Source organism: Psittacula echo (assembly GCF_963264785.1).
Source record: "Psittacula echo genome assembly, chromosome: 2".
NCBI classification, from domain to species: domain Eukaryota; kingdom Metazoa; phylum Chordata; class Aves; order Psittaciformes; family Psittacidae; genus Psittacula; species Psittacula echo.
In genome coordinates, this window is record NC_137737.1 from 151,659,455 (window position 1) to 151,947,812 (window position 288,358).

The window sequence follows — 288,358 nt, forward strand, 5'->3', positions numbered from 1 at the left end:
CAGTCATGCCGCTTTGTTATATCTGGAGGTAGCATGCCATGAGAAGTACAATCCATTACATGTCCAGCAAATAAAGCTGAGGGTGTTTACGCTTCCCTGCAGGTTTCAAATCTTTCCAGAACGATTTCAGGCATAAGCACACCAGCACCACACACGAGGTGCACCAATGTTTGCCCATTGAAGCAAAACTTCTTATTTCCCACAGATGTTTTTTAGTAATTCTCAATTCTTGTTTCCCCGCCTTCAATTCTTCCCCTCTCAAAAAGCTTTATTTTCTTCACCAAACTATCAAAGCTTAACATGTGTTGTGATAAAATACTAGCCAAACAGGGAACATCATTAGGATGCTAAGATTATTCAGATTTTACACACAGTTCATAATACCTAGATCCACCGGAGCATACACCAGTACAGAGTAAGGGACATTCCTCTCCCCATCACTGGTACTGAAGGAGCCAAATTGACATCCTAACCTGGAACATTATTTCTGATGACTCTACTGACATGTCAATGTGAGTAGCCCAGATTAGGTTTCTTCAGCAACATCCACTGGCATCCACATGGATTGCACAGAAGTTCTTCTCCAAAGCCTGTACAAATAGTATTTGTGGGGACAGGAAAGCAGCACAGAGCAGAGAACCCTAATACATGCCAGGCTTACATCAGTGGGTTAGACTAGAGGTTACTGGTAATGAAACAGCAGAATTTTCACTATATAAAATTTATAAATTTATTATTTTTTTGTAAAAATCCAAAGAGCACGAAGACATCTCACTCAAAATACTGGTAAATCAAACCACACTTAGAAAAATGAAAGCTGATTTTATTATCTTATCCACAGCCAATCATTTGACATGAACATGCATACGTAATTTTGCTACGCACACACCACAGTTTAACGTTAGTTATTAAAGGTTAAACATACAACATACATCCTTACAAAAATGAGTCAAAATGCAAACGTAACTTTTCAACAAAACAAGTTTTTACTTATTTAAAAAAACCTTTGTGTTGGGTACCATTTTGTACAAACACAGTTAATTTAAACAAATCTGCTCTTAGTTTCCTCATGGTTGCACATGAAAATAAGCTGCAATAGAAAATGAAGTCATTGAGGGATTTTTAAATAGCAGAAGTAGGCAGTCTCGCCATGCAGAAGAAGCAATATTAAATATTAGTTTTTTCAAAAAAAGAAAAAAAAAAACCCACAAGTTTAAAAATATTTAGTTCAAGTCACAAATCTTTCCCCAGTACAGAGAAAATCCAAATGCAACGCATAATTAGCTGCCACTTAGGATGGCTATTCAGGAAAGCAGAAATACTTCCCAGAATTGATAATTTTCATTGATTTGGCACAGAAAAGAAGTCTGAGCTTACTTAAGAACAAGAAAGTGATTAAAAAAAACCAAGGGTAAACAGGAAGAGAGAAAATAAAAAGCAAGGATGAACGAGAGAGTAGTTGCAATCACTAAAAAAAAACAACTCTGTGCATCTCAGTCATTGCAGAATACTGTCTGTCTACAGCAGGTGCGAATTCCAGGTAACTGTTATTGCAACATGGATTTGATTTGCTTGGAGGTAGTCTCATCATTCAAATGCTTTGTTGTGTACCTAAACACAGAAAGAAAAACCAAGTTGAGAAAAGCACAGATGCTATTTTACTTTGGCTTAACAACTATGCAATTTCTTTATGGCTTAACTTGTATGTAAGAACTTTATGGCTTTACTTGAATGTAAGAGAGTAATCCCACTCCACCTTTACCACGTACATAGCTTGGATATCCTGATCAGAAAGTGCTATTAATCAATCCAAACTATAAACCAAGGGGAGTTAAAATAAGCCTAAGATGGATCTCTGCTTTTGTGCTCACAGGCCATTTGGTAGTAAATGTTACCACTTGTGCCAGCTAATTATCAGTAAGACTTCAACTCTGAGGTCTGTATCCATAGGAGACATCTTCAAATAAAACACAGCTTCACAAAGTTTTCTTCAAAACTGAAAGTGACCAAACCTTTCCAGATCCCTCAATGAGAACAGATGTAATTGGTTTTCAGCCTAACTTGCTGTTCAGCTAAGTAACCGTGCTGCTAAAACTAAGGAGTATAGACGTGTTCATTTTAACCCCTTCCCCCTTCCAAATTCTCTATTACATGAGCACATTTTTACATTACTACAAAGAACTTGGTCATCTCTTATTTTAAAAGAAAGTACTGCGCATCTCCAGTGCTGACTTCTTTGTATTACTGTTTTCCCAATCTTCCTTAACTGTAATCTAAAAGCAAGTAAAAACTTAATTCTGTAATTTAAATTAAAATAGCACTTTCATTATTATCCACAACTGCAGTGATCTTTGTTGTTCACTTGAAGAATGGCCTTTTGTTTTGGAAACTAATAACAATATAGATTTCAGCCTTTTTTGGTCTTTTTTGGTCATTTATGCTTTCCACAAACAAGATGCCTAAGGTTTCCTAAAATTCAGAAAAGTTACTGCACTTGGTATTCTGCCCGTGTGAAAAAGCTGAACATGATTACAGCACTTATATTAATTTCAAATTATGAACAGCTGATCTCCCTCCAAAATCCACACCAACTTCCATTTGCTGTTAAGACACATAATCTATCTCTTGTGAAATCATGAGAACTTCTAACACTTCTCCAGACTCAAAAGACTTAGATTTGGACTTAATTTCTCATGACATCACCTTGAATCTGTTTTCACCACGCTCACACACAGCAGCTCACCTCTGCATCTCTTCCTAATAACTCCAAATGTGATTTAAAGAAAGATTCAAATATCCTACCCAAACAAGTAACTCAGATGAGTGAAACCACGACTGTTGAAGTACGTATGCATGAAATGGGTTGGTGTGGTGGAATGACAGCACAGACTGAACATACATGAATAATCACAAAATAATACACAACGAAGGGAGAAGCTGAACTACACTTTCCAGGTACTTTCATAGTGTCAACCATGATGGGGAAAATCAGGGTACCAGTAAAGGTGGATGTTCATCTGCAGCTGCAACCACAATAAATCAGTCAGAAAACAAATGCTAATACAGCATTGTATTGTGGAAGCTTGTGTTTTTACTCATCACCATTCCAAAGGCCGATCACATACAGGAGGTTCGGAGATGAATAACAAAATGATTTCAGCATGGAAATACTCACACGACATCTCAAATTAAGCCCAGATTTATATTATTTTAGCTAATAATCTGGAAAAAAACCTTTGCAAGTGAAACCACTTATAGTACAGTTAATTCTTACCACATCTTCACACAAAAGGAAAAATGAAATCAATGCTGTTTTTCTTCTATGTAGTGAAACTAAGTACAACTCTACACTTTCAGGGGAGACAAACGAAAGCTTCCACATTTGAAAGTAGTGCATGAATAACAATACCCAGGTGCAGTAAACTGTTACGAAAGTAAAACGATACTTCTTCAAGAAAGGACAAGAATGAAGAGCATGTTACCAACTGCAGATACAGCTTTATGATCCAAATCACCAGGTTTTAGGTTTCTACATTATTAGAATTATTAATTTTTCTTTACCTCTCCAATTAATGTGGCAACTAATCTATTCTACAGTAAAAACACTGAGGCTTTTACCTTAAGTACCTCCCTATAAATATCTTGCGAAAGGAACCATTTCTAGTCACATATGAAAAAACTACCTGCCTCACATATATGAAGCTATGTGTGAAACAAATCACATGAAACTACTCTTATAGTCTACTAATAATAAATAAAATCATTAAGCTATGGCTAAACCACACAGAATGGAGGATATGGCCGATGCAAAATAATCCAGACATTTCTTTGGTAAGCTGGCACAAGTCACTGTGCACGTGCTGCAGTTCTCATTCGTTTGGTTGTCCAGTCAGTAGATGTGATCAGAGCTAACCTCTAGTCTTGTTTTAGTACATATTACATTTTGTCATCAGCTTTAACTTCAGGTATAATGCCTAGCCTGTCTTACCTCTACAGACTCAATCTGTGTCCATTTAAAGTACACAAAAAGTTATCTTAGAGTTAACAACTTCAAGTTTACAACTTAGCTTTTAAAGCACAGCAGCTTTTTCATTCATCCCTTCCTCAAGACACATTGGATGAGAAGCCTGCAATAACCACATTCACCTTTTACCTGTAACCCTGAGTGAATAGCTTGCTGCTGAAGGAAATGTCCTGGAAGTTATGAAGCTATGAAACATCACGTAAAAGATTTCAAATAAAAGAGTAGGAGTACCTGAGAGCATTTAGAAGGCCTTCTACACTGTTAGGAGGCTGGTCTTTAAGAACTTTGATGCACCCTTTCATCTGGAGATAAAAAATTATACAGTTATACCTTTTAAGCTGTCGGAAGTGGTTTATATTTAGTTTGTCAAAGAAAAATTAAGTATTTAAAACTTGCAGCAAAGACATTTTCTTGCTATTAGAAAGGAATTAAGCTTTCAGTATTACATTTTCTCATGACAGAATGGCTTAGTTACTTAAAAAATCTGCATATCTTCAGACAATGCAATTTTGATGTCAAGCTCTGTTTTAATGACCTTAAAAAAAGGAACTGTAAACAAAAATCTTTGTTTATCATAAATCCATTAAGAACAACTGCATTCAACCAGTGAAATAATGACAAACTGTAGCTAATACAATGGGATAATTTAAAACAATGAAGCGGCATTCAGTAATACCATGTATTCCATAGACTTGCTGTCAAACACCAGCAGAAACTTGAAGACTTGAAGGCTGGTGGATGGTGAACTTGCTTTTTACCATATAGTGGGAACAAGCTAGATGCCATTGTTATTTCCAGTCATTCTGATTTGTATCTTTCAACACAACCACTGTCTACAAGTATTGCAAGACGCTATCCAAATTCCATCAAACCAGATTTTTCATGACCTAACAATGATCATTTGTATGTCTGAAGGCTTAGCTTGTATTTCTCACTACTTATGCATATGGTATGCTAACAGCTACCACCATCCAAAATGTGTATCTGCTACTAGAACCTGGAGGACAGAAAAGGAGCCTACACACAATTTAAGTACTCAAAAGATTATTTAGTAACAGGAAACTTACATCAATTTTTGAAGTTTTGGCAAACGCGCCCACCGGATGCACATGGTCATAGAGTATGATGACACCCACCATTACCCTCAGACAGAATGATACTGTTTCCTCATTTGTAAACCTGCTTCTATATTCACTGTGATTTAAAAACACAGATTATTATCCATGACATACAAAAGTACATACTAGTGATGCTCAAAGTAAGATTAAAGAGAAAAATCCTACTATAAATCCTCACAGGAAAAAAGTCCCAACAAAACAATTCAAATAAAAATCCCAAATCCACAAAGCCCACAGCCTTTTTTCCTTTTTCCATTCAATAACCTGCCTACAAGTCACACCACTGCTTAAAAAGTTCTGTAGATTAATATAGATTCTCAAACTAAAAAAAAATTAAACCAATACATACTAACTTCGCTTTCAGTGCTTCCTGCCCTTTTCCCTTCCATCCTGTAATACACATGCAATCCTAACTTCTGACTCAGGTTAAGAAAAGCTCTTAATGTGCTCCAAAACAGACGTACTGTGTTTTTCGGAGAGAAGCTTATTTAATTTTACCAATGGCAAACTATTTAGAACTCAGAAGAAACAGATAAAACAGCCCAAAGTTTTGTCTGACTTTGTGTGCATACCCCCAGTGCCTCTCAAATTTACAGCATTTCATGCTTTCATGCCTATCAGTTGTCTCATAATTCCCCAGGCAGGGGCACTGTCATTTTGTTCCACCCATCAGCCAAGTCAACTTGCAAGACGTAACATCCAATGCATTGCCCATAACCTCTCTTTCAGGAGGCCCTAGGCAATCATGCTAAAATAGTGTATTTCCCTGAATTATACATGAGAAAGCCATTTCTAAAGAGTGCCAAGAGGTTGTCTAGCTTTTATAGCCATTCTGGTTTTAAATATTAATAAGTCCAGAAAAGTAGACCGCACAATTTGCATGGCTAGCAAAATGAGACAAGTTAGTTTCATGTCAAGGTAGACAACTAAGTTGGTAAAAAGAAAGCATCTAATTACTCCAATTATATTTCTTTCACCTTACGCATCACAAGCTGTGTCTTAAATACAGAGATAATTCTTACACAATATAAGCTGAGTTTATACTCACGGGGTTTCCAGCATGACCCTGCACACACTAGCCATGGTGCTTAAGCAATCTGTAGTATTCTCTATCGGTAAATTTTTATTCTGCAGAAGAAGATAATAAGAAGAATAAAGTTTCTACTTCAATTACTGTGAAATATTACACTACAAAACCTATACCAAATCAGTGATCTGTTGGCATGGCAAATGTAGAGGAATTAAAAACATCAACACAGCCGGGTAGGTCAGGTAGTCTTGCACTGATTTGTGACAATATTACAATACAGATTAGCAACTTACAGAGCAAAGCCTACCATATAGGGTTTGCTTGTTTGTTTGTAGTCAAAGAAACACACCATTGACATTACTGACTTTTGGAAAGTTTCAAAGGAATTATCTAACCTGCTCATTAAAGACAAAAATTTCTATAGGCAAATACATGCATCTGCTGCAATGGTAAGACTTAACATTGTCACAGACAAACATTGCAAAGAATTGTAAAATAAGAGGTGATTTTTCTCAAGGCATTTCAAGCGGAAAGCTGAACTCAGGAAAAATATTAGAAGACAAATGTATTTTTGTATTAATAATGTAATGTACATGTTATTTTATTACGAAATAGTGTGGATCTTTGTCATGTAAGACAAAAATCACAGTTATCAGAAGACAAGTGCAATACTTGTAATAACTAGATTTTACCACTTTTGTTTAGGTAGTTAACGATAAAGAGGGATGTGTTAACATGCCAGGAAAGTTTTGTAGTTCAAGCTCCTTCCCTCTTCTTCAATAATGTAAATATACTTGACTTTACACAGCTAAAACAGAAGTGTATTGGGAAGGAGAAAGGGAAGCTATGTTTCAATTCCTATTCCGACACAGAGAATCAAGCCATTTCCTCTTCAATTTTCTGAAGTTTCTCTTCTAAATCACCACCAAATTGCAGGCAACATACCTCTCTCCACCTTCTTCCTCAAAGATAACTATTGCTGCCAACATTGTCATGCTGCTATCTGTTCACTCTTTGCAATGTATCTAACAAGGTGGCTGGCTGAACTTCCCCTAAACTCTACGGCATCTGTGAAAGGTATTTTATGTGTTTTGAGGCTCCAAACCCAAAAGTTTGATTTCTAGATGCCAGATTAAGTCTGGTAGAGGAGTTCTTATGTTCCAAAGTTACGTCTGGCCCTGCAGTGCTTTGACATACACTATCCAAGCCATAAATTTATACTCTTACCTCTGACACAAACTTTGTTGTAGCATCACTTAAGGTTTTCAACATTGGCGTTGCTTCAGCGTAAAATAAAGACATTCTGTTTGCCAACTCATTATTTACTTCATTCTCTCCCTCTGCCTGTAAAAGAGAAGGAAAGAAGAATTTACTTGTTCTGTACATTAAAAAGGTAAGTGATAGTATAAGATTATACTTAATCTCTTCCAAGGGTCACCTACTGGGACATTGTTAATCCTCATACGGCTCAGAGTTCTTCTATAGTAGCTGAAATCATTCTGTATAGCAGGATTTGTCATCTATATAGATATAGAAGCAAAAGAATTTTGACACAGTCAAGAAAAATATAAAGGTAAGTTTTCATAAAATACAATACTGAGAATAAGAAAACAGTCACCCTTCTGAACTAAAAAGCCTTGTGATATGTTGGGAAGTGGTACATAGAACATGAAGCTTTCTGGCTAAATTCTCTGATTTTTCAGAACCAGATCTAACAAGAACAAGAAAAGCAGCAGTCTCCTAAAGAGGAGTCTGAAATTAGTAGGTTGGAAAAAAAAATGGCTGTACTGTTTTCACTTCTAGGATAAGACCAGCAAATGAAGATCATTTCAACTTAGTTCTCTGCACATTAGCAAGAAAATAGCTGGACTATGGGTGTGGATATATAAAGAGCAGCAGCATTATCCCAAGAGATATCCCAAATTTGGGTGAAGAAACATGATTAATATGAACTGAACTATAACAAGTGCCTGAAGCTGATAAGATATTCCATCAGCTTTCCAGTTTGATCTAACTCTAGATCACGCAAACGAGCCGAGCACAGTAGATATCTGAGCATCTACTGCATGCTCTATCTAGAACAGAGCACAAAACAGATTGCTTCAGTAAATAGACTCATTTTCCTTTTGCTAGCTTTTGAACTTACAAAATGACAAGTTCCTACCTTGAGCTCATCAAACCGGAGTGTGAAGTGAAGAATTTCTGCAAACTGCTTAGCAAGAGCCTGCTCTCGCTCCAGGTGTTGCGTTGGTGAGTATGGAGTGCTTGTCAGAGCTCCCAGCAGACCTCGCAATCCTGCCTCTTAAGTGAGAGGAAAACATTTGGCAATATACAACTGCACCCACTTTTTGTCTCTACTGATGGATATTCTGCATTCTAGGCTTAAATTATACATATGCCAAAATACCTGGCAATTAACAATAAAGGGCCTTGATGAATTGTTTCTATGTGCCACTGTTGCCATATTTACTTAGGAACTGCTGTAAAGACAAGGTCTAGCCAGCACTGACAGCCATGAAAAAAACTTGTTTAAAAGTTTTAGTTGAGCTTTAACTGCAATATCTGTGTAAAATCTGCAATATCTGTGTAAAACAGTTCAATAACCTGTGTTAGCTGATTACAGCCTTTAAGATAATGCAGAATTCAAGGGGTACATACCTATCAGCAGAAGCAATGGTTAAGATAAATTTATAATCCAATTTCCTGCTCATCTTGAGAAAAATACTTTACCTCCTTAATAAAGTGTAACTTGCCTGCAAAACCCTTCCTTTTTTCATAAGCTATGCTAGTAACTTTCTAAAAGTTTTTGGGAAGAAAAATCAAGTCTAATGGGTTTTATCAATTTAGACACAACATCAGTCAAGTTGGTTTTGTAAGGGTCATGAAGCACCATCTTTAGTATTGCACCTGCAGGAACCAAATTATTTGTGGGATTTTTGGGGAAATAACAGTCACTTTTAAGTACTCTTGATATCAGAAACATTAACAGAATTAATTCCCAATGAATTAGTCTACTAATTTTCAAAACAATCAGCTAGTTAGTGCCTTTGAGAATTACTAAAGCAGTAGAGGAAGAGGATGACATGTACGCTCCCATTCTCCCTCTCAGGTATCCACCTAAACTAGTAAGCTTTCCCATGCAAGAAGGTAGCACACAGATATAAGATCCAATCCAGTGTATGAGGGAATATATGCAATATTTGCTTTTATCTACTAACAAGGGCTTGCCCTCGATGTCATCACACCTGAATATGTCAAATGTACTACTAAATGAAGACAAAATCCCCCAAGTTAATACCATTCCACTTACCTAGTCTTTGAGAAAATTCATAGAATTTCTTTAGCTTGCCTACTAGTGGAACAACTGCACCCCACGCCTTCTCTTGCAACTTCTCATCACTGGGATGCTGTATTGCCTTCAAATTAGGAAAAAAAAAAAAAAAAAAGAGGGAAAAAGTATGCTTAGATTAGGAATAACTGATGCAGTACCACAGAAAAAGAGAAATAGCTATAGAGGACAATTGAAGAGCTAGGAATTGAAAATTCTACCTACTGAGAAGTTTCAAGTTGAGAGATAAGCCTGTGCTAACACATGTCTTTTCCAAAAAGCTCTGAATACTTGTGTTAAAAATAAGTATCCTGAATAGAAAAACAATTTGGAGAGAGGATGAAGAAATTGTTAAAAATAAAGCTACTCAAACAAGAAAACGTACATAAGCAGACCTCGCTTATTAATATCAACAACTTTGCTGGGATACCTCTAAGCAAATAAGCTTAGTGATCAAGCCCTCATCCTAGCGTTGGTGTCCATCGCCACCTTCTGAATTTGCAAAGAAAAAAAAACCCAAACCAGGCTAAATATTACAGTCAGAACATTTAAGCGTAATCAGCAACATAAAGCACCACCAAGACATGGTGTATACCAGAGGTTTGAGGTATGTATTCATAGACCTTATCTTTACAGTGAACTTCCCAGACAGATACATTCTTAAATTCAATGTCTCCAGGTTACTGAAATTAACTGCTTAGCAACTGAAAATTACTACGAAAGCAGAAATAAAAATGCTTATAACTCTTCTGATGCATCTTCACAGTACAGTACTCAAATCCAAAATCTGTTTCAGTCAACTCCAGCCTGTGAGCCTTAGCACACTCTCTCTGGTCCCCAGAACATTTCCTTCCTGCAATTCTACCTCCTCTCAGGAGCACCCCTCGTCTTTCTTGACTGGACCTGCAAGCTTCCTTCTTGTTCCTGCAGCCTCTTCTTTGAAAAGCAAGCAAGCTATCTCCCCTCCTAAAGGTTTTGTGTGCCACAGCTACTCTTCTTAAACCTACCTTACAAATTCAACAGAGGGAAAAACTCATGGTACTTTAACTAAAGCTGAATGGCTATGAGTATCTCAAATTCATCTGGAGGGAGCGGAGACGACTCCTATCTAATAGTATTTCTGACAGTGTGTTACAGTGGGTAACTCCTCACTTTTGGAGCAAACCAGCCTCCACTACCACATCTGAGAAAGAAGGAAAGTAGGTTGGAAAGAGTATTTATCCTACCCTTTCTCAAAGGCAAAGGAGAAATGGCATGACATGCTGTACAGAAACTTCTCTTCCAAGTATCTACTTTAGTAAATAAAAGCCAATTCAAGAGAATTATAATGAGATCTTTTGTGTAAGGACTACCACACATCAGACCTCTCCAATTAACATACAAAAAGATGTCAACACTACTAAATACTGCACTGCAGTCACGCCAGGCTCCTTCCAAACTCACCACTAATTCAAGAGCTGATGTGGGAATATAAAGAAAAATCAATAGCAACAGTTCCATAAAAAGTCTGAGAAGCATCATTTGCTATTACTTATGTGCATTAATATTATTGAAACAAGCGACATCTGTTTCACTGTTAAAAAGGAACATTCCAGAGCAGAAATTCAAGACAGCAATTTTAATAGACAACATGCTCTGCCAAAACAGCTCCTGCAAGCAAAGTTAAAATCCAGCCGTATTCGGTTAGGATCAGACAATGAACAACCACAGGTTGTACACAATCATAACACTCTAGCTCACCTCTCGTATTTCATGGCCAGCTCCTCTATATGACTGCAAGTCTTCCAGTATTCCTTCTGCATCCTTTAACACTACATTCACCTGATTATAAATTTCCTTTTCAGATTCTGTAGGTTGGGCATCTAAACAGTAGAACATATTAAATATATATGTAACAACAATAAGGAATTCAATAGGCACACCATCACCTACAGGGCAAATTCTTCATGCAGCAACTCATCAAGAATTTTGATTCTCAGAAGAGCTGCTATGATGTATGAGGAACTCCAAGAAAGTAATGGTATTCATTTTAGTAGTCTCTTAGCTTCATTCAGTGTCCCAGAAATCCATCTGGAAACTACCCTTCCTGACTGATTTAGAATTGAGTTATGAGAAGGAATCCTGACAAATCATCTTTATGGCTACCCCATCAATCTCACCTTGAAGTGCAGTACAAGCTCTGTGAAAGAGACTTAGGAAGGCACTCAGACATACTCACTGCAGATATTACAGGAGGTGCAATGTTTACTGTTATCTAGAAACACTGCATCAGATCATTTTCCATCTTCCGTGCTTCCCCTTTTACTCGCTGGGAGAGGAGCCTACTCTTTTACTTCTAAATATATTTAATTCTCAAAACGTATTCTTTAACTGCATTATTGCAAAATCAGAGCTGACAACAAAAAGATCTCATGTAAACCTGCTCTGGTGTTGGCTTTTTATCCTCCCTTGTTAACAACACATGCTGTGTCTCAGTTTTTCTGTAATTAGAGACTTTCCGAAAGTGTATTTGATCAACATTTTGAAAAGCTACACACACATTTAATGAAGTGTGATTCAGTAAGAAGTATGCTTTGAGAAGAATCAATAAAAGGCTTTAAGTTTTATAAATAATCACCTTGTATAAATATCTCAGACCTGGTTTAACTGATGAGATCAATTTCTCTTTCAAAATCCTGATGGCAGCTATAAGGTTAGTTCCTTTTAGATTGATATGGAAAAAAATTAGTCAATGAAGCTGCTGCTGAAGCTGTTATAAAAATACACTTCTCTGTTTATGTGGGCAAAATATGTTATGAGTATCAAATATCTTAATCCAGGATTTTCAATTCAAAAAGTCAGGGTATTAATAACAGATTCTTTCTTATTGGACAAATAAAAGCTATCTATGGACAGTATTTCCTCATGATTTTGTGCAATTTGAAGAGTCTGGAAAATGTCTTTTTTAAAGTGCTTTTTCCATGACCAGTATAACTCCCTCTAACAGGGATAGAAGTTACATACTTACATTAAAAACAAAATAAATTAAAAATCACAGCATCCTAGTGTTATACAGTAGGAAAAAAAAAAGAACATTAGAAAACAAATTATATTAGAAGAAAGCGAGTTCCACATGCATTGCCTGTCTGGATGTTGCTGTCATTTCTGCATAACACTTATTACTTTTATGGTTTAATGCATAGAGAGTGGGCATTATTAGCAAATATGCCTATATATAGACCTTGCAACAGTTTAACTATGGTATTTCGAGAACCATCAAGAATTAGCACAGGTTAAAAAAGCTGGTCACTCCTTTAAAAACCAGAAGTATAAGAGCACCACATTGATTAGGCATCGAGTAAAAGTGGCCAGTGCTTTTCAGATCATCACAAAGGTCACATTTATAATTTTGAAAGCTGCTGAAGACTGCTGTAAGAAATGAAGACAAAAAAATGAGGGAGAAGAGCAGACAGGTAAGCACCAGTTGACTGGCAGCAGTTCATGCACAAACATGAAATGCTATAGTGAAATACAGAGTAAACCGTGAAGCTCTATAGCATTCCAGATTGTGTTGTTAAATAATGCAATCAAGACTTGCCACTTGGATCGTCTCACACTGAGTACATCTCTTGCCTATTTAATTTTTCATGTCATTTTTTCTTTACCCTCTCTAGCAAGGAGAGTTCATTTTTCAACACGGGGGGGGAGACACAGCAGAAGGGCTCGTGAGAACTCCTCATTTCAAAACCCACCAACAAGCAGAACAGATGCAGTACTGTGACCTTCCAAGTTCAGAAATGAAAAATCATCTTCCAGATACAAATTAAGTGGTCTTCACTGAGCAGCTGGCTATGCAAGTCAACATCCTCAACACCTCTGTTAGTCTGTTTCACTTAGGACAGAAGGCTACTATAGTATACTATATAGTATACTGCTACTATAGCAGGCTACTATAATTCACTTCCCTAAAATGCTCCAGAAAACCTAAACTGATTATTTATACTTAGTTTGCTGGGGTGGTGGTTTTGGAGTTTTTTTGCTTGTCTTGATTATGACCAACTTCTAAATAAATATTTCTAAATATATAAATATATTATATACTAGGTGTATGTATACACCTAGTCCTCTCCAGCAGAAATAATCTGTAAACCTGATTTGTCCCGGCTAAGCTCCTCTCCCATCTGTAATTCTCTTGTACCTAGAAAAGAGCTCAAATTTAAAAAACAACCCTAAATTCTTTCTGTATTAACATCGTAAATGTATTGTGCAGCCATGAGGATATATCTAAAAGGCACAAGACAGAAAATGTTCAAGTCCTAGCACTGACTCAAAGCAATTAACTTATTTGCTTCTCAGTGCTGGTTAGGGCACTCTATTCTGAAAGTCTATTAACAGGTGGAGAAAGAGAGAAAGCTTCCTTTTTCTAAGCACTGCTGTAACGTTGAATAGATGGAGGTAGCATTCCCCTATATGAGTATGTACCTGCTATGCGTACAGAAAAGCTATGGAACTGTCATTTGAGAATCTCTAATTGTGGAACTCATTTTCCTCTATGTGGAGTGCACAGAGCAGGAAAAGGAGTTGTGCATCTGGAGTTAAGTCTTGACAGCTAAGAAAAAGCAACCTGCAATGCCAGGCATGCAAAGCTCAGGATAAAGGAGAGGTTTCTCTCTTCCCTTTCCACGGATGTAACTTCCTGCTACAACTTTATGAAAAGGCTTTGCCTTTACCAAGCACCGTTTCCCATACAAAGAATAACACAGTCAGCACAGCTCACTGACATGTTCAGAGGTTTGATATTGTTGCCAAGGTAGCTGACGCAGGGTAACTTTCTCATTTTAATCCAATCGAAAGAAAAGTGAAGACTGAGGTCTCTCAAACAAATGGGGAGTTCATCTCTGAATTAAGTTTAACCAGAACTAGATGCAGTATACAGTTAGAATTCAGAAAGCTCACACAATAACGTATTAAAGACAAAAGAGGAGACTTGAAACAATATACAAATGCTGTTATGTGAACTAAATGCTATGGAAGTATGACAACATATTGCATGCGGGGAACACACACATTTAGTGACTATTTCAAAACATATTTGGCTAGCCTACAGAACTAGTAGGGAGAGAAATTTGGGGTTAAAAGTTTACACTGCACAGCAAACACTATTTAAACTGAGATTTTTCCCAGGGAAGAACACATCAAGTCATCTGAAACTGGCTGGGACAAAAACTCACAAGCAAGGGAGAGAAAAATCCCAGACTGCTGGAGATGAAATCATTTACTCATCTCTATCATCATTACTATGGAGAATGCTATCTCTGTGGCTCCTCTGAAACCCAGCCAAGTTCTTTGGAGGTAATGCAGAATACTTCCAGGGCTAGCTTGAGATCACCATCTGCAACCAAAAGTACTCTGTATTTTAGCTCCTATTGAAATCAGTAAATTTGGAAAGGATTGGCACTGTGACAATAATGACACCAAAAAGCTGAGCTCCGAGTTTCCCACATTGTAGGTGGTTGGTTTACGTTAACAATATCCTCTTTACAAAGCTGTGCCTTTTCCTCTGTTCATGTTAAAGTGGCACTGCAAAGACTTTAGTAGAACACTTAAGCCAACTATTTGTGTCAAATGGGTAAGGTGAATGACCAAGGAAAACATAAGCTTAAGGAGTGTTTAGGCAAGGAAAAGCCAACAGCCCATTACATTGTTTACTGCAGTATTTTTTGCATGCATTCTTATAGTCAGTTACACAAATTATTAGAATCTAACACCAAGATAAGTATCTGGAAAAAAAATAAGTATCCTAGAAGCCAGTTAAAAACCTTTCTAAATCTGGAGTTTGTATCCCTATAAAGCTTTGTGGCATTAGATTTTTAGCTCTTTATTGTATTGTGCAAGAAGCTTTCAACTAGCCTGCTCTCTCCAGAGATATATGGATTTAAGAAAAAAAGACATCAAACGGTGTATTATTGGGCCAGGCATAACATAGAATTGGTAAATTTGTTCTTAATACAGAGCTTACTTGCTCTTCCACATAAAAACACAACGTTCAATATCACAAGATTAAGTGCCAAGTCTTGAAGAAAGATCTTGACTGTGTCAAAGCCAAGATCCTGTCAAGGCAAGCTATCTGAAACAGAGTAGAAAGAAGCATGGATACACAGTATAGCAGCAGAAACAAACGCAGGACAGGGTCCAAAATGAATAAAGAACAGTCTAACAATTCAGCCATAATATAAGTAACTTGATTTGACTGCGTATGTAAACATTTCATGTCAGCAACCTGCTTACTCTCATGCCAAATCTTGTTCATGCTCAAAACATGCACTTCAAAACAAAATTGATAGCTAAAGAACTGATTTTTAATAGCAATTTTTATTGCAATTGATTTCAGAATTATGCCTTGAGTTTAATTCAGTCCAGGTAATTTGAATTTAATTTAATCCGATTAAGTAGCATTTGCAGATTAAGCTGGAGCTTCACAACTCCAACATTATCCCATATGAGTTCTTCCCAATTCACTATGTCTTGCCTATTCTGATGATATGAGAGATTTGAAGTAGTCTTAAACAGTTTTGAATACAGCCCTTGATTATCTTCCCTTTATGAAGAGTTTCTATGGTTATCATCTTCCAATATCAATATATTCAGAAGAGAGACTTGATAACATCAGTAGTAAAGTATAAGCATTTAGAGAAGGCATAACAGTAAAAGTCACTGAATCAAAAACATATTTCTCCATGCATTTGCTTTCATATTAGAACTAATATAACCAACTGCTACCATTTCATCAAGCACAACTGAAAAATAATTTGGTGAAGGAAAAGAAGATATAATGAATCTCAAATTATCCATACCACAATACTTCATCAATTTTTTTATTACGCTATTCCATTGTATTTTATTACATGGTCAAAACGCGCTTGAACATTAGTTTTCTTATTTTACGCTTGCTAATGTACAGCTGGGCAAAGCAATAGCATAACCCAAAAGAAAGTAATTAAACATGCAAAGCAGCAGCCAACAACACTTACCTGCCATTCCTAGGCTATGTCATGCAACAAAAACTAAAAGCAGAAATACTAACAATATGTGAACCTTCTGGAACACTTGGCATTGACCAGTCAAGCTATACGCTTCTTTCCAAAAGCAATTTCATCTCTATACTCAGAGCTCCCCTTTAAAGGAGGGATGAGGTTAACTGTCAAATTTCAATGCCAAATCAAATAAGGTTCACATATACACCTTTACATGATGATGCTAGAGAGCTATGAATAGCTGTAGTGAGCCAATCTGTATATGCAGCATTATTCAGTGGCACATTGGAGGTGAAGAGACAATCAGGCTTCATATTTAACCCTTCCTCCATGTATCTCCTTGCATTTTCAAATAATCTTCAAGTAATCTTCAAAAAATTTAAATTCTTTGATTAAAAGCAGACAGCATTTTGGTTTAAAACAAGAACCGTACCAGATTCCAACAATAAAATTTTGAAAGCCCTCCCTTAAATAAATACATTACATTTTGGAAATGGAGGTTGTTTTAAAACAGATTGTTTTCTACAAAGGTTCAGCAAACAATTATCCATAGCTCAGGCATGCAAAGCTGTTAGAAGGACGGCAAAGTGAAAACATACATTTAGTACATGACAGATGCAGTCTACTGCAGGCAAAGAGTAATAGATATATAAAATCAACTTCTCACTTTCAAAATCAAGGAAAAAATTTGGCCCCTGCTCAAGGTCTGTGCATGTCAAAACTTTTAGAAGGTTCCCCATGTTAAGGTACCTGCCAAGACAAGAATGAGAGAAAAGACAGATTTCTTTTTACAAGGAACAGATCAAATGTAGTTGATTGAAGCAGTGGGGGAAAGAAAACCAGACAGTTCCATCAGGCATGAACCCATCCTTCAGGCTGCCGCCCTGATGGGTAGAGGGAGATCCCATCAAGGACGTTCAGCTGGTGGTCCCAGAGATGCAATGCAGCTTTCCTGTAAGGAGTGACTATGTCACCAACATCTTCAGAGGCTGCCCCTTGGAGAGAGGCAGGACACCAATCAGAGGCCTTGCCGTGACTCATTCTGTCCCGGTACACCCTAGCACAAGTGTCCTGAGCAGGAGTACCATGTTGAAGGCCAAGCAGCATATTTGCAAGCATTGACACTGTAGCCATGCTACAGATTTTTACCTGATGGGACAGCAGAAGGAAAGAGCTCGAATTTTGTCAGCCCTTTAATTTTGCCAGAAAGCCATTATGGAAGAAGGCATCAAAATACATCACTTCAGTGTGCAGAAAATGCTGACACGGGTATGCCACAGATCTTTTACACAAAATGCCCAAAACATCTGAGAACCTCAGACAACTCCACTTTGGATTTTTGAATGTAAAAAGAATGCACATTAACCGCATCATGAAGAAGCAAACCAGGATCAGGAATGATTTTGTACTCATTCTTGTATAAGACAGGATTACAGTGAACAACTGCTCAGCACAGATTACTATGGCATACTGACAGAATTTTTCATTGTATGATTATTTGATTTGCAGGCAGATGGATGGAGATCACTGACCACAGAGACCCAAAATGACTAAGCACAAGGAAAGAAAATTTACACAGTAGCATGATGGTGGCTTGGCTACTACTGGAAGGGGAAAAAAAAAGAAGAACAAAAAATAGAAGAATGGAAAAAATAACCCAAAACATGCAACTCTTTCATATTGCAGATTTGCAACTGAGTCCCCTATAGCCTTCACTGCAGCAGGTATAAGCAACCCTACTGTTACCATTTTAAATGCACCAGCTGTGAAGGGCCGAGAGACTTACTTTCAAAATCCAAGAAAAAATGTGTTGCATTGTGGTCTATGTCCCTGGTTAGCACCTTAATGAGATTACCCATGCCAGCAAACCTAAAAATAAAAATGGCAAGATAATTTAGTTCCAACAACCATCTCCTATTTTAAGAACACGCCTGGGGCTCACTGGAGTAGGGCTCCCACTGAGTTTTGTGCACTGGATTCCTCACCTGGTGGGAAGTAGAAAATGTGCACAGCAGAGCACATTTCCACTGCCCTTCTTCTCAGCGAGGAGTGACAGATGAAAAACAGTAAGAGTTATAGGTTTGACAAAAATAAAGATCTGAATTACTGGCTCTTTTTCATCTTTAATACACTTACAGAACATGCTAGCTATGATGACTGAGCAATTGTTCTCATAACTGCAGCAACCCACAGCCAAAGCAGCCATTATTACTTAGGACAAAAGCAATCTCAAATGGAAGTGGTGTCATCGTAAGTCGGTATTTTTATTATCTCTCCATAATCCAAAACAAATTTTGGAATGCCTCTTAGCAATCATCTGTGGCCAATGAAGAGTTATTCCTTTTAAATCATGTACACTGATGAGTTAAACACAAGTTAGACTTTCCCAAAACCAGGAGATAATCAAGTTTCAACAGTTCTTCTTGTGCTTGCTGTCACATCCCAGCTAAAAGTGGAAGAAAAATTAAATAATCATTAGATTACTTGAAGTCAGATAAATTAGTGAAGCAGTTTTAAATGTTACCATAATTTTCAGATATCAATACCTTTGGTCGGACTATGAAAAACACATTTCATAACAAGGCAGCTTTTTCAAGGACCCTCCCATGTTCTACAGAGGTTGAATACACACTTAAGCACCACTGCCCTGAAATACCAGGAGTCCACTGGAGCGCTGCTGCAAGACAAACACAAGATGCTCCCCAAAAATCTGATTTCAAATTATTTAAGAATAAGAAGACATCAACAGCCTGATATTTGAATTTAAGTTCTAAAAAAAACAACTTTCAAATTAGTACAACTATACCAACCTACCAGTATATGCCCTTTTTTCCCCCTGATTCTTTCTTTTACCTGGAGCAAGGCAGCATGACAGTAAGAACCATTAATTTATTAGGAATCAATGAAACTGAAGCAATGTGAAGTCAAAACAAGCTGTCTGGCAAAACAAGTTTTCAGAACCTGCACTGACAGATTTCTTGAGTTCCATAAGGAAAGCACAACTGGTGTGCAAGGGAAAAGCAAACTAAGAACAGCACATGGTCTATTGTTCAGGATCCACAAGGATCAGTAATAACTCACACAATTAACAAAAGCTGGAGAAGGAAGATGAATTAATCCCAAACTGTTGAAAATGATCCAGTCTCTGCTCCAACATCTTCTACAGAATGATTGAACAGTTAAAAATCCAGATTTTTATCAAAGCATCTTTGCCTGTAATCCAACCAATCACAGTGATTCTGCACACAGAACTTCATCACTAGGTGAGTTACTTGCTTTTTTTTGCACATTCAACCTTCTCCTTAAAACTCAAGAAAATGGAAGTCCTGTTTCCTAAGCATTTGAACTCAGTTCTTTGGAAAGTCAGGCCTGATTTCTGAGCCTGTGAAAAACACCCCTTATTTAAGGAAGTTTTAAATTAGGATTGGCTAGTTTAGACACTTGAGAACCAATCCATCAAAACATGTTTCTTCAAAGGGGCAGCTTTTCTACAGCTTTCTATACCATAGCTTAGTGAAGTCTTCAAATGCTACATGTGCACCAATGCTGTGTAAACAAGCAACATCAGAAAGCAGAGAAATTACCTTTCCGTGTCTAGCTAGCATGTTCTGTAACATGACTGAATAAGCCACTTTGTCCACTCCCCTACAATGGGGACATTCATAATGGGGAAAAAGCTAAAACACAGACACATACTTAAACAAATACTTTCAACAGGAACAGTAAAAAGCCAAAAGTACAAGCTGCCTAATGATGACTGAGTCTGTAGATTCAGATTTAAAATACAAACCTCAGTCTCTGAAAGCACGTTACATAGTCCCATATCAACAAGCAAACAGCAAACATATAGCACTGAACAGTGTTACCTGCCTGAAGATAACTCTTAACTATCCCTACAATTACTGCCATGCTTCAGCTCTTCAGCAGCACCATTCCATCCTCCACCAAAGTATTTTCAATACCTTAACTAAATGCCTCTGTATAGGTTTTGTCTTTGATATTAACTAGTCTCCTAAAAGTTTACAGGGTCACGCATGCAGTTTAAATATTGGATAACATTACTTTTGAAGGTCTGAGAAGGGGCATGCTTGTGGGGTTGAAATATTTTGAAGGTAAGTTTACAGAAGAGCATATAGCCACTGCAGAACAGACTGTTTAACTTAATCCCTATCACTTCCTAAAACGAGTAAGGGGTCAGGGACTGGGTTTTGCAATACAAATACCTACATTAAGACCTTCATCCTTCAGAAAAGTTTCCCACTAAGGATGTAAGGTTTCTTTTCTGGGAGTCAGTTTAATAAATAGAGAAGCACAATAAAGTGTTTGCACTCTAACAAAACTCTGGATATGAAACAAATTCAAGCAGAAGATGCAACTGACCTAATGGTTAGAGTTCAGTGAACAGCCTCTGACAAAAGGAAAGGAACTGAAGATGGTAAGGACGGATTAATTCAACTATTACAAGACTATGACAACATGTGTTATAGAAACATATATCAATTTACATTGAATACATGCAGAATACAAAGCTGCATGAACACTTGTTCATAATGAAGTCATAACAGAACATCTTCCCTTGTGCATTCAGCACACTGAAGAAATCTTGTTAAACTTTAGCCATGTCATAGGTTTGTATACAAGATACACTATCAAATTTGCTGCCTTAGCAGCAAAACATTCACCATAGATTCAGTTTTTATGAGTGATTGGAAATCTGGCATAAGCTGAACGGAGTATTTTTTTAAACTTGCATCAAGATGAATTCTAACAGCTACTCAAGGATCTCAAGTGTTGCTTAGTACCAGAAGACTTGTTGTGTTTTAAGAACTGTGAAAATGACCACTTTTCCAATTCCCGTAGAAGTCCACAACTTCAGCTGACTTAACACTTCAGAAAGCCAGATGCGGTTCCAGTTAACCAGCCCTCATATTGAATTAGCCTTGCTTAGTCAAGGACATCCTCCAGCATTAACTGCATCCTTCTTGAGCACATTGCCACAACAGTCAGTCCCAGTTCAAGAAAGGCAGAAGCCTGTGTCAAGACCAAACGCGAGCATACTACTGTTTTATATCCTGCAGCTGGGCTTTTGTGTGAGAGCCAAACAGCTGACTTTGAACACTGACTAGAGGTGACTTTCCTGGGTGCTAACACACCTTTTGAGCTACAACTGTTCCAGCGCAACTGGAACAAAATCCATACCAAAGGTGTAATTCTTATCAAGAAGAATACTGCAATCACCAACATCAGAATATTCATGTATCCAGCCTTAAGTACAGTTCAATCACAGAATCACAGGTTGGAAGGGACCTCGAGGATCCTTTGGTCCAACCTTTCTTGGGAAAGCATGATCTAGACTGGATGTCCACAACTTACAAGTGTCAATGTTGGGGAGTCCACCACTTCCCTGGGGAGACTACTCCAATGGCTGATTGCTCTCACTGTGAAATATTTTTCTGTTGTGTCCAGTCAGAATCTCTCAAGAAGTAACTTGTACCCATTAACCCATGTCTTTTCCTTTTTTATGAGGAGTCTGTCTTCTTTGCAACCACCCTTTAAATACTAGAACATGGGGGTATTCCTGAGCTTTCTTTCCTCAAGGCTGAACAGACCCAGCTCTCTCAGCCTTTCCTCACACACAGCTTCCCAGTCCTTTTATCATCTTTGTGGACCTTCTCTGGACCATCTCCATGTTTTTTATATAGCCGGGACCAAAACCGAACTCAGTATTCCAGGTATGGTTTGACAAACACTGAGTAAAGATTTAGGTCACTACTGTTTTGTTCTTCCACAGGTTCAGATTATCAACTTCCGTCCAATTTTATTTGGTATTCTCATTTTGAATACAGTACACTTCAAAACTTGGAAACTGGGGATTTTTTCCCACCAGGGTCTTACTGATTTTATAATGCAGCGTCCAAAGGTAACTTGTTAAGTAAACTGACAGCGTAAGACTCAGTAAAAGCACATTTTAGGCCACTGAAGTCTTCCCTTACCATGAATCCAACATCACAAAATCAGAGCAGAAAAACCCCACTAGTCTCTGTCCAAAAACTGACTGTCCCTGTGAAGCTGCCCAAAATCCCTCCTGGCATGCTCTGCACTCCAGTACAACACTCAAGCCACATGGAGCAGGTTATGGGAAATGAGAACGCGAGCCAAGAACGTGTTTTAAACTTGACCTACTTGCAGAGGAAGACATACGGAATGCCACATTTGATTACAATGATTTGGCCCATTACAGCCTTATGGGGTTGTATGATGTTGCGTGTAGTGTCATGATCAGACAAGCGGAAAGCAAAGGCATATTTTCAAAACAAGCCTTGCACGCATGCCCTTCGTGCTGAAAACATCCCTGACACATTTCTCCCTTCTTTTTTTTTCCCCTAAACTAATCCCAAGGGAGATGTAATAGAAATACATGATGTAACTAAATTCAGCTGAGCACTAAAATTTCCCCCTCTCACACCTGAAAGAAAAGCTGTACATTAACAAAGATTTTGCTTGCAGTTGGTGAGCAGCTGGAAAACTTCCTCTTGTTACAGGTAAAATGCTACAAAGATGTTAATGACATCTTTAAATTAGCTTTGTTTTACTGAAAGAATAGCACACCTGTAAACATTAAATCAATTGATAAAAAATGTGTTTGTGACCATTGAAGAATGCCTGCTTCAAGAAAACATGGTCTCACCTTTTGGGAAAGTATTAGCTATTCCCAAGCCTATGTTTAATGAAGCTTAAGACTGAACAGGAACATCCAGAGTATGAAAACTGTATGCCACAAAAACCTCATATCCATGCTCTGGAGTTTGGAGGAAGAAGTTAAGCACAGTAAGTTAACAGTATGTGGAGAGCACATACTGTTGTGTTTTTCCATATCTAATGGAAAAAGCAAACAGGGATCAACATAATTTTTCAACTGGTTACGTACATGTGGCAGAAACCTCTGATTCACAGATATTTTCCTAAAATAGTAAGTGAAAAGCACTTACAGCACTGAAAGCCTAACATTATAGTATAACACTACAGTGTTATAGCACTGTTATTCCCTAAAAACCTAGCTGAAATATACTGTTCTTCTAGAACAATAATCCTATCAGCCTGGCAGTTGTTTCAGGGCTTATTGAACATTTTCTGCCTATAGTATCTGGCCATGAACAGGGATGGGGGAGGGAGACTGAATAGGTGGCTGCCCACATCAGCTGAATCCCAGGCAGCCCTTAGCAACACATGCAATCAGCAAGCAGACAGCCTATTGGCTTGAGTGCTCTTTTCTCTCCCAATGAAGCAGCTAAGCTTTAAAAGCAGTAAATATATCTGCCCACAACCTTAAAAGCTAGGGAGTGCTGCAGAGATTGAAATAGGCTTGCAAACTACAGTGCAGGAATCACTCGTTTCATAAAGACATAATATTTTCCTTGGATCCCAACATGTTTTTCCTAGTCTAATGCACATTTATTTCTCTTGCTAGAGAAGCACAGATGCCCTTTGATACACACTAATTCCTACTACTGATAGTAGTGGCATTTAAAGTAATAAAGGTTTGTCATTAAACAAAATTCCAAAGTAATAAAACACTTTGTCTGGATAAGAAATAATTATTGAGATAGTAGCAAAAAAGTAGCAGTTTTCACTCACAGTATGAACAGAGACCATCACATGGAAATTATCAGCTTGAGACTTAGGAAGGAGAAGTTTGGTGCTTTTAACTTAAAACAAGTTAGATTTTGAATAAGCTGGTCTCTTTTTCAGGGCAGATCATAGCTATAGTAATATTATTAAATATTAGAAGGTATCAATTCAGATACTGACATCCAACTGTTGAATCAAACATATATGAAGTGCCACAGCAGTCACCAGTTGTGCAAAAAGCACACAATTTCATTCATTGCTGGACAAGTTGTTCTAACAAACGTAAGATTTCATCAGCTTCTAGATACACTTTTATGACATACCTCACAGTCTAAAGCTATGCAAAGATCTGAGCACTGCTTTCCATGCCTGACACCTAGTGGTTACTGTTCCACAAGCCACTAATTGCAAATAAACTGTAAAGAAAATATATGCAAGCAAAAAATCCCAACCAAACCTGCCAAAACACCAACACACCTCTGAATTCTTGGGCTTCAACCATCAGTATCTTATCTGCATAGTGGAAAAACAATGTGTACAGCCAGACAGAAAATGGCTTTGTATAGCAAAGTAAGTATTGAGGCTATAAAAGCTGTTTAAAGCTGCCTCTGATGTCAGCTCTTTTGGCTCAACTGACTTTGATACAATAAACTGTTTTAGCTGAAACTGAAGTTAACTTTTTTTTTTGAGCTCACACATCATCAATAAAGTCTCCATTCTGAACAAAACCGAATTCAAAACTTGTCCTATCAGGAAAGTGGAGGCCTGCCAGGGAAAACAGACTAGTGAAAAAAGGCTCACATTCCTCAAAACCAGAACTGTAAAGCATGGTCAGGTCAGTGTTTATTCAGTCCAGTTTTCCACTTAGAGGAAATCAAGGAAAGGCACTGAAGAATCCACAGTTCCTTTAGGAGATGCAGTCTGGAAGCTTTGTTAATTTGGGAATATTTTAGTGGCACAACTGATACTGAATAACTTATTTGACAGGGGCTACAACCAAATAAGTAAGCATGCCCACACATGTCTGGAATAAACCCTGGTTTGTCTGGAAGGGTTACTCTTATGTTTAAAACAGAACTTGTATTGTAAAAGGGAGAGACTATGCTCCAGAAATCTGCTCTGACTTACCCCTCAACAAGTAACTGCACATTTCTTCCAAGAGTAAATCTAGGGCTAAAAAATAATTAGATATGCTTCCCTCCTTCAAAATGATACAAGCTCAACAAACTTTCTAACTTAATTCTGCATAATGCTCTTTTTAATACAATTACAGTGCAATCATCAGGAAAAGAGGCATTTTGTTTTTAGTTCAGGGATATTTCCATTTCAATGTAATTTACACTTTATGCTCCTCCCGTTTGAAATCTGAAAAGCCTCTTGCAGTGCTGTAACTGCTCCAACAGAGGTCACTACTCTACAATCTGATCCTCCAGAGAAAGAGGACCTTGTAACAACCATGTTCAGACTATCTCAATGCCTTACAGCTCCGAGACACAGCAATTTTCCTCCAGCCCAAATACCACATTTAGTCCATGACACTGTGACATTATCAAGGAAACTGTGCCTGATTTTGAATTGTGTCTAAGCTGAGAATATTCTATTTTTAATCAGGTACATAAAGATCCAAAAAGCCATTTAACAAGAGATAAGGTAGATTTACAGATTGCTTTTATGATTTTTACAAACTTGCTGTACAGAAGATGGTATGCCTACTGGAACTGTGCTATGCTACCACATTACTAGGTTCACTATTTCAAGGATGATAGCCTGTAATTTAACAGCTGTCAAGCTCTTGTCTCCAAAAACCCAAACCCAGCAATAACAAGAATTTGTGTAAACCCTTCTTCTGCCAGATTTTCACCTTAGTGTAAAGAAAAAAAACCAACCACCAAACACCAAAGAACCTCAAGTTTTATCTAACTGCTAGGAAAAAAAAACAAACCATCATTTCAATCCCTAACTTTAGTCCAATTGATCTGCCACCGTTTAGTTGTTACCTCACTTGTGAAGAAGTGCTCCTCTTCAAGCTTACTTTTACTAGGAAATGCTTTGTTTCACAGTAGCTGAATTCCCATCTGTAGGAATCAGACTCTGTCCTGTGTTCAGCAGTAGCAGTCAGTTTTTCTCCTTTTTAGTAGCTGTTGCAGCACTGTGTTTTTGACTTTCAGCCTCGGAACAAAGCTGATAACAACTGATGTTTAGACTGACCAAAGACTTTGTGAGTCTCATGCTCTGCCAGGGAGGAGGAGGGGCCGGGAGGAAGCAGGGACAGGACGCCTGACCCAAACTAGCCAAAGAGGTATTCCATACCACAGCACGTCATGCCCGGGGATGTAACTGGGAGCTACCCGGAAGGGCACGTCCTTTTTTCGGTCGGGCTCTTTTCCGGCGAGCGGTATCATATTTTCTTCCCTTGTTATTTCTCTTATCATTGTTGTTATTGGTGGCAGCAGTAGTGATTTGTGTTATACCTTAGTTACTGGACTGTTCTTATCTCAACCCGTGGGAGTTACATTCTTTCGATTCTCCTCCCCATCCCTCTGGGGAGTGGGGGGGGGGAAGTAGACTGCGTGGTTCTAATTTACAGCCGGGGCTTAAACCACGACAGACTCCCATTCATGGGTTTCAGTATCCAAGCTAGAAGCAGTTGCAGTGAGGCTCTGACAAGCAGCCGTCGTAACACTGCCATCTAAGGTACTATGTCAAGGACTACAATCAGCTGTATCACTAATACCCAAATGAAATGTTTCCTTTCAGCTTGGCTCCAAACTGTCGTACCCCTCCAGCTCCTTGGCTTGCAAATCCTACACTAATATTATGATGAACTATCCAGTATCAAGTGGGTGGATATAAATATTCATTGCCATATTTTATCTCAAAGGATTTTGGGGAGATTGTCACAGTACTACACCACAAACCTTGTGTGTATGAACCTCACGCTGTCTGTCTGCAAATTCAGTCGAGTGACACACCAGCTCTGAACTACCAAGGAGGAAGGGAAGTCCTACAGCCTTCCAAATGCTGCAGCTGGAAGGGCAGATTTTCCATATTTCAGGATAGCTTTCTCATTATTTCGTGACGTTTCCTTTTTCTGAGACATCAGTCAAAGTATGTTTGCAGAACATAGGAGGCTAATGAAACACATCAAGTAACTGATGGTACAACACGAAACGACTAGCAAAATGATACTTCTTCCTATCCCATCTGTTTTCAGAAACAGTAACAAAAACAGACGGTCAATTACTCAGGGTGGAAGAATAAAATTGGTCTCTACATAGTGGTTAGCTGATTTAAAGTTTTACAAGAGATTTCTTGCAAGATCAAGGCTCCACAGCCATCTTTGTTATTTCCAGTTACTTCTTTGGATAGCCTTATGAGGCATAGTATCAACTACTTCTGAGTCTGGACAGTTTCTCTTGTTAGAATCAAGTGTAAATAAACCAAACAAAACAAAACCCAGGCTACATTGGTGCAGATTCCTCTAGCTGTGCTAAATCTGGTCATCTTTGATCTCATTTTCCAACCATCCCAACACACTTCAAGTTTTCTTTTAATCTTAAAATCAAACTAAAGATGTCCAGTAAGTGTCAAGTATCACAAGTCAATTTATTTTCAACCATGTATTGGAGATATGGATGAACGTTTGCTATTCTCCAGTGATACACAACCTGCAATCTGTTACAATCAGTTGCAAGTATGCAGAACATTATGCAGAGTTATATGCAAGTCCTTTATGTCTCACAAGGAGTTTGCAAGAGTGCTTGAGGAAAACCAGGGACATATGCGGAAAAGAAAGCCATTAAAGAATGCCAAACACATTTAATAATCACACCTGGCTCAGAATACCTGATCTGAAAATACTTACTAGAACAACTCCAGCTCTCCCTGTTTCCACTCCTCCCTAGGCATCTGCTTACCTTTGAAGGTTCAGGTTTTATTGGATATTAAGGTTTTTTCAAGTTTTAACCTTATTCAGAAAGCAACATGTAGTTCAGTTTGCCCCATCCTTTGAAGCTTAACCAAAGCTTTCAAAAGTATCCAGATCTTTACTGTTGTCAGCCTACTGGTGCTTTCTTACTAACAGTGTTGCTTGGGTAGGGCCTCAAACCCTTCAACATTGGTGATTCCCAGCTGGAGAAGGTGAAAGCATTAGCAGTTAGACATCAGAATTTCAGGGCTGCTGAAGTGGACCACACCACCTTAGACTGCAACCAATTTCCCTTCAAAACCCAAAATATTGTTGATTCACAGTTTCTTCAAAGAAAACATAAGTTTCTTGTCATGTGCAGTAGCTGTTCACTGGACAGCCTTCCTTCTTCTGCAAGCTGTGCCATTCCCAGCAATGTCCCTTGAGCTTTGCTAGCTTTCCTGATGACTCTCTCCTCAGCAGAAGCAGTGCTGTTCTAGTAGAATTGAGTGGAGGGTGTGAAAGGATGGGCAACACCAAGTACACAATGCAGAGGGAAGAAAGAGGGTGATTCCTGGAGACTGCACTTGGCTAGACAGACCCAAGGTCTGACTTCGTTCAGTGACTCTTATAGTGTATCCTTAGCAAGTGCACAGGATGCTGTAAATAGAAGTTTACACTAGTTCTAATTGCAACTTTGCCAACACACTTACCCATGACTTCAGAAGTAAAGGCTACCAAATGACAAAGGCACTACTGCTGACACTGCACGCTTTCCCATTAGTTTATTGCAGATTTGGAAAAATATTGCCGCATGCTTGCCCAGTTCCTAGACTTATTCCATAACCCCAGAGAGGCAAGACAGTAGAAGCTGGAAGAACTGTTGGTGCAGCACTGCCATAAGCTCTAAGAATGACAAAAATGGGATATAAATCTCATCAAACCCAGCAACTGTATGAAACAAATTATTTTAACACATCCATCATGCACCAAAATCAGGACAGTTACTTTAGTAACACATTTATAACGTCATATATTCTTAATTCTGAATGGAGTATTCAAGTAGTTTAGACAGCATTTGGGAATGTTTTCTACAGTTGTCAACAAAACTGATGACAAATCAATTTAATCAGCTCTGCAGAATTCTAAAAGCTTTTTGATGATTAATCTGAAATGGAAGAAAAACAAACCCTACCTCCCATTTAGTAGCATTACCTTCCCAATTTGACATAAGTTAGCTCTGCTGGCACAGCACAATAAACTTGAAATGTAACAGACACTCTGCGCAGTAACTCAGATGACAAGTAACAGGTTATGAAACTGACAGCTAAAACCATGTGCTACTTCTTCAGTCCTACAAGCCAGTTCAGAGTACTGGTTTCTGGCACAAGGCATCTAGTTCAGAAAAGAGGTAAAGTTGACAGAATCACAGACTTGTGTGGGCTGGAAGGGACTTTAAAGCTCATCCAGTTCCAAACCCCTGCCACAGGCAGGGACTCTTTTCATTAGTCCAGGTTGCTCCAAGCCCCATCCAGCCTGGCCTTGAACACTGCCAGAGATGAGGCAGCCACAGCTTCTCCAGGCAACCTGTGCCAGTGCCTCAGCATCCTCACAGGGAAGAATTTCTTCCCAATATATAATCTAAATCTCCCTTCTGTCAGTTCAAAGCCATTCCTACTTTTCCTGTCACTTCGTGGCCCTGTAGGAAGTTTCTCTCCAGCTTTTTGTAGGCCCCTTTAGGCACTGGAAGCTGCTGTAATGTCTCCCCAGAGCCTTCTCTTCTCCAGGCTGAACAAGCCCAGCTCCCTCAGCCTGTTTACATAGGAGAGGTGTTCAGTTAACACAGCAACTTTATTGAAGAGACAGAGGAAGAAAAATCACCAAAACATTATCTCTTCATGCAAATCTTCCAAGCAGTTTAGACACAATCTACCAGAAAAGTTCTTAAATGTGGCCAAGCTACTGTACTCCGTGCACACTAGAAATGCCTTTATTGAAACAATGGGGCTTCTTCACATCACTACAGTGAAGAGGCTTCCACAATCACCACCAGGCTGTGTGCTGAGGTGCTGTGCAGAGAACCAAACATTTTCAAGCATCTGGTTTAGCACCTGTAACCACAGAGAGGCATGAATGAGATTATAGATCAGGACTTCCCAGTGAACACTTCAAATTTCAAAAGCTGGAGAAGCAAAAGGAAGAAAATCAGTCCCTGAAGAGAAAACTGCTAATATTCAGCACAGTCCCATTTTCTTCCCTTTATAGGGTATTTTTTGCTGCTTATATACCAGGAGTTTTCAAGCAGGTTAAATTTCAGTTCTTACCTACAGCCAGTGCTGCACTCTGTTCTTGGCCTCCAGTCTGTTTTAAAAGAAAAAGAGATCATGAAAATTCAGTCTTTTACATCAAAAGTCTTCCATGTAATGAAGCTACATGACCTTGTCAAAAGCAAGCACACATCTGTTCCAGGCATTACACTATTTTTCTGGGTCTAATTCATAAACATCATTCTGGATCTATGTGCCACTGTGACTTTTGAAAATCTTAAGAAAACTAAAATGCAGAGCTGCATCTTATCTCTAGGCATATAAATAATAAAGAACAATTATTTGGCAACAAACATGTTTCTAGGGAAAAAGGCTGCTGGTTTTAGATAATCCATAAGAACACATACTCCATAATGAATTTAATTACTAAAGAGTCAAAGCTGCAATAAAATACCGGTGGCAACTTGTTCCACTTGCATTTTACTTTGCTTTGAGTAAGACATGATTCTTTACTCAACCCCACAAATCAGCTCTCGAATGCTGACCTCTAGACAAGACATTTTCAAGTCACCACTGAAAACCATTTGCTGAAAGAAAATACATGTTCTCGGACCATCTCAGCCTGCTATTCACATTATCAACCACCATCATAAGGCTGCTGAAATAATTATGTTAATAGTACAGTTGGAAGCAGAAGATACAGACTATTAGAGCGTCTCAGGAAGTTTCATAGGAAATAATACTGTGACATTAGCTAGGAAAGGCTCTGAAGATCTACAGCACTATAGGCGAGAAGCAGTGGAGACCCTAGTGAGAACGACTCCCCAGAGCACCGAACATAAGCAAGATGACAACTGTCAGACACTTTTACAACTGTAGAGATCTGTTCCTCCATACCTTCCAGCGTCCACATCTCTTCCAATGAGGCTTATCTGTTGACTAGGATTTAAGTTTGAGTAGCATCTACTCTTTCCTTTGCCAGTTGGCTCCAGCTTCCTTTTACTCTCTCAGCACTAAGCACCGAGTACTACAGTAAACAAGATGGTTAGCAGCACCAACTTCATCATGAGAGCTGCGGCAACTCCCTAAAACTCACCCACTCTCACTAAGCATGTATCAAAAATGAGGGTTTTTTCCCTCCTCAAGACTGCAGACCACTCAATTCATGCTTTGAGACAAAGCAACAAAAACCAAACACTGACTGGGAACCGATGACCCCCTGCAGGCCAGGAATGAACGTAACTGATAGTGTGAATAGAGAAACTGAAATCAAAGTTAAACCCACCATTACCTCTTAAAGCTGATTTCCTGAAAAAAGTGAAAGAAAAATCAAGTAGGAAAAACACTGAAGAACACTAAAAAATTCTACTTAAAAATATATATTTAATTTTGGGGAGTTGTCAAGAGCTTTGGCTAAGATGACTTCGGATGGGAATCCAACTTAATTCATTAAATGATAAACAAAAAGAAGTCCAAAGTCATTGGAATAACCAGACTGCAGTAATAAATATGAAAGTAATAGAGGAAAAAAACCCAGTATAGCTGCAAGGCTTGGGACTTCTAAAATATGTTTCCTAACAGTATTATTAGTTCATTAGTAGACAGAAATGTCTCAGCTTCCAACTGATATATTTGAGAAAAAATATCCTAGAGTTGTTCACGTCTTTCCAGACAGAATCCTGCACTTAGTCACAAGCACTTACCACCTGCAAGGAAAGTGTGCTAGTGCTCAGGTAGCTTGTCCTGAAGGCTTCAATGATCAGTGAAAGTTAATAATTAACAAAGTCTTCCAGGACTCTTGTGATAAAGGTATGAGGAGAAAAGAGGCCCAGAAGATCCATGAGGCAAAAGGGAAGCAACCAGGAGAGCTGAGAATTACAGGTCAACTAGACTATGGAACCATAGAATAGTCTGGGCTGGAAAAGACCCCCAAAGCTCATCTAGTCCAATCCCCCTGCAATGAGCGGAGACACCTTCAACTAGATCAGGTTGCCCAGAACCACATACAGCTTGGTCTTAATTATCTCCAGGGATGGTGCATCCACCACCTCTTTGGGCAACCTGTGCCAGTATTATACCACCCTCATTGTAAAGAATTTTTATTCTTTACATCCAGCCTGAATTCCCCCTCCTACTGCATCAGGCTCTGCTAAAAAGCCTTTCCCCATCTTTTTTTATAGGCTCCTTTTAAGAACTGAAAGGCCACAATAAGGTTTCCCTGGAGCCTTCTCTTCTCCTGGCTGAACATCCCCAACTCTCTCAGTCTTTCCTCACAGGAGATCATCAATACCAAGCAAAGCGATGTTAGTACATGAATCCATTAACTGTATTCCTATCTTTTCAGTACTGATGAGCATGCCTTCAGGCAAAGCAGATCAGACTGATGCTATCAACTTGGTTTATACTGGGCAAGCTGATAGATATTTGATTTTTACACAGTGTGACTTGACATCACACGGTATTTTAAACGCAGAGGTTAGCACTACACAATCTAATAAAACACTATCTAAATGTATTAGGAATTGACTGGCAGGTCTCCAGCAGTCAGCAGCAAATAACCAGTGAGCATCCATTAGAAATGGCCACACATGAAATCAACGGGGTGATGGATTCTTTACATGATTTTTGCACTTTGGGTGCACCTTCATTCAGACACAGAAGTATCTAAATGAACAATCACCTACTGTCAAGTTCAGAGCATGCTACCTGGGTCCTCCAGTTAATATAGTGGACCTGCAAGCATCTGAGCTTCCTTCTGACTGACTCTCCAGGTTTGGGTCTCCAGACTGATACAGACAGAAGACCAATAGGCACAAGATGAGGCACATATACTATGTAATTTAATACATACCGAAAATTAAATAACAGAACCAAGCAGTTTTTCAATTGCTTCTGATTCTGAGGCAGCCAAGTATTTAATGTTATATCACAGAGAGAAGCAGCTCCAGGCACAAAAATTACCTTTTACTTAACAGGTTAACAGCTCACTGATTTAGTTTAGTCATCTTTTATACCATTTTGTGGAGTCAAACAGCAAAAAGATTAATGCATCCCATCCTAGGAACCTTTACTACACACACAGCTTCCTCCCTTGACTTGCAGCCTAACTTCACTACAGCAAAAAAATGGCCAAAGCATATGTTAACATTTCAGGCCAACTACAACAGGAATTGAAAGAGTTGTCACAACGGTTGGAGAACAAATGTGGAAAAATGTCTACAGCCATTAGAGTGGGGCAGTGAATCATCTACACTGCAGCTATTCATTTCAGAACACGAAACCAACCACCACTCAGTCTGTCTGAGGAAAAGCCTGTAGTTGACACAAGTCAAACGGTACCCAAACAGAAAAGATGTGCCAAGTAAACTTGGCATCATTGTGGATAATGAAACTTGAGAAAAATTAGTAACTGGTTAACCACTAAGCCTTGTGTTTGGGCATCCACCTCCTATTGAATCAATGCTGCTTAACTCAGCAGTACAGATTTCAGAAGAGAAAAGCAAGCCATTAACTTCCAGTATGAAACCACTGTCTTCTGCCCGACCCTGACTGAACTAATTGAGAAGCCTCTATACGTAATCACAGACTCATCAGAAATCATCAGTCAAGATTTGCTACAAGACTGGTGATCTTGCAGGCTTTCCAACACTCACCTTCTTCTGCCTATTTAGAACTGAAAACATGGAGTAGTAAGAAAGAAAGAGTTGACAACAAACTTGCAATGAGAATCTCAGTTACTTTCTGTGTACTCAACTGGCACCTCAGCTTGTCAGGGAACTTCAGAAAGAATTACTTCATAAAGCTTACAACACTTACTAAAGAAAGCTTGCACAGGATTCATGTACTCCACATGAAGTATTAGGTACCAAGGCTTTAGTAGTCATCTTCTAAACACAATCCACTCTGCTGCTTTCACAGAGCCAATGTTCCAACTGTTTGTTAGAAGGCCAAGCTTCCAATAGGATTCCCCCTTGGTAAGCATCACTAGCTTGAACTCTGTGTGAGGCAGAGGTGGACTACAGCACAGACGTTCTCAGTCCATGAACCTTAACTGCACTTTGCCTATCGCTGAACAGTTCAAGCACTGCTCTGGCATTCTTTAGTCACTCCTGCTCTTGCTTCAGTTACAGGCTTCAAATTAAGTTTGAGAAAACCACTCCAAAACCTGGTTGCTCTTAGAAGCACAAATTAAAACCTAAAAACCAAGCCCAGTCCAAACCGGAACCCCAAGTCAAATACATCCCATATTTTGTGGTTAATAAAAAAAAGGACACTAAGAAATATTCAGTAATAAAACTTGATTTTTACTTTAGTAACAATAACAGATGGTTAAGCTATAAAACAATAAATCATAGTTAAGATCATGTTTCAAAGGAAGTTTCAGGGCACCTGAACCCAGGGTTCAATGCTAAATGAATGCCAACTCCAACGTTAACATCACTGATTCTAAAGAAGATTTAGAAAAGAAGAGAAGGTTATATCTATATCCTAATAAAAAAATTCTGTATCTGTATGGCCATCAAACATTAGATTAAGTCTATGCAAAGGCAGTCTATCACTACTGCAAAGTGACATCAGGTCTGTATAAGAAAGCAAATCTAACGGTTGCCTGCTATAAAACCACCTTTTTGACTTCTGGCTGTAGAAAGCTTCAGCTCTAATCTTTCTTCTCTACTCATTTCCACTTACCCTTCTGAAGTTGAATTGCATCTTAGAAGTCCATGTGTATATTAAGCCTTCCTAATTTCTATATGATTTCTCAGTTCTGTCAGTGTCTTGTACTACTTGCTACACTCAAACCTGTGGTTTAGGTTTATACTTGCATGACAGAAATGGTAATGTTACATGAAACGTTTCTTGGCAGTTTTCAACCTGTATTAGACACCTGCCAACAGTACATGTTATGCTTTCAGTCCTTTATTCACAGATCAAAATGCATTCATGCCAACAGAACTCACATTCTGCATAACTACAGTGGCAAACAGCTCTTCAAACGTAAAGTGGCACTCTTAGTTCCCTGTGCTAAGTTACGAGTGCAACTAATTACTCTGCATGCTCCAAGTAAGGTCCACAAAGCACTGATCCAGTTTCTCTAAAGCTTAGTCTGAAGATTTGGCTTCAAGAGGAATGTAGCAAAGAGCCATCAGGTTTGTTTTGAAGACAGTATTTCAAGGTTTAAATGCTGCACTAGAGATTAACAAGAGGGGGACAAGGTTATATCTATATTCTAATAAAAAAAGGAAAAACCATGGATAACTGAAAAGCTTTTGTGGTATAAGAGGATATGCACACATAAAGAAGACTAACATTCAGCATAATTTTTATTTCATCCACCTACAGGTATGTTTTCCACAACAAACCATTACTTTGGCTTAGTGAAGATGGTAAAATGCACTCTCATAACCTTCACTTTTGCACCTTGTGACAGCTTTACATAGAAAGAAAAGCTGCCAGCTGAACACCAAGCACAAGGGATTTTTTGGCCAAATCAGAAAGTTAATTTAAATATTTCCAAATAAACTTTTTCACCTCTCAAAACAAGTGGAGGTCATAAATGTTGGGTTATCCAGGAGACAAATACGGACTTTCAGGAAAACAAAAATGAGACTTGTTGGGTTGTTTAATTTGGGGTTGTTTAGGGCTTTTTTTGTTTGTGGTGGTTGGGTGGGGGTAGAAATGTGATATTTTAGTCCAAGCTACAAAACTTCCTGTTCTACTGCAAGGAGAAAAAATTAAAGCCTGCAAGAATCACTGAAGTGAGTCCTGTGCCTGACAGTGAATGATTCGAACTGAACTTGCTATTTCTGGTAGCACATTATCGCCTGTATTTCTTTTGAACCTTCATAAATCTAAATCCTGAAGTGATTTAGTACTGGATATATGACATGAGCAGAATTCTGAAGAACTCTCTAGCATCCAGGTTTTCACTCCTCAAATAAGTACTGAAGTATTTCTAACCTAGAAAGAGATATTAGATACCTTTACAACATTATACAGTATTGCTGTTTTCATCTATTCCATGTTTAACTTCCCTGTGACTACTCAGCATTGCTATTTTTCTGCAGTTGATGCTTCCTTTGATGTCATGCTGTTAACACCCAGCTGTGAAGCGATCCTAAATACCAAGCAAATGAATCAACAGCTTTTTTATCTAAGCTATACAAATGATATAATTTCTTTGGAATATAACAGAGCTTAAGACAGTTCTGACTCAATAGCAGCGTAAGAGAAATGAAGCCATCCCCTTTCCCAGGAAGTTTGCAGCAACACTCACCCACCACTTGCATAATAAAAACAGCAAGATAAGGAAAGGTTGTAAAGGCTTTTCCATTTAACATTATTACAAATGTATGATCAGTTCCAAGCAACCCAAAGACTCACAGCCCTATTCAGTAATGCTTAAACACAGGAGCCCTTATTTCTTACAATGTAGATTTCTACACTCACGGTAACCCACCTTCCTCCAGACTATACTAGGACACATGAACAGAGAGGAACTTCTATCATGGAAGGAAACCAAACAGAGAAATGGGTAGCACCTAAAACATTTTTATTGGGTTTAGTGAGCTCTAACCATAAACCAGCTCCTCAGCAATATCAGAAATGGAAAGCTGAAGCCCTAGTTAATGCTCCGACAAGTAAAACTGAAAGATGAAGTTAGAGGTAAGCTGATTACACTACACCTATGGAAGTATCACAGATGGCACCTCTGCTGCTCAGAGGCATTTGGATTTGTTTATTCCAGATTTCAAAGAACACAGACTACCTCTTAAAAAGCCTAAAAAGCCCTTCCTATTGAAACCAACAACAGTAAGTTTTGCCACATGCTTCTCACAAAACCAGGACAGAAGGCTGAGGAGGTTATAGGGGATACCCACACAGCTTATTTTAAGTCCTTCCCCCACTCCAAGGTCCCAAGCCTCACTAAGCAGCTCCTCTAGTCCTAACTCATGTACAAACCAGGAGACAACATTGTGCAATAGTGACTCCCTGACAGACCCTTGTGACAAGCAGTCACTTCTGTTGAGAAGGCCAGGGGAGCTCTGCTCCAGCCAGAGTAACTGTGATGTAGCACAGAGACTCTTGAAAGTGCCTCCAGCTTGTCCAGGAGTGCCTTGAGCTCCAACTACATGAAAAGATTTATAAAAACTGTTCCAATTTAAACTGTACAGAAAAATAAAGAAAAAGGATGGGAGCAGCTTTTCAGATCAGCTGAACAGCAACATTCTAGTAACAAGAGTTTGAAATTATTCTCTTACAAGGCATACAAGGGCAACAATATGCCAGTAAAAATTATAAACAAGAATATTCAAAACCATTGCATCTATCACTAGCTGTCCAGAAAGGAGGAATTTAACTATGTTATTTTAACCTGTGACCTCAAATGCTTACTGGGTAGCATTTAAGATGGAAGCATGCACAAAAGTTATAAATACAGGGTAAAAACCCCAAGAGATATCTGGGCCCAGCTCCAAGGGACCACTGCGTGTATTTGACAGCTTTTTTCAGTAGTCAGGAAAAGCCCCAAACCCAAAAGTAATACAACAAGGTCTTAATTCCTGCAATGAAATTTAGTGATACTGAGTCACAACAGCTGCACACTATTTCTGACCAATAATTTCCAAAATTAATTCCACAATGGGCTAAAAGGAGCCAGACAGGACATCAGGAAAAGGTTCTTCACTGAGAGGGTGGATGGTCACTGGAACAGGCTCCCCAGGGCCATGGTCACAGCAGTGAGCCTATCAGAGTCCAAGGAGTGTCTGGACGATGCTCTCAGTCATTTGGGTTAGTTTTAGACAGTCCTGTTGAGGAGCAGGGAGTTGGACTCGATCCTGATGAGTCCCTTCCAACTTGAGATACTCTTATGATTTTAAGTAATAAAACTGCAGTTATATGGTCAAGCAGCAAGCTGAGTATTAACCAAATTTACAGGACTACACGTTAGCAGTCCAAGTCCCTGCAGGGTTAAAACAAACCCCAACAAACAAAGAAAAAACCAACAAAAAAAGACCCATAAAACCTAAAAATGTCCTTTAACAAGCACTTACAAGTCCTTCTATAAGTCAGGAAATGAAATAAGCAATATCTGACATGAGCCTAATAGAATAGGCCACATAAAACGTAACGTGAAGTCCAGTCACCTGTCCCAACACACAGAGCTTTGCAGGTCAGATGTCTTTCTGATGAGAAAAGTTTACATATTTTCCTGGTCTGTTTAAAAGTGACTTTTCAGAAAGCCAAAACAACCCTTTAATGAATGCCTTTGATTTGAAGGCTCATTGGCTGAACAGAATTAAACAGTTCATGCTGTCCTGAGCAATTATTTACTCATGGGGAAAAACAGCAGCTTTACCTTTATAAACAAAGTGTCATGGATGAAGTCTCAAGCAGAACAGAATTTACTGAATGAGCCATTAAACCAGATTCAAACCTCAGTTTTCACATTTATTCTACTAACTGTTGCAGCAGGACTACCGCATATAAAGGAATGAGAGTTTGGGAGAGCTCTACACTGAATTGTGTTTGATTATAATAAAAACAAAACCCTGACTCTGGTCACTTGCAGATTACCCCCATCTTCAGTCAAGGTAAGTATTTCTATGGCCTTTGCGAGAGAAAAAGATACCACATCACACTGTGTCAGCACAGGCAGAATATTTACACTCATTGCTATTATGTACTATTAGCCTTTAAAAACCACAGGATTGCCCAAAAGCTTTTAGCCCCTCAATCTATTCCCATGCCATCACAGCCAGCCAAGTTAAACAAGCCCGGAGATAAAATACAGCAAAAGTATAGGAGACAGCTCAGTTTGGCCCAAAAACCTGCCAGTTTTCCTCTTCCTAGGCTTAGATACCAGCATTAATACAAAATAAATGCATGCTGGTAGAATATCCATAAAATGCTCAGAATTCCTACAAAAATATATAGTGATTGTCAAAAGCACAAAATGTACTTAACCTCCATATGCTAAGAACCATTTCAACATAACCACTTTCACACAGACAACAGGTCAACTCAAGAAGCTCTGCTGAACTGCAAATAGAATTTATAGGCAAACCTACAGCAATATATTTCAAGCTACCCAACCAAAGGAGATGGCTTTTAACTTGTGGCGCAAATGGGAAGTACAAACGGTTTCAGCTGTCAAAGACATTCAATTTTCTTAATGTATTTACAGTATATAACCTCATTGATGCTGCTGTATCTGGTATGCTCTGCAGTAAAAGCTTTTCAAGTTGCTCAGAAGCATCTTTAACTTCATCACGTTCTATGTTGGTTACATAGGTTTCCCCAAATGAAAACCAGCCTGGAAGCACACATTAAAAACTGCACATTTTTAAGTACTTATTTCCTTCTTTAACAGAGGAAACCTTTAGCATTGAGCAAAACAAAACAGAACCTTGCTTTGTATTTCTTGCAGCACATTTGACTTTATACGACTTTCTCAGACAGTGAAAGCCCTACAGAAGCCCGTATGTAACATGTTCAATGTAGCCTTACTCAACACAGCATCTTTTCTGAATGAGGCCCTCTAATTCTAACCTTCTGTAGGCACACAGGTACGGGGACAACTAGAAATAAACTTTTTGTGCTCTTTTTAAGACACATGAAAGAATTTGCACTAAAAGCCTGAAATCATTACCAAAGAGATTTTAAAGCTTTTCCCCACAAGGAAGCAGAACATTTAAAGATGTGTCAGGCAGACAAATGCTGCTCTTACAAAGAGCTACACAAGCCACAAGAAAGAGTTCTCAAAATTAGTAAGAAAATTACAGCTATGCATTTGCTTCCACTTTGCAAACACAATACTGAAGGTGTTTTCATATTTATTAAAATTAGCCCAAAATGCAAAACCTGTTAATCCACAAACACTGCAATATCTGTGTTGGAACAGAGACTCCACAGCCTACTAATCAGCTCTAAATACCACCCCACCATCAGCATTACAGGAGAACAATCCTAAATTGCATGGAAAGATTTTAAAGCTTCAAGCATGCAGACAAGTTCAAGCTGCACATGAGAGATAAAGCTATAAAAAGAGAATAATTACCAAAGATTATATGCCAAAGCAGAAGATAATTATCAAGATCTTTCTGAATGACTGATACTCTGCAAAAATAATCCCATACAAATTAACTTAATGAAAAAGCTAATACAAGAAAAATTGGGAAAACCTTAAAAAGGTTTTATGTCCTTCAATGTTTGAGATAATGAAACATCATAACCAAAATAAATACCACCTGGAAGAAGGTTGCCCAAAGAAGTGGTGAATGCTCCATTCCTGGCAGTGCTCATGGCCAGACTGGAGAGAGCCTTGGGTGACATGGTCTAGTGTGAGGTGTCCCTGCCCATGGCAGGGGGGTTGGAACTGGATGATCTTAAGGTCCTTTCCAGCTCAAACCATTCTATGATTCTATGATAGGCATGCACATCCTGTACAACCATTTGGGCTACTCTGCACTACACCAAGGTCCAGTGGGCTTAATATTTCTGTCTTTAGTGCCCATCATACAAGACCTAAACACACTGCCTGCAGTGTCCCTCTGTCACATTATCTTTTCAGCATACTTCCAGAGTTAAGCGCCTGAGCTGAGACCTGGCTGAGGTCTAAAATGCAGCAGAGCACAGCAGGATCTCAGCTCTTGGTCCTAGAGGAAATGTTGAATTCAGACAAATACTTTACCACAGTTGCAGACAAAGGGCTACTTTCTAGAATTACCCTGTTTCATTCAGCAGAGCCATCCTGTAAGATTTCTCTCAGAAACAGATGGCAGATGATGGGGTGGGAAGAGGAGCTGAAGTAGAGAAATGGACAGAGGACCCCTCACTACTAGGCTAAAGGGCTTTTCAACTTTCTGTATGGGGCAAGCTATGCACTTAAATTCAGTGACAGACACACATTATTTATTCACATCATATATGATCAGAATAGTCCAAAAGATTAACCTAAAAATTACTATCAGATAATTACAATGTGACTCAAAATTTGTGTTGGTAACACAGTGCTTCGGTACCTCAAAATGTGACATACTACATGACAGGGTCTTTCTCCTGTAAATTGAGGGACATGCATTTTCATACTGGGTATTTGGGAAGGTGTCTCACACACGGTTTAGTTTCAGGAGTTGCTATTTTACAGAGCCAAGCAACAAAGCTCTTGAAATTATTGCTCACAAATAGCTGTACTATACAAGTCATCTTTATATAGAAAAAGACTGCATGAAGTCAGACGTTGTTTTCACTACGCCACTGCTGACAGATGCATATTACTGACCATCACAAGCCTTCAAAACTTTCCTATCATTAATCTAGATTTGTCAGAGCAACAGAACAAAGTATTTTAACATTCTCTGTGAAGCCTGGTTATTAGCAACAGCTATACAACACAGCTTCACAAAGTTATCCTCAACTGCTTCTAATATCTAGGCAAATTAACTGGCATGCGAAGATTAACCAAGCATCTGTAAATATTTGAGTTATAAAAGCTTAATGTTTCCTTGTTGGCTTAAAATGCTGCCACTTTCCATATTTATCCTTAGCCCCAGATGCATCATCCCATTCCAGGCTAAGAACCCTCTCTTCACAGGAGTTTACTTAGCCCTGTAGCTCAAATGGCAGCAGTAAACAGAAGGGTAGGAGATTCAAGCTCTACAGAAGGTACACAGTGAGGTGAAGTCATAGATGAAAACTGAATGCATATTTAATTTAAATTAAGCTTTGGGGATGTCTTCCCCCATACTGAAAACTGCTACTTCACTTACAACATTAAGTATCTGAGAAGTGAGCTGTAAATCTGGTACCTACTATCAATGTGCATATGATTTAGCTGTGTCAAGACATACTCAGATCTCCTAAATTCTCCTGTTTCCTTGTGATTGCCTTGTAATAGGTGGCTGCTCTACGTTTTAACTTATGGACAGGTAAAAGATGCTACTAAGCAGTCACAGCTCTTCACTGATGATCCTTTTATCATTCTAAATCTACAGGCAAACTACAGAGGACTTTGAATACCTGTGGATTATGATGCATCCTTCATTTTCTTATCATATATTATTTTCAGTGAAAATAATGCTGCAAACACCACAGAATAAGACAAGCACATTAATGGCATCTCCAAAGCACCTGGTCACCCAAATCAGCATGCTTAGCAATGTTCAACTTCTAAACTAGATTTTGTCAAGGTTTCCTTTTTATTCTTTCTAGAGGCTCTGAGGCATTAGATTTGAAGCATCAGTGTTTGTACTATCACACTTCAAAGAGTCTTTATACAGTTAAGAGATACAGACATGTATTAGTCTTAGCAAAGAAGGCAAAGAGACTGTGTTTAACATCCCACCACAGAAAAAAAGGGACTAGTCTTTTTCTCTCCTACTGCTAAAGGAGGAATGCAATCACTTGGTATTGCAGCTGAAATACCCCAATGTCATCCACTGCTACTGAGCCTTTTGTCTGGTAAGCTATAGTTCATCATAGGAAAAAACTGTATTAACTGCTTCTTGCTTTCAATAGATCAAAATACTTTGTGCTCCTTGGCCTAAAATATTAGGGAAAACAAAGAAACGTTCTACAAAGCAAAGACTAAGGAAGTGTTTACCAGTTGGTAGTATCTTCTTGCAGTCTTAACAGAGAACTCCCTTCTTCAGATTCTCAGTGCAGCAGCTCGTCTTCACAACCTGAACAAACAGAAGAATCCCATTAAACATAAACAATACACGGTATTTCAACAACATAAGCCAGTGCCAGGGGTAAATCAAAGTTAAGCCTGCAGTGCCAAGGAACCTACATAATTCTTCAGGAATGCAAATTAGACATGCCCATTTCAAAAACACTTCTGATTTTACGGAAGTGACATTACAAGCAAACGGAGAGACATCCTTACATACTCTTCTGTGAGTCAGTAAGGCAATTGGCTGCCCATGACCACAGGCATCAGAAATAGAGCATTGCATTGCAGCATTACCAAGTTACATATACTTATAGCACAAGAAAAATAGAGCATTACATCTCTGCGTTACTGAGCCAAGTTACAGAGTTGCAGCAGAAAAAAGTAGGTCTCGGTTCAAGTTTTATTTACAGTGTCATACATAGCACACAGGCAAAAATACTTCATTGCTACAGTTCTCATCAGTTAAAGACGAACCTGGCCAATGGCACATTTTGCATTTCTGAGCTTACTCCAGGATTTCTGAGATTTTTCTGCTTCAAAACTAAGGTTAGAAAATTGTATGGTCAGACAGAACAGCACTGCCTACAGCAATGCAGCACTGAGATCTACCGCAGGCATTCAGAGGGTGTTTAAGTTCATTTGGAGTAGGTTTATACAGCAAGCAGTCTACCTTTTTTAGTACAATTATTGGATAATGAACTGGCCAAAACTGGCACCTTTCTGTTGTGGGGAAAGGCTCCTAAGCCTTTTCCATCTGGGGTTTTGAATGCTGCTTCTGATTCAGGGATTTCAGCTATTATAAATAAATACTTCATTGTTGTCACTTAACCTGTCTCCAGTAAAACCACTTCTGCTCCTACTTCAGGTACTGCTCCTGGTGCCAGACTCCACCATACTGTAAGGGTGGTGAGGCACTGGAATGGGTTGCCCAGGGAAGTTGTGAATGCTCCATCCCTGGCAGTGTGCAAGGCTAGGCTGCACAGAGCCTTGGGTGACATGGTTTAGTGTGAGGTGTCCCTGCCCATGGCAGGGGAGTTGGAACTAGATGATCTTGAGGTCCTTTCCAACCCTAACTATTCTATGATTCTATGTCACTATTTCACATCTCAGGGTTTCTTTCGAGGAGTCGTCTCCTCATTTTGTACTACAATTCTTTGTCTGCTTCTATAGCAAAGTCAAGCACCTTCTGCAACACACCTGGTTTTAGCATAAACTCGGCTTAGAAATACAAAATCTGTCATGTCATTGCAGATCCAGCTGAAGAGGCACAAAATATCCAGTGTTTATTTGTATTTAACCAGCTATCAGGAGCTCCTCTTACATCAGATAATCCTAATTAACAAGCATTTAACAAAAATATGCTGCTTGGCAATAAAATTCCTTATTACAAAAGCCTCAGTATTCCTGATTTGTCCCAACTTGGGAAGGGTAGAGGGAAGGGGAAGAGCTCTGCAGTAATAGTTTTAGTCATGGTGAAAATTATCATCAAAAGAAACCACCCATTCTGTTTTCCTCTCTCCACAAATTAAAACCTGCGACCTGAACAGCCCAGCTAAGGGAAGAGGAAAGGACTCAGGAGTTGCTATGCAAAATTGAATTGACAAATAAGATCAAGGGATGCTAGTCACAGCTACACTGAAGCACACAGTTGCACCAGACAGTTCAAAAGCAAAACCAAAAAGACAGCTGTATTAGTCAATGGTTCCTTTTGCCAACTTGTGTCAAGGCAGCATCTAAGATAAGCAGGTGCCTGGCAAATCAGTGTTTCAGGTTTTTTTCCAGTAAATGTTGTATGAAGCACTACTATTCTTGTAGAAAGGGAAACCACAAAAGCATCCAAAGATACCTTATTCACTTTGTTAAAGCATACACATTGTTTTAACAGTTGTTCCACCACCTTATTTCAGCCTCTTTCATCCATGGTCCTCTTGCCAAGCAGCTGTACAAAGTTAGCAATTCAGCTGAAAACTTGTGAACAGAAGCTATAAGGTCTCAGACCCACACGCTGCCCAAGAAGCCCCTGAGCAGAGCAGCAGCGCCTGGTGACAGGAGCTGAAAGTGCTTCTGGGCCAGTGACCATTTAAGCAATTGCAACACGTGCAATTTCCTTCAACACACTCAACAAAAACACTTCCTTCTCCCCTGCCACACTGCAGTATGAAAAGCTTCTTATCTAGTACCAAAGAATAGATAGATGTTATTTTTTTCAAGCACGACTGATCATTTCATTAAGCAGAAAAACTGCGTTATGTTTCCAACGAACCAACACACACATCATCATGTTGCCAAATTCGAATGTCTAAACTTCCTCATAGCTATGTGACATGCAGGATTTTGTTTCACTGAAAGCAGGATCTAATGCTGCTGGAGACCCTTGTGCTGCTGCAGTCCCACACTGCTCTGCATTACTCCATCTCCTGTTCCTCCCTGACAACCTATTCCTGCAGACTGGGCTTCAGGTGAGAAAGGGAAGTGAGTGCCAACAGCTACACCTGCATGGCAATTCCGGATAGGAAAAGTCAATCCGGCAGTGCAGCAGTAGGTACAGTGTACAGTAGGGATCATGGAAACATCCACACAGAGGAACCATGCAATCTGCCAGTGCTGGGCAGAGAGTAAAGCCTGGTGTGACAGGAGGAACCAGAGAGAAAAGGGGCTGCTGCAGGAGTGCGCTGGCCAGGAACAACCAGCAGCACTGTACATGGATAGGACATGTGCTGAAGTGAAGGCACACACAAAGCTGCAGACATGTGGTCCCTCTGGAAGATGCCTCCAAATCAAGGCAATGATTCCTTGTACATGATCTAAATTAATCTGGTTCACTTGATAAAACCTGTCAAGAGAGCTTTATATTTTTTCCTTTTAAATAACAGACCCCCAAACTATAACCTACAGTATAAATAACACAGCTGAGAAAAACTAAGTCAGCTGCCAGCTTAGTTTTCAGGCACTTATTTGTTCCTAAGTTAATTTTCTTCACTTCAATAGACCTTCGTGAAGTAAATTAACACTGTTTCTTTGACAGGCTAATGAGAATAGCAGGTGAGCAACAAAAGAGTAAGCTCATTCTCAGGAGCTCTCCTTGCTTGCCCTCCCCACACTGTTGGCAGAGCTTTGTAGGATTATGAGTTCAGAAGAAGGAAGCAGACAATAAACCTACTTGTTCCTGGTAAATGAGGGAGTCTTCACCTAGTCATTTAAGCAGCCATCCCTTACTTCATTAGTTTTGTCACTTAGGGGGAAGGTGGAATTAAACTCTGAAGCACAGCGCCTGATTAAATCTCATTCTCCATACAAAATTCATGCTCAAGAAAACTATTAACCATGAAGATGCAAAGAGTCTTATGTGAATCGCACGGTGCTCATTTTTCTGTTGTACATGTTGCAACAGGCAGAATCACAGCCACTGCTTCCCAAGCCTCCAAGTTGTGAACTTGTTTGAGCTACAAAGAACACTGCTGAGAAATTCAGTAACGTCTGTGTTCTCAGAAGGGCATGAAGGGTAAAGCCAGGAACACAGGGGTTAATAGGTTTTCCTGACTAATCCAGAGTACTTCATGCAAGGGATTTTGCTGCAATACTGTGACCAAACAACTATTTATTGACAGAGCAGTTTCTAGACTAGGGGCTTCAGGTTATTTTAATTTTCCAGCCTTTGCCACCATTAAAGCAAAACTGCCCCACAGAGCCCAGGTAAGCCTTGCGTCAGAGCTGGCTCTAAGTCTTCACAAGCAGGTAACAGGGATGGCTGAGGCCTGAAGTGCAGACGGAAAGAGAAGTCAAAGCCCTTCCTGAAATTATACACACACCAGTTCTCTGCCTTGCTCCAGTTGGACACTTGCTTCCCAAGGACACCAAAGAGGTGACCATCTGGGGTGTCCTGAGATGCCATTTCCTCTAGTAGCTTACACAGCATCTTCAAAAGCCCAGGGAAATGCAGATTTCACAACTTAATTTACAGGTTATTTCAACTCAAAAGCTTTGTCTAAAGTACATTTAGGAGCAACTCCACCTAGCCTGTAGACCCAAAGATACGCACCACATTTAAAACCACATTACACGTAACATCTTTGCCTGTGCTCAACTTTGCTTAGCCCAAAACACAGAAAGCACAGAAGAGACAGCAACCACGAGTTAAGGTGATGTATCCTCCCCAACACTGCTAGCAAGACCTCTAGTGACAACAGCCCACCAACAGGTTGAGATGCAGCTGAAAAGCAGAGTATACAAAATGAGTAAAGAAAATAAATCGTAAAGACCCATAAAGATAAATGCCAGGGGGGTTATGGTAGCTGATGAAGAATTCTGTTGCCAGACCTAAGACAGCACACAAATTGCACAAAGTAATCCCTGCAGAGCTTCTGACAGGCTACTCACCATGCTAAGGCAGCTATGAAAAAAGAGGCAGAAAGCAACACATCCAGTGTCCTACCAACATATATAAGCACCAGAATTGAGATAGCTCCATGGCAAACAAATATGAGAATCTTATCCCTCACTAAAATGACACAGAGTGCTTTGTCCCCTTAAACATATACTGCCGAAACTTGAATTTTCAGTTGAAAGATGAAATTCTCCTGCTATTTGAGGAATTGGTGGTCAGAGCCATTAAAAAAATCCTCAGTAGTTTACTTCTACACAGCTGAAAAAGTAAGTTCTTATTCCTTATCAGGATAGAAAGGAAACTGATTAAGATCACAATAATGATAAACTAACATTTTCAACATCAGATTACTCCTTCATTCACCAGAATGAAATCAGTTACAGGATTAAATATGATATCCCTCACAGGGTTGAGCTGGAAAACATCAAACCAGATCCATGTACTAGAGCTAATTCTGTGTGTAAATGAAGACTATCTAGTTAATTAAGAGTTACAAAGACGGAGAAGACTCACACATAACCTTCCCTTGTCCCCACAGCAAACATTTGGCACAGGTTTATAAAGGATTAGCAATCCAACACAATGCTGTAACTGAAGTGTAATTAACCAAATCCTGACCAGCTTTTCCTCTGTTAATTACTCCAAAGTACTAGAAAGGATTCCAGCTGTGAACAGGTTCTCTTGTTGTGCCATACCTCAGCTTTCAAACACTGGACTTAGCATTTGTTGCTCAGTAGGGTTGCATAGTGTAGCAACTTCCCCTAAAAATACAGGTTTTCAACATAACTCTTAAGTCTTACAGAAGGACTGAATCTTAGACCACTCTTTTTACAGTTATTTATTAACTCCAATTGGGACTAGTGTGTGCTTCAGATATAGGAGAGATTGCTCACACTTTAGAAGTTCTATCATCAGACCATTTTTTACCTTCAAGCCCTCATTCACCCAGCTGCTTGGAGCTCAGGAAGCAAGGCCTCTGTTTTCTGTAAATGCAGCAGTAAGAGGAATGGAACTGTGTGTAAAACAAAAGCCTGAAACTGCTAAATACCTGTCCTGTTTAACCATGGAACAGGCATATTCCCCCATTTCAAAGACAAATGTGGAAGTGGAACCATAATGATGCCAATCATTTGAACACTGACTGAATACTGATTGTTTAAGTATAGGCAGCTGTGAATATATTTGAGGCAGGACCTGAGAAAATATAACCAGTGTTTTCTTCAGTTCCCTTTTAAAATAGAGCTTCTCCTTCGAACTTAACTCCTCAGAGTGACTCAACCTAGTGATGAAGAGGCAGGACACAGATGATGTTCTCCAGATTAGTTACGGAACAGGTTTCCACAGCAGGGTGAAAAGGGCAGGTACATTCAGTTACACACAGGCTGAAATAAGAGTCATCTTCTCCTACTCTTGGTAAGAGGATGCTCTTGACACAACACAAAGGAGGACAATTACATCTAGATCCCATAACTTACAGAAAGTTGGTCAGAAATGTGCAATCCTTGCAAAAACTCTGATAATTCTGGCAATCAGATGTCAAGAGCAAGTTACTGCTGTGTACACCCTGACTTGAAAACTTTGAGCCATATAGACAAACAGGCACAGCTTGGAAGACTTTTTCACATTCTGAAGTACAGATGCCACACCTGACCAAGAGGTTGAGTTACACTGCAGAAACTGGGAACAAACATCGGACCAGTCCTAGTTTTAATACTTTCTATAAAGGCATAATAAAAGAAGGTCCCTGTGTGACCAGAACCAGCAGACTTCCTTCAAATAGGCTACTTTAGCTGTTGAAGTTATGAACAAATCTACATAGAATCAAATAGGTTGGACAAGACCTTTAAAACCATCAAGTCCAACCATTACACCAGGACTACCAAGGTTACCACTAAACCATACCACTGAGGGCCTCATCTACACAGTTTCTGAACATCCAAGCACAGTGATTCCACCACTTCCCTGGGCAGCCCATTCCAATACCTGATCACACTCTCTGTGAAGACATTTTTCCTAATATCCAATCTAAACCTCCCCTGGCACAGCATGAGGCCATGAACTCTTCAGTAAGTGAAGGCTTGTAGTGAGAAGATAGAAACTTGTCCAAGAACAGGTCGCCAGGTCCAAGAACAGCTTAAGACTTCCACTCGACAAAGATCTATTGTAAGCGAAGACTAAACCCAAAGACTTTCCCACTCCATAAAAATTCCTTCTCACCAGGTTCTGCTGTGCTTAGTCTTTCCTGGATCCACCCCTTAAGCCTCTATTCATGAAGTGTCCCAGCTTCAGCCAAGCAAGGCACCAGCCTGGCTCACAAGCAGATGCCGAATTCAAGGCTCCTCAAAGGTCAGAGGTAGGTTTCCAGTACTCTGAAGTAAAAACTCTGAAGTGTGTGTGGGGAGATACTGTGATGTGGACAGTTGGTCAATATATCCTTTTTTTCCTGTTTCCTAATCAGCTAGATTTAGACAAGCTTCTTATCTAGTCCACAGAGCCATAGGCATAGCTTCCAGCTCTTAACCATGTTTACAGTACCTAACTTGCTCTATCTGATGTGTAAATAGTTTAAGCTCTTAGCTTAAACAGTCTGAATGATCTTTTATGTTCTGATATTTACTTTTAAATAGAAAAAGATACTGCAGAGCTTATGTTTGAGACCTTGAGTAGAAATCTCACCCTCAGAAGATTGTCTGCAGACTACCTGAGCTTCTACATCTGCTTCCCACGTTACAGACACACATTAAAGGCAACTGGACTCCTATTTCTGCACAGGAAATCTGATGAATTTTAAGCCATTCTCACACTCCCACATCCTCCGTATTGAGACAGCACAAGATCTTTGTTCAAAGTGCATTTGCAGATGCCATCATTTTTTCCTACGTTTAATGTGCACGTTACAACCTCAGTCAAAGTAGGAGCGCAACGATTTTTCTATATTACCCTGTGTTTGGAGTAATAAAGGAAGCATTGAAGAACAAGCCTCATATTTTTCTGCTGAAGTGAAATAACAAACACCAACATTCAAATAGTCGCACACATGTTCTAGAGACTGCAACAAGGGAGTCAGTTCATCCTTTTCAAATCAAACTTCACCCTGAAACAACAGTCAAGTAGAAAACCCCCTACTTTTATTAGAGACTTGGCACACTGCAAAGTTTTTTTGCTGCTGTAAGGACAGAAAGGCTTACTTGAAGACTGACAGACTCTGAAGTATTGTTTTTCAGGAAGAAATGAAGCCACAAAACTAAAGTTACACACACACATAAAGCAGAAGCACAAAATTCACATAACATAAAATTTGTATTTGTAGAGTCCTGACCAACATAATTCCAGTAGACACAAAGTTGCTACACAGAAGTAAAACAACAATAGACATGCAGAAATAGCAACTCCCCTTCAACCACTTACCATTAAGTCTGGAAGTGAGTGCAAGCACATGCAACTGGCGTTATCATCAGCACAAGCACTGCACATACTGCAACCATTGAGGCAAAGTCCTAGGACCATGAATTTCAAGGGTAACAGAATAATAGGGATCAATGGTACTAATAAGTGTAACCAGACTTGAAATGAAGGACCCTGCCTTCTGCAATCTCCAAATTTAGATCAGGGCCTCCATCTGTGAAGTGCTTTCCAACTATGTGATAAGAGTTGCTCTACAGGTGGAACATGCTTTAGGCTGCTCCTTCATGAGAAAACCACAGGGCCCTTACCACATCATGCAACCAGAGCATAGGCAGTACCACATATGAGGTTTACATTCAACTAAATTAAAGGCAGCGACTCCCAGGCTCTTCAGAAACACGGTACCCAGAAAAGGGTGACATGAGCTGTGTAAAAGGCCAGAAGCAAGCTCCTGCCTGGGAGGAGGTATAAACTAAAGTCCATGCACATGTACCATAGATGCCTTCTAGGAAGAATGTGGATCTATCACATGGTGCTGTAAGACTCATCTGTCCAAGGACTATGATTCAGTGCCTACAGAGCTGTACAAGGACTATGATTCAATGCCTGCAGGGTGTGTTGGATTTAATACAGATACACAAATTAATTGTACATCACATACGTGTCTGGCTGCTGACAGGGAAAGGCTACACACATGCACAGTTGAGAGCATTCAGCAAAGTTAAATCATATGCTGTAACAGAATTGATTAAAGCCTTCTTGGCCTCAGATTCAGAGGACCATAGAATGGTTTGGGTTGGAAGGGACCTAAAAGCTCATCCAGTTCCAGCCACCGACACAGGCAGGAACACTTTCTACTAGAACAGGTTGCTCCAAGCCCCGTGGAACCTGGCCTTGAACACTGCCAGGGATGGGGCAGTCACAGCTTCTCTGGGCAAACTGTGCCAGTGCCTCAGCACCCTCACAGTGAAGAATTCTTTCCCAGTATCTAATCTAAATCTCCCTTCTGTCAGTTTAAAGCCATTTCTCCTTATCCAGTCCCTACATGTCCTTGTAAAAGGTCCCTCTCCAGCTTTCTGAAAGCCCTCTTTAGGCACTAGAAGCTGCTCTAAGGTCTTTCCAGAGCCTTCTCTTCTCCAGGATGAAGAAGTCCAACTCTCAGCCTGTCCTCGTATGAGAACTCCTCAAGCCCTCTGTTCATTCACTCAGCATAACGACAGAACTGCTCTGTATCACCTTTGTTATAAGGAGTCTCAGAATAGGTGAAGCATATTAACTTTTACGACAGATAGGGTTTAGTTTGAGGGTTGTCATGCCTAATATGGGCTAGAACAAACATTACCTACTATGGAATTATTTGCATTGCTATTCATGAACTTCCACAGTTTATCAGGGACATCTCATGGGACAAAGACAATGCCAAAGAACTGGATGATTTACGGGTGTTCCTATAGCAGAGCCTCCTATATAACAGGAACTTCCCAACACAACAGACATTTGCCAGCAATCTCTGCATGTTGGAATACAACAAAAACAAGGCAGAGGAAGAGGAGACTTATGATGATAAATCTCATTAAGAAAGAGTCACTTGTCACTGTGGCTAAACTAGAAAATTACTTTTGCCTTATGGCACTGTCATAAGCATCACAGAAAACATACTAAAACAGGCAAACCAGCTTCCTAAAGAGCACTGCAAAACTGCTCTGGCTCACCAGGAGGCTTTCAGTTGCTTTCTTCTCTTCCAAGTAAAAATTAACCTGGCTTTCAAAGACTTAATGGCAAAACAAATATTAACTTATTCAATGTCTTATCACCCAAATCTAGAAATGGGTGTTTGGGCTCTGAGCCTCCGCCTCCCACATTTTTGGGGAAATTCAGTTATTTGTATATCAGCCAAAACAATAGGAAAACCCCCAATGACTGAGATCTGGTAGACCTGAAAGAATAAAAGGTTTTCACTTGGATATACTTTCAGTCAATGCATCACTGCAGAGAAACTGAAGGAGTTCCACAGGGCATTACTAACTTTGCTTCTGTCTTAGAAACATGTTTTATTAGGAGTTACTTGGCCTAATGTTGCAGTAATTGGAGAAATACATATTTGATCCCTGTTTTTAACTACAGACTTCCTATTTGCTGTCAGATAATGAACATTGCTGCACCTCAGTTCATCATATGCAACACGCCAAAACACACAGCACTAAGCACAGCAGGACTTCAGACTCATGTATAGGGTTTGAATTCTTGCCAGCAAGAGCTGGTGAGGACGGACTGTGAAGGAACTAAGCATAGAAGAGGCAGTTTAGTGACCCTCAAGCCTGTCAGTGAGGACATACTGGGTGAATGGAGCACACATGCAGAATACCTCTGAAACCTCTGCTTCACATTACGAACATTACTACTTCACATTACAAACAAAAGTTGCTGAGCAGTAGAGACTCCAAAAAGCAGATACTGCATTCCAATCTGGCAAAGACATTAAACTCACATGCATCAACCCAAAAAATAATGGAACTTACTGTTTTACTGCTGAAAACTTCAGCTTCTTCAGCCTTACAAATAGTAAGAAGTTAACTACTCACTTGAGACAGTTCAATCTAACCCTAGACATAACAAACAGTAACTGTACTTCAACATATGAATTAAGAGTTCTGTCCATATAATCTTTCTAGACTATTTTGAATCAAAAACCCATGCAGGTGTTCCAAACTGCTGATCAAGTCACCCTTTCACAGAGATTACAAATAAACATCATTTTAAAGAAAGGAAAGATGCACACATTAAACACAACATGCTTGAGTTAAACACACACCCAACAATCCCCCTGCCCAAAAATGCTTAAGTTTCATCTGGTTATTGTTGGATTATACAGGAGTGTCATAAAATGTCTTGCAGTTAGAATGTACTTGTTAAAGAACAATACTGACCTTGCGTTAAGACAACCTACTAAGATGAAAAATGAGCACAAGAGTACCACTGGCATTCTAAGTAGGGGTATTTAAGTAAGATTTACAGAAAAAAAACTGCTCCTACAGGGAAACCTTTGATTCAAATATAAATTTGTGGTCTTGATGATGCAGAGCATACTCAAACCATTAACAGCATCCACAAATTCTATTTATCTCATGTACCAAGAGGCTGAAGAATGAAGCACCCCCGGAGAAGTCCAACCAGCTTCTTGGTTTGTCAGTCAGCCAGAGTGTTCTCCAAGATCACAAACACCACACTTACGACATGACAGAGAACACCTACAGTGACAGAGCAGTTATCAAGCAGCTCATGAGAACGTGGAAAAAGAGTTTTCTCAATAAAGTAGGTGGGGAAAGAAGGCTCTTTCAGAAAGGTGGTATCCTCTAACTTTGGGTTCCATGTCATATTCCTAATGGATAGCAGAAGACAGCAGCAGCTGCACTTTCTTTGCCAACTTTGAAACCTGCAAATAAAATGTACCATTCCCACAAGAAGTGGCTTCTTGTAAATTCAGGCATACAGAGCTTGCCCTAAATGGCCTCACATCCTACTGATACTGGATGAGAGCACCAAACATGAGGGACATTGACAAGAACTGATGCATGTTAGTTGTGAAGAACCCTGTATTTTGTAAGGCAGTTTCTTGAGTCTCATACACTGCCTCTGCACACACACACAGCCCTACAAAAACAACACACGATAAGAAATTAAACTATGAGGAAGCAATTTCTTCATTGCCAACCCCCCCCCCCCCCCCCCCCCGGCACACACTATCACAAGGATTATCAAACAGGATTTTACAGACATTTACTTTGTGCCTCTGAGCACTCTGCTGAAACAGGAAAGCACTGCTTCAGTAATCACTTATGTCAAGGATCACCGTTCCAAAAAAGTATACTGAGGTACTGCCAAGCCACTGAAATAGATTTATCTCAGAAACCATAGCTATAACTTTTCTACTAGCCAATAAAAGCTACTACCTCAAGGCAGTGACCCTCAACCTCATCCCAACTGCAGCTGTCTGCTTTTTGTCCTAAGCCCATACTCTGTAAGGCACAAGGCAAAACACTTCCTTCACTTCCTTCGAGACATCTGTGTCACTGGTGAGAGCCACTGAATGGCAAAGGGATCATTCCCCAGCACCCAAATTCAAGCAGAATTGTCACACCTACATAGAATGACATGGGGGTTCAAAAGACACACAAGGTGAAAAGGAAAAGTGTGCATAAGGCCAGACAGGGACATAAAAAAAGTAGAAAGAGAGAGAGAGAGAGAGAGAGAGGCCAGCCCACTGATGGATTAAGTGCTTCTGTTGTCAAAAAGGCGTCAAATAGAGTCACTGTACCCTGGAGTATCCTGGATTCCCAAAATGCTCCTGGTCTCTCACACACAAAAGAGCAGCAGCTCTAAAATTTTAGTGAATTTTAGGTTTAAAGTGAATTAATACTTCATGTTATCAACTTCATGTGTATCAAAGTTTAGCTGTTTGACCAAGTAAGGAAATAAAATGCTTAAATATGGGTTATGGATTTCACAGATTACATCATTTTAGGTATTTCTAATGTGAAAAAAGTGCAGCAAAGAACCCTGAACAACCCCCTCTACCTTCACACAGAAATTACTTTACATTTCCCTCAGCTACATCAGTACCTTTCACAAGCTGACAGTCAGAAATGTGTCCTACAATAGAACATCATAGTTTAATGTTTGAAGCAGAATTTATCGGTGCATTTCCTCAGAAATCAGAGCTCCCTAAAAGTCTTCTTAACAGTAAACTACTTTGAAAGGTTAAGGATTCACAGTGGTTTTAGTAAGTGGTATTATTTGTGTCACTGTTGATAATTTTGAATGTGGGCAGTGAATTCCACCTGCTATGGAGCTACATGTTTACTCATCCTCAACAGGCTTCTCTGATGTGCAACCACTGGTATCAGAAAGATTCGGATCAGTAAAGTGTTGCAACACCATCCAAAGTCACGTCTACAAACACCAATCACAGCATGAAAATTCCCAGCTTTCCACCTTTTTCTTAGCCTGCAGCCCTGTGCTGAAGAACAAGAACTTATTTCTGGCCTGTTCACTCTCTAAAAAATGCCTAAGTGGATAATTTAAGGGAAAACGAGCACTTCTGCAAAGAGTGACCTTTAAGACTTCATTTCTGCTTTCCAAAATTCTAAGCAAGTCTACTTTTCCCTATTTACAAAATAGATACTCAGAAACCAAAATAGACATTACTGTAAGTTAGAAAAACCAAAACCTGACAACATCTATAGATATGTTTTCCATTTCTGAAGGCAGAGGACAAGCAGTTTCAGATGCTCAGCTTTGTTAGGAAAGACATAATAAACTGTCCTACAATTATTTGAGGAAAAGTTATCAGGCCAAAATAACAGAGTTCTAGGAGAAACTCTGCATATAGAAGCAAGTCCATGAGCTGATTACTCAAACATGAAGTCAATTTTGGACTTATCTGAATTGCTGAGGAGAATGAAGAAGTATCTGCAGCTACCAGCCTTGTTCTTGTAAGTGTCTTAACTCAAAACTACTCAAAACATTACATTATACAGCTGTGTTAAGTTCAGGCAGACTTTCAGCCTACCACTGTTATCTGACTGAAAGAGGAATTAAGCAAGGTCTAATATCTGCTTCATCAGTCTAGAATAGTGTACTTCTAGTTCTAAACCATTCTTTAATTCACACTGTCTCTATATGGCTCTACTCACAAAGAAATGCTGAAAAGTATTCTTTATTGGCAGAGAAGTCTTGACAGTTCGTTCCTTCCATGGCAGAAAGGACATAAAAATCAAAGAATGCCATTCCTGGATGCTTTCAATGGCAAGATAGCACACAAACGGTAAAAGCAGTTTTGTTGTACATATATGAACAAATATCTACAAAGAAAGAGGTTAAATGAAATACCTCCTTGTGGGTGAAGGGAATCTCCCATTAAATCCTAAAGTACACACAAAACTAATATTAAGCAAATTGGCACAGATGTAGGGAATTCAAAGGCAGGCATCAAGGCAATCAATCCCACATCACTTCTGAATTCACACTGACACTGGAGATTGCCTGTGACAAAGATCAAGGGATTATATTTATCACCAAACTTATTTAAAACATTTGCCTTCACAGCTCTGACAGAAAGACATCCTTTAAAAGGTATTTCCAAGACAGTAAGTGGTTCCTAGCTTAAAAATATCTTCTCAGATCTGAAAATGGCCATTTCTTCTCCCCGCAAAAGAAAGATCAGTTGGCTTGAGTTACCAGCTTTTTTCTTTCCTCTTAGAAAGCACTTAAAAGTAGGAAGGATGCTGGAATTTCATAAGACAGTTACAAGCATAACTCCTTCAGGTCCCCCATGAGTAACTTGTCAGCGAAACAGTTTAGCAAAGTCAGCTTAGTAAGAATTATTGCTACTTCTTTACAAGCCTGATGCTGTCAGATGAACGCCTTGAGATACACAGACTTAAAAACCCAAAACTGAAAATGACCATAATGAGCTCTAAACATTGACAAGAACAGCTACAGATTTATTTAAGCTTAGAAGAGCTACTAGACAGAGGTAGTGATAGGAGGTAATATTAACCACTTTATCACCTGTGCCCATTCTCTCAGGGGAGACAGGAAGACACATCTTTTATTGCTGTACAACACAAACAGGTTAGCTGCCAGAAAGAGCAGGAAATTGAAAAGAAACCCCCAAAGCGATAAAAAGTGGGAGAGAGGGAAGGCTGTTGTGCTAGGAGCACAGTTAGAGCCATGCCATAAATGAGAACTGTAACTGGTTCCAATAAAGCATCTGTAGTTACAGGTTATGCAGGAGCCTGTCACACTTTTTTTCTGGAGTCAAGCTTTGATCAACCTGTGTGTTACAACAGTTCTGCCTGTCAAGCACTTGCAGAAGTTCCTATCTGTATACACTTACAGTTTTCCTCCATCTAACCACTAAAAAATGATCTCAACTTTCATGTTCACAAGGTAGAGCCAGAACTGTGACTTCATCAACCTTATTCTGTTCTAAAGGCTTTACCATCCATACAAATAGCCATGCTTCAGAGTCCCTCCAATCCCAATAATACACAGCCCTCAACACAAAATGCATGAGTCAGTCATCACATTACTGTTAATTAACAGATTTCGGTTTTACCTTGCGTGCTTCTTCTCATATGAAGACAGGCTGCGAAAGTTGGGGCTGTTCAGCCTGGAGAAGAGAAGCTGTGTGGAGACCTCATAGCAGCCTTCCATTATCCGAAGGGGTTCTACAAGTATGACTCTTCATGAGGGACTGTAGCCAATAGGACAAGAGGTAATGGGTTTTAACTGAAACAGGGGAAGTTCAGGTTAGGTATAAGGAAGAAGTTCTTTACTGTGAGGGTGGTGAGGCACTGGAATAGGCTGCCACGAGAAGTGGCAAATGCTCCATCCCTGACAGTGTTCAAGGCCAGACTGGACAGAGCCTTAGTCGATATGGTCTAGTGTGAGGTGTCCTGACTCATGGCAGGGGGTTGGAACTGGATGATCTTGAGGTCCTTTCCAATCCAAACCATTCTATGATTCAACACAACTCCTAAGAATAAACAAAGATTTCTCTCCCATTTGCCTGACTGCAGCAACATTGACACTAGTTAAAGTACTCACAAGTTTTGCCACCATGACCACCATGCTCCTGCAGTGAGCCCATCTTATCCTATATGCAGACCAGAGATTTATTATCAGCAAGTTTTGGGTTGGTTTCTATTTTTCAGACCTTCCACCCTACGTTTCATACATCTGAGCTTCGTACTCCTACTTAACATAGCTTTCAGCTTGATCACGGGAAGAAAAGTGCTGTCCACTCTCAGGAGATAGTTTTAAATGCAGCCATTTAAAGTCAGATCTAATCAAATGGTGCTTAATGAATACTGAGATAGAAGAGAAAATAAAGACTTTGTGTACAACAGAGATAACATCAGTAAGAATCTGGTGTAATGTGCAAGATTCGTCATTTCCCCAGCACTATGACAATAATTTTAACAGTAGCTGGCACAATAATGCACTGTACAGTTGGAAGAGCAATCATTTCCTGCTCATCTTTACACACATGCACAAAAACTGCTGCTCAGCAAGCAGAATTCTTTTCAGTTCTAAAAAGTCATTAACAAGGACTTCTCCTGCCAAATTACTGTTTCAGTTACATACACAATTTATGTTTTATACTAAGATACAGTTTAGAGTTTTTGGTTTGGGTTTCTGTGTGACTATGAAGTCACTACAAAGATAAACCCCTCAGTTATCTTCAACCAGTAGTTTGTCAGGACTCTGGGGAGGTTGGCACTTATCTGAAGTTTGCTTTCACACACCAAGTTAGTAAAAGAAGATCTTAAATCATGACCACAGCACAGAAACAAGTCACATTCGGAACAGACTTCTGAAAGGATCAGAAGCACAATGCTAGTTTCACTCAAATCTGAACCTGAAAGGCTGTTTAACTTCTTGAGAGGGTTTATATTCAACATGAAATGCAGAGCAGCAAAATCTTGGATCTTTAGGATATTCCACTATCTGCCAACACTATGTATGTCCAGTCTCCCAGGCTACTTTCACAAGCAGCACAGTATCACAAGTGCTGTGAAAGTATATATGAAATAAATATGAAATACATGAAAGTATACTTTCATCTGAGGGTGAGTCAAATGTTACCTAGGAAAAAAGTTCATTTCATTCCTGTGTTGCTGTTTGAGCAGGTTCAAGTATGTGTCCCTGGCACTAAAGGTGGCTAAAAGCTGCATTAAGTAATTAAAACACAAGTCCAAAAATTAACCTGTTGTAAGTTATTCTTGCAATTCTAATGAACTACTCATTAACTGGACAGCATGGAAAGCTGCAATTCAGGCCATAAATGTGTAACACAAAGCCAATGCAAATCACCAGATCAGAAAACACATCTGAAAACAGATTTCCCAATACATCCCTTCTGGCTGAAAAGCAATAGAATGGTTTGGGCTGGAAGGGACCTCCAGAGCTCATCTAGTCCAACCCCCCCTGCAAGGAGCAGTGACATCTTCAACTACATCAGGTTGCTCAGAACCATGTCCAGCCTGGCCTTGAATGTCTCCAGGAACAGGGCATCCACTACCTCTCAGCACAACCTGTGACAGCGTTTCACCACCTTCACTGTAAAGAAATTTCTTCCTTATATCTAGTCTGAATCTCCCCTCTTTTAGTTTACAACCATTACCTCTTCTCCTGTTGCAACAAGCCTTGCTGAAAAGTTTGTTCCCACCTTTCTTACAAGCCCCTTTAAGCACTGGAAGCCTGCAATAATATCTTCCCAGAGCCTCCTTCTCTACCTCTGAAAGAGTTGGGCTGAACAACCTCAACTCTTTCAGCCTTTCCTCATAGACGAGCTGCTCCAGCCCTGATTATCTTCATGGCCCTCCTCTGGGCCTGCTCCAATAGGTCCAAGCCTTTCCCATGCTGAGGGCTCTACAGCTGGAAGCAGTACTCCAGGTACACCTCATGAAAGCAGAAGGGAAGAATCGCTGGTCACGTTTCTTCTGATGTGTCCAGGGCATGGCTGGTTTCTGGGCTGTGGGTACACACTGCCAGCTTATGTCCAGCTTTTCGTCCGCCAGTATCCCCAAGTCCTTCTCCTCAGGGCTGCTCTCAATCCCTTCATCCCCCTGCCTATATTGATACCAGGGGTTTCTCTGAATCTGGTGCAGGACCTTTCACTTGGCCTTGCGGAACCTCATGAAGTTCACATGGGCCCACTTATTAAGCTTGTCCAGGTCCCCCTGAATGGCATCCCATTCCTCAGGCATGTCAACCACACCACTCCCAACCTGCTTGTCACAGCAATACAATACTCCCAGTTGACGTCTGGGAAGTTGAAATCTCTCTTAGGACAAGGGTTATCAATCCAGAGATTTCTCCTAATTGCCCATAGAGTAAGTCAGTGCTAGCATCCCCGCTGGGTGATCCATAGTAGACACCTAAAAACAACAACTCTGTTGTCTTCCATCCCCTCAATTCTCAATTCAGAGGCTCTAAACTACATCACTAACTGAAAGGGCTGTGCAATCAAACCTCTCACACACAGTGTGACAGGTTCACCTTGTCTGCCCTGCCTACTCCTCATGAACAGCCTAAACTCCTCCATTCCAGCACTCTGGTCATGGTTAACTAACACCAATGATCACAGAATGGTTTGGGTTAGACGGGACCTTAAAGCTCATCTCATTCCAAACCCCTGCCATGGGCAAGGACACCTTCCACTAGACCAGGCTGCTCCAGGCCCCATTAAACCTGGCCTTGAACACTGCCAGGGATAGGGCAGCCACAGCTTTTCAGGGCAACCTGTGCCAGGGCCTCACCACCCTCACAGTAAAGAGCTCCTACTCTCTTTCAGTTTAAAGCTATTCCCTTGTTCTACCCCTACACAATAGCAAAGTTCTGTGAACTTACCAAGACTTTCAGCCAAAGGTGTCTGCAACCACAGCACCCAGATATCTGCCTATAGGGACCAGAGGTACCCCAGACCCCTTTAACTCTTTCCCTTCCCACAAGGCATCAGGAGGCTGTTTGGGCCAGGGTGGAACACAGGAAGCTCCAACATTCCCTCCTGGGAAACCCCCAAACAGAACAGAGCCAACAACCCCAAAGTCCTTAAGAGGCAATGGATGTAATGGACATGGCACTGCCATCACTGCAGCTCTCACTGCACTGTCCCCCAGCTTCTTTGGCATGAAGGTTCCGTAATCCTATGTAAGCAATCCTGCCCTCACCTGGGTGACACATGCCCAGTAAACACAGTTTATGGAGAACTTCCCAAATACTTGGGCCATTTCTCGTTTCACCTCCTCTAAGTGAATCTCCTCCCTAGTCTGCAACCTTATCCCACCAGCACAGCAGCTCACTCCATGTGGAGCACCCATGTGCCATGCACAGAGCCAGGGGATGCTGGTGGTTAGGGTGGGTGCCCCTGGAGGGTCCTTCAAGCACAGCACAGCTCCCACTCACTCACACAGGTCTGCAGATGGCTCATTGCAGCTGCTTCTGTATTTAGTGGACAAGTGCCAACTTTCCTCCACTGGCCTCCTCCATGTTTGGCTTCAGTGCTGCATCTTTGCCGGGTGCTGCTGTGCAGAGCCTTCAGGGCTGCAGGACCTGGACAGCCCCTGGGACCTCCCAGCTCCAACCCCAACACTCTGCAACCTTCAACCTTCAGCGGACAGCAGTGGCCTCAGCCCCCCCAGTGCTGCCACTGTGTTTTCCTGGGCAACAGGACATGGAACAGCAGTTTGCAAAGTTCAACCTCTCCAACGTGGCAACCTCTGTGGGGGCAGCCCCAGGCAGCTACACCGCCCTGGCAGCAGCAACTCTGCTGCTCCCCATACACAGCAGGTGACCTTACACTGCCTAAGGAGACGCCAACGGATTGCCCCTTGCTCAGCCGGGATGGCCCCAGCAGTATCCTCACACCTGGGGACCGTGGTTGTGCCAGCAGAGACAACTTCCCCTGCAACATCAGCTCACTCTCACTGCCTGAGGAGCTGCTCAGCCCTGACTACAGCATCCCCGAGACCTCCAACACAATCCTGAACCTAGAGCAACTCAACATCATCAGGATAGGACCCCAAGAGCTGTGGTAGGACACGGAGACAGACTTGCCACTACTTCCATCCTGGCAATCTAGAAAAGCAGGGATGAAAAGTCGAAAAGCACCTTTCCAAACCCATCCTGCAGGTGCAGGGCTTCTGCAGTTTGCACTACGGCTGGAGAGGGACTGAACCCACAGCAGGGATGAGATGGGGGCAGTAGGAAGTAGTGGTGTATTTTGGGGGGTAGCGAGGACATGTTACATTATAATAGTTTTGATGACACCTTTTCTCTTGGGTTCCCCCCCCCCCCCACGTAGCATGCTAGATTACACACAGGCTATTTACTTTAGAAAAAAGGCACAAAAATAGTTAGAGTTAGTTTATACCACATTTTAATACAAACAGGAAACAAAAAACTAACCTGAGCTGCATCTGCTAGCAGGAAAACCCTACTTTCAAGCAGCAAACCCCATCAAGTTCAGTTTCGTACAGACCAGTATCAATAATTCAGTTTTACATTAGTCTCATAAAGGGAAGAAACACACTCCTGGCACAGAAAAGTAACCACACAATAAGTTCAGGACTATATTCAGAATTGAACAATTCCATACTAAAGACTGTTTTAACACTCAATGATTCCAAGTGCAGCTCTCTGGAAACTACAGAAGCTGTTAACCTATAAGCATATTCTTCCTGCCTTTCTCTTCCGCCTTTTAGCACTGTCAGCTTCACACAAACAAAAGGAGAACTTGTTTCTTTTCCATTCAGCAGGTTAACCTGGTTTTCCTGATGCACAGAGCAGGAAAAGATGACTAAGTGAAGCTTAACTCAGTCACAAAACTTAGATTTGCAGAGCAAGAGATGTCAAATATTAGACTGATTCAAGTATGTAAGCGATGGGGGGGTGATCAAGCACATCAGCAGCTTCACATGTCACCTTCCACACAGAACAGTGATACATGAACATTTAGCATCTTTAACAACAGACTACTACAGGAAGGACGTTAGATCCTGATTTAGGACTACTTCAGAAGCAGCTCTGAAGGTACAAGATTCCATACCTAGTGGACCCTACTGAGATAAGGAAACCAGCTTCCCTCACCCTTTGTTTTCTGGTGCCAAAAAAACCTCACAATCAATATCACAACCTACAGCACTACCACTGACTTTAAATACATTGATTTTCACCATTGACCCAAGAAGAAGTACACACATGTTCCTATTTTTACAGGAGTTATAAAAAGTGTTACTTAAAGCTGAATTTCCTTTCTAACAGAAGCCTTTTTTTCCTGGAATGTATCATTTTTGTTTCTGTACTTGCTAAAATCAAGGACAAACAAAAAACCTGCACTTTCTCCTTAAAAGTTAAAGAATTTTGACACTGAATGTAGACTATAATCCACTGCACTCACATTTACTGAATGAGTGTTCTTCATCCAGGAATCAACAGCCAGAAGAGTCATGCCTTAGTCCAACAGGTTTTATTTAGGGAAATATCCTCAGGACCACTTCAAAGTCAGCGCAGAGACTGTCCCAGCTAGAAGTTATATATCTGCACACTTAATAGCTATGCACATCTTCAGACTCTCAACCAACAATGACTGCAAGTGCTACAGTCCAGCTGGGGACTGGGGCAGGAGAAGTCCCATTTATTTTACACTTACTCCTTGATAACTGAGTGCCAACTTCAGGTGCCATGAAGAAGAGTTACTCATTCTCTCGCAGCCTGCATTGTATCTTCTATTTCATATACCTTTGTTACATAATCTCTCAAAAACAACGCCTAAAATGTTTAAGTTAGTATTGTACCTTTATATTCTAAGATTTTTCAATCACCTTAAACATTAGTTTGGTCCATGACCAGATGTTACAGAAAGCAGGCACGCATATTCATCTACCAGCCAAGGAACCAGGTCAAACATTTCCCGAAATCCATGCGGATTCACCCTCCACAAATGCGTGGAAAAGACAGAGACAGTTTGTTGGGGTTTTGGTTGAGCGGTTTTGATTCTTCAGCCTTTATTAGAGCAATGCAGTTCTTCAGAAGTTTCATGTGTTTTCCTTAATCCCTTGCTACAGCTCAGTGCCCTGGGTGACAGCACACTTTGAGAGTGGCACCTGAACACACCATTAATCTGGTATCAAGCCAACAAGGCTGCACCTTTAACAAAGTCCATCTTCTGCCACCTGTACTCCTCCTGTATTTGCTTTCCTGAAGGTCTCCCCCTTCTTAGCTTGCCCTGTGACTCAAATTGTAGCACAACAGTAAGCACATAGTGCAGAAGTCCTGCATCACCCATCAGCCACACGTCTCAATCACATCATGACCTTTTTCTCCTACCCCCAAAGTACATGGTATTTCCACTCTTCTCAGTGCAGTGAGTACCAGGAGACCTGTATGTATGGTGCCTCAAGCCTCTCCCCTGGCTCACAGGGACCACCAGTTATGATTTGGGGGTGGACTTTATTTAGGTTTGTTGTAACTGACGTTTTGCTTGTTACGAAAGAAACTCAATACACTGTCCATAGCCCAGCCTGGGGAAAAAAAAACCTACCCTTACAATATTGCCATGAAGAAGACTTCATTCCTATGACTATGAAGAGCCTATTCAGTACTAACTCTAAATAAATGGATTAAAAGACAAAAAATGCTGAAGTGCTGCATCTTCTATTCCTTAACTAGCATGTTACTTTTAGACAAAAAAGCCTACCATAAATCAAGAAGCTTAATCCTGATGCTCACCACTTTGGCTTCTAAATTTGTACTGAGCACAAACTCATTTTGGATCAACAGATGACAGGAATTGTCACATTCAGACCTATAAATGACAAAATGATGTATGACAATGGAGAACTAGCAACACTATCATTCTCCTGTCCACACCTCACTTGTTTGCACACCAGTGCCAGCAAACCCAAATCCACCACCTCAAATTCTCATTTTATGTATCCAGCAAGGATACGCAGCACTTTGTTCCCACATGCTAAGAAATGAAGGGGAGAGAAGAATGGGACTTCACACATCTTTGGATTGAAAATATGTAAATAAGGGGGTAGGTTGCCTTTTTGTTTTACTTACATGCAAGATGTCATTAACCACAAGGTCTTTTGCATAAAGCCAAGAAGACTCACACAGATGTGCCCTCTCCATTTTCCATGCACAGTACAGCAGTTGTAGATTTATTCAGCAACACCACCAAGCCTCTTGCAAAGGTTTGCTGTAAGTTCACAAGAGGAGAACAGCCTACATTTCATGTTTCCTTCCTTCTGCAAGGTTGAGTCACATCCTTAGGTCTGCTTTTAGAAAGCTAACAAACCATGTTAGAAGAAAGATCTTTAATGAAGAGGCCTCACATTCAAGCGCACGGACAGGCCAGAGGGCAATTCTCTGGCTCATTTTCTGCAGTGACACAGAACTGCACACCTTTTCTCCTGTTAGAAGCAAAATCTGGTGCTCCTCATAGTCAGGCAACTTCACCAAATGATTTCAGGCACACATGAAATGCTTTAACATTTTTGTGAATTAGTGCAAAGAAATTCCTTGAAATTAATGTACTAAAACCAAAACAAAACCACCCTCACATACGGCAGAAAGCACAAAGTTCAACTACCTTTCAAAACAATGCCTTTCTAAAGGGCAATTTCAGTATAAAATTAAGATCTGCATTTGTTTCCTTTGGTTTCTCTAGCACTTCAAATAAAATAAAGCTTTCATCTTCTTACATTTTAAACTGTAACTGCCAGCAGAAGAAATAGTTCTTGCCTTATTTCCTCAACTGTGCCAACATGAACAGCATTGGGTTAACATGGGTAAGTTCCCTGGTTAGAATGACTCTAACCCCAGAAGTGGTTTGTTTGAAATCTGGACCAGTTTCCCAAGTCTGTCTTGCAGAGCCCAATCAGTACACAGGCTGGGACAAGCACAGCGCTTCACTGGAAACAAGCTCAAGCTTTAGATACCTACTTCTATTTATGCTATATACTACTACAGTTCATTTCATCACACTGAAATGGATGGACCTCTTCAAATCTACCTTACACACTTGTATGATCTGAACAATGCAGCAATTGGGATTAGAGCACCTCAGAGGCAAAGAAATAACATCCCAGATCTGCTGGTATGGTTTTTGTCAGTGCAGCTTTCAACTGCATGCTTCATCTATCAAGGTTCTGAAACAAATATGTCATGTAGTATTTAATTATCATCTGTTTAAATACAAGGGGTTTATACTGTTATATTCCAAATAGTATGTTTCTATGCATTACATTATGCATTACTAGCCACACCTTCCAGTGAGTCAGAAGCTGGGCAATGATACAAATGCAAATGTAATCATTTTCTTATGAATATGATAAGCAGCCAGAACCGATCCCCTGTTACCAGGCAAACAGATCAGGCAATACATTTCCATCATCTCTGCTCTGGATAGGCTAAAGGCCCTGAAATACTCTTCCAATCTTGATCTGTACTGTGGTTTTCTATAAAGACAAGTTTAGATAATACATGCAACTCAGTTACAAAAGGTGCAAGAGTCTTTCAGCATCCGACAGTATTGGTGCTGTAGCTTTCAGAGATACTCTCCAACATCATGTCTTTGAAGCCTAGCTAGCTGTTAAAACAACAATGCAGCATATTTAAAGACCATGACCAAACTAGTTCCATTTAAATATTAAATACTTGCCATTTTGCAAGGCACACACAGAGCCAACTATCTGGTGAGGTGCTACAGCAAAGGAGGAACTAATCACTAGAGTTTCTGAGGACATGGCTCCTGTGTCAGTCAAACTTCCCCAAAAGGTTTTCTTTTCATAATTAACCTACGAAAGGGGAACATGGTGGGGAGGTTGCAGGGGGGAGGAATACACCCATCTAAGTAAATATTATCACCTTTTCAACAAAAGCCCAGCCAGATCTTCAGAATTACTCCCATGTAAGTAAGATGATCAAAGGGCAAGAGCATCTCTCTTATGAAAACAGGCTGAGAGAGCTGGGGTTGTTCAGCCTGGAGAAGAAAAGGCTCTGGGGAGATCTTAGAGCAGCTTCCAGTATCTAAAAGTGGATGACAATCGAGCTGGAGAGGAACTTTTTACACGGGGCATGTAGGGATAGGACAAAGGGAATAACTTTAAACTGACAGAAGGGAGATTTAGATTAGGTATAACAAAGAAATTCTTCCCTGTGAGGGTACTGAGGCACTGGCACAGGTTGCTGGGAGAAGCTGTGCCTGCCCCATCTCTGGCAGTGTTCAAGGCCAGGTTGGATGGGGCTTGGAGCAATCCTGGTCTAGTGGAAGTTGTCCCTGATGAGACAGTGGGCTGGAACTAGATGAGCTTTAAGGTCCTTTCCAACCCAAACCTGTGATTCTAAGAAATGTATGCCATTATAAAGCCTCAGGCAATAATAGACATCAACAAATGAGTTGCATCTTTCAAGAGGTATTACTTGCAGGCTATGATGAACAGCACTTATACTAGTTAACAAAAACTATAGGAGACAGTGAATTTACTACTTCTCAAATCATACCAGAAAAGCCTGAAGTATTGACCCTGAAGATCAGCTTTGCTGCAGAAGTGAGAATTCTCTCCTTTTTCTGGAAGGACAGTTTCAGAAAGGATGGGAATACTGCTCATGGCTCTTTGCAAAGAATAAAGGTTTGTTTCTGCACTGTAAACTCTACTCAGACCTAAAAAGAGTGTTTGTCAGAAAACCAGACTACCACAGGCACAAAGTCTGCCCCAATTACAAGACCTGAGAAACCCTGAGAACCACAGCGTAAAGGAAGGAAAAGAAAAAGCCATGTCCTGTTCAACAAACCATCCCCAGTTCTAAAGCACAGTTCAAATGAAACCTGCCTGGACTTCTGGCCTCACATTCAGAACTGAAAAACAGCCCCTAATGAGCACCCTCCCATGATCCCTGGACATGCTCACACAGGAGGAGGGACAGGGGGTAATAAAAAATGAAAGTTCAGAGACAAAACTCAAACAATTTCCTTTTCAGGCAGTTGTAGCCTCAACTTTGTAGAGATGATTACAAGTATTACTGATGCTACAAAGCAGCACTGGGATAATAACCAGAGCTATTGCACTACTGAATTAGATGCTCCTAGTAACAGTTACTCTAAACATCTTGGGTTTACAAGTATTCAGGAGAGAATAAAGGAGAGAAAAGTATGGCTGGTAAAAACAAAAGATAACACAAAGAATGTGATCTATGTCAGGTATTTCCTGAAGTATGAGCAAGAAGTTCTACACAAATGCCAAAAATAAAAGAGGATCAGAAAGGACAGAGCAGTAAGAGCGAAACTATCTGATCAGACACAACCCAAGAGCATGAACCCTTCCAGTTACTTGTACTGCAGCGTTCACAGCCTATCCTGTAACAGCAACCTCAGTAGTTTATGAAGCAGAACGCAGCTGACGGGAGTAAGGAAGAGATGATGTTACACACAAGAACCGGTTGGTAGAAGAAAATAATTTTATGAGGTGCTCTCCTTCAGCGAAGGGCAGCAAATGAAGTGTAGAAATCCGTACTCAGGATCCCTTAGGGCAAGTGAAAGAAAATACCTTAACTAAACAGAGTTTAAATCAAACAAAACACTATGTGAGAGCACAAACACTCTAAAGAATTAGGGTATAAGATATTAAGATGACTGGTCAGACATATCCAACAAGGGTTACACTCACTGTCTTCCATTTTTCATTTCACTGAACTTCCAAAGCTGAGTTGCGACACCAGCTCAAATTAACACTGAACACAGTCCTTGGAAACAAAAGATATGCTGAAGTACCAACATAAAATAGCTTATTTTCCTTATGATTATGTTATTAGGAAGTATCTAGAACGGTTAATTCAGATCTGTGCTCATTTACGACACAATAAAAATGAAACACCAAATCCTTTTGCCAAGAGCAGCATTTTACCAGGACTAAAGTAAATACATGTAGTTGGTTTTTTCTAGCACTCTGATTCAGAACCAGGAAGCAGACCAGTTCTAAGCACAACAATTGTGCTTTTCATTTTAAAGACAGCATTTGGCTTTCAAATTCATTTTTTGATATGCAAAGATACTAAGACCAAAGACGACATGTTCTCTGAGGAAGTTAAAAGCTATAGAATTGTGGAAGCTAAACACAAATTACTTGAAGTTAGTAAGTGATTTGGGGTTCTTTTTCTGAAGCTACTGCATATACATCAACAACACAAAATTAAGCAGCATTGAATCACACTGGCAGTGCTGTAAACCCAACACATTGTGAAAACTGAACTGTATTGTACTTGGTATTTATTATTTCCTGACAACTGCCAGCAACACAGAGCATGCCCTGATGCTTGTCCACCGGCAGAGAGGTTCTGCCCTCAACAGATGCAATAGGAGCAGAAGCAAAGTCCATTTCAGTGGTACCAAAACAGAGGCTGGAAAATCACTGAAGTATTTTGGCCAGCAATTAAAATATTAGTTGCCTAAAAAATGAATGTGGGTTCTACATCAGCTCAAATTTGCTTGGGATACAAACCACCCTAACTGAGATATAACATAGGAAACAACACTGCACAGTGTGGAGACACACATGCAAGTATATGGCTACACGTTTACAGACATACAAACACATAAAAATCTATACACAGAGAGTAACTATCAGATACAAACTATATCACCTTACTGCATTCCCATCCTCTCAAGACAGATGGTTGTTGGTTTGTTGAGGGGGGGGATTGTTTTCTTTTCTTTCTTCCTTTTTAAGCAAAGTTTTATCATGACTGTACTTCCTTCTTTTTTAGTGCTGCTACTCCCAGCTCCCTCCTGACTCACCCACACGTAGCTGTGCTTCAGCATGTTGCACTTCACGTTCTTTTATGAAGTGTCACTACAATTCTTACTTGAACTGAAGATACTTCAATTGCATAAATCCACCCACAGAGGTAAAGGTGGGCAGAGCTGACACATCACACAACTAAACACACAAAAAGCCAACATAAGGCCAAAAACCAGCACCTAAGGCTCTTAGTGTTTAAAATCTTTGTTTAGGGGTCCTTTCCCACATGAAAGTACCTCTAGTTTGAACACTGTTCATCACGGGCCCCGTATCACATCAGAAGCCAGCTGCACTCTAAGAAACCTAGAGTACAGATCGACTTCTCAGCTCAAAAGCACTCCTGTTATCATTCTCCTCCCCAACAGGGGAGAAAAATCTCTAAGACCCAGAAAGAGATTTACTACCACTGAATGCAACGTCTTCAAGGGAACACAAGTTTCCATCAAACTTAATCTACAGCAAAAGCATTCCTAGTCCTGCTAGCTGCAAAGCTGATCAGCCAAATATTAACTGAACATAAGCCAACACAGTAGGCTTGGCAAGGAAATGCAAAAAAACACAGCTCCATCAGCAGAGGCTGTTCTTTTCTTTACCCAGGAGTAAAGACTTCTTTCTTTTTTTATATACTGTGCAGTTCTCTAACCAACATAAGCCTCATTCATAGTATGTCTCTAAAGACTTTTTACCCCTCCTTCTAACAGCAGAGAAACAGCAGCTTTCTACTTCTTACATTGGTTGATACGTTTTTGCTTCTAAAGAGAAACTTGAGAAGCCACACGGCTCTACAGAACAGAAAGAGTTTCTGGTTCCTCCCTTCCAGTGGCTGGAGCAGCCCAGAACTATCTGTCCAATTAAACAGCTAAGCAGAGCTATGTGGACAACAGAGACCCCCAACTGAAATATAAAGATCAGCTCATTCCTCCTCCTTTCACCATAACTTCGAGAAAGGAATTCATTACCCACAGTTCTGTTAATAAAGCTGCAGCACTTCAACTTTTCCATAACATTTAAACTCTAAAAAGCGTATTTTAAAAACCAGTAGCAGTTTGGCCCTAAAGCTGTGTGACTGCAGCGCAGCCAAGGAATGCATCCATCTGCATCAAGACCAAAAGTTCGCAGGCACTACTAACACCAGAATATGAGCTCAGGAAAGGCACACAAAGCCCGAATTAATCCTTCCTCACTTCTCTGAAAAAGAAACAGATTCATACAAGAAGAAACTAGAAATAACTGCCTTTTTGACAAAATTAAACAGCCACATGCTGCTGCTATGATCAACAGAATGACCTTGAGCACTGACATGTTCTCCGGTATGGTTACAGCAGCTACAAGTCCAAAGAGACTGAGAATGAACATAACTGTGAAGCCAGTCTACAGCATCAGAATGGAATCACAGGAAGAAAAAAACAGCAAGTTCAATGGGGATGTGGCTACAATATGTAAACTAGTCTAAAAAGACTCAGGTTCCAGTCATTTCTAACCATGCAAAACCAGCTAAACTTCTCTTCTTCGTGCCTTTGGTCCTCATGTGAAATAGGAAACAAACTACTTCCTCATCTCACTAGACCATTCTGACAATAAGTAACTGTACAGAGAGCAGCATCACACTCTCCAAGAGGAAATTCACTGCATCTCTGCAGCAATGTAGCAAGAGCACAGTACGGTACTAAGCAATGAAGAACTATTGAGCACTTGTTCACTCACCAGCACCAGCCACTTCATCGTGGGGATAAAGCAAGGGTCCTAATGGAAGAACTGGCACACAATTATGTATTCAAGGCTGCTTGCTTTCTGCAGTTTCTTTACTTTTGAATGCTGTTTTGCAGCTTAACAAGAAAGGTCTAGTATAAACACCTAACTAGGAGATGAGCCTGAACAACTCATCCTCATAGCTACATGGCACATCCTCACAATCAGAACCACTTGCTCACAGTATCAATTTCCACCACTTGGAGATACGTATTAAGCTAAAGTGGTGAAGACACGATGGTTACTAAAGGCAATGGACAAAACTCAGTATGGTTTATTTCACTGTAGTCCCTTCCTTACAGTTTTTCTCACTCTACTTTTAACATCCCAAGTTCCTTGTCCAACAGACCTATCTGCCTTCTTAACAAAATCCCAGCTCCTGGTCTTACTTCTCCTGTCCAGCCTTCTCCCCATCAATTCCCTTTCATGCATTTTCTTTGTCCAGCAAGTCCCCATTTCCCTTGCTGTTCCCAAGATGCTGGGTGAGAAGCAGCATCATACCCACGCACTCCCTCTGTACCTGACTGATAACTCTGCACACAGCCAACAAGCTGCCAGACCAAGGGAGCAAGCAGCAAGTAATCTTCTCAAGAAGTACACAGAGCAAAAAAACAAGTCAAAACTATCAACACAATTCAACTGCCTGATCAGCTGATAAATCCCTGTCTCTCCACATGAGACTTCTACACACAAGCAGGAAATCTAAACTCTTAACTCAATTAACTACTACCCATAAGCAATCCTTACGTAAGGCTCTGCCTCGTCTGTGATCTTCATTTAGATAAAAGGTCAGCAATTTCATCTTTGAGATGAAGCCTTGTCAAGTCCAGCGGTTACATATTTCACTTCCACATTAAGAATGAACAGTTTCAAATAACCATATGTCTCAGCACATGAAAGGTGCAAATGTAACAGAAAGAAGAGAACTGGCTTTTCATGCCCAGAATGCACTTTGCCTGAGAAGTTTCACTTTCAGGGACATTAAACAAGAAGGTTTTGTTTATAAAAATAGGAGCTATGAATCCATTCCTTATTAATTCTTACAGCTTGTCAGAATAGCAGTGCTAGAATTCGAAAAACTACTACTTTTACAGTAAAAAGGTCAAATTAATTTGTACATCAGAAGCCAAAAGAAACCCCTCTGTTGTCCAACACAAAAAGACAAGAGCTCCCTTTCCCTGTGAGGATGCTCAAGACTGCTGTAATAAAAAGGAGACCTAGCCATCACCCAGTGCCACACCTGACTTGAAGAATACACAATTAGACCAAACTTTTGAAGTTATACAACTGCTAGAGCCACTCGTCACAGAAACAGGGCTTTCCAGTCAGCTAATTTACAACTCGGGCTCCTAGAACTCATCTATTACCTTGTACAGCACACCAGAAAAAGTTACTCACGCTAACACTTCATTTAATTTAATCATCTGCTACTAAAGGAGAACCAGAATTGCCTCATGGCTGAATTTAAGAGTCTTTTGAACCATGCCAGTTAAACAGAATCTGCTCACAGAGCAGCCTCCTGCTACTGGCGAACAGTTAAGCCCCGCAGTTTGAAGAAAAAAGTGCTTTTAAAAATGTATCTAGGCCAGTATTCTGCTGGGCTTTCTTATATGGAAAGTGATTACCCATAGAAAACTCTTTTTGCCTGGTAGTCATTGATTCAGGTAAAGCATTTGCTGATGGGAATCAGCTTCCAGACAAACATATTAACTGCCTACAGGATCAAGCTTTAGGTTTTGGTGTGGGTGGCAGACGAAGGCCTGTTTTGCAAGGAGAGCTATTTCTGTAGCTACAGCCACACCAGCTTGAACACACTCACTCTCACAAGCTAAGCTGTCCCAGACCTCATTACACTATTTGGACAGGGACCACCTGGGAATCCCAAGTGCTGTATAGGTAAAAGCCAAAGAATCAGTCAAACACTTAGAAAACAAGCCCACAAAGCATACAGCATTTCCACTGAGCAGAATAAAAATTAATCCTTACATACATTATTAAAGGAAACTAGTTTTATAGACATTGAGATTGTACTTCTGTACAACCTCTGTTTCAGAACTATTTAGTCCCAAATTCCCCCTACAGTCCCACAACAATTTTTGTGTAGTAAAAAAAGATGCTGGGTTGGGTCAGTCATACATCACTCCTCAAATGCAATACCAGAACTTTAGGCTAGTGCAAATAAGGCAAACGACATATTTGTGACAGACACCAATGAGCCAATCCTTGTCGAGGTTCTAGAAACATAAAAACCCTTTTTCTAGGTGCTGATAAAGTCATGTTAAAGGACACTCCAAAACATTAGGTCTGGTACCAAAAATCCTTTTACAAATCAATGTCATAAGCAGTATTAATATTTCCAGAGGTAAATTACCAAACATTTCACCAAGACCACCTGATTCAGTAGGAACAGCTAATGAAGATGGCAGTATAGCCAGATGACAAGGGTCATAACAACAGATGTGAGTTTACAAGCCACACACACTGAGCAGGACATTGTCAAACTTTTATCTCACATCTACAACTACCGTGAAAATCAAAATCTCATGAATGAAAGGCAAAAAGCATGCACTGTTTTACTTATACCTCTCAATATGCTTTATCTGTAACTAGTTTCACTGTTTCCACAGCAAAGGTGCTGTCTGTGCATCAGGCTTTCATGTGACCCAGACAACAAAATGCCATTTTGAAAAAGCAGAAAGCCATTAAAAGCACAGAAGATGGGGAACACAGAAGAAAAGGCTGTACATAAAAATACTTTCAGCTTTACCTAGTCAGTTCAAAAACTGCTCATTGTTGTTGGTTTCTGTTAGGCTCTGCTGTTTATATAATTGCAATGCACATCTCTCCAGTAAGCACTGGAACTGCAAACATCAAACAGTGCCTATATAATAGCGCCTATGACTCTCAGCAAATTTGAGACAGTTTGAAACACTCTGCCAGCTGCAGCAGCCGACTTGTGGCACTCCAAAGAACATTCCTGAATAACAGAAGGGGGAAAACTGAGGTGAACTTTAAGAGATCCTGACATTAAAGGCAATCAAATAAGCTCCCATGTTCACACACATGAAGAGAGAAGCAGACTTCTTCACATTAGGTAGAGTTAGATTTTCCACAATCACATGGAAAAAAACGCTAGTACACCTGAGTTTATAGGCCCATAGATTAATATTAAGGGAACGTTTATAAGGTACACAACAAACCCCTCCATTTATTTCAAAATGCTCTCAACATATGCAAGTGAACAGGAGTAGAAATGAGGTCAAAAGATGCCTACAACTGGCCACCAAATACAGCTGGAAAATTATTTGGAATAAACCTCACCCTGCCTGACTGGTGCATGGATTTCAGGTGCCGCAGCCAGGAAGCAGTGCTGAGGCTTCAAGTTCCCCAGCACCTAACTTCTTCCACTTCAGGCACAGCTTCCTCCGTATCCCCAGTCCCCTCGCTCTCATCACCTCTGGAGCCATGTGGATAGACCCGGAAGGATTCAGCTGGACTGAAGTGACTACTGGGGTGACACTGCTTCCTGGTGTAAGCACAGGAGTGGGCACTGTCTTCAAACCCTTGGTGGGTTCAGCACACATGCATTCACTTGGGCTGCAAACTTCCCCTGCAGCACATTTGCTTACAGCTGAGAGCCCATGAGATGTAATTTGACAACACAAAATGTTTCAGCTTTGAACATGCATTTTCAAATATTTTTACACGGAGTAGGTCTCATAAAATTGATTTAGAATATACTTCAGGGTCATTAACACTACCTTAACAGACAGCAGACATTCTTCTCAACTTTATCTATACCAATGATTAAAGCTCTTGGTGTCACTACAAGAGATTAAGCTTTTAGGAAGGCCAAAGGTGATAACCCTGATTTGCACTACAAATCTTACTTCTTCAATTAAAAAACACAAACAAAACAACGCACATATAAACCTGACTGCTTAAAAAACAGACCTGACTTCTTGCACGTAAGCTTTCATTTTGCCTGTCTCTACTACAGGGTATGCATTAGTTCCATCTATGCCCTCAGCTGGCAGGCAGTGACAAAAAAGAAAAGGCAGCAAGGGTACTGCAGGCTGTTTGTGTATCTTTATTATCCCAGATACACAGGGAGAATAAAACCATTTATGTTTACCATGCCTAGGCAGCTACAGAAACCCAAAGTGGCCCCTACATATGCTTTTCCAAATGACAGAGCCAATTTCTGTTATATCACTCAATAATTCAGTAAGCAGCAACACAAATATTCCCCACCCTTCTGTCTCTTTACAGCATTAATTCCAAGTGTCTGGAAAGCACTGTTAGAAGCCTGGTGACAGACACCTAAAGTTTTCCACGTAACTGTCCCTAAACTATTTTACCAATTGCATTCAATCAATTTCAAAAGCAATTATTTTGCTAAGATATACAACTACTGAAAGACACAACAAAACTGCTTCCTTTTTCTCTCTATCCAGACATTGAGACTCCCACAGAACCCAGATAAGAGGACAGGACAGTTCCGTATGCAAGAACATCACATTTCTACAGGCAGCGAGGTTCCCACAGGAGAGGTTTCAGATGAAGAGGGAGAGAATCCCAAAAGACAATCTCTTCAATAATCCCCCACCTCAGGTGGCCTCAGCTAAACTGCAAACAATGAAGAAAATCTAGAGCACCTGATGACAAATGGAAGTTGTATAACAGATGGGATCAAATTCATCCCTCACCTTCATGCAACCACAGTGCTTGACAAGGATGTTTTAAACCAGATTCTGGATCACTTCTTTCTATAGCCCCTACTCTCTGACAGCTAACACATGCAATAAGAAATCTGACAGTGTGACTCAGATAAAACCCCTTACCTTCTACTGAAAGCTTCTGTTTCAGCAAAAGAATACTCTGTACACCAGAGAGAACCCATTCCCTACTTCATGGAACAGCCATATCTTATTCAAGTGGTTCAGGATTTTGCTGTTAAAGTTGCCACAAAGAACTGAAGATGTTTTGCAAAACAACGCACCTTGCTAAACAAACATATTTGTCAGGTGGAACCTACTAAATTTGGATTCACATTCCAAACTTGACAAGAGTAACGTCAGCATAATGACTAAAATGTCTTCTGTCCAATGCTGCTGGCTGCCACAGCCTACTACAGAAAATGCCAGTTTACTTAAAGCTGCATTTGAAGTCCATGCAGTCAGAGCACAAAAAAGGAAAATCATTTGTGTCGGGGGGGAGGAACTCTGAGCAAAACAGACTTTGCAGGTTTTAGCAATAGAAACAGTAATAAGGGGGAACACAGATTATTAGATCAATCTGGAAAACGTTCTACTGGCCTGAGAAATAACATACATGCTATTCAACACTTGTATTTCTATACTGCACTAAAAGAAATTCAGACTGACAGGTTGGACATGTCAGTAAGACTCTAGTATCACTGCAGAAAGACAGCTGTCACACTGCCACTGACATTTGGAACCAGGACACAGATGCAATGGAACAGAAACACTCAGGAACACTTCAAAAACCGTCATAACAGTCTCTTGATTTCTTTGGTATCTGAAATGTTTCTGGGTAGAAGCTCCTTATATTTTACTACCACATAAGATTCAATCCCAGTAAAACAGAAAGTAACAAAACAGAACTGAGTTGCACAAGTCCTTATTCTTGAACAGCACAGCAAGGAAACAAAATCCAATTACAATTTGATTTTATCAGCTATTTAAATGAATAAGTTAGAAACAACACCCTCCTGTTACAGCTCCTTAATTCACCTTAACCCTACCTGGCACTACAGCCCCAGCATCACAGCTACAGCACACAGACCTGCAGGATACACCCTGACTACGACAAATTCGCAGCGGTTTCTGTGCTCACTGCACGGCTCAGCCACAGTCGGGAGGGCTGCAATGGCCCTTCTCGAGCTTCCCTCCTCCCGGTTAACCATTAACGCTGTCACTCGGTCTCTCTGCGCTTCGTACCGAGAGGGCGGGGGACGCGCCCTCAGTCCCCGCCACAGACCGGGGGAGCCGCAGGCACTCGCACCATGTCCTCCGCCTCCGACCCGCCGCGGCGAGGGGAAGGAGCCCCGCCGGAGCGCGGTGGAGCCCCGCAGGAGGGTTATTTACCACAGCGTAGATCCCGGCGATCCGCGAGGTCTCCCCAGGCAGCAGCAGCCGCTTGTCCCCGCCGCGGGAGGCCGCAGCCCCCTCCTCACACAGCCGAGCTCCACGGGGGGCCGAGCGCACGGCTCTGCGGGGAGAAGCTGCAGCGGGACGGGGAGCGCAGGGGCGCGGAGCTGCGGAAAGGCTGAGGGGAAGCGTGCTCGGGGAGAGGGAGAGCAACAGATGGGAGCCGCGTCCCCTCAGGGGCAGGCAGGGCCGCGCCGCCGGGGATGATGCGAGGATGAAGCGCCGCGCCCGGCCCCCCGCCCTCCGCGCCGCTGACACTCACCGAGCCGCCCCGCGGACGGCGCTGCGGGCGGGAGCGGGAGCCGGGGCCGCCGCCTCCCCCCGCTCGGCCGGAGGCAGCGACAGCAGCGGCGCGGCCAGAGCCGGCGCAGGGCAGGGCGCGATAGCGGCGGCGGCGCCGGGGGGAGGAGGGGGGAGGAGGAAAAGGAGGGGGAGGGGGCGCGAGCTGCACGGCACCGCGGGGCACCGGCCGGGCGGGCGGGCGTGCTGTGACCCGGATGTACCAGTGGGGAAGGGGGGGGGGGGGGGGGGCGACCAGCAGGTGACTGCGCAAGCGCGCCAGGCTGCCAGCGCACTGCGCATGCACCTGCTTCGACTCTGAGTGTCTTGGGCACGGGCGGGCAGGGGAATAGGGGCGGGCGGGCAGGCAGGAGAGGTGGTGGTGGGTCAGGCTCCTTAAAGGGGCCGCCATCTTCCCGCAGTGCCTGGGTGTGGGATGAGACCCTTCGCCTGCTACCAAGCCTCTAACAGCTCACTAAAACCATTAGCTTAATGTTATGGATCGTGGCTTAAGCCGGTTGTGCGATTTTGATGGTTTTTTTTAAAGCCTGACTCGGGGGCTTTAAATGTCTGTGCTTGGCAAAGCCAGGATGGGAAAGAAAATAAGGCTTCTTCTTTGTGAAAGCGGGGTCACTGACTGAAAGTCGTGCATAAATTGCTGCTCAGGTGGATGTGTTGTAAGAGCTAAGCAAAAATGAAGTGGAAAGTTGCATTCCCCAGCAAGTGCTGGAAGAACATCCCACTGCTCAAATGGCTAATGCCAAAGTGCTCTCCCTCTCCCCTTAAAACGTAAGAGAGAGGCAAAATGTGCCAAGAAACACAAAAATACATTTAAAGGGCATTTCATGGAGTTAATTGTGATTTTCTCTGTGGACACAACCTACTGATGGAGGTTACACTTCTGACTCCCCTGTATCAGGGCTCAGATTTTGGTGACACTGCACACCCTAAGCTACTTGGTACTGCTGGTGCGGGTGAGTTTGTCAAAGCACAAATAACCTTGTTTTGGAGTTTGCTTCATTAGTAAAACTACACGTCATAGAATCATGGAATGGTTTGGGTTGGAAAGAACCTTAAAGCTCATCCTGTTCCAACCCTCTGCCACACGCAGGGACGCTTTTCATTAGACTAGGCTGCTCCAAGCCCTGTCCACCCTGGCCTTGAACACTGCCAGGGATGGGGCAGGCACAGCTTCTCTGGGCACCCTGTGCCAGCGCCTCAGCACCCTCATAGTGAAAGATCAATAGAAGTTCTGCTTTTTTTCTTCAAGTAACCTGGAATCCAGACAATGATTTTCAGATCTTTGCCATGAAGTGTCATTGAGCCTTCATGTTCAGTGGTTCTTTGGAAGCCATGTTTGGAGACCGAGTGGGACAGCCCGGCAGTACCACACGGATACAGCCAAGACAAAACTCCTGGCAGCCTCAAACAGCAGAGCATTATCCTTGGCACAGGCAATTATTCAATCTGAAAGAGGCAAATCAACCACCCAAAAGTCTAACCACTTCTGCTACTTTCTCTTCAGAAGCTGAATATCACTCTGATAATTGCCAAATCTTAGTGAATACTGAGTTCCCCCCAAAACCATTTTGAGAAAGAATGCAAATGGAAGGGACCTCAGAGGTTTATGTATATGTCAATGTATTCATCTTCTTTTTATTTTCATACCTGTACCTATGTTGACTTAAACTGATAAACTTAGTTCCTCTCATCAGTTGGTACGATTCAAGATACACGGATTTACTACACTAATAACTTTATAGTATTCTAGATAAAAGAGTATCCTGGGATATAAAGGAAGCCATTTGTGAGTACAGTTGCGCTCGCTGCAAGACCTGCTTGATGAACTCAAAGAAAGTCACTGCACTTTGTTTTAGTCCTTGGATAACATTCAAGCAAGACAAGGGCTGGAACACCATGTAACTGTTGGCTGCCTTTGCCTAAGCAGGGAAAGGGGAGTGCTCAGACAAGCCCCAGAGGCTCCGAGAAGTTTGTGTAGATTGGAGCAAATAGAGGAGATGGCCAAGAAGATACGAAAGAAGATTTTCATAGAAGCAGCTTGGGTATAATAACAGAAAGAGATGTGCCAGTACTCCTTGTGCTTGCTTTGTGTAAGAGAGTAGGCACAACTAAGTGCTTGACATGACCTTCCACTTCTACACAAAGGAGTTTTTGCAGCTAGCACATACAGATTTTGGGGTGTGGTGATGTACCCAAGATGATGGCAGGTCGCTACCCCTTCTCCTTCTCTGAAGGCTGCAGACCTTTCAGAGTCTCTGGGCCCGGCAGGAAGCAACCCAGATCCACTGAACTCAATTCAAGGGAAGCAGAATCATGCTCAGAATCCATTCGCATTGGACTCGTTGCCATGTGGGCTTAATACAAACCTGGGAGCTGTCACCTCTCATACTACAGACCTTTGTCCTGGTACACAGAGCTAAGGAAACCATACAGCAGCCTCAGGGTTCAATGATTTTTGATGCTTGTAACATTATAAATTGCTTGTTGCTTGGCAGGGTGGAGTGAGACAGGGAGAATTTCCACTGAAACCATAAGCAGGTTGATGATACTACTTACTCCTTAGGGCTCACCAAAGCTATAAGGTAACCTTGATTTGGATCTCCCAGAAGTACAAGTAAGAATACCCAGACCCTGAGCATCACCAATGCTTTCACAGCAGCTGTGTACTAAGACATCCACATTCCACATAATAATTGAAGCATAAAAAATGACTGAACACTCTGGAAAATGCTTTATGACTAAAAAAACCCACGGATTTTCTGTTAGTTCTGCCTTCACTTTTAATTTAATTGCTTCTTCTGAATAGAAAATTATTTTACCACATTATTACTGTGATAAATGCAAAAAACAAAATTAGGGATTATATTTGACAGCTCGTATCATAAAATAAAGGAGTGGTAACAGAACAGCTCTTACGCTGCTCAGTGCCTGTGGATTGTTTTGATAGTAGGAGTACTGCTGCCAGGTAGGTATAGCTGACACGTAGGGAAGAAAACAGGTCAGAGCATTTTCATCAAGCAAAGATTATTAAGTTCCAAGTGTACTGTTGGATGTATATGGACTCTATACATGTGTGTATACCAGTGACAAAACATGACTTTATGTGTAGATGGCCAGACAGGTAGATAAAACAACAAAAGCAAACCTGCCCTTAGGTGCCATGCACAGTTAGAATACTACTCTTAAGCCTAATGGTAGCCTAGGGGAGAACGAAGGAGAAAAGGAAGTCATCATCATCCTCTCCCATTTGTACTCAGCAGGGACAATAGGGCCCATTTTCCATGGACAACAGCTTCATTTGTCCTCTTCCATTACATGGATGAAAATAGAAAGTAAGCAACCTAAACCAAAAGATATTTTATATGTAATTTTTAAAGAGAGGAGATTTCTTACAGCAAAATGTCAAGAATGGCAAAGAGAGGCAGCTCTGCAGAAAGCCCTTGTTGTGGTTCACAGCACCCTTCAGTTTGGATAAAGCCCTCCCCCTTCTAGATTCCTCCACCTTCTCAAGTGCATGGCTAATAGATGAGGATTGCAGAAGCAGTCACAATCACACACATCCTTTGGGGCTTTCATTTTAGATAGTACAAATCCTCAGATGTAAATGTAGCTCTTCAGAAATATAAACAGTTACAACAAAATATGAATGATCTATATACATTTTGACAAGCACAGACAAAACAAAAAGCCAAGGTCAAATCATTAGATGCTTATAAGGATGCCTGAAGTGCTTCCAGATACTGTACTGCCAAACAATTGCAATGTTTTATATGTGCATGGAGACAGGCACTTACAGTCTCAAAATGTCTTTCAGCCCCTTTCAGTCTCTTTGACCAAGCAGGTCATTTGGATATTTAGGTGAGGAGACTGAGGCGCTTCTGAAGTTCATTCTTTTTCCTCTGGCAGACCTGATGCAAGTCATCTCCTCGTGCTGTGGGGAGCCACTCCACGTGACCGGTTACATTAGTCATCTCCTCTTCTGCCCTTACAGAGCCTGAGATAGTTTTGAGTTTGTTCATCTGTTGATGCAGTCGCTCCCTGCAAAGGACCAACACGGCCTCTCTGTACGGAAGCCTCAGCTGATACACGCTCCCAGTTAACTAACACTAAGTCAAATGACGCAGGAGGATTCAGTGTTGGACCGTGATCAAAGATAATGGTGATTTTGCAACATAAAGCTCTTTTGTTTTCAGATTTTTCTGCCTTTCCTCAGCTGTACAGCTCACCTGTATGAGGCAGGGAAGCAAAAAGAGGAATAAAGAGAAAATGGCAGGTGTTAAGCCTGGGTTAGAGGGAAGGCTGCACACCAGTAATCCTAAGGGAAGGTGGAAAGAGGAACTGCAGCTATTTTAGTCGTATTATATCTCTACTGGAAAACAGAAATACAGATTAGAGTAGTGACTTGTTACAGAATAGAGCAACAATTAGACACCGAGATCTTTAAGCCTCTTACTAAAGTTTGTGAAATACAGAATTTCTTCAGTGATCATTGCATGGACATGGTTGCACTGAGAAATGCTGTGAGCAATGGCAGTGGTAAAACCCATGCTGCTAGCAAACAGCTGAGCTGGCCAGGGAGAGAAGATGCCTGCTAAGCAATGGAGATAATCTAGCATTACCAGTTCAGGAGGTCATGGCCACAAGCTCTGCTTCTGAATTAATGGCACTCAGGTGAGGGAAAACCCAGATGCACCTATTCTGCAGCAGAGGTTAGCACAGTGCAGAGGAGAAGCTACAATCACTTCAGCAAGAGCTGGGTCATCACCTCTGCTCATATCAAAGGCACCTTTCTCCAGCTAAGCTCCTGAAAGTACCCAGATTTATTCACTCCAGTAGCAGTTAGTGCCTTTGAGTAAGGGCTTCACTAGGTTGGAGGAGGCTGTGAATGTGGGGGGATGTAGAGTGGTAGGCGTTTCACTTGCCTTCCCATTAGCTCTCAGTCAAGGCAGGTTATTAAGCGAAGTAAACCACCAGGACCACAGTAGGAAATAAACCATAATCTGAACTGGACCTTTTCTCACAGGCCTTTCTTTCACACACAAAATGTTTCAAATCAATCAGCAGCATAATAGTATTCCAGTTAATGGACAGAATCAATGCTTCAGAGAACAGAGAAGGCAGTATTTAAGAGGGCCAGACTGGTTTGTTACTCTCTGGAAGAGAACCTCGTCTTGTTTTGAGTTGGGGTTTTTTTAAACAAACACAATTGTGCTGCCCTGATGGAAACAAATATTCATTGATTTCATTGAGGATTCTGCCTACCTCAGGAGCATGACTCTGGTATTTTACTTTGGTCCTTTGCAGCGATGTCATCATTGAAGAGGTTTTGTCTATTGCTTTTTTTTCTCATTTTTTCCCCCAAGTGCTTCATTCGTTATTAGAAACTCTCAGAACAGCATTTGGCTCCTAAGTGATTCTGGGGCTGTATCTAGGTATTGCCAAGGGACACTGTCAAGAGATCATTTCTCTTTGTGTCAGCTCTTCCCTTTGCTACCGTGGTACTTAGTTTGCTGTTCAGATCACAGGGGATGTTGCCATCTTTTGGTGAGGAAATAGGTAAGTTAATGAAAGTACTTCAGGGAAGGGCTCTGGAGAATGTCAGTCTCAGGGGCTCATTTCAACACTCAGTGCACAAACACAGGTTCACAGAACAACAGTGTTAGGCATGGCTGGGTGAGACATGAGCGAGGGGAAGCATCTCAGGCTCCATCCCATAGGATGTGTTCCTCAATCTCAGGTGCCACAACCACAAACTGAGGGTGCTCAGCACTCCACAGGGCTGCAGTGTCACTGCTGCCATTGTTCTGTCCTTGCACCACTGGCTCAGGTTGAAAGGACCTGGCTGTTTATTCCCATCTGAAGAGTAGAATTCATTTTAGCTGATCAAAACCTTGGCTGGTTTGGCAACATTCACTTGGACTACTATAAACCAAATTCATCTTTGTGATCTAAGTGGTGTTGAGTATCAGGCTACTGAACAGTGAGTGAAAAAAAGACTATGATTTAGTTATTGGCTTACCAGCTGTATCTAGCTCTTTAAAGTAACACTGTTATATCTGCTGTATCCCATTATACTGCTACCTCCATGCAATTCCATCAATATGCTCGAAAGAGCAGCAGACACTAAAATAATTCTAGTGCACCCAGGAAAGACCTTTGAGAAAACCCTTTTCCCACCAGCACACACATTTCCTTGTAGACCATCAAGTGACCTCATACAAAGTGGACAGGCAGCACTCCTTTTCCAGTGGGATAAGAAATTCCCAGTCACCCATCTCCTGCACAGTAGGTATATTTGGTTTCCAAAGTAAAGCCTTTGAGAGTGATCATTTTAAGAAGCCTGGGTTAGCTAGAGGGACAGAAACTGAGTCCTTACTGCTCACATAAGCTAAAGTCTCCCTAACTGCAAAGGAGAGTTTGCTAGCAGAGGAAATGGAAAGCCAGGACTTTTGCCCATACTCTAATCTGTGAGGGACAGGCTGGGTGCAGACGAAGGCTGCCACAAAACAAAGCATTCAGGCATGCACTTAGAACACTTCCTTTGCTGAGCAACTGGAACACTGCACACCAGATGCTTTCTCTTCCTTTTTCCTGAGCATGAATACAGTACCTCGGACTGAATCTAGCACCAGATGCAGCTGTTTAATACCCAGTTAGCAAGACAAGGGACTAAAGCTGACACCACACATTGCAATTAAAATTATTCTGAGCTTACCCAACTGATGAAAAGAGAGTATTTTTTATGTCCAGCTGCTAAACCCCACGCATGAGCTGGGGAACATTCTGTGCCTGTTTATACCAATCTGGATCCAGTGCAATTTGAGATATTTGGGTTCCTGGAGTCAGAGCTTAGGTGCATATTATGTTAATGGTCAGATTAGAACAAGGAGCTTCCCACCATCAACATGTGCCTCTACAAGAACACATGACAAACTAGTGCGGGTTTTAGATATATGATCATATATTCGTTATTCTGTATGATTCCTGTCTCAGACCATGAACAAACTAAAAAGTGATAAAAAACAAAATAGTCTTCTCTTTGTGAGGTGCTAGGCTGTAACTCAGAGAAGCTTCAGCCATGTTTCTGGCCTTAGACTTACTGATAAGTGAGAAAATGAGGTGTCAGTGGTGCCTCCCATTCTGATGGTTTCTAAGTGCCTGAAGTGACACTGTTAAACTTCAATAACTTCATACATAAGAAACTAAGTTGGAAAGATTTGTATGGTGCTTTACAGCAACACTGGTGCAATTCTTGCTCCAAGCAGCTCGCAGTCTAAGGCATAATGAGAGGATGAGACACTGGCACAGGGTGCCCAGAGAAGCTGTGCCTGCCCCATCCCTGGCAGTGTTCAAGGCCAGGTTGGACAGGGCTTGGAGCCACTTGGTCTAGTGGAAGGTGTCCCTGCCCACGGCAGGGGTTTGGAACTGGGTGAGCTTTAAGGTCCCTTCCAACACAAACCATCCTATGGTTCTATGGAAACACAAATGCTGAGATCAGTTGTACATGTAGGTTTTCTACTGCTGTGGCGAGGTGTCTTCATGTGGCAAAATACAGTGTCCCACAGCAGTCACCAGGTTAGTCTCAAACCAACGAACTTAAGTACAAGGACAGAGCAGGCCAGTGCCTTACTGCATGCTTCCCAGCGAGGCTGATCCTGCAGAGCTGGCTCTAGCTTGCCTTGGCCTGTGCCAGGTAGCAGTTCTCCCTGTCCCAGGACATCCTTTCTCCTGGAAATCTGGCTTGTGCTGCTGGACACCAAAGAGCATGTGTCTGCTGCCCAGTCAGCCTGCATGTGTCACCTCTTGCCCAGCTGCTGAGATGGAAAAGAGAGATTGGAAACATAGCAGGGAAGAACTGGGGCAGGGAGGAGTGAAGGTTTCACACTGAGAAAGCTCCAGTGGGAAAAACAGGGCACACAGAGCCCAAATTAGGAGAAAACCGAACAGGCATGGTACCTGCTTCTTCATGCTCTCATTATTAATTAGTTGTTTATCTTTGAATTTTACTTTAAAAGGATGGTAGGGGCAGACATAGAGAATACAGCATTTCTGTGGTTTGCTCAAAAAACACCAGCTTGAGCAGGGATGTGAATGGGAACCACGTGAGATCCAAGAGAAACATAAGGGCAGTGAGACAGTCCTAAGTATGTGTGCTTCTAAATGGTTTTAATGGGGTCACTTCTGTCCTGAGGCATAACTCAGTGCCGTTCGGATGACAGGCTCTGGCCCTGAGCTTGTGAGAGGCTTTGCAGATGAGTGTGACAAGCATGGGTTCAGCACAGAGGGTACTGCACTCTGAGGACTTGAATGTGGCCAGATGGCAAAGAGGGGGCCTGTGTCCCCACTGGAAGGCTGAATGGCTACCATCAAATACGGCAGAACAGGAGACCTCAGTGCAGGAAAAGACCTCGTGTCAGACCCAGGCTTGGACAAAGGTTTCAGAAGAAATGGATGGGTTTGGAAAGGCTGCAAAGGGATGAAATTACAATAGAGTGACTGTCAGGGAGAAGGAATGGCTGCAGGTTTATTCTGCAATAAATCTTTAATTTGTTCAATGCAGAACATTTTAAAACCTTCCTCCTGAAGCACAGCTCTTCCACCCAATGATGCTGTTTTCTTTTTTCAACCTTATGTTCTCCTGTTATTGCGTGTATAGAAAGTGTATAGAAAATATATTTTCACATTAGGAAACTGTAACGGGGTAGCAGTAAACAGCATGGGGCAGTTCAAACATGCAGCAGTTTGGAACTCTCCTTGTTTAGAGCCTTTCTTCCAGAGGAATCTGTGGAAGGCTGTTCTCTTTGCACTCCCATCCATCCCTGCCATGAGAATTTGGTTAGAATTAATCACTGATCAACTCCTTGTAAAGGCTTTATTTAATCTTGAGAAGTGCTAAGGGGGAAGCACATACATGCATACATGCACCAGAGCTTTAGGATAAAGGAATCTAAAATCTGGTCAGATGAGTTTCTTAGGAAAGAAAATAATATAGGCATTTACTGGTCAATAAAGGGTTTGGGTTGTTTCTTTTGTTTCTGCCTTTTGTAATCTTTAAAATTGCTTAATACTTTGCTTGCGAGCTGCATGTTTCACTTCAGTGCAGAGTTAACCATTGCAATTCATTAATTGCCTTTTATGTTGCCATTAAACGTTGCAATCAATTCAGTCTCCATATTCTACACTTTCATCTCCGCTATATAAAAAAGCTCTATTAGCTTTACTTGGCTCCAAAACAATACAGTGAACTACCCTTCATTATTAATAATCTCTTTCCCCTTGAATAAGCCTTTTTGGACCTTTACTACAGTCCAATGATGTATTTATTTGGTGCGTAGGGTTCAGAGTAATCCAGTGCACTCTCTCTGGGAAAGAACCCAAAAATAACTATCTAGTTGATATCAGCCCAAGGGATTTCCTAAGGGAATGAGAATATCATCTCAGGGCAGGTCATCAGTGGTATAGGGGAATTAGACAAATCTGTGTCTGGGGAACAGATGCCTCCGGGTTTGTAAATGTGTGAGAGAACCTTTCCCCTCTCGGTCACCAGTTCAGCTCCATCCAGTGCAGCAGTGACTGGAAGCCATTAAACATCTAATGAACTTCTGGGGCCTCCTGAAGCAAGGAATGGGATTCCTAACAGACACTTACATCTTGGAGCCGCTCCTACCCAAACTGCCTTCTCAGCAGTAATACATAGACACAGAAATTGGGAATAAGCACACTGAAGTGAAGAGCATTTTATCTGCTGAATGCAGTAAGCAGGCTGCTTCTGGGCTGGCAATCCAGCTTTAGATTTACTGCTAGCACTTGCTTGTTCTTTAAAAGAAACAAAATGATGCATTACAAAGCACTTTGGTATAACCTTTCCTCACACAGTCCATCAGGAAGGCCCGGAAGAGTTACAGACCCACTCTTGCAGCATCGCAGACTTTGGGGAAGGTAAAGCAGTAAAGAAGGATTTGGTTTTGTGCTTGGAGGCCAATTCTGGGACTCCCAAACTGCTGCATGCTGCACATCCAGCTTTGATGCAGGTCTGCTAGGAGAAAGAGAAGACAAATGCTGAGCATGACAACCACAAACCACAGCTGTTGATGGGAATTGGCAAGAGACCAGGGAATGGCAGGAAGCATAGATGGCCTGCAGCAGAAGGTAGGGCTGAGCAGGGCTCTCTGACACTTGAAGCTTTTTTATTCAGCTCCTGGTGCTTTTCCATCCTGGCATCTGGTTTCCATGATAGCACAAGGGAGGGACAGTATGGTGCAATTCCATGGTATGCTTTCCGAGGTTATGTTGGCACTTCCTCAGGGAAACATGCCTCAGCACAGGCTCAGGTTCACCATGCCCCTGGGTTCACATTATCTGCAGCTATTCCGTGTGCTTTAGCTTGCTGCTGGCTCGCTCCAGTTGCCTCCATATTTCATTGAGGAGGAGGGGGTTGAGGCTTGCCAACTGTCCTCCTCCTCTCTTCTAAAACAGGATGGAGCCACACCGAGGAGCAGAGCCAAGCTGTGGCAAAGCCCTGCCAGTCAGCATAGCTGTGACCAGAAGAGCACATGATGGGACTCCTAGCTCTGTAGTCCTGCACAGGAACTGGTGAAGCTGGAGCCAGGCTTTGCGGCTGCTGCTCAGCTATGAGGCCTGGGATGTACCCTGGTGCTCTCATTTCTTCATGCCCTTCTGAGTGGAAGCTCTTCAGGGCTCTCTTTATCCACTCATATGGTACATGATTAAACTGGGCCCGTTCAGGCACGGGCTATTGAATAGTGCAGTTCTATAAACTGCAAAGAGCAGGCAAGTTTTGAAAGCTGAAAAAGAAGGAGGAGAAAATGAATAGGAAAGGTTTTCTGTAACAGGATCCTCCACTGCTCACCCACTTTTGTTACCAGCATGTGCAAATCTAGCTATTCCAGTCCATTATATTCAACCCTCTTATACTCAGTGGCAGGTGAAATGTCATACCTCGGGGTAAATTTTCACTGCAGTAGGCAGAGAATTTGTCCTTTAAACACCCTTAGTATTAATGGGAAATTGATCCCGCAATTTAAACTCCAAGAGATACAAATGTCTCATTTTCAAATGTGTTGACAGTTTGATTCACAAAATGAGACACTTTTAGAAGCAAATGCAAATTCATTGCATTCAGGATTTGAGGTCAGCTGAATACCGGAAATGTGCAATGAATGTTTAGGATGTTCATCAAATATCTTGTAATCTCTGGACACTTAAGGGATTAAAGTGACCTCAGAGAAAGGAAAGGCAATTTCTGAAGTTCCCTGTATTAACTGGTACATCCTCTGACAGAGCTGGAACCTACATTCGCCTATTGCACTTGCAATAATGGTGTCTAGGGCAAAAGGAGGCTTTGGGATAAGAGAAAATACATCTTTCACACCATCGGACTTGCTTTCATCTCCCAAGAGCTCTGATCCTGCTCTGCTCCACCTGGGGGAGTTGTCAGTGTTTAACTGATGTCAGTGGAATTCACAGTAGGACTGGAGCCCATCAGAACAATGCAGGACATAAACCAGTACACACTGAGGGGGGGTGGCTCACCTGGTTCCCAAACATAGGCTCTCTCCACTCTTCCAGCTCTGAAATTATTCAGCACATTGTGAGAAAGATGATCTCTACATTAGGGACACATCCACAACTGCCTTACAGACTCTACCAGTCCCTGGTAGGTCAAACCTTACATTTTGTAAGGAAGCCTGGCTGTGGGTTTAGACTCCATCCTGCAGAAAAGGGTGAGCAGCATTGGAGAGAAGGACCAAGCTGGGTCTCACCTGCATTGGACCAAGGCTTGAGATGCACTGGCACAGCTGCAGGCAGAAACAGGGGTCACCTTCCTCCTCTCCCTGCACAGCTCCCAGCAGAGGGGAGTGAGGGGTAACCGCTCCCCATGTGCAGCCAGGGCCAGTGGGGCTGCCTATGGTCTCCTCCTGTGGCGGGGCTGAGGAGAGGTTGGGCCATGCCGGGTACGTGCATAGTAGTTCGGATGGGGTGTGAGTTGTTACTTCATCAGGGGATTTCACAGGAAGCCCATGGCTCCTCTCGAGTGGACACGAACATCCCCTGTGGCAGACACGCCAGCTGGTGCATGTCCCATGACAGCGGCAGTGTGAGGAACCAGGGGAGGAGAACAAATGCAGGGGAAGTTCTGAAGTCCCCACACAGCAGCCTCAGCCCTTCCCCTTCCCCAGCAGTTCTGGGAGCCACTGCCCAGGGGAAGTTACACCAATTTGGGTGCTGACTGAGAACGCTACTTCACTCACAGACACATGTACAATGGAGCCCAACAAAGTTAAGAGGAAGAGGAAAAGCCCCAGCGCTGTGCCATATGCAAACAACTGTATTCAGTTCTGTGAGAACAACTGCCCAGGAACAGTTCCAAACATGTGCAGCTTTGGGCAACCTGCTAATAAACCACAATCTTTTTGGTGGCCTTGCTGGTCCTCTCCAAGGGCTCTGGATAAGCACTCTAGCAGGCACACAAGGTTATCAGGATCAGTGCTTTTCTACATGCTCACTCGAGCACACTATTTTCCTTCTGGGCCCCATTTGCTTCCTCAAACTGACTGATGTGTGATAGGAGTCTGAGGGAGGAAGAACATACTGGTCCTGTACCAGCTACATGATCTCCTGGGAGCCCCATACAGGAGCATTCAAGGTTGTCATCTCCACCTGGGTGGCGTTCCCATGCAGGGCAAGAGCTCCAAGTACATCCACCAACTGCTTCTCACATCAAGTAGTTTAAGGAAAAGATGACAGACCAAACAGAACATCAATAAGCTGAAAAGACCATTTTTTTTAGTATGAGCAGCAGCTACAAATCCTAGGTGTACCCTGAATGCATAAATGTGTTTTAAAGGTGTTGTGACTCATGTCATGTCCAGGCATACGGCTGGGTAACAGCAGACTTAGGACAGGTTCAAGTGGACTGAAAGCAGTTTTCACTCATAAATGCAATGACAGCAGTGCAAATAGCCTGGATGTCTGATGGGCTGTGGATCCTGGGCACAAGAAGTCCCAGTACAAGTTTTACAACTCAGAGCTGTTCCTAAAACAAACAAGCTCCTTTCAGAGTGAGAATCCTGGGAGAAAAACTTGGTCCCAACCCTTAGAGGTGTGAGTGGCTTCTTCATTCACATTTGACAGATTGCTGCAGGCCATTGCCAGCAGGTACCTGCGATACCCACTTACACAAGGATGCTGCCACATACAGTCGATACTTCTTCACACCTCAACATAAACAGGCTGCCAGACAGACCCACTAATGCACAGAGACTGTGTCTGTCCTATGGCCAGTCCTTTGGGATGAGGATTCACAGGCTGGAGCATCTGCCCTCCTCAGTGCTAGGACTACCAGAACAGAATTAGGAACGGGGCCCCTATTTTCTCTCTTTAAGTTTTACTGACTAGCCCATACCCACCATCATGAAAACTCAAATCGTCCCTGGAGATCTCAGACTGCAGAGATACAGGGACAGGGGGTAGTGTGATGGGGAGCGTCTCTGGCAAGGCACTGAGTTGGGGGGAACATAAATCATCCATCATGTAACTCTACCCCAATGGCAGCAGTTGTTCACCATCAGAAGCATACCACCTGGGCATGCCTACAGAGACAGGCTCCGGTTGTCTCTCTGCGGGGCAGCTCAGAGGAGGCACAGCCCAGGGAAACAAGTCAGCTCCAGGTTCAGTGCGGGCTGCTGCCCTCCTCCAAAGCACAGCCACATGGCTGTTCCCATTTTGGGATGGTCGTTCAGTGCCGGCCCTGGCCTGCAGCAGCCCAGACGCTTGAAATCCTCCAGCACGAGCTGCTGGGCAGCAACGTGTCTGACACAGTCCAGCCCTCCCTGCTTCAGCACCCTGTGGGCTCCAATGGGAGCAAGGTGAGAGGGGCAGGAATGCAACCCTGCCATTGCTGGTGAAGCTCTGCAGTCACCGCTGGCTGCTGACAGCCAAACCAGAGCCCTGTCTCCTGTACTGTTATGGGAGGGAGCTCAGCAGTTCAGCCACCAGCCCTGTGAGTAAATGTTTCAAAGCTGCACCGAGGCATTGTTTAATTTTGATTTCCAAGTGACCTCCAGTTCCTCTGGATATGCTAAGGGTGGAAGAACATTCACTCCCAGGAGTTAGTTTATCTCCAGTGATGCCCAGCACAGTGGTTCCCAGAGGAGGGAGGAGAGATGGGAAGGCTCCTGGTGCTCTCCCTTCCCTCAAACACCAAAGATGAGCAGCTCCATCAGATGTCACCTCCACCAGATGTCACCTCCACCAGCAGAACCAAATAACAGCCACCCCTGCTGCAGATCCCTTCCTTAGCAGCTCAAGGTCCTTTTTCCGTATCATTTTCCCCTCCAGCAGCAAGTTTCCCACCAATCGATTGCCCACTTCAACTTGGAATCATAAACTGGTTTTGGTTGGAAGGGACCTTAAAGCTCATCCATTTCCAACCCCCTGCCATGGGCAGGGACACCTTCCACTAGAGCAGGTTGCTCCAAGCCCCGTCCAACCTGGCCTTAAAGACTGCCAAGGATGGGGCAGGCACATCTTCTCTGGTGCCAGGGCCTGAGCACCCTCACAGTAAAGAACATCTTCCGAATATCTAATTTCCCTAATACCCATTTGCATGGGTCTAGCTGCAAATGGAAACAAAGCCAGGATGTAAAATTAAAGATGGACCTGCAAAGAACCAAACCCACCTAAAGTTACACTTGTGATATAAGTTATTTCAGTGACTGGTTTCTGCTGCAGCCCCATTAACAGCAACACAGTTCCAGCAGAGCAAAGTAAACCACAGCTGGGGAGAGGAAACAAGCACAAGTGTCATGGGGCACCTATCTCGCCGAGGAAGTGGTGGGTAGACACGGGCCCCAGCGTGGGACTCAGGCCACATCCAGGGCTCTGACAAGTGACCTGAGCATGGTGCACCATTCATAGCAGCTGAGCAAAGACATTAAAGGAATGCCATAAAACCACTCCGGCTATTGCTAATGTTTCACAGTGCTGAAAGCAGCACTAGTGTTGGCACACAGCAAGTGGCATCTGTACAGCTCTGTGCTAACTACTGACTGAGCCCTACAGGGGAGAGAAGCTGCAAGGACAAGAGCAGGACAAGGCAAAGAAAGTGCAAGCTGCAAACCTCTGCTTGCCTTGCTCAGCAGCAGATGAATGTTAATTCTCTGCTGGTTTACACAGCCACAGACAGACCTGTTCTTTCTAATTTTAGCCCTTGCCTGATTTGAAACTATAGAGATGTTATTTTCATGGTGGGTTTTTTTCCCCCTCTCTTTAACAGGTTGGAAGCTGCCAGATGCACCCTGCGTGGTTGAGAAATTGATGTTGTCCAAGGGGAGCTGGGAAACCTTTGTTAGAAATACGAAGCATATAGAATAAAATGGCACATTAAACCATGCTTTTAAGCTCCAAGAACAAGTCTTGGAGGCAGAGCAACCTGCTTGTGCTGGGTGGAGGAGGGGAGCGGGGCCCTGGTCCGGCTGCATTCTGGTACAGAGCATGCACCTCCCTCAAACCTCACACACAGACCAGCCCGACGTGCCCTGTGTCTCCCAGCTGTGTGCATGCTAACAGAGAATCATAGAACCAACTAGGTTGGAAAAGACCTTTAAGTTCATCAACTTCTACTACAGGGCTGCCAAGTCCACTGCTAAACCTTGTCACTAAAAGCCTCATCAATATAGTTTCTGAACACTTCCAGGGATGGTGATTCCACCCTGAGGACACATACAGCCATCTGCCCTCTCCAAACTGCACACCTCCACCATACATCCACCCTGCTTCCAAGCCTTTGCTCCAAAATACACCTGCATCCAGACCCCCTCGCCCCACACACATGCAAACACCCTCTCCCTGCCTCTGCTCCTCCTCTCCATCACCCATCCTTGCCCATCTCCCACTGAGCCTGCCCACAATGGGCAGCAACCTAAAATGTGTGTAAAAAATGGTGAAATGAGGAAACATTTGTGAGAGGAAGTGAGTGGGTGGAAGGAAAAGCCTGGAGTGAACCAAAATCAACAAATAACACACTGAAACCTGAGCACTGAGTGCCCAGGGTATATGTAAGAACGCCAAGTTTACAAAACACTACCCAAATGCACTTATTCTATGCTGTATGCACCCAGTGTATGTGAGGCAACAAGATGTTAACAAGCACTGAAAATAAAGAGGAAGCTCAAAATCAAAAGTGTAAGAGCCAATGCCTTACAGCAGCACAGGTAGCTCCTGTGAGGGTGACCAGAGAAGGCATCAGGTCATAGATCATAGCCTCAAGTTGCACATGCATCTTACTGGATCGCACAACCCAGATAGCAACCCAGAGGCTCTCAAAGTCCAGGCAGAATGGTGGTGTCTTACTGAGCACAGAGATCTTGGCAGCTATGAATAGACTGCATGCACATTTTCATGTAGTGCTTTCAATTAAAGCCTTTTAAAGGTAATATTTCTGTTTTTAAATGAACGGTTATTTCTAGAACAATGAAACTGGAAGCCCAGCTCTGCTGTTTGTTTCTGACAGAGCAGCAGTTCCTCAGTTCAGATTTCTCCCTGCAGCAGCACAAGGACTTAGGAACACAATTACCGTTTTTTCAGCTTATTATTTGTGCATCCCTGACCTGTAAAACCTTCCTTCCTACTCTAGCTTTGTAGAGAAAGACTGGCAGTGTTATGGCTTTAGTAATGCTCCACAGAAGACCTTGGGTTTTCTCCTAAAAGGACAACAAACTTTGACTCAAAGGGCCTGTACCAGAATCCAGCCAGTTTTGCCCTCTCAGAATCAGCGCATGAAACCTCAGCTCACACTGGTTGTTCAGACATGTCACTCCTCTAACCACTCACCCAGTGAGCTGGTTGTATCCAAGTTGCTATCACAGACAAAGTCATTAGCAATTAACAGGTACACAAACAACTATAACAACACACAGAGAAAATGGTCCAGTTTTGGTTACATTTTATTTTCCTTCCCACATGTTTCACAGAATCACAGACTGGTTTGGTTTGGAAGAAACCTTAAAGCTCATCCATTTCCAACCCCTTCCGTGGGCAGGGATACCTTCCACTAGAGCAACTTGTTCCAAGCCCCATCCAACCTGGCCTTGAACACTGCCAGGGATGGGGCAGCCACAGCTTCTCTGGGCAACCTGTTCCACCCTCATAGTAAAGAATTTCTTCTTCATATCTAAATCTCCCCTCTGTCAGTTTAAAGCCATTCCCCCTTGACCTATCACTACAAGCCTTTGTCAAAAGCCCCTCTCCAGATTTCCTGTAGGCCCCTTTAAGCATCGGAAGACATCTCCCTGAGCCTTCTCCAGGCTGACCAACCCCAGCTTTCTCAGTTTGTTTCAAGCCAGCTTGTTCTGCAGGGATTGTCCTGCAGAAGAGGTTCACTTCCACACATAATAAAGCTGCCCACTTTTAATTTTGAAAGAATAACAAAAGTGATCTGCAAGTTGTCTGTATATTATTCCCCAAATTTGGCAGTGGAGGAGCCCAAACGCACAGACTAAGCGTGACACCGCTCCCTTTGAGGCTGAAACGAGTCAGTGCTCCTGGAAAGCAGCAGCGCATCCGTGCCACGGGTTACAGTGATTGCTCCTGACAGGTTCTTCATGGTATCACAACAAATTAGGTCACAGATTAGATTTTCATAGCACAGATTACAACTAGTGTCTATATTTCTCTTCTTACATAGTGAGGGTTGTAGCCAGGAGGTTTGACCTCGAGATTGGGAACAAGGCAGATGTGGGGGGTGTTCTCTAATTCTGGTTGAGACAAAAACCAGATGATCTTTAAGGTCCCTTCCAACCCAAACCATTCTATGATTCTAAGAAAGACCATTTGAGTGAGACTCAGATAAAATTCCTAGTTCTCTGCTGTAGTTGAAACATTTGGTATTTTTCCCTTTTTATCCAGAAAGCCTTTGAGAAATAAAGAGTTTGTCCACAGCATACTGTGGAGTAGATCTTACAGCATTTCTGCACTGCAGATATCAAACTCAGCATTTTATAAAAATGGCATTTTGATGATAGAAAAGCAGCTTGCACCATGGAAAAACCTGCTGGGAACGGAAACCAAAGCTACCTATTAGATTTATCCCACCTAATACCACAAGGTCACACACAGACTCAGTTTGAGCATCTCTGGTGTGGGAAGATCTTAAAGGGATAAATTCATGTGAGCAGTATTCAAAAACCAACAAAGAACGCAGTGGGGAAAGGAGTTTTACAATACACCCAGCAAAGACAGAACCAAGGCATCAAAAGAAAATCCAGGCTGCATGAAGCTCTGCACAGAGCAGCACAGAACAAAGATTTCCAGCAGCTCAGTAACTGCAGATACTGCACAAAGAGCTTTCTGCTCACTGCAGGTCTGAAATCCCGGCTTCAGCAGCTGTATTCCCGCAGCCGGTGAGTGCTGCTCCAGCCACTTCCTCCCTCAGAGCTGCGCTGCTGCAGGGGAAGAGCTGGGAGCCAGGGAGGCAGGCTCAGCTCCCGGTGGAACTGTGCAGGTCTGCAGGAGGACAGTGATTCAGCAGATAAGCATACAGCCTGGGTAAGCACTAAAGGAAAACCTAAACCAGATATGATTAGAGAGATAGGTGTTGGACTGAGCTAACCTTAGAGACAAGCCCTTCTAAGCCAGGATCGAGAGATGGCTGCAGGAATGACCTTCAGATGACAGAAACACTTCTGAAGCCCATGATGGGATCACGCTCCAGCATCTACTTTGCTTGGGCAGCCAAGAGCCCTGCTGTCAGCTGGGCCTCTAGACTGTGTATTTAGTCAACCAGGGCAGGCCAGTTTATACCTGCAGATGAACCAACCTGCAGTCTGTAATCAGGTTTTCAAAGCGGTTTGCAGGCAGAGGACACGGCCTCTCCTCCTGTTCCCAGGGAAGCAGGAGGAGCACATGATGCTGTGCGTGATGCCCCATTTGCAGGTTCAGACAGGCCAGTGCTCCGTGCCCTCTGCTCTGCCTCACACCGACCCTGAATCACGCAGCTCAGCCTGCAGCTCTAAAACGATCTCACCCTTTGCCTCAGCAAAAGTTTCTCACAGGAAGTATGCTTTTACTTTCAAAATACTCCTGGTCTTCTTCTTCTCCAGCAAGCACAGGAAGTATCTCAAACACCTTTATTCTTGTGAGCCACTATTTATCCTCTGATACCACCGAGTAGAAAGCAATAGCAGTTCAGAGTGGCCATGCCCTCCCACACTCTGGAGGCGGCATTAAGCTTAAAAGTTAAAACTACCCACAGCGCAGCAGCTCCTTCCCCTGCTCTCGCTGGGCACACTCACATTTAGAGGCACAGGATGAGGCCTCATTATCTTCCCTTCAAGCCCAAGCTGTGCCGTGCGGGTTATTGAAAATCCATCGCACATGCTCCTTGCTGAGCAGTCTGAACCATCGATCTCGCCAAGAGAAACGAGTGCTCTAGACCTTATTGGGCAAGTTTTTCAAAGCCCTGTTGGTATGAGTGTTCCTGATGGATCCTAAGCTATGGAGACTGCCTCAGGCCTGCCCACATACCCTATCATGCCGGGGGTGCTTCTGCTGAGCCACAGAGGAATCCCACCACTGATCTCCAGTGCTCCCTGGGGAAGCAAGTGGTGACAACTGTCAGAAAACACTGTTGTGCCTCTTGGTCTCATCTCACCAGAGCAAGCAGCAGGTAGGAACCACCGCCTGCAAGCAGCAGCGTGAGAACATCCTGCTGCCTGGACCGGCACCGAGTAGGAACGCCACAGGAGCCATGCAGTGAGAGCTGCCTCTGGCTAAGGCAGCTCTGACATGCAGCGCTAAGTAGTGAGATGACCCAGGGTGCCTGTGTGCACCCGGGAGGGTCCCTCTGACCTCCTGCAGGCACCCTGAACACTTCCCTGCTCCCCACAGCAGCAGTACTGGTGTCCTTGACATGGCACAGGCACCAGCCTGCTGCCAGGCTTGGTTTCAATCAAGCACTGAAACAAAGGCGATGCTGAGCTTCCGATGAAATCCCGTATCTCTTCAAAACAGTTCTCGGTTCGGGTGCAGATGTGGGGTTTGAATGAAATAGAAGGCCTCTGCTGTGTTAATCACACACCCAACAAAACACCAAATAAGCAAGTATACCCCTCGCGGTTTTTTGTGCCATGTGTATTAGGGATAACAGTTCATTTGTAAGCAGTAAAAGGGTAACGCCACTCTAAGCCAGTCTTCATGGTTACAGGGTTGCTCTGTGCTATTTCCCATTTCACCACTACCCCTTTTGAAACACTACAGCTTAAGAGAGGGGTTAGCTTTCACGAAGTCACCATCACAACCTGCCCAGACGAGCAAGTACCGCATCCCCCACAGCAGAAGTGCTCACCTCCCAGCCGGACAGGCCAGTCCATCCCTGGCTGAACTCCTACATGCAAGATTTACATGAGTGAGGACTGAAAAGTTTCCAGCCTGGCACTGCCCGAGCTTCGGGGCACAGCCAAATGCAGTGCACTCAGCACAGTGCAGCAAGCAGAGCTAACATCCCCGCTGCTCCCAACCCGGGGTGGTACCATGGTGGTACCAAACTGGGCTTCCTCCTGAAGCCAGCCCCAGGTTACTGCTGCAGGGGCTCAGGCTGGCAGCCTCTGGGGTCCTGTTGGTTGTTCCATCCCCGGGCACAGGCTCTCCTGTCCCAGCCGCTCACACCGCGCCCCGCGCAGCCCCGAGCGCTGAGGGGAACTGAGGCGGCGGATCCGGCCTTCACCCGAACAGGGCCCGGCGCCGGCTCTGCCCGCGGCGCGACAGGCGGCCCGGCGGGGCGGGCAGCGGCCGGGCAGGAGCCAGCACCCTCCGCCGGCCCCTCGGGGCTGTGCCTTCCCGCCAGGACGGGTCAGCGGAGCCGCACCTCGGGCCCATTGCCGCCGGCTGCTTACACCGGCTCCCCTCAGCCCGACCCCTGCTCCCCTCAGGAGGTGCCCGCTCCTCTCACACCAGCCCCTCCTCCCCTCAGGCGCCCACCCCATGGCTGCCCTCAGGCGGTGCCAGCTCCCCTCAGGCGATGCCCGCTCCGCTCGGGCTCCGCCCCGGCTCCCCTCAGGCGATGCCCGCTCGCCTCAGGCGCCCACCCCCGGCTCCCCTCAGCGCCGACGCAGGGGCGGGGGGCGCCCGCCGGCAGCCACCGCCCCGCTCATGCCTCGCCCGGCTCCGCAGCAGCCTACCTGTGCGGCGGGCGGCCCGCGGGCTCAGCCTGGCCTTCCGGGTGCCGGCGTCACGGGCACAGGTTGCTGCGGTGCCGCGGCGCTGTAGAAGGAAGCGGCGCGGGGTGTGTGTGTGTGGGGGGGGGAGGCGGCCCCGAGCCCCGGTTCCCCCCCACCGCTGCGGCTGTAGCCGGGCAGCCCCGCTCGGGAGGGGAGCCCCTGCAGCGCCGAGCGGGCCCGTCCGCCCTGTGGGGTTAGCGCAGGTCTGAGCCCCACCCGGGGCTGGAGCCTGCGGTGCCCCCGGCCTTGTGCTCCAGGGCAGGCTCGGGCAGCCCGCGCCGGGCGAGGCTGTGCAGGGATAGGGAGGTACCGGCGGCATGCGGCAGTGCCTGGCAAACTTTGGATGGCTCTGTGTGCCAAACCCGGCCATCAGCCGTGCGTGGCAGAGCCTATGGCTTCATAGGGGTATGGGGCTGCAGACCGGCATCACTGTGACAGTGCAGGGACAGGGCTGTTGGCCACTCCAGTTATCCCTGCTGCAGACTCTGGTAGCCGCAGTTGGCTTTAGGACTGATCCTAACCAAAGAAATAACTCATCAAAGGTGATATTTTCCTTCCATCTCTGGAGCAGTTGTGACAGCCCTGAGGCACCCTGCTCAGTTGCTCCTCCATCTCGTGTTGGCTATTGATAGCATTTTGGTTGCAGGAGGAGCGAGGGTCCCCCCAGGACTTGGCATCTCCATCCCTGCCTGCCCAGCAGGAAGCTCTCCCTCCAGCGACAGATGCTGTTGTTCTCCGGCACCACCAATCCCTCTCAGGAAGGGACAGGGATTACATGGGGGTAACATGTGTTAAGGTAATATCTCTAAATAGCATTTTGCTGCCTGGCTTTACTGTATTGCTGGCAGGGGGCTGTGACACTTGAGCTCACTGCAGCCACAGATGCTCCACACCAGTGCATGGCTCTCACTGTGATGGCCACGATGGCTCCAAGTCTTGTCTTTGGCCCAAAGCAGATAGAGATGAGGGCAGCAGACCCCACTCTAAGCAGACACTACCAGGGGCCACATTTTGCGTGAAGGACATTCAGGCAGAACACTGCTGTGTGCAAGTGAGAGGAACAAAATGCAGCTCTTAAGGGTTTTGAAGCAGAGAGGATTTTTACACCCCCAAATTTGGTATTTTTTCATCTCAACTTTCTCTGCATCCTGGCAGGGAAGGGGGAACAGAAGGAGCTTTTCTGCTGGACCTGGCAGCATCTTGCTCAGAGAGACCTGGCAGGAACACAGGTGCTGAGTTAAAGGATGATCCTGAGCAATACTCATCCCTAAACAAGGCGACCATTCCAGACCTGCTCCAAGGAGGTAGTGGGGGTGCCAGAACCATGTCTAAGGTGGACCTGGCAGGGCTTACATTCAGATGCTCCTGCTCACTGGATCTTGGGCACGGGTCCTGCCCACACATCTGGTGCCTTCTGCTCCTTCACAGGGCTCAGCCACTACAGCAGCTACTTGCATAGTGCTGACCACCGCTCTCCCTTCCACTTTTTTCATCTGCTAAGATCTTGCTGCATCTCCTGGACAAGGGGCCTTCACTTCTTCATATCAATTCAATCTCTGCATTACCTTGAGCTTTGAGTTGAGGATATGGCCCACCTACATGCAGTGCTCACAGGAGAGCTGCTGACTCCTTCGAATGTGTTGATCTTTACATCAATGATGGAGTCATTCATCCTCTTTCAAAGGTGTCCAAGTTGTGGTTTGTGTTGCCTCCATCCCTCTGCTCTTCTCACACCTCCACTTTGTAGCCCATGCAGAGTTCAGGTTTGTTCCTGTTCTCTGCAGAAGACTCGAAAGTGCCCATCTTCCAGCATCACTCAGTGAAAGTTCTTGTCACACGAAGCTGAATGCTCCTTGTTGTCCAGATGTCCAGGCTACTAAATTGCCCTTTCAAGAAGGCCAGCAGCTCTGTGCACCCCTATCAGGGCAGGTTTAGCATTCATTCTCCTCTTTCTTTCTGGAGGTTGTAGGGAGGACAGAGACCGAGGAAGATCCTGGATCACAAATCAGCCCTTTATTCCCACACTTCTATCCACAGAGCTCAGAACTACTGCAGTGGTCCTGGAGTTGCTCCACAGGGCTTTTTTCCAGCTCCTGGTGGGTTTTCACACACTGAATAGTCTCATCTGAAACAAGAGCATGTGGCTGGCTGCAGCTCACTCACTGCTCAGCTACTTGGGGCTCTTGCTGTCCTGCCTCGTTGCTGAAGTAGAGCTGCAGCTCTGAATTAAAAATCTATGATGAATAAAGGTAAGGCTAGGATGTGTTGTAGGTCTGGAGCCATGGATGGGTTGGCTTGCAGTATGGACAGGTGATTACAGGCAGTATAATCTTTATTAATGTGAAAAATCGTCTGCTTTCATCTTTGAGGTGTCTCTGAAGCAGTGTGTGGCTCCTGCTGTCACCAGGTCACTAAGGAAGTCTGCAGACTCCAACAGAAAACCATCACAAACCCCTGCTTGGCCAACAATCAGCTGCTGACCTCTCATGTGCATGTTCAGCACAGGAGGTGGCTTGGTTTTCTTTGGTCTGAAATTCACTAAACTAGGTTTGAGAGCAGCTTCAAACTTAAGTTACCACATGCTACTCCTTACTCTTGTAAGTTTACAAGCAGCTGTGGTAAGTTATTCCTGAAGTATTCCCTGGAGAAGAGACTAGGGGAATTAATTGCTTACAAAAAAACCAAGCCTAATGCTACTGCTTTGAACTGAACAAAGGTAGATAACCGTGAAACAACCTCTAGGGAAGCCATTCTAGAGGAGTCTAGTCTGAACGTTCAAGGGTGATTCATCTGTGCAATGGGACATAGTGGGAGAAAAATCAGGTTTCTTAATTTCTGGTGGTAACTGAAGCACAAGAAACATCTTCAAGCTTTGGGGAAAAAAATCTCATGGAGGAACAGACCTAATCCCACACTTTCTTCCAGCAAAAAGCAACAAGCACAAGGTGAGGGGATGCTTCTGATCACACACTACAAGAACCAAGACCAAACCGGTAGGAACTTTAGATTTAAAGTTCCAGGTAAGCCTAAAACTTGTTCAAATCATTCTTCAGGTGGTGCAGCAGACAAGAGATCAGCTTCTCCTCTGCTCTGACATGGTTAGCAGATGTGGCAGCTGTCACAAGTTGCTTGTCTCCTGCCCCCCCATTATAGAAAGAAACCAGAGCACACATCCGCCTCATGCAGACAGGAGGATCTGTTCTGTAATTCACAGAGGAACAAGGCAAAGCCTGTACCATGACACACTATCGTTTTTAGTGTCACTCCAGCAGCAGCTGACAAAAACTGGTCAAGACTCAAGGTTTTGTGCATGCTGCAGCACGGGGGGTGTCAGCTTAAGTACAAGTTGGCAAATGACACTTAGCTTATCTCAAGAAGAAACTTGAGAACTCTCTCAGCAGATGACAGAGCTGTAAATCATGGGGTTTATAGCCATAACAGTATCACCACGACAACTTTAAATCGTTAGTTTGTATTAGATAAGAAAATCTTCGGCTTGCAGCTATAAAGATGAAAACTTACAGTTTGCGTGCATTGTGTCCATCTGAAAAGCCTCCAGCTGTGTTTTAGGAAGGGCTGAAGTGTCTCATAAAAGCACTGCAACAGCCGTAACTCCAAGCTTAGTTGGTAAGGGCTGAAGCTGAACTTTATTTACTTAAGGATGTTTGCTCCTCTGTCATATTCTGGTTTCTTGGCATAGGAAGGTTACTGGTTGAGGGTGTGAATGGCATGAAACTATATAATAGGGTAGAGTGAGTGGAAAGTAAAGTTTTTTGTTGACACCCAAGTGAACTGTCACACAGAACTACGGCTTGGGGAAGGGGGAAGCATTTAAATCTTATTTATAGAGTTGGAGTGTGGGGTTTTGTTAAGCAGTGGGAGCTACTTCTGAGTTTCACTCACTGGTACTTAAGATCTGCACCACTTTCACTGGTTTTGATGACTAACGAGTTTTCTGTTCAATAATAAGCTTTCAGTTTGCCAGGAAAAGGGTAAGCAGACCAACTTTGAACAAGGGAGTTCTCTGGGCCCATGTTTATCTTGGTCTCTTCTGCTCCAAACAGTATATGAGGGATGCACCTCAATTTTCACTTGCAGAAAAGGAAATCAATACATGTCACTGAAGGACAAGTAGTACAAGTAGGACAGAGAACTGAGGATACTGGAATCAATGGATCTCTGAATGCTGATACCTGAAATACTGTGACAAGGGAGGAACTGAGCAAGAGCAGAGTATCTAACCACACTGCTTCCCCTGTCCCACATCCATAGTTCACACACCCCTTGCCCTGGATGTTTAGCCTAGGTTAATTTAAACTAACCAAGCAGAATATTCTGTGAGGAACCCAGGCTGTGCCTGTGCTACAGTTTAGTGTTCATCATACATTCTCTAGAGCCCTGTGCTGCTGCAGTCACTATTTTTGATACAAACCAGATGTGATATCACCTCTTATTCCAGCCTTTCCTCTGGCTAAAGGATGTTCTCAATGCTTTCTAGCAATTTCAAGTGACTTGTTTGTTCTGAAGCAGTTTTGATGGGAATAGGTCTTAAATAAGAAGCTTCCAAGAACTGAGTGAGGGAGTGAGCTGGGTCAGAACTGAAATTCTAAGCAATGAAGTCACTCCATTCAGGAAAGGTTACTGCTGAGTTGGTTCCAGAGCTGCTGTTGGGTTTGGTAATCATGCCCAGGGACAGAGGAAGGCCAGATTCAGAACAGAGTGCGACGCTGAGCCATTCATTCCAACCCAAAGAGCCAGCTATAAGAAAACAGGACACACCAGGCTGGCTTCCTGTAGAGCCTCCTGAAGGCAGAGAGAAAGCAATCGAAACTCATGGACAAAAAGACGTGTTTTGATGCTAACTTTAGTAAGTAAAGTTTTCCAAATAAAGGCAATTGCATCCATATTTAACAGCTGTTAAAGAGATACACATTTAATTGCATTATATAAGGGGTGCTTTATAGTCAAGAGAAAACATTTCAAGTGTTTTAGTTCTACCTGTTTGGAATCCAGACTTTCTCCCTAGAAGATATTCCAGTTGACAAAAGGGCCTTGTGCAGATATCTGGGATCAACTGAATACATTTATTTAAAAGCAATTTTAAATATTAAAAAAGTAGAAATTAACACATACAGTACTCAAAAACTGTCACATTAAATACATGTGAATAGACATGTGTACTGATGTTTTACCTTAACATTCAATGAGAAGTCAAGATTTTAAACTAGTGGCATGACCAGATCTGATTTCTGTACACGTTGATGTACTATGTAATAAAAAAATAAATAGCAACTGTTGGTCAACAGTAAATAAGACATCATCTGCAGAGCAAACCTCCCCCTCTGGGGGCACCTTCCCCTGGCCCTCCCCCCAACCCATTATCAGCTAATTTTCCATAAAGATTTAGACTTTCCAAATACTATGTCATATACAAAATTGCAGACAGTGGCTCATTGAGTTCAAATATAATACTGTACTTAAACTCAATCAATATCATACATTTTCAGATTTCTTATGACCCACAAGAAGCCAGAATAAACAGAACTATTGTTCCCGATGGAACTCATTTCATTTTATAAAATGCATATGTATACTATTTTAAAGAGCGTAGAAAAGAATAGACATTTGACTCTACATAATTTTACATGCCTAGGTTCTCGTTATATGATTTGCTTTTATCAGTTTATTTCAAGATCACTTAAAAATACAATTGACCACAAAAGTGAATAGGTTTTGTTCTTTAATGCAACTTAAAACATTGGAGTAATGGATAAAATGGAATGCTAAATAAATGCTAAACCTGACTTCCTTTCCATAAAAAATAGACTAAAGTCTGAAATACTGGAGCTGGTAATACTGAAGATTAGATGCCAGCAGGCTCCTCACTCATGGCGTGATTATTATTACCTGTAATAAACTTTTGTTATAAATGATAAGACCATTGATAAATGTTTTATGTTTCCTTCCATGTAGGGTTTGGACTGATACTTGTTTCTATATTAACCATGAACAGAATTAAATATTCACTGACTACAGTCTTGTAAAAGTGACTTAAAAATGGAAGCCCTCAGAGGGTCTGAGGTGTGCTTTGATGAAATGAAAATCCTTCTATGCAGCCAAGACAATCTGCTTTGAAACAGCAGCACCAGGTACTGAACCCAAAGTAACGTGTAAAGCAAGTAACACAAAACTAGGTATGAAAGTCATGGAACCTGCTACAGACAAACTATGGGAAAAACACAACTGTGGTATGCTTCAAAAGGTAAGAAGTGATGTTGAAAGTGACACAGGAAATAAAAAGTTTCCAATAATACATGTAGGTGTTTTCTGGCAATGCAGCCTCATCCCAGCTTCCAAGAAACCTCAGGTCCAAAGCAGCCTTCCAAAGATTTTCTTAGAAATTAGCTTTAGAATGGTTTGTTACTTGGTGCTTTGAATTAAGACTATTACAGTTACAGTTCAGTGAACACTACTAAAACCAGCCTGATCAGAGTTCTATCACTAACAGCCTGATCAAATGCAGGAGAGGTCACCTTAACTTCCACTTTTTAGAGCACTTAAAAATGATTTAAATTTATCCTTAAATCACCACATAAGAAGTTTTGTTTTAGGTCACTAACTTTTAGTAAGGTTGAAGACAAGAGGAAAATAAAACCCCACAAACTCATTTTTCAAAGAGCCAATTCAGCTATAAACAAATACTGTTGCAAGCTCACATTGATCTGAATAGCAATTAAGTTAAAATGTTCTTTTCCTCAAATGTAGCTATATGACTACAGTACTACTTTTGTACAAAAGCAGGTTTCAAGTAAGCGTCTAAATGCATGCATAATGTCAACAGTTAACATTGTCTAGAAGTCCTTGGTTACTAAGAATTCAGTGAAAGAAACCAGCAAATTTCACATATATCTACTAAAGAACAAGTCGACTCATTTTCATTAAAAGAAGTTTTCGAATGAAAGAAATTGGTAACTTTTGATAGTGAGGTAATATCACAGGGGAACTGCAATCACAGTTTGGCATAGGTCCACGTCATCGAAACATGAAATGCTGTGTGCACGCAGTAAAACATTACTGTTATCTGTAAAGTCAGTGAATATTTGTCTTCATAATTACACTGAACTGAGCACTATATTAAATAAATACCGAAGTGGGTTTCATAGCTGTAAACTGCATACACTTAGAAACTGCAGACTGGTTTTTAAAGTCTCCAAAACCATTCACTCATTCTAACTTTCTGCTAATTGTATATTGAGAATACCGAGTTATTAGGAACAGTCATTTCTGTACAGTTACATGGTTGACAGAAACCACCTATGTTTGGAAAGCTGGCAGTTCCTAGACAGAGATGTAAGTGCTAGATGCCGAGGATGGCTTCAACAAACCCAATAAGGCGTGCCAGGTTCCAAGGCTACCATAATACTGGCAAAGGCAGAATAACACAGTATATTTACAATACATATAATTCGACCTCATGAGGTGAAAACTTAAATGAATTCTTAATTTGTAACAGCAGCTATATATACAATTGTGCACAGGATTACAGGGAGGCAGCAGCGTTCGCTTTTGCTAAAAAGCCCGTCTTGCATGAAGAATGTGCAATGCTCAAGTTTAGGATGGTTTTTGTTTGTTTGTATTTACTAGTCTGACAGAATGTGCACAAAGGACACTGGGAAGACCCCCTTCCTCTCTGGCTGTCCTTCGATGTGGCCAATCTGCAACACAGGAGAAAAACTTACATAGATACATATAGACTTCATAGATTTCATTTACTTCAGTCAAAAGCAGCAGAACCACACAGATCCTACAGAGCCTTTGCAAGTCCTTGGACAGTTTATAGCAGACCATAGTTAACGTTTACATTTATTTAAAGAAATAAAATAAACCCATACAAGCATATTATCTATCAGACACTGAGCCAACTAAATCTAAAGGAAACAAACCTGCAGTTTTATTTGGAAACCTACACACATCACTGAATGTCAAGTATCTCACCAAAACGGAAGGCTGATATTCTTTTGTCTGATAAACTTTGAGTAACAAGATATACATCTCTGAAACCATTCATCTTAGTTAACAGAATAAAGCCTAAACATCTCACTAAAGGGAAATGTGTGCTACAGTTGTGAATTTATGATAATCTGCATGCTTCGCTTACTCAAAGTGATAAAATACCAGCTATTTTCTCATTGAATTAGCGTTGTTCCTAATGATTTATGTGCATATTAGTATTTATCACAGTATGGCCTGATAAATACCCTTCATGTACAACTTCAATAGCCAGCCAACTTCTAAAAATAATTAGTAATAATGGAATTTCACATGTTTAAAATGGAGAATTATAAATAACTGTCGAACTGATACAGCACTGGAGCAGTAGTCTTGACTGAGCACAGAAGCCTCTTCTGCTGCAGTGCTGCTCACTGCTTTCAGAATAATAGTGTACCTCCTTCCTCTTCCCCAAGCTAACAAAATGGGAAGGGGAAACATGCAGGGCTGGCCATTTCCTCTTGTAGAGCCAAAGTTTTGAAGCATATGAGTCAACAGCCCTCATTTCCCTTCTCAGAAACATTCAGACTGCAGCACCTCATGGAACTTTTCGGGCATGTACTCAAGGGTCCTAAAAAGCCACTTCACAAAACAGTTTCAGCAAGGAATGCAGCTATAATCAGGGACTGGATGATACAGTTAATACAGCAGCTTTCCACTGGGCATTGCTCTTTTGATACCACCTTTTCAGCTGAAAATCTTCTATGCTTAAATCATGAGTGAGACAAAACCACATAGCTAGAATTAAACCAGGAAGGGTTGTGCTGCGCTTGGATTAGGAGATCATAGGCAGCATTCGTTTTAATCAAGATGAAATCTGTCTCATTTTCCCCAATAGTAATTGTTAGGTAGGGAAATATGATGTAGCAGGGCTTTGGAGGCAAGAAGTAGAGTGTCAAGGGAGGGTTGGAGCCTTCAAGTGGGGTTGAAAAACCCCTGGTGTTAGCACTCAAGAACCAAAGACAGAGTAGGGAGCAGTAGGATACAAACCAGTGGCACAGGAGGGAAGAAGGGGAAGAGAATGTTAACTAACTGTCATTTAGGGAGGAAAACCAAGAGCTTACAGCACCAATTACTAATGGTTTTTCAGACTTCCATCAACCCGTGTAGGTACAACTTAACATTTCTGGTGAACTGAAGATAATTATGTGTCTCATTATGTAATTATACGTATAATAATATATCTCATTTTTCATGAGGGGTGTAAACATGCTAAATGGAATAAAAATCACCACTTTTTCATTTAGTGGCAGGCTAGTGTGCATTGCAAAGAATGACATACATAAATACATGCTGTTATGAGCCAGCCCAAAAGCCAAACTCAGGATGGTTCTAACAGACTCCCAGGAAGAGACAGACCCTACCAGAGAAAGGGCTTTCTCCCCTAATATAGGTTTGAGCGCTGGATGTTAGCTCAGGCAAAACACTCCCAAACCCAAATAAAATCCCATCACCCACTAACCAAAATAACGACAAACCCTCCAAATTTGGGGGAAAAAAAAAAAGGCTTTCCTTTACAAGTCATGAAGAAGTTACGTGGGGCTATGAAAGGAAAAGATACATACCCACCACTCTTGGTCCTCTTCACCGGTTACAATAATTACTTCTCCTTCAACAAATGTGAGCTCATCATCATTATCTGCCTGACAGTCATAAATGGTCTTCACTCGCCTAACTTTGTTTTTCCCCTAAAAATAGAATGAAGTTTTAGATGAAGGACATGAGGAACAATGAAAGGATGTATATGGTAGGAATTTTGCCTTTTAGTTATGGTTTATTTTACAAGAAGATGAAGATGACAGAATTGCTTTCCCTGCAATCAGGGCCATACAATCAAAAAACTCTGCTTCAACAATGATACTAAAATAAAATAATAATACTACTGAAATTATCTGCACAGGTGTAGGTTTGCTTTTTCTTAGGATTCAGAACTCCCAAAGAGACTTTAACATGTAGTTCATGGCTTAAATAACCTGTGCTTCCTCCAGTAAAGAAAGTTTAAATGACGTCTTCACATTGTTCCAGTCCACAAAACCCTTTTTGTCCTGTAATACACACTTCATTTAATAAAATCCACCATGAGCAGAAGATTAAATCCAGCTTCATCTAAAGGTTACAAGAGAGGTGAAGGCTGAGCAAAGTGCTGCACTGAAATACCAGTACTCCTTACAGGTTTGGATCTAGTGCAGTAATACAGTATCCTTTGATTTCAGATGTGCTTATAGGACTGGAACTTATTGAGTGATTTCTCATCCACAATGCTAGCCATTTCTTATGAAAAGAATCTTAGTTTCAAGATGGCAGTACTAGTTAGTGATGAAAATTCACAATAGATATTCTTACAGCTCTACCATTCTGAATCCAAGTGTTTTCTAGGTCAGACTTTGCTGCAGCCTGCTAATTCATATGAAAAAGCCTGAGCCATGGACTCCTCCCCGAACATATGCTGCTCACAGCAGGGAAAATGCTTTAAATTATTTCCAAATACAGAAAGGAAACTTCACAGCAAAACACTTCTGCTACTTCATATTCCTGGATCTTCATACCCACACTTCTCCAAAACCTACAGTTCCTTCTTTGAACAGAAGTAGTTAGATAACAAGAGCGCAAAAAAAAAGACCAAGAAGAGCACAAGGTCATGAGAAGCAGAAGGGCTACAAAGGAAAAAGTCAGCAGGTTTAGAGGAATTTGAGCCAAAATTAACTTCACAGAGGAAATTTCCTAGTGAGCCTTCTCTGCGCTATTGCCTACCCACTCAAGTACCTCTGCGCTTTGGCAAAAACCATTCCTTGCAGATGAACAGGGACACAGCAAAGAGCACTCATACTCAAGGTACAGGAACATAACAATTGGAGAGGGCTCTAAGGGACAGAGCAGTTAACAACGTAACACTAAGCAAACCCATACTCAAGGCAAATTAACAGAAAGTGAAGTTCAGATGAGATCAAAGGGGATTTTTACTGCAAGGGTTTGCTGCAGCAGGAAGTTACTTCAAAGAAGATTTTCTCTTTTTTAAACAAATTAATGTAATTTGAACAAAAATCTCAACTATCCCCAGGGACTGGGATTCAATCTGAATGGGTATTTGGGGCCAGGCCCAGCTTTCAGCTCCAAAGAACCTTTGCAGAATAAGAGCGCTTCCAATCAACCCTCCTGTGATGAAGGGAAGCAACAACTTCTGCCAGATCAGAACTGTCTCATTCAATGAAAAGACTTAAGAAAGTTAAATTCCTGTAAACTTAGAGGACTGCTTGCAGCTCAGCACGAAAAATGTCAGCAATTGCTCCTGGTTCCTTCAGATTAGCACCACAGATGACACATTCTATTCTTCTCACTTAGGAGAGTGGTAAAAAGCAGCATTCAAGCCCACGATGTATTTAATCTTGGGAAGGTTTAAAAAAGAGATGGATCTGAAGAGAGTACATGTTTTTCAGAACACAGCTTGGGGCACTGGTCTGTAAAGAAATACAAGGAATTCCAGGACACGTAATTTGCAACTATGAAACAAATGCCTGTCCCCCCCCAGTCTTTTATTCAATATCAGTACTTATTAAGAAGAGATTTTATGCTTAAGACTGAATATTGATCAACTTCTTTCCTTGGGTTAGTCTGAAACAGCAGTGATGGCAAAGGCAGTTCCCAGTTAACAGCTGGACCTGATGATCTTGAAGGTCTTTTCCAATCTAAATGATTCTATGCCTCTATGGTCATTAATAACTCCTTCATCCTCTTATTTAAATTCAACACTTTCTTTGTTTAAAAAACAAGTATTTTGTCTCCTTTACAGAAAACACACACACACACACACACACACAAAAAAGAACACTCAAGTGCTCAGTGTAAATTTAGAAGTACTCAGAGTTAAGTTTCATTTCCTTAAAAACATCCTTCCGAGTCCTTCTACATTAACAGCATTTGTGGTTTTTACCTAATAATTCTGAACAATTGATTTTTTAGAACTTCCAATACAAAACTGATGCTCATCTATGCAGTGGCTAAATAGTCAAAGCCAAGAGTGAAGTGCCAACAAGGACTAGCGGCTGCTGGCCTGGGTCTTATTGCTGCACTGATAGCACATTTCAGCAGTTTGTGTGCAGAGGATATAGCCAGGTGTGAATTCTTGCACCTTATTACTTGAGCAAGAAGAGACAGAAGTGTGCATGCAATGTGTGGAAACTGGTAAGTAATCATCATGGATACATCATAATGTTATCACTGCAGAAAAAATGGAACTATTTCACTTCCTGCACATGTGAAAATGGCTGAATTTGGAGAACACATCTTTACTCAGAATTCTGTATCAGGTAGGATGTGAGTCTAAAAAAACCCCTGAAATAACTAATCCACTATTTGCTTTGTGTACTCTTTAATAAAGTGACAAATAGCTGAGAATTTGCCTGCTTATATTTAAAAGTATGCAGTGAAGAAAGCATAGCTGCGGACACCTTTTGATCAGATCCCTGTACTATTTTATTTAATCTCCAGAATACTCAGGAAGCCCAAGGAACAACTCTATTGTTCATTCTCAGTTCAGACAGGGGCTTACAGACAAGTCCATGACAGAAGCTGAGCAGTGATGACTTCAGAGAAAGAGTCCTCAGACCAGCAGAAGGGAGAAACTCAGCCTTTGCTTTCAGTGAAAGAGTGAAAATCTTACTTCCTTTACCTAAGTGCTTTGCATAGCCAATTTGACAAGCAAAACCGTCTCCTTTTTGATGTATTCTTAATGATGAAAAACCTTAAGAGAGCTGCTCTGAAGTTTCATAAAATTATTTCAATATACATATGCATGAAGAATCCTCTGTTGGATGGAAATGGCACTGGTTAGCAAGATGCACAGGAAAATGAATTGGGGGTTGAACAAAGAGACTTGGAATCAAGTTATAACTCTAGCTCTGCTACTACAAGCCATCCAGCAATGTCAGTTTTGACACTTCAGCATTATAGCTGAACCTTTGTTAACTACTTCAGTGCATCACATTAAATACAACAGGAACATATATTCACTAGTTTGTCACAGTTAACTTTACTAGAATATTTAGGTATTTGGGTTTTGTAAGCTGTAATAGGGATGTTAGCACGCATTGGAAGTAGACAAAAAAAATCTAAGGCATAGAGAGCAGTGAGCAAAGACAGCAGAAACAAACACCAATCAATTCAGAATTATAACAAGCACAGATAAAAATGCCCAAGCTCCCTAATATATCTAAACAAACTGTCATGCTCCCAAAGCTATAGTTTTATGCTACTAGTACTTGTTTCAGTATGCAAGAGGCCTTGTAAACCCCCAGCATTTGCTGAAGCTGCTTGGGAGCACGAAGAGAACTCCTTATTCCCCATCCTACCCCATAACGTTATGTTGCTTTGTGTGCATAGCTCAAAGATGGGGAATTTTTTTGCACAGATAGTCCTACATTAACTTCAAAACCTCTCATGGATACTTTAAATGAGCTGGAATAACACCTACCATATTAATTTTCCTAGGCAGTGGCACAGGGGTTTCTGGCAGGGCGTGTGTTATGTCATTAGACTCTTCAGATGCTTGCCTTTGGACGGCGTCTCTAGATTGTACGTTTGGAGAAAGATCTAAGGAGTGAGATTTCTGATTTGCCTCTGAGGGCTGAGGCTTCGGTGATGCTTCTCCACCTTGGGTTTTAGCCAACAGCTCTCCTAGCTGAGGTTTTGGAGGAAGGTCCTTCATTTGCGGCTTTGGAGGTAAGTCTCCAAGTTGTGGTTTTGGTGGCAAGTCTCCGAGCTGAGGCTTTGGGGGTAGTTCTCCAGGCTTTGGGGGTAAATCTACCACTTGAGGTTTCTGAGTTAATTCCAGAGGCAGAGGCTTTGGGGGCAAGTCTCCAGGCTGTGGTTTCTGTGGTATATCGATGGACAGAGAGGGCTTCTGAAACATTTCCGTGTGCTGATGGGATTTATCTATTGAAAGATGATGACTGGTTTCTATTTTTCTTAGTGCCACTAAAACAGAAGAGCATAACAATGGGTTTTCACAATCTCATTTTAATATTAAAGAACTTAAGCACATATCAAAACTGTAACTGTGTAAATGACCACATGTTCACCGAGCACCATTAACTGCCCGTAGGTTCCCCTAGTCTATGGCAAATTCAAGGGAACGCACCTTGATGTAACCCTCTTTCACTGAGGTCTCATTTTATTGCTCCTCCTGGAGGCCATGAGTGCTTAATCCAACAGCTACTAGATGTCGATTTATAGATTAACTACTTAAGAAGAAATAAAGTGATCTTGTAACAGACCTAAATCAGAACGCATTAAATATAAGCTACTGACATGACTGCAATGAAAATTCTCTTTTAATGACAATTATTCATATATACAGTTGAACTCCATACAAAAAACCCTGACTCTCAGGATTAGTACCTATAAAATCTTAAAGAAGAGAGTGAAGGAGCACATATGTATCTATACAGTGTATAGAATATGTATTACAGACATTGAAATTAAAACTAGTCATTAATTATTGTAAATATTTATGATTTAGTGAAGAGGAGACATTTTAAAATGTGTACTTTGCAGATTTTATGGAAAGAAATTGAAAATAGCTTTTCCAAATAGTTTTTTTCCACTGTCATGTGCTGATTCTGCTGCTAGTTCCTTAAGAAAACTTGACTGAAATCCACATTAAAAACAAGCCCATAAGAACACAACAAACCCCCCCAAAACCTTAAACCAAACAACTCTGCATTAAAACAGATGAAGGGGGACAGGAGAGAAGATAGTTACAGCCCACGATGAAAGCAACACATTTTGACTAGAAGGAATAATTTCTTATTGTGTTCAGCACTGCTTTAGTGTCATATTCTACCAGCCAAAAAGGTGTCTGGAAGCAGCAACACTCCCTTTGGATATCACTTACTGCAAGAACACTTCCATGCTGTATTTATGTTTATTTACAGCAAAAAACCCCATAACTTTGCCTAATTTCCATGAAAGAAATTGTATAGCTACTATCAGATACCTCATTTTGGAAAATGCCTGTGTTGATGCCTGTATATGGCTTTGTCTCTTAGACTTATCTACTAGCAAATGTAAAACACTGATCATCCACATTGGTTTGAGGCTTAAGTAAATGAGATGAAAAAGAACGACAGTAGCCCTTGAAGTTCTTTGATTGAGCCCATCTTAAGATTTCAACTATATAATTTTAAATCAAGGAAGTGCTGCCTTTGCAGTGGTGCCCTATCGTATCATTGATGTCTCTTTCAAAAGATGATACCAGGTCATAGTAACTGTAATTTAATAAAGTTCAAATCTCATATTTGCATTTTCTGTTAAAATGATTTGCACTCTCAGGCATCTTGCTTCTGAAGTTTGGGCAGGCATTGCTTCCTGATCTTCAGGCTTTGTGGTGATGATCCACTCACACAGACAGAACATCTTTTTGATGGATTCTGTATCAGGCAGAGCTACAAGGTAGGTATACATTCAACTTTACAATCAAATACTGCAAGAACTGAATAAAACCTGCTCTGAGTTTAAACAGAGACTAGAAAAAGCATTTCTAAGAAGGAAGGGCCTAAGGTGTTCATTGGGATGAGGAGCTCAGCAAGTCTGTCACCAAGTGAGCATGTAACAGCACCTGATTCTTTTCAAAGTTGTTATAAGGAGAACAACCCTGACCACCAAAACATAGCAATGGACATAACTTGCTTCAAGGGTATCAAGAAATTTCACTTATGGATATTAGGAAGGAGAAAAACCTGACCAATGAAAGCCGCCAAAGACAGAAAAAACAGAAGCCCTGAGAGGTTATCCATGGAGACCCTCAAAATGTGACTGGACACGGCCTTGGCAACCTGCTCTCATGTCAGAAAGCTGGTCCTGCTCCGAGTGCTGGACTGGCCCAGTCCTGAGGTCTCTTCCAGCTTCAGTTCGTTTATGATATTTTTTAATTGTATTTTCCACAGGTCTAACTATTCTTTTAGTTTAATAAAAACCTTCCCTCTATTGGTAAATCCTCTCAGGTTTTTTCTAAGCTTTTGTGGTTTGTACATTTTAGAAATACAACTTTTGCTGAAAAGATCCATATATTTAAATCAAGTATCTACTTTCACACATATTTAAAAGATGCCATTATGAGAACACCCACAAAGAGATCTCTTACCTTTTTGAGGTAGTTTGGGAAGAACTCTAGGGCCAAGTGCAGTCTTTGCAGTCCCAGTGCTAAATCAACAGATGTGATTTGTTAGTGCTTTCATACTGTTATAAAGTATACTCAAAACACTTAAGAATTAACTGCTTTTACACAGAAAAAGACATACAAACCCCACACAGCTTTAATGCTAAAGGGCAGATTTATTCTACAAACTATGGTATGCGCAAAAAATGTACTCTAAAAATAGGTGAAGCTGAAAGTCCAGCTGAGAGAGCAGATCCAGAACTTTAAGGAAAACTTGGGTCTTTAAAATAATCATACTGAAGCATTCAAAACAATTTGTCCTTTATGTGGTTTGAAGTTTCCCAGGACTAAGCCTATGCCTTGTAGCCTACTGCATGAGTGTGAGACTGTATTACACATAAACTGCAGCCACATCAGGAAACAAAGGCTCTGCTACTCTGAGGAAATACTGATAATTGTGGAAAACCACCAGGGTTTACTCTGCCAGCCTGTGTTACAGCTGTGTTGGCTATTTATAGTAGTAAACAACAATACAAGCAGGAGTTGTGAGCAATTTATTACAGCATAAAAATCTGAGATAGTTGCACATTGCCAAAACTTCCCATCTAAGCTTTCTGTTGTAGGCAGGGTTTTGTCAGAATTAACACCAGGCTGGCTCAGATTCACAAACCTGGCACATGAGGGCAAAACATGTTACAAGTTCCAACAAACCCCACCAAATTTCTTCCACTAAAACCACATTCAGGTCACTTTTATAGAAAAGGACAGTGGAAGAAAAGAAGAAAGCCAACTGATTTAAGGCATAAAAATCAAGCAATCAATAATCAAATAAAAATCTGTGCCACTTCAAAATGTTACTCAAAAAACAAGGAAAAAGAAAAATGGGTGAGGAAGTTGCCAAAATTTGTTCAAGAGAGCAGAGTGTCTTCTGCATCAGGCAGCCTTGATTCTGGTGTTACTTGTTTCCAAAGCTAATGCTTCAAAACGAGTATGATGAAATTTTGAATTCCTAGCTTTTCGTAAATAGTCAAAATATATCATGATACAAAACTGAAAGAACAGCCAAGCTCAATCTTGATTCAATAAATAATTACCTCAGTCTTTATCTAATGCCATCAAACACGAGAACCATGCTTCTACCCTTGCCTTACAAGCACCAAGTATGGCACCAGCGTTTTGTGCTATAGGAACATCACCCCTTTCTCCCCGAATACCCAGTGCCACCTGGATGGATTCAGCCAACATGGCAAGTCAGCTGTGCCACCACCACCATGTCCCCTGCCTGCCCTGACAAGGCAGATCACAGACTGAGGAGTGTCCAGAAACACTACCTACACATCTTGTTCTGTGATTTGTTTGACGTTACACATCCACCTCCAGTCATGGCCTGATCGCGCACACTGTGGTCATGCACAGTCTCTGTTGTATTGCCCAAGGCACACGTTTATTAGAATTACCATGCTTTGAACCTCAAGATTTTGGAATCACAATACTGATAAAGGAGTAGCAAATACCAAGTGACAGGGATGTATGGTTATCTTTACTCCTGCAGCTATTGAAGAAGACACTTGTGATGTACTGACCTGATGAACTATGAGCTAAAAGCAGTTTGTGGTATTACAGCTTACACAGTGTGTGTCAGCACAGAGGCTTGACAGACTGGCAAACAGTTAAGCTGGACAAGTGAGATGAATCCTCTGTCTTACAGAGCTGTCTCCAATGCCAGCCTGGACCCAAAGTGACACTCCTGCAGCTGAAGGTGTGAGACCTCACACTGAAGCACATAAAATCAAATGCAGGACACATGAAAAGAAAACTTTTGTCCTGCCAGACTGCAGTCTGAGGCAGCATTCCCCAGCTCAGAGAGTGCTTGTGTAGGAGCAGGAGACAGATTCTGGTGCAAGTTGTTCTGCCTATGCCCCTCAAAGGATGAATTGTGTCTGGACAGCTATGAACAAAGCGTAGGAGGCTCAGTGAAGCCAAAGTATTTGCATGGTAGTAAGGCATACAGAAAACTAATGAAGAAACATAGCTAGGATTTTACTTCATATGACAGGCAATTTCTTTTCTACTTTATAAATTAGTTATCCTTAGATAAATTTTCATCTTTGCCTTCATATACACAGATTTTACCTTGACTGCTGAGACATCCCCTCAAACTTGTTTGCAGCCTTAGTTGAAGGTGGGCCCAAATCATTACCTGAGGTGAAAAAAAGCACAATTTAAAGAAAATTATCATTAGGATAACTGGGATATAAACACCAGAGGGTGCAACTTCAAGTGAAGTACACATTTGTCCAAGTATCCTCTATACAACATGTCTAGAGATATTAAACATCATTATTTGGTAATAGTTTTGTAACTGAAAAAACAGCAGGGACAGTAATAATCCAACTTGACCTTACACATAACACAGCTTAAAACAACTTACTGGTAGCTCACATCTGCTGGCAGGGAAAGACTGAATGACACTGCTGAGTTACTGCTCTGGGGCATTTGTTTTGAATCTAGTGTTTCAATTTTCTCTGAATAGAAGGAGATACTGCAGGCCAGGACCAAATAAATTTATCACAGATGTCTGCATTTTGCATTATGAGGCACATCTTTTTGAAACCACCATGAACTTGATTTTATTAACAAAACATCATTATTTCTAAGGATTGGTATTTTATCCTACGTAAAGAATAGCCTTTGCTGATATAATAACTAAGTCAGTATGTAACCATAACCTGAATGTTAACCATTGGTAAAGAAAAGATCCTGGGTATACTCAATTCTGTCAAGGCAGCAAAATCCAAACCCAAGTGCTCCTGAACTCCTTCAGAAGGCTTCTTTTTCATTAACCATCATCATTCCCAAGGTACAATTATGCTAACTACTTTTAGTGCCTTTATCATTCCCCCCTCCCTCTTCTATTATAGCATGTCTAAATCTCAGAACCAACTTCAACAACCATTAGTAAATTTTGTCACTGAAATGTATGTAAAGTGACATTTAATGATCCAAGAACGGAAAATACTTCCCATGCAAAAGAATGACACATTTGCTTAGATGCCATTCTTACTGCATTGAAGTTTAAATGAAACTGCAGAAAAAGCTCATGCTGAGCCTTGCTAAAAATATGTTTGTATTTCAAATGGGGGAAAAGAAAAATAAAGGTAAACCAAACTGCAAAACCTTCGCATGTAGATCCTATGGATCAAACAAGGAAAGATATCCTGTGGTTGCTATGGAAATCCAAAATAATCTAAATGACATTTTTAGAATATCTTTGAATAGTAACTTAATTTGCTTAGACATAAGCTAAGGATTGCTCTGCTTGAAGCTTCAATCAGTGCACAGATTAGGAAACAAATGCTGAAATTCAACATGACAAGAAATATACCAACACGGGAAAAAAGCTTCTGAAAGGGAAAGCAGCGAACATTTGACAATGCTTTCAAACCAAACCACAAAGGCAGATACAAGAAACTCCCTCTTTTATAAACACAAAACTCAATCCTTGCTTAAAATCCAAATAGACTTTGAAACAAGTTTTTGTACAGATCTCTGCTAAGAGGGGAGAAGAGGCCCCTCTTCCGTCACTGAAGCTTAGAGTGCGCTGCAGAGCAGAAAAGAGACAGAATAAGCAATGTTCTTCTCCGGCCCTGCCTTGAGAAGGTATTCAGCTGCTTTGAGGTTCTTTGACTCCACACCTGCACCTCTGCAGTATTTTTCTTCTCCTTTATCTGTTGTATAATGTTTTTCAAGAATAGTTGGCACTAGCTTAGCATCTGTTCCTACCACACTTCTCATTCCGATAGCCTGACATCAGAGCGTACTCCAGTATCTGGTATTTTAGATGCTGTTTTGGACTTTTCATGGATTTTTGAAGTCCAAGCTCTTCAACATGCCTTTACTACCTCTGACATAGCAGAGGGCTGTTAGACTCCAGAACATAGGAAACATTTTTTCCATAGCCCAGACATCTGAAAAGTAGAGAACTGAAAAAGACTGTCATTAATTCTATTCCTTTGAGAAACAGAAAAAGACCATGCTTTTCACTGGACTCTGTATTTCAGTTCCTATCAAATCCTAGATTAAATCACATATTCTACACGAGTACTCTATGATTTACGACATTTAACTCAATTTGCTGGTTTTAGGCTTACAATTTGTTTAGGCTAGTAATTTTGTGCTTGCGTTAGAACAGAGAGAGGATACTCTTAAGATACAAGAAATGTATGGACCCCCCCATTGTAAGCATTGGACCCCAGCTCAAAAATTTATGGATACACGGAAAACCTGCCACCAACACTAGTAAATTTCATGGGCCTGAGATTTATAGGTACTGGGATTTATAGGGAGAAGTTGACTGCATAGAGCAATGTTTATTGAAAAGAGGAGTCATTCAAGTAGTCTGGTAAATAGTTTGTAAAAAGCTTGTTAGAAAAGTATCCTGTTAAAAAGAAAGAAAAAAAACCTGTGCTGTTTCTGTATAACTTCTGCAGGTAGAAGGATGCGACCCTATCAGTCTTTGTGTATGCACAGACAACATCACAAACCCCCAAAACATATTAAGACAACACATCACCAGCTAGGTGCCAACACTTTGTGGGAGAGATCTGGCACAGAGCCCAAGGAAACCAGCTCTTCTGGGAATCAGAACCACACAGATTCACTGGGGTCTATCTGTCCCAAATCATGAACCAGATGTAGGCATCTGTGAGCTGGTCGAACAGCAGCAGGGGCGAGGAAGCAGAGGCAGAGGAGATGCAGCAGATGAGGGGGCTAGGGTGAGGGCAGCCTGGGCAGCTGGGGTAGAGAAGGAGGCAGCAGAGACCGAATTGTGCCCCAGGGGGAGCATGGAGTGTTTTCAGGTTTCTCAAGTGAGACTTGGATACAGAAGCCTAGAAGCTAGAGGGACAGGAGATAGAACTGCTGATTTATCTCAGCTGACGCTGCATCCAGCTGCAATCATTGGAAAGCAAGCACCAGGTGAAAAGAAATCAAAGATCATATATCATCCATCATAAAAGGTTTTCCCCTGCCCTTTTGTTTTGCATTTCAAAACTCACCCCAAGGAATTGGGCCCTTATTCTGGGGTCCATGAGGTAGTGGGCTTGGTGGGTCAGAGAGGGTTCTTTTGTGTCCTGGGGGTGGGGGAGGTGGTCTCTTCTTGGAAAGAGTGGAGCTGCCACTAGAGGTTTGAGTGCTTAGAGGGAGGGTTGAAGGTGGGCCTGCAAAATAACAAACAACCTTCTTACAAATACATGTGCATAAACGTCAAAGCAGCGCTGAAAAAAATCACAGTCAGACCCACAGCAAAGTGCAGCAAAGGACTCAAATGAAAAGACAAGCCATGCCAGAACACTGTTTAGATTAAACAACACGTTCACCACATTTTTAACCATCTCAGCTGTGGGAATATAAGCAACTTGACAATAGAACGACACGTGTACTTATGTTTAAAAATACAGGACTAATCAGTTCATGATTCCTAATTTTAGGCATAAAAAAAAAAAAAAGCATGAAATCTTAAAATTAAGCAAATATTAAGCATGTGGAATTAAAGGTACTATTAATTTGGAACAAAAAGAAATAGCTTTCTAGATGTTCTAGTACGTGGGGACTTTTTGTCCCCATCCCATAAGGATTCTGTTAATAAACTGAGGGGGATGCAGAGAACAGAAAACTACCTATGAATTCTCCTTGCATTTTGAAAATTGCATTGTAAGCTTAAATTTTTCTATGCTTATTTTCCTTTTTTATGTGGCTTACATAAATGAGACTATCCATTCTTGCAATGCAAACTGTTGTATGCAGTATGCATAAAATAAACATCAGCAAAGCCCTTTCCGAGGCTGAAATTGGGTATTTAATGGTAGCATTGCTTATAGAGCTTATGCAGTCACCCCTCCTCTTAGACACTTTATTTCCCCCTGCATCCATGTTGGCACAAATATTATTCAACAAAATACATGTTTTACAGGATGTGGGAACACACACAGGTTAAAAGACAAAATAACCTAGAGGGAAGACAAGTTTTCCCTGATCAACTTCACCATTCCCCTTCAAAAATGTCCTTAGCGAGCAGCTCAAGGAAGCAGGCAGTGCAGGGAGCAAACATGCAGTGAGGGGACAACTGCTCCAGTGAGTGGCCATTTCCACAAGAAGTTACCTGTAACACTTATCCCAATTAGTCTGCATTAAGTTAGAACAGCTCCAGGGGGTTTTTGTTCCGTTGGTTTTAATCTAACCAACAAATAATGCTCCCCTGCAGTCATGATCTTGCAATTACATTTGCAGGTAAGAGCTTTGCTATCACAGGCTCTCGATAAATGCAGAAAATTGATTTAAATGCAAATTTTAATTATACCTGAAATTTCAAATCAAGTCACATTTTGTAGCACTATAGAACAAATTCACTTCTTTTTTAAAAACCTATTTGAAGAGTGTTTGAGACAAAAATCTTTATTGTGGTGATTAGGATATAGCCTGACCTGCACACAGAACTAAAGCTGCCTCTTCACAATTATTTCTTACCACTCTCTACAGAAAGACTGAAAGTCACCAAAGTCTGCATTCCCTCCTAAATTTCTACACATCATAAAAGTACTAGAGTCAGTGAAGAATAATCTTTGTTAAAATTCCATAGGTGAAACGCTAAACATTGAAAAAGGTAACTTCAATTATCCGACAAGCAAGTGTGTATTTGCCAGGCATTTTCAGCAGGTGACCTCCCTCCTTCTTCTAAACCCCAAAGAAAAGATTGATAAAACTGCCCATATTGAGTTAATGACTCATACTGTTCTTCTCCAGATTCCAGCCTGGAAGGCCTTTTGCTGCTCAGGAGAATCTCTCAGCCACAGCCCCAGCAGGTGTGTTGGAGTTGGCTTTCCATTAATTGCTCACCCTCGTAAATCAAATGATGTATTATGGGATTCTTCCTCTCAATTTACTCCCAAGTCCACAAGACCATTAACTGACAAAAATTCAAATGTTAGTGCACATTAATGCTTGTTCCCCAGTTTGCATCCTTTCTCATTTTAATGTCTTCCTTGAGCTTTAAGAAAGGAAGCTAATTTAAACTATGAATTGAAACATTTCTGCAACAAAAAGAAGAAAACTTTTCTCAGGCTAAGCTTTGACTGATGATCCGCCCGACTAGTTATAAATTCTTCAGTTGTCTTAAATAAATAGGAATCAAAGGCTGTTCTGTAAACAGTAGTAACTCAGAGTATAACGTAGGAGTGCTGAGGGGGAAAGGAGGATTCACCATCCAGTGTTAACAGTAACATTATTCTTAAAGCACGTCAAAAACATACACAGAACGTCAGTATTTCTGTCTGACATCTCAGAAAGGCACTGCACACTGACAAACTGCAAGTGGGGATGTCCAACACCTCGGAGGCTTGGTCCTACCACCACCTGCTGTGCTGCTGTTAGCACTGCACTGCAGCCCAACACGGTCTCCAGCCCCACCATGAGTGACGCAGAGTGCAAACTAGGCTTGAAGGACAGAAAGTGGAGGAAATGCAGTGAAACAGTATTGTGTGCTTATCGTAAAAATAAAACCTCAGGCACAAAGTAAAATGTTTCCTTTTTTATTGCCAATAAAATGAAGAATCCTTCTCTATAAAACTAAAATTTAGTAGGATAAAATTCTTTGAAGGTGGTTATAAGGATATATATTTTATATTTCACACTAGCAGTGTATCTCCAGACATCAGAGAGGAGCTGAAAAACATTATCACTTCATAGCTTTCAAAAGTTCCTATGGCATAAAACAGTTCCAGGGAAAAGGTGTTAAAGCATTTAAAGTAATGCATCTTGCCAGGTTCCTACCATACTGTTTATCCCTATATTAATTTCACTGAAGAAATAATTATAAATTTAGGAGTCATACACTAATGATTCCATGGCTGAAATACAAAATAACTTTCAATAAACAGGAAATAAAGGAAAACTTCAAAATATCTTTTCAGAAAGAGGTATGAAGTCACATCACTTTGAATAAAGCAAACATGGGAAACATTCTGGAATCTCCCATCAGCTTTTGGAAACAACTGGTGAAACAATACACAGATCTAATGATGATGTACAAAGCATCATTAAATTTATTATGAAATACTTTGTCTTATAGAATCATTTAGGTTGGAAAAGATCTTTAAGATCATCAAGTCCAACCGTTACTCCAGGACTATCAAGGCCACCACTAAACAATGTCACTCAGGGCCTCATCATCATCATTAAGCTCCAGACAAGCAAAACACTCTGAAACATAGAGGGCTACCCCACCACCTCTCCTTCCTTGCCTATCCCTCTGAAGAGTTTATAACCATCCATTGCAGCACTCCAGTTGTGCAAGTCATGCCACCATGTTTCTGTGATTGCAACCATGTCATAGTTCTCCCGCTGCACAATGGCTGCCAGCTCCACCTGTTTGTTGCCCACGCTGCATGCATTGGTGGAGATGCACTTCAGTTGGGCTACTGATCCCACCACCTTTTGTGGGGGAGAAGCCCCAGTTCCTACGTGACCACTCTCGGGTACTTCCATGGTTTCTAACACATCAATGACCTTTGTGTCTTTGCTGCTGCATGGATCTCCATCAACTGCCTCGAACTGTGGGCTCCTGCTGGGTCTCTCGGCTCGCCTGGTCCAGCAAACCGTCACACTAAAGCTCTCTATTGCTGACCCTGTCAGCACCAGCGCTGCTCGCCTCAGTGATACACATATATCTATGCATAAACAAAACCTCAAAACAATTCTTACATGATATTTTTAATTACACAAGCTTAACTAGGCATTTTTAAGCAATAGCCAGAGCAGTTATTTTTCTAGACCAAAGATATTTGGTGATTCTAACCAGGCAGCAAGTAAGCCAACCATTTAATTTCTTCTGCACAGTCATCTTAATGATGATTTCCCTCATAGTTGTGAAGTTCATACTTCATGAGAACACTTTCTTCACACAAGGCAAAAAAGTACAAAAACCAGGAAAAACACCTAGACTTTCTTAGTTGTGCTTCCACTGGGCTCTCCTCAGTTAGCTGGGAACTGTTGCTTTCAGTGCAAACTGTTGTCATCTTTTATCACTTTTTCATGTCGCAAGGATCACACTTTCATGTGTAGATAGACCAAATAATCTCAAATTTATTGTACTACTAAGGTAAGTAATGGGAAAAGCTCCACCATTAATAGTGCATTGCTCTTCAGCTGTTGTGCAGTTAGTATAGTATCTATTAATTTGTGTAGTTGTGAGACCATGCAAAGCTGTTGCCATTCACTCAAGAAATGGTGCGTTCAGGGTGTAAAACCTCACATTTGTATTTTTTTTACCACTTAATGAGAGATATGGAAGAACCATTATTCCAGTTAATGGTACAACAGGAACTGCAAAGGAAAGTAAGCGTATATTAAAAGTAGAATCTTCATTGACAAGTGTTGTTAAAGTTCTTATGAGTGATGTTTTTGCAGATATTACTAAAAGCCTTCCTCAGTTTGTCTTACTTCGCATCACATTTTCAGGACTGAAAAGAAGATCATAAAGAAAAAATTACCATGATCACTCTGAAAAAGAAAGCTAAGAATATACATCAATTCAACAACAGCACGTGCAGTACATTCTATCATAAAATGCTGAAAAATGTTCTGTTAAAAAAACCCCAGACTTTATGTTAGGAAATGTTGTATTTTGGGTTGATGCACTAAAACAGAAGAAACTGGACAACCTTAAAGGCTGAGGTAATGGAAATGAGATTAAACAGAACAGTATTGTGGATAATGTTAAAATTCCATACTAAGGAAGCATTTGTTCTATAAATCAAGGACTCCAGTTGAAAATGGTACTAGAGACTGTGCAATGCCTGATATGCTATAATATGATGGAACAATAAAAAAAAGTAGGACAAAGGAAGTTTTGATGTAGTCTTTCCAGCACTAACAGCAAGGTTTTAATGCTGTCTCTATACTTCCAGTCAGTTGTATTTAAGAAAGCTGATTTAAACAGCAAAGGTACAGAGAAAGGCTAGTATGATGAAAGGACGACTTGAATGACAGGAGAATGCAAATACTCTTCTCTCAGAAAAGGTGAAATATGCTTGGTTTATCTAACAAAACAGAAAAGGAGACCTGCATGACTGCTGTCCAGGTCGTGCCTCGACACATACAATGACAGAAAAAACACCAAAGCTAAATGATGATATTGGTACATGAACAAAGTAATATAATGGATTTGAGAAGATTGCTAATCCTGTGAGCAATGCAGTCACACAGCTTCTAGAAGTTACTAGTCAAGGCAAATAAGCAAATTTGGTTAGGAATTGAATCTAATCAAGTGAGAAGCAGATTATATGACATGGTGTCTGCAGTGGTAGTGGACTGGAAACACAAATGCCTTTGGGTTTACGTACCTAACATCAGAGCTATGAAAAAGAGCATAAAATATGCAAACATGTAAGTTACCAAGCTTCACTTCATGACCTCAAAACAGATCCTTGACCTTCATGTTCATCCCGTACGAGAAAATAGGCAGAACCATTACAAACTAATTCACTTTCAGCTCAAATTAAGGAAACCTGCCTTAGACTGCCTAACTTCTACAAAACTAGTTAGCAACATTGCCTTCACTTTGGATTCACAATTAAGGTCATGCAAAGTTTATTTTGCTGCTGTGCTGAATCATGCAATATTGGTATTTTGGGGTTTTTAAAGCTTTTTGTAAAACAACAAGCAGAAGATCTGCTAGATGTCTGGAGCCATAATGCAGGTGTAAGCTGGAAAGACTGATGATTTTTAGAATGCTACAGACTAAAGACTGGACTGATAATAAGTTGAACCTTAATAAGCTGAGATGAACTACTGGAGAAGGCAAACAGTGGTTGGCTTATGCAGCTACTGCACTCATTCTGCACTCTTCATTCTATTTGGATTACGTAAATCTGTAGCAGAGATAGCAAAAAGTAAGATGTATCCAAAAAAATTAGCTTGTTTACTGTAAAGTACACTGACACTCCAGCATTTTAGGGATCTCTATATACACATTCTCCAACAAACTTACCTTCTTTGCCCAACACAAAGTCCAGACTTGATGGCTCCCAGCCCATTGTGGCATCTCAGTAAACACCATAGAACCTGGCTACTAAGGAACTTCACTGGTGAATGAAGCCAGCTTACAGAGGGCTAAAGTGAGGTGGTTTTGTTTAGACATAAAACTCTTCCAAAACACATTGTATCTGTATGCCTCAAAGGATAAACCCCATGAAACTGTAAATTCCTCTGCCTCCTTCTAAAATAAGATCCCATCAGCTATCCCTCCCTACAGACTGTCTCCATGTTCTAGCAGGGTCCCATGGTATCTGTTGAGGCTTCACAGAAGAGAGGGACAAAGATCAGATTATATTTGGGGACAGAAGAAAAGCTTAGACTGAATTATAGATTCAATGCTCTTTTTACTCTTGATATTTAGGGAACTTAGTGCAAATTATATTATTGTGTTTTCATGTGATCTTAAATCAAATAGGTAGCTATTAAAACGAACAATAGAAAGGATTTGATAAGTAAGCTTGCATGTTAGACTTTGATGTAAGGGTTATACTCTATTACTACTAATCTCAAAAGAGCGGATAATTCCTAAATGATAATTTTGTTTCTGTAGGAAAAAGTAAAGTCAGACTGTTTCAAAATTAAGATGCATCACCATACTTCTTATGGAAGTAGAGTCTCTGCTTCTTTTACTTTAAAACTATCTGTTTGGGAGCTGGAAGTGGGGGAGATAACCAGATGTAGCAGAGTTTATAGTGAAGCATAAGTACATCTGCAATGATGTGTCTAGAATGATTTTTCCACAGTGATGAATTGTTCTATGCATGTCACTTTGTTCCCTTGTCCTTTTGAGTCTTAAATTATTCCTGTAACGCAGGCATATATTTAATGGAAACTTCTAAAAGTGATTAAATACTTTACAATATTATTGAATGAAAATCAACCAAAAACCCAGTACCACTCTCAGATGGTCAAATTTTGGCATATTTAAAGCAGAGAAGCCTAGTGACATTCAACCTTTCTCTCTTACAGTGCAAATTTGGCATTTTCCACTCTGATGAAGCAGTTAATGTTACTTTAGAAGTCAACAGTTCTCTGTATTTTGTGATAATATCATGTTATTTTGTTGTAATATACGGATTTCCTTTGTGTAATTCTTGACATGACAACACATAAGAACTCAATGCTTCATTTCTTTCCAAGTAGCTTTGGTCTTGTGTTGATTCACTCATCCAGGACTTTGCAGGAACACCTAGGAATATGCCTAACATTTCTGAAACTTGAATGCATACTTAGCATGAAATAAGCATGTAAATATTCCCCTTCCTGGAGAAAAGGCAATGAGAGCTACACTATACAATGACAATGAAATAAAGTTCATTATAATCCATTGAAAGCTGCAATATACTAAGCAGTGTACAGACCTTCTTATCAAAACAAGATTTGTGATTACTCTCCAAGTCTTGCAACTTTATGACAAAAAGAAGTTATTCTAGGTCAGCTGAAGGAATGCCTAAGGCAGTATACTGTGCCTGACAATGGACAGTCAGTAACAGACTGTTAGAGCTTGTGAAAAACATAATGGGGAGGAAGGAAAAAGTTAGAATATTGTAATGCCAATAGGAAGGTCAACATTGTAAAGTTACAAGGGATGCAACTGAGTCCCCAGTGAAACTGATATAAAGAGACATGGGTTATGAACTCTCAAGTGAAAACTGCATACCCTGGCAAAATCCCTTTGCCTCCTAATGGAAAACAAACCTGTTTAACAAAGAGTACCAGGGGGTTAACTTGAAAGTTGTCAGTACATGACAAAGACTGACGGTGGAATTGCAGTTCATAAGCACAGCATCTGAACATGTAAAAGCAGACATCTGATGCCAATACACTCTGTTCTGTCCATTTCTCACATTTTAGAGAGAGTATTTCTTAATTTTAAACCAAAGTTAACTACCAGTTGAGGAAATGAAGTATAAAGTTATAGCAGTGCTAGAAAAGGGGAGCATAACTGCTGAAAACTGTAGTGATGCTGTACCCTTCACAACTGAAGTTTTCTCTAATAAGTCTGTTGTAAAAACACAATTTGGCTATTTCTAAATTAATTGTGTGCAAAAAAGGTGAAAAAATGAAGAGGGATTTTTTTTTCTTCTAAAACATTGATTTGTACAAATTAAAGTAACGAGTTTTTTCATAAATACGTCATCGAAACTTGAAGTTTAAGGTCAAAGAACCACCATCTACTTACTGAAAGAGTAAGCCTCATAGGGAAAGAAGTTCTCTTCCTTTCCAAGGGCTACCAAGAGTGTCATTAATAAGAAAAAGCATCCCATTCGTTTCAGCTAAATGTAGACAGCTTGAATTGTAGCACAAACCTTCCTTACAGATACTTCTACAAGAGCAAAATGGTTGTTTCACTCAGGGAAGAACGGGTGATGTTTGGTTTTGCTCTTCAGTGCCTAAGTTCTATAGAAAATGAACCACATTTTACTTAACAGAGAATTACTTTATTTTTTTACCTATTCATGTACAGTTATGAGACCATTAAAAAAAGGGGGAGGGGCATTTTAAGTTCTGAACATGCATTGTATTGGATTACTGCATCAATGTAATAGGAAAAACTATGCTACATCTTGAAACTCTGTAACGTACCCGGCTAAAGGAAGGACAAGTGTGGAAAAATCACTGCTTGCAACCCTAGACAGACTTACTTTGGAGACAGACTTACCTTTGCCAGCATTTCTAGGAGGAAGAGGAGGAGCGTCGGCAGTTGGAGAGGTGGGTGAATCTGTGCTTGTAGAAGCGAAGATCTGATTGGTAAAAGCTCCATAGGAGAGTCTTTGCTTGTCTCTGGGAGTGCTAAATGCAGGATGAGTCATTTTCTCTTGAGGAGAAATGCTCGAAGAGTGACAGAAACTTTGGGGTCTTGGAGATCTTTCTTTTTTTATGGGACTAGGCTGTGAACAGAAAAATGAATGCATTATACAGGTGTAACCAGCAAATACAGTTAATGTGCTTGGGAGAAAAGTTAACAGAGCGTATTCTAATGAACACGAGCATAATTTCTTTCTTTAACAGACCAATAAGCCCATATTCTTCCTCTTAGTGATCCACTGATTCTCTCCTCTACATGAAAAATAAAGATTGTAACATCAACACATCATCATGTACACAAAGTTAGATTTATTCTTACAGAAAATACACAATAATAATATAATACATAATATACCAGTAAAAGCCCAGTAAAGTTTTTAGAGTATAAGAATAATTTTTCAGTTCAAATAGTTCTTTACTCACACCAGACAGTTATCTCGAAGATCAAGTATATTATCCCGCTGATGCATATTAAAAATAACCTCTTTTAGCACAGCAGATTTATCTGTTGACTGAACTAGCAATATATTCAATGGCACATCTCTTTTAAACGTATCTAATTGCTCTTTGAAGAAATTTTACACAGCAATTTTTAACTGCTGCATGTTAATGGCTGTATATGGAGCACGGTCTGTTTTACTGCAGCTCTGGTTCAGGCTATTATCTCCCATACAGCATTTGTTATCCTCCTGAGGCTTCTTGCACAGATAATCATTTTGTTCTCTCCTGTCCTTGAGGACATGTAAATCATTTTGGTTTCTGAATGTTTCAGTCCCATGTGTCACAGAAAATGAAAAGTTGACCACATTTCCTTTCTACAGCACCCAGAGATACAGAGCTGTCTATAGAGATATAGAGAAATAGGAGAGGAGCATTCGCATTTATTACAGAAACGGAGAACAGAGTAATTAACTGACTTGCTAAAGTAGGGCACAGAGGCTAAGTTTTCACACCTTCTAGGGTGGCAATTATCCTGTGCCCTCAAGTTTTGTCTTTCTGTTACTTCTTAATCAGAAATAAAGTGCACAGCACAGTTTTTGAAAAATAGAGCTATTTATTCAGCAACTCAGGTTTATTAATTTATGGAAAAAATAAATATGGAAGCTTTGGATTTCCTCCAGCTCAAAATTAACAACCTACAATTCAGAAGGGGATAAAATGGCAAAGTAATAAGTAATCTACTTTTACTGACTTAGATTAAATTGTATGTCTTGTCAAAGCAAAACCTCTGAAGCTGAAGTCCATAATGACTAGGTTGACAGAGTCGAATCAAAAAGCACTTTGGCAATCTTTAATATGAGCCTCAAAACTAGCTTTTGCCCCCCCCCAATAAAATCTGTAAGGAAAAAAATATTCAAGTGGGTCTCTAATTTCCATTCATGTCCACAGAACAGAAATTGTCAGGTTTTGTGCAAGTTCCCCACTTACTTTATCATCTAAGTCATCATCACTTTCATCGATCTCTTCCTGCCGAAGATTCCATTCGTACTCTACATGGACATGTGGGTTTAACTTTCCTGCCTTGGCTTGAGAAAGCTGAAAGAAAGAACGGTTCTCGTTAAAATATTTGCTGCTCCTTTGGTGTCAGTGAAGTTTTGTCTCAGCAAGCGATGAGCTGAAATATTTAGAAGTTGAAAACTTTTCCTGACATTAAAAAAACCTCCAACTTCAGGGCAAATCACACATTAACATCCTTCATTTATTTGAGGTATAGAGAACCAGCCAAAAGGCAGAAGAGAAAATATTCTCCAAATGGGTAGGCAGTTGCCACGTTTGACAAGCGTTTGACTAGATGACAAGAAGAGAAGGTACAGGCACAAAAGCAGAAATGCACTTGGAGCCCTCCTTTCCAACAAGGGAAGGCAGAACCTACTTATAAGTTCTGGTACATACAGAGATTATCCCTCCAAAGTCACAATCCTTGTGCTGGAATAGAAATAAAAGGTATTTACCCTTTAGTTAAATATTTCCCTCCCTCACTGGATGAGGCCAATGTGCCTTAAGCACAGAATTCCTCTACTTTGCCATTTCAAATCATGTACTCAGATTCTTTAAAAACCCACTACTTTACTGATCAGCAAACCCCAGAAAACTGCGTTCATGGTTATTCTGAGAAGATAAATTTTCTTTCTTAATACTTAGATTTCCCATTTCTATGAGTCTACGGTCTTTGAAATGTCATCTATTTGGTACTGCTTGATTCAGGAGAGCCTTTAACCATCTTCCTGAAATAAAATTTGGAACAAATTATTTTCCATCCATTATATAAGCATTCATGAGTTCACTTGAGCTGAAATTGGATTACACAATCAAGACTCCAGCTATGCAAGAGAAATTTGCTTTGTACATCTACCATACTGCAAACATCTAGCTATTTATTTTGTAGTTTTTTATTGCCCATGGCAAACAGTATGATCACTCATATGATGTTTTTACTCTTAACCTTATCTCATTGCCACTTCTGAGAAAAACACAGGAATAATTTTTCTGTTAATAAATGGAAAATGAAAAAAAAAAGGAGAACATGCTCTATTACAGTTAATTGCAATAATCATAGCATCATAGAATTATAGAATGGTTTGGGCTGGAAAGGACCTGAAGATCATCCAGTTCCAACCCCCCTGCCATGGGCAGGGACACCTCACACTAAACCATGCCACCCAACTTCTGCTCAACCTGGCCTTGAACACTGCCACGGATGGAGCATTCACAGCTTCTTTGGGTAGCCTGTTCCAGTGCCTCACCACCCTTACAGTAAAGACCTTCTTCATTACATCCAATCTAAACTTCCCCTGTTTAAGTTTTAACCTGTCACCCATTGTCTTATCGCTACAGTCCCTGATGAAGACTCCCTCTTCAGCATCCCTGTAGGCCTCCTTCAGATACTGGAAGGCTGCTATGAGGTCTCCATACAACCTTCTCTTTTTCAGGCTGAACAGCCCGAATTTGCTCAGCCTATGTTTGAACGGGTGATGCTCCAGCCCCCTTTATCATCCTTGTGGCCTCCTCTGGACTTGCTCCAACAGGTCTATGTCCTTATAACCAGTGAGGTATTTCCGGAATTTTGATTATAATAATTGAGATTAGCTGCTAGATAAGCTCACTGATAACATCCACTTGTTTTTTTTTTTGTTCTACAACACAGTTGGTCCACATAAACAGCAGATGTTATTCTATTAAAAATATGCTGTAAAGAAAAAAGCAATCCATACCAATTGTGTGTTGTATGGCTTATCTGGTTTTCAGCTGACAGAAACATTGTCAACAGTAGAAAACAGTCAGAACACTGGAAACACTGTGTCCTTACTTACACAGAGCAGACATGGGAGTAATTGAGAAGGCAGTGAGAGTACCACCTTGTCAACCATAGCAAAACGTTGACTTGCATCCCCAGAAATATGGAAAATTATTGCGATTTCTGAAGGACAAGCTCTCTTGATTTTGCAATAATTAAATAATACATGACAAGAACTTTTGATTGTCAAATGAAAGGTATTAAAATTACCAGCTGCAGAGCAAAAGTAGATATCCTCCTTGGTTCATCAAAATGAAGCAAAACTGTTCTGAGAAACAGAATTAAGCAGCAAATGGCAGCTGTTTTGTAAATTCTTCTGGTTCTGTGTTGAATGTGAAATCACTTAGACTGCTTAGACTTCTTAATCCCTTGGCAGTACTTAAACTCACTTGCCTACTAAATGCATGCTGGTGAGAGGCACTTTAGAGGGCTAAGAACAAACAAGCTCATTAGTCTGATGTAGAATCCATATTCTTGGCTAACTGCTTCAAGAGAGTACCTGAGAAAATCCTTTAACACCTTTAGTTCCTGAATGCCAATAGGTTTCTTGAGTGGCATCTGTTAACATTCCTTAAATATTCTCAAAATTCCAGAATGCTTTTGCTCTGATATGTTCAGTAGAGAGACAAAGTCCAACAGAAGCTGGTGTTCTACATTTTCTGACACCTTAACTTCCAGACATTACACTTTTGCCTCTTTCTCTACCACCTGTGAGGTGGTTTTAATTTCAAGTTATTTCAATTCTGCTTGTAAGATGACTTTCATCATCTCTGAACTATCTGCCCTGTTAATTCATCTGGGAAAAGCCAAAGCAGGAAAAGCCAAAGCAGGAAAAGTCAAAGAAAGATCCAGACCAAAAGGATCTAAAGGACCTCAAACGTCTTAACAGATTTGAATTTCAGAGGTTGTTCTGTACTTCTGATAGAAACGGCTCTAAGAAGAACTTTTAAGGTGATGAAGCCCAAATGTCCTAGAATTGGTATTAACTGGTATTCAAATACCTGTTTGGCAGGTACAAAAGCCCAGACAAAGCCCTGACCAAAGCCCGCAGAAGCTTCTTCTCACAGACAAGATCCCAGGAGAGCTCTCATGTGCACAGCTCTTTTTCCGCACACATGGGGCTGGTTGGTGGGTGAAGGGGCAGGAAGTTGGGTCCTGACTCCATGGGTGTACAAGACCACACCTGACAACAGCTCAGATCCGACTAGGGCAGCAATGGAGCCCCTTGGGCAGCCATTTGGAGTTGCTCCTCCTCAGAGCAGCGTTGGCTGCAGCTGGGGACTCTCCCTTTAGGTCAGGATGTTGTCCAAGGGAACACCTCAAGGTAGAGCCCTTCCTTTTAGGTGAATGACTGCACATTTTGGATCACTTGCCATAAAGTTTAAGAGTCAGCACTGTAGTGACAAATCCATGTGAAATCCCGAATCTGTAGTTAATGTTGGTGGAGCTTTAATTGAGTTTGAACAATAAGTTTAGTTTAGCCTCAATTTATTGGTTCTGTGACAACTAGACTCTCAAGTATTTAAGGTCTGGTTAAAATAACTAAGTACTTCCAACACAAGTAAGATCTAAAACTCTCACAAAGAAAATGACTCTTGCATTTTGAAGTTAGAAAATATTCATCTATGGTAGGACCTTCAGCCTAGCACACAGCCAGCTCACAGCGATAGAGTTTGATATACAGCAGCAATGCCATCTTCAGTAGACCACATCTTTAAACATACAAACATCCCCCATCCTTCTTCCCCACCCTGGTTCTTACCAGCTCCTCACACTGGACAGCTTTCACTCTTTTTGCCGTGTCCAGAGCAGTCTCTCCAGCTTGGTTGACTACAAAATTAACAATAAAAACAAGAGAGTGGTTCTTTGAGATGGTTAAAGACTCAATTCAGTAAGTTTCAGTATTTTTAGCAGAGTAACTTCTAAAAGTGATCAAAAACATCTATTTACTCTATGGCAGCTGCAGCTCTTTAAGATTGCACTCTAAGTGCTCATGCATTTCATGTATCATCAGGTTCTTTCTGATCAGCAGCATCTGCTGGGACACTTCCCAAATCCCTCCTAACCACCCTAGCAGAGAATATAAAGAAATTTAGTAATTCACCACTCAACTCCTTTGCCAGTAAAACTCTTACATGGATAAGCAGGAAAAGCAAAGCTTTAATAGCTTATAAAAGAAAACTGTTTTAAGATTTTAAAACCCAGTAAATGTTGATCCAAGCACCTTTTACTTTGATCAGTATGTAGTGGTTTGAAGCCTGAATTTTAAGACAGAAATCCTATTCTGACATTTGGACAAGAATAATTTGAAAACTCCCTAGCAATTTCCTCTTTTTAAAAGCTGTAAAATGGTTTGCCTTTTCAAATAAGGCCTAATCAGAAAGAAGGTGGTATCTGAGCACTCTGAAGCTCCTCTGGCACAACACCTAATGGGATCCTTCCTCGATGCTCAGTAGCAAGTCTCAAGAAAAGATCAAACCCCACATCCCAACCAGATGTGGACAAAACTTAGGTAAAATTTAGTCTTACAGTATAGCAGTGAACGCCATGGAGCTGGAACAGAGTATGCTCCACATCACATCTGGATTGTAAAGAGTTTCTGTGACTGGGAACTGAAAACAGTCAAACTGAGGTCTCATAAGGAAATATGTCTATCCGTAATATTACACATAGAGTGCCAGTCATGAATTCTAGAAAATACAAAGCAGTCATCTAGAAAGGCCTATGAATTTGAAAGAATTAAGATCCCTAGAAGGAGGGCTCCTTATAGAAAGATCCAGGATGGTTCAGGAGTTTTAATATGAAAAGGAGTGAAAATACAGTATTTAGCTGAAGTGAGCACACAGAGAACTTAAAGAGACCAGCCAATTCCAAACTTTCAATCTTTAAGTAAAAACCTGATGGTTCAAGTCCTAGAGAAGATACACAGTTCTTAAGTGAGAGCATAAAAACAAACCAAAACAATCTCCAGCAGAAAACAGAACCCAAAAAGGTACAAACACTCTTCTGGCATCTACCTAGGACAGAGTTCAATGGAAGGACCAATAGGCATGCTTAAGCTTGTGCAGACAGCTTTCCCATTTTCTTAATGAGGGATATATCTGTTTAAAAAGGTTACAACAAATTCTTTGACTTATGGTAATATTAGAATGCATTCTAAGGAGGTATAGGAAGGCCAAGGAACCAGTGACTTCTGCCACCAAGCTATGAACTTAAATTTATGCAACAGCTTTTTAGAGGGCAGAGGAGGAAAATGATGGCAATGAGTGAAAAGGTAAAAAAAATAAAAGTTTATCCTCTTCAGTTTGCACCAACTGTTCATAAAGCTGTCCTCCTATACCAAGAACTGACAAAATGCAAATGTTTCATAGACATGCTGATGAAACTTAGCTCCTGAGCCTGGATTCATGGAATACCTTCTTAACTCAAAATATGGCGGGGAAAGGAGAACATCTATTAAACAAGAGATTATCCTAAGTGTAAGCAAACACTTTACAGAGATTTTATTTTTAATTAGCTTTTGCTAAGCCATGATGAAAAATGGACTGATTTAGGTACGGCAAGTGTTATACCTATTGCACACACGTGGATTGCAAACAGAGGGAGAAATGCAGCTGAAATAGCTAATCCCTTCTCTAATCACCTACAGTGGTGGCTGGGGCACTCTGGGTGAAGCCACAGTGCCAACTGACATTAATATTAAAAGAAGAATTAACTGTTGTGTACAGAAAGCCCACATATGTCTGAAGTGCAATTAACGTGAGCAGCCATTTGAAGCATTATAACATACAAGTAGTAGATGAATTTTACAATATAAACAATAAACCTAAATACCAGGCTGTTTATGATGCATCAGAAAACTATGCATCAGGAAAGCTAGGCTTTACCATTAGTATTTCATATGAGAAAACATTTGCCACTATTATCTTCTAAGAATTTAAGTTCCATTTCTTAACTGAATACTTCCTTTAGGCTCGTTGGTGGTAAAGTTGCCATATTCCTAACACAAAAGTGGCTAAAATAATAGGAAGAAATGTTAGTGAATCTTTTTTTCCTAGCTTTAAATAATGAACTTACCTACATCAATAGTTGGCTTCCCCCTCAAAAGCAATTTCAAACACTCAGGCTTATTATACATACTGCAGTAGTGTAGAACTGTATTGCCCAGCGCTGTTTGCTTATCCAGGTTTCCACTAAACACAAAAGAAGAAATAATCAAGAGACATCTAGTGTGCTAGAGCAAGCATCCCTAGCAGCAACAAATGCATTAATACTTTATGGGACAAATATGGAATAGAAAGAGAAAGAAATATTTTTTAAGTCAAACATTACTTTCAAGGACTAGTAAGAATAGCGCCAAGCACACTGGAAATTCCTGAGCTGTGGTTGACAAGGACTGAGCATCTACAGGGGTTCACTGAAAAACCAAACAACAAATCTGAAACTCAAGAGATTCAAACCTAATCCTTTGTAAGGTCATGGCAGTTGGTTTTCGCCCTCCGCTTTACTGGCATTTCCTTTTCAAACATGCTAAATTATCCCAATTAAAAATATGTGAAAAATCATTCTGATACAATTAGAACAGGCTAGTAAGTCCCACACTTCAAGTTCAAGGAACTACAAAGAGGGTGGCTGTGAGGATGCATAAGTGTCATAAGAAGGAACGAAAGGATACAAACTGGGAAAGACAAGCTGTGCAAAGGGGTTCGCAGGGCTTTTAAAAACTGTTCTCTCTTTCCGTTTTCAATTACTGAAACAAGGTTTCTTGAATAAAGTCATGACATACTGGGATCAATTTAATACATTTATAAAAATGAAAAGCTCAGAAAATGACAGCTTTACTTCCACTCAGTATTACCCACACTGAACAGTAAGTGCAGAGCCCATATGGATGTAAAGATGCTCTTAAATTTGAGATTGAGACAAAATTACAGACAGCTGACAGAAACACATAAAGGATGATAGTTATAGAATCATAGAATCACAGAATGGTTTGGGTTGGAAAGGACTTTAAGATCATCCAGTTCCAACCCCGCTGCCATGGGCAGGGAGACCTCACACCAGACCATGTCACCCAAGGTTCCGTCCAACCGAGCCCTGAACATTGCCAGAGATGGAGCATTTACCACTTCCTTGGGCAACCCATTCCAGTGCCTCACCACCCTCACAGTAAAGAACTTCTTCCTTATATCTAACCTGAACTTCCCCTGTTTAAGTTTAAACCTACCACCCCTTGTCCTATCGCTACAGTACTTGATGTTATGAAGCTTTGTAGTTTCTTCAGACAAAACAAAGTAATTTTACATAATAATCCAAAATAACAAATCCTTTAATATTTGCTCAGAATAATAATTTGGGCTTCTAAAACAGTTTTCAAATTATGACCTCAGCGTGTAAATATTAAGAGCTTATTTTTTACTATATTTTAATTTTTACTTTAAGAACACTCCTACAATAGTCAGCTCTCTAACATGAGGGAGTAGCAGTAGAGTAAGTTAAAGTGAAGGTTACACAGCTAGTCCACAGAGCCCAAGAGATGGTGTCAGGAACACGGATTTCAAGTCTGTGCTGTTATCAGAAGACCAAACCTTCTAACACTCCCTATAGACAATGCTACATAAACTATTAGAGAGGGGAAGGAAAAGAACCAAGTATTCACTGACTGCACTTCAATAGCAGGAAGGACTCCCCGTGCTGAGGGAGTTGTGATGAGTCTTCTGTGTTTCCCCAGTCTTCCTCCCCTCATTCTCCAAAACCCACCACCTGACATAGCAAATGACTGCCGCTTCCTTTGCTTCATGGCATATTGGACAGGTGGACTGGAATTAATTTCAGCTACTGTTTAACTATGTTGTGAACCATATGAAAAATAATGTTGTACCATTTGATTTTTTTAAGTATTTTCATTAAGATTTTTCACTTCTGTGAACACATCTATTGACAATAAAGAATAGCTCAGCCAATAACCTAGATGTCGAAAATTAGTAGTTAAGATCAAGCTGTCAATAACTCTAATACATTTTATTAACTATTACATCACCTTTTTTGAAGTCAATCTAGCTTCTACTCATAAATTTATGAGACATATCCTTGTTTTCTACTCTTACAGTTTCCTTGCACGTGTCCTGTATTCGGAAGGTTACTTTGTCACATCTCCTTTACCTGAACTATTCATCTGCATTGTTTCATAGTAATGCGTTATAAATCACTGATCTCTTTTGCTCTACATAATTTTTCCTTCCATCCTATTTTTATAATTGCTTTCCATGTTTTAACCTACACTTCTGTCCACACTTAGGAGCATAAGTGTCAACTCAAAGGTATTAAAATTACGCTCTTTTGAAGCATATCTAAGGAGAACATAAGTGATAGGCAAACACTGTCCAAAGCACTGCATGGGTAGCTTTGAACATTTAAATTTTTCATACATAATGAAAATTGATCAATCCATACCAGTTTTGTACAAGGAAGTCAACCAGATGGAGAGAGGTTTGGTCAGCAGTCCGGACTGCTAAATGAAGTGCTGTTTCACCTGGCTCCTAAACACACACAAATAGATGTTAGATTTTTGTGTCTTATTTCTGCAAAGCTTGTAATATCAGACCCACAAGATATATGTCAATTAGTCTTTTACAAGTCTTTCAAAGGAAAAATGTTATTAGGAAATTACGATGACAATAGTTATTGCCTTTCTGGATCCTTAAAAGACACCATGTGCTTCAAAGGAAACAGCATCACATTTTGACATCACAGGTTCCTCAAAACCAGTCTTCTGTTTTTCCCAGCTGGATAGAACAACCCTGAAGAACCTTTAACCATTTTAGCTACTAGTAACTACAGGGGATCCTGTCAAGGAATAATGAATGAGTTCACGTACTTGTTGCTTTATGACACCTTGGTGAGCACCAAGCATACCCAACAACACTATCTCCTACAAAACCTGGGAAAATCCCCACAAAAACCACAGTCCTACCTACATTAAATCCCTTACAGAATCACAGAATGGTTGAAGTTGGAAGAGACCTGTGCAGCACATCTGGTCCCACCTCCCTCCCCAGGCAGGGCCATCTAAAGCTAGCTCCCCAGGACCATGTCCACATGACTCTGGAGTATCTCTCCAAGGTTGGGGGACTCCACAATCTCCTTGGGCAACCCATGCCAGTGCTTAGTTACCTTCACAATAAGAAAAACTTTCCCCTTGTTCAGAGGAAACCTCCTGTGTTTCAAACTGCCCATTGCCTCTGGTCCTGTCACTGGAAAAATTAAAAGATTTACCCAACAATTTTCTGTCAGAATTAGCAATGGTCATTCTCACTTAAGTTAAATTAGCTTTCATTTTCATAGAATCATAGAATAGTTAGGGTTGGAAAGGACCTTACGATCATCTAGTTCCAACCCCCCTGCCATGAGCAGGGACACCTCACACTAAACCATGCCACCCAAGGCTTCATCCAACCTGGCTTTGAACACCGCCAGGGATGGAGCATTCACAACTTCCCTGGGCAACCCATTCCAGTGCCTCACCACCCTCTCAGTAAAGAATTTCTTCCTTATTTCCAATCTAAACTTCCCCTGTTTAAATAAGCCTGGCTTCGTCTTCTTTACACCTTCCCTATATATATGGATAAGACCTCCCTGAGCCTTCTCTTCTGAAGTCTGAAAAGTCCCAGATCTCTCAGCCTTTCCTCATGTATCATGTCCTCTAAACATCTCTGTGGCCCTTCGCTGCATTCTCTCCAGTACATCAAAGTCTGTCTTGTACTGGGGAGCCCAGAACTGGACTCGGTACTCCAGCTATGGCCTCACCAGCACTGAGTAGAGGGGAAGGATCACTGCCATCAACCTGCTGGCAGTACTTTGCCTACTGCAGCCTATAATACCACTGGCTTTCCTTGCCGCAGGGGCACACTGTGGTCTTATATCAGCCTGGGGTCCACTAGGACCCCCAGGCCTTTTTCTGCCAAGCTGCTTTCCAGTTGGGTAGTCCATGGCATTGTTCCTCCCCAGATATAGGGTTTCTCCTCATGAATTTAAACAGAATAACACTGTATTTTCTATACATATAATACAAGCATTTATGCATTTAAATGACAATATAAGTTCTGTTTAATTCAGTTTCAAAGTTGATGAGGAATTAATCTAAAACCAGATCTCATTAACTCCTACTGATCAAAAGCGGCATTAAAAATATGTTACAGTACACATACTTAAATCACAACTTTAAAAAGACTTATTAAACTTCAGAGAATTTACAGCACATAAATGTCTTCACTTCAGACCACATTTCAGCTGGTGCTCACACCTTTCTAGGTATCATTGACTGTACCAGCTGAGAAACGCTAAGGAGCTAATTCTGTGGTAACTGCTAAGGATGATAAATATAGAAAGTTCACCTTGTAGACAGAGAATTTGTAATGTGTTTCCATGATAAGCACTCTGTGATATTTCAAGTGCTGAGACTATATTGAACTCCCTCCACTCGATACAGACAGGCACTCTGCCCTTTGCCAAGGCAGCTATTTCCACAGAACTTGTTGAAAACATTCTCTGAGATCACTCCAAGTTGTGTTCAAAAGTAACGGCAGAAAACATTGCTGACCAACCGGTTACACAGCAGCAGTTGTCTACAAAAATGTTAGACACCGTGCTTTTTTCTACACAGATGCTCCAGGTCAATCTGGCCTGATTTTTCCAAAAAGCTGTCACTGACATTAGAAGGAAGATAACTATTCAGAACTTTATTAAAAATAATAAATGATTCTGTTTTCCTGGTTGAAAGAATTTGTACTTCTGTAAATGTTTCATCAGAAGCTGTGAAGGCATCGTGTTTTCTTTCCTCACAGAGAAACAGAGACTAGTGTACAGTCATTAATGAATTCCTTCAGCATCTTCTTCAAAAGCAGATATGATATTGTTTGTGGTATCAGGTGAGCCAGGGTTAACAAGACAAGCCTTTTCTTTCTCTAGGCCTTATCCTAAAGAAACACACTGCAGAACAGGTGCTGTTCAACATAATAGTTGCACCTAGAACACTATGATACTACTATTACATTTCACCGTCCTTCAGAGGATTTGATGACAAGTGATACGTCTTCTTTCCTCCCCACAAGGATGCCACATTAAGGAAAGGGAGAAAACCCCATAATTTTAATCTGTTATTTCTCTTGTTTTAGCATCTAAGAGAGCAACCCCAGTCTCAGACATTTTACAAATACACATTACTTAAAATACTCTGCTTTGTTTACCTGATAAGCTTACCTGTCCAGGCTCTAACAGTGGCTCCATTAGCTCTACCCCCTCTGCATAGACTTGAATTAGTGCAAGTAAATCCCTGGATTTGACAGCCTCAAGTAATTCACTCAGTTTAGCTGCTGCAGATCCACAAGTCTTCCTGGAGAACTTATGATCTACATATTTAGCAGTGATAAATTCTTTACGTGCAGTCCTGTGGGTGTGAAAATAGAGCTTGATTTAGAAATACTTAGAAAAATGGGTCAATGACTTAAATTTAAACTCATCTTGCCTAATTCAGGAGCAGAGAAGGGAAGAAGAAAACTATTGATAAAGACTTTATAATGCATGTCTGCCTTGCAAACAAGCCTAAAAAAGGTACATATTCAATTTTATCCTGCCTTCTTGTTACATACAAAAATTACTCTGACTCTGAGGACTAAGACCAAAGAAAAAACAAAGCCTGAAATGTGATTTCTCATGGAAACACGTCTATCTGTTAAAAAAAAGGATAAGCATGCAAAAGATGCTAAAAACAGGATAAAAGAAAAATACTTAATGAGCTAGAAAACAGCATAATAGGTTAAAAAGCCTTCTGTGGCAAAACAACATCTGTGATGCCCTCTGTGCAGCTCCAACACCAGGGAAAGGAAGAAAAAGCTCATCTCCATCTCAAGACAGTACCTGAAGCTGGTGTCATTTAATCCAACTGTGTCTATCACCTGAGGAGATGCTACAAAATCCAAAAACTGTCAAGATTCAAAATAATGAACCTTGAAACCCAAACCTGAAGTTTTCTACACCAAGAAGCTGTAGCTTAAATATGACTGCATGACAAAAGACTGTACTTCTAAGAAACCCCACAGGTGGAGTACAAAATCCCTTTCTTCTTCTGTCCCAGCCCTCCTCTGGCTTGGTTACTCTTTAAGACATTTTACATCACATACATATTCCACAATAAACTTAATATTAAAGAATTTAATGATTCTAAACTTACATATCACTTGATGGAGTGGGTTTAGGTGAAGGACTAGGTAAATTCCCTTCCATAATATCATTAAAACTAGTATTTCCTACATTCTTGGCCAGCTGCAATAAGAAAAACAAAGTAAAATATACAACAACCTGGACTATTAATGTGCATTTTCTACATTATTGCTAAAAGATGGAACACAACAAATTGCAGAATAAAATCATAGTGATTACACTTATAACATAAAAGAGTTAAAATTTTTAAGTGTGAATCCTATCATCCCAGCCACTGCTGCTGTATTTGAAGACAATCTACCTCCAGCATAAGAACAGAATGAGGAGCTAGCAGCATGAACACTGAAACACTTCTAGTACACTAACCAGGAAGTTACTTTTGAAAAGGAGCTCGCACCTACTGCAAAGTCACACTTAGTAAAATTTGATTTAAATCAGTACTAACTTTGAAAACAACTCAAGATTTCAAAAATACTTCCAGTGCTAATGTTAAACCATGCACAAATCCAGAACTGCCTTTTATCTTCTCTCAATTTTCCCATACAAAGTTTCTGTGACAAGTGTCTTCTCACACACCAAACACAGTTGAGGACATAAACCTGCTGTAACTATGTTTTTAATTTCTTTGTTTCTTGTTTTGATTTTGTTCATTTTTGCTTTAGTAGCCACAAATTCCTTGAGTAACTTTAATGTTACAGGGTTTCTTCTATAAAATTAAAAGATTTACCCAACAATTTTCTGTCAGAATTAGCAATGGTCATTCTCACTTAAGTTAAATTAGCTTTCATTTTCATAGAATCATAGAATAGTTAGGGTTGGAAAGGACCTTACGATCATCTAGTTCCAACCCCCTGCCATGGCCAGGGACATCCCACACTAAACCATGCCACCCAAGGCCTCATCCAACCTGGCCTTGAACACTGCCAAGGATGGAGCATTCACAACCTCCCTGGGCAACCCATTCCAGTGCCTCACCACCCTCACAGTAAAGAATTTCTTCCTTACATCCAATCTAAACTTCCCCTGTTTAAGTTTTAACCCATTACTCCCTGTCCTATCACTACAGTCCCTAATGAAGAGTCCCTCCCCAGCATCCCTATAGCCCCCCTTCAGATACTGGAAGGCTGCTCTGAGGTCTCCATTCAGCCTTTTCTTCTCCAGGCTGAACAGCCCCAACTTTCTCAGCCTATCTTCACATGGGAGGTGCTCCAGTCCCCTGATCATCCTCGTGGCCCTCCTCTGGACGTGTTCCAACAGTTCCATGTCCTTTTTATGTTGAGGACACCAGAACTGCACACAATGCTCCAAGTGAGGTCTCTCGAGAGCAGAGTAGAGGGGCAGGATCACCTCCTTCGACCTGCTGGTCACGCTCCTCTTGATGCAGCCCAGGATACGGTTGGCTTTCTGGGCTGCAAAGGCACACTGCTGCCTCCTGTTCATTTTCTCATCGACCAAATTTTCTCATTTTCTTTAATTACATGAGATTTTGGGCTGCTCTGATTTAAGGTCAAGATCAGCTGATGAGAGGCAAAATCCTGATGGCACTAATGTCAATATTCATTCTGCAAAACCTCCAGAAATTAACATCAGAAGTGACAGATGGTTAAAAGCATCAGTAACACATAATAGTAAGAAACCTCCTATAAGACAGGTACAAAAATGTGAAGTTAACATTCTGCAAAACACATACCTTGAAAAAATCTAACAGTAAATTATACACCTGAATGATACCTATATCCAGAACATCTGACTAGAAAAGAATAAAAATAATCCAAATTAAAGGAACTTACCAAGAGTTCAGACGTTCCTAATTTGTCTAATTCCAAAGACTGGATTCGAGAAATATGGACACCCATTTCTCTGTGTATTCCAGAACACTCAATGCAGGTTAAAATGCCCAAATTAGTTGATAGCCATGTTGGATCTGTAGAATTGAAAAACAAAGTATTTAATCAAAGTCCAAGAAAAGTTTTCCAATGGTGGTAAGAAATCCCAATGCATTCTGAAATGATTCCTCATTTAATGCTTTAACAAATGGAAATAAACTAAGAATATTCCATACTTTCTTCCAAACCACAGTGCAAATTTAACCACAGATTGATACCAATGGAATTAAGTTTTTCAGATTTAGAGACAGTCCCAAAGGCACTGAATTCAGATGTACAAATCCACACTGAATGACTGTATTTGGACACATTTAGGATTTGTTTCTTGTAGAAAGTAAGGCCTTTGCTTCCTGTTTTTAAAAGGAACAGATCTCCTAAATTCCACTGATGACAACAAAGTTTTAATCTTTATGTCTTAAATTTTAAATAGTCTTTCTTCATAAAAGATTGACTATAGCATTTTTCAATATGTAAACCAGTAATATGTTGTAGAACATTTAAGTAATGCTGGCTAGTCCAGGACAAAAAAATATTGCTGTCATGGTAGGAGATCTGCACGTAATGTGAGAATAGATCTTATGCTATGAATGCTACATAAGAAGCAAGACCAGTTTTTAAGGAAAAGAAAAAGCTCCAGACATATTTCCAGACACATACATGTTTTCAAATTAATCTCTTCCTTGATCTCAAATAGTAACTGACAAAGCATTAAGTCAGGAGTTTTAAAGTAGCAAGTTGGGGTGCAGGAGTGAAGCTTAAAACTTCACTATAAATTAAACGAAGAGTGAGAACTGTAATCTGAATATCTGTAGCTTTACATCATGGAATACTTGAATGAACCAGTTCCAGGATATGACAAAATTATATTCCACTTTGCATTTTTTATCTAGGCATTTCTTATTTGGATCAGTTCTGCATTAGTTAGCATCTTTAAGACACATACTATCTACTCAGTTGCAAATAAACATCACCTTCATGAGCGATCTCTTTTAGATGTGAAAGCTGTAGCAGCTGCCAACTACTGTATCAATTCAGTAGTACTATGATGATTTGACTCATCTCTAGGTTTAAGTGACATGTAACTGACCTGTAACTCTGTACTTCTGAAGATATTATTTGAAAGGATTTCAACTCTGGGTCTCATTCTTTGCACAAGATTGGCTATTTTTGATACTGCAGTTCCAATAGCCTCATGCCAAGATAAAACCTCAGAGTACCATCCTGGCCAGGTCAATTTTTCCACAGTCATTGTCTAAGCATTACTCACTTCTACTTAGTAGCATGCACAGGATCAGTGATGCCAAGCAACTTCCATTCAAGTGCAACAAGCATCTAGAGACAGTGCAACAAGAACAGTTCAAACTCCAGAGGGGCTTGAACTGCTGGAAGTAAGCACAGACAACACACAAAAATATTTTAGTGAATTAAATGGAACTAATGCATGAAAGTCGTATTTATTCTTTTAAAAAACAGGTTGAAGACTGATCAACACATCACTTAGAAAATCAGTTTCCACTCTACAAACACATCTCTAAAGAAATTCCTTTGCTTCCAACAAGAAATTGATGACATTAACAAATTGAGATACCTGGTGAGCCACAATCACAACAGACTTCATTTCCGGGTAATCTCTGTATGTCATCAATAATGGCTTTTGTCAGATCCTCTAAACTGTTCTCCCCTGTGCTCTGCTCTCCACGGAATGCCATATTTAATGCTTCTTCTTTGCTGTTAGTCAATACTGATATCCATCTAGCACAAGATAAAGACCTTAATGAAGATCTGCATTTGGAAATACAAGTTAACCTATAAACCACCGAAAGCTTGCCAGGAACAAAATATTAGTGGGAATATAGGGAGGGATTGTACTGTGGGAGAGACTGAGTGGGAAGAAAGTGAGAGGTGGAAAGGAAAGATTTGAGAAAAAGTAATAAGGAATGAGAAAGGGCAAAGAGAAAAAGTCTTAATTCTAAAATCCCTTTGGTGAACAATTTAAAGCCAAAGCAGCACAGTTCTCAAGTTCCTCAAATAAGCAGAAGCTGTGGAAGAGAAAGGGTGCCATTAATCTCTTGTAAATTTAACTGCTTTAAAAGTAGGTATCTAAGATCTTCCTGAAATCTATCCCATTACTGAAGGAGAAAACTGCAATCACTACTTTCTCCAGTGTGCATCTCTCTTCACAGAGGAGACAGCACACACATTTTTATTGTGCTAATGGCTAGTTGCCTTTCAAAATGCGGGTCTCGGCGCACTCAGAGTCAGACTGTAATGACCAAATTAATGAAAACTGCCATGGCAACAAATGGCTAAAGAAGGGAACATGGCAGAGGAGTAACGATACTGAGAGCTGACAGAAAATATTAAGAGCAGCTGTCGACTGCAGCATATCGAGACTCTTCAATAAGATTTCAGACAATGGCTCCCCCCACTCCCAACCACTCTGCAAAGTGTTGTTTATACAATGATGTTTTAAATGAAAACCAACCCAAAAAATCCCTCTCAGGGGCTGCTGCCCTTCAGGTGGAAGTAAAGAAGGGAAAGCAGTGACACTAAGGACAAGCATGTTGCAGATGCTCTTTTTCTAAGTGAGGCAGCACTGCAAGTTAAAAATAGAACCCCCCCCAGGTACAATGATTTTGTTACTGCAAACACACATTTTTTACATAGGAATATTTTAAACTGGCAGTGTCCTCACATTTGTTTACAATATTCCAATTATCTGCAATCACCAATCTGAAAGGGGTTAAAATGGCTCTGGTTATCAAAGCAAACCAGATTGAAATTCATCATTTCTCATTGAAATAATAATGAAAAGATAAACTTTAAAAGGATTTCAGAGAGAAATTCATATACATAATCTTGCAATACAGATCCAGAGCTTGAACTATATATAAATATATATACATATGTTAACTATATATACTGTATATAATGACTTGATATGCATACCTTTTTTAAATCTAATGGGCAAAGAATGGTCTGGGAAGTTGGATTTACAAAAAAAAAACAAAACAACTTAAATTATTTAAAAAATCAACCTCAAAAATAAAAGAAATTTAACAAATTAAAACCAAATTTGCCCCATAGTTTATGTGCTGAAAACAATGTATTTCCATTATCTCCAGTTATATGATAACATACAAGAACCCACACTAGATGGCACTCTTCCGCAAGTTTTCTGATGACATCCAAGGTTATTAACAAACTCAAGAGGCAGCAGTGTCTTGCTTCTAATATTATAGTAATGTTTGGTTAAACAAGCAGTAAAATAATCATTAAGCTCAGACAACATTTATTCCAACATTTGCTGACAATTTCTTTCAGGGTTACAGTTTGATTAGTTTGTTAAAAAGGCAGAATCTGAATACAACTCAACTATGCAGGAACAATCAAAAAAATATTAGATGCCATTAAAATAAACACAACATGACTGAGCCAGCTGTTAGTTTGATACAGATTTCCATATTATGGGTTTCTAAACTGGAAGAGCAGTAGCTTATTTTGGTTGTGCTTCCTCAGCTAGAGGGAACCCCTGCCCAAGGCTGCTTGGCACCGTGGTGTCAGCTTGCCCCAGACAGCAGCAGCAAGGCCCATTGAACACAAGCACAGCAACGGACACATTCTTAATGACTGGTGCTAATTATATAAGGCCCCCGTTGGTCACCTGGCCTTCTGGCAGGCTGTACACTCAAACCAAACAATTAAAATCAATAAATATATTAATTCAATGTCAATAGTTTATAAAAGCTGCCTTATGGCTGCTGTTCTTTCTCTTTTTATCTGTACAAGTCTATTTTTTCCTTCATTTTTAAAAAATGTATTTGCTTTAGTTTATACCACCAGTGTCAAGGTAACGGTCAAAAAACTTCTGGTAATACCAAGGCCAAGTTGGATGGGGGCTTGAGCAACCTGGTCTAGCAGAAGGTGTCCCTGCCCATAGTAGGGGGTTGGAACTGGATGATCTCAAAGGTCCCATCCAACCCAAACCATTCTGTGATTCTACTAATACTTTGTACTGTTCTTTCAAATAATTTAAAATTTACTCAAGTCTTAACAGAATCACTTAGTCTTCTATCAAATACAGTAAAACAGCTTGTCCAATCTGCTACTACACTTCTCTTTCTGGATCTCTGCAGTCTTATTATGATCCTTTAAGGCATTCTGTTTGCTGGAGATTCCCAGTGTTGAAGAAAATCATGAGGCTAAACAAAAATCTGGCATCATGGGTGACTTCCGGATCCAATGAAGGAGAAGTGTTTGTTAGTTTTGGGTGGATTAGTCCAGTATTTCTATGCCAATAGAAGCTCCTCCTTTCCCTCCCCACCAAGACAACAATCAGTCTAACAGTTATTTTAGTTTGCAATAAAGGATTATGTCTCTTCTGACAATCACTACTGCAACAGTATTATTTCCAGGTAAATGCATAAACAGAACAAGAATAGCATAATATTTTTCCAACATCCAGAAACAACTTTTTTGTATGGAAGAAGCAACAGACAGTATCAAGACCTTCCCATTCATTTGGTATTCTCAAAGTAAAAAACGTCTGAAGACTGTTGCTAAACACTATACTGAAGTTAGATGCATGTTTCTTCATAGCAGAAATTTGGAATAGCTTTGTTAATATTCCAGGCATCTCCTACAGAAATCAAGATACTCTTGGGCTTCAAAGAGAGTAGAAAAGAACTAAAATGTTTTATCTGGTGCATGTTTGGCCCTATCCACAATTATCAAATATCCAATATCAAATATCCAATTGTCAAAGAAGAAAGCACCTGTTATCGAAAATGTTGAAAATAACCTGGTTTTTTAGAGAGCTGAGGTTACGTTTCTCATAATATACACAAATATATATACACAAATATATATATGCACATAGACATACCTTCTCCCTCTCCCCTGCACACACCGTACTGTCTATTAGAGAAACTAATAAAATCCACTGAGACTTTAAAGGCAATCAAGCAGTAATTAAAGGTCAACAGATAGCTGGCTGGATAAAAATAAGAAACTAAAAAATAATCAAGAAATGCATTGAACTAAAGGCAATGTTTGAGGGCAAGCAGTAATAAACCTGTAACAGAACATAGGTTTCACTGATTTGTATTTTAAACCATCTGCTTTTTAAAATCATTATTAGTTTTAACTAGTTTGAGAAACTATTTAAGGAAGCAGTTTCAAATGCTCACTAGGAAAATGTATGCAAGGTGGATTAAACTAGAGTATAAATGCATCTTTGCTTTTTTTCTCTATTTAGATTTATGGAAGGAATCTGATTCTATGATTCTATAATTTGAAAATCAATTGGTGAACAAAGGAAAAAAGACAGAACAGAGGCAGCATTAAAATTGGGTGGACAAAACACAGGACGGAGAAGAAAAGGTAGACAGTGAGGCACACATATACAATTCAAGTGAAAGCCGGAACAAGAGAATGACAACTATAACCAAGGAGCTACATCACATAGCTCCTGCAGAACACTCAAATCAGTAAGATTAGAAGTCAAAGGGTGATGTTCACATGACACCTTAGATAATAAAGCAATTTAGGACTACTCAGTGGCTGCACAAGAAAAATAGACCATTTGGTTATATAGTAGTTTTTCATCAATGCATTAACAGCCATTCTGGATCATGAACTTCAATTAACTAAAGATATTGCAGAAATTTTCTTAAAGAAAAAGAAAAGTAAGTTTCTATGTGCATCTCAAAGCAGATACCGTTACTTGGGTCACTTAAGTAATCTTCTGAAACAGAACACTTGTCTGAGTAGCATTACAATACCTTTTTGAATGTGGCTTACAGTGCCAATATGGGCAAAACACACTTAATTTCTGTGCATGTATTTAAGCACTTTGAATGCAAATAATGTCTCTTCAGCCAAACAAAACTTTCTAAACTTGTAGCATTAAGATGCTACACTCCACTGTGCACTGCACTGGTGTGGCCTCACACTTGAGAACAATTTTAGGTGCCTCAGTATAAAGATGACATCAAACTAGTAGATTGTGTCCAGAGGAGGGCAACCAGGATGGTGAAAGGCCCCAGGGCAAGACTTAGGAGAAGCAGTTGAGGTCATCTGGTTTGTTCAGCCTGGAGAAGAGAAGGCTGAGGGGTGCCTTCATTGCAGTTGACACCTTCCTCATTTAGCTGCAGAGAGGAGCTGATCTCTGGTGACCAGGGGTAGGACAGAAAGAAACAGGATGAAGCTGCACCAGGGGAAGTTCAGATGGGACATTAGGTAAAGGTTCTTCACCAAGAAGGTGGTTGGTCACTGGAACAGGCTGGTCCCCAGGGACACAGACACAGCACTGAAACTCTCAGAGCTCAAGGAGCATCTAGATGATGCTCTCAGTCATATGGTTTAGTTTTAGGAAGTCCTGTGAGGAGCAAGGAGTTGGACTTGATGATCCTGATGGGTGCCTTCCAACTTGAGATACTCTATGATTCTGTACTGCAGTATAAGCTATTTTTTCAGCCACTGGATTTTGAAGTGATAAACCAGACTTCAGTGGTAAACAAATGGAAACTATACTTTTAACGGGAAACAAAACCAGCCTGGAATTTCAAAACAGGCCAACAGAGAGCTAGCTAAACTGAACTGATAGACCTGCCAATCAGAAGTACATCACTAATGTATTCTCCCCACCCTGCTCATGCGTTAAAACAAACAAAACCCTTGACCTTTTAAATCAACAAATTAGTAAAAACTAATTTCTGGCAGAGACACAAAACCTTATGACTCATGAAATCCATTACTGATCAGAAATAACAGTGTTTTCTTCTTGACTGAGAACATTACTGGAATAATTAAGTTCCAGAATGACTGCACTATGCATGACAAGCAGGTCAGCCTTGTACTCTAAGAGCCAACATAAAGTTGTGGGAGACTCTGGAAGCAAATAGCTGCATGGCAAAGAATTCCACAGCCTCCTCATTTTACCCATGTCCTCCAGCATTGAACTGTCAATGCCACTGCCTCCCAACATTACCAAACAACTGAAATACCCTACCAGCATTCCCTGCTCCTCTAAAATACACATGGAGCAACACCATCTTCCATTAGAATATAGGCATGCAACAAAAGAGCACAACAGTCCTGAAGAATGAGGCAGCCTGGAAGGCTCAGGCTTGCTGCCTTCTTCTCTAAAGCTCAGAAGATGAGCCTCAGATTGTAACTTCCTGCACAACTCATGTTTGATGACAGAGAAATATTTAGGAGGAAAAAAGTAGTACATGGTTCTCAGGCAAGAAGTAGTTCTGACCCAGCAAGAAGAAAGGTTGTTTTAAAGGGAATAATCTGGTTGGAAACACACATTAATGAAGCAATTTACTGGATCCTGAAGTACACAAATCTCAGAGGTCTGTTTATTTCTAGGCCTACTGTGCAAAAGATGCATCACCTTTGTGTTATATGGAGACGTTTTATCTATTCATCATTTTAATTTAAAGGAAAAGGTAAGATCAGGAGGAAAAGTAGTAACTGCAAAAAAAAAAAAAAAAAGAGGTTGACACAGAAGGTTTAATAGCAATTAGAAAATATTTCATTTGCCCCTTAATAACCTGATCTACTGTATCTGCCAAGCAACTGCACACAAACCACGTGCTGGCAGGGAACATGACCTAAATGGGGGTTTGGTTGGCTAGATTTTTTGTTTTGCTTTTAGTGTTACAAGGTTTTCAAAGAGCCCTGCAGTGGGACACAAAATAGTTTACATTTACAGATTCACAACAGTAGGCACTACTTCTGCATTATTGGGGGTTGGAACTAGATGATCTTAAGGTCCTTTCCAACCCAAACAATTCTATGATTCTGTGATTAACTGAGAAATGTATTTCCACCGTTAGGTGTTATTTTTATACAGCCCTAATAGCAAAACAAACTTGAAAAATTAGAAGTGTTCTTACGCTACGTATTCCTGTTCATCTTCTGCTTGAAAGTGGTATGTTCTGTTATCTGAAATGAATAAATACATATTTTCATTTGGCACATGATAAATTCTAAAATAGCTACATATTTAGTAAGTTACTAAAACCTACTTGGCAACCAAAGCCTTGAAGAGCAATTGCAATTAAGCAGCAACATTAATACTTTATTCGTAGCTATGGAAAACGATTCCAAGGGAAAAGAAAAAACAGAGAAAGATGGAATAAGTGAATTTTGATTTATGTACATATTTCAAAAATGTTATGTTTAGAAATATGAAAAATAAGCATGAGTCAAATTTTGCCCTTTTGAAGCAAAACCTTGTCACAAACAAACAGTATTTATATCACACACAAAACATCTTTTATTCATTTGTCCATTGAACCCATCTTCAAAACTGATGAGATCTGCACACTTGTGAAGCACTGCATGAATCCGGATACAGCCCTGAATTTTGAACTGTAGCCCTATTTATACTCAAACTATCTTGTAATGGCATTTTTGGCAATAATGCATTTGGCAATAACAGTGCAAGACAGAACTAAAATTGCTACATACGTGATATTAGATCAAAAGACTTCTTATCTTCAGCGTTTGGCTTCACCTGGCAGGTCAGTAAATTCAGCTTAGCTGGTTGCCTGTTGGACTAAAAAGAAAATTTATTTTACTTTTAAAATGTCTTGATTTAGGATTATTTTTCTTTTCTGGGAGCAGGTATATATGATATTAATTTAAAGTGTGGGCATGCATACATGCACACCCTCAAAACGCTTGAGACCTGCATGACTTTGTCTGACCTGGCCTCTCAGAACGGACAGATTGCTAAACAAGACTAAAATCTTCACAGCAGCTCTTCCTGACTATTTGAAAGGAATTAAAGGAATAAACCTAAATTTAGAATATGCTAATACTGAAGGTTAACTTATATTTCATAAACCACTAGTAAAACCATCATGCAGTTTTTCATTACAGCAGGTATTAAATCAACTGTCATAAGCTACAACAGTGGGGGAAATAACTGAAGACATTTTAGAAGGCTAAAGAAGAGCTCACTTACTTCATGCAGCCCACAGGAAGTTTTGAAATTAACTTCAAACCATCCTTTAGCCTCATTTTCTCACTCTGATTAGTTGAACAATTTTAATTTCTTTTACAAAATGAATGTGTAGACATTAAAATATTTTATTTCTACATAGGACGTTAACTATTTAAAACATCTGCGACATCTATGTATGAGCTACTTACTGGTCTTCCAGTACAGCCAACAGTCAAAACTGAGTTTATAACAAGACATCTGATCAAACCTACCCAGACTCCTTTGACTGCATTGACCAGCTCTCCAGTGGCTAGGAGAGGAGTCTACAGGATCTTGCTCTGATGCAGACAGCTACACTGCAGACACTTCACTCTATTCAGCTGAATCTCATCCCATATCTCAAAGGTGTAGTAAGAACAGATGTACTGCTCCAGTTAACCTGAAGTTTCCACTAGTGGTCAGCAGCAGACAATTAGCAAAGAATTCAACAGAGCAAGTGGAACAGTACTTCCATAAATCTGTCTCCAACTTCTGGCAATCCACAGAACTTCAACAGTCAGAAGCAGAAATGGCATATTTTTTGTAATAGTAGACTAACACCAGTAGATTCACTGGGAAAGGATAATGTTAATTTACTATTTTAATAAAAAGGCATAAAAATAACTTACCGTTGCATGTGATATGGTAAGAATTCCATTTTTAACAGTGCACTTTCTTCTTTGCCATACTTTTCTTAACCTACAGAACATCAACGACAAATTCAGTAACTAGACATGACTTCAAAACACATGTTCATCCCATTAACATTTTGTTTCTCAAGGCTAATCTTCTCAAACAGATGCAGTCAAAATTTTACTAAATGCCTCACCAAAAGCAAATCAGAAATTTATGACAGATCTTAATCACTTTGCAGAGACTCATAAAGACAATAGCTTTCTTTTTAATATGACTTTGGTTTTTATGATCGCTTGACATGCTTTTTGCATTTACTATATGAAACTCAGATCTGAGTTCAGATTTGAACTCTGAAATTGAGTACTTGTGGCACTTAGCAGAATGTGCCTTAAGCACCCACAGTAGAAAACAATAAAATCAGTGCATAAACACGGTAAGAGTTCTCAATATGTACAATGCGCTCCAAGAACATACCCATCACTCTTCTTTAAAAGATAACCTTTCTTCTCACTACCATATTCCTTATTCCCCTGCAGCTGATGCATACTATATCCTCCTTGCCTGCTCTGTGAATCCTAAAGAAAGGGAAAAACACCATTAATGTTTCCTGACACATGCACAGTAAGTTTTCCTAACCTTTAAGCCTGTTTTACTTTATTTCTCTTCTCTACTACAACTCCACAAATTCATAATGATTTAAAGAGAGAGAGAAATCCTACCGCATATAGGAGTTTACATCCATAGGAGAGCTTGCTTTGACATCACTTGATCCTGAACTAACTGCATGTTCAAGATTCAGTTACTTCATTAGGCAAATATTCATCTCAAAATAATGACTTTTAAAATTCAGAAATACTGTATAATCTTACAGTTAAAGAGTAAAATGCTAAGATAAAGTTGCAAAAAGAAAGCAACAGAATATAGCATGCATATATACAGGAAAACACATCTATAAACCAGAATCAAATGCTAATCATCACTGGGGTTTTTAATCCAATTTAAAAATATGCATATAAATCATGAGGTTTAGTGCATAAAGTCAACTGCTTTTGGCCTGATCTAGTGAAACAATTGAGTGAAACGGATTAACTTGTTATAAGCACATCAGCAAAAAAAATCCCCCAAAGTTCATTAAAACATTGACTTACTCTCCTAGACTTCGATCACGAAAGGCAAAAGGAACAGAGGGAAGAGAAAGCAAATAATTTAAAACAAGAATTATTATTTCATTTAAAAACCATGTTCCTCGAACATAAAATTGTATAGTCCCCATATCTAGTAAAACGATTCCCCTTTCTAACAACAGTACTAGAAAGAAGACAAAAATTACTCTTAGGCACACTGGTGCCTTTTCTCATTAAGTAACAAAACATCATAATAGAATCTGTGCAACCTTGCATATACGACATTGGATTAAAAAGCAACTAAGACGACTGAAGGATCAAGTCTTACTAAGTGTCTTCCACTCTTCAATACATTTAAATTGTCTAAAGTGATAGCTAGACTGCATTCTCCACCAAACCGGAGCCAATTCTGTATTTCCTTCCATTGAAAAAGATCAGGCCCAAAATTAGCTTTAATTTTTTGCAAGTGTATATAAAAAGGCATCATTAAGGACACATTGACAGAGTTTTAAATATAGCTGTGACACATTTATCTGCAAAATATCTGACCAAATCCCACAAAAAGATCAAAAGAACTTCCATTGCTCCCTTGGCAATAACCTTTTCTCTCGAAGCAGTTTCTTACAATTACCATAACCAATATACACTGAAGATTACTCCCTCTTATTTTATTCAGTGACCGTACAATTGTTTTTTCATTCGTTAACAAATTCATAATGGGAATGAGAGAAGTGTTTGGTAAAACTGGCAGCTGTTGCTGGAAACAGCACAAGGGCTGTGTGCAATGTGCATGTTTACACTACCACAATAAGCAGCTTTTTTATTACAAGTGTATTTCAAACCTCCTATTTGTATTAGCTTAGAAAAGAAGGAAATGAGACATAATTCTTGTTCCAAAGAGTCCATCAGATGGAGACTTGAGGAAAGAAATCAAAACATAAAGAATCAAGAAAATAGACATGAAACATGATTCTAAACACTAGCTACTTTCAACTTAGTTAACTTACATGTGTCCCAATAATTAACATACAAAAATAGGAAATAGAAGCCTATATTTAAAGGCCTGGTTTCCTTTAATATTTCAGCTTCTTAGATGTATAAGCAGTCTTCAACATGCAAACTAAATACTTCATACAATTAAAGTTATACTAGTGCTCCTTAGAATATTTCCCCCCAAAACTATAAACCATAGTCATTTTACAAAGTCAGGTAATTGTTGCACAGAAACTGCCCTAAATTAATTCCAAGACAGTAGATAGCAGCCACAAGAGACATTGCAGGTAACAGAGCTACCATAAATTGTACTTCACACAGCAATACTACAGCTCTAGCACTTCAGCACAACCCAAGATTCAAAGACTGTCAAGATGTGCTTTTCAAAGAGCCAAGTAATTGCAGAGATATCAGCAAGGGAGGGACAGGTCTGCAGAACAATGTGCACGAGCATTACAGATATCCATAATGCTAAATAAACACCTTCAATGCATGCAAGAGTGAAACAAGAGTTGCATTATAAGACCTTGAGCGAGTGTAGGGGTTTAGTACATTAGTGGTTTTTTTCCTGAATGAAAGGATGGGTGCTGAAGAGTAATTTTTCCATACATATTATTCTAAATTCAAAACCATCCCTAAATGTTCAATAGATTTAACAGCTATACAGTAATCATTTTTTGTCATCTGGGACAGCAGGTCAGCCTGGGATGGGCAGGAACTCTCACTTATCTAATGGCAACTCCGAAGAGGTTAAGGGTGGCAGAATTTACAGTTTGGACAGAAATCACTAGTTTCAATTTCCTTCTCTTGCACAAAGGCGCAAAAGAAATTAAAGCTACACACCAACAGGGCCTCAGTTTTCGTTTTTCATATTGTATTTCAAATTGTTCCCCTGCCAAAGTAATTTTTGATGAGTACTTCTGAATCCTTATAAATCCACCAGAGAAAATCCCCTTCATATTCTTCGATATTTCCATTAATCCATGAATTTTCCAACTGTGAGATTATAGTGCACTAAATATAAGGGGGGAAATGTATTCTTAATTACAATCAACCAGGCCATCTGTCACCATAATAAAGCCCAACTTTATATACTTGAAGATTCAGATATGCACAGTGATGGAGAGGTAACTGGTGAAATTCAGGCCCTGTGTCAAGTTTCATTGCCATTTTGCAAAGGAATAATGACTACTAGCATGCTATTTCAGGATTTAAACATTGAATACCTAAGCAACAGAGGCATTGTTTTATCAACCTCCTCAGTATCTGCCAGCATCATTCTGTTCTGACTCATGGAACTCATGAAAGTCATCACGTTGATTTTGAAACAGATACTTGAACATCCATGTGATCAAATGGTTATTTTATCTAAAACAGTAGATTCTTTCATTACAGCAGATCTCACTCTCTCTGCTGATTTGTCTGAATATCTGAGAATCACAGTATTGCTCCTTGTTCTTCTAGGACACATTTCAATTCCTTTCAATTCCTTATAACTTTTTTGCATAGCTAACATACATGTAAACACACATGTTTTTCATGAGTCCTAGGATTTGTTTACAGTATTAAAAAAGCTGCATAGTTTATTCTGGTGATGCCTCTGAAGCTACTTTATTACAAAACTAAATGAAATACAATTATTCTGTTTTGGTGGAAGGTAACCTAACTTAAAACATAAAAATTAAACAAGTCAAATTGTGAAACTTAGACACGTATTTCATTTAGTTATTCCACCTCATAATACTCTATGAGCAACCTGAGTTGTCCTGTATGCAGCCATGGATGTACGATACACAGCACTGAAGAATAACCCACTTGTCCTACTTTATTTCCAAGAGCTGGTTGATTACACAAGAGCTTGAACTTACTCTACAGACGGGAGAGAAGGAGGGGTTTTTCTTTGCTGCCCAGATAATAAGCTTGTGGAAGAAAAAGGTACATGAGAAGAGAGGAGGTCTTGTTCTTCTGTGTGTTGAGAACTGATTCATAAAAACACTTTAGAATTTCCAAATAGCTCTTGAAATTTAATGTTCTCTGTTCAACTTTTGGGGATGAGGAGGGAGAATGAGCACGAGTTACATTCAGAGTGATTTAGATACTGGGAAGACTACAAACGTAACACATGTATGGGAAGCTCTGCAAGTATTATGGAAGACATCTAGTAGGTTCATCTGCACAGATGGAAGGAAAAGAAGTACCAAGCAGAGCACTGGGAAAGACTGTAGAACATGAGATACGGGAAAACTGAGTACTAGATAGAATTGGCAGGTCTACAATAAATTGGGATCTATTCAAAGATGTGCAGTAGTGCTCCTGTCATCATTTGTGACAAAGAAATTATGAAAACCATGGACAGTTACATGGTAAGGCTGTGCTGTTCTTCAGAATGAAGTGATTAAAAGTGCAGGGAAAGGAACAGCCTTCTGCCTAAGGCTTATTAGCTATATAATGTACATCTACATTATGAAAGCACACATAGGCAAGTATTCAAAAGAATAAAAAAACCGCACCAACACACTATAAGGAATTACTCAATCATTCCTTATTAATTGTGATTCCACCTTCAAGCCAATTATTTACACGGCAGTAGCTATAATTGCAATGTGCTACCTACTAAATTACAGGAAAGCCCATACAAATACTTACATGCCCCAATTACTAAAGTCCTACTTATGAAGAAGTTCCAAAAGAATTCCAAGAAAGATTTATTAACCTTCACACCACATAAGGGAGATTAAAAAAAGCTACTGTTAAAAATACATTTAGTATTACAGACACTGGAAAAAAAATCAGTGCAGCTTTTGTACATAATAGTTATGTTTCAAAAATGTCCTGGAGTTCTCTGAAGGAATCACCAAAAGGCAGACTCATACAGTGTACCTGGACTTTCAGTGGGCACTTAAGTGTTCCTTACGGAAGTTAAAGAATTACATTGCTACAGGACAAGAGAAAAGTCCTCAGATGACCTAAGAAGCAGGAAACAAACAATTGAGTTTCACAGAAAGCTGTGCCAGCACATCTGGTGTGTAACACTAAAACAATTTGGAAAGGGGTGAACAGTCAACTGCGAAACTTTGCTAGATGGCATTAAATTATTCAGGCTCCCCAACAAAGGCTGACTGAAGAATTTTTCAAAGACCTCAAGGCAGTAAACTTGACAATAAACAGCAAGTGAAAAATCAGCATAAACAAATGCAAAGTGATGCGGAGGGGAAAAGTAAGATACTGTGAGTCGACTTAAGATTCAAAACCAGGATGATATGGTTATAGCCTTAAAGCTGATTAAACTACATACACCACCTTCTCTGCACTAGGCACTGGTCAAAAAGCATGTCAATGTTAGAACTTTTCCGCACAACATGTAGTGGTGGGTAAGACAGCTGTAACAGATGGTGACCATTTACAAAGCAACTGTACACATTCAAAGACAGGAAATCCATCAGGTGGTGGAGAGACTGCAAAGACAGTCAAACTACTAATAGGAGGGTATTCTGGGGTAGTCTACATTTTACTCTAAGAATCCATTAGTGATTGCTGTTGGAAACTTGGCTGATGCAGTACCTTTGGTTGGAAATTACATTTTCATGTATATTTGGTATCAGCAGCGCTGTTCCATCAGATATGTGGATGATCATATATATGCAGCAGAATGACATCTGTTTAATATTTAATTATTATTAAATATGAATCACTATTATAAATATTTAATGAGCTGAGCAGACACCTAGCAAATGTTAATGTTTGCTTACCCTATGTTCAGTTTTCTCTTATGTAAATACATCTTTTCCTAAAGGAAAGCCCTCCCCCCCACCAACACTCAGCTTTACCATGGCATATTCAGTATTTCTGACTCTTAGGCACTATAATTTGGAAAAAGTCACATTATTATCTGAGGTAAAAGCTGGGATGTACATTATATCTATCTCCTAGCTCAAAACGAGTATTCCAGTACATCTGCAATGCACGTTGCATATTGCCCCTTCCCTCTGATACCAGTGCAACTGATGATGTATTCTTAAGTGCCCTGACTCAGCCACTGCTATCTGGTTAACATACAGATTTTCTTCCTTACAGTCCAGTATTAGCAAAAGGCATTTGGGAAGCAGAACAGCAGCACAAAATCCACGTGAGCTGGCAGATGAATAGCAATACAGAAACCACATGTAATTGTGGCTCAGTCAGGATCACATAGGTCAGGAAAATCCTGGACACGTTCTGGCTGGGGATTGCAGGACAGAACAAAGAAGTGTGCATTCCACCCATCTGTATTTTTTCCTGAACACTCATTCTTTATCATTGTCAAGGACATGATCCTAGGCTAGATGAAGAATTTATCTGACCCATTACAACTATTCTTGCAGTACATTAAAAAAGTGCACAAAAAAAATTACACAAAAAAAGGAACAATTTCTTTACACACAAAATGGAAACACAAAATTAGTCTAAAATTATTATCTGTTGATATGTAGTTGAACATTGTAAGTACTAGTTTTGCCATAATGTTCAAAGTCTAACTCTTCTGAACCAGTAACTACACAAATTAAACCAATTTCTGAAGACATAATTCATAAATTCACATTATCTCTGAGAATAATGTGTCTAAATGATTTACCTCCTTCTGATCAAGCTGCAGAGAAGATTTTATCAAATCACGAAGGGCAGTAAGTTGTTTCTTTTCTTCATCTTGTGTCTGCTTTATCTATGGAAAGAGATTGCCATTATATGCTTTTTGGCTGTAACTTTTATTTCTTTTACGCATTGCAATGTACTGGTTTAGATGTCCTAAAAAAACAGCTCAACCACTCTGAGCTTCTGTAATATCTGAGATTATTTTCATGGGCTAGTCCATTCTTCTGTGTTCATATTCTATGCACACATTACTTGAAAAGCAAGCTAAAATGAATGTACTCTGCATGCTGTGTTCCATGATGCTTTAATGGCTCACTATATCTAATGCAACTAAATTAGTTTCTGAAATATTAATTAAATAACTCCAATAAGCTTGACAGATGATTTAAGGAATGAAAATACAGTTTAATTTAGCCACAAACTACAATAGCGGATTATTATTATTCTGATTATAGAATACAAAAGCACCTGGGTGACAAGTGGGTTTTGATTCCACATTATTACTCGCCTTAAATGAACATCACAAGTTAATTCACTTAAAAACTGCGGTGCTCTCATCAAGCAGTTTGGTTTTCAGAAATTTAAGAGGTAGCTAAAATTGGTGCTAACAATGTAATCCAATTCAGACTCTTGAATTGGTTTTATTTTAACGCAACATTAAATTAGTAATAGAATGAAAGCTACTTTTCCTAATAACTGTAAAAACAGAATAGAAAGTTTAAGATAGACAAGATGTTTTTTCCTTAGTCCAGCTGTATTCAAAGAACACACTTTGCACTTTTAAGATACAAATGAAATATACACCCTTACAGTCATATCTAAAATGTATTTATATAAACAAAATATTTCAATTTTCAGACATGAAACTACTTATAAGTAAACTTACATTATACAGGTCAGCAGCCAACTTTTCAATATATTGTTTAAGCTTATCAGCTGTTTTCAAGCCATCCTGGAAGAAACTATATTGAAAAATACCCATGATTTATCAGGAATACATATATATTCATAACACAAAGTAGATTGCCTTGGGAAAAAAAACCAAACAAACAAAACCCAATAAAACTTATCTAGCTCCTCCATGTTCACAAACAAACCAACAACAAACCCCAACAAAACCAGACTTCCTAGTCATTTTAAGCTACAATACCTTTCAAGAGTGGAGATACACTACTGTGACTTTAACAATTATCAAATTAGGGAGAATATAGTTTAGATTATTTTTATCCCTGCTAGTCAACATATTTCCCCTTTGCAATTTCTAAAACCTTTTTCCTGTATTTAACCTAAGTTCCTGTAGGATTGCCTCTGTGGTTCTACTGATGACAAGGTTGTATCTTGACAGTTTCACATCAAGGAACTTGAAAGAAATCACTGGCTGTCACAATGGTTTTAAGTTTTACATAAACCCTAAAAATTAACAGATAGAATAGAGAAGTTATTTCTAAAATTACTTTCTAGATCTATGCCTCATGAACTAAAATTAATCCTGTATGCAACATATGAGGTTTTCCCCTGGCCTCTTTCTCCATCACTCCCCTACCCCAGTCACTCACTCTCATACTCTATTGACTGACTACAGTAAGATGAAGGTGTCGGCACCTGGCAGATTACAATTATAATATAGAAATTCTTCATGCAACCAAAGCAAAGTCAAAAGAAAAGGAAACAAACATATATGTAAAACAGCAAGTGGTAACTAAAGCTTGAAAGCCTTACACTTACTTGCATTGTGCATGGTAATACTTAATCAGGTTCTGCAGAAGGTCCACACCCTTTTTTGTCTTTATTTCGTTAACCTTAATAAGATACTGTACAGACAGTGAAAAACATGTTGGTAATTACTCCTCACAACCTTCAGCAGATTTTAATCAAAACAACATCATTTGCTCAATGAATTAACTATCTCTCTGTGTTTAAGCTGTGCGCAGACTCATAACCCACCAGTCCACCACAGTTTAACAGTTTATTTGGCCATTCCCAAGAAATTCAGACAGTCCAAACACATGCAACAGATTCAGAAAAAGTTTCATCTTTTACAATTGTCTTAAGATGTCCCTTTTTTAATGCAGTAATTACTGGCATATTCTAAAAATGTAAATACTATGCAATAAAGTACTCATAACTAAAATGTAGTATAGAGAACTATTAGTATAAAAAGCAGCTTTATGGAACTAATGTATCACTATCATTTATAACTTCAATAGAAACTTTAAAAGGCTTCAGAAAGCATGTTGGAAGAAAGAGATCAAAAATACTTTCTGAATGGCTCAACCATAAACCTTAAAAAATAAGAAATATTTCCATAGCATAGTTTCAGCACAACCTTCGCATAATAATCTAATAAGAAAGGAATAAACCAAAAGGAAGCCAAGTTTTGTAGAGTTGCTAAAATAATTATCTTTATATGGCTGTACTGTGTGACCTTGAGATCATTGCCTCCCTCCACCTCCATTAAACAACAAATTAGGTTTCACCCCCTTTAAGTAAAAGGGCTCCCAAGGTACTTTTAAGTTATGGTGTCATAAAAGCTGGAACTTGCTTCTTACTTCACACATCTGTAGCTGAAATAGTCGCCTTTCCTTCTCCATTTCCTCCGCTATCTCAGCTCCTGTGATTTCAGTTCTTATCATCCCATGCTGTTTTGCATGTTCTCTTTTTTCCTTTTCAATTTTCGTGCTGAAATTTTAATTAGAAAACATTTTAAAGGATTTCTTCTACTAACATGTGACCTTGTATTATTGAGGAAAAAAATAACAAGAAATATTACAGAAGCCATTCTGAAGATAAGTTCCTCTATGATACCAAATCCTATCTATCATATATATATATATATATCCTACCTATCTGTCTATCTATCTATATATATAATAGGTGTCTAGAAGTAACAGAGTCATGAAGCTGCCTTTCCTTCCTTCATTTCTGTTTTCTAGTTTGTGGGCTACTTGGTGGGAAGGGAGGAATAAAATCAAAATCTCACTCTTTCTATATGATGTGCTCCATAGCTTTCATCTCTATACACTGCAGTGTAAAGCATACATATAGAGAAACTACTGACTTGGCAGGAAAATGGCAGAATAAATTAATTGAATGCATGTTTCATGCTCATAAGATAGGAATTAAGAAAACCAATGAGGCAGCACATGAAGTTTACCACCAATGGCAAATGACAGGACTTCCAGTGACTACATTTTCGGAGAAAGCCAACACTGAAACTCTGAAATAGTGAAAAGCAAATATGGAACTAAGAGGCAATCCTGAGACTTCAGTTAGAGCTTTGCACTGGGGCTGCCCGTATGTATCTAGGATTAATAGGATTAGTTTATTTGGTTGGGAACTCTGCTTTTCTCCAGCTAAGACAGGCATAATGTTTGCATATAGAACAAAGCATTTTTCAGCACTGAGTCTCTGAATTTGACTTGGTATTTGGTCTGGAATGAATCCTGAGAAATGGGGTTCTCTGAGAAAATTAAGGGACATCTTCTTGGGCTAAGTGAAATTTGCTCACAAGAAGGGAAAAAATAAAACAGCAACAAGACAACAGGCATCTTTCTGTAACATTTTCACATTCAGAAACAAATTCCATACATGATTTCATGTATTGAGTCTGTATGAGATACCTTTGTCTCCTAAGTTCTGTTCATTGGCATTTGGTATAAACAGGCTGCAAAGATATCCCTGATTTTACATACAGCAATTTGAGAGATAGAAACAATTTCTTGCTTTAAACCAGTTTGCTGTCTATAATTAGTAATAACTAGCTATATTATAAATAATAATAACTAATTAATATTTTTGCCAAATATGCAATATCTGTAAGTACTAAACTAAAAAGGAACAAGCCCACCACCTCTGCATGGAAACCTGAATGCTCAGCTGAGTACAATGATGCAATTTTGCTACAGGAATCTCCTTTTTGCCTTAGATTAGTAACAACCTCATTCCCAGTACAGCTGTTCACAAGGTTTTAGCATTATAATGAATTTTGAAGGGAAGGGTTACTATAAAGAGGTAAGAAACATTTATTTCACTGATAATAAATATTGCAGCACTTCTTCGTGGCTTGAGTTTTTCTTTCATAGATCCCCCCCCCCGCCACTGGTTATAAATAAATGAAACAAAGCTAATAGTAGGATTAAAAAGGGGAATAAATGAAAGGATACAAAATATGAATTAACTCCTGAGGGCGCTTGAATTCTTATAAAGCAATTGCTCATCACTTCCTTGAGAGCATTCTGAACCATTCCACTAACAGTTCTGCAACTATGATACTACTGGTTTCCAACCTTCTATTTTTATAAATCATCCTTTACCCAGAAAAGACAGGTATTATAGCAAGAAAATATTTTTTAAAGCCACAGATATTTCAGAAGTCACATGAACTCCACTAAAATTCTTGTCTCAGAAAAATGCAGTTCTGCAGTACAGGACAACACATAAATCTCATTTTTTATTATAGATATATTTTACGTATATGGTTATGTGTAAATGCCACCTGAAATCTTCACGATTCATGTTCAGTATCTGTGCATTAAGTATGCTCTTTACTACTTTGTGAAGCAGCTAAAATATTCTCTATTAACGCAGAAGATCCATGGAGGAGATGCCTTGCTCATATTCACATTTATATCCACAGATACAGTACATGGTGTGGGAAGAGGAGGGAATGGGGGTAAGGGAGAAAAATACTTACAATTTGGTTTCATAATCCTTCCAGGCTTTGTCAAAAGGTTTTTTGAGGTCCTTAGGAAACAGAAAAATCACAGAGCAGTTTTAAAGCTTTGCCATTATACTCATTAGATACTAAGTTATAAACAGCAACAAAAAATACTGTTTTCTTTTAAAACTTTTCAGGCAGCATTTGGAAAGAAAAGCTATTTTTGAACCTTGTAAAGCGTTGCTTTCCTGGGCATGTTAAGACACGAATTTGCAATAACATTCTAAAGCAGCATCAGAGTCCAGGCAATTTTTAATTTGCTCTTTGGATTACATACATATGAATGGATGCCAATGTCAGAAATACCCTCCTGGATGAATGAAAAAAGTCACAAGGCAGCTGAGCCTGAAACCATGTCCTTAAATAAAAAGTTAGTTTTCAACACTTACCCCTTTAACACCTTTTAGGTCTCCTTTTAAGAGAGAATCCAAAGTGAAAATAACATTGTGGCTTAAACCTTGGAGCTAAAGAGAAAAAGATGATACTGTTATAATTTAAAAAAGATTTATTGTGATCTTATCAAACTCCTGCCAACAACGAAGTTGCAATCACCTCAAAATGTCTAAATTGATGGTAAATTCAAGTCTGGGAAGAATTGCTAAACATTCATTACTAAACAGACACAGAAGCATTATGATTAATCTTTATTATACAGGGTACACTAACTTAAAACTAGCATATAAGCAAAGTTCTGAAAGTATCTCAAGGTAATCTCCAGTCTTGAAGCAAACATTTGAACACTGCTTAATTATTTAGGAAGCAAATTAGGTTTTGGAACAAATGTTTCTTATAGCCTCCTGAGGAAAAAGCAAGGACCTGCTGTGCTACCGGCAGACAACACGCAGGGCGCATGTTAATTCAGCCTCAAACAAAAGGAGCAAAGACAGTCACCAGCTCTTCGATTATTCCCAGCCAGTAGCAAAGACTGTTCCTTTCTCTGTCCAGTGTGGAAATCTGGCATCTCCTTAAACTCGCCAGAATTTAAATTTCACCCCATTAAGTCCATGCCTGTTTGATTACATATCTCTGGATATGTTCTGTTTGTCTTTGCCAGCCTGAGTTTAGGAAACCCCAGTGCTGTGATCCTATCTGAGCACGTATGGGGCGCATGGCTCTCAAAGGGTCATGATCACAGCAAAGACACGTGTATCAGTACTATTCCAGTCTAGCGAGAAGTCTGTTGCCTCTCCTACTTCATCCCTCCATTTCTCCCCAGAAATACTCAATGAATTCTCCTGTTCCTTGCTAAAGAAGGACAGGAAGAACAACAGGAAGGCTGAAAAATACCACGTCCTCTGCTTGTAAACCAAAGAAGTGGGGAAGTGTTACATTAGCGTTTCTAATCCACCATATGTATGGCCCAGCTCTCCTCTCCTATAATGACTTCTGAGCATATTTTAGTCTACAAAACTGATTTTTAAGGGACTTTTGTGAAACAGACAATTCACACAGATGACAATATCTAAGTGACCACACAAACAGGTTCTTCAGGTATAATGTTACAGTCACAAACTCCATGTATCCAAAAATCATGTACGAAAAATTCAATATTCCATTTTCAAGTGACATTAAGCAATTTTTAATACATGCACATAAAAATTTGTCCTTAATTGCAACAATTAATGCTCAAATATTGATTCTGAAGAAGCAATTTGATCACTTTTAGTGATTAAAACCCCAAAAGATCTTTTTTCTTCACCTGCCATCATTAAGCAGTTTGTAGCAGATAGTCTAAGCTTTGATTCTATTTGAAGAGCTAGATTCAGTTTTTCCTTTTACTGAGCTTAATCATTTGCATGACCCCCACACAATATTATTTCAGGATGGAAATGAAAGGAGCCAGGGATTTGAGAGGATTATTCCTTTCTGCAATTTGCCCTCTTTGGGCAAATTTGGGTTTTTATCTCAGTCCATCACAACCAACAATTCCATTGCAATGTCAGTTTTGTCAGAGAAGGAAAAGAATTATGAATATTAAGCCTACAAGTGATTAAGCTTCCTACTTTACCAATAAATAGATTGAAGAATAGCTATTGTTCTTTTCATTCTCAACCATTTAAATCTGTTTCCACTTAAGCTAAACTGAAGTTCATATCTCAAATGTCAATTTTGAAAAACAATAGTCAAAAGGCATGAACAACAGTACATTACTTCAGCTTTTTTCATTTTTCCAAGTGTATCCATTAAGGATAACCAATTCAAGCCATTAATACTTGGCTTGAAATTACTGAACAATAGCCAGCTAGTCAAAAATCCCATCTAAATAGTAGGATCTTACTCCAATATGGCAAGATTTTGGAATTGTTTATTACATTGTTGAAGATTTGATAAAACAGTAGCTGAAACGAATTGGAAACACGTCTGATAAAGCAAAACAGTCTCATATCTAGAGCAAAATATGGGAAAAGCCTTTAACAGATGGAAACACATATGATAATTTGGCAAGGAGGGATGTGAACAGAAGATAATTGGTGCACAAAGATTAGCTGAGGACATTTAGAGAAAAGGGAGGTGGGAAAAACAGGCCTTAAGCACTTGGAAAAAGCCAAGCACCATGTAGAATTTCAGAAGAAAACAAGTCATCTGCAAGCGCTGCCAGTGTTCTTCCCAAACCTCATCTAGATCAATCTAAAGATACCAACGCAGTCATTTTCACATATGCAACCTTCAAACAGCTTTTTAATGCACTATTATAATGAATTACTGCAGAAAGAATGAAACATGGAACAGGAAAGGAGATGGGACATCCCGAGAATGTTGAAAACCTAGACCAATGTTGACAATGGAAAAAGCCTAATGAAGTATGAAAGTCCTCACCAGGTTCTTCAACAGCGTTGATAATTCTTTAGTAAGCGTGGAAAACTTTACAAAAGCTGTGCCAAGATCTGGATTATCCCGACTTAAAAAATTACTTCCAAATTTATCTAGTACTTGTGCATAGTTTTCTTCATTTTGGACATGATCTGAAAAGCAGAAAAAGTCAAAAATGATCATTTTAGTATTGAAAAGAATTTACAAATAGGCAGGTACATGCTTCTTTTAAATCAGCAACTTGAATGTGTAGCACATCGAGGATAAAAACTCTGTAGTTATCTGTGGATAATAAGATCAAGCAAAGGTCAATCAAACTAAGTGCATGTGCTCATTTTGTGAGCAACACAGGAATTTATAACTGTCTACTGTAATGCAAACTGCTTTTAATTGTAATGGAGGCACCTACAGAATAGAAAAAGTCAAGAGTATCAGATATAAAAGGAGACCAAGTCTGAATCTGACTGCAAGAACAAACATGTCTTAGAGACAAATATTCCCTCTTCAAGTGCTTTGTAAACCAGAACTACCACACAGGATGCAATGTGTTGTGGCACATCGCCAGAGACTTGCTTCAATATTAATGGCAAACTGCACGCACAGAAAGGTCAGCACAAGATGATGAAACTTAAGTCAGAGAAAGGAAGCAAAATCCTTAACTCAAGGATGAAGGAAGTTCTGAATTAGAAACCACTGTGCCCAAAATGCTTTTCCCGCTTCTATTAATTTCCTTTCTGGCATCTGTTTGCATATTTTCTCTTACTTCAATTTAGTATCTTTAAATAGAAAGTTTGCCACTGCAGCCCCTGGGGACACACCTCCATCTCTTAGAGGAATATTGGTGGTATTAATTAAATTAACATTTCACTTTAATGAGTTCCCTAGTCTTACTATGGGTTTTTTTCCTGCCAGCCACAAATACAAAACCACAGAGCTACTGAACTAGATGATGTGTGTAATGACAGGGCGAAGAAAGAGAAAATAGTTGCCAATAGGTACCATGTTTTTACCACAAACCCACAAGTTTCATATTCCTCAAGCTGTCATATTGCCTGACAGCATCTGAATTACAAGGAATGGGGGGAAGAAAACTGAAGACATAAGTTTCAAACAAGGCTTGTGGGTAACACCCCGCAATACATGAATCTACTTTGACATTAACCAAGAGCTGATGTAGAGTTAAACAATCACAATTTTTAAGGTATTATGGGTACTCAAACAACAGTGCACTAAAGCTCCAACAAAAACTAGTGAAAACCTATAAGATGACCAAAAAAAATATTTGCAATATTTATTTATCCAAAACAAAGCCCAAAACCCACATATCCGACAAGTTCCATCCTAAACAGACATTAACACTGAGGTTTTCAAAATGCCAAATATTTAATCATATGTTAATAAGGAATTGTAATACAAGCAGTATGCTTTTAAATGAAACTGTTCAAAAACCATACGGTTTTAATCCAGTGGCTTAGCGTTAAATCCAAGGAAATCACTATATAATAATAAAATCTGCATTTTGTTTTGACGTAAAAGCTGTCGCATAAATATACACACAAGACTTTATCTAGGAAGGAGCTTTGGCTTATGCAGTCCTGAGATAATAAAGCTCAAATGTATCCAACAGTGCTGAAAGAAAAGGAAGGAGAATGGAAGAAGGTCAGGAAGAAGTCTGCTAGATCATGAAACCCCTATCCTTGCCTGTGAAGCCCTTCTAACCCCACAGTGACTCTCAGCATTTTGATTTTAAGCACTGTGTCATTTCACAGAGTATTTTCAAAAGTGATTTCGTAGAAAGACTGAAAAAGAGCTGAAGACAAGGACTGTTTCCTTTATCTGTGGAAAGGCAAAGAAATTCCCTGTTAGAAAGAGGAAGCAGGAAGCGGACCATTGTCCTGGAACAATATATAGGAAACTCTCAAGAATCCCAGACTGCAAATCACCTAAATCTAGACATGAGGCTTTGATTATGACGTAAAAGGGATATTCTGTAGTTACCACACACACAACATTCAAGTACTGTGTAAGAATAATAGATTTCCATTTTTTACAGAGCTATCAGTGTAAATCTTGTCAAAGGTAAGGTTGTTCCCTACTTCACCTTAAAGGCAGACACATGAAAAACTAAATCAGCAACGTAGCCTCTGCTGAAATGCAACATATGTAAGCCCACATGCTTAGAGCAAAGAACATGCTTTAATATCCCTGTACTTACATGAGTGTCTCAGTCTCATGCAAACACAGAAACAACTTCCCAGTGTCCCAATAGAATTTTCTTTGCAAAGAGAAAGCTATAACATGCATGCTTACTTCCTTAGATACAAGTACTGTAGGATGGACTCTAATAATCCTAGAGAGGGAGGCATGATACAGACAGCAATACATACAAAAGACAATGTTTGTCTTCTACAACCAGTTCATATCTTCTCAATACCATAAATAAAGCTCAGTACTATGATGAAAACAAAACAGCTTCCTCAGAGAGACATCCTCCTCCTTCAGCAGCTCCCTGAGAGGTGCCAAGACCATGGACAATTAAGGATGGGCTCTACACCCACTCCCTTCAAAAGGAATATAGGCAGGGACAGGGGCCTCACTAATTATTCCCTACTCAACAGGATCTGGTAGGGCATCCAGTACGTGAGTCCATGGTTAGGACCTCACTACAGAACAGCAGATGCAGCATAAAGCCACATACTAGACCAGATACAGCAGTGGTATTTTCTGAGCTGAAAGATCATAGAATCACAGAATGGTTCGAGTTGGAACAGACCTTAAAGCTCATCTAGTTCCAACCCCCTGCCACAGACAGGGACACCTTCCACTAGACCAAGTTGCTCAAAGCCCCATCCAGCCTGGCCTAGAACACTACCAGGGATGGGGCAGGCCCAGCTTCTCAGTGCAATCTGTTCTAGGGCCTCATCACTCTCATAGTAAGGAATTTCTTCCTTACGTATGCATCTTCTCCATAATCCACTCTGTCACCTCTGAGAAACACCCAGCACAGGATCTACCTTTGAGGAAACCCTGGTAGGGTGCAGTGCACAGCAATGTTGTGGCATCCCATACTTCCGTGCTATAACCTGCATATTGAGGTTTATATGTTAAGAAGAAGTAATACAAATACATCTGAAGATGCAGATCCAAGCAAGTGAGGAAGAACGGCAGCCTCAGCAGCTTACAGCAGCCTGTTGCCGCACAGCAGCACTCACCAGAAGCAGGGAGCACTCTTACTCTGAGCTCTGAGCATCCAGGGCTTAAGGACTCCCAGGGCTGAATCCCACCTTGTTCTGCTGCCCCAGGCAGTCACCTGAAGCTGTCTATGCCTAAAGTCAACTTGTGCTAAAAGCTTTTCCCAGGACAAAGACAGAAGACTCAAATAGGATTCCCAAGGCATACAAAGAATTTGAACTCTTTCACTGAAACTCACAACATTAATTGCTATGTTTAGTTCTCATTAAAAAATTACCAGAATTTAGAATATGCTTCTGAACCCAGTGAAATTCCTGTCTAATGGTGCATATTAAGTAAGGAAACTGAAGAACAAATACCATGAAGAGAAGCTAAAGAACAGCCTTTATATAGAGGAGCTAGAAAACACAGCACTAAAATTTAAGCCTTAAAGTTTCCTTTATCTAAGAGTTTTGTTCATATATATTACTCTGCAAACACTTAATAATAATAATATAATTATTCAGAATCCTGATCAGCTTGAAGCTATTTTTATGTTGCACTTCATAAAATGGCTTTGTTCCAAGGGTAGCTGGAGGAAAAGTAACCAAGGTCAGAGCCAAGCTGCATTTATGAATGAAAAAAGACTTAGAAAGACTTCAGAAAAAGCAAGCAAGCTGGTGAGGTTAAAAAGGATGGCAGAAGAAGTCTGCATCCATTTTCATTTCATCCTTCACAAAGGTGAAATGCAATGAAAAAGTAATAGAAAAGAAAAAGCATATTTGAGCACCATATTCTTATCTGGCATTGATAAAAATGATGTCTTTTGGACTGACATTGCTGAAGGGAAAGTAATAAAAGCCTTTCAAAGATTTCCAGTGCAAGGAGTGTCTCAGCAGGTCTGCAAGGTTCTCTAGACCATCATGGGGTAAAAGCAGGGAGATAATGAGCCCAGAAAGGTAAATGACTTCTTTTTGCACCTGTGTTCATCGCCGACACGCTTGGGAAGTTCTCATGGAAGAATTTTCTTTCAACTGTGCTTCAGAAGATTTATACCAAATCCAAGTGCTAAGAGTAGAATTCATAAAAGCTGACAAAACGAGTAATGGCAAGTCACTCAGACCCACACACACAAGAATAAAACAGGCAAACTGTATCGTTGTAAAGTAAAGCATCTTATTTATAACAGCCTCTATACTACAGGGAGAATGAGAAGCAAATATAATGGTTATTTTTTAATAAGAACTCCAGAGGAAACTGAGAATTCAAGTACGCACCAGCAGAGCAGTAATGCTTACATATTCCTCAGGCAATATGTAGAAACTACAGTGCAGAACAGCACTGGTAGACATGTAGATAAATACAAAATGCTGAACAACAAACACAGGTTGCATAAAAATAGATGTTTACTTAAAAAAACAGCTACCCCCCTCCAGTGGATCACTGAACACATGGGGGCAAGAAACCCACATTAAATGATCTGTTTGGATTTCTGAGAAGGTCTGTCCCCCAACAAAACAATAAAAAGAATTCAGCTAAGAGGGGTAAGCCTCACACAGAGGAAAGGGGCCAAAAAGATGTGGTGGGGGAAAGGGAAGAATAAAGAGTTAATTTTCTCAACAGAGGGAGGTCACCAGTGAAATCCTGTATGAAACAGAGACAAGGCCCACATCACTTTACAACATATGAGTTAGAAAGTAAGATTCATAGTGACAAACTCTGTTGTTCTTTTCGATACAATACTACGAATTATTCAGGGAAACAGAAACAAAAGATGACCCTAAAGGTGACATTAATCTGTCTAAACACAGACCTCTACAACAAAGGTACCCATATAGGAGCTGCAGGTCTACCCCTTCCCCTTACATTCAACACAGGAAAAATTACAGCTCAGCTCATCTTACTGTAAATGCAGAGGCAGTCCAGTGTATCTCACCCTAGAAGTCTCTACATACATCCATTAGTTGTGCACAGAGTCTACAGCAACAGGCTCACATCTGAGTAGCTCCCAAATTAGATGTGGAATCCCACTCTGAATGGTCAGTGCATGAGTATGTGCATAGGCAGGGTGACATGTGAGGGAAAACACTCCTAACTTCAAGAAACAATTGTGTAACTAGACATTATAAAGAAAGGTTCTGGAGTTACATCATCTTGACATTCAATATCAAGAAAAACAAAGCTGAACATCAGAAATTATTAAGAAACACAGCATGCAGTAGAGCAACATAGAAGAATCAATGTTAATGAATCAATTATTAATCGATTATTAATTAATTTAACATTATCAATGTTAAAGAATCAATGCTTAAACCCTTAATACTGTATGCAGTTCCTGCTCTGTTGCCTGAAATTCACCCCTCTTCCTCCTTATTTTTGAAAACAAAGTCTATGCTGCCTTGGAGGAGAGTAAGGATGATTAAACATACAGTTTCTGTAAAAAAAATCCCTAACTATAAACCTCAAAAAGAGAGGTATTGTGGGTGATTATGGAAACAATTCAGAAACCTAATTCAAGAGATAGGATGGAAAGGACTGAATCAAGTTTTGATTCATCCCCAAAAAAGTCCTCTGTTACTACTTTAGCAAGCTTTGGCACTTCCAAGCCCCCTACAAACCCTCATGCCTCAGAACAAGTTCCTTAATTTCACATCAGCTGTGCCATTGTGGTGGGCCTGAGGCCAATGCTTGAAGACGTGGACAGGGCCAGTTTCCTTACCAAGGGACTTAAGGCCTGAAGAGCATGCTCAGCATCACTTTGCAAGACAGCATTTAACAGGGGTGATGCAAAACTATGAACGATAAAGATTTGCATGAATTTAAATTCTTTAGACAAAATGAACTGTACAAGTCTGCTAACAAGTACCCAGCACTATGGTACGTGTCCCGACGTGGATAATTCCTGGCCTTCAGATCACTGTGAGCTGAGAAAGTGTTTGAAAATAATTAACTTATAAAAATATACTCCCATCTTTGCACTGTTCTACTTCCTCAAGCATCTGCTGTTGATCCCTGCAGGAGGCCATGTGGACTGAGCTGATCCAGCTCAGTACTGTGAGGCTTGCATGGAGTTTTATGGTTTTATTTCTCTATTGTGTAAATTCTTTTGGCTATATTTGGGAGTTATACCAGGGAAGTAATGAAAAAGAGCTATTGAAAATCTACAACAAAACTAATTGTGCAATCCACTTCTGCTTCAATTAAATCCAAATGTTATGGGAAAGCCAGTCAGAACAGATTCTCCACAAAGTTCAAGCACTGCTCACGTAAGATGGGTTCCTGCTTACAGATGCAATCTATCATGCCTGAAGTAAACAGCAAGGCAGATAAGGAGGAAGTGGTGAGAAAGAGGCATCAATCTGTGTGTCTCACTGGATTTCATAAACAGTACTTTCCCAAACAGTGCTTTCAGACTGGGGAAAAGGGATGGGACTTTTCTAAGGGATTTCCACATCTCTGGGCTGGTATGTTTTCCTTTCCACTGCAGAAGGTCTAAATCTAAATATGACAAATGGGTGAATGATGTACACAAAAAGCAGAAAGTATTTGGAGGACATTTAAGCTCTCTTTGTAACATAAGAGAGTCCCGTGTGATCCATCATTCAACAATGAAGAGGAATGAACCAACACACCAGAGAGCTAGGGCTTTCTGAAGAATTCTGTATGAGATACTGCAGTGTGTGAATGCCACTCTTCAAATGTAACTCCAGGCAAAAAACAACCCCTAAACCCCCAGTAATATACTCCCCAAAATCCTACCTATGATTTTTTGTAGGAGTATGAATTGGATTACTGAAGAGAGAAGAATTTCTATTGCCTCTGGATAACCATTTCTCACCAGCCCAGCTGAGTTCTGAAAGGAGATTATGAAGCAGGGGAGTTTTTAAAAAGATATTTCCTACTCCAGTAGTTTAAACATGGCCTCACCTTCTGGCAAACAAATTTGTGAAACAAATTCCAATTCTGAGATCTCAAACTGTTGTTAGAGGCCTTCTTTTGAAATACAAAAATAGTCAATTCCTTCTTGAACTGATAAACAACAATGCATTTTACAGCTGGTCTACATGAAGTTAAACATCAAAAGCCACTTTCATCACTGAAGCATAAGAAAATAGCTAGCTTACAGGCAAAATGAGTTTGAGTTTTAATTCAGTTACTTTATACTCACAAGGTTCACACACATAACACATGCTTTCAGTCTTGCTTTTACTAACACTAGCTCATGTTTCTCGATTACTGTATGACTGTGCACACCTTTCCCTGTTATAACATAGCCTATCATCAACAGCATTCTGAAGAGGGAGCTAGAGTATTGCGCATTACCCAGAGGAAATAATACTGACTTGTACCTTTGAAACCAGACTTGTCAAAAAAGGAAATAATTAAACCTGAAACAAACAAAAACTCTGGTCTGACTATCTCTGGTCCTTTTGAAGTATGGAGGCAGCCAATTAAAACCATTAACCAAACTTCTATTGCTTTTACTCGATGTGAATGATTCATGCCATAGCATGGCCTACTTACAGGCATTGAAAACAGTATTTACTTTTATTATGAGGCTCAAATCAAATGATAGCTGAAATGTCTAGTACCATTTCTGTATTTCAAACCAGGCAGAACCCTTTTCATGTGTTCTGCAGTTTTCACTAGGTTTAAAATCCAGTAAGTAGGCACTTCCAAAATAGAAAAGCTACTTTGAGAATCTGAGTACTTTTATAAGCACAGAACTAAATATTGACCCTACCAAAAACTAATCTCACTTTGTGTCAGACTTAACAGTCTATTGGGAAAATATTCATCATCAACTGAAATTACAGAAAAGCTAATTAAAACATGATGCTAGTAGAGCAACAGTATTAGTGACTGACAGAAAAATTAGGACTCTACCATACATTAAAACACTCCCACACTTCCATAACCACAAGTTAATGGGACAACACACAAAATTACACAGAACTAACATCACTCAGAAGTGGCTCTGCATAAGGGAAATACTTGCTAAACTTAGTACTATTGCTAGGGAATACAAACTGGGCTTTTATAAAGTTCAGTATTTACAGCCAGATGGTTATTACAAGCTATACAGCTCTGCTACCATATCTGCCTTTGGCACAGTGTTTAGACCTTAAGAGAAGCCAAGGCAGAAGCCAGGTAGACTTTATAACATCTCCAAAACCTAATTTGTACTTTGATCTGTGCTTGATCATCATTTGTTACTGAACTCAAATGGATCATCAATTCATATTCCAGCCACCTATCCTCCCACAAAATGATTTCTACAGCTCCAATAAAACACCAACAGTGTCTTTGAACAAACAACATAATGACCGATCTCCACTATTTTAGGTAAGAGAGGAAATACATAATTTTTATTGTACATGTCACAAGGGAAGAGCAAGTGTTAAAACAAAATACATCTACCTATAGATATTTCCTTTTATTTTTTAAACCTTTTAGCAAGTTCTCACTCTTGTATCTCTTAGAAGTGCACTTCATAAACGCAGTCTAGAATACTCTCTTGTCACCGTTCTAGCTGGAGGTAACTGCTTGAAATATCATCACAGCAGGAAAATTTACCCATGGGGATCCTCCCAGAGGCCTTTTAAAAGGAATTTGAGGGTTTAAGAACCGGAGAGCACACATATATGAGGTATAATCAGAAGCAAAGAAAGAATATTTCTACGTTCAAACACTTCTAAGCAGATAAGCATCTCTTCTGTTACACACTTCAACAGGATAAATTGCAAGACACTTCCCAAGCTGGAAATCAAATCCTTAGGTTCTCATGTGAAACTGAAAACAATGTCTTACCTTGCCCCGAATTATATATTGCTTTCACAGATTTTTTCACCTTCTGTAGTGCAGTTCTGTCTTGATCCAATGCCTACAATAGCAAGAAATAAACAAACTTTCAATATTTGCTTCAGCAATCCACAGAACATCAGAAAATTAGTTTCACAGCCTGGAAACAACTGCCAATACAACATATCCAGCCTGCAGGAGGGTCTGAGGTCATTCAACCCCTTCAAGACTAATTAAAGAACTGAACTGAAAGTACTCTGGCGGCACAGCAGACCACTAGTGACAGTGCTGAAAGGCAAACACTATTTCAGTTTTGCAAGGGACAAAACATTTATTCAAATTATAATATATTAAAAAAAAAAAAAAAAGAAATAGTTAGCAGATGCTTCTATGGCCCTCCAGTTTCTACTAAATTAATTGTTAACTTCTGTGGTTTTCCCATAGTAATAGTCTTCCAATTATAGACACAGATTATCACACTAACCTCTTGCACTAAACTCCACACGATAATTTTAGAAATAGAGCAGATGAAAAATATCAAAAGGACTAAGACCTGATTTTGTGCAGCAAAATGTGACTGAAAGGAAATCATAGAATCATAGAATAGTTAGGGTTGGAAAGGACCTTAAGATCATCCAGTTCCAACCCCTCTGCCATGGGCAGGGACACCTCACACTAAAACATATCACCCAAGGCCTCATCCAACCTGGCCTTGAACACCGCCAAGGATGGAGTGTTCACAACTTCCCTGGGCAATCCATTCCAGTGCCTCACCACCCTCTCAGTAAAGAATTTCTTCCTTACATCCAATCTAAACTTCCCCTGTTTAAGTTTGAACCCGTTACCCCTTGTCCTATTCACTACAGTCCCTAGTGAAGAGTCCATCCCCAGCATCCTTGTAGCCCCCCTTCAGATACTGGAAGGTTGCTACGAGGTCTCCACGCAGCCTTCTCTTCTCCAGGCTGAACAGCCCCAACTTTCTCAGCCTCTCTTCATACAGGAGGTGCTCCAGTCCCCTCATCATCCTCGTGGCCCTCCTCTGCACTTGTTCCAACAGTTCCATGTCCTTTTTATGTTGAGGACACCAGAACTGCACACAATACTCCAAGTGAGGTCTCTCGAGAGCAGAGTAGAGGGGCAGGATCACCTCCTTCGACCTGCTGGTCACCCTCCTTTTGATACAGCCCAGGATATGGTTGGCTTTCTGGGCTGCGAGCACACACTGCAGCCGGCTCATATTCATTTTTTCATCGACCAACACCCCCAAGTCCTTCTCCGCAGGGCTGCTCTGAATCTCTTCTCTGCCCAACCTGTAGATGTGCCTGGGATTGCTGCAACCCAGGTGTAGGACCTTGCACTTGGCATGGTTAAACTTCATAAGGTTGCCATCAGCCCACCTCACAAGCATGTCGAGGTCCCTCTGGATGGCATCCCTTCCCTCCGGCGTATCAACCGAACCACACAGCTTGGTGTCATCGGCAAACTTGCTGAGGGCGCACTCAATATTTAATATCAATATCAATATCAAATATTTATTATAATAGTCAAAGATGCATTTTCAGGATTCCATAATTCTGAATTTCAAGTTCTCTGCAACAGTTTCAAAATCCGGAATGAAATGTTACTAAGCAATGATGAATTCAGGATTAGCGTTTTAGGTACTTTCCTTTTTAAGCAATGTCACTCCTCCCGACCCACTCCCAATCTGAGGTAAGCCATCAAATCAGCATGAGAAAGAACTATTATGATAAAGCAAAATATAAAAACAAAACAAACATTAGCCTAGACTTGTAGAATCAAGAAACTTAAAAGCTACTGTCCTGTGCAGGCCATGTGTGCAGTGATCCAGTTAATTTCACTGAAGCTATCCACAGAGAATATACACAGAAATGCTTAAATCATTTCCTGGTTTTTTTCCCCATTTAGGTCATGGGCAATTCCCCATCACTGAAAGTAACATCAGATTAATAATCTCAAGTTTTAATGAAGCTGGAGGCATTTACCATATTATTATTTACGTTCAAATACTGGAGATTGGAGAACTTCTACTCAGGATTACCGTAGAGTAGCAGCCCAACTGTGCCTGTTGCAGAGACCCTGGGGTACAATGTTTAAAGCTTAGAGCTCCTGTGGGTCTGGTACCTGGAGACAGGCACACTAAGGCAGAATGGCAGCTACTCCCATAGCAGGATGCACATCACCACAGACGGCTACTACCAGCAACGCTATGAGTGAAAACATAACCAGTGAGCAGAGCTTTCACGATCAAAGCTGAGATGATTTAAGTACATTGCACTGAACACCGAAGCTCAAAAAACACCCCAAAAACCCCACAGCAGGAGCTTGAGGTCAACTGGAGTGTTAAACAGTGAAGATGGTCATGCATGAGAATAACACTCTTAGATAAGTTCAAGCGAGTGTTTCACTGTACGCGCACTTACAGCCCACAGCACAACTACAGATTGGGTGGAGAATGGATTGAGAACACCCCTGAGGAGGACTTAGGGGTGATGGTTGATGAGAAGCTAAATAATGACTTGGCAGCATCTGCTTTCAGCCCAGAAGGCCAATCAAACCCTGGGCAGCATCAAAAGAAGCGTGACCAGCTGGTCGAGGGAGGGGATTCTCTCCCTCTATTTGGCTCTCATGAGACCCCACCTGCAGTACTGTGTTCAGCTCTGGGGGCCCCAACATAAGAAGGATGTGGAGCTGTCGGAGCAAATCTAAAGAAGGCCACAAAGATGATCAGAGAGCTGGAGCACCTCTGCTATGGAGAGAGGCTGAGACAGTTGGGGTTATTCAGCCTGGAGAAGAGAAGGCTTTGGGGAGAACTTAAAGCAGCTTCCAGTACCTAAAGCAGGCCTACAAGAAAACTGGAGACTTCTTACATGGATATGTATGGACAGGACAAGGGAGAATGGCTTTAACCTGAGTGTAGATTTAGACTAGATATTAGGAGTAAGTTTTTCCCTGTGAGGGTGGTGAGACACTGGCACAGGGTAAGAAGAAGAGAAGATAAGAAGCTTTGGCTTCTTAGAAGAGAAGCTGTGGCTGCCCCATCCCTGGCAGTGTTCAAGGTCAGGTTGGATGGGGCTTGGAGCAATCAGGTCTAGTGGAAGGTGTCCCTGCCCGTGGCTGGGGGTTAGAACTAGATGAGCTTTAAAGTCCCTTGCAACCCAAACCAGTCTGTGATTCTATCATATGTAGATAAACCAATTAATCTATTTTATTTTGGAGTGGTCCAATTTTAACCAAACAAAATGTTACAGTTGAACACCACATAACAATCTGTTACAAAAAAAGATGCAGTATTTCTGTTCTTTTAAGAACCACCATATTCTCAAATCACACCACTTCCATGGTAGTTAAAACTAGAACATTTGGAACCACAGAATTTAAGTTCTTTCTAATACTATTTATCTCTAGTTTTCAATTTGTAGCAGAACACCAGATTCAAACATTCAGAACTGCAAATGTCATTATTTCTTTTGCTCCCAGTAAAACTGTGGATTTTACTTGACTTTCACCTTGACAGAAATTTTTTGAGTTTAATAAATGAAGAACTCTCTGTTCCTTTTCCAGACAATGCACAGCAGGTGATTCTCCTTAGATTCCTCTGCGAACACTGTCAAAAGCTTTTAATTCTGTCTGCATGCTATGCCAGACTGTTGTTGTACATTTCTACTGAAGTTCTCTCCATCTTCAGTGACCAGAAAGAATATGATTCACTTGTCCTTGGAGAGTTTGAATGCAGGATATCCTAAGAATTTGAAGCAAGTATTTTGGAAAAAAGACAACCATTAACACTGATGAGATTTCAGAGATAAAGCTTTGTACTAAATTCTAATATTGAAGCAAACTGGATACTCAGGAAGAGGAAACAAATACAAAAACTCCAAGAAAGATGGTATGTGTTCCTAATGTTATCAATCTAGGAGTCTAGGGCAAATGGACTAGAAAAATCTTTCAAATTGGATTTGCTATCAAATTAAACTTAATCACCAGTGGGGGAGCAAGAGGAAGGGAACATTCATTATTTTAAGAGCAATCACTGACAAAGCGATACACAGAGATGACATCCACTGCCTGAAGGAGCCAGTGATCTAAGTCAGAATAACATCACAGGTCAACCTTGTACTTTTATATTTGCAAATGGGAACTTTATGTGAACTAGTTCTTCTTTTAGACCAAAACTCTCTATATATCCATGCACGCTTATAACCCAATACCTGAGCAGTATGTGGAATACCTACTGCAGTGGAAACCCAAGCCTACATAGGATTCTAGGTACACACAAACTGTTACCTAGGGGGTTTTGGAGTGGGTTTATGTGGGGGTTTTTTGGTGGTTGTTTTTTGTTTTACATAACTGTAGGCAGTTTGTGTCCAAGTATATTACATTCCTTTCAAATGTCATTTACTAATGATTTTTAGCTGCACTCTGCTGTAAAGGAATTAAGCTGCACTCAATGCTCAATTCAATTATTATTCCAGAGTAAAGTTACCTTTCAAGTATGTTAAACTAGACAGAACAGCCCTTGCTTCCCCTTTTAGGGGAAAGCACACTCTGGAGTACCCATTAATTTTATTTTCTAGCATTCAGAATACTAAATATTTTTACTCCCCATGTTCAAAAACACAAAGTCTGATCTTCCAGTAAAAGGGACACTTACATTACTGAAAACTACAACGCCTTAGAGAACCAAGGAGTCTCTGTGACGGTCTCTAGGTATTCAGATGCACTCCCCTTCCTACTTTCCTACATACTGAACTCTTCCTTTCTTTCACCCTGAAAAATGCTTCTTTCTTCATTTCTGTGATACCAGCTCCCAGGAGGCCTTTTTAACTTCCCTGAGACATCTTTTTCATACCATCTTATGCATTCTGAAAAGACAATCTACTAAAGGTACCTGCAACACAGCTTTACTACCTCCTTGGATGAACAAAGCTTTATTCTTGACAATGGTCATCTGTGAGACAAGCTCCATCTCTATTCAAAATAATGCAAAATTAGGTTCACAAAAACTCCTGGCACATATTAATGAAGAAATTAAGGAAAAAAACAAACCCCATTCTATTTAGTCTGCCTATATATAATCAAGCAAGGAAAACTCCCTGCCTCTCATGCATAGCAGATTTGCTATGCATGATCTCTGACATACGCCCTGTCAAGGTTTCATATTGCTGCGTTCCCTTATATTGAAGCTTATGCTCAATAAGAAAACATCCTGACCATGCAAGATCAGCTTTTCTGACTAACCAGTTTGGAAACTCCCCACACAGTCACCTCAGATTTCATTTCTCCTTTCGGTTAAAATTCAGCTACTTTGAACCTGGACTGCAATTTCAAACCACCAACCTCATTCAGATCTGTACTACTGAAGAAAGTGGTGTCTCTCCTTCTTCATACCAGAGAACTCACGTTGGCTACACACTGTGCCCCAGTTCAGAGACTGCTGTGATGACCTTAGCTCCAGGAAAAACAGGGGCTCCTTATGAGCACTGTGGATTTAGCTCACCTTCCATTAGAGCATGCACATTGACAGCGATTTGTACTTAGAATAACCATTTCACATTCAGAGGCAAGACTTCTTACAGCACTCTCCCTCTCAACATGTACATTTGCTGATAGCTATTCATATAAACATAAAAACTGAAAAACTTGTCCACCTGAAGAAACAAAACCAGATTAATTTTGGGGAGGAGGAAGGCGAGTCCTACCAATGGATCACTGATGTACATAACTGTGTAGCTGCACGTATACTTTTATCAGCATGACACAGCACACACATCAGTAGCAGGTCAGAAAAGGGGTAGGCTTACATCCCATAACCCACGCTGCAGTCCTCTCTCTGAGATGAGGCAGAGCCCTGCAGGCACTGCTTCTGCCTCTCTTCAGCCCTTTAAAACCTGACCTCTTCTCAGGAAAGGGTGTTTCTATTTTGGGGCCAGTTTTAATAGCTACTAAATTTTATAGCAGAAACTGTACTACCGTGCAGCGTGTGAAGTGCTACATTCTGGACTGCTCTCAACCTTTGATGTATTAAAAACTGCAAACTCATATTTAAATAGACAACATTGTCTCTTTAGGACCTTCTGTCTTTTCATTACATATAAATACATATATATGTGTGCATACATGTGTGTTGATACCAATATGTGTGTATTTATATGTATGTATATGTATATCAAAGTCTATAACTAGGGATCATACTTCAGACTATTTGATATAGTTATTCCAAATAAACATTAAAAGGATAGTTCGAACAACACAAATATCTTCCTTTCTTGACTGATGTAAAACTACTGCTACAGAACCTGATCACAAATGCAGTTCATGTACATATTAAATTTAGCTCTGCTATAAATCAGTATGATCCCAGAAGCAGACACACATTTGCACAGAGGATGCTACGGCCCCTTCAGCCCACTCGATCTACTGAAACATCAAACATGTTTTGTGTACCTTGAAAACCTTTACAATTTCATGAGGAAAAACCCCACAGATTTCTGCTTCAGCCTTACAATCATAAAGAGTGGCTCAAGGCACTGACAATCACATTAATATGTCAGCATACATTATTAATTCCTCCAAGTAGATTATTACCCAGAGATGCATTTTCCAACTGGAACAAACTGCTCATCCTCATGTCAGAGGAGGTTTAGAATTTCACCCCACTTGGAGGAAGTTTGCCCTAAAATAATTCCATATACTTGTGATAAACACATAAATGTATTGGCTTTCGCAAATCATAGGTGTGGTTATGTGGATATAACTGTACGAGTTTACAATAACAGAAACAAAGCTCGCTAAAGGCACAAGATTAGACAACAAGTTAAAAAGGGACAGAACTCTTAAGTAAAACAGAGTCACATAGCAAAAGAATTTGTAAAGGCAAAAAAAAGAAGGGAGGGGCTTGATATAAGAAAAGCTAGTGCCTGGAAAATATCAAATACTTTTTAGCTTAACTTAGGTTGTAGAAAGAGAACAATGTTTATGTTTTAAGTCTGTGGAATTCAGTGGGCCCACTAAACATGAGTTAATTGTTTCACACTAGTTTTCTAAAGTATCTTTAGCTTCAAAGAACAATGTTTGTGTTGTAGGTCTGTGTTGAGATAAAAGGATTTAGTGGCCCCACTAAACCTGAATGAGTTATTTTCACACCATCCTTCTACTAATCAGTTAGTTTAGAGACAGAGCCTCCCAAACATCTGTTAGCTTGGGATACTCCTGTTCAGCCCATCCTGCAATAAATTTTGCAGGAAGGTCACACTGTTTCAAACTCTTTGCTAGTTATCAGAAGAATTATAGATATGGCTGGTTTCAGCTAATTTGTGATTACTGGGGCGTCCAACTGTGCCAAAGGTGAAAAGTACTCTGTGAGGAAGACTGCTTACTTCATCTTGAAGACCCCTACTCACAAGAGGAAGACTGCTTACTTCGTCCTCAAGACCCCTGCCCACAATCACCGGAGAGCAGTGCGCAGAGGCCAAGAGGAGGAGACTTAAAGTCTATAAACCTATAACAAATACTAATCACTTGCGCCTCTGGCTACGGTCATGCGCCCAGCGCTGTCGCTTTTGCTTTATTGACTTTGTCCCTCAATAAAACCTTGTTATCTCATTTAGAGGAGTGAGTTCGTATTTAACATCCTATCACTACTAAAATCCACTCACAAAAGTAATATACCAAAACAGAAGTGTTTTAAACAATTACAGTTTTTTGCACAGGACAAACCCATGACAGAATCTGGAAGGTTATGAGAGCATAAGCAGTCTGTACACTCAGGACAAAACCCCTCCATGTATTTTAAGAATACATTTTCCTGTATTAAAACACCAAGCAATCCATGTGAAGCATAAGATATTTGAGGTTATACACATAAATGGATATACACATACTTTGTAGTGACACAGGTATTGTCAGATACAAGATTCATTACTTCATAGAGAATACACAGATGACACATTGACTTCAAGGGACTATAAGCAGTAAGTCTTTCACTTCCCAATTCACACACTGATGTAAACCCTGGCACAGAAGTGACTGATAGTTAATATTGCCTGCACTGGAAAATACAGTTACTGTCTGCTCAAGTCCCAGTTACAGTGTCCACACAACAAGGCAGAGCAATGGCACTGTACAAAGTTACGGCTCTTCAGCACCTGGATCAGTTTTCTTCACAATAAAATCCAACCTTTATCAGATGGATAACAAAAGCAGATTAGACAGTGTGTTAAATTATTACATGCCACAGAAATTGCAACAATACAAAACCCCACCATTTCCCCAGTGAAATACAACCAAAGGAGAAGACAAAAGTCAGGTGCTGGCCCCTTGTATCTTACCCACTCAGACAGGAGCAGACTACCAAACTCACTTCATTTTGTACGTGGAGAAGCAATTGAAACCATCCTTCCTGTCCCTCCCTCCTCGCTCAATTTGTACTGGCAAAGTCTGTTTCCAACTGTTGGTCTCAGCACACGTCTACATGACAAAACTAGGGGACTGGTTAAGAATTTTCTAGAGACACATAATCCCTTCATGTAAAAGATCCCTAAAGGATCCAAATGAGAGAAAACAAACAAAATCAACACATCAGTAAGCACTTGGCACTGTAATAACTGCTGCCAACATCACTTCGTACACTATCACGTACCAGCTACTCCCACTGAGACCAATTAAAAGAAAATATATTTTTTAAAAATTGAGGTTTCCTTGAAAATTGGAAGCTTCAAGAATTTTCATAGTATCACAGAATGGTTTAGGTTGGAAGGCACCTCAAAGATCATCTTGTTCCAACCCTCCTGCCATGGGCAGGTACACTTTCCTCTGGACCAGGTCACTCAAAGCCCCATCCAAACTGGAGTTTTTAACCGTAACCAAGCAGTAATCAAATTTAGGAAACACACTTTTTCCAGTAAATCTTTCTTTTCAGGTAATGCCAAAGCTTAACAGCGACCCATTAGCTGAACTTCCCTCACATCTCCTACCATCAGTTACAGGGCCTGACGCAATGCAACAGCCTCCCTTTTAGCTGGCATATGTGAGAAATATCATCAGCCCTTCAGTGCTGTAAAAGTCACATTAGATGAGCAAGCTCTTCTGTGTAGTCTCTAGAGAATTGCAAAAATAATAGTCACCAAATTATTCTTCAAGCATTACTCAAATGGAAGCTGAGTAGATATTGCTTGTAAAACCTCTAAAAAGTCCAGTATTGCTAATGGCAATTGGTTTTGACAACTGACCTTGGAGTCCTCCTTGCAACCAGACTCCCACCCAAAGCCTTTTCTGAACATAGATAATAATTGCTATCTATACATGATTACTTCTAGATGAAATGAAGTTGGCATCACATTTTTCCTAATGAGCATGGAGCAGCCATTTGATCTTGTGCACATTCTGGCACATTTGGGAACACTTAACAATATTTGGGGAAATTCCTTCTTTAGGTTCTCAGCTGAGTTACATGAGCATTTCTGCATTCAGCTCAATTTGTGCACAAGGTACTTTTAGGAGGTAACTGAAAAATAAAATTATGAGATTTGTTTCCAAATAAAATGATGACACAGAACACATTCATTTTCTACCTTCTGTTGTGTAGGAGATGCTGAAATGCCCACAACTAGTGACAACACCTCAAAACATTCAGTGACAGACAGAAAATTTTCCCCACAGGCACAGCTTGCACTGGGTAGAAACTAAGCTTGGTGATAAATACCGTAGAATCACAGAATGATTTGGCCTGTGAGGTACCATTAAAGCTCATCCAGTTCCAATCCCCTACTACAGGCAGGGACACCTTCCACTAGACCAGATTGCTCCAAGCCCCATCCAACCTGGTCTTGAACACTGCCAGGGATAGTGGAAATAATACGCTTACACTGGCAACTATGTACCTTGAGCTACCTGACCAGTTGAACAGTTACCATTCACTACATCCAAACTCACCGCATTAGACAGGGCAGCTTTACTACTGCTAATTACAAACCTCAGAGAGCAAAAGCAGTGAAGAAAACTTTTCAGTTTTCATGTCACTACAGCACAATTTTACCTATTTCTTACTTCAGCAGCACTCACTAACATGTTAATGGGGTAAAACATGGGTAAAGCTCAGAAACCAGCAAATACGTAGCCAGGTCCACAGCTCCTAAGATGACACTGAGCAAGATTCCCAAGTAGCATCCACAACTTTTGCAAGTGTTAAAGCTGCACAGCACTAGCAAGTGGTTGCACAGGACTCAAATAGAACAGTTGCCTACATGATACATACTTCCATGTTTAAAAATAAGCAGTTCTGTTGTGCTCTACTTTTTAGTAGTCATGGCATATCGTCAATCTTTTTTCCTCCAAGTTGATCCTCCTTCTCCATGTCAGCAATTGCTAAGTACTTCTTGAAAATGATCTCAACAACCAAAGACACAGAATCATAGAATAGTTAGGGTTGGAAAGGACCTTAAGATCATCTACTTCCAACCCCCCTGCCATGGGCAGGGACACCTCACACTAAACCATGCCACCCAAGGCCTCATCCAACCTGGCCTTGAACACCACCAAGGACGGAGCACTCACAACTCCCTTGGGCAACCCATTCCAGTGCCTCACCACCCTCACAGTAAAGAATTTCTTCCTTAGATCCAATCTAAACTTCCCCTGTTTAAGTTTGAACCCGTTACCCCTTGTCCTATCACTACAGTCCCTGATGAACAGTCCCTCCCCAGCATCCTTTTAGGCCCCCTTCAGATACTGGAAGGCTGCTCTGAGGTCTCCACGCAGCTTTCTCTTCTCCAGGCTGAACAGCCCCAACTTTCTCAACCTATCTTCATATGGGAGGTGCTCCAGTCCCCTCATCATCCTCATGACCCTCCTCTGGACTTGTTCCAACAGTTCCATGTCCTTTCTATGTTGAGGACACCAGAACTGCACACAATACTCCAAGTGAGGTCTCCTAAGAGCGGAGTAGAGGGGCAGGATCACCTCCTTCAACCTGCTGGTCACGCTCCTTTTGATGCAGCCCAGGATATGGTTGGCTTTCTGGGCTGCGAGCCTATTCTGTCCCTGTGCTCTACAAACCTGTCCTGAAACTTTTTTCAAAGTCCAGTGGAAATACATTACTCTGTATTGTATTATTCTGAAACATATTATTCTGTTCAAGTATTTGCTACCACATAATACCCTATGAAACTTTGTTTCCAGCATACAAATAAATAGTTCCACAGAAATAGCATATAAATTACTTTTAAAAATAATTTATTGAAGGTACTTGTAACTTGAAAAACTCAATACACTATAAAGTGCCATTTTCATTTAACAAACTGTAACCTAAAAAGCTAATATGCAGAAGACATAACTAAATAAAATCAAACCAGCCCAAAATAAAACAAGATTATTTAATTTCTAGAAAAATCAAAAACTAACTCCATCAGAAGACAGAGAACAGTTGAGGTAAGGTCTTTCAAATGAAGCAAAGCGAAGAGAAGATGGCACACAAACAGCATAAACACAAATGCACTAAATAGATACGCCAGCAGACACGCATTTGTTAGAAAGAAATGTGATTCTTAGCAATTTGAATTGGAAGAAAACCCCATGAAAGTCTCTGAAGAATTACTCCCCCCATCGTATCTGACTGTAAATGTCACTAACAGGAGAGCTGTTCAGCTGCCACACCGGAGTTAAACACCAGAAAGTATTTTCCTCTCATGTTAACTCTTCTCTTTCTCTTGAAACCACAAGATATTTTGCAGCATGCTCTGTTTAAGCTGTTATCCCAGTAACTCACACGTATTATGAAGTGGCCTACAAGGATGCTGGAGAGGGACCCTTCATCAGGGATTGTAGCGACAGGATAAGTGGTAACAGGTTTAAACTGAAACAAGGGAAATTCAGGTTAGATATAAGGAAGAAGTACTTCACTGTGAGGGTGGTGAGGCACTGAACAGGCTGCCCAAAGTGGTAAGTGCTCCAAATCTGGCACTGTACAAGGCCAGGCTGGACAGACTTGGATGACATGGGCTAGTGTGAGGAGTTGGAACTAGATGATTTCAAGGTCCTTTCCAACCCTAACTGTTCTATGATTCTACAATTATCTGGTCAAGGCAGGAAGATGCATTATGTCAGGACCCATGAGTTAAAATTGTTACCACCTTCTCAGGCAGCAAAATTCTTCAAATATTACACACATTCTATGAAGGCTACAGAAGCTCAGAAGTCACATTCAGGGATAAATAAAGCACTGCCTCACTCAGGCACTGCCAGACTCACAGTGGTGTGGCAGTTACACAGGACACTTAAGCGGCCTCGCCCTATGGATTTTAATCAGTATTGATATTTATCCGTATCTGGTATCAGCTACAGCAGAGATGGAGAACATCTGAAACATTCATGGTGGACCAAGATATTACAAAACATGACTGCTACTACTACAAACCTTCTTTTCTTTAAGAAAATTGCATCCTGGAGGGGTGAGATGATCCCTTACTTGAGAACAGAGACAATCCATGCTCCTCCTCCTAACCCTGCAGAAATACTTACATGGATACACTGATGCATGACTGCAACATTCCATTTCAGAATTATTTTGTTCAGATATAAAAAGCAGATATATTAAAGCTGTTTTATATATATATATATAAACACACATGTATATAAACAATTGTGTCTATCTGTTCCAAGCTGCAGATTTTTAAATTAAGAGTTTAATTAGTTTTAAAATAATAAAGGCATTTCCATTATAACACAGACCTTGCAAACTATACAGCATTCTGAGCCACTGCTTAGCTCAGTTTTGTTTTGTTCCTGGAAAGTGCTCTGACTCAATAAGACTTCAATCTTACACCATGTTAAAGCTGTAACCACCGCTTACTATGAAATTCAGAGCTGCATTCAGATGATCAGTTAGGAGAGTCTACCATCTAACTCTTCTTACAGTGTGTAATGTAGACTGACACTATAGGATAACAGCAGGAGGGAGAACAACAACAAAGTACCAGGATTCCAGAAAATAAGCAAACATTTAATTCTTTTGTTGTTTTTAAGGCAAAAGTTAAAAATGCAATCAAGATTTACAATAAATAGCAGAAGTTGTGTTTCTAATCATTATAATTAGACTTTGGCTAGAGCCGATTTAAAAAATGCACAAGAGGGGGTTTGAATCTCTCCTTCCAAAAAAGAAAATAATCACAACAGCATAATTGAGATGTGAAGCATTAGAGCTAAGCTTGAACTCCCATGTCCTGTTCTTCAATACAAGCGTATTCTCTGAACATTTAATTTAGGGGGGGAAATTACAGAACAGGAAACATGATAATCAGAATAGTCAATTCTAAAACTTTAATCAAAGCCTCATCTAAAAACTTTGTCTTCCTGTATCACCTTTCACTCCTTTTGATCAACATCCTATAAGCATTAGAAAACTTAGATGCAGACCTCATCTTTGCTGTGGTAAAGAAAACTAACAGACCTAAAGAGCAAGATAGTCCAAAAAAACCCCATCCCATAAATATGTAATACGTATTATGTAATGAAATGTATGCGTTTATTAGTAGAATCATTCTATATACAACTGAAGACCAGAGTGAGATCTGCTTTCTCAATATCCAAGTAAAATCCAGTGGAACAGGAAGGGATATCCAACCTAAAGCAAAGCCACTTGTCCAATTAGATTCTCCAGGGTTTGTTTGAAGGGGCTGGCACACATGATGAGCACTGGCAAACCAGTTAAGCCTAGAAAGGAACTTCTGACTTCCATACAAGTGCATAAGCTACAGCAATCAAAGGGGAAAGAAAATGATATACCAGCACCACTGAAATCCTTAATTTGCCCAAACTGTGTACATGACCTGACAAAGTAATTGGGGCAACACAGAAGCTACCACTTTTCCTTCCATGAGAAGAACACTTCAAATACAAACTTTAAAGGTATTGTTTTAAAACTACAATGAAATTTATATGAATTTAGCAGTAATTTCCAGTATGTTAGGCAACAGTACGAGTGCTTTTCAAGGAAACTGCTACTTCCTTCACAGCATCTTTCAACATAGCATTGTGTTGGGTAAAAATAGTCCCACGCTAGTTCTCTTTTAAGACTGTATTAGAGAACAGAAGCCCTCAGAGAATATTCTATACATTTTCTTAATATTAATCTTCAGACATATTTTACATCCAAGATTCTAAGCACACCTAAATTACACTAGCAACAACATAAAAATACTTACTGTCAGATATAAAAATAACTACAGTCTTCCATTTAGAAAATGCAAGTGATTTGTCTGATCACAGATTTAACTGAATATTGGTAATACAAATAATGCCACATTCATAACACGAGTTTACAGTTGTGCAAGTAGCTGAACAAAGCGCTGTTCTGCCAGGGAGTATTTAACTGCCTCCTTACTCCCTCACCCCTTAATTTTATGACACTTCTCAATTACATTCTTTAATCATTTTGGGAGGCACAGTGAAGCAGCTCCTGCAAATTAGCCAAAAACAGAGAAGTTTTCAAGAAGAGAAAAGTCTTAGATGGGAGAGAGGCAACTGTTGAGGACCTGGGGCTTCAAAGGCATTCAAATTCCACACACTCAAAAGCAAAACTTTAGCCAAAGATAACAACTTCCCCATATACACAGCACCAAAGTAGAATGTTCAAGTTCAATAGAAGTAGAGAAGACCATGCACAATCATCCCTTTCTTCCTCAAGCCAGGGCTTAAAATCACTCCTGCTAACACTTATGCTGGACTCCCAGGCATTCACCCACCCTGACTATCAAATACCTGTGCAACAAACCCTGCTCTGTAAAACAGTACTTCTCAGATAAAACACAGGCCTTGTACATAATCCACATAGCAAATCATACATATAATGGACTCTGAACACAGCAAGGAGCATTAACTTCTTCAAAATCAATATTCTTGCCCTACTAATGGCAACAGCAGTTTACTCAGTAACAGCCACATTCTAGCAGCAGCTCTTGACTTCTAATTTATTTTGTTAGAAGTAAAAAACCACCCCAACAAAAACACCAAGCAAACACCAAAACCCACAAAAAAAAAAAACCAATCACCATCACCAGCCAGTTTATCAATTCCTTGTGACATTAAATATTGTATGGAAAGTAGGTTTTCAGTCTGCTTACTCTCATCTTCCCCTTTGGAAGAGGCATTCCTATATCCGTGTTTCAGACAACTACTACTTATTTGAGGGGATTTAACACATGGATCCCTGAAACTTGTCTTCTGTAGGAAGAATCAAGGAAGGTGAGAGTAGAATCAGCTTCAGTGAATCATCAAATGGCATATTCCGCAGGATTAGCTAGAATATAAACTAAAGCACTTGGGGCAAAGCAAAGATTGGAAATAACACTTTTGTATACAGGAAGAATTGGAAAACACCACTGAGAAGGAAAATATTGCTGGGTTTTGGGTTTCTTTGTTTGTTTTTTTTTTTTAAACAGCAGTCTTACAGCTGAAGAGGATATATATCACTTCAAAAGTATACAGGTTGGCAATATTCTACTCTAAAATAAGGAATCTAGTGTATGACTCAGGATCAAGAAAGGAATTTGCGAAAGCTCATGAAATACAAGATTGCTACCACAGGATAACAGGAGTGCATGGACAAAGCTGATCACTACCATGTAGCCTTTCATTCTTGTATAATATGTAAATAGAAAATATAGGTTATGCTTAAACATAGGATAAAACAATTGCATAGTTTAACACACCCCACACCACCACCACCACCACCCCCCCTGGAGTGGGAATTACATAGGAAAGTCTTTTTAATTGGAAACTAAGTTATTCATACTTTAGTCCAATGATTTTTAAACTACACAATCCCCCCGAGAACAATATTAAAACTAATATTTAAGTCATTAGTTTATGGCATTTATTTTAAAGTTACCTTGGTTCTCAAAAGCAATACATGCATTCCAACCCACTTTAAAAGTCATATTAGCTAATCCTAATGGATGCAGTTAGCGCTTATATAAAATTAACACATCAACATCACTCTTAAAGATACTCAAGAAGCTCATACAATGGTTGAATGATTGCACATAAAAACCAGACAGACTGAGGTATGGGAACAACAGGAGATTAGTAGGCTGCAGTATTTTAAGTTAGGGCACAGTAGCTCTTGCAAGGTTGCAAAGAAGCTACACACAGAACATATGGGATATAACACAATGTTATTATCAATGAATGTAGCAGCTTTTCATCAACACTTTTTCTTAGCTAGAAAGAGTTTCTTAATTTTTAGATTTCTGTAGCTTCTTCAGTTTATTTTTTAATGAAAAATTAAAACCTCCAAATGCAATTGAATTCAGCAGAGGCATATGAACGAAGATGGAATTTTCTCCTTTTCCTTAGGAAATAACAACTGTTCCAGTGCTTCATATGTCTATGAAATACAATAGTCTTGTAATGTACACTAAACTAACATATACTGAATATATAAATACGCATTATAAACAATATACTATTGTAATAATACAATAGTCTTGTAATATACACTAAATGTATGCATATGGTTAAAAGATTCTCTTTGGAACACAGCCCAAATGTATAGAAAAATGGTAATATGAATATTTGGACAGGAAAGATTAAAAGGTTAAGCAAATGAAGGTTAACATCAACAGCATTCCACATTCCAACTAGTATATTATCATCAGAAGCAACAGGTCAACAGGCAAAAAAGGAGGCTTTTGTGGAAGTGGGAGTGCACGGTAGCTCCACAGGACCTGAAAGAGATGGTTTTCCCATTTCCCTCTGCCAACCAGTCACTACTCCCACTACCCCCTGTGTACCAGCACACTACTGCTCAAAAAACCATGAAGTCAAGGAATAAGATCAGATGAAAACTGGCTTTTTTGTTGCTTTATGGCCAGCACAAAGGAGGGCAGCCACGCACATGGTGGCTCTACCCTTAGATGAATGAGCTTAGACTGAAATAGATTATGTGACCATAGCTGAAGACAGATGATCTTTAGTATTTCAACTACAGTAAGATCTGTTCCATCCCAGCTGCACCCCTTGCAATCCACCTACTTGTGATCTGTGAAGATATACTTTGAGACTGTAAAACTTGGGTGCTTAGAAACCAACTCTGTGAAAAAGCAACATTCACACATGTAGGAGTTAAATTCAATTTCCTCCTTTGCCAGCAGGGGTGACTCAGGCCACAGATCTCCTTTTAGAATCTCACATTCTTTCTCTTGATTTTAAAATGGTTATACCCCTCAGAAATTCAACTATTTAAAACTACAGTATCTAAGTGGAGCTCATGATGCCTTTTCTCATGATCCCCACAAGTGCTTAAACCACTGCTGAAGCATGGACTGAAGCTTTACATTTGCAGAATTACTGTACTTGATGACACCAATGCAAGCCAAATCTGAAAAGCACTTCAGGCAACTTTTAGTGTGCTGTACTACTAACTCTCTACTAACCTAGTTTAAATACCTCCTGCTACTTTCAAAAGACCATTTATGCACTACACCACACATCACCTCCAAACAAGCAGTACTTCCTCTCAGTATGCTCCTCACTCAGAAAGTTATTTAGTAAAGGTGAGTTTAAAAGGCCAGAAGCTGGCCTTGACACAAAACCAAATAGAAAGAAAACACTAAGTGGTGGAACAGAAGTTGCAAGAAATTGACAGTAGCTTGAAATACTAAACCTTGTATTTCCTTTCACAGAGCAGCCCCTGCTAAAGTCCCACCTTGTCCTCCCCATACATGTCACAGTAATCGCAACCCTTCAGATCTCTGAAGCAGGCACAAAGCGCTTCTCTTGGCGACATGCACATGACAAGACAGAGGCTGAGCATCTTTTCTGACCTCACAGGCTTATAAAAATCCCAAATGGCAAAGAGAAGTGGATATCCAATGGCTGAACACAGTCTGTTCTGACACAAAGGGCAAAGGACTATAAACAAATCAGCAGGCAGCAAATTCAAACTAAAAAACTAAGAACTAGAAAAGCAGAGTGCTTTGCACTGCACAGGACAACCTGTGGAACTCCTTTTGGATCCTAAAATTTTATATAATTAAAGGGGGGGGGGGGGATAAAGTAATAGAAGAGAAATCCAGCACAGCCATTAAGATGGTTCGAGACCATCTTAAAAACCTAAACGTACACAAGTCCATGGGACCTGACGAAATCCATCTGCGGGTCCTCAAGGAGCTGGCGAATGAAGTTGCTAAGCCACTGGCCATCATAATTGAAAAATCATGGCAGTCAGGTGAAGTTCCCGATGACTGGAAAAAGGGAAATATAACCCCCATTTTCAAGAAAGGGAAAATGGATGACCCGGGGAATTACAGACCAGTCAGTCTCACCTCCGTGCCTGGCAAACTCTTGGAGCAGATTCTCCTGGAAGACATGCTAAGGCACATGAAAAACAAGGAGGTGGCTGGTGACAGCCAGCATGGCTTCACTAAGGGGAAATCCTGCCTGACCAATTTGGTGGCCTTCTATGATGGGGCTACGGAACTGATGGACAGGGGCAGAGCAGTTGACGTCATCTACCTGGACTTGTGCAAAGTGTTCGACACTGTCCCACACGACATCCTTGTCTCTAAATTGGAGAGACATCAATTTGATGGGTGGACCACTCGGTGGATAAAGAACTGGCTGGATGGCTGCACGCAAAGAGTTGTGGTCAATGGCTCCATGTCCGGCTGGAGACCGGTAACGAGTGGTGTCCCTCAGGGATCGGTGTTGGAACCGGTGTTGTTCAACATCTTTGTCGGTGACATGGACAGTGGGATTGAGTGCACCCTCAGCAAGTTTTCTGATGACACCAAGCTGTGTGGTTCGGTTGATACGCTGGAGGGAAGGGATGCCATCCAGAGGGACCTCGACACACTTGTGAGGTGGGCTGATGCCAACCTTATGAAGTTTAACCATGCCAAGTGCAAGGTCCTACACCTGGGTTGCAGCAATCCCAGGCACAGCTACAGGTTGGGCAGAGAAGAGATTCAGAGCAACGGGTTCAAACTTAAACAGGGGAAGTTTAGATTAGACATAAGGAAGAAATTCTTTACTGAGAGGGTGGTGAGGCACTGGAATGGGTTGCCCAGGGAGGTTGTGAATGCTCCATCCTTGGTGGTGTTCAAGGCCAGGTTGGATGAGGCCTTGGGTGGCATGGTTTAGTGTGGGGTGTCCCTGCCCATGGCAGGGGGGTTGGAAGTAGATGATCTTAAGGTCCTGTCCAACCCTAACTATTCTATGATTCTATGATTGATTCTAAATATAAATTTAACACCTTTGTTCTGCCATATCCTGAACTGCAAGTTACTGGAGATGGGGAGAGCATACTGGAGAAGGTATCCGTGCACCTCTGCCCTTTTCCTACACTCTTCTCTTGTCATCTGCTGCTAGCACTGTCAGAAAAGATCCTAAGCTTTCATCAGCTCCTGGACTATCCCAGTACAGCTGCTCATCCACTCACTAATGGTATTTCTGATATGTAAGCTGTAATGAAAAAGAATTCACCAGTAGATAACCATATATGCACAACACCAAGCAACACACAAACCTCAGTAAAAAAAAAACGGGAAGAAAAAATGAGAAAAAGAAAAAAGTCCTGTAGAAAGCTAGGACATATTTTCCTCTTCCTTCATACAGCTTTTGGTTTCTTCAGGTCTGAGTATCAGATGTCACTGCTGAACCCCTAAAAGCTACTTCACAGAATGCTTTGGGTTGGAAGTGACCTTAAAGCTCATCCAGGTACAACCCCCTGCCACAGAGGTACCAGTTTTAGCTACCACAGAAATGGTGTGATTTGAGAATATGGTGGCTCTCAGTTAAAGAACAGAAATACTACATCTTCTTTTGGAACAGATTTTTTTGTTTGACTGTAACATTTTGTTTGGTTAAAACTGGGCCACTCCGAAATATAACTATTATATATTAATTGATTTCTCTATATATCGTAGAATCATGGAATGGTTTGGGTTGGAAGGGACCTTAAGGATCATCCAGTTCCAACCCCTCTGCCACAGGCAAGGACACCTTCCCCTAGACCAGGTTGCTCCAAGCCCCGTCCAACCTGGCCTTGGAACGCTGCCAGGGACGGGACAGCCACAGCTTCTCTGGGCACCCTGTGCCAGCGCCTCACCACCCTCAGAGGGTATTTACATACAGAAAGAGGAAGATTTTCTGAAAGGTTTTGCAATAATTAAGTAAGAAGCTATTACTTGAACAATTATGTTCACCAGACCAATGAAACATTTCATACATTTGGGTTTTTAAATGTACAGAGCCTGTAGACATTAGCCTGTATCTCACAGATTACATTGATGTGCTCTAGCAAAATGGAATGATTAAACTTAAAACTAAATAACTTGTTTAAGTTTGTTATTTTACAGTATATCTTAAAAGAGAACAAAAGCCAATTGTTTCATGTACAGAGAATGTTTGTTTTTACAGTCATAGAAAAAGAAAAGCTGTGATTTATTGCCAGACTTCACAAGGACACATGTTTGATGTTGTATCTTTGCCCTATACCCAAGAGTGAGTCAGTTAACTTCTTCATATTATTTCAGAATATCCAGTCTTTACGCAGTGAATGGAAAGTTACTGAACTAACGCATCTAACTGAAATACTAAAAGTATAAAGTCTTTTCAGAAAGCCATTTTAATAAAATCCATAATCCTTCACCAAAAATTAACTGTTACTAAGCTAGCTCCTGGCCTTTTAAAAGTAATATTTCTAGCAGAGATTTCTTCATACATATACTGCTTTGGAAAGAATCTTGGTACATCAGACATTGATGAAACCCACCACGCTGAGATCAGCCCTATGCTTTCAGCTTTGATCAGCTTTGCTTACCGATGTGGATTACAAGGAATGCTGCCTTGGAGAAGTATCTACCTTGACACAAGAGTATTTTGACCAATAATTAAAAATAAATTATTGGTGAACATCCATCAGACAAACTACAACAAAACTCTAGCTTACATCAGATTTGGATTAAATTGAGGGCAGGAAAACAGAAATGGTAAAAGACATGGTAGTGATGCTCCCAGTAAGTCTTAATTCAATTGCAATAGCTTTTCACAGAGTCACAGAATGGTTGCGGTTGGAAGGGACTGCTGGAGATCACCTCGTCCAAACCCCCTGTCACGGCAGTCACCCAGAGCAGTTTACACAGGAACACATCCAGGCAGGTTTTGAATGTCTCCAGAGAAGGAGACTCCACACCTCCCTGGGTAGCCTGTTCCAGTGTTCTGCCACTCTCAGGGTAAAGTTCTTCCCCATATTCAGATGCAACTTCTGGTGTTTCAGTTTCTGCCTGTCACCCCTTATCCTGTTGCTGGGCACCACTGAAAAGAGTCTGACCCATCCTCTTTACACCTGGCCTTAAGATATTTGTATGCGTGATGGAACTCCAGCTCAAAGTGTCCCTTTGAGCATTTCAAGACAAATAGCACTGCATACTGTTTCTGCACTCTTTCCACAGACATCCATTTCTCACCTTGGTTAGGGACAGCTACGGGCTGAGTAAGCAAAGGTACCTTAATTCCCATGACCATAAATCTTTTTATTTGTGAATTCACAAGAGAATACTGTTAGATTCTATTTTTGTCTTGGTTTATTATGAGCTAACAGCAGGCAGCTAGAGCAGAGTAAATTCTCCACCTGGCAACTGCAGTCTTTCAAGCTTCCATGAACGTCGCATTATTTGGATCTCTGGAAGCTAGGATTGCACAGAATGCTAAGGGCTGTGTTGGAGCAGGGCTGAAGGCAGGACACAAATAGAATGGAGCAATAGAAAAGGAAGCTGTGTGCAATGGTGCAGAAAAAATTCCTATTGCTGATTTGTATTCTGCCTGAATAAGAGGAAGAAAGTAAGAAAACCTCCAGCTCATTCACATGAGGAATATAAATAGAAGATTCAGTAAAGAACTATTTTTCTAAGTATTTGCATTTGAAACATATTCAAACTCTAGTTCTATACTGAATAGTCATAAAGGCAACACTTGTTAATCACAAAATCAGACAGTTCCAAAATTTAGAAACAGATTAATTTAATACCAATGTTACATACAGTTTGTGTAATGTACACAAATAAAAACCATAGTTAAAGATACATAATACCATAGGTGATGGCAACTGTAGATAATTCTTTCCCATGGTGGACGTGATTGTGTGGTACATTTCATAACAGTTATAAAAAGATGAAAGACAGAGCTTGAGGACCATAAACAAGGGATTATTTTACAGACATTCAACTAACAAAGTCAGAGGCAGCGAGGAAAATATTCGTGTTAAGGAAATAATACAAACAGTGAAGCAGAGGCAGCAGCATGGGGCGGGGGCGGAGGGGGGAAGCATTTAAATACACAGCACAATAAGGAAGAGAGGAAGGAGATTTGCAGGCCAGAATATTTTCAAGGGGTATGTATTACTCGTAGCTCCCTCATCAGGATGGTGCACAGGAACAAAGCCCCTTTAGACAGTGTGGGGAAGGTGAAGCTTTGCTTCTGTTTAAAGGAGGAAAAGCAAACAGCTCACACCAGACATATTTGCGCTGCTTCATAAAATAAAGACCGTATCTATAGCCACAAGTACAGCACAATATTAGCCTAGGATCTGTAAAACAAAATATACTTTATCCACATAAGGTACGTTTCAGACAGGTTTATTCCAGCCCAGATTTAAACTGCTCTGCATACCAAATGCTCAAGCAGCATTTGGGAATGCATCTTCCAGTTTATTTTCATCTAAAAGTAAGCCAGTTTTGTCTACTATAAAACTGTTTCATGACATGAGACATGGCATAATAAGAGAGAATTGGGAAATTCACTTCAAAACAACACTTATGCTCCAAACTAGAGCACAGCAAAAACAGCGCTAAAAATTGAGACTGCTATCAAAGACTCCCTGTTGTCAGATAAGTTTGATTTTCAGAAGGCAATAGAGTTATACCACCATATGCTTACTCATCTTCCAGTTCTTTACAGTTTGTACTCATTTCTATACAAAATTCTACCCATTCATTGCTCCTTGAAAGCAGGAACTGTGTGTTATAGGTTGGGCAGAAAAGGGCAGCTATCACTGGGCTACTATAAAACAGTCCAGAAGCCCTCTTGATATTAGGCAGGATCTTCAAAGGGCTGCACCCAAAAAAAGGATAATCTAAGGTAAAAAGTGATAATTAATAAATCTCAGTATTTGCTATAGATATTGATAGTATTTGCTATTTTTGAACATATAATTTAGTAAATAAATCTCTTTTAAATAAAAATCTATAAAAAGCCTCATTAGATATATCCCAAGAGTCTACCTTGTACTATTTTTAGCCACACACAAAAGAAAGCAGAGGAAAGAGACAACCATACACACAAACTGAATCCAAATGGGTTATGGGTTGCTGATTCCATTCCCAGTTTCAGCCAGTACCAAGGCTGAACACGCATCTCCAACAGACACACACAGCACAAAGGGCTCCTTGTGCTGATCTCCACTATGGCTGACCAGGACAAAAGTATGTTACTGAAGCTAAGTGCTTCATGCCCAGAGACATACACATGCAAATGAGTCTCTCAACCAGCCCCAAGACCTTACTGCACCTACAGTAGTTGGCTTGGAGCTGCTGGTCCCTCTAGCAGCCAAGTGTCAGACTCTCCCTTCTCTCAGTCTTTCCCAGATCTATGGCTGCTTCAATCCCAGGCTCCCAAGCATCTTACCTTCTCACCAGCCCACTAACAGCCCTGCTTAGTGCTGCACACTGACTTACCTATACACACAACATCCATGCTCTCCAGCTGCTGGCATCCCAATATATGCAGGTCCCTATGACCCCAATGGCTTGACGCCAGTCTGAACTGTGGTCTGACACTGGCACTTTGGGCTCCATGTATACACGTCTATAGAAGAGAGCTCCTTCACCAGGAAAATACAACTATCCCCTTCATTTCCTATCCTTCTGGTTTCTTATGCTTGCTCCTCCCCAAACCACCTCAAATCCTCCTTTACCCCACCTTTGGTCCTTCCCCTAAAGATTCCACAGTAAGTCCTGAACAATTCGATGATGCTATTCACAAAATCTAACCTCTCCCCCCACTTAAAAATAAAGCCGCAGAGGATTGCACTGTTGCTCACTGTGTATCTCAGACACTCAGGAGTTAAGGTGCTGTGATATGAATTAAAATCATATTTTCATAAAGGTGTATTGGAAAGCCTGAAATCAAATCAGAAACTTATTAGACTGTACATGCCTGAAAAAAAATGAAGAGAAGAAATTAATTTGCAATGGGGATAAGGATTTGAATTGAGCAACTAATGACAGTTTCCCCATATATGCTATAGTTTAACAATTAAAAAAGAAATTTAAGTCAAATTGTTGCCTTCAGCAAAGGCTGAAGTATTCTTAATGACATTACCAAAGTGTCCAAACATAAGCCAAATTCCTTTGGAGTAAGAACTCTGCAAGTGTCTATCAAAGCCTCTGATCTGACAGAGGCAACACATGAAAGAAAAGGAATATGCTTTCTTACACAAAGGAGTACAAGAGAGCTCCTGGCAGCATGACAGACATCTTTTCAAGTTTCTCTGACATCATGAAAGAGAACTAGGTAACATTTGAGCATGCTGGTAGAAGTCACTAGCAAGCACAAGTTCTATCACAGAAGTCAGACAAGCTCCCTGGAAGTTTACAAGCAAAGGCGTACATCACATACTCACAGGGCAATGAAGCAGTTGAGTGAACTCATAGGTTAACTGACCAGCAACTTGTTCTAAGTTCTGAGTACAACAAAATACAAAACTAAACCCCATGCAGTTAAAAATAAGTCACTGTTCCAAAGGTGCTATTATAGACAAGTAAAAGGGGGAAATGCAGAACTTCTTCAATTTTTCATATTTTATTTGAGAATCACAGAATGGGCTGGGTTGGAAGGCACCTTAAAGATCATCCAGTTTCAACCCCCTACCAAGGGCAGGGACACTTTCCACTAGACCAGGTTGCTCCAAGCCCCATCCAACCTGGCCTTGAACACTGCCAGGGATGGGGCAGCCACAGATTCCCTGGCCAACCTCTGCCAGCGCCTCACCACCCTCACAGTAAAGAGCTTCTTTCTAATATCTAATCTAAATCTCCCCATTGTCCTACCCTTACATGCCCTTGTAAAAGTCCTTCTACAGCTTTCTTGTAGGCCCCCTTTAGGTAATGGAAGACTGCTAAGAGCAGTCTTCTCCAGGCTGAACAACCCAAATCTCTCAGCCTGTTTTCATAGAAGTGTTCCAGCCCTTGGAGCATCTTCATGGCCCCCTCAGGACATGCTCCAACAGGTCCACACCCTTGCTATGCTGGGGGCCCCAGAGCTCAACACAGTACTGCAGGTGGGGGTCTCACGAGAGTGGAGTAGAGGGAGAGAATCAACTCCCTTTCCCAGCTAGACAACCCAAATCCATAATGCTGCTGTGCCTTCCACCTGCATGTGGCACAACAGCATTTGCAGCCCAGGGCTGCAGGACAGGCAGGATGGCACCACTCCACCTTACAGACCACTTGGGCTCATGAAGACAGCACCTTCAGTTGGTCACAGTGACTGATCCCGAAAGAACAGATGCTACAGAGACTTTGCCTGGGAAACTCTGAAAAGTGACGATATAGGCTTTGTCTGTAATAAGAGTTCCACAAATAACTAGTCCACACTTACATGTTTCATACTGCTAATATTTTTAATAACTGAGAAGTCTAAATTCCCAGCATTCTTTCAGATCATTTATTACACTAAACTACCTTGAGCTACCTTTGCATGACAACAGGGCAGAACTACACAGTCACTCAGTTAACAACACACGTTCACCTGCTGTCTGCGAGTGCGCTCTTACACAGAAGAACTGTAAAATCAACAAAGAACTTCACTGCAACATCACTGTTTCACAGCAATTAGGAGCAACTTTGCTCCTCTTCCCAATTGTTCTGTGAGGTTAAGAACTAAGATTTCCCGTGCAGTTTGTGGTAGTATATGACTGTCTTTTGGCTAGGCTACTTAATTTATATGATGTTATTCCTATGGCAAAGTGTCACTGACTTCAGCTGAGCTCAAGAAATTCAGAGAATCCTCACTCTTGTAAGAAAGCAGAGCTTTCTATGATACAGAAGTATGCTCTGATCCCTGCACGTGTCATTTCAAGGGAAGTAAGGTATCAGAGGCTCCTGGAGCCAGGTTAAGTATGGGATTATAAGGTGTGCATTGGATGCCTTGGGAATGTTGGAAAAAAATAAAATCTCAGTTATATTCTAAGCTTGGTGAAACTGAAAGAAAAACAACACACTGAAACAATCAGCTGTAGGCGATTTCCTACTGTAAGAAGGATATTCCAAATATGCACTTATGAAACTATCATGGGATACTCTTCTAGCACACAATCCTGAAACTCGTAACTAAAACCCAAATACCTTGTGCACCTCTTAGTTTCACAACTGAGTGGTACAAGAGGTAATCCAAAACCCCAAAAGTAAAGGGTTTTCCCCAGTTCTCACAAAGCAAAACTCAGTGACGGTTCTACTGTTGCAATGAATCCAAAGTACTTCCTGCTTGGGAAGGGGAGAGCTAACATAAAACTTACACTCCAGATGAACACAGACTCTTACTAAAACACTTTGCATATCAGGAAGGTTGCAGTAGAAGAGGCAGTCGTGTGGCCTCCTGCCTTTTTGACTCATATAGACCCCTTATTCAAAAGAAAGGTGCCAAAACCACACCACTTTTTGAAATCAACTTCCTACAGGGATGCTGGGGATGGACTCTTCATCAGGGACTGTAGTGACAGGACAAGGGGTAATGGGTTCAAACTTAAACAGGGGAAGTTTAGATTGGATATAAGGAAGAAATTCTTTACTGAGAGGGTTGTGAGGCACTGGAATGGGTTGCCCAAGGGAGGTTGTGAATGCTCCATCCTTGGCGGTGTTCAAGGCCAGGTTGGATGAGGCCTTGGGTGACATGGTTTAGTGTGAGGTGTCCCTGCCCATGGCAGGGGGGTTGGAACTAGATGATCTTAAGGTCCTTTCCAACCCTAACTATTCTATGATTCTATAATTCTCTCCTTAACATCCTATAGCGCACAGATGTCTTGGCAAGGTTGGCATAAAAAAAACAAACCCAAGCTATTCAACCAGCTGCTTTGATTTTCTCAAGCCTGAACAGTCACATGCTCTGTTGAGACCTCTTTCTGTTTCTGTTTTGAGTCAATAAAAAGCTGATTGTTGTTTATTAACATGAGCAGCAGTTTTTAAATGATTTCTTGTGATAAAAAGAAACAAGACAACTCCTGTAGAAGTAACTCACCCAAATTAAGAAAAATAAAAGTAAGTCTCAGAAAAAAATCAATAGTTATTAACAATGTATGAGTGTCCATAGAGCATACAATAGAAGTTAGGTCCTTTTTTTCCCCAAAAACCTTTTTTCCAAACAAACATATAGCATCTTAACACGTAAAATTAATCGGAATCTTTAATAAATACCCCTGCATATGCTCCTAGCCTGAAGCAAACACAAAGCGCTTAGACCACATGTTTACAGGTTACCTTCCATTGACAGCACTGTTACAATCAGTGCAACCACCAAACTCACCGGCTTTAACTACATCTGCACCAAGAAATTATAGAGGAGCATTATGACCAGAAAGCATATTTCACTCAGCAGTTTCCAAGCAACTCATTTCCTATTTTCAAAAAGTACCAGGAAAAACACCAAAACATATGTATCTTAAAGTTATCTCTGAGACACTCCAAAGACGAAACATAATTGTTAGCTTGGAGCCCAATTGATCCAAATTGCTAGTAGAAGGGGATAAAAACAAGCTGTCCACTAGTTTTCTTTGCCTATAAATACCAGTGTCTGAGCCATCTTAATTGTTCTCAAGAAGAACACATCTGTGTGGTCTTAACATCAGCTAAGTCACCACTGGTGCAGTTATTGTACTACTGAATTAAAAGCAGAAATTTTTCACTTAACTCTGGCATCAGTAAACATAAAGGAGTCGTTTTTAACGTGTGCTACAACTCATTCATCATTAATTATAAAATCACAGAATGGTCTAGGATGGAAGAGACCTTAAAGATCATCCAGTTCCAAACCCTTGCCATGGGTATGGACACCTCCTACTAGACCAGGTTGCTCAAAGCCCTGTCCAAGCTGGCCTTGAACACTGCCAGGGATGGGGCAGTCACAGCTTCTCTGGATAACCTGTGCCACTGCCTCACCACCCTCACAGTAAAGAGCTTCTTCCTAATATCTAATCTAAAGCTACTCTCTTTCACATCAAATAAGCAGTATTTTCAACAAAATGTTTATTAATACACAATATAAATATTTATTCTGAATTGTATAATGTATTATACATTAAAAATGTATAATAAGTATTATAGCCTTGAAAGTATAGAAGAATTCTTGAATAAGATATTCTATTCCAAGATAATGATTTATTGCAATTGAGTTAAAAAACAATTGAATATATCTGATCCTGAGAGAAGAAAGAGTGATGGATTCCAATCCAAACCATTCTGTGATTCTATGTCAGCAACAGGGATTTTGTTTTGCTTCATTGATTCCACTGCCTCTTTCATACTTGATAAGCAGGTGAGTGTTACTGTCTACTGTTACTGTAAGCTTAGGATAAAAGTGGGAGGTCAGTTACCCCCAAAACTGTAAATCCCACTGTGGTTAGACTTAATGCCTGTAATCATATCTATTTATCCCATTCAGTACCCTGTATGAAGTATGACTGTTGGTGTACAGTGTGACAGAGTCTGCATCATCAAAACAAAAAGGTTAAAGTAGAAAGACTTGCAGCGTAAACATACTTAAGCCACAAAAAAGGACAGGAAAATTTTTCCGCAGTCTCTGTCAAACATTTGTTCATCAGCCTGTCAAATACTATAGGCTGCTTTGCAAGACACCTTGACCTGTATTTTCATCTGCAAGGAGGAAAGAAAAAACTGGAGAAAGATTCAAAGTGTAAACCCCTCCCTCTTTTCCACCCACGACTTCAAGGATAAGATTAGTCCTACACACAAACACTCTGCTTCAGGTCTGGCTGTGTTTGCTACCAGGTGCAGCAGGAAGTACAATGAAAGACAGAATCCAGGACTGCAGCTAACTCAGTGCTAACATGAGAGGGGAAACACTTCAGTGAAGTTAGGTGCAACCTGATTAAGCATCATTCATTTTATAACCTACACGATTTAGCAGCATTTGCAATTGTGTTGTCCTTTCTCAGTGTTACAATGAATGTTTTAAATTTGCACTCTATTTCACCCTGGGCTGAGTGTGATTTAAGGTAAAGAAACAGTAACTGATTTTTCAGTATCTACATAGCAAATTACCAAAGAGTGGCATGCTACCACCCCAGTCACCTGTAACATGTTTAGGTTATCAGAGGGGCTATCAGAGGGACAAGTTCCCATTTCAACTGAATAGTCCAGACTAAGAAATTCAGGAATTGCGCTTACACAAATTGAGGGTTTTCTGCAGCTGTCTGGGTTTCCAGTGGTTTTGTGACCCTACATGAGTACCAGCTCACAACATGTGCAGCAGAAACTGCTCCTGGGCCTGGACATCAGCACCCGCTCACCTTATTCTGCAAAATCCACAAAGCATGCACAGTAAGTCCTAAAAACACTGCATTTGTTAGACACTTCTAGACCAACTCTCCTGAAAGCCCACTTCTCCTAAGGATTGTTAAACTTGCTGCTCATGCAGTAATCCTGGAGAACTGGTTTAAATGCCCTTCAAGTACACTTATCAGTCAAGCTAGTTCCCGGCAAATACTTTTAGGCAATTTTATGTTAGTGCAATGCTTTTTGCAAGACTCTATCAAAATGTGTGCTGATGTCAGGCATGTTTCGATCCATCTTTCACTTACTCTATTTCCCAACCCACAGCCACATTTGACAGTTGTTACAATAATTTGGCTAAGGACATTTTCAAATTCATCATTAAAATAACTTTACTGCTGGGCAGATGTTGTACTTGGTGTACTGGGTTTATGCGATATGGTTTTGGTAACCGGGGAGGGGAGCAGAGAGGGGCTGCAGAGGTGGCTCGTGTAAGAAGACAACAAGCTGCCCCCATACTAGGCAGGGCCAACTTCAATTCCATGAAGGATCCAATACACTTAATATTTTTTTTAAGTGATTGCTGAATTTGTCTTTGAACTTGGGAGTAAGTTTTAAAAATGATTTTTTTATTTCATTTATCATTCATTCAACTTAATCATGAAAATTATCACTTTCATGAACTGAGTAAAGCTCTTCAGGTACGTTCCTTACAGTTCTTTTTAATGAAAGACTGCAACAATCAGTACATGTTATTCAATAAGAAACAGAAACAATGACACACATGAAAATCTTAGAAGATACAACTTCTCTCAGACAACCTGCACCGTCTCAGCGGTATCACTGGCTGCAAATAACTCTGTTCAGGAGCCACAGGGATGCCTGGGCCCTCTTAAGGCCAGCCTGGGTCATAACATGACTACAGAGATAGGAAAGTAGTTTATTTATCAACCTTCAATGGCAATCCCCCTATTGATCATGCAAGGTAACCTTGGTGCAGGTGTCTCATCTGCTTCCGGCCTTAAGCTGAAACCTGGTAACTTCCTATATGCAACATGTTTAGTTAATGTTATCCCAATACGGTGACCTTTTGTGCAAGTTTCTTTCTCTATTTCAGTTTCTTTTAATCTGTTCAGCAAGCATAGGTAACACCTGGCTGTAGTACCAGCTTACATCACAAACTTCCCTCTCAAATCATGCGGGTGAGGACTACAGAGGTTTAAATATACTGAGCCCAGGGAAGGCAGCAAGAAGCAAGTACCAGGCAAATCTATGCAAGCTAAAAATAAAGTAACAGTTCCCATTGCTCTAAGTGATAGCTTGCAGGGAATAACTACTCTTTTTCTTCCTGAACAGTAATTTACTTTGAATATGACACCCAATGTAAGGTTCTGCTAATTTTATGAAGAGCCATCTCTTAAAACTGTGAAGTTTATAGACTTAAAAACCAAACATTTGTTTAAATTATCTGAAAGCCAAACACTGAAATATTCACAACATAAACAGGAAATAAAATTAACTTACAAGTTACTATCATAAGAAAAATAAAAAAGGCAAGCACAGAGCATGACATCAAGACTATAATATAAGTACAGGCTTTAGTGACCATATGAAGGTAACCTATCCATTCATATGCAGCTTTAACACAAACATGGTGCTAAAAAAAAAAAATTAGGTTTTTGTATAAAACACAAAGAACACTAATATAAAACATACCCCATCTACTCTTGCATTAAATTTAATCCCATAGAAGTTGGATAAGCAAATTTTCTAAAGCCTAGGATGTTGTCTGGGAAAGAAAAGCTAAATAAGAAACAGTAACAGTTACAGGAGAAAGTAAGAAACAGCGAGACTGCAGTTTGCAAAGGAAACAAAAAACTGGATAAAGTGAACATTGCCTGGCACAGAAACAGAACTACTGCCCAGTGAACATCAAAGGTCCTAAATAAAATCCTATACTCTCAATCCCTGCAGGCCTCAAACAAATTCCTAGTTAAATCTAATGACACATTTTGCTGCCTCTGTGAAGAAAAAAAGAAACAAGATGAGGAGAGCCACATGCTGAAGATAACATGGAAGCATATTCCTCCACTGCGCATGAAGAACTTCATCTCCCCTTTCATCCCTTTTCCCTTTTTCTCCCAGAAGGGCATCATATTGCATTCCCAGCACAATGCCATTGTCAGGCAAATGCCTTTTTGGTATTTTGGTTTTTACACTTGAAAACTGGCAGCCAAAAGATCCAGCTTAGGAAACAAATATCCTACTAGAAAAGAGCCACAGTGTCCAGGCAGCAGGAATAAAAGCAAGGAGAATTGAGCGAGCTCGCTTTTCATCAGTGAGAACCAAAGAACTGGCCCTTGCTATTCCTGCGCAGTCCAGTGCTGCTCACTCCCTGTACTGGGCACACCAGCAAGTCAAGAGCAGCAGGCTGGGGAAGGCAGGCAGTAGCAACCACCACTCCTGCTACACACACAACCAGCCAAAGGGGAATTGTGTAACACCAGCACAGTGGTTCCACCCTTTGATAGGAGATGTATCGAAACAAAGAACAAAGAAACTTCTTGGTTAACAAGCTAAGCCTGGAGGAATACACCCTTTTCTTCCACGTCTGCTACACAAGTGATCAAAAGAATTGAGATGAGAAAAACAACCCCAAAGGCAGTACAAAGACCCAAAGTTACCCTGTTCTTTACTAACACTGTAATGAACAGCAGCTGGCTATACACTTTTAAATCCTGAACTGATTATCTATCTCCACTTGAAGGTGGTAATCTGAAAGTTCTTCCTAATCAAACCCATTTGGGAGGGGCGCAGAGAAGGCACTTCTTCCTGCCGAGGCACAGAACTTCAGCAATGCCACCTACACAACTAATGTCACAACTCCTCTTGCAGTGCAGGCAAGGAAGTTTCCATTTCCTGTGCAGGCACTGGTGCAGGGCATGCAGCTCCAGCAGTGCCCCAGCAAAGACTGTCTGACTGCAGTGTATTGAGGTAAGGAGAGGAGAAAAGAAATGGTCAAAAACCTTCATGGTAAAGACACAAGGATGACACTGTAAAACTTAAAGGGGTTTGGTTTATTTTTAATATAACTCATCCAAGTAGGTAGAGGATGAACCTTACCCCTCATTGTAATAAATTATTCTAGGTTTAAATACTATTTGAAAGAAGCATCTGCCCCGTTCAGATGACATAAGAAAGTACTTAAGACCATCTTCTCTCTAGCAGGACATTCTAATATTAGCTTCCCCACAGAAGTGCTGCCTAATTTTCCACAGGGAAAGGAGGAAGTTCCCTGACATTTTGAATACCAGCTCAATGGACAGGAGAACACGTGGAAGCTTCGACCCCATTTGCTAGTGGGTGTCAGAATTTCTTCAAATACATAATAAAGAAAATTTAGATGCTGATGTCATAGAATTATAGAATGGTTTGCGTCAGAAAGGACTTCAAGATCACCCAGTTCCAACCCCCCTGCCACAGGCAGGGACACCTCACAGTAGACCACGATGCCCAAGTTTCTGTCTTCAGCATACTTCTAATTTAAAATTCATCCATAAGCTTTTAGCAGAGGTCAGCTGCTTAAAAAGGTATTTTGTCTTCAAAATGAACTAACATGGCTTTTAAACCCAATGGTAACAGTTTACTCAGAAATGCACAACCTTTTTGGAAGTAATTAAAATTCAGTTCAATGTGAGATGGTTTCCTGCTGAAACACTCCAAATATTTAGTTGTACCAAATTATTACTCACATATAATTTTCAGTGTCAGTGTTTCAGAAAGATGTGTTAAAGATCTTCTTACACTATCCCTGATCTACAGCTTCAAATCATTGACAATAATACTTGAAGTGACTGTACCTCAGTAAATGAAGGGTTGTCATTTCAGAAGCATACCTTTTCAGAAAGACCACAATGACAAAAGAGCCAGTAAAAGGAGATTACTAAAAGACATCTTTCAGCAAGCAGAAGTCGTGGGCAAATGAGGGTATCACATAAGCTTTTATGATTATGAATTAAATGTGAAAAATCACAAAGTAGGAGATTAATAGTGAGATTTTTTTTCTGAATGTGTAAAACTGAGCCTATTTTCAACCACGTTCAAAGCAAAAAACTTGTCTGAATTCTGCTGTGTACCTCCTCTTTCATTCACACACCTAAAACCAACAAAGAAACTGACAAACCATAAGGAGAGTGAGGAAAAAATAACTAAACCCATGGGTTTTGTAAAGAGAACTCTCAAGATCCAAGTAATTTAATATACTATGCCCATTTTTTGGTGGACAAACAGGCTTGTTGGCAACCTATTTGACACAGGCTATCTGCATTTCCAAAAAGATCTAAATGTTCAACAACAAACATCCTTGAAAAACTTTAATTGACATGAGGGGAAATCACTCTTCTGGAGCAGGAACTGTTTAAAAAGAAAGGAAACAGGAACAAACTGTCATCTTTGTCATTCAAGAGAAGTCATCAGGAAGCAGTTGTGTTATCTGTGCAGTTTGTGTTCAGACATTATCTAGAAAAGGATGTGAATGGTGAAGTGACAAAGTTTATTGATGATATAAGATGTTCAAGCAGGAAAAACCCAAAACATAGATGTAGAAAGCACAGGGAACTTCACCAATACTAAATGCCCATTAAGACAGCAAAATTATATATATATATACACACGCATATATATATATACGTATATATATACACACACACACATATATATACACGCATATACACACATAAGCATAGAGCAAAGCACACAGGAAAAACACCCCAAATCCTCCGCTACTAGGATAGACAAAAACATGCTGCAGCTTTAAGAGCAGTTTTCCTGAACTATTCATTGAATATTCAGGAGCTACCAGAATCTCAAACCATAATGCTGCAAGTCATTGGGGTGGAGTAAGAGCAGCACAGAGGGCACCATCATACCAAGATGCAAGTTCACAGTACATCTGTATTTCATTCTTTGTATCCCAAAAAGGTTAAAAGAGGAATAAAGGAGGCAACTAGGTTGACCTCAACCAAGGAAACATTTCCTAAGAGAGATGGGGTTAAACATATGTATGCTAAGATTTTTCAACCTCAGGAAGAAATCACTGAGGTAGAACAAGAGAGGCCTTCGAACTGTAAGAGCGGAAGAAATAAGCAGGGAATGATTACTTATTTTCTCACACTATTAAAACTAGGGACATCAAACTAAATCATCAACACGCAGACTTCATTTCAGTTTGCTTTTTGCCCTAACCACCACCTAGGTAAGCTGTGAAATTTAGGTTTCCATGGATGCAAACAAGTGATTTCTGAACTCATGTAATTAATGTGAGTGATATCCAAGACAACTGTCTTTAACAGTTCCATTACTTTCAGCTCAGAAAAGTTCTGAGGTGCAAATTGTTTGAATAGTATCACAGCAAGTTTCCCTGTTCTTAATGTTCTTCCCAAGGCAGCTGCTATTGAAGCAAGCCCACAGGAGGGCCACAAGTATACTTAGAGAGCTGGAGCACCTCTCCTAGGAAGACAGGCTGAGACAGTTGGGCTTGTTCAGCCTGGAGAAGAGAAGGCTCCAGGGAGACCTTGCAGCAGCTTCCAGTACCTAAAGGGGGACTAAGTCTGGAAAGAGACCTTCTTACAACCAGGGCAGGTAGTGATAGGACAAGGGGGAATGGCTTTAAACGGATAGAGGGGAGGTTTAGATTTGATATTAGGAAGAAGTTCTTCTCTATGAGGGTGGTGAAGCACTGGCACAGGCTGCCCAGAGAAGCTGTGGCTGCCCCATCCCTGGCAGTGTTCAAGGCCAGGTTGGATGGGGCTTGGAGCAATCAGGTCTAGTGGAAGGTGTCCCTGCCCGTGGCTGGGGGTTAGAACTGGATGGTCTTTAAAGATGCCTTCCAAGCCAAACCGGTCTATGCTATCAATCACTGACTGTTAAAAGGCAGGGAGCAGGGTTAGGTGAACTTGTGGTTTGACTTAATGTGGTGGTAGTTTCTGGTAAAAAACACTGACAACTTAAAATACTTTTGAGAATAACTTTCTAATCTTTCCATCATAGCACATAATACAACTGTTTCTCAACCCACACAGTGTGTTTCAATTCCTACCAGTTCACCTTTCTCACTTCTTAATGTGGATGGTCACATTCACATAAGCCAAGGGGTTTGAGAATCTTTAAGTTAAAGCAGCTAGAAAAGTGGCTAACAATAACGGTTATAACTAATATAATTTAGAGGAAAATACATCATCTTTCAGAACAAACTACCCAAGAAAACAATTCACTGAAGTTATGAACAACTTTATTTCTGCAAAATAAAAGCACTGTTTGTAGAGAGAGTTGTTACTCAAGGGTTTCAGAGCTCTTGCTACAAGCACTGAAGCATTGAAAAGCTTTGCACACAGACTTGATATCAGTCAACATCAGCTCCCTCAAGAAGGGACAGGATACAAGGTACAGCAGGAGGACGGAAAGCTGGGTGGAAAACATGAACACCAATGTAAAACCATGTCAGCAAACAGAAGGATTTCACTCCTTTAGGAATTTAACTTTTATAGTCAGCAGCAAATACACTTAAATCTTTGGTAAATTTTGCAAATAAATCTTGTATCTGAAAGTAAATTGTTTACTATGGACTATAAATTAGTGCCATCCAATTATTGTGCTCAAAGGCAGAGCAGAATTTCATATAACTTCATTATAAAGTAGTGCTTAAGCTTAAGACTTCTCAAGTTTTTATAACACTGCTTCTTCTTTTCTCAGTAGAAATTAAAACATTTCTGCCCCCAACACTGTGGAGCAATAACATGATGCTTCAGCTCCTCAAGTACTAAACTATATATGGTCTCCAACAGCTCCTGGAACACTATCATCATCTTTCATCATCTGTATTTTCCTTTACACTTCCTCCTATGCTTGTGCAATTTTTTGGAAAACAATGTCCAAGACATCATGACCCATTACATTAATGCATCATACGCACTTTAGGAGCACAACGGTTTGTCTACTTAGCGGGTCAGAAACCACAGCACTGCAACAGAAGCAGCAGCTCCACTCACACAACAGTTCTGCACTGATGTGTATGTACCCTCACACAAAGGGTAAAGCAGTAAGGTTAATACAGAAAATGGAAGCCAGACCGCAGGCTCCATTCATATCTTAATTGTTATAATAAGACATAAACCCCCCTGTATTGTGTCATTAAACAACCACATGTCTCTATAGCCTTTTATTTCCACTTATCCCAGCCCATGTCATATAAAGAGTCCCTCTCCAGCATCCCTGTAGGGCCCCTTCAAATACTGGAAGGCTGCTATGAGGCCTCCACGCAGCCTTCTCTTTTCCAGGCTGAACTTTTTCAGCCCATCTTCATATGGGAGGTGCTCCAGCCCCCTGATCATCCTCATGGCCTTCCTCTGGACTTGCTCCAACAGCTCCATGTCCTTCTTATGTTGAGGACACCAGAACTGCACTCAGTACTATAACCACCAGCAGAACATCATCGTTCTGTCCCATAGTTCACCCTTATAGTTTGACTCATGAGTCAGTGATTTCATACCAATCCCTGTCAGTCATTGTTTTCCAGGTTTATAGCATGAACTCAGCTCTCCACCCACCTGTATTGCCCATATTTACTCCCATTTCCCTGTGTGTGTGCAAACACACACACAGAGACACTGTTTCAAAGAAACAGTCGTATTGCAGTAATCACACTATGCAATGATTTCTACAAAAACAACAGTTTTAATTAATACTTTTGCATGTCAATTTGATTGTATCATTATCTTAGGACAGCACCACACACATCTCGACCCAAGGAAGTGGCACTATTACTTGTAGGAACAAGTTACACAACATGAAGCAATAAAGATAACAGGAGAAAGAAAGGAATAAGGTAGGACTGTTCTTTATTGCTACCATCAAAAGACAGAAATAGAGAGCAAAAAATAAATCCAACAAAATTAAAAAGAAATAAACAGAAAGGCAGGTAATTGCTTTATTTGAAACCAGGTCTGGCCTTCCACACAAACATTAAAGCTACAGGAAGGAGTCTAAGAGTTTTGGAAGATTCAAAGAGACATCAGTTGCATCCATATTTAGAATATGTACAACATTCGTGATTCAACTTAAAGGAAGCTGCTTTGCTGCAACTTGTCGCCCAATTAAATGAGAAAAACAGGAAGCTATACTAAACTACAAATGAGTTCAGCAAAAAGACCAGGCTTTCCTGAAATAAAGTGACACAGTTCCAGAGATTGTAACCAGACAGTACCATAGCCATCAACAAAAATATTTTTGAAGAACCTACTCTAGACATGGTGGAACACAACAAGGAACCATTCAAAGCACTTCAAATGAAACAGGGAGACAAGGAAGGGCAGGCAATGATGTCAAGAGTTTAAGTTATAGCATCTATGACCAAGAGCTTCAGTAACCTGCAAAGTGTCAGCAGAGAAAGCCTGGGAAGAAATGCAGTTTCTTTCTCTGCCAGTTTAAACAAGGTCTCCTTCCAAGCACTTCTGTGAAAGCAACACCAGCTCGACAACAAATCTGTCACCACAGGACTACAAACACTTTTTAACAGAGGTTCTAGAACTCTTATTTCTTTCCCTGTAACCATACTAGTTACTGTGTTAGTACTGTAACTGTACTAGTGAGCTTACAATGTTTTGGGCACTCAAGGTTCTGCAGGTCACCCCACTCCAGAAGATGCTACTCCTCTTGTACACTTGAATCACATCTGCTGTATATCACTACAATTGTTTCCAAATCTGCATACAAATAGCCCCAGTATCATAACACTGAAAACTAATCTAAGTAAGTCTTCACATCAAAAAGCCTCCTCAGGGTTCCTTCATCCCTCCCAGAAGACACTACAGGTGTGTGTATGTGAGGGGGGGAGACACAAATGACAACAAAGCACTCCCCCAAAAAAAATGACACCTGTGTAGGTGCTGCAGACATGACAATATACTAGAAACTGTAATGTATACCCTTCCGCCTTCCAAAAAGCAAAATTATTTTGCCTAAGTTAATTTTTTCCAAATTAAATAAGAGTTTAATTTTGGCAAGGTCTCATATGAAGAACAATTTGCAAAAGAAATCAAAGCATTGTTTATAAGGATAGGAAAATGTAGTGTGCAAGACCAGTTTTACAGTGAAAACAAACTTTGTCAGAACATTCAAGGCAACTTCATTCAACTTTCTCTTTAGTTATACTCATCTGTTAATAATGAGTCCCATCTTAATGACTAACACAGACGGTATAAACACTCTTCTAGGATAAGAGGTTGGTTTAGACAACAGATACAGTCAGGATATCCCACTTGGACTGTCATAGCATCATCACGCTCAGTTTTATAATTCCCCAAAATTCCAACACTTAGTGAGGGAAAAGAAATAAAAACCCAAGACACAACCAACAAGAATGTCAGTACATCTTACATCTAAGCTACCTCCTTAGAAATTCTGAGTTAAAAATCACCAAATTCCTTCTGTTTTCATAAATCACTTACCATCACCATTGTACATGATATTACCAAGAGCAAAGGAACAGACCATCATGGTCCTCCATGCTTACAACATGGCAGAGGCCACCACAGTTTGCACACTGTTATACTCTACAGACCACTTTTCTTGAGCTCCAGACAATATTCTCAACACTGAACGGATTGCTCAACACGTACTATACTTTCCCAGACCCATCCCAGTGTCACTCAGCTTGAATAAAATTAATCAGTTTCATAAACTGACAATTAACAAATAGTTTTTGAAGATTGTAAACAGGCCTCTGTCATCACTGAATAGAAGTGCCTATAGTTTGCTTTAACATCACTGTTACATTTTTATAAGTTGTCTTCATTTCTGGATACACACTGGACTAAACAACAGCTCAACTACTTTCACTGTGTTGTACTTTCAAGACACTGACATTGATATGGAGAAGTATTTAATAAAATGGTTTTGTTTGGTTTGCAGTGAGCATCACATTCACGTACTTCCTTCTAATCTACCTTGACTTCTACAAGACTTTTGACACAGTCCCTCATGACATCCTTGTCATCACGTTGGAGAGGATGGATGGACTATTCAATGGATAAGGAACTGGCTGGATGACTGCATCCAAAAAGTTTGAATCAATGGCTCAATGAACAAATGGAGATCGGTAATGAGTGGTGTCCCTCAGGAACCCACACTGGGACCAGTACTGTTTAATATCTTTGTTAATGACATAGACAGTGGGATTCAGTGCACCCTCTGCAAAGTGTACAAATGACACTAAGCTGAGCAATGCAGAGGGAAGGTGCCACCAGAGGCAAAGGATACTGGTGAATAAAAAAAAAAAAAAAAAAAAAAGGAGGAGAAAAACTGGTCATGAGCCAGCACTGTTCACTTGCAGCCCAAAAAGTCAACTGTGTCCTAAGCTGCATCAAAAAAAGCATGAGCAGCAGGTTGAGGGAGGTGATTTTTTCCCCCTCTACTCTGCTCTTGTGAGATCCCACTTGGACTACCAAATCCAGTTCTGGGGGCTCCGGCACCTGCAAAAGTGGGTCCAGAGGGTTAGAGGACATGAAAGTGGTGAAAGGGCTGAAGCACCTCTCATATGAAGACAGGATGACAGAGCTGGGGTTGTTCAGCATGGAGAAGAGAAGGCTCAGGGAAGACCTTCGAGTAGCCTTTCAGTACTTTAATGGGGCTTACAAGGAAGACTGAGAGATACTTCTTATCAGGGCCTGTAGCGACAGGACAAAGTATAACAGTTTTAAACTGAAAAAGTGTAGATCTATATCAGAGATGAGAAAGAAATTGTTTTTACAATGAGTGTTGTGAGGCCCTGGCACAGGTTGTCCAGAGAAGCTGTGGCTGTCCCATCCCTGGCAGCATGCAAGGCCAGGTGGAACACGGCTTGAAGCAACCTGGTCTAGTCAAAGGTGTCCCTGCCCGAAGCAGACGGTTGGAACTGGACGACCCTAAAGGTCCCTTCCAACTCAAACCATTCTATAATTACTAGCAAGCAGTGCTACTAAATGCTACATAGTGCTACTTTGTGACTAACCAAAAACAGCGCTACAAAAATGCCATGCAATTTAAATTTGAGTACAGCAGAAGTATCACTTTTCCAGAAGATGTGTAATAACCTAAATATTGCTTGGGCAAAAAATAGTTTTCATTAACTAAAACGTAAAGTATCTGGGAAATCTAACTTTCTACTTCAACAGTCGGGTGGCATTTTGAATACCTCTGGACAGAGGGTCCATAGTCTCTCTGGCCATGTGTTCATCAGATTCATAGTTAAAAACAAACTAATGAACCCCCAGAACAACAAACACATACAAACCCCCTCAAATCTAATCAGAATTTCTGCTTTCTTAGTTTCCTCCAATTATGTACTTGAAAAAAGCAGTGGCTTTTTTAGCCTTAGCCTCCCTTCTAAGGTCAAAGAAATCCAGTTTCCCCTCCTGAAGTGATGTGTGTTAGGTCCCTAATCACCTCGGTGATCTCCACCTGGACTTGTGGCAGTATGTCACTTCTTTCACCTACTGGTGAACCCTAAAGATAGTACTTCAGATGTGGCCTCACAGTTGCTAAATATAGGGGAAGAACCACTACTTTCTGGCTGCACTTACTAATGCAGCCCAGGACGCGGCTGGCCTTTGTCACTGTCAAACCCCACTGAACTTGCCATCTACCTGAGTCCAAGGTCCTTTGTTGGAAACCTGTCTTCTAGCCAGCCTGTACTGCTTCATGGGGCTACTTCATCACTGGTTGGGTGACATGATCTCGTGTCAGCTGTCCCTGCCCATGGCAGGGGTTTGGAACTAGATGATCTTAAGGTCCTTTCTAACCCAAATCATTCTATGATTTCACATTTCTCTTCATAAAGTGCCACAAGGCCCCTCCTATCAGGCCATTTCTCCAGGTTCCACTGAATGGTGATTCTAGCCACCAGCATATCAAGCAACTCAGTATCATCCAAACATACTTATTGAGATCACACTCCAGCCCATCACCTAGACAATTAGAAGACACCAAATAGTACTGGCCCCAGAACTGATCCTGGAAGGATGCCACTTGTGATCTGTTACTGGCTGGACTTCACTGATCATCACCCTCTGGGCTTGGCAACCCACTCACCCTGTGGGTTATTCATCTGGTCCATCTCTCACCAACCCAGACAGAAGGCTACCAGAGCAGAGCATATTGAAGGCCTTGTATTCCCACAGACTTTTCTTTTACAGAAAATTATTTCCAGCATCGTAGTAGGCTTTTAGTTCTCAGGCAGGTTTAAAAAAAAAAAACAACAAACAACAGACTCTATTTGTATTGCAAGTATCTATTTCTGCATGAGAAAGACCTCTATGTATTTTCTGATAATGTAGAAAGATGGATAAAACAAGTAAGGTCAAGATAGAAGTGGCTACTAAAAAGAAAGAAAAAGTATACATCCCTTGGTCTAAGCACAGCAACAACACAACTTCAGGCCTCACCTGTCATCAGCGAGTGAAAGAGACAAGGAGGCCCTGTGTGCACATCCAAACAGCCTTTGTTTGCTTTTTCACAGTATCATTAAAGGAAAAGTTTCTCCAAATCACCACAATCAAACTCACTATCCACAAAAATCTTACTTGTCACAATGCTTACACAAAACTTCAGCGTTAGCCCACTGGTATTTAAAAAACTATATATATAAAGCAGTTCAACACTGTCTCTTCAGAACTATAAAGTAACTGTTTGCTGCACTTCTCAGCAGGGCTCATACTTCCAGCTGTAGTTCTTCAGGAAAGGAAACTCATGCTGTTATCTCAGGAGTTTTCCTTCACACTCACCAGTAAACTTCAGGCCTCTTGGCCAGTATCAATCAAACCTGACACAGCATTCTCTAAAGAGAAGTACCAGGGCACATACTATTAACTGCATCCTGAAAAGTTTCCCATGAAATACACAAATGTACCATTGGTTTACGGCATGGTTTTTAGAACATGCTTATATTGCCTTCCTCTGCCCCTGAAACAATGCTAGTAATTAATTAGCATTATTGGCTTGATGCTGCCTCATGACTTTTCTGCAAGGTACTATTGCATTCAAAGTAAGATGTTAGGATCTTCCTTTCAGTTCCCCTCTATGAATTTGTTTCACATCTGTTTGTTATTAATTTTTTTTTAAAACACCTTCATTTACATCATTACAAATCACAACAACCGTTATGAAAATTGAGTTTTACTCACTGGAGAGAGGAAACTACTGGAAATTACATCAACCAACCTAATTCTGCTCTGAATCACTCTCCTGCAGTCTTTCAGTGACACCATGCTGGATTACAAACATGGGTTTGTAGATTGTTTCCCCCCATCCCTTTCTTTTTTTTTCCTTCAAAGAACTTTTTTTTTTTCCGTTTTTATTGCTTTTTAACTACAGAAGATTCTCCCCAGGACTCCAACCTAAACATTAAACCCAACTTTAAGTCATGCCACTTTAAGCACCAGTCTCTTCTCCATCAGAGCCCAAGTTCCCATGACTACATGGAACACGCTCTGCCAGAAGCATACTGATCAGAGGGCACCAAAGAGCACTTTCACAGTTCCCTAACTGATGAACAAACATGAAGAAGCCTGTTGGGAGTTCAAGAAGCGGTACTTCTTTAAAAACCAAATGAGCTACCAAAAAGCAGTATTTCCAAAAATGTGCCTGAAATAAATACAAATTCTCAAGAGGCAAAGCTAATTTGCCTGCCATGACTGAAACTTTGAACTAGCAGTGAATATTTTTTTCTGCCTCTCCTCACATCAGTCACACTGAGGAAAAAGGAGATTGCCTGCTTGTTGCAACCACATGCTTCAACTAGCATCAAATCAAGGTTAGAACCAGTTATATACTAAATGTCATACTAAGTGCCATTACTGTAGCATGTAAATGTAAAACAGCCTCAACTGCATTTTTGTAAGACCTGCTACTGCAAATACAGGACATTGCTGTCAAGTCTCCTTCTTCATCACTTTTTCAATATCATGACCAAGAGTTACCCATGAGCTGTCACTGAGGCCTCTGTATTTTGAAGTGCACATGAACCCATTTTTCCATCTTTGGTGCAATTTGCCATTCAGTATAAAAGCACTTATAAGCATCCTGAGTCTTACTTAGTAGACAAAGAAACTTTTCTTAGCTGGTTTTTAGGATGATCTGTTACCAAAAGCATATTTCCTTGACATGTGAAGATTGCTTGTGGTCTGTTACGTAAGAAACAGATCTTAAGTACAAAGCTCTCTATGATGCAAGACTGCTTCTGGCTGCCATAAGTAACACATTACAAGGTTAGGAAAAGCTGTGTTTAAGTCTAGTGCTCCTGGGGCCTCCTGGTTTCCCTCCCCCAAAAAATAAAAATTCATTTTAATAAAAAAATATTAAAGGATAAAGAATAGGATGTTACAATTGACCTGTTGTAATTACATAGAGGTGATGCTTGAAGAGAAATGAAGTGATAGAAATGACAGAAATTCTTCTCTTCAGACACACAGAATAGATTTTACCAGTTTTCAGAGTTCAGGCTAATGAACAAAGTCTGAATGTACTGCCAACTAAAACAAAAACCTGATTTAGACTAGAAATGCTCCTGTTTGCTTACATGGTTTCACCTGCCTCCCTTCACTGAATCCTTTGTCACTGGAAAGGATCTTGTGAGAGAAAAGTGTATGAAGTCAACGTAAATGAACTGACTGTACAGCTGTTTCAGGGCCACACAAGTTTCTACAAAATCATAAGAAGGAAAAACCCTGTCCCCTTCCCACTGGCCCAAAAGCCTTCCCCTAGTAGGGTAAGAAAAAATAAATAAATAAAAAAATCACAAACTGAAGCACGAAGGGAAAGTTACATACAGGAAACTGTGAAAATGATTCATCCACAACAGAACTTTCAAAGAAAATTTTTAAAAGGCAAACCAAAAATTTCCCCCATACTTTCCCCTTTCCCATCTCTAACCTTAGATAAGTGCCCATGACATGATGGAGAGCATCGAGAAATCTTCCTCTTTCAAGTTATGTTAGATTATACCAGATTTGCAGTGAGAACAACAAAATTTATGTTAGGCTGAACAGGAGCCAAACAGTCATTCTTTCACTGATGTAGCATGAACACATCTGTTACAGCACCAGCCTAGACCAACAGACCTCTAAGCTCAAGTAGACCAGCACAGAGAGAAGCAAAATAAGCAACTGTTACAGGAATGGTGGTTGGAGGGTGTTACTTGAAAAAACAAAACCAAATGAAAACCAACCCAAACATTTCTGCAGCCATATTTCATTACACTCACCAGTTAAACATTTATTAAAAAAGGATGAGTATATGAAGATCTAATTGGCAGAAAGCACATTTTAAGTTTTTGACTTCTCATTGAAGAGCAAAAGAAAGACATAAATAACAATGTTCAAGCATTATGAAAGTATAACAGTAAAACAGACATCAATCAACTACATCTATTCTTTATTGTATTATCAGCTTCTAATTGTTCTTTCTTATTTACCAGCCTGCCTAAAGACAATTTAACTATTTAAGCTTAACCTCTGTATCTCAAGGCAGCCTTGCAAGACATCTGCTGCTTTAGGAGAAAGACTCAGAACTGCCTGGTCACGATAACTGAGTTATCCCTTGAGTGCAAAGATGTCCTTTCAGCTGGAGCTGGAACGCAGCAGAATGGTAATCAAGACAGTCTTATGGTGATCCCACATGTGCACTACTTATTCTCAGAACAGATGTCATCATTCCCTAAAAATTCCAACTAGCTCACACAGTAATATCAACTCAAAGATTAAAACCAACTCTTCAAAATCTTAACACAAATCATGGAGCTACTGTATTTTACAGTAAAATGCAGAGGCTGTATTTTAAGACACTGTAGCAGCAATCTGTCTATACTATCTTAGGACTTCAACTTTTCCATAAAAAGTAATTAACCACCCACCTACATACGCAATAATCCACCTCTTCATATGAATATTATAAGAAACTTCTCCCAGTTCATGCAGAAATGTGAAGTTAAAAATGTCTTCTTTGCATGAGTGTAACATTAGGCTGAAGAAACCAACATGGAAAGTAGCAGGGCAACTAAGATGATTAAGGGAGTGGAGCATCTCCCTCATGAGGAAAGACTGAGGGAGCCGGGTCTCTATAGTTTGGAGAAGAGGAGACTGAGGGGTGACTTTATTAGTGTATATAAATATATAAAGGGGGAGTGTCATGAGGATGGAGCCAGGCTCTTCTCAGTGGCAAACAATGATAGGACAAGGGGTAATGGGTACAAACTGGAACACAAGAGATTCCACTTAAACTTGAGAAGAAACTTCTTCTCAGTGAGGGTGATGGAACACTGGAACAGGCTTCCCAGGGGGGTTGTGGAGTCTCCTTTTCTGGAGACATTCAAAACCTGCCTGGACACATTCCTGTGTAACCTCATCTAGGTGTTCCTGCTCCGGCAGGGGGATTGGACTAGATGATCTTTTGAGGTCCTTTCCAATCTCTAGCATACTGTGATACTGTGAGTACAGACTGCAAATTCTTTTAAACTAGACCCAGACTACAACATAATAGGTTTGATTTTTCTATTCAGAGTTTGAACAAAAAAATAGCATTACTTTAGCAATAGAATGAACCTTAAAATTGTGTTTTCTGATGGCCACTAGGATAACACTCACGCTTTTAAAATAAATATTACTAAAAAATTGATCTTGCTGGTCTTTGATAACAAATGTATAAGATGCCTATGCCTGGTTATGAAGATGACAGGGTCTGTTTTTCTTGGGCTGGTGTGACTGGATGATAAAAACCCCCAGTTTTCTCTCTTAGAAGGGAAAAAACCTTGACAATTTCCCAAAGTTTCAGTAGTTTAAACAATGTAGCCTGAAACCTTTCTAGTCAATAAACTGCCACACAGCAGCATTTACCTACTATTTTCTCCTTTAACAATACTACAACAGATTTAAGTAAACTCTGGGTGGTGTTTTATGGGGAGGCAGTGTTTGATGGCTTTGGGGCTTTTTTAATATGTCATAGAATCGACTAGGTTGGAAAAGACCTTTAAGATCATCCAGTCCAACTGTTACCCCAGGACTGCCAAGTCCACCACTAAACCATGTCACTAAGGACCTCATCTACATGAGTTTTGGACACTTCCAAGGATGGTGATTCCACCACTTCCCTGGGAAGCCTGTTCCAATGCCTGACTATCATTTCAATGAAGAAATTTTTTCTAACATGCAGTCTAAACATACAGAAGTCCTTTGGATAATCTTTCCTGGACTTCTGATTTTTTCAGGTATGTCTTCACATTTTTTGGGTTTTCCACTAAATCCTTACCAAGTGCAAAGTCATCAGAATTGATAAAAATGCCTGCTCTGATCTTTTCATCTGGAAGTTGTTCCAAAATTGCATCTAACAGGATCTAAGAGTTATAGTTATAATAGAAGAGTCACAACTAGAAGAGAATACACATCAATCTGCTCAGCTGAACTAACTGCACTTCTACTGGAGTTGAATCACGGGATAAAAAACCCAGCAACCAAGTCTATCATCTATTTTATTACTTCAGAAAACTTGTTATTTGTGATTAAGAAACAGTAAATTCGTAACTCTGGGATACCTTCAAGGAACTAGACAGAGACACAGAGGCACACAAAACAGTCTGCTTCTTTTTTGTCACATTCTTTATGAAATACTGGTTCCAATCTAACCCCTGCTCTGAGCTCTGGTAGGAGTTACACCAGACTCAGAGGCTACAAAACAGATGTAACTCTTGTTAAATCTGTTTAATTTCCCTACCAGTTCTGTTCGGAAAAATAGTTCCAGTTCACAGTCTTGTTCAGGATAAAGAAAATGATTAGTTTATCCACAAACCAGCTTATAGTCACTGAGGTAGATACAGGTTGTGTTGAATTACATTAGCTCTCAAATAATGACCTAAGATACTTCAGGCTGCAGTGCCCTAACAGCATGGAGCTGGACACTGGGCTGCAAGAGGCCAGTGAGGGCTCCACCCACACACAACATTAAGGTAAAAATCAAACAGCTCCAAGGATGGGATCATCCCCTTTGCCTTAACACAGCGGGCTCAAAATTGAAGTTCAGGAGCTGCTTGGACAGCTTTTTGCTCGTCCACAATGTGTGGACAATGGCAGCAGTAACAGGAGCCACATAACAGCCACTTCAACTGCTCCATTTCAGTCCCCTGCTTCACGTGAATCACAGCCGTAGGTAAGCAGATGGACAGAAAACAGCCCCAGCTTTAGAGCAGCGGCAGCAGAACTGAGCGTGCAAGCTACAGCTACAATAAAGACACAAGGACTCTAATGGAGCACTTTGCCTGCCTCATTCTGACCATCTGCATCTCTTCATGCAATTTAATATAAGCAAATTTTGGGAGAGCTGCAGATTTTCTGCAGTACATAAGAACAGAGCATACTTCTACGTCGTCTGCCATCAAATAAAGCGGGTTTTATATTTACAGTTAATAAATATAAGTCAAGCATCAATTTGAACTGCAAAGGGCTTAAGCAGGACACATAAAATAGTTATACAAACAAAATAAATTCAAGAAATACCAACACAAGCACTAGAAGCACCCACTATTCTCTATTCCTGTGATTTATAGCTGTCAAACCAGACACAAAAACTTTGAAAATATGCTCAATCCACGCAAATAGTGCAGAACACCGTGTATTTATCCTCTACATTTTGGTTTTCTTTGGACAGGCATTACACCACTCAGGCTGTACTGATGTACTTCCCAAATCATTAAAGCATTATACTGTGTTCTTACCCTAGAAGTCAGAGATGGTAGAATACATACGTTTGCTTAACTCTCTGAATGCTGTCGACTGCACTAGTGAGTATATACCAATGGCTGAACCTATTCCACACAGCTAAGACCAGGGGGCAGCAATACTGTCAAACACAAACCAAAACAGGTTTATGTCTGACAAACCTGTAAGCAACCACAGCTCAGTTAGGTGAGAAAATAGCAGTTACGGTTATGGGAAAGTTACATAAATTAATCTAGGCTACATAATAAAAATAAACCACATAATTTTAAAGGCAGTCATACAGTCATTCTATTATCTCATCAACTACTACAAACAAAAGCACTGCTAAGATGTTGAACATAGGAAGTTTTCTACTAAGCCAGCATTAACTAGTTTTAATCCTATTTTCCATACCCAAGACTATCCGGAGAACATCATGATTGGTTCTCTTTTCTTGCATACCAAATGCTTTGCTCACGCCAACACAGTCAACAAAACTAAAAAGAATCTATTAATTCCATCTCCTAGATACGCACTGGCTCCTGAATAATTGACAAATACTTCATGAACTGAGTGTATAATCCAAATCAACTCACTGCAATCCATGAAACAATAGCAAAAAGCTGTCTTCTTTCACAGTCATTACGCTTGTACCTTCAATCAAGTGTGGGGCAAGAGAAGAGCTATATTCTGTCTTGTTTTAGAGTCATTTGGAAGACATTTCCTCCTAACTGCTGATCTAGTCCATAGGAAATCACACTGAAACCTCAAATAGGAAGCAGTGGACTGATATCCCATAGGAACCAGCTCTAGAAATTTACCCATTTTCACACTCTTATTTCTTGACAGTGAAGCAGGATGAACATCTAAATGACTTTCATAATATGCAATAAAATAACCAAACCAGCAGTGAGGCTTCAAGGTTGAGATGCTGTGTCTATAATCACTCTGCTGCATTATTTTGCTCCTCTCCTTCTACCACCTATTTTGTTTTCATATTATTTTCCTCACCCCACATTATCCCTTCATCCTTACCTCATTTCTTAAACGAGGTCTCCCTTGGCAGGTTTCTGCAGTTAAGAGTTCTTCACTGACTTGATCTAACGAGTGGCTGAGAAAAACCTTTGCTAATGCTCCCAAACGCTTCCCTCTAAAAATCCCAACATTCACTTTTCTTTCCTGCTGCAACAACCACCAACACCAAAAAAAAACCCAAGAAGTACAACAGCAATATTTAAGTTCAGACAACTGCTTTATGCACTAATCTTTAAGACGCCAGGGCAGGAAAGCTTTCCGTAACTAGCTCAAAACAAGAGCAAAGTCCCACAATTAAAAGACCAGATTACATGCATACCAATGTCTCTAGCTCCCTTGGATTTGGGCGGGTGGTACTGCCCTGTCTCTGATGCCCTTCCTCAAAGACAAAAAAAAAAGAAAAGAAAAAGGAAAAGAAAATAAAGGGAGGGAGGTGTATGTGGATGATTTACCTCTTCCAGCAGCGTGACCGTATTTCTGCAGTTCTGCAACCGGGTGGTGAAACTGGAGGTGGTCGGGGAGTTGTAATCCTCTGTAGTCTCCGCGATGAACTCCGACACGGTGATCTGGTCCGGCATGATCCTATCCCAAAGGTAAAGCCCAGGAGGAGCCGAACACACAGATCCGGAGAAGGCGAAGCCAAGTTTTGGGGAGGAAGGTGGAGGGGAAAAAAGAATACGGAAGAAGGAAAAAAAAAAAAAAAAAAAGCAAACAACAGAGGGAAGATGTTAGCAGCCAGCAGAGACCCGCAGCATCAAAGCCGCGGAACCGCAGAGAGAGGCTGAGGCTTCAGCCTCCACATCCAGCCTTTCCCCCGGCCGCCCCCTCCTCCTCCCGGACAGGAGGTGAAGGGGGAAAGGCCCCCACACAGCACCGCTGCCCGCGCCGCTCGGTCCCGCCGGCGGGGAGAGCTCTCTCGGCTGCCTGCGGCCCCCCGACGGCTGCGGGAACGGGGCCGCCTCTGAGAAGCCCGGCCCCACCGCCGGCGCTGAGGGGAGGGCGGGAGAGGAGGGAGAGAAGGAGGGAGCGGCGGCCGCCAGCCCCCACCCCACCGAGCTCAGCCCCTTTCCACACCCGTCGCCGACCCCCCTGACGCCCCTCGCCTTAACCGTCGCTCCCGCCCGCCGCCAACTTGAGCACTAACTTGTGCGGGCTCCGGCTGCGCCCCCCGGCCGGGGGGAAGGAGGGGAAGGGCCGGGGCTGGCGGGGGCTTGGCCGGGGCTGGCAGGGCTCCCACCACCGCTGACAGTCACCCGGTGACTGACACGCGCTACCCAACGCCCGCCCGCAGCTGTTACGTGAGGCCAACGAGGAAGTGCTCTGCGCATGCGCTAGCTGCCTCCCTCCCTCTGCCGGCGGCTCCGTCCCCTCCTCCGGCCTAGCGCACGCCCCCGGCAGGCCCCCTTCCCATCCCACCTTCCTCCGCGCCGGGGGGAGCGCGTTAAGCTGTGGCTCGGCTTTTCTTTAGTTTTTAGTTTTCCTTTCATTTCATTGTTAAAAAGAGGTTTTTTGTGGAAGCGGGCAAGGTCGGGGAGCAATGGGCTCCGGCTCTGTGCCCAGCCGTGAGACAGGGCTTCCCGCGCCGACAGCCGTGTGGCAGCCGCAAGGACCCCCCTGCTCTGGACGGCCGCTTTCAGCCGCAGGGAGCCGCAGCCGGCTCTGTGTTATTTGGTCTTATTTTGCCCGTGTTTAAGTCCATCCTAGCCAGTGGAAAAGCCTTCCCTTGTGCTACAAGCTTCCTATGACATAAAGCATGAAGATTCCATACAGCCAGTGCTGATATCACTTTGAGCAACTTGACCATATAGATTTTACTCTCCTTAGGTAATTTTTAAGAAGTTCTGCCATGCCTCAGCAACACCGCTGGAGCTGCTGTTACTGATATGTGTTACTAGTTATGCTCCTGAGCTTGTTCAAAGGGAGCAAGAGGGCGATACATCACCACCGCCATGGCCGGCCTGCATGGCTCAGCATAGTCCCTCACACACCATAGCTGGGCTCACCGCAGCCCCTCACACACCATGGCCAGGCTCACTACAGCCCCTCACACACCATGGCCAGGCTTACCACAGCCCCTCACACGCCATGGCCAGGCTCACTACAGCCCCTCACACGCCATGGCCAGGCTTACCACAGCCCCTCACACGCCATGGCCAGGCTCACTACAGCCCCTCACACGCCATGGCCAGGCTCACCACAGCCCCTCACACACCATGGCCGGGCTCACCAAGTCCCTCACACACCATGGCCGGGCTCACCCAGCCCCTCACACACCATGGCCAGGCTCACCCAGCCCCTCACACACCATGGCCAGGCTCACCCAGCCCCTCACACGCCATGGCCGGGCTCACCCAGCCCCTCACACGCCATGGCCAGGCTCACCCAGCCCCTCACACGCCATGGCCGGGCTCACCCAGCCCCTCACACGCCATGGCCGGGCTCACCCAGCCCCTCACACGCCATGGCCGGGCTCTCCCAGCCCCTCACACACCATGGCCAGGCTCACCCAGCCCCTCACACACCATGGCCGGGCTCACCCAGCCCCTCACACACCATGGCCAGGCTCACCAAGTCCCTCACACGCCATGGCCGGGCTCACCCAGCCCCTCACGCGCCATGGCCAGGCTCACCAAGTCCCTCACACGCCATGGCCGGGCTCACCCAGCCCCTCACACGCCATGGCCGGGCTCACCGCAGCCCCTCACACGCCATGGCCAGGCTCACCACAGCCCCTCACACGCCATGGCGATGCTCACCACAGCCCCTCACACACCATGGCCGGGCTCACCGCAGCCCCTCACACGCCATGGCGATGCTCACCACAGCCCCTCACACACCATGGCCGGGCTCACCGCAGCCCTTCACACGCCATGGCCGGGCTCACCAAGTCCCTCACACACCATGGCCGGGCTCACCCAGCCCCTCACATGCCATGGCGATGCTCACCGCAGCCCCTCACACAACAGCCGCCACCTGAACCTTTCACGGCATCCCTGGTGTCCTTTATGCACTCACCAGCTGTATTTCCGAATAAGCTAAAACACCATTTATCTGTTATTGCATCATGTAACTCTGGGAATTGACAGACAGCACTAATGAGGTTTTGGGTTGGGGTTTTTTTTAAGCTTATATTTTGGAGCCCATATGTGCCTTTCTAAAGAAGTGAAGGTCTCAGGAGACTCAAGTAATTATGGTCATCTGCTGTTTCAGTCTGATTCATTTACTCATACAACGTGTTTTCCTTTTCTGTGTTTGGGGTTCTCTCCACAGAAGCTGGGGAATTCAGGCATGGTAAATATTCGCAAATCTGAGCAATTGGAAATGAGCAGTACTATATGGATATGTTCATTCCAAAGGTATTAATGTTCTCCATATAAGGACCAACTCCTGTATTACAATGCACTCAGGCCTTTACATGGTTTTCTATGTAATTCAACTGCATAACTCAAAAAATAGTTGAAAACATCAACAAAATGGGGTTTTTTTACATTTTTATCCACCCGACTAAGTATAAAAAGGAGATACCTAATTGGTGTATACCCATAAAAAAAATTATTTAAATGCAGTTCTGCCAGCAAAAATATGACCAATACTCCTGAGAAATGGTCCTGCCTGAACATGTTTCATTGATTTCATTGCCTTAGCAGAAGCCCTCCATATGGCCATGTGATTGCTGCTGTTGCTGCTTCACGTGATCCAGCTTTCTGGCACAAAGGCTCCAGGCTCGTACAGATGATTGTTAAACGTCATGAGACTCTGAAAGGTAGAGTAGGCAAGAGGAGGAGGGAGCCAAGAAAAGAACTGTGTGGGAGTTACACTGAGAAATGGATTTGAAAATGAAGCACTGAAGAAGCAACTGGAGGGGTAGGAAGAAATTCAATTGAGGATCATGTTCATAAGGGCAGTGGAGGAAGAAGAGAGATCAAGAGGATAAAAATGGCTGGTGGCATCAAAAATAGTATGGAAAGGAGAGTGAAGAACTGCCTGGGGGTTTGGGCCAGGGAAGAGCTGTTAGCATCAGAAAGAGCTGTTTCAGTGTGCCTAGCTTGCATGGAAAGCGGATGGGTGAGGGGCTGGGACACAGCCCGAGGGCCACACAAGGTCTTTGTGGTCACCCCTGCTAATTTCCTGCAGGACATCGATCATAGGCTGTCAACACAGCTGTTCCTGAGCCAGACCTACCGTCTGAGGGTCAGCTTCAGGGTGTTCATGTTGGGAGGAGTCCTGATCCTGCTCTAGCAGATTTCAAGTGAGGATAAATCCATCACACTGATGGCTAAACTGGTTTAATTAATTGAGTACTCTCGCTGTTAAAATAGAATTGTTCCTCTTCAGACTGAGGTTACTGAGCTTGAGCAGTAGTCTTTGGACTGTAAAATAACCTCATCTGCTATCCGAACCAAATCCTACCCCAGAGAGTGTGAACACAAAGCTGGACGTATTGCTACAGACTTAATTTCTTTAATACTCTTTAGAGAAAATGAAAACTGCAGAATTGAGGAGCAGCATGTTCAAGAAAGAAAGGCAGGAGGCAGGCTAGGGAAACGGGAGCAGTGAAGAGTGACAGAAATGAAGGCACAGCAGAGAGTAGCAGTAGCTGAGCTTCTATGTTTCTTCCACAGGAAAAAAAAAATTACCATTAAAAACAAAATACATAAAAAATAGAATGAATATGGAGGAATACTGGGAAATCAGAGAACAGCACAAGGCCTAAAGATCAATAGCAACTGATCATACTTGCCCATTAGTCTGATCTTTTGGCAGCTCTGAAATTGTTAACTCTATTAAAGAGAATATAGTTCTCAGTTTTGCTGCTTTGAGGCAGCATTTCCTCTTCCCCTATACAAATAGTAGAGAAAATAGCCCCATGGGCATGACCTCTTTAGGCTTGGATTATCTTCACTTAAACTCACTGGAAGCAAAATTAGTTAATTAATATGCTGTTAATAAAAGATAAAATGTGCTTGCATTTAAACTAGTTAGATTATATAAGTGTTTCAGATAGCTCTTAGTAGGTTTCAGATTTAACTATGTTTCCTGTTTTGAATTGCCATCAGTATCTGAGATTCACTTCTAAATTTGCAAGATGCACCTCTATAAATTGTCACTAACTGAAATCACTGTTTCACTTCACAAATGTCAAAGAATAATCAGCAGAGTGTGAAAGTTATATTTCACGGCGTCTGCTCTAACGCAATCTTAGTCTGTGCTAGATCCTGGGGGAGGCTGTGTCGCAGCCTATTTCTCATGTAAGGCTTGCCAATAGAAATTATGCTTGTCTCACTCCTCTTGGTATTCTGATGTGAAATGCACTTTCCTGTTCATCCTGGGCCAAGCCAGAGCAGGGGAGCATCATGCAAGCACCTCTGGAAAGCACACTCCTTATTGATGATACATTGCAGTCAAGGAAGTTTTGCTGTCTTGCCATCCCACCCAGTGATTCAGTCTACAAATCCATTTTATTCCCTGGCCTTTTTTACTGTGGTTGCCAACAGGTTAATTACAGAGAACTGATATTTCTGCAGTATTACTGACAGTCACCATGCTTAGGGAGAGGCTAAGGAGCATAGCAACAACAGCACAAACTACTAACACAGGTGTTTTGCAACAAGCTGCATAGCAGCTATGGTATTTTTCATTTTATAGTACTCTAGTCATATTTAGATTGAGATCATCAGTCATTCACAAGAGCTGAGCAGTAGTCATCAGGTGATGACGACTATTGTCGTCGTTGCAAACTTTCAGACATTACAGATCCGTGCCAGAGGTGAAGAGCTACCCAGCACTTGCATAGCTCTTTATGTCGTCAGTGCAATTAACTGTTTAACCCACGCAACGGTGAGGTAGAGAACGGCAAGGTTATATCTCCACTACAAAGGACACAGATACAGGGGGCTATGGCCCTGCTGACCAAAAGCAGGGCTGTATGTTTGGCTGTCTAGCTTTAGTAGTGCAAAGTCAGCTCTTCAGGGTATCAACACCTCAGCTGTGCTGGAGCTGGCGCCGTATCTCCCATAGGATACGATTACACTGCGTGCAGAGAGCAGCCCGGGGACCACCCCCAGGGTCATGCTTGCCTGCTGCATAGATAGCAAGCTCACAAATACAAACTCAGGTGTGGCTGCTGCTTGGTTTTTGGAAACTAGATTGACCCAGATCCCTGGCTGTGCACCAAATATGCTGTCAAGCATGCTCAGACAAGCTGCCTTCAGGGCCATTTGCAACCTGTCAGTGTGGTGGGGAAGTGAGTTGTTAGCTGAAGAAGGAAATCACTGTGCACATGGCTACTGTGCAGATGACTCTTGATTAGTACAGACACAGTCATGCCAGGATCTCACGTGTCAGATTTGGGTTTTTTTTAATTTCCCAAGAATGATTAAGATGTTGCCACTTTGCAAATATGGGTTTACACCAACTCTCATTTCTTTACTTTCAAGGTTCCCATTGTGGCTATTACTGCTGATAAAAGTGTCTGCCGATCAGACATTAGAGTTTAATTAAAGCATCAGATCATTGAAAGACACATGCTTTTGTTAGTAAACTATATAGATGTTCTTTTTATGCTCCTTAGCATCTTCACAAACACAGAGAGTATCACCAGCTCAGCAGCAAATAGCAACAGAACTAGTGGTATGCTAAAACCCATCAGGAAAATATCCTTAGGCTATGCTGCTTTACTTCTATTCTGAATAAATTTGTGGTTTGGTGTTGTATTCATACGTGTCAGCTAAACACAGCAGTCAGCATTATTTCTCATCCTTCCTATCCTAACTCCCTGTATGGGATCGCTGTATGGTGTAAGACAGCCATGGCATTTGATATCTGATAAAGCCGGCTTGAGATTCCCATAGAAATCTTCTACATGGTTAACTGCTGTTGCTTCATTTTAATAATTCCATTTTCAAATGACTTCTAATAAAATCGATGGAAAATACTTATTTAAATTTATGGCTGTAGAATATCCGCAGATATTTCTGAACATCAGCTCTTCTCATTTGAGTTGAATGTTGGGCTTAGAGGTTAAAAGGAGCTTCAAATCAACAAGAATCTCAGCAGGGTGAGTTTGGCTTTTGGGTTTTGGAGTATCTTATGCTAAAACTCAGTAAACTTTTTTTGTTAATGGAACTCTCACAGTTTTGTTTTGAAAAACAAGCCCACCCCATTTATATAAGGGCATGTAACATCATCCTTTTGTACTTGAGCAGGAGATGTTTAGTCAGGAGGAGTTTCATCTCAGGAACAGAGTTCTCTCAGGGAACAGTCCTGTTGGCCACCTGAGCCATGTGTGAAATGTAACAACTACATATTTTAACCTGCAGCATGTTTACACTTTTAATATCATATAAGTGCATGATGTACTCACAGGAAAAAGCAAAGCCTATTTTGAAAATTGAAGCCTACATCACACATTGACTGGTGCTAATTTGCTTGAAGGGAAGTTATACAGTAAACTGCAAAGTATTTCTGCTTGAGAAAGAAGGCTGTTGGATTTGACATTTGCAAACAAATCTTTGAAATGATTGTGTTATTGGGACAGAATAGTCAGGTAACTTCCCAGTCGAGGAAAAATGTTCTTATCTAAATTGTACCGCTGTACATGTAGAAACCCAAAATCCAGATCCAGCAAACATGCTGATTGCAATTCTGTGTTTTTAAGCAACAGTATCTACCAATATGGCTCATGAACCACATGAGCTGCATCAATAATTTGTGTTGCTGCTGTGACTGATTTGAATAGAAGGATCAGCTTATTTCAGTTTTAATACTGGCATCTCTGAGCATTTGTCTTCTATTGGTATTTAAAATTAGATAAGGAAACATAAGCAACTGCCTCAGAAACTACAGTATTAGTTAAAAAGACTTTTAGCAGTAACATTATTGGCTTAAACAAAAGGTTCTTTTTGCATTCTTTCAATATTAATACGATAGCAAAAAAAGAACCCATTGTGTTCTCATTATAAAGGACATTTTGGTAACATTAAGATCTTGCATTTTTAACACTCTGTGTACCAAATGAAAAAGATTAAATCAAAACATCAGAAACATTACCCTGAATTATGTATTTTGCTTCTTATTTACTTGAATGTCCCGTGCAAGTAGCTTAGCAGAACGATAGGTAAGCTCAAATAGCCATCTCAAAGGACAGCTGAAAATAACAGCACTGAAAATGAAGTACAGCATTGAGTTACACAAGATTAAGCTGACTAATCTGCTGATTCAGTTTTGCCTTTGTTTTTTGGTTTTGTCGTGCAGTATCAAGAGTCATTCAAACAAACACATAATGGTATTCCAGGCTCACAGTAACAACAAGCAAGGGGCTGTTCTCCTGCAACCTCTGCATCCTCCAAAGAGAAAACCAGAAAAATGCTCACCAGCAGCAAGCGTCAGCAGGCTCAGGGCAGGGAGGACATGCTTTGAGCTTTGTTGTAGGTGTGATGAATTTAGTGTTTTTATTGTCCAGAGGTTTTTTGTGAGAGATGCTCATTTAAGAAATCTTACTTCAGGACATAGGAAGTGTAATACTGCACGTCAGGAGAGATCAGATTCAAATACAGCCCTTAAAATGTCTCCAGAATATAAAACCACAGCAGTATATTCTTCTGCAAGGACAGTATTTTGCATATTCTAAAGATATCAAACTCTTAGGAATGTTGATGGATAAAAAAACTGTCAGTGGAGCCTCTGGCAAATGTAACCCTTGCCCATGGTGCAGGTGGGAGCCTGCTCATTGCTCACAGAGACAGTTGTGCAAGGACTGCCAACCCCACGGAGCTGCTCTGCCAGCAGTATCCACCATCACCGTTTTGGTGAGGATGGGCACAAGGGAAATCTGTGCATAGTTACCTTGCATTCCTGACCCTGAGCAAGTCCTGGGAGGCTTGGTAGAAAGGGCAGAGCAGACACATCTGCATGACAGCAGGCCATGTAATGGGATTGCAAAACACAAGACAAAGCCAATATATCATGAAGGGCTACTCTGATTGAAACAAGAGAAATAAGAGCCCTTCCAAAGCAGGAATCACAGGAGCTGAATACTTTTTTTTTAAATATGAGAGATAGCAGTGACTAAAATCAGAAAATGATACTGCAGAAATGAACATGTTGCAGGGCAGCTGGCATGGCAGGCTCTGCAAAATATAAAGAGAATGAAATAAAGCCTTAACCCGCACTGCAAACATTTCAATATTTTCTCTTTCCTTCTGGAAATGATAAGGCTGTCTCATTATCCAGGCACTTCTCTGGTTCTACGTAAGGTGCTAAATGTGTGCTGATGGCAGCATGCATCTTGCATGGAGGTTCACGCCAAATGAATCTGGGGAACAGTTTTAGAACAAAATAAAGGCTCTGTAGAGCTGGGATCATGTCCTTGAGCTGCCACTCATGGCTGTGACATGGCATTTGATCTCTGTGGGCTTCATTTCTCTATCTGTGGAAGGCAGATAATTACATGTATTTTTCTAGGTGAAAGCACACTGGGCTTTTCCAGCTGAGTAGTGCTACATCAGAAGTAAGTTTTTTTATATGTTTTATAGTAAGAGTTTAGAAAAAGTAGCTGAAGGATGAAAAGGGCTCTCAGGCCAAACAATTTAATCAGCATTTTATTGGAAAGAGAAAAAGGATTGGCAGGTAAAGGAAAGGGTTTCTTTCTACCTGTTGTTCATGATGTGAAAATCTATAGCAGAGAGATCTGCTTTTGTGAGGGTTTTTTCCTCCTCTGTATTATGAATTTATTAGCATTAAAACCATATTTAGTGGAAAAGAAGGGACTGAAGTCCCATCATGTTAAACAGACACACAGAAGTCATTTGTAGCTTTACACAAGCTTTTTTAAGACACGTGCAGATGTTCACGTGTATGGGCCTACTGAGTTGAAGTTCAAAAGCTGGCTTACAGTGTTGACTGAGCATACTTCATTTCTTAATTCGTTAAATAGCATCTCATGAGGAAAATACTGGAAATAAATCTGCAGATGTTGGGTGTTATAAAAAAATCCCTTACAACCACTGAACTTAACAAGCACATCTGTATTTCCCTTACATAAGCCTCTACTTTCAAGGATGCATCAATTGGCCAGTCTTTAAACTTGAACTTAACATAGGAAATTTTCAGTGCAGGAGTGATACCTCTTGGGTTTTGGTGGTGTCTTTTGGGTGTTTGTTTGTTTTATTAAGGAGATAAACACATTTAACAATATAGAAGACCTGAAATAATTTGAGGCATACCTGCTTTAATGCTAAAAAGCTTTTCATTAAGCAAAAACTACTCAAATTTAAAATCTGAGTCTGAATGTAGACACTTAAAGTAGACATTTGAATGTTTTAGTTGTGGGGTTCTGTTAAATCCCAGGATGGCAAACAACCATCTGGAAGCTTTTGGAAACTGGTCTTGCTACACGAACCTAATCTCCATTGGGTCAGTGTTGATATGGTGCTAAATGGAATAAGAATTTCAGTCCATAAGTCCATCACAGCAGCCACTATCTCTGATTACTCATTTGCTGCTGCTTTTAACCACTGAAATTGAGTTTGCTGCTTCCTAAGTTAACTGGCCTTCCACTGACTACAGTAGAAGGTCATCAACTGCTCATCTGTCCTGCCTCTAATGATTTTTGTAATGTGTTGCTGATCCCAGCTCAGGAATGGCAGTCAAGACACAAATCCAGAGGAAATCAGGTTTCATTAATTTCAGTGATCTTACCACTACTTATTTGCTTGCTGGTGGCTGTGTTTTGTTTTGTTTTATTCTATTCCTCCAAGAAAATGTAGGAGCAGTAGGATATAAAAACCTAAGTGCTGTTTCAGAATCAAATAGGAACATTCAGCTTAATAGCTTCATATTTTTGCAAAGATGATTGTTTGACTTCTGAACTCTCGCTTATTTAAGTCATCATGGATTTAAAAAAAGAAAAATATGTGTAGCCATGTGACAAAGCAAATGCATGAAAGGAAGATTTATTCAGTTTTCAGAAGATCAGCAGCAGTGAATCACCCTCTTGGCTGAGCTGGAGTGCAATATGGTCAACTGTTTCCCCCAGGGAAGAAGAAAAGATGAAAGTCCCACACTGCTCTGATGGCCATGCAGGGAGCAGTGACCTGTACCAGGACAGCTCCAGCCAGTGCACGAAGTACAAAGAAAACTTCAGCCTAAAACACCAGTGGTGTTGTAAGAGCAATCTGAACGTAGCTTTTAGTGGTTCAGTGAAACACAGTACAAACTTTAAAACAAGAGCACTCACCATACAGAGACTGAATAAACAAAAGCATATTTAGACAACTGTGTGCTATTCAACACTTTACATCACGAGAAAAAGAGAGTCCCTCCTCTTGCAAGCCCCCGCACAAATCTGCCATAGATTTCTCAGGCTGATCTCAGAGATTTGTTGTTTTCAATTAAAACAACATCAGTTACTAGATCTAGATGAGTTGAAAAGAGTTAGTGTCCTTTTTATACCCTGCCCCCCTCTTCCAGCTTTGAAATCTATGAAAGCAAACCAAAATACATAATAAATGTTAGTGTTTGTTCCATTACTTGCTCAGGCAGTCAGTGTTTGGTAAAGGATTTACTGATTTGTTGGAATTTTTGGCCCTCAGAAGGATCAATAGGTTATACCTTTTCTGAAAAACACCCACTGTAGTAATACCCAAAGCATCATTAAGCAGAGGAAAAACCCACTGGCAGATATTACAAGTGATAAAACCAATTTCTTTTAGGCTTATTTTTCATAGATTGTGCTCTGCTTTTAAGCCTTTAAAGCAGTTATTTATATCTTTCTTATTCTTACCGATTCCATAGTGAATCTCTTGAAGAAAAACTTGAAAGCCTGGAAGCTGAAGATCTCATGTCTCATCTGTCACAACCGGAAACCTACCTAGATGAGGAGAAAAGATCAAGTAAGTAAAACCGATCAAAGCTATGGGACTAACAAGATCACTTAGTCAGTTTGAAACAATGTCTATTAATTCTTCAGTGATACCAATTTACCATACAGCATTTGATTACTGCATTTGATATTGTGAATGTCATTGTGGTAAACAGATCCATCAGAAATCACCTGAAAATAATACCTTGTTGAAATTTGCTACAGGAGAGTTTCTTTCAGCTGACTGGGAAAACTCTTTGTCTAACTGAATGTGGCAACTACTCAGTCAGCTGCACTGAGTGCAGAGCTGGTAACATTGCCTGTCCAAGTTGTCTGACACTTTAGAAGACCCAGTTTTCAGATATAACTTCAGTCTAACCATTCAGGCTGAAAATTTCCATGTCAGGTGCGTGCACCAGACTGATTCATTTTGGAAGATGGAAATACGATTTGAAGGATCAAGAGCCTGGGAGCAAGAAGTGGCCTGATGGGGAGGAATCCTGCCTGTAGGAGAGGGGAGGAGGATGTGGGGAAACAGTCATCCAGGATATGGGCAAGTGATTTCACAGTTTTTAATCAGACTCCTCTACTATTATATTTCATACTGTTTCCAGTTTATGACTTGTGTTTCTGTGAGGGAAGGGTTAGGGTTAGAGATGCTGAAGAGCCTCTGAAGGAGGTGAGTAGGACTGGGATGTACCTTTCACTTTGCAATCTGCTGGGCTGATCTCCATAGTGGGTCCAAAGGGATGATGTGGAAAAAGCTTGGGGTCAAATATTGGTGCTGGGTAGGAGAAGACTACCCAGAAGCTGTTGCCTTGTAAGATGAGGTGATAAAGCAAGGAGCCTGGGACAACCACATGAGATGGAAACATGTCGACCAGGCAGGCTGGTAGAACGGGAGACAGGACAAGGACCCATAAGGATGACATTGAGACCAAAAAGAGAGGCCAAGGCAGTAGGGCAGTGGGAGGGAGGCTGCTGCCAGATCACACCCTTTCCTTAGCCAGTCTGCCCATTTCCATTTGAGCATGCCGTTTGATTCCATGAGGAAAAGCGCATCTCCTCCATGAGTCTTTTTTTTTAATCTTCTATCTAAGAGAAGTCTTGTTACTTCTGTTGACCTATTTCCCCAGAGACTGCTGTAGTTTGTTTATAGATTTTGTCCTGTTTGTTTTATGTTTCCAAATATGTCATGTGGGCCTGGAGGTTTGCCAATCCTTAACATTAAAAATAACATAGAGTAATCCCTGTCTTCAAGACACATGGGATTCAATTAAACATTGCAACAAAGAAGTTTTTGGATGGGATGTTACTGTATCTCTTTTCCCTTACTGAGCCTTTAGGATACTTTCAAGTAACGTTGTGGAGAGCTCTGTTGCCATTACCAGAGCCAGACATCTTTTTAACCAGCAGATGCAGACTTTTACATACTGGCTGGAGAGTATCTGAAATTCTACCAGGTATGCTACCAGCTTGGTAGCATGGCGGAAGAAATAGGTATGGGCTCTGTCCATAAGGAAGAAGTGTGTTCTTTGATATGAAGGTAAGGGTGTAAAAGGAGAAATATCTACCTTAAACCAAGAATATTATCCTTGAATATTATGTTACATGCAGGAAGAAAGTGTTAGAAGATCTGGTCACTGCACTGTTCTTTGTGGACTGGGAAACACCTCCACCAGCAGACAACCAAGTACCACTGTCCTACAACAAAACCACGGCCACTGGCGTCCTGGATCTGACTCAAACCACAATGACATGTCTGCTTGTTGTTTAACTTTACAGCACATCTGTTCCTTTTAATGGTGTTATACATCTCCCTGGGCAAAACAGTCACCTTCATCATTATAGGTGTATGCTGTTCAAGTCAAAGCAAAAAGACAAGAATCTATAATGGCTCATTGCTTTCTAAATTGAATGCTGAGCTCAGGGCACAAGTAACTATGATTTACATTAAATTACATTTTGACTTGATGGTAATTTATTTTTCATAAGTCCAGAAAGTCATAGAATCTCCTTACTTCTGCTATAAGCCACTGAATATTACGTAGTCATTTGCTATAGACAGCAAAGTAGTTACCAGCATTTGTGCTTACATCTTAGTGGTTCAGGATGATTATATTCCCTTTTTAGGTCTCCTGCACTTTTCTGGGCCTCTCAGTACTACAGCAACTAGAAAATGAAATATGAAAGAAATCCAGAAAAATATTTATAAAGAAATCAAGTTGGTTGAAGTTAACAGGACTGAAGTTAACACCACCGCGAAGGAAACATGTAGCTTTCCTAGAGAGAAGAAAGGTGGCCCAGTGAGGAATATGCCTATGTGGGTTCAACACCCTGACTTGGTGATCTTGGAGAAGTTATTAGGGCACCATTCAGATGGCAGGTTCCTCAGGCCTCATGCCCATGTGAGTGTTTTGTCTGGATAAAGATTCTTTTGAGGATAAATACATCTTTTATGAAACTCTCAACCCAAGGACAGTAATGGAATTCAGGCTGTGTGAAGATGGCCTCTTGACTCTGTTTCACACACACACAGCCCCCCAAAAAAATCCTGAAAGAAAAACAGTGCTTCCCAACTGTCCAGGGCAATGTGAGGGCAACACTATCAGATTTATGTAAAGTCCTTATATATGACAGTATGTGAGTGGGAGCAGGGAGTGAATAGGAGATGTAAATCCCAGAACAGATAGAGAACAATCAAAACCTAGAGAAAGATGATTGCTTTTTAGCTAGGGACAACTGCACCCAAACAGAGAAAGACTAGTTGAGGCTTAAGTAAGGCCTAACTGAGAAGAGGGTGACATTAATGGCAGCTGGGTGACAATTCAATAAAATACAATACATGCATACAATACAATAATACAGTAGCAGATTCTATTAGTCCTCAGATGAGGAAAGCATTTGTTGTTGTGCCTGATTATAAATATGTGCAATCATATCAAATTTTACAATCTTAAGCGCTTGAATAATCCTAGGTCTTAACTAGTAAGTATAATGAGTTGAATTCCTATATATTTAAGCTTTTAAAGCTCATTAAATAGTGTGGAAAGCCAATGGATTCTCAGTTATGGGATATAAAAATTGTCAATATATTAAATAACAGTCAAGAAGAAAATCTCATGCAGAGATTTTTTCAGAAGAGGGGAAAAGATCAGGAAATATTTTCATACTCTTTAATTCCTTGCATTTGACATTGCTTAAACTCTGTGATTTCATGCATAAGTCATTTCATTACCTATTTTAGTTTGTTTTGGAGGATTATTTTTTCTTCTTTCATAATAGAATACACAACTTGAACAGCAACAATATGAATGTTTATTTTGCATGTCTAATAAAGATTTCAGGACAAACATTAAACAGCCAGTTTCCATCTATGCCTGCACTGGAGTTAACCTAACCAGAAAACCTCAAACAACCAAAAGTTAATATTGTTTCTACAGTCCCTGATGTAACAATAATAGTAGTTGTACACCACCATGCTGAAAATCAACTCCCTTTATGTCCAAACAATGGCATGAATCACAGAATTCTGACCTTGATGCACAAATGCGATCATGTAGTAATTACAGCTCTTGCTCTTTCTGTATAAACAGACTACTTCATCTGGAAATGCTGTAGGGTACTGCTTCATTCTGCAATTTACAGCTAATGACTGAGCAGAAAGCTTTTATATCCCAAGAACTTTTAAAATAAAGCAGGTAGAAAAAAAAATTATTTCCTGCAAATATACTCTGTTGAAAAGCATACCTTATAAATGTAAAGATTGCCTTCAAAATCACATTTTGCAAGGCTATTCAATCTGTTTTCAGGGCAAAATACAGAATTAAATCATTTGGTCCATGTGGTGACTGGCATGTTCTTGAACAACTGCGAGATTAAAGAAAATGTCTTTCATTTCATGCCAAAATCTGCTTGTTCTGTTTGTGTCTATGTTGGTATCATCCAAACAGGATGTGACAAACATACATTCTTTGGCTTCACTCTAATCCATGATTTGGATAACACTGTTAGGATGTGGTCTAACAAACTTCAGTGAAGCAAATCCGAGGATATTTGTCTGTGGACAAGTCACTTCAGACTTGATTTTAGTATGTCTTAAGCAAAAGAATCTCTGACCTGACCTCATACACCAGCTGTTTGTGTTTTCAGTGCTTCCATAAAAATACACAATCAAAATACTGACATGCCTATAGGCATGATGTGAATCCTGAAAGAAGTAATGGAAAAGTCATCACTGGATTGTACTAACTCAGCATAGAGCCCAGGAGTGACCTTGAAGAGCTGACTGACATCTTCTTGATGCGTCCCTATTTATAATGGTTTCTGAGAAATGTCAAGTGCTCAGTGTTTAATCTATTAAATAATTACAGTGATGACTTTAGCTAACTCTTAATCACAATTCTGTTTGGTGCCAGAAGTTCTACCAAAGTTTCTGAGTATTACATCAGCAGTATATGAAATAAAATATGTTTTCCTTAATTCCATCCTGACTAGCAAGAGTTGCCTATCTTTTCTCTGATTCTTTATGAATAGTGCTGGAATTTGCCACTGCAGTGTTTTACACTGGATTGATGTCAGGCTGAGAGGGATATTAATCCTCGGGTCATTCCACTGAACTTTTAAATATGTTGGCAAAGTATGAGCTTTCTTGCATTCATCTTGAAATACCCACATGTTTCGATATATACGGAAGATCAACTTAAAAATTCAGATAGTTTCTTGAACAGTACCCCTAGAAATAATAATTAGTTTTAAAAAAATCTAGTTTTAGGACATGGCATTACTCTTAGAATGGAAATTAGTTCCCTACCCTCATCTGATATGTTCATCATATGATTATAAAATTATTATAGTAGGATATATGGACTGTGCAAGTGCTATAGAATAGTCACACTGGACAGCTTAGATGTGGCTTAGGAATTCATGCTGCAAAACACAATAACTCTAAGACTCAACACTTTTATAATATAACACCACTGTACAATGGTACGACACATTGCTATAGAGGACCTGAGGGCTTGAGTGTACTTGTTTAGTAATTTTCTGCAGTCTCATTCAAAGGTGAATTTTCTTTAAGACTCAGATGTATGACAAAGAGATTTGTGTAAGTATTTGGACTGAAAGACTCTCCAGTCTTTGAAGCCTGTCTTTTGTTATTTGTCTAAGGGCTTCAGGATGATGGTATTGTGAGTTAAATCTCCTTGTATCTACTTAGGAATGACCTTTTTATCACTTCCAACTATATCCATCATCTGTTTCTTGGGCTCAGGGAAGAATTTTCATTTTGTGGCAGCAGCAGCTAGTCAGAGTGTCTGCTGCTCAGCCTCTGACCTCTGCAGAACTTTCACTGATCTCGTCAAGGGTATTCTAGGGTATTTTTTTATACTTAATGACAAGGCTGCCATCCACAGTCCAGCACTTTTTGTTACTTACAATCCACTTCTGAAGACTTTGAGGGGCTAATAACACATAACAGTGCTTCACACCTTCTCTGTAAGATTAGTGGTTGCTTAATTATTTACTCAGTATGTAGTCTACAGCAAAATAGCCCGTACATGTATAATTTGTATAGATTATATATACATATATAGGTATATAGATAATAGATTAATAATATCATCTGACTGTGGCATCAAGTCCTCTTGTCACTGCCCCAACTCATTCTCAATAGCCACTAATTGTGGGCTGAATTCAATATCAGCCATTTGTCAGATGTGTATTTAAGAAAGAGTCATCATAAAAATTAGGAACTAAACCTGGTATATCTGTGTTGAAGATCAGCTTGCCTCTGTACGAAAAGCCTGGTGCATCTGAACTTCCCATGTCCTTCCTACAGCAGCTTTTCTACCCTGTTGACAGCTCTTAAGAAAAGCAAGCAGCATAACTTCTGCTTCTAGCCCTCATTGATTAGTCAGGCACTAATAAGGTCTTGCATTGTCCTTGTGTCTGAACATCTCACAGAAGTTAATGAATATATTCGATATATATTTGTAGGATGGCTGTATATCCTTGTGATAAAAGGCTGGCTGTGTACTTGAGACCCCAGATTGAAGATGAGCACACCAGGCTCCAGTCTGTGGCAGGAGCCATGGACTGATGTGCTCACCTTCGGTCTGATGTCTCAAGTACAGAGCCAGCCTTTGATTGCAAGGATGACTCCACAGTGTCTTCTGCCAGCCCCTCTCGTCTTGGTACTGTTCTGCCCTTCAAAGTGGTGTGTTTTTCATGCCTTCCTCTTTAACATGCACCAAAGAGTGCCACGCTCCTACTTAGCAGCCCTGTGAAAATGTCACATATTTTGGCTGATATAATACTGCTACCTATCCTGTCCTTCAGCTGAGTGCAGAACTATCAAAGCATCTCTGCAGAATCACCCCAAATACAAGGCTTATAGAAACAGGAATAAAAAGATGTCCCAAATATTTTCTTCTTTTGTCCTTCATGTTGGTATCTATCCCTACAGTGAGTCATGCCTGGATCTATGAGCATGCTCTTTGAAATCTATGTGGTATCTACATAGAAAAATGAGATTAACTCAAAGTGACAGAACAGGGCCTTTAAAACTTGATCCAACGTATCCATGTAAATGGGATTCTTTGCATCCACTTTAGTGTGCTCTGACTCAACTTTCAGGATGCAAAAGTGGGATGTATCTGACAAGGTGTCTTTGCCTGGGCTGTTCATGCCAGGCTCCCTTTATCTTTACTGATGACACAGACAATACAGACAGCTGAAACTAGGTTGTAGCTCACCTCATCCTACAGAAGTAGATGTTTAAAATAGAGATACTAAAGTCTGTGTCTACAAAGGCCAGGTGATTCACAGCCTAAACTGACTCTTCTACTGGCTAAAAGAGAGAGAGCAGGGTGCTGAGCCCAGAGGTGACACCTACCCAAAGATGCTGCGTGCCCTAAGTTCATTGCAGCATGGTCTTACTTCTACCTGAACCATACCATAGGAAGATACAATACAATGTCCCTCTAATTCTACATTCAAGAAGAGGTGCCAGGAGTAAGAAAATAATATTTTATTTTTTTTAAAAAAAACCAACTTTTAAAATAAATCCCAAAACCCAAACCCCGAAAAACCCCAACACTATTGGTGCACTAATGTGGATGCTGACATGCTTTCTGGTGGCAATATAATGAGAGCTTGTAACGATCTTTAGTTTCTCTTGGATAAAAGAAGTTACATCAAGAAAATACAATACAATTATATGCTGTAATATAAGTTTTATATTTTTACTGAGAGAAGAATGATGCATCAGGAAAGTAACCTCCTTTTTTCAGTTTCATTTGTATCAGTTTCCTGACAAAGCTTATGTGACTGTCTTTCTTGGTGAATTTATACTAAGACAGAAGCAATCATAGAATCATAGATTGGTTTGTGTTGAAAAGGGCCTTAAGATCATCTAGTTCCAACCCCCCTTCCATGGGCAGGGATGCCTCACACTAGATCATGTCTCCCAAGGCTCTGTCCAACCTGGCCTTAAACATTGCCAGGGGTGGAGCATTTCACAACTTCTTTGGCCATCTAATCATACAGTTTTTAAGAAGGTAGGAAAGCATTGAGACTGAGTGTCTGCAGGCACTGATGGTAGTTAAAAATACTGAATAACTGTCACATTACACTCTTTTAAATACCTCCTATTAATTAATAAATCCCTTCATAAGGAAATTAATTTTAGCAATACATTAATGAGTTAAACTTGCTAATGAGTTTCTAACATCAGGTGACAGTGAGATGACTCTTTCGGATGCACTCAGATGTGATTGACTCATGTTGTAGAAAGCAAAGATGTGCATGGTGGGAATCTTGATGTTTCTCCTGCCCTTCTGCAGCTGTGGAGCAGAGCTGCCTGCTCAGTGACTGCTTGCCAAGTGGCAGTGTTAAAAAAAAAAAAAAAAAAAAAAAGAGGAAAAAAAAAGAGAAAGACAACTATTTCAAGGGGCAATTATCGAAATGAGCTGGAGAAACCTGGGCTGACTAAGTCCCAATCTCTGGGGAATTTGTTCTGAGCACTTTGATGAATTTTAAAATGGTGTTGCATTCTGGGTTTTAATAACACAGCCATGCTCTTCTTCTGGCTCTAGGCATCTGCTGTTAAGTTCAGTTTTTACAAAAGCCTGAGGAAACTGAGTTAATAGGACAAAGTCACTAAATCCAATGCTGCAGAGCTGCCAGGGGCCTGAGAGCCGGCAAGAAGGCAGATGTGTGTGCTTTCCCTTCACATTGTGCCTACAAAGGTGAACTTTTAAATCTGTCATATTATTGATCTGTTTCACTTTCAGTTCAGCAAATAAAATTAATTAAAGGGGGAAGGAGTTTTGGTATCTCTAGCACAATCAGTGGTAACAGTCAGTGGTAACTTATGCAGCTTTGGTTTCCTTCCTCTCAGATATTACTGAACCAAGTCTGGTCTTAACAAAACAGGAGACATCTCTGATCAGAAAAACCACCAACAGGGTATGCCAATCCCTGTCACTGGTTTACAGTTTTAAGTTTCTTCAGCCCTAGAAGTGCAAACCTTTTTCTGCTTGAGGTCAGAATCCCCAGGAAATCTGGCACTGGAACACCAAGTTGAGTATGCCTTATTTTGGGTTATATTTTTAAAACTTATTTTTTTTAAAAAAAAATAAAATACTTTCTTACTCCTGGCACCTCTTCTTGAATGTAGAATTAGAGGGACATTGTATTGTATCTTCCTATGGTATGGTTCAGGTAGAAGTAAGACCATGCTGCAATGAACTTAGGGCACGCAGCATCTTTGGGTAGGTGTCACCTCTGGGCTCAGCACCCTGCTCTCTCTCTTTTAGCCAGTAGAAGAGTCAGTTTAGGCTGTGAATCACCTGGCCTTTGTAGACACAGACTTTAGTATCTCTATTTTAAACATCTACTTCTGTAGGATGAGGTGAGCTACAACCTAGTTTCAGCTGTCTGTATTGTCTGTGTCATCAGTAAAGATAAAGGGAGCCTGACACGTACAGCCAACACCACCAAGCCTTTGGCTGCCTTAGTCCCTGGGATAACTCAAAAGCTGGAGTCAGCTGCCCATATGTCTTTTTAAACAACATCTGGAAGGCTGGACAAATGGGTTCACAGAAGACATACAAGAAGGAGGCACCTAAGCCACCTAACAAGGAACAGGATAGATGCAACTGAGCTTTGATCATAGCCTTCAAGACCTATAATCATCAATGTGTCTCTGGAGGTGGGAACTGAAATCAGCCCTTCATATCTTGCAAAAATGTGATGCCTCCTGTAACATCTGGGCAGTTGGTGGCATTGTGGGAAGGCTCCTTGCTTAATTCCCTTTTCTGTCTGGGTGAGACCAGGATTTCCAGCCAGTGCCTGTCCTCTACTGCAGGCCCCTAAGACCACTATGCAAGGCCTAGAAATTGTTAGTAGTTGCAAAACAATCACGTTAAATCTTCCTTTGTGAAAAACAAAACCAAAACCATAGAGAGCTGTGAATCTAACTCAGATTTTTTTTTCCAGGGAACATCTGATCCAGTTTAATTCAGTAAGTCCCATTTCAGTCATTAATCTCTAGCCAAATTTTGTTTTCTATTTTATTGCACATTATGAGTTACTGCACAGCTCTCTGTTCATTATTACTTAGAGAAGCAATTGCTCAGATCCTCCTTCTTTTGATCTCCTGATCAGGAAATACTGTGCAGATGGGAACAGAAGCAAGGCTATTATTCCTGAGAGAACTCTTCCCCAATTAAAATACTGTCTGTGAGGGAAACTATGATCTTGCAAATAGCTTCTGCTTCTAAGAAAGACATTAACCGCACAAATGAGGCCAGGTTTCCTTACCTTAGGTCTACTGTTTGCTGCAAAAACAGTGCAGTGGCTGACACAATTAATATTGCACAAATATCCTGGGAGGGCTTAAAAATGTTGAAATCTCACATATGTATCTTTCATCCTTAGAAGAACCTGATCTGCCCAGTGCATTCCAGAATGAGCCTATTTCGTTATTGGGAAACAAATATCTTGCTTGGTTTTGACATGGACAGGAAAAGACAAAGCAGAAACATACTTTCTTGTGATAACTACTGTCAAAACCAGAGGGTGTTGCCAGTGTCCACTCACTTGCTGCCTGGTCACTGCAGTCCTTCCTCCTCCATTGTGTTGTATCTGTGGGAACCAGAGCAAAACCCTGCAATTTGCATCTGGAGTAGGAGCAGGATGAGACTGCTCAGTTCTGGTGTTCGTGATCACCACTTTCCTGCTAAACCTGGTAAACTAATATACATTGCAGATGGCTGGAGGTGTTAAGGAGTGTAAGCACTAACTTGCCCTTTCTGTGGATCTGAGTTTCTTTCCCGTCTATGTTCACATTCTGGAGGGAACCTAGTGTCTTTCTCTGAGACACAAATTGATTTGTCTTCAGCAGTCTGGCCCAGCTGATGATTTCTCTTTAGAAAGGGCCTTGACTTACAAACCCAAATGTTCTGCAGCTCAGGACTCAGTTACATTGTCCTGCACTGAGAAACTCAAGAGGAAGTGCTGAACTCATGTCTACCAAAACCCTATTTAACGGACTGAAATAACTGATCTCACTTTCAAAATGACATTGAAATAATTTATCCAGGACTTTTTTATGAGCTAAGAGTCTGAATTTTAGGCATCTAGATTTTGAAAATCACTGATTTAAGCTTTTATTTAAGCTTCAGGAAACAAGGTCCTTGCCTGGTATTGCTTGTCTAAGCAAAATGTTACCACTGTAGTAGCAGCCAGCAGTACTATGAAAGCAATTCTGATGTCAGGATATTATTATCCCCAGGAAACGCTTTTTGCATTAACATGGTGGTTTAATGGCCTGTGATATTGCAAGAAGGTGTTTCTTCCAAGGAGAGAGAATTTAAGTACTATGATAAATAACAACAGGTGTCTTTCACCTAACTGTTATTGCTTTGAAAGCCACGCTGGTATGTACAGGTTTGCAGGAACACCAAGAGGAACTGTGAATGCTGAAGCCTCACGCATGCAGCCTGAAGGGCAAATGCCTGTGGAAGCTTTTCTCCAGGTTGTGGTGAGCATAGCACTTCTGTGGAAATTGTCTTATTGCCTCACAGTAGTTGTGGCTTTTTGCTTGGGGAGGAGATAGTCAGAGGTTACAAAGTTGTTTTCTTCCAGCCTTCTGCCTGGTTTTACAAAATGTGTAGGAGGACTTGTGACTTCTGTTCCTCCATCTGCCTTGGTTGAGGGGCCTTCAAAGTCTTGGGGGGACACATGCATGCACAGGGCAATTGCCTCAGCCTCACTCATAGAGACCAGGCTGCAAATATGATAGAATCATAGAATGGTTTGGGTTGGAAAGGACCTTAAGATCATTCAGTTCCAATCCCTCTGTCATGGGCTGGGACACTTTCCACTAGACCAGGTTGCTCAAAGCCCCAACCAGCCTGGCCTTGAACACTGTCAGGGATGGGGCATTCACAACTTCCTTGAGCAGCCTGTTTCAGTGCCTCACCATCCTCACAATAAAGAATTTCCTCCCTATATTCTACCTAAATCTCCCTGTTATATGTTATATATGTTACTTAAACTCCACTTGAATGATCTAAATTTCCATGATATAAATTCTTTTTTTTCTCCAGGTTGTAAATCCCTACATGAATAAGATTCCTTACAGTGATAAGAAGTCCTTCAGCATCCAGCACCATGAAAAAGTAAGACTCCTTGTTTTCCTTAGAGTCAGGGTAAAACTGGTCTCACTGGTTGGGGTCATGTTTCCTCTGTGCCTGATCTGTATAATGGTGCAAATATATAGTAAGAGTTTATTTTTAAGTCTAACTCTCTTGCTCAAGTTGTAGTGATCAGACGACTTTTGCTTATGCCGATATGACTCACAGGACATAGGCCTATTGCAGCCTTGAGAAGGAGCGGCTTAGGCCTTCTGGCTGTTAGGTAAATTAAACAATCTTAAAATGGGCAGAATTAGTGCTAGAAATGATCCTTTGCGGGAAGGATGTTTCTGGCTGAAGAGGAACTTTACTGCCAGGCTGTTCTCTGTACTTGAAGGCGTAGGAGTTTTTGATATACCATGTGCATACATGTATAAAGTATATCCCACCCTACAGAGGGGCCTGAATAATTACTGAGCTTCCTAGGAACTCTGTGAAGAAGAATATAAATCTCAACAGTCAAGAGATATCTGTAATTCAGACTAGGTGTCAGGTAGGCTCTTGTGTGGCTCCAGCATACAGGAGCAAAACATGACTTCCAATCACCTTTTTATCCTTGTTCCTGCTGCTACTGGCACCCTTTAAGTTTAATATTCTTAATGGTAAGGAAATGTCTTTCAACTGAGCCAAATCCCATTTGTCTGTCTAAGCAGTGAGAACAAATACCAACTGTAGATCGTCTTAGGTCAGAAGTAGATTTTTAACCCCATCCTGGACAGCACGTGAACACGATAACTCCTAATCAACCACAACATCATAAACATAGAAAATAAAAATGATAAAGTTTAAATTACCTGGAAGAGCTGGGATTCTGACTAAGACCTATCTTACGATTGATTAAATCTGAAGTCAGATTGTGATATTAATTTAGGACAAGTGTATGATCAGAATTATACCCTGCTGGTTGATAGTAATTTAAAAGCTCTACATTTGATGTAAAATTATGATAACCATTAGTTTTAATAAAATATCTTCAGAAATTATTCTACCAATGTAGAGCTCCTGTCTGTTCATGAATATAGATAACTACTGTATTGTAGGAATTTCTGATCCTGAAAAGCTTTGCTAAGTACTTGGCTACTAATTATGAACGGGAATAAAAGGACACCTGCTGAAATAATTATTAAAGGATATGCAACTACAATCTGCCTCTGATCTGATGGATGAAGCCAGTTTCCTACATCAGCAGAAAATGCTATCTTACGCATTCAATGACAAATATACCATTAGGTAAATGATTGCATCAGTAATTAATTTGAGCAATTACTGAAATGCTTGGATTTGAATGTAGAAGGATAGTAGGTATATAGTTTCACGCTCAATTCTATAAAATAAATGTTAGAGTTCCATGGTGCTAGTAGAGATCTTATTTACCCACAAATAAATCTGAAGTATTTCCACAACATTCAGTTTATAGCATTACTATAAATCACATAGGAGATCAGGATTGGACCCTCACAATCAGTAATGATTTTATAGCTGTAAGTTCAGGACAAAATTCCTTCCATGAATTTGTTTACCTGTTTTTGTCTACCAATTTGTTGTACCCATATAAGCTTCTTTTTATATGGATGCTTAAAATAATGCTTATTAGTTAAAGTAGAAAAAAGCCTGAAAATCCATGGTGCAAATATCTGCAGGACAAGTTCATCCTAGGTATGAGCTCTGGCTCAGAAAATTCTCCAGGTGAGATCCTGGAATGTTGAGGCCATAATCTGGGATAACACTGTTACATGTCCTCCCCGTTCAACTCTTGCATCCTACACATGTCAGCCACTACTGGAGACAGGATCCTGAAGTGCTGGCTCAGATGGTTTTATGTTCTTACACAGAACCATATTATTGTGCTAAGGGCTTGGAGCTATGCTGAATCTAGATACCATAGGGCTTGTCCCAGTGCCTTGAAACGTCCTGCTGCCTCTCTGGCTGGCAGTTCTGGCCAGAATAAAATAGCTTTTGGCCAATTGCTATAAAAAGGGCATGCAGCTGTGCCAGCCTTGGCAGAAGGCATCTCCCTCTTCTTGCCCCAGCAGTTTCGAGGAGCAGATCAAACATGTGCCTGCATTTCCCATGTACATGCTCCCTTCTGGTTACTCCACAGATGAAGAAGAAAAGTGGAGCCAGCCACACTTCCCCTGCAGTGACTTGCCTGCAGTCACATTGTAATTTAGTTCCAAAAGGTGCAATATCAGGGCTGTCATTCAGCCACTGACTAAAAGTTGATTTCTTTAATCCCCAGAATGGAGAATAGATACAGAGAAATGCATGTGGTTGCAGAACCATGGAGCACAGTTTCGTTTCTAACTGCAATCCCACCCCATCCATGGGCCACAAGGCCACAGCTCCAGCCGCAGTAACTGAGAGAGAAGACTTGGCAATGCCTTATTTACCCTTTCTCCAGAGCAGGCTGAATTTTCAACCTTCAGGCCACACTCCAGAAGTCATTGGCTTTCCTAGAACAGGGACTATTTTGGTGATTGTACAGATATGGTATTTTTACCTGTTGAATTACAAAAGATGCTTGCAGCAGGGTGAAGAAGATTAATTGCACTATTTTATTTGTGTCATGAACACTTAGAAGCATGTCTGTTTGTAGCCAAGGAAAGGCTCTCCTAATCACAGACTGAGAATACACTGGAAATGGATGGAAATTAAAAGCTCATGACCTTTGGGAGTTACAAACCACTTGCAGAATGTCTCACAGGCATCTCCTCCCATGGGGAAATATTGCAATGTTCAGTTTTAGTGGTTTCCTTAAGCCCGAAATTCGTTAAAACTGGATGTTAGTATAGCTCATGGCTCTGTGATAACAAGCGCTGTGGCACCATGCGGTGTTGGTATCTTTACTCCCAGAAGCACAGCTGCATGTGGGCTCACTCCAGCCTTTCCTCCCTGCCCAACAGATTCAGGTTTGAGGGATGGAAGAGCTTAAATGGGGCATTTTACCACCCTGAGGAGAGTTTCTCCTTGCTGGCCCTCTGCAGCCTGGTCTCCAGCTCCACGCTGCCTGTCACCACATCCTTTGGGGATCACCCAATGGTCTCAGCCACGCTCAGCTTCGTGTTAAAGCTTCTCCAATTTGTTTGTTATTATTACTCAAGCTTTATTTATGAAAGCTGTGTGCTGAGATGCCCTCCCTTCATCACCACCCCTTTTCTCTCTGTTTTGTTTCTTGCCCTGACACACCAAATAAAGACACAAAACAGGAGGTGGAGAACATCTGGCCCTGGCTGCAGAGCATTGGCAAGAAGAGAAACTCCTAGAGATAAAGTCAGGGTTTTTTTCCCTCTTCACAAGACCTTGCTGTGGGATGTTCAGCGCTTCCGCTCTCTCTAACACAATTACAGTCTGCAAACGTTTAAACGCAGTTTCTTTTGAGTTAGCCACATGCTTCAAATTGTTATGTGGTTAACCACGGAGAACAAACCCCCACACAAATACCTATGGATCAACTTGCTCGAGCCAGAGTGGTAGCGGTGGGGATGGAAGGGGAGGGAGGAGGCTTCCTCTTTTTGCTTTTGATGAGAAGAAAATAGAGTTTTCTTTTGACTTTTCCAAGCTGCCAGCAGCCGCCACACTGCAGTGCACGCTGATTGGTGCCATTTGCACATTTGTTCACGTTTACTGCTGATGAAAGGGGCCTTGTTCAACAGCCGTGGCCATGCACACCACAGGCCACGTCCTTCACTAGTGTAAATCTAGCTCGTTCCATGAATGGGAAGTGAAAACACGGCCTCCTCTCCATGCCTGCCGTGCAAATGCTGAGCTGGGAGAAGACTTCTGCTCTTTGCCATTGCCCTATCCCATGTCCCTTAACTCTTATAAAAGAAGAATACTTTTCTGCTGACTCACAGAGACAGATGGGTTTTGTTAATTCCAGCCGAGATAGAGGAGATGAAAAGCATCACTGCCTCTGGGGGGCCAAATTTAAGACTCATCTTAAGTTTATTTTCATTTATAAAATGGTGGGTTAAAGACTCTACAAGGTGGCTTGAAGAGTCTTGAAGGAAAAGTTGCAATCCAAATGTGATCTGCTTTACTTAGGTATGATACCAAATTGCATTCTTTGCTTTTTGAGGAAAATGGTGTGAAATGGAGGGTCTAAAAGCTTTGGATGTGGGGAACAGTTTCAGAGAAAGTGGCTCGGTTCTTCTGGTCCATTTATTGTGTGAGCAGAGAAACATCACTGTGTGTGTGAAGTTAGCCCTGCAGGACTCCATACCTGTCAAAATTGTTTATCCATACTTGCAGCAAAAGCAAGGAAGGCAGGAGGACTGACAGCTGTGTTGGTGAATGAGTTGGACACATGGAGTAAGGGCACATGAGCTGAACCTCCTCACTGGTGCAGAAAGGGAAAAAGAGGGAGGGAAAGAACAAAGCTTGAAGTCTCTAATCTGAAAGAGTTTAATGATACAGCTGGTTACAAAGAAAATGACCTTTTGCAGAACTTCTTCATGGGCAACTGGGTAGATAGGTCTTAGTGGTCAGTTAGACCTCACACTGGTGAAGGTTCTGGAGTAAATGCCAGCAGAAACATCTACTGGGCGATACTGGCACATTAACATTATTGTCCATGGTTAACTGAGTTGGGAATATTGCACTTAGATAATTCAAACCTAATGTCATAATCACTTATTAATGAGCTATTTAGTGCTTGGTATAGCTATATGAAAAGGCATGAAAAATTCCCACAGTCTAAATCTTTAATCCTATGCGAGAGCCATAAGGACAAAATAAAAGGGGGGGGGGGGGGGGGGCAAAAGGGGAGGGAAAGGAATTCAGGTTTATAAAAAGAAACATGTACACAATGAGTTGAAGGTTGTGCTTCTGCACTTCCTGGTCTGGGTGTGAGCAGAAGAGGAAATACTAAAATACCACCGCAAAAACTATTCCCACAGCATTTCCAACCTGCCTGAAACCAGAAAGTTCTGACTGTCCTGCAAAAAAGGGGAATGAAACCCCACAACCCACCCAGTTCCAAGCATCCTGCTCATTGGAAAGCCAACATAATTCCTAAAACCAGAAGATTTACATAGACATGGGGAAGTCTTTATATTTCCACTGAGTCTTCATTTGTACTCTGTATCTTCTGTGGTTCATTGATCGTTGGTGACATTTCCTCTCTTCTGCCAGCTTTGAGAAGAGCACATTTCTGTTATAGCCAGATTAGTCGCATCCACGACCACAGACCACCAAATTGCATGTTAAATGCAAGGCAGGACACCATGGTCCACTCTAATGCAGGTGAGGGGCTCCTTGTCCTCCCTGACAACCCCCTACAATGAAAGTAAACACCTACATACACAGCAAGAAGCGACATCTCAATGCATAAAATGCCTTCAGCTTCAGCGTTTCCTTGTGTTAATAACTAAAATTGAGTCTCTGCAGGCTTGCAGGCAGAGAAGACATGAGTTTGGTCTGGCTGGTCTCACAAAAAACCTTCCACTGACACCAAAGAAAACCTTGAAGAGCAGCAGGTTCACATTCAGAAGTTTGTGGGGAAAGCCTGCACACCAGGCAATTAGTTTAAAACTTCAGATTTGGAAGCTCTGCAAACAATTTGGAAACTGGATCTTTCCCTTTACTGGTATAAAACGGGAGTGTATTTTGTCCTGCTAAACCCCAAGAATTTAAATGTTAAAGTCTCTTGACTGGCATGCAGTACTAAACACAAGAATTCAGGACATATGCAATAGTCTAAGGAAAATAAGGGCTGAAGTAAAATTATTGCAGAAAGCTGGTTTTCCTATAGATGTTTCCTAACATCTAAACAATTTCTGAATCAATCCTTTTGCCTTAAAATTAGAGAATTGAATCCCTGGAGCAGCTCCAAGGAGCAGCTTAGGAATGTTCAGCGCAACCACAGCCTCCCGCTATGGGACAGAACAAAAGTTGCAACAGTGATGATGCTTTATCTGCCACATCTTACTCCATCAACACTTCCATGGGTGCCAGCAGTGAAATTTGCTTTAAGGAGTTCTGAAAAGAAGACTTTTTCTGTTTCAAAAGCTGAGTCACTGATTTTGAGACTGGTCAATCTGTTGCATTTGTGACCGTGGTTTAACTAAACCCACCAAAGGCTAACAATGCCATCATGGACTCTCTTATCCAAAAATGAATCTAAAACCTTAGCTGAGCCTCACGTCTAGATGCAGCTCTCCAGTTTATTCAGAGCAACAGAGCACTCAGCATTTTCCCTCCAACAACAGAAAGCCCCTTTCTGGCCTCCCGGAACATTGCTGCATGAAATACGTTGTCACTCCTACTGCAAACTTATTTAAGAGACAATAAGAGAAATAGTTGGCACATAGATTCTTCTTAAAACTTACATCTAGATCAACAATAAAACATAAAAGGCCAAGGAAACATGCAAAGGCACTTACAAAACTCATTTTTCTTTTAAGTTTTGCTGAGATCGAGACATTGCAGTTTGCTCAGTGTGGGCCCCATTCTGCAAGTCTTTTATTACATGAGCTCTTTTTAAAGTCACTGAGGTTGCTTATGTGAGTAAAAGTTACCTACATGAGTAAGGACTCGCAGAATGTGGCCTTATACATTTTGCTACACTAACGCTTACCTAGAAGTTATCTGGGCTGTAGAGCAGCGTGCTTTTAGGAATTAAAAGTGGACTTTACTTGTTTTCTTTGGAAAAAGTTCTAACTTCAGCTTCACCCATCTGCTTTTTGCAGTCTGCTCAGCAGCCACATTGAATGGACGTGCTCAGCCTTTGTTCCTATTTCAGAGCTGCTCATTAACAACCACACTCAGCCCCAACACACTGCAACTCACCAGGACGCGTGCGGTCTGAATTCCCATTCCAGTCTTGGTCCTCAAACCTAAGGCCATTATTCCATCTCAGACTAAAACATATTCTCCCATGGGCAGCTGAGAAAAGAGCATGTTTCTTCACGTTTTCTTGCCACAAAAAGTTAAAATGAAGTGAAATAAGATAAGAATAATAAAAAAGGAAATCCAATGGACGGCGATTCCCAGAGTTCTGGAATCTAAGAGTGTTGATCTGCATCCATAAATGTCCTGACCGGTGAGGAGACACAGGCACTACAACTGGAAAGAGAGCAGGAAGGAAAACCTACCATGTGAGCAAAGCTAAAAAAAAAGAAGGGGGAGAAAAAAGGGGAGAGAGAGAAAAGGTTTGCTCAGTGGACAGGACTTGGGCTGATAGCAGGGATTTCAGGAAATCCAAACACTCAGACAGGAAATCTGAACACTGGATAAACATGCCATAATCTCCACAGATACAGTTAACGTGCTGCGTCTCCTGTTAACCCTTAGCCTGCCCATGGCTGAGGCTGAAATCAGATCTGCAACGCCTAGAAACAGAAGCTGCCCGAGGGGCTCCAGCGTCTGAGCAGCAGTCTGTGTTCCACCCTGCCCGCTCCTTCCCTCGCTGCTCTTGCAGGGATGTTTCCCTCCCTGTATTTCTACATAAAAAGTAATGCTTTAGTTAAAAAGGGTATGATTTTCCCCCTCTGAGAAGGACGGATACTGCACCCAGAGCCCTGCAACAGCGGGGCAACCTGCCTGAGCTCCTGTGTGTCATCAACCCTGGGTACATGGTAGTCCTGAATAAGTTTTACCTGGTTTTACCCCTCTTGTTTTGCTGTAACACAAGATTTATATGTCTGTCTGTGGGATACTTGCATGGTTCCAGTGATGATTTACTCCAGGGCTGGTACAGTAGGGGTTGGGGGGCACCTTAGAAATTAGAGGGGGAGACTTCTTAAAGGAACAGGGGAGTTTAGAAACTCCCTTTATACCCTTTTGCCAAGGAACTGATGATCAAATTCTGTGGTCCCTAGTAAGATTAAGATGAAATTTATTTGGTTAGTTGTTTCCAGAATATAAACTTTGCTTTTTGTGTCTTAACTCCCCATCATTAAAAACACCAATTAACATTTCAAAATTGATTTCTTCTATGTGATCTACCTTGGTTAAACTATTCCCGGAAACTTTTAGCTAGCTACAATAGCAAGAAGAAACAAAAGTATTTTATAGAGCTGACCTCTTGCTCCCACAGATGTAATTAACACAGTGAAGTTTACTTAAGAGTTGTCCAATTTAAATCCATAGGACTACAAGCACACACACAATTAAGCCCTCGCATGTCTGCAGGACGGGGACTTCACAGTGTGTTCTGTGGGAGGACAGTTGCAGGCTTCATTGCTTTTCAGAGGTTATCGACTCCTAAGGCAAGGGCCTGCTTCCAAAACCAATGTTATTCTCTTCAAATTGACTTTTTGGGACAGCCCTGCCTAAAGCATGTTGGAAATGAAATGCTATGTCTTTAGATTTTCTGGTTCTCCTAGGACTTCACAGTAATAAAAAATGATGAAAATTAGTACCTTGAATTTCACTTGGCCACTTGCTGGTGGAAGTAATTAGACACAGAGGTAATATCCACCAACTGGTGCCTTTGCTTAAGGCATTGGCAAATTAGCTCATCTGAAATGGCTTTCATGTAAGTGCCACATGCAATATTAACCTATATCATCACATTAAGGTACCCACTATGAACAAAATAGGAGCACTATAGGAAAAGGCTTCCTTCAGCACTTTCTACTACTTAAGGTGTGTTTCTGCATATTATTTCAAAGACAGAAGCTCTGGCAAACCAACATTGCTTAGCGCATTCCCTGGAAGTGGCCAGGCTTGGAAATAACGCCTGGTCCAATGAGACAGGTTGTGTTGGCCGAGCAACACCATGGGGAACCTGGCAGCAGAGCTGCGGAGGGAGACGGGGATTTTGGGGCATCCCTGCCTCAGGAAATCTCCTCTGGTCTCCAGCCCAGTTCTGAGTCAGGAAACACAGAATCACAGAACAGTTTGGGTTGGAAAAGACCTTTATATCATAGAAACAGAGAATCATAGAATAGTTAAGGTTGGAAAGGACCTTAAGATTATCTACTTCCAACTCCCCTGCTATGGGCAGGGACACCCCACACTAAACCATGTCACCCAAGGCTCTGTCCAAACTGGCCTTGAGCACTGCCAGGGATGGAGCATTCACAACCTCCCTGGGCAACCCATTCCAGTGCCTCACCACCCTCTCAGTAAAGAATTTCTTCCTTATATCCAATCTAAACTTCCCCTCTTTAAGTTTGAACCCGTTACCCCTTGTCCTGTCACTACAGTCCCTGATGAACAGTCCCTCCCGAGCATCCTTATAGGCCCCCTTCAGGTACTGGAAGGCTGCTAGGAGGTCTCCACGCAGCCTTCTCTTCTCCAGGCTGAACAGTCCCAACTTTCTCAGCCTATCTTCATACAGGAGGTGCTCCAGTCCCCTGATCATCCTCGTGGCCCTCCTCTGCACTTGTTCCAACAGTTCCATGTCCTTTTTATGTTGAGGACACCAGAGCTGCACACAGTACTCCAAGTGAGGTCTCACGAGAGCAGAGTAGAGGGGCAGGATCACCTAATATCAGTACTCAGTACTCACTTAATATCATCTAGTTCCACCCCCTGCCATGGGCAGGGACACATCCCACTAGACCAGGTTGCTGATATCCATATCCCATGTGGCCTTGAGCACTCTTTCAGGTTGGATCCTCACATTCCCAGTCATTCTTTTGCTGTGCTTTCAGGATGCATAAGGCTGGTGATGGAGGTTGGTTCCTATGAGCGTGGCCAGGGCGCTGATGACAGCATCTGTGCAAATAGCTGGTAGAACAAAGGCTTGGCTTTAGAGGCATGAAATCATTCGCCTTGCCTAGCATGTGCTACATAAAACAAGTACCAAATGATTGTTTGATGATGTCAGGTTGGAGCTGGTAGAAAAACAAGAAAAAATTAAAACATGTCAGGGTTAGACTTTTTTTCCCCCTTCTTGTTCCATGTGCTTTGCCAATGAGCTATTTCAGTTATCTGCTTTTTTCCATAGAAGTTCTTCTGTTGTCACAGTTCATTTCACCTTCCCTTTTCTTGTATTTTCACCTTAGTGCCACTCTTTCCAGTAGCAAAAGGAAAGCAAAAATAGAGGGAAAGAATAAAGTACAGCCTTCGCTTTTCAGTATAACTGGAAAAAAAAAGAGAGAAAATACTCATAAACCCTCAAAATATGCATTTTGAGAAAGAAACGCTCTTTGAGATTGAGAGACTTTTCATTTGAAAGCATTCGAGGAGCTGTAGAAAAAAAGTAGCTGGGGGAAGTGGGATATAATTTATTACTACTAACATCTGTTGTAAATCAGTTAGAGGTAGGCAAACATTCCTTGCCAGGGCACAGTTAGGTCAAGGTGAGAGGGGATAAAGCAATAACTAAAAAGGCCAGCGTCCTCCAGCTACCTTCAATGGGCTGTAAGCAGAAGAGCAAGTGCCTGCTGCAAATAGGGTTTGTTCCTAGAAAAATTCAAAAGAGACGGAAAAAAAATCATTGGTATATTCAGTGGAAAAGTCAGTTTACGAAACAACTCCAACAATTTCCACACAGAACCACAACAAGTGGTGTACATTTCTGGTTTCCTAGTTAAAAATAAGTTGGAAAAAGGTTGTGCTTCGTGTGAAAATTTTCATTTGGTGAGAAGTTTCTGATGAAAAGCTCTGCAAAAGGTGTTATTGTCAGCCTTGGTAAAAGATGAGAACTGGAACAGCATAGCAGGTAGAATAACAAAGCTGACAAGAAAACCCCATACAGAAACATTTCAGCAGAAATGGGGTAGAGAGACAACTTCAAGCCCAAGCCAGCAGGGCTACCAAAGCTGAACACTGGATAAGGACTCCTGAAAGGGCACAGCAGCTGCAAAAAATCCACCATCACCTGAGGGAAAAAGCCTCACTCAATACAGATGTGAAGATGGTTGCTTTTAAATTGGAAAAATTCTCTCCTCTGCATCCACCCTTGATGTATCCACAGCAGCTGAGCTTTCTGCTCGCTTGCTCCATCTACCCCAGGATGTACTTTTCTGTAGTCCTAGAGCTGATAATGAAATTCTCACTTTTTCCTCAGAGAACTCTATAGCTACTGAATTAAGACAAATTAGTTCTTTAAAGATTAAAAAGGTTTAGTTATGTATGTGAGAGATAAAGCATATGAAATGATAATTAAGACTGTGAACAAAATGCTCGAGAAGGAGTTATCAGTAACAGAGCCCCAACCTCTGTTATTTTCTGTGGTTATTGTTAGGATGATTTTTTTTTCCCAGTATAGATTTAAAACAAAGATCAGTTCTTTAATTTTCACCTCCTGCTTATTGCTTTTGGAGAAGGCTTCAGCAAAATAGTTAAAACATTTGGTAAAAGAAACTGCAGGTCCCAATTTTATCATTCTTCACCCTTTAGTCACCCTGAGGCTTTACGTCCTTGAAAAATATGACTTAATATATTCACACGAAACTAATTTACTTTCCCTTTAGAGCATGGCTAGCACTGTGTGCTCAGCAATCCCAGACCTCTCAGTAGCTACCAGAAACTGGATGCCAGAGAAATACTGCAAAACACTTTAACAAAGTTCCCCATTCACACTGTGGCTCTATCTGGATTTACAACATATGCTAAAACTTAGCAAACATTAGAGAAAATGAGTAGAAAAAAACCAACCAGAAGGATTTCATAAACGCTGACATAACTTACCATAAGCTATAAACACTATTTTTTCTCACAAAAATGCAGTAACTAACTGGTTTAGAGACTTCTTGCTGCATTACAAAACATCTCTCTTTGTGCACTGACTTTTAATGTTAATGTTGGCTTGGAGATCCCTGTCACTTTTTCTACTGGTGCAGTCAGTGAGGTTTACTTTTGAGACCAGCATGCCTGCTGGCAGTGTGGCCTCAGGAAAAGCACCGAGCTCCGTTCAACCAGCAGCAAACCATTTGTTCTGACATTGCACAAGAAACGTTGCCGCTTTCCTCACTGTTCATTCAGTGGAATACAGCAGAAGCTGTGTTCTAACAGGTTTAACTACATGTTTGTACATTTATTAAGCAAATAGCACCTCTTGATGATACAGAAAGGTCCAGGCATTAGAAACTGCCTTGACAAGAAGCACTTGACCCTTGGTGGCAACTAGTTTGTACCAATGTGCAGGATGCTGAGCACACTTCATTTTCAACTGTTTTTATGGGTTTATAGTGTTTATATTTTCCAATAGGAAAACAAAATCCTCTCCTTTTTACTCTTCCTTGTTGCAATGGCAAAAAAAGGGGAGATTTTCCCTAGTTCCCTTTTTCTCCCTCAATCTTGTCTTTCTGAGGTGGCATGTGAAAAGACAAAACCAAAGACATGTCCAAACTATTTTTTTAACCAGCTCTGCTCAAAACATACTGTAGAGATATATAATCAATAAAGTGCACTAAGGAAAACTACTGTCACCTAAAGATGTCCCCATGGTGTGAGTGTAGCTGCTGGCTTCATCATTTGCCAGAGATATGTGGAAACTCCAGATAATGTTCAGGGACAACTGTAACTTGAATTATACACTACAGACACCAGCAGCAATGAAATGCTGCTGTGTGGGGAAAAGGCTGAAACTTGAATTTCTGAGCATCTCTGCACCATTGTCTATGGATTTCCATGCCCCCAGTTGTGTTGAAAGGGCTGGACTAGGAGGACACCTTGGACATGCTGTGAGCATCACACCAGTCTTATTCTTCTTTTGCCACCAAAGTCTTCCTTCCTTTCTAAAAGCGGGTGAAAAAGATGCCTTTTTCAGTGTGTTGTCATTGGTTTGTGGCAGAAAATTTAAATGACAAACACAGCAGATGAATTGCAGACATTAATAACACCATGACAAACCCCCAGATGATCGCCAGATTGGTTTAGCAATTATGGGTTTTTTTTCAGAGAAATGTAAGCTTCTCATGATCTGAGTATTTGGAAGTCATATGAGCAATAATTTTAAGCATTTTTTACAAATGAAGACTAGATGCATGCATAAAAATTAGTGCTAAAATTCTTGTCAATCCCTTATCACATGGAGCTGAACATTTAAAAGGATGGAAGTCATGAGACTTGTCATAGACACGTGAGGGTCAGCGCTGTTGTAAATGCTGCAAACTTCACTGACTGCATACAAAAGCTGTATGAAGGGAGTTTCAGTGGGGTCTGGAAAAGGAAAGGCCACAGGAAAACAAGCAAATATTTCTCCTTCCAGTTCCAGCTTTTGGAAGTAGGTGATGACTGTAACGGCAACATGTGTGCAACAAGGAAAGTAGACTCAAAGCCAGTTTTTCCCCCGTGACTATAATCTTTTAGGCCTTTAGGTTTTTATATGTATGCATGTGTGTGCATAGTCAAAATGCAAACCCTCAAATGCTGATGAGGAAACAGGACTGAGAAACAAAGCAGAAGGGTAAAATGCAAGCCTGGCCTGTTATGGTCCTGAAGTATGTAGATGAGAATGAGATGGCCCAGCAGGAGGTTGGAACTGCTGCAGAAAGATGGAACTTTAGCAGGGAGAAGATAGTGGGAAGTAGGTGGTGGGATTGCCTCCATTAGATCAAATTAATCAGAAAGTGCTGCATCCCATGCTCAGAAGGGCTGCAGCTCCTGTCCTTGACTATGAATGCACCTGGGACCATCACCAAGCGGTCTGATGGCTCTTGGGGAGAAGATGCAGTGATGAGAAGAGACTGACACAGAAGGACTGCAGCACTTCCCCAAAGGAGGAATGGGCTCTGTAGTTATCTCATTTCCATATTTCTCCCCATTACGTCACTGTTCTGGCCGATTATGTTCTGGTTATAGGCTTCTCCTTGGGAGAGGCTCCTTCAGGTCTTCTGCAGGAGGTGATGGCTGCCTTCATCTCACTCTCACTTGCCCTTCACAAGTGTTCAGTGGCTGAAGCACTAATCCTGGCTCAGTAAGAGTATCTCACTTGTGCTCTGCCATGTTATCATCAGAGGTTTCAAACACTGCAGCATTATGCCGACCACACATCTGTTCTAGGGCTACACAGCACATCCATGAAGGAGGGTTGTATGACACCAAGCATGAATTAGCCCTCTTTCTGAATTACTCTTCTTGGGTTAAATATCTTGATTTCCTACCTTTTAATTGTGGCACACACTGCCTCACTAGCTTTGTGCTTCAGTAGGTACCCGTTTCTCTTGGTGCTCAGGGCAACCACACAGTAGTGTTCAAGCAGCACTTTTCACACAAATGAGGAATTGTTAATTTTCCTCATGTGGAGGTCATATGGGTGATCTGCTATTCAATCTTTGGTTACTCAGTGACCAAAGGCCAGGGGTTTATAACCTGTTCCTAACACCCTAACACCCTCCAACCAGCCTTTCTGCTGCCTGGGGCCTAGAGCATTCTCTGCCCCAGTGATGCCCGTGAAGTTTGATGTGGCTTACCTCTTCTGATCCTGCTCCAGTCCTAGGAAGCAGATTCAGTTGTTAATGAAGATTCATTAAGCATATTCATGGATAATGCTGAGATCAAGCTCTTACGCTAGCCTTGGTCAACTCATCCAGCAAGGTGAGGATTGGTCTCTTTTTCCAGGTAACAAATGGTAGCACAAAAGGAAACATCCTGAAGTTGCACCAGGGGATGTTCGTACTGTATATTAGGAAAAAAATCTTCACTAAAAGGGTTGTCAAGCATTGGAAGAAGCTGCCCAGGGAAATGGCTGAGTCACCATCCCTGGAGATATTTAAAAGATGTGTAGATGTGGTACTTAGGTACATGATTAATGGTGGACTTGTCAGTGTTAGGTTTGCAGTTGGACTTGATGAACTTAAAAGTCTTTTCCAACCTAAATGACTCTGTGATTCAGTGATTCTATGATTCTATGAAATGCTTCCTATTACGAAGTCTCAAACTCTCCTGGTGTAGCTTTGAACCATTGCCATGTGCCCTGTCACTGGATACCAGGGAGAAGAGCTCATCACGTTCCTCTCCACTTACCCTCCTCAGGAAGCTGTAGAAAGCAATGAGGTTGCCTCTCAGCCTCCTCTCCTCCAGACAAGACAAGCGTGAAGTCCTCAGCCTCTCCTTGTAGGACATGTCTTCCAGCCCCACCACCAGATTTTTTGCCTCCCTCCAGATGCATTCATGTGTCTCAATATGCTTGCCAAATTGTAGGGCCCAGAACTGCACACAGAATAGTCAAATGCAAGCTTGAGCCCTGAGTAAGTCAACACAGAGGCACAAACATATACGCCTGCCTCAATTTTCCATGTACAAATGGGGATAAGCACAATTTATGACCTTACAACACATGACATGGGTATGCTATGGGTCACAGGTTGCACAGGGTGGGATTTGCAAGGGCTAAGCATGAGCTTTAAGGATTGGATGCTATTGAACCTTTCTACTGTTATGGCTCTAGTGTTCAAATTAGATTCTTGGATTCTTCGCTGTATAAGAAACTAAAGAAAATTTCATAAAGGCAGAGTGGATGACATCAGTTTTCCTTCTCTTGCTTCAACATTTTATACACATTCAATAAGAAAGCTTGGTTTTGTCTCATAAAATGTACAAGAAGTTTAGAAGGAAGTAACATTCCTGTCTGGGGGAGCTCCAAATTAAATGATTTCTAAAATGGGCCTGAAATCAAGAGCTGCTGCTCTTTGCTGTGTGAAAAAGGAGAGGAATATTAACTTCTGTGGGAGGAGGAGCTGTACCTTAAAAAAAGAAGTTGCTGTTGAATGCAAAGCTGGTATGGAAAGCTCAGATAATTGCAAACACATGTTCCTGGCTGCAGGCGTGCAGCACACAAACTGCAGAAGAAAAATAATAATAGAAAAGACTTAGAGTATTTGAAAATACAAGACGAGAAATCAACGTTTTACAACTTGTTAATAGTGACTCTACCTGAAATATTGTTTCGCTTTGCTATTAGCCTTAAGAACATACATACATTGGGAGACTTTCTTGTGTACACCAACTTCATGGTAAAAATAGAGATCCTGAATATGTTGGATGGTAGTATTACATAAGGAGAATATTTTAGTAAACTCTCTGAGCAAAGATGACTCATAATGATACAGATGAATACTTTATTTTAAACACAAAATGTTGTGAGTTACTTAGCACCTAAAAATAACACGCCCCCTTCTAACTTTCAATGAACTGTGTTGACGTTGCAGGAGTTTCTAACTTTTCCAGCACAGCAAATCATCCCTCTTTTGTAGACTGTTAACGCAAATATCTCTTTTCAGGCCAAAGCTTTGGAACCAAAGCACACATAAACCCCCTCACACCCACACTCCTTTCAGTTTGCAGCTTTTTGTTCCTCTCTTCTCCGGTCTCGGGTAGTAAAAGCCACAGGAGGAAGGAAAGGCTGTGAAAATCTGCACAAAAAAGTGAAAATTCAATGTATACTGTAGGATACTGTGTGCCACAGCCGTGCTGTAAGGGAGCATTGATTGGTCACTGAAAGCTGTGTGGGCAGAGCTGTGGCAAATCTGCCTCTTCTGCATTTTTGGCCACTAAATTTCTTCCCATCCCTGTTGGATATGTGGATATGTGTTTCTTTCTCCTTGAATCATCCCTGATTTTCCCTTCCTCTCTTCTCAGCAGGGGTGAATTTTGCAGCTCTCAGATGTCTGCGCACTGACTCAGTTATCATCTGTATCAGCCCTGATCAGCTCTGGGCTGGCATATCCTATGTACCAAGGGTGCATTGCTCATTGAAACCTAGACTTGTCTGGATATATGGATATGTGCTGGCTTTCAAAGACATGAAAGCTACATCTGTCTGAAAAGCCATTTCACTGCCAAATTTCGAGTTCTTCTGATGGAGGAAAAGAATAAAGCTTCATGAACAAGGCCTCCACAGTCTTGTACCATGGAGGCATGGAAAGGAGGTGGAAAAGGAGCTTTTCCTGTAACTCCATCATCTCAAATGACTCAAGCTTTTAAGCTTCCAGAAATAAATATTTCAAATAGATCAGCCTGAGACACACAGCTAAGGTAGAAAATGTGGGGCAAATAGGTAGAGCTTAGAGAACGATTTTCTCAGAGTTTTGACATGGTTGAGCCTATTTCAGTGATCGATGGAGCTTCCTGCAAAAGGTTGTCATCCAAAGGCTGCTAGAGACAACAGGAAACTTCCCCTCAGCTTCTGTGATCTTCAGGTCAGACTTCTGAATCATTCAGTGCTGTGCCTTTTATTATGTTCATTGGGAATACAACATAATACAGTGTGCCAAAGGCCAGTGCTAACACTGCATCTCAGGATAAGTATAATCTTGCACTTGACACATTGGATTACTGCATTTAGCTAATGTCACTTAGCTTCTGCTCATGACCCACCTTCATTGTGTGGTTTAATGTTGTTTTCTTCGCTAAAAGCCAGTTGAATTCTCTACCCTGTGAAAGAATGAAAAGCTCCTTCAGAAGACAGGCAGAAATAGCTGTTGTACGCTGTGGGGTCTTGAAAAGCCTGCACAACAATCAGGGTATGGTTTATTCCAGTAACAGCAGAAACTTATTCCCACGCCTACAGGTGTTTTCCAGCTTTCCTGTGATGAGCTCTACATCTCAATAAAGAAATTGCCTCGTGGGCACTTATCCTCAGAGTCATTGTGTAACATCCCTGTGGCAATTTACATTACATGGAAAACCATACTGAAAAAGCATTTGTGCCTCTTTTTAAGAGGTCTTTAGAGGAATGCGGGTATTGATCCTCCTGTAAAAGTTGACCATGGTTTCTGCTTTTGCTGTTTATCTCATCTCTTCTCCTTCCCTTGGCTTTGTTCCTCTCAACTCAAGTCCAGGACGAAAGCCAGCTTACTGCAGGCAGAGTGAGCTCACCAGTGTGCTGTGGACCACAGCTAAAGGAATCTCCAACCTAGTCCTTTTCTAGTGTGAAGCTTCAGTGTGACACTCAAAGTGCTAACAGGATCACAGATCATATTTAATAAGCAAAATAAAAGAAAGGCAAGTCAACACCCCCAGTGATTACTTAAGAGAGAGGTTTACAGCCAAGTATAACACCTCTCCCTGATGCAATCTGCTGTATTTTCCCAGGGTCATTTGCCTTGTTCTTGCAGAAACAACAGGATGGCACTGGAGCCTGAACTCTGACTCTCTGCTGTTCCTGCTCTTGTGGATGCTGATGCTGCTCTTTCACAACAGCTGAGCTAGATCCAGATGGAAATGTGAGTTACCTTTTCTCTAAAACAGAAACATTAACAAAACCCCTGACACTTTTATATAGTTAAGAAGTTGCTTCTGTCATTTCTGGGCATGATAGATTGTGGACTATTAACATAGTCTAATTGCTTATGGAAATACTAGATTGTTTCTTGTTAAAGTAACACATTCACATCAACCCCATTCGTTTTAAAAAACATGATTTTCAGCACTTTCATGTAAAGAATGCACAAAGAAAAGGGCTTTTTCCTTGGGCTTGTAGAGATGGGCATGTTGGAAATTTCAAAACAGAACCATACATAAAGTTGACTTTGGCTATGACTGCCCAGGAAAAATATTTTCTAATGCACAAAAATGTATATAACTTTTGTGAACATTGTTCTCTTCCTAGAACAAAGGCAAATCTTTAATGTATGGTCTATTCTAAAAGGCTTCTTTAGGACCTGTCAGATATCTGCTCCTCTCATGCCACATTGGACAACCCAGGATAAGAAAACAATGTCACAGTGATTTAAGGTAGAAACGTATGTAGTATCAGCAGGAAATTCCCATTAGCTGGTGTATGTCCTAGCTCTCCAGCTACTTATTGTCAACTTTTGTTGTCAGATTTTTAATATTTGTTTATGTTTTCAAGAAAAGTTATTGAACCAGCCAAAACATGTATCCACATCATTGCAAATGATGGAAAACTGAATTTCTGGGAGCAATCCAGTCAAAGCTTTTATATTTGAGACATTCCTTCTAATTGAGAAGACTTCCATGATATAGAGGAAAATTAATAATAATAATAATAATAACAATAATAACAATAAATGTGAGGAGGTGATCACCTGGACATTCTTGACCTAAGAAGTGCCGTGTCAACTGCCTTAGAAGAAGGTTACAGAAGACAAGAAGAAGGAAGGAAACCATGGGCAGCCTTCACTTCAGATAACCTGTGACTTTAGTGATTGATTTTCTTTCTAGGAGCTCCTGATGCTCAAAGATGGGTTTGCCACAAGGCATCAGGTGATGGCAGTGTTGACTCCAGAGCACTGGAGGACGCGGGCCAACACCCAAGAATGAGAAATGTCTCAAGCATGCTGATAATAAGATGCAGTGGAGGAATTTTCCTCTTTTACATCCATAGGCAGGACACTACATATGCAATTACTCGCTTAAGATGCTGTACCATGTTTTCGGCTTTTCCCTGAGCTCAGTGATACAGCTGAATCTTTTGAGGGGATTAAAGGGAACCATTTGCATGTAGTGAAATCTCTAGTTGTTCCAACTAGAGTCACTCTGCTGGAGTCAAGCACGCTGAGCATTCTGCTTTTAATACAAACCAAAACACGCTTCAGTGCAAGTGAAGGAAGCAATTTTGCTTCTTCACATCATGCTCATTCTCGTAGAGAGCCAAGGTCATCTGCTGTGTATACAGAGACATCTTCCCTCACCCTTCAGAGCTGCACCAGCAACTTATTGGTGTTCAAAAATGCAAACAAGGCTGAGCCCATGCTGGGAGGGTGAACCAGAAAGTTGAAATTACAGCAATTGGATTTTGGCCAGAAACACCAGGGAGAAAAACCAAACCCTCCTAAAGAGCTGCTGAGACCTTCTGTGGTGGTCACGGGCAGGATGTTTGCTTTCCATCTCCTCCAAGGGACTGCACATCCAGCCGTAGTTTCCCATCTTAAAGCCGTGCTGGGACTTTTGTTCAGGACTGACTCAGAGGAAAGGGTGCCACTCTCTGAATCACTGTGTGACTTCCCCCAGGTTTTGGGGTCTCCTTAGAGACCTTACAGCTCACTCTGGAGCCATCCTGCCTGTTGGATGGTGCCGCTGGGATGGCAGCACAAAGAACATTGCCGAAGGCAGGGTGCTCTGCAAGTGAGCTTGTTGCCAGGGGCCTGCTCCAGCAAAGGCATACACATATGCTTAACTCTACACTTCTGAGGCATAATCCCATTAATTTAAATGGGATTACTCATGGGCTTAAATTCCTGCAGGATCAGCACTGAGGTCTGTTGCTGCAGCTGCCGATGGCAGCACAATTAATGGTGTAACAAGAGTTTTGCTTGCCCTATAGCCAAGGGCTGCCTTGCTGAACATCAGCACTGCTCATATCCTCAAGCTTGCAAAATGAGCCTTCCAATTCTCAGGTCTCCTGGATCTTAGCTTTGCTTCATCTTCCTTTACCTGTGAACCAGACCTTCCTAAACTGAACACTCCTGTGGCTTCTGCCTCTTCTTCATTGTCCCCAGGCTGCCTGGGGGACTTTTGTGTCTACCACTGCTCATGGATCACCTTAACTGCCTTAATCAGTACAGTACAGTGAACCCTTCCCCTCTGCTTATCTTCTCTAAACAAGCATATTTCCTCCTACTTAACATCTTTCTGCTAATCTCCTCCATCTTGCTGGAGCAGACTGCCTGGAAAGAAATATTGCCTCCACTTGCCCTCGGATCATTTTGGTCATTGGATCCTACCGCCAGCACAGGGGTAAACCCATTGTCTGCAAGAGAAAAACTTAGTTAAAGCTGGGGATGACAAAATGTCCTGAAAGTACTGCTCCCCCACACCTTTTTATATGGATGGATAGTTTATTTTCTATGTAGTTGCTGCTTTTCTATCTGAAATCACCTGGCCACTTATATTTGAAATGAATCAATAAAGCTCTGAAGTTAGTGACTTTATTTTAATAAATAGCTTAATAAATTAGTTAATCAATAGTTGGCTTTTAAAGGCCCATGTACAATGTGTGTAGATGTAGGTATGTCTAACACATACAGATTTGGGAGAGGCAGTCTCTGATGGAAAGTGAATTTCTTTTGTTAGCTGCATGTATTTTAACATTTTTGTTTTAGAAAAAAATACCAATTCTCCCACTGGAGACCTTTTATACCAAGTTTAAGCCTGGAGCAACTTTTTATGGCTCAGTTGCAGTAACCCCTTGAAAATAGGGGTTTATAATGGAAAACGAGCCCTTAGCCAAAGCACTTCCAACAGATGTTTCTGTAATGAAAGGGCTGTGCAGAACAGAGAGCAAACTGTACTTTGTATTTTGCAAAGATTACGGATGATTGTGCACAATTTATAAAATGATGGTGGCTTTAACCCAAAGTCTCAGTGCTCACACCAGGCTGTGCCCTGTGAGCATGCATGCATTAGCGACATAACGTTTTGGTCGTAAAACCAGCTGTTGAACCTAACTCCTGACCCCTCTTGTATAGATTTGAAAATACAGGTCACATTGCTCTTCTGAACAGCATTTTAACATCTGGTGATAGGTGTGCTTCTGTTCAAAGCACCCTGGAGATGGATGATCAGTACTCTATTAACAACTGGTCTGAGTGGAAACCAAATACAGCCCTCGGTAACTGAGAGGAGCTGGTTCGGACCCTTGGGACTCTCTTGGCTGCCTCCCTGTGCTGTTGCATCTCCAGCCGACCTAGATGTGGCAGACTGGATCTCCTGGTTTTCTTTCCTGAGGGGTGGATGAATGCAAGCTGAGTGCCTGTGGTGTGGTGTGCTGTGCCGGCTTGTCATAGAATCACAGAATGGTTAGGGTTGGAAAGGACTTTAAGATCATCCAGTTCCAACCCCCTGCCATGGGCAGGGACACCCCACACTAAACCATGCCACCCAAGGCTCTGTCCAACCTGGCCTTAAACACCGCCAAGGATGGAGCGTTTACCGCTTCTTTGGGCAGCCTATTCTAGTCCCTCACCACCCTCACAGTAAAGAACTGGCTTGTGGGGACAGTGTGGATTCAAGCAAGTCAGGCGGCTCTGGGCATGAAATTGGGCAGACACTCAGGTAGCTGTGTCCTCACAGCACATTGCCAATCCCAGAGACCCAGATGTCTTGGTCCACAGTCACTGAAATGTTGAAGTCTATCTTAAACCAGAATTATTAAGAGAAAAAAAAGCTCAAGCCTATAGCTTCACCAGAAAAGGAGTTTTTATACCTAGAAATGTTACCAGAGGGTATCTTGGGTTTTGTTCTCATCTCCCTGTCAGCGCTCATTAAGTGGAGATCAGAGTCACTGGACCATGATCTGAGGGTGTTCTTGAAGGCACTACAGACCCTGACAGCCAGTTCAAGCCATGAGGCTTGAAAAGCCTTCATGGCAGGATGCAAATGGCATTTATATGTCACACACACGTCGATTTGTTCCAAATGCCTTCCTTTTTATGATGGTGTTTTGCCAGGCTGAATTCCTTCGGGGTGAGCAGCAGTGACAATGTATAATTAATGTTCTCCTGGTTAACACTCTGTTAATGCACTGGACCCAGAAAAATGCAGTCCTTGGGGCTGTATTCATCACTGCTTTGCAGGTAGCTTGGAGTAACTGTGTTTCCTATGTGAAACTTCTCCTTCCTCCAGTAGTACAATGAGCTAGTACTACATGGCTGAGATGAAACTGCCTACAACATACCTCCAAGCAACAGCAAAGAAAAAAGCCCCTGGATTGATTTTATCAATTTGCTTTTGGTATGGCTTTCATGTTATTTTTAGGGCTTGGTTCACATGAAAGCATGTGGGTTCAGGAATGCTGGAGTGGGCTGCTCCTTGCCATTGCATTTTGTGCTGCAGTGGATCCATACCTTACAGGGTAGCTGTTGGTATCAGCACATCATCCTCTAAGTTGAGATGTCCATTTGAAAGTGTCTGTCCAAGTGCTTTTCATTTCTCAGTCATCCTTTCCTTGGACATGGTTTGGATGAAGCGCTTTACCTTTTCCTTGACTTTCAGTCTTTGTTTTTTTGCTCATCATGGTCCTGACACAAGTTGAAGAAATGCTTTCTTCCCAAATGCCACTTTTGATGTGTCAGAGCCAAAACGCTGCTTCAGCTGCCCCAAGCTTCCTGATGAGAGCACAGCCTGCCCTGAAGCTGGAGCTCCCTCATTGCCTGTCTGTCTCATGGCCTTTGATTCCCTTGTTAGGAGAAGCTCAACGTTTTAAACAGCCTGCCCCTTATCTCGCTGTGGTGGAGCTATCAAGAAGCAACAGATAGCTTTTTTCTGACTGCAACCAGTAAATTTGTTGTAACGGATTCAAATGTTTATCTTAGCTGAGGGACAAATAACACAGTTGTAACCGTAAGCACAGAGGAAAGGAAAACCAAACTGCAGTGCAGGAATACTCAAGAAAGCACTCTCAAGCTTACCCTTCATCAGTCACTGTGGCTTGAAGGGGTAAACATTTTGTGCCTTCCTTTGCGTACACCACAACTGCCTCACCTGTTGGCAAATCTGGGACTGTGCTTTGCTGTTCTTAACAGACCCCTTAGTAATTCTCCTCTGAAGGATCTGTTTTGATTTCTAATTAACATCAGATGGAATAAGCTGTAATTGAGGGTTCACTGGTTGGACTTAGGAACTGATGATCCCTGATGTCCCTGTCAAAATTGACTTTGGGCAAGGCACAGATGTGCACATTTTGGTTGCCATAAAAATCAATAGCTGGTTTCTACTGAAATTTTCAGTGACTTTGTTTCCATAACTGAAAATGCAGATAGCCAAATTTAAGCTCATAGAACTGTTATCATCACTAAAATACACTGATATTATATAAGTACTAGGTAGGCTATTTTAATGGGAAAGACCTGACAGTGTGTTTTACTTATTCTTTAAGTGAACGATTGTTGCATCCATCCCAAGTGATCAATACTGGGTCAAACCTGACCCGTGGCAGTGAGTGACTTTCACTACTTACGTATGAATGTTTGTTTCACTCAGTGCAATGCTTCCCCACATGCTCAGTATTTTAACCTTCTCTTCTACTGTCTGGTTTCTTGGCAGAAGACTGTGTGCATTGCCTGAGGAGCCTGAGTGAACTCATCCATCCATTTGCTGATCATTTGAAATGCTGGATGTCTTCCAGTTATTTATCTGTTCCTCTCACTGAGGCTCATGCATGAACAATAAATAAGCTGAGAGTGCACAGTGACGTACTCTGAAACTTTATATTCATGTGTGCATATCTAAGAACATCCATAAAAAGATATTGGGGTATTACAGGAGTTGAGAGGTTGTGTTGAGTTATACAAAGGGAGTCTCAGGTGCTGAGTGGTAGGGAATCAGACCCTTTTAGTGCCCAACCTTTTAGAGCACAAGTGATAATGATAGATTTTAATTAGCAACATCATTGTGGTTTGTGATATCATTATTTTCAACAATTTATTGTACTGACGCAGTGCACAGTAGCAAAGTGGCTGTGAAAAATGAGGACCAAGGGTTAATTTCTGGCTGCCTTTAAGTTGATGGCAGAACTCCCAATGACTTCAAAGGGTGAGAATCTCACCTCGGTTTTCAGCTGGTGTAAGTTGACATACCTCCATATACTTCAATAAAATCAATGAAGCCCTGATGATTTATTGCAAGAGAGAATCCAGCCCTAAAGCTATTAAGGACTGTAATTTATAAAGCTATAATTATGGAACCATAATTCCATCAAGGGCTTCTGACGATAGCATGGACCAGAGTTAAGTGAATTGTGCAAATAGATGTAATGGTCTTGAAGTGCAGTGGAAATACCTCTCTCTCTCTAGATAGGACTCCTAGCACAAAGATATTAAAATATATTTTATCCACTCACAGCAATAATTGGAAAAGACATATTAGCTGCAGAGTTGAGGCTCCCAGGGTACTGAATCAAAACATGCATTTTGCAGCAGCCACACCAAAACTGTGGATGGTCCCTGCTCTGCCGCGTTAACTCAAGACATAAAATCCCTTGAATCTGATTTTTATGTCGGTTATCATTATCCAGCTTTGATAGCAGGGCTCAGATTTCAAAGCTGGACACATTCAGATAGCACATAGGTGTTTGGACTTGTGTAACTTAGCAATGTAAAGAAACATATGAATGTACATGCAAATGTGCCTGAACAGTGGGAGTGGATGAAGCCTAACCCTGGGAAGGAGATAGTGTTGGTTTTTGGGATGCAGGAACATAGAGTGTGCATGATGGAATTGATAATCCACTCTTCTACCTCTTTTCAGCCCTCTTTCTCCATTCTTTTTATAAATCTGTACCTGTATAATTAGTCTCCCAGTTAGACAAAAGCATATACAAATATTCAATCATCCTGTTCTTACATATATGAACTAAGATAAAGATGTACATGCACCAGTGGGTCTTTCCTCATGTAAAAATCGTCCTCTGTTGGTCTCCATGCAGTCTCTGAAACTGCAAGGAAACCCGTATGCAATTCATCTTCATTAGGAAGATGTACCTGAATCACAACCCTGAGTCTGAAACAGTTCTGGAGGAAATATGTGCATGGATCAAGATTCAGTTTGCACCAGATGTGATAATTCTGAGGATGCATTTCTCTTTTGGGTAGGAAAATCAGGCTTTTTGTGAGTCAGCCTCTTAAAGTCAAGGCAGATAAAGGGAAAAATGAAGAAAAAACCCCAAAACTCTGAAAAAGTGAAAAACTTTGATTAATATATTTTACCCTTCTCATTCACTCATGTAACAGGATTTTCCAAGCAGCATACTTGGCTGTGGGTGTGAGATATCAGTCACAGCTCCAGGCATTTGTAATGTCAGACGATTGAAAAGCAACTTCAAATTCAAGTCTCCCTTGTGCCACAGTAAACTTTATTTTGTCTATATTTGCTCAGTCAGGAGCGTAAAGAAAATAAATGACATATTTCCTCTGTGGAAAAGTCCTGCAGAATTTAATATCGGTGAAAGCATGAAGATCTTCAAGGATGGAGCAGAGAAGAAAAAAATCTGAAGTAGACCCTGAAATTCAGTAGACTTCCTATCTATTCTATAGCACTTCATATGCAATTTCCTGTTAAAACGATTAAAAAGCCCCAAAATAAGCATTTTCAGAGCTGGAATTTCCTATTAAGTTGTGGAGGGCTTTTCCACAGGGGCTATGGCAGTTTAACTGCAGCATCTGAAAGCTCAGCTCTGGTGTGTGATGGACTGCGTTGCAATGACAGCATCTGCCCTGGAAAGGCAGTGAGTATGGAGCAGCATCGCTCAGTGCAACCCCTGGTCCAGGTTGTGCACATGAAACAGCTGCAGCCAGGCCCTGAGTCGGCAACACGCTCACCATGTCCTCAAATCAGTCTCTGGAAAATCTCATTTTTGATTCTTGTTGAAGTCACCGAAAACAAGGCACATGGTTGAAGTTAATTACTTGTTTAAGCAGTGCTTTGCTGTGCCAGACTTAGGCCTGATCCCAAAATCAAAGTGCAGCTTTTTACTGCCTTCAGTGGGCTCTAGGGCAGGTGCCATGACAGTATCTTCTCCTCATTAGGATACAGAACATGTTACTCCTCCCATTGGATCTCTCCCAAGATACAGAAAAAGCAAGTGTAGCTTAAGGCTGAAGATGTATGCAGGAGGGAGATAAGGATCCTATCTGGGAATTAGCAATGAGACCGCTCAGTTTGTACAGCTGAAGATTTAATCCTAGCTATCTAATAAAACAGTTAATCTTCAAAATCTTTTCAGCAGACTATGCTAAAGGAACCCAAAACTGGCAATTAGCTCAGGTTTTTAAATATGCCAAGCACACATTCTAAATATCCTCACATAATTCTGGGGAAATGACTCATAGCAATGCAGGCAGACCTAAGGCGAAAAATATCTCAGAATAAATTGGACAGATGATGACATACACCAGTTCCTTTTAGGAACAGGAACCCAAGTCTTATTGAAACCTCAGGAAAGGAAGCCTCTCCTTGAAGTGGAAACCTTACCAGAGCTGAGTGGGATCACCTGCCTTAGCACAGACTCTCAATGAGTTTCTCTTACCACAGTATACATCAGTGCATACTGTAACACAAACTGTACAGTGCTGCTTACAGTAATAGTGTTGGTTTAAGTGATTGCAACGTGTTATCTGATTTTGTAAGTTATGATGAGGCATATGGATACTTAACGTGTTTAGTTTTAACAAAGCTCTGACTTAGGAGCAGATTCCAGACCCAAATTTTCCTAGTGTTTGGAATTGTCTGTTTCCCTGTGTAAGAAGCAACACATAATGTTTGTGGGGCAGCTTTGCTTTGGGTTTCTGTTCAGTCTGTTCACAGGTCCTGTGTGCAGTGAGAGTGAGGGCAGTTGCACAAGCAGAGCAAAGGGGTGCCGTTACCGGCCCATTCGCACCTCCCCTCACTGATGATGCTGGCGGATGTCTGAGGCACTGCTGGCAGCGTGGCTGCGATGGAAACACCTTTGGTCCTCTTCCTCTTTCCTCCCATGTAGGAAGCCGGGGTGGGTCAGGGAAGTGAGAGCAGTGGCATGACGCTGTGTGATGCTCAGGAGATGGGCAGAAGTGCACCGAGAACCCCACAGCCACTGGCTGCAGCAGATGTAGTGGATATGAACATGCTGAATTCACTCATGCTTGGATTAGTAACGGCTTTGGCTCAAGCAGGGGTTGCTTTCCCCAGAGCAGAAACCCTACAAAATTGTCCTACAATGCTAGTGTTTTGGATCAGCTCCTTCAATCACAGAAGTTCACCTGAATATACTAAAGATGACTAATCTATTTCTTGACTGATAAATTAAATAGAACTAGGGGGTTTTCCCCAAGTGCTGGAACTTTTCTGCACTGTTATATTGTTATAAAGGTCCCCAGCACAGCTCAGGAATTAGCATGGGTCAACCACCTCTCCCAGCAGGCAACTTGGAAGAAGTTAGAGTGTTTTGGAGAGCAAAAAAGCTTAGGAGCATGGGTGCAGGCTATTTTAAACTGGTCGGCCTTGGTGCCAGAGAAGATTCCTGGGCATGTTTAATTAGCTATCACAAGTGCTGCTGTTGTGTCCCTTGGGGCACTGAAGGTAGTGAGGAACTCTGGCAGGGCATTGCTTGCAGGCAGGCGAGGGGAGCACAGGGCTAAAGGGGACTGGTTAGCTTAACCCAACCTTAGAGGATCTTAGAATCATAGAATGGCTTGAGTTGGATCATTCAGTTCCAATCCCCTGCCATGGGCAGGAACACCTCACACTAAACCATGTCACCCAAGGCTCTGTTCAACCTGGCCTTGAACACTGCCAGGGATGGAGCATTCACCACTTCTCTGGGTAGCCTGTTCCAGTGCCTCACCACCCTCACGGTAAAGAACTTCTTCCTTACCTCTAACCTGAACTTCCCCTGTTTAAGTCTAAACTCATCACCACTTGTCTTATCACTACAGTCCCTGGTGAAAAGTTCCTCTCTGGTACCCCTGTAGGCCCCTTTCTCATGGTCTTCCCCATCACTCACACACATTCACCCATTCTACAGGCTCTGGCTCAGGGTGGGACACCCAAAAGAGGGCACATTTAAGTGAAAAGGCATAAAACACCCTCTCTGCAGTGGTTTCAGTGTCACTAAACAAACTTGACAGAGGACCAGGCACAAGAGCAGAGCAAGCGCATTTCTAATGAGCCAGCTAATGTGGGGCTGCACGCTGAGCTTCAGAGCAGCAGCAAGGGTGTAAGGTCTGTCTAGCAAAGCTACAGCAAGGGGTGCACAGCTCATCCTGCCACTTGTGTAGAGATGGGCTTTCTGCTGGTGTAACCTTGTGGGAGTGCTGAGGGATTAACCAGTCCTGCCTGGGGAGAAGTCAAACAATGCCACCCAAGCCTGTTCACACCTTCAGGCTGCATCACTTGTTTAGTTTTTGTTTCTGCTGTTGGGGGATTACTGAGGGTTTGCTGCAGAGAACGGCGCTGGTCTCTCCTGTCTGAGTATGCACCGACCCAAACCATCACTTGAGCCTTTCAGGTCATTGCACAGCCCAGCAGAGCAGCAAACAGACTTTCCCCTTGCTGGATAATCCCCTGTGAGGGGCTGAGTGCTCCTGAGTGCTGCCCACACTTACCCTTCAGCATGAGTGGGATGAGCCACCTTGGAGTGCTCTGTGCTGTGTCCTTGCCCTCTCCCCTTTGCTCCCCTTCTTCTCCCCTCCTATTTTCCTTGTCCCCCTTCCCTGCATTGCTATTCTTCCAGTGCAGTAGCTGTCTGCAATCAAACCAGGGTTTGCTCGGGGTTTGATGCTAATTACCTTCAATGAGCTTATTTTCACATCACAACTGACCAAAGCCAGAAGACATTAAGTCTGTCTCCCTAATAAATCATTCCTCCTGCTCCCCAGGGCTGGAGATGAAGAGTGAATAGGCAGTGTATGCTCGTATCAGCCTAATTGTCTCCTAAAATATGCAGGCAACTCCCACAGCAGTCAACAGAGAGGCACGTGTGCATCTGAGGGGGCCTTGTGTTACTACTGATGTTCTTACACCAAGAAAGCCATTGTTGGCTTCCCCCTCCCTCCCCAGCCCTGGCAGTGAGCCTTCCAGCTAGGAGGATGAGCTGGAAGCAGATAAAAGACAGGGGGTATCTCTTTAAAGTCAGACAAAAGAAACCTCAGCCCTCCCCTTGCACCCTCATCTGCAAAGGAATAAATCTTCCTTTTCCAGTGACTGGCCAGGTTTAGAGAGAGAGAGATGCCAGCAAGAGATCTCGCATTAAAAAATAAAAAGGCTTCTGTGGATAAACACTGGTTTGGCACCGCAGCCTGGCAAATCCTTCCCTGATCCATACCAAACCTCCCAAACCAGGCAGAGAAATGCACAGGGAAACCTGGCTGCTCTGAATTTGCCCACCACCTTCACCATGTGCAGCCCTACTCCACTGGAACCTCCTGGTCACCCCCTTCACAGATCCAATCCCGTGAAGCCCAGCTTTGTCCTCAAAATCCTGCCCTAACCGAGCCGCACAGCTCACTGAGCCCTCTGCTGCTGCAACACATTGCCTGGCCTTGCCTGGTGTAATTTGTACCAATGGGGAAGATTTGATTCCTTGTTAAATAACAGACATCACATTAAAAACAGGGCAGGGAGACACTCCAAAGAGCTGTCTGGTCTCTCTCTGTTACCTTCGCTTAGCATCAGTGAGAGCATTAGTGCCCGGTGCCACCAAGGTGATGCCCCTTTGAGCTGAGATGAGCGAACACCTCCTCTTTCGGCGGCTCCCGCGGCTTTTCTCGGCTTCATGGTAAACGCATTTTTCATCTCTGAGTGCATATGATAATTATAAAGGCTGAGGGCCAGATCCCCACTTGGTGCAAGTTGGCAGAGCAATGAAGAAGGCAGCGGAGCTCCGCCGGTTTAGATCAGAAGAGAGCTTTACTGTGCTCCTGAAATCCCTGCAAGTCCTTTGAGCTGATGCTGTTCCAGGCTTTGCTCGCGCATCCATAGGAATTGCTTAATCCAGGGTTGCCGAGGAGGGAGAACACATTAGGTGTTTAATAGCATGGCCAATGCCATGTTCCACCTTGGAGCAGGAACTGGATTAAGGCAGGGAAATCAAGGAGAAAACTTCTTTTCGCAGTCTACACATTTACAATGGAAAAAAATGAACCTCCTTATTAAAGAGACAAAGGTTAAACACACTCACACAGAGACACACACAAAAGAGAAATATTAAAAGTACCTTTACATTTTCACAACAGTGGGGTTAGAGATCTGATTCTCTTATTTCACAACACTGCAAAGGATCTACAAGGGATTGATGGCTCTGCAAGGCAGAGGCTGTGCCTGTTTTCTTTGGAAAGTACCTCACTGGCTGCTGGTTCTTGCTACCAGAGAGAAATAACAAAAAGCTGATGGGATAAGACAAATATGCTCCTTCAAGGGTTTCTAATGAAATGATAACGTTGAGTGAGGCTGCCAGTATGTTCTGTGTCCAGATGCACCGCAGCAGAAGGGATGAATTTAACATGTTTTGAAAATGGCAGTTTTCTGCTGCCAAAGATGCATATGATCCCACTGCCAGCAGGGTAGGCGGCAGGGATTAAGATGTCAGAGGAGACGTCATTCTACCTAGGCAACGTTGATTTCACTGAAGAAGACAATGCAAAGAGTCCTGTTCCCTGCAAGGAAAATGCCTTTTTCCCTCGTGGTTCATTCTGTTTTCTCCATTGTGGCAAAGCTACTTTTACAGAAGCCCTTTCTGATCCCTGGAATGTTTTTACAGTGACAACAACCAAGATATAGGATGGAGGTACTTTGTCATTTACAAAAGGGATTTCTGTGGCCCCCATATCTGAGAGTAGCTCCTGGTCCTCCACTGTCATTTGGAAGACTGGAACAGGTACTAGAGTCACTGTGTGCAGTGGGAACGTAGCCTAGGGTCTTGTCCAAAGCATGAGTCAACAGAACAAGTGGATCTTGTAGCCTAGGACTGATGCTATCAGCATCCACTTGCCCCTAGCCGGAAAGCAGAGGGTCCAGATGAGAATGGTGGAGCCCCAGGTGTCATCAACCCCTGGCTGTGCTGCTGAATCCCAGGGGGGTGTCATTGTCCCATGTTATCATTAGGATCAAGCCTAGCTTCCGTTTCTAGCCTTCTGAAGTGCCTCCAGATGATCCTGCTGTTTTCTCCAGGCTTTTTCTTCCCCTTGTGGCACGTTTGGTAGAGATTGGGTGCAAGTCTGGATTCTTGCTCTGGTCAGCCCAGACTCCAGAGGCCTTTTTGAAACCCCTGCACCAGTTCAGAGGTTTTAAGCATGTGTCTAAATCCTTCCCTATTGGGGCCAGCATTAACCACACGCTTAACCTGAAACATGTGATTGGAAACCATATTTCAGTGGGAGTTAAGCATATGCTTAAATTCTGCCCTGTTCTAAATGGATATTTTCTTGAACTGGAGCCTACATTTTTTTTTGTACAATCCATCTTTGCTCCTCCACATACCTTTACTGCAAATTATTCTGCAATACCCACATGTCTCAGTGAGTATATTGCTCTGTGGCTTTTACACAAAAAGCCCAATTGATACATCACATACTTAACCTCTTGAACAAAGGAGTTAACTTTACAGGATCAATTTACATGCAGGGGCCAAAGCTTTTGGATGGAAATTAGCTGTCATGTGGTGTGCAGTCGAAAGAGCAAACAGCTTATTCATTATGATAGCATTGGATTCAGAAACAAAACACAGACGGCAGAAAGAGCCTGCCCAGATTTCCAAACATATCGCCTGTCCCCACACTGAAGCGTGTTTATTTAAACCCTCTCTCTGTGCCTGCAGTCAGTTGTTAGACTTAATTCCCAATTTCCTCATGTTAGGTGGTTCGACCTGGACCCTGCTGCTCACACTGTGTTCTCCAGCACGTATGGGTAGCTCCTACAAAAGCGAGCAGGAATCTCACTTCTTTGTCACCAGTTCTCCAATAGAAATCAAACACTGGGCTCGTTTGTCAGTGTGGCATGTTTATGCAAGAGCACACACCATTCATTGGATCCGCAAACTCCCCAGGTTTGAGCATGCTTCTTTGAATGACAGTTCCATTCTCTTCATATGTTTTCTTCACTTTACCCACTCAGTTGTCTGCCTTTTTATTCCCCTTTATTAATCATCCTCATCTCTAGGCACCCAGATGTGCTCATTTCACTTTCAATATAATGGATGCGCAGGCTGTTAAGATGATGGCTTAAGTCTGTTAGTGCTTGGCCATGCAAACTTAACCCCTGTCGGCAAATGCTTGGTCACAGAAACGGTCTCATTAATCTGTTACTGCTGTGTGCAAGTCTTTGCACTGTAAAGCTCATATGGGCTAATCCCACAGGACCTGATCCAAAATTTACTGAAGTGAGTGGGAGTTCTAACAATTTATTGGACTTGGCACCAGCATTTTAAGGGGAGGGAAAAAAAAAAGCATTATAAGAATGAATTCAACTGCTTTAGACAGACTTATTTATAATGTAACAAGGCATCATCAGTTGCCTTCAAATTTAATTCAGCAGGACACCTACATTTTTTTGCATGTCCACCTACAGTAGCATCAATCGGAAGTACAAAACTAGAAATAAAGTGATGTTAGTCGGTTATTCTCCCTGTTTTTTGGAGTTGGATTTAGGGAGATTTCTATCCATTTCCTTTACCATTTTGTGTTTTGTGTTATTGACTGCTACTGCTCTGTGGTGGTATGCTATGTTGGTTGTGGTGGTGCGTTGGACCAAGCTCATGTATTAAGCCCCCCGTTTATGGCTGTACTGCCGTGTCATCTGGAGTCATGGCCACAATCAGGCTGCAGTAAGGACAGAGTCACAGCTGGGTGAAGCAAACACATGAGCAGCAGGGAGGGAGTGACAAAAATAGGGAAAACATGTTTTATATCAAAACCAGCCATCTGGGCCCACTGCCTGTCCAGTGGAAATGGGCGGTAAGTGGGACACTGAGTGGTCTCCAGGCTCCCTTACTAATTACAGGGGAATTCAGGTCCCGCTGGGAACTCCCAGTTTAGAATCACAGGCTCAGCACAACCCACAGTGCTGAGAAAAGTCAGCTTTGGACTCCTGAGTCCAAAGGGCTTGACTCCTGAGTCAGGTCCTTTGGCTACACCTAGGCTAGTGAGCTAAACCAGGCCAGGGCACAGGCTGGAAACCCTCTCTAATCATGATTAATTATCACATTCCCTCAAAGGTTTTGGACTGTCCAAGCACTTTTACTGCAGGTGTTACGGCATGGCTCAGAAGATAACAAGGGCCAACAGGTAGCAAGAGTGAAGCTGTTATGATTTGGGGTGAAGAGCTCAATGGATGTGAGCTGCATCGCTTCACTTAACCTTTAAGAACATGCAGAATGTGCTGGCTTGTTTTATTTACCAATACAGATTTTCTTCTGACCTAAGCATCATTTTTAACGTCTAGGTTGTGTGACAACACTGCTTATAACTGGTGTGGTGCAATCTGGCTCATCTGCCCCTGCTCAGTAACAGGAGCATCCCTTAGCAAGGAGGCAGACCAGGCACAGGCACTGCTTCCTTCGACCATGCCACCCTCTGACTTGCTGTGGTCATCATCTGCCTACAGAGTCAAAGCACTGGCTCTGTTCTTGTTCATAAAGTCCATCACTCAGACAGTTTGCCTGGCAATACAGACCTGGGTTAGGAAACAGGCTTTCTGCTTTGGCATAGGAGGCGTAATGCAATAGGGATGAATTAGCCAGCTGAGTTCTGCTTCCAGTAACAGCACTTGGGATCATCACTAACAGATGGAAAACAACTTAAGAAGCATCTATGCATTTCTCTTAAATGCCAGATGAATATTTATCCATAACTGTAGCTTGTTCTGTTTTGGGATTTTCCTCTCACGAAACAAGAACAAGATTTTCTGCAGTGATTATGGCACAAAGCCTATATCTATCTTGCCATAGGCCAAGTGATGAGCAGGGATGTAAATGTGCTCACACAGGTCAGTTCACAGTGTGCCTGAGAGCGTTCTTGTCACACACCATGTGAAGAGAGTCTCTTTTTTTTTTTTTACAAGTGGGCATAACTAAAGGAATTATGCATCCTTTCTTCCTTGAAAACTTCAGGAGATAGATAGGCACCTAACCCCCTTACACGTCTTTGAAGATCCCAGCCACAGTACTCAACAGCCCCACTTTGAGCATCACTTGTAGCAGCACGAGTGGTGGTGAAAGGTCACATCTCCTAGGACTGAGAAATGCTACAGATGTAATCAGAAGCAAAATACTATCTGTAGCTGTACCCAGAGAGACTGGTCCCTTTGCATCAAGTGCAGCCTTGCTCTGCAAGCTTTGAAATGTTGCCAGAAGTAGTGGGGGAGGAAAGCAGGAAACCACTTTGCAAAGCAAGTCTTTTGTGGTGAAGAATGGATTAGAGAAGTGTTTTGGGTCATGCACAGGTAAGGATTTGCTGTGGCAGTCTCATGTGGTTAATGTTTGTACTCAGGGGTGTAAACTGTGTGTAGTGCACAGCAAGTGGGGCTGCTCCTCCTGCTCAGCAGCAACATATGACAGTGTCCCCCAGTTTTAACAGCAGCATTACTCCAGTTGTCTTCCTCTGGATGGATGCATGAATACAATCTTGTGACTTGGTATTTCATGGGGGTAACAGCTCAGGTGCTGCCCCATCTCCTTGTTCTTTGTACTTTGCCTTACCCTGCTTTATCTGGCGAGCTTTACTGCATGTCAATGCAGGGAAATAATAGAAAGCCTACTCAGAGCCTGAGTAGGCTGCTATGGTTTCTGATTTGCTTGCCTTTATATTGAGAAATTATCAGCATGTTCTTAGCAGATAAACATGGCTTTAATGATTGGGAGGGAAAAGAAACAAACTCCAGTCACTAAGTGCAAATCACACAATTACTGTTCTCCGTAGTCAGACCTGGCAATGAAATATCCATCTCACTGGCTGCAAAGAGATCACCAAATCAGTCTTTTACGTTAACATTTTATTCCTTCCCATACTAGGCATTTGTTCAGCTTGTTTATACTCACACCACATGGCCACAAGCTGTGTAGTTAGCAATAAATGAGAGAATACATTTATCTTTGGAAACTTAGGCTATGCCAGAAAAGTTGATCTCTTGTTTTTCTAAGAGAATAACACATGTGAGATTTACTCAGATAAATCCCATCAGTGGTAATAGGATTGTCTCTGTTAGTCACACACATAATAAATTCCGATAACAGCTAGGATTTTACAGTATTCAGCAGGTTTCTAGTGTTCAATAACTGATGATCACAGCAATGTGGGGAAGTACAGGGCTACAACATCTCTCTAAACAGAGCTGGGTTCTGCCTGTTGGACACCAACGTCTAATGCAACTTCTGCCAATCATCTCCTTTGCACTCAGGAGGTGGGTCAGGGCCAGACTGCCACCTCCTTGCCCAAGCACCTCAGTACCCACCAATATGAGGGCTCATTCACCAATGTACAGTTCTCACCTCCTCCTCCCAAACCATGATCAAGCTCAAACCCACCGATGAAGGCTGGCTGTGTAGTCAAAGGAAGCCACTTCCAGGGGTGACAAAGAGCCTTCTGCTGTGTGATTGCTGAATCCACCAACCTCCCCCACTCTCCATTTTTTGCCTTCTTTTGCCACGTATTTTGGGTTAGTTTGGGACAGCCAGTGCATTTGGTGGGTGATGGCACACACAGCCAGATGTGTGGTGGGCGCATGCCCTGCCCCATGGCAGTGTCCCTGTCTAGATGAATGTGGATTTCAGGAATTTCATGTGTGAGCAGCTGGCACACAGCCTGTGCTTCTGCTGCCTGCCCCCCTTTTCTCCTGTATTCAAAGTAGCATTTTATAGGACCTTTTTTCCCTCTTATCGGGCTCAGCTTCCTTGTTTACTTCCCTGGCCCTGTCCATTCAGACTTTGTGTATATGTACAAAGCAAAAGGAGTTCAGTACGTGTCAAAGACTGAAGCTTACAGAGCAAATGGGTTATGCAATTTTCCCTGCTTAAGCTGCTTAAACCTTATGAGAACAAAACATTCCAGTAAGTTTTTTGGAACCAACCTCTGTGATTGAGAGCAAGGACAACAAGCAGTTTGCACATGCAACCCCCGTGCTATCGCCAAGCTGGTTATTTTGCTGGACTGTGGTTCCTCCAGAGCAGATGTGTCTTCAGAGGCACACATCTCTCCTCTTATTATGGCTTAGAGCAGCTCATTTAAAATGCAATTTCCTGAAAGTCGCCGTTCTCACAAACACAACCAGGTGCCCACTTTACAGTGACTCTATTTATATCTCCAGCCTGAGTAAAACGAAGCTACTCTTCTAAAATCTATAAGGGTAAGTGGATCTGATACTCACGTGGACATGATCCTTTTCTGCTGGGAAGCTCTTACACACAGAAAAGTTAACAGGATTTACAAAATCCATCTGTCTGCAAAACCAGCATCTCCGTGTGCAGTCAGTGCATTCAGACTTGTGAGCCACAGCAGGTGCAGGAGCTGGGGCTGACTCATGCAGCATACAGATAGCCTAGTGCTGCTCCCCGCTTCCTCTCCCTGACAAAGAGCACATTTTTACCCTACGCGTCATTGCGAGGAACTGATTCGGATTTGCCAAGTCAGAAAATCCAGAACTTGGATTATTGGAACCGGTGGGATCAGTGAGGGAATTTTGACAGTTAGAGCCCAGCAACAAGATGCAAAGCATTTCCGCTGGCATTTCCAGAGCCCCTTATGGCTGAGGATGTCTAAGCTCCTTATAGATATTAATGAATTAAAGCTACAGCATTCCTGAGTGCTGGGTAATTTTATTATCCCCTCTGCTAAGAGGGAAACTGAAGCAGAGAGAAAGTGCCTGGCCTGTGGTTTATCTGCTCAGCTGCTGGAGGAGGAGGCTTTGGGATTTCGGCTCAAACCACACAGCAGCAGTGTCAGAGGAAAAGCTGTTGCCTCTTTCGGGGAGCTGTGATGGTGTCCGGTGAGCACTTATCCTCATGGACATAAATGCAGCACAAATTCTACCTTTGCAATGGTACCTGAAGTCTTCTCTTCCCGCTTGCTGGTGTTCCCAAAGGATCACAGCAGAAGAGCAGTCCAGGCAAGTTTGCTCAGTACAGACTCCTCAGAGTGAAAGTAAGGAGGTCACATAA

The 288,358-nt window shown here is 41.0% G+C and overlaps 2 protein-coding genes across 6 annotated transcripts; both read right to left on the bottom strand.

Annotated features, from left to right (window-relative positions):
* Window positions 1-1,016: 1,016 nt before the first annotated feature.
* On the bottom strand, window positions 1,017-78,551 carry CYRIB (CYFIP related Rac1 interactor B). 4 transcript variants are annotated; one of them, XM_080639642.1, is made up of 14 exons: window positions 78,336-78,551; window positions 42,918-42,996; window positions 30,374-30,410; window positions 18,300-18,382; window positions 17,181-17,263; window positions 11,241-11,362; window positions 9,483-9,588; window positions 8,337-8,473; window positions 7,615-7,692; window positions 7,400-7,516; window positions 6,191-6,270; window positions 5,092-5,218; window positions 4,256-4,326; window positions 1,017-1,611 (listed from the first exon to the last, which is right to left on the bottom strand). In XM_080639642.1, exons 5-14 carry the CDS (start codon window positions 17,251-17,253, stop codon window positions 1,548-1,550), a joined length of 975 nt encoding a protein of 324 aa, XP_080495768.1. In that variant the 5' UTR covers window positions 17,254-17,263; window positions 18,300-18,382; window positions 30,374-30,410; window positions 42,918-42,996; window positions 78,336-78,551; the 3' UTR covers window positions 1,017-1,547. The 4 variants fall into 4 exon arrangements, with proteins under 4 accessions (XP_080495768.1, XP_080495767.1, XP_080495766.1 ...); XM_080639641.1 differs by lacking the exon at window positions 18,300-18,382; XM_080639640.1 differs by lacking the exons at window positions 18,300-18,382; window positions 78,336-78,551 and adding an exon at window positions 78,011-78,147.
* Window positions 78,552-104,780: 26,229 nt separating this feature from the next.
* ASAP1 (ArfGAP with SH3 domain, ankyrin repeat and PH domain 1) lies at window positions 104,781-228,472 on the bottom strand. Of its 2 annotated transcripts, XM_080639457.1 has the most exons (28): window positions 227,829-228,472; window positions 178,002-178,074; window positions 169,026-169,171; window positions 166,598-166,672; window positions 166,185-166,234; window positions 164,041-164,170; window positions 163,217-163,302; window positions 162,378-162,453; window positions 161,475-161,561; window positions 155,220-155,320; window positions 154,739-154,808; window positions 153,593-153,680; window positions 153,016-153,064; window positions 146,697-146,860; window positions 145,013-145,146; window positions 143,233-143,324; window positions 142,263-142,449; window positions 139,458-139,543; window positions 137,082-137,197; window positions 134,767-134,834; window positions 131,138-131,245; window positions 129,564-129,792; window positions 120,868-121,029; window positions 117,944-118,010; window positions 115,796-115,854; window positions 113,126-113,628; window positions 109,224-109,346; window positions 104,781-107,324 (listed from the first exon to the last, which is right to left on the bottom strand). In XM_080639457.1, the coding sequence occupies exons 1-28, from the start codon at window positions 227,952-227,954 to the stop codon at window positions 107,250-107,252; spliced, it is 3,330 nt and encodes a 1,109-aa protein (XP_080495583.1). In that variant the 5' UTR covers window positions 227,955-228,472; the 3' UTR covers window positions 104,781-107,249. The 2 variants fall into 2 exon arrangements, with proteins under 2 accessions (XP_080495583.1, XP_080495584.1); XM_080639458.1 differs by lacking the exon at window positions 120,868-121,029.
* Between the last annotated feature and the right edge of the window lie 59,886 nt (window positions 228,473-288,358).

Excerpts from the sequence above, each read along its gene's own strand:
- CYRIB (XM_080639641.1), bottom strand. The coding sequence starts at position 17,253 with ATGGGGAACCTTCTAAAAGTTTTGACATGCACAGACCTTGAGCAGGGG. Across the intron at positions 8,474-9,482 it reads TGAATTTTCTCAAAGACTAG|AGGCAGGATTGCGAGGTCTG; the intron begins GTAAGTGGAATG and ends CTCTCACTTAAG. Across the intron at positions 4,327-5,091 it reads CCAAAACTTCAAAAATTGAT|ATGAAAGGGTGCATCAAAGT; the intron begins GTAAGTTTCCTG and ends TTTTATCTCCAG.
- ASAP1 (XM_080639457.1), bottom strand. The coding sequence starts at position 227,954 with ATGCCGGACCAGATCACCGTGTCGGAGTTCATCGCGGAGACTACAGAG. Across the intron at positions 154,809-155,219 it reads CTTTTAAAGAAGAGTGATGG|GTTAAGAAAAGTATGGCAAA; the intron begins GTATGTTCTTGG and ends GATGTTCTGTAG. Across the intron at positions 134,835-137,081 it reads GAAGCCAACTATTGATGTAG|TCAACCAAGCTGGAGAGACT; the intron begins GTAAGTTCATTA and ends TTAATTTTGTAG.